Source organism: Dendropsophus ebraccatus, chromosome 5, assembly GCF_027789765.1.
Source record: "Dendropsophus ebraccatus isolate aDenEbr1 chromosome 5, aDenEbr1.pat, whole genome shotgun sequence".
NCBI lineage: Eukaryota > Metazoa > Chordata > Amphibia > Anura > Hylidae > Dendropsophus > Dendropsophus ebraccatus.
The window spans coordinates 120,484,901-120,745,073 of record NC_091458.1 but is presented as its reverse complement, the minus strand read 5'-3'; the positions used below and the strand labels follow the sequence as shown (position 1 = coordinate 120,745,073).

The window sequence follows — 260,173 nt, the reverse complement described above, 5'->3', positions numbered from 1 at the left end:
ATCACTATCCCCTCCCTAAATTGGTGTTGCTGAATACTTCGGCATGTTAGGTCTCGGGTGTTAAAGGGGTACGCCAGCGAAAAACCAATTCTTTCAAATCAGCTGGTTTCAGAAAGGTATAGAGATTTGTGATTTACTTCTATTTAAAAATCTCCAGTCTTCCAATACTTATCAGCTGCTGTATGTCCTACAGGAGTAGTGTATTCTTTCCAGTCTGACAGTGCCTCTGCTAAAAATCACTGTCTGAGGGTAGGTTCACACTACTGAATCCGTGCGAATAAGTTCCGGCGGATTCAGTCGATCCCATTTGTGGTGGCTGAAAGGAAAATTTACTGGATTGTATTAGATGCGGATCTTAATAATGCAGATCTGGATTATCACTGGTGGTTATGTGATGTATAACGAAGAGGCAGTAGGTGGTCAGCACTCAAGTTTCGATCCCTTCAGTATGGCTGATAGCAGGCCTGGATTGGTAATCTGGCAAAGCGGGCAAATGCCCGCTGGGCTGCCAGGATTACCAATCCGGGGGCCGCCGGTCCTGGCCCCCATGTGCGCTGGCCCTCAGCAGTGGCTGCAAGAATAGCGCAGCCGGCCGCTGCGCTATTCATTCAGCCTCTGCAGAGGGCCGGTGCCCTGGCCCTTTAACTGTGAGCGTTCAAGATGCGGCGGCCGCGGCGGATGCAGCGGCCGCGCTCTGACTGACAGAGCCAGGGAGCCATTGGCCCCCGGCCCTGCCAATCACTCTTGTGGCATGTGCCCCCCCCCCGGGCCGGTCTTTGCAGCTGGAAGAAGTTGCCAGGGCCGACCTGGGGTCGCAGACGTGACGCGCGCAGGCATGTCTGCAGGCACCTCTGCCAGGCCCCCAGCGATAACGTCACTTCCCTGACGCACCGCTGAGGACCTGGGAGAAAAGCAAGAAGAGGCGCCGCCGCGCTGCAGCAGGAAGAAGCAGCTGTGGACCGAAGATCCGGGACCGAGAGGAAGAAGCTGCCAGGAGCGAGGTGAGGTGAGAATGTTCTTTTTTTTAACCCCTTTACATGTGGCCATTGGGGGGAGATGTGGCTGCCTGTCAGGGGCTCTACAGGGGGGCTATTGTATATGGGGGGATGCGGGGGGGATGGCTGTCTGTCTGGGGCTCTACAGGGGGGCTATTCTATATGGGGGGGTGCGGGGGGGGTGGCTGTCTGGGGCTCTACAGGGGCTATCCTATATGGGGGGATGCCTGTCTGTCTGAGGCTCTACAGGGGGGGATGCGGGGGGAGCTCTCCTATATGGGGGGATGCAGGGGGGGGGGCTCTTCTATATGGGGGGGGGGGGCTGTCTGGGGCTCTACAGGGGGGCTATTCTATATGAGGGGATGCAGGGGGGCTATTCTATATGGGGGATGGCTGTCTGGGGCTCTACAGGGGGGCTATTCTATATGAGGGGATGCAGGGGGGCTATTCTATATGGGGGATGGCTGTCTGGGGCTCTACAGGGGGGCTATTCTATATGGGGGGATGCAGGGGGGGATGGCTGTCTGGGGCTATTCTATATGGGGGGAATGGGGGGGGATGGCTGTCTGGGGCTCTACAGGGGGGCTATTCTATATGGGGGATTCAGGGGATGGCTGTCTGGGGCTCTACAGGGGGCTATTCTATATGGGGGATGCAGGGGATGGCTGTCTGGGGCTCTACAGGGGGGCTATTCTATATGGGTGGATGCAGGGGGGGCTATTCTATATGGGGGGATGCAGGAGGGGCTTTTCTATATGGGGAAATGCAGGGGGGTTATATGGGGGGATGCAGGGGGCTGTTCTTTATGGGGGATGGCTGTCTGGGGCTCTACAGGAGGGCTATTCTATATGGGGGGGACGCAGGGGGGATGGCTGTCTGGGGCTCTACAGGGGGGCTATTCTATATAGGGGGGATGGCTGTCTGGGGCTCTACAGGGGGGCTATTCTATATGGGGAAATGCAGGGGGGTTATTATATATGGGGGATGGCTGTCTGTCTGGGGCTCTACAGGAGGGCTATTCTATATGGGAGGGTGCAGGGGGGGCTATTCTATATTGGGGGATGCAGGGGGGGTGGCTTGCTGCTTGGGGCTCTACAGGGGGGCTATTCTTTATGGGGGGATGGCTGTCTGTCTGGGGCTCTACAGGGGGGCTATTCTATATGGGGGGGTGCAGGGGGGGCTATTCTATATGGGGGGGATGCAGGGGGGGGGCTTTTCTATATGGGGGGATGCACAGGGGGGCTATTCTATATGGGGATGCAGGGGAGGGCTTTTCTATATATGGGGAGATGCAGGGGGGCTATTATATATGGGGGATGCAGGGGGGGATGGCTGTCTGTCTGAGGCTCTACAGGGGGCTATTCTATATTGGGGGATGCAGGGGGGCCTATTCTTTATTGAGGGATGCGGGGGGGGGGGGCTATTCTATACTGAGCGGATGCAGTGGTGACTATTCTATATTGGGGGATGCAGGGGGGCTATTCTATACTGGGGGATGCAGGGGGGCTATTCTATACTGGGAGATGCAGGGGGGCTATTCTTTATTGAGGGATGCGGGGGGGGGGGTTATTCTATACTGAGCGGATGCAGGGGTGACTATTCTATATTGGGGGATGCAGGGGGGGCTATTCTTTATTGAGGGATGCGGGGGGGGGCATTCTATACTGAGCGGATGCAGGGGTGACTATTCTATATTGGGGGATGCAGGAGGGCTATTCTATACTGGGGGATGCAGGGGGGCTTTTCTTTATTGAGGGATGCAGGTGGGCTATTCTATACTGAGGGGATGCAGGGGTGACTATTCTATATGGGGGGATGCAGGGGGGCTATTCTATATAGAGGGATGTGCAGCGGGGGGGGGGGGCTATTATATATGGGGGATGTATAGATGAGGATGTTGCTGAAGAAAGAAGCCTAAAATGTCTGTCTGACAGATCCTGTGGAGAGGAGTCATGGCCAGAGAAGCCTTCATGATTGCCAGAGCCAGATGGAGAAGAAAAGGAAAAGTGGACGTCTCTTCATGCAGAGAAGATGCCCACTGTGAGTGACAGGATGTGACTAGCATTATTTTTAGGTGCTGATAGTGGGGTTCACATGTTTAAGGGAGTAGTGGGGGACACGGCTAAATGAAGCAGAATTTGCTACAGCGTGTATTTTACACGGCTATCCATGATATGGTATGTGGGCTGCTGGGGTTTGATTGCCAGGGCTGATTTTAAGTCCCAGTCCGGCCCTGGCTGATAGTGTTTTTTTCTGGCTGTATGCCACTCTAGAAGCACGTGAGAGTTATCCCTGGATCCAAGGGTAACCAAAGGTAAGGATGAACACAAAGGATTCTCTCCAGCTCACTAAAATTCAATTCTTCATTTAGCAATTTAAAAGCCAATGCATTTCAGGCTTGCTCGCCCTTGATCTTGGCTCTGTTCTGCTGTGTCATAAGACTCTACAGATGAAAGGCCGTCACCTATGTTAGGGCTCATGCACACTGAGAAAAAGATGAGCAATTGAAGAGGAATCTGCTCTTAAATTCTGCTTGAAATTCCTCCTGTAAAAGAATGAACAGAGCAATGTCTCATTGTGTTCAATGGGATTTCCACTCTGTTGTTCACACTGCAGAATTTCCGAGCAGAATTTTCTGCCGCAGATCTGCTTTCTGCCCAAAGAATTGACATGTCACTTCTTTTGGCAGAATCTGCTAGAGGAATCCTATAGAAGTCAATTGGTTTTGAATTCTGCTTGAATTCCACTTGCATTCTGTTTGAAATCTGCTCAAATTCAGCTCAAATTTAGCTTCTATTCTGCCAAAGCAGGAATTTAAAGCAGAAATCTTTTCTCTTCAATTCCTCGTCTTTTGCTCAGTGCGCTTGAGCCCTACGGGTGGAAAACAATCACTTGTCGTTACCTACAGTGCTAAACATGATGGCAGCGTGTGTGTCCACACAGTGTCTGTGGACACACGCTGCCATCATGTTTAGCACTGTGGGAAACAGCAAGTGATTGTTTTTCACCCTAAGATAGGTGACGGCCTTTCATCTGTAGTCTTATATGACACAGCAGAACAGAGCCATGATTGATGGCGAGCAAGCCCGAAACGTGTTGGATTTTTAATTGCTAAATAAAGAATTGAATTTTAGTGAGCTGGAAAGGATCATTATGTGATGTAGTATGTACGTTTTGGAAAGAACGGGAGGGATGATGAGATGGTTAATGAGTTTAAGTATGGTTAAGGGTAATACTTAAGATAGCAATTGGAAGGAAAAAAATTACAAATCTGTATAGTTTTTTTTTTTCTCTTCTCGCCCTATGACGGCACCCCTGGAGAGGACCACCTCCTACTCCCATTGGACAGGAAACAGAACACTGGACCTTTAAAGACTCGCCTCCTCTCTCCAACACCAGTTACTGTTTCCTGTCCCATGGGAGCAGGACATGGAGGAGGTCTCCTCCAGGGACCTTCATAGGGCTAGGGGATCACCGGCAGAAGGACTTACCGGCTCCCGAGGCATCCAGCCTATAGACTGAGGCCCGTCCAGCACCTCCAGATGGATCAGTCCCCGCGCGTCTCCCGGCCCCTCTGGCGTCCTTCCCGGTGAGTGCGGCAGGAGTGCGCACGTGCGGACGCAATGACGTAGTGACGTCAGACGCAGCGTCCCCACGTGGTGCGGCGCGCTCCCGGAAGTCGTAGTGACGCGGGAGGGCGTCCGGAGGGGGGAGGTTACTATAGGCCTTGTTTCTATAGGCCCAGGCCATGGCTTGCCGGAGGTAGACGGCGGGAGGGTGTGCCGCATCAGCGCCGCGGCGGGGGCGGGGTCAGCCGGCCCTAGGCGCAATTTGGCGCCATATTTAAAAGAAGCAGCAGAGGCTCAGAGTGCCTTGCACCTGCAAAGGAGCCTGCTGCAAAAGAGACGATTGCTGTGTTTTTTTGCTGTACCAGCTGTGGGGACCTAAGACCAATCCTGGATCAGATGGAGTCCCAGGGCGCTGAACAATCCCAGACCTCTGCTGCAGAGAATCCAGCGGTATGGTGTGGTAAGAAGGGGTCTCCCCATATATATTTTAGATACTCTATCTTATCAGAATATTATGGTTTATATTTTAGGAGGGATCCTCTAAAAAGGAGCGTACTAGGATTAACCCTTTAAGGACATGGCCCATTTTCGTTTTTACGTTTTCGGTTTTTCCTCCTTGTGTTTAAAAGGTCATAGCACTTGCATTTTTCCACCTAGAAACCCACATGACCCCTTATTTTTTGCGTCACTAATTGTACTTTGCAATTACAGGCTGAATTTTTGCATAAAGTACACTGCGAAACCAGAAAAAAATTCGAAGTGTGGTGAAATTGAAAAAAAAAACGCATTTCTTTTATTTGGGGGAAATGTGTTTTTACGCCATTCGCCCTGGGGTAAAACTGACTTGTTATGCATGTTCCTCAAGTCGTTACGATTAAAACGATATATAACATGTATAACTTATATTGTATCTGATGGCCTGTAAAAAATTCAAACCGTTGTTAACCAATATACGTTCCTTAAAATCGCTCCATTCCCAGGCTTATAGCGCTTTTATCCTTTGGTCTATGGGGCTGTGCGAGGTGTCATTTTTTGCGCCATGATTTGATCTTTCTATCGGTACCTTGATTGCCCATATACGTCTTTTTGATCGCTTTTTATTACATTTTTTCTGGATTTGATGCGACCAAAAATGCGCAATTTTGCACTTTGGGATTTTTTTGCGCTGACGCCGTTTACCGTACGAGATCAGGAATGTGATTAATTAATAGTTCGGGCGATTACGCACGCGGCGATAGCAAACATGTTTATTTATTTATTTATTTGTTTACTTTTATTTAAAACCTGGGAAAAGGGGGGTGATTCAGACTTTTATTAGGGGAGGGGGCTTTTTACTATTAACAACACTTTTTTTTTTTTTTTTACACATATACTAGAAGCCCCCCTGGGGGACTTCTAGTATATACACTTGGATCTCTCATTGAGATCTCTGCAGCATAGATATGCTGCAGAGATCCATGAGATCGGCGCTCGTTTGCTTTCGGCTGCTGCAGCCGGAAGTAAACGAGTGCCGAGCCGAGGACGGCGCCATCTTGGACGCGTCCCCGGCCGGCATCAGTAACGGAGATCGCTCCTCCGGGACAAGGTCCCGGAGGAGCGATCTCCCCCACTAGACACCAGGGAAACGTTGCCTCCGGTAATCGGAGGCAGCTGTCAACTTTGACAGCTGCCTCCGATTAGCTAATTAGCGGGCACGGCGATCAGACCGTGCCCGCTAATAGCGGCGGTCCCGGGCTACACGCGGCACCCGGGATCGCGGCACTTCAAAGCGGGGCCGCCGCGCGGCCCCGCTTTGAAGTGCAAGTAAGGACATAGGACGTACCGGTACGTCCTATGTCCTTAAGAGGTTAAAGAGTGTCCGGTCTGCAGAAAAAGACTTAGTAGTGCATACAATAAGACCTTGTGTGGGGGGTGCATGAACCGAGTTTTAGAAGATCAAGGACCATCCTTCATTAGAAACATGAGAGACATGGTTAGGCGAGAAATCAGGGTAGGTAGAAGTATCTTATCACATCCTTTTCAATTTCACTTTAGCTCCCCCTACCGGAGTACTTATTGTTGTATTTCTGCAGGCCTCCTTACCCTCTCGCTCCACTTCCTCTGAGACACCTGAAGTCAGCATAAACCCACCTCCTGACTCTCAGCCACTTGTCATTGCGGGACCGAGTCAGCAGATGGATCCTTCTCCAATAAATGAGGAAGATCAGGATCTATCAGTTGAGGCGGACGATCAGGGCGAATTAGTCTCTGAACCAGAGGAGGCCTCAGGGGAGGATTCGGCTGGGTCCCTATTGCCAATTGAATCCATAGACTCTCTCATTAAGAATGTCAGATTAACTATGGAGATAGACGATACGCCTCAACCAAGATCCGTACAGGACATAATGTTTGAGGGGTTAGCCCCAAAAAAGAGGCTGGTGTTTCCAGTACACCAGAGTATTAAGACTCTTATCGGTCACGAGTGGGCCAATCCAGATCGGAAGTTCTTTATCCCTCGGGCAGTAAGTCTGGTGTTACATCCATCCTTGGGAATATACTGAGTAGTATGACACTTATATTGATTCTAACCTTTTCTATTTTTTAGTACAAAAGGAAGTATCCTTTCAGTCAGGAGGACTGTGAATCCTGGGAGGGGGCTCCCAAGATAGACCATCCGGTTGCGAAGATCTCAAAAAAGAACGCGCTACCCTTTGAGGATACAGCAGTGCTTAAAGACCCTCTAGATAAGAGAGCTGATATCTATTTAAAAAAGTCTTGGGAAGCCTCTACATCCGCATTCAAGCCTTTGATTGCGACGACTTCAATAGCCAGATCACTAAAGATGTGGATGACTGAACTAAAGGATAAGGTCAAGGAAAGTAATCCAAGCCAGGAATTTAACCAGGCTTTTACTACAATTGACAATGCAGTGTCATTTATTGCAGAAGCATCAGCAGATGCCCTAAAACTGTCAGCAAGATCAGCGGCCCTTTCCAACTCAGCCCGGAGATCTATATGGGTAAAAGAGTGGAAAGGTGATACCACATCAAAGGCCAAGTTGTGTGGAGTCCCATGTGAAGGGAAGCTGCTATTTGGGTCAGCCCTGGAGTCTATACTAGAAAAAGCCTCTGACAGAAAAAAGGGTTTTCCTCTTATACCCCAACAGACCAGTAGACCATTCAGGGGAAGAGGTAGGAGACCTAGGGGTGGAAATGTCAGTAGTAGAAAAGATTGGCGACCTCAGAAGAAGAATAAGGGTTTTCTCTTTCCCTCTTCTGACAAAAAGGCCCCTCAATGACATGAGGTCCCTGTGGGAGGGCGTTTAACCTGTTATTTTTCACAGTGGTGTACAATTTCTGGTAGCACTTTTGTGTTGGATACAATAAAATTTGGCCTTAAAATCTCCTTTTCGTCCTCCCCAGGGGAAAGATTTGTATGTACTGACCTGTCATCAGATCCTGACAAACACAGGGCTCTTCTAGCTGAGATCCATTCCCTTTTGAATAAAAAAGTGCTTGTTCCAGTTCCCAGGGAGCAAAGAGGAACGGGGTTTTACTCCACTTTGTTTCTTGTGAAAAAGCCCAATGGTTCATATAGAAAGATAATTAATCTCAAGCCACTGAACAGGGCCCTTACTTACGAGAGGTTCAGAATGGAGTCAATATCCTCAGCCATTCTGAATCTCTCGGAAAACTGCTTTATGGCCACCATCGATCTCAGAGATGCTTATTACCATATCCCTATGCATCCTGACCATTACAGATTTCTGAGGGTGGCAGTAAATATGGGCTCTGAGATTTCACATTTTCAGTTTACAGCCATGCCGTTTGGTATCTCTCAGGCTCCTAGAGCATTTACCAAGGTGATGGCAGAGGTCATGGCACATATCAGGGAAAGAAATATCATTATTATCCCCTACCTTGATGACTTTCTGATTGTTAACAATTCTCAGATAGCTCTAGATATAGATATTAAATTCATAGAGTCAGTTTTTTTCTCTCTAGGATGGGAGGTCAATGAGGAAAAATCCAACAAAACGCCTAGCCAGCGGTGTAAATTTCTGGGTATCTACTTAGACTCCAGGGTTCAAAAGTCCTTTCTTCCAGAGAATAAGATCTTACAGGTCCAGACAAGAATCAGACAACTCTCTGCTAACCCCCTTACTACTATGAGGTCAGCCATGTCACTATTAGGACTCTTAACCTCCTGTATCCAGGCAGTACCGTGGGCACAATATCACACCAGAAGGCTCCAATGTCAGATTCTGTCTGAGTGGGATGGCGTAACTGATTCTCTAGATTTCCCTCTTCTTCTATCTCCACAGACTTTAAGATCCCTGTCCTGGTGGGAGCAACGGGAACATCTAGACAAGGGTCTTCCTTGGAATATTACAGAAGTAAAGACCATTACAACAGACGCCAGTCCTTCGGGATGGGGGGCCCATACAGGACCACTTCTTCTACAAGGAAAATGGAGCCCGGAAGAAGCCAGAGAGTCCCAGAACGTACGGGAATTAAGAGCAGTTTTTCTCTCTTTAATACAGGCACTACCAGAGCTTCAGGGGAAGAACGTAAGGGTACTGTCAGACAGCGCGGCAGCAGTAGCCTACCTCAATCACCAAGGGGGAACCAGGTCTACCGACCTGATGAGGATCACACACCATATCTTCAGGTTGGCAGAACCTCATTTTCTTTCTCTGACAGCACTACACCTGAAAGGATCAGACAATGCAGCAGCGGACTTCCTCAGCAGGAACGAACTAAAACAGGGAGAATGGGAGCTATCCCAGGAAGTTTTCCATCAAATCTGCAGACTCTGGGGGACCCCGAAAGCAGACTTGTTTGCCACCAGGGCAAACAGAAAAGTAAGAGAATTTTATTCCCTGTCTCAGAAGGACAACCCCGCAGCCATAGATGCACTGGCACAGGATTGGGGAGGCGGTCTCCTTTACGCCTTCCCACCGATCAGGCTTCTCTCTCGGGTGATACGCAAAATCAGGCAGGACAAAGCAGATGTCATTCTGGTTGCACCCTTCTGGCCCAGAAGGGTGTGGTTCGCCTGGTTGAGGAGACTGTCGGTAGCAGACCCCTGGGTACTTCCAGAGACACGGGATCTCCTACACCAGGGACCAGTACTTCACCCGACAGCACAGAACCTTCACTTAACAGCCTGGCATGTGAAAGGCAGCTTTTAATTGACAGAGGGCTATCCCCTCAGGTAATATCCACCCTTTTGGCCAGCCGAAAGAGGGTTACATCAGCCATTTACCTGAGAACTTGGAAGGCCTTTTGTAGGTACGTGAACCAGCCAATCAATGTGATTGCTCCTCCTAATATTCCACTAATTCTGGACTTTCTGCAGGAGGGTCTTAACAAGAACTTGAGACCAAGCACTAAAAAAGTTCAAATTTCAGCCCTTAGTGCGCTTTTTGATTTCAGATTGGCTGAACATCCATGGGTCAAAAGGTTCACAAAAGCTGCAACTAGACTGGCTCCCAGTATAAAATCCAGACTCCCTCCATGGGACTTGAATATAGTGTTATCAGGACTGACCATTTCTCCATTCGAGCCAATGTTAGAATTACCTATCAGGCTGCTATCCTGGAAACTTGCCTTCTTGCTCGCTATCACATCAGCCCGAAGGGTTAGCGAGATCAGAGCCTTCTCCATCAACCCTCCATACATGACAATTAGGGACGACAGAATTATCTTATCTCCTGACCCTGACTTTCTCCCAAAGGTGGTATCCAATTTCCACAGGTCTCAGGAGGTAGTTCTTCCCTCATTTTGCATTAATCCATCCAACGACAGAGAGGCAGCCTTCCATACATTGGACGTTAGGCGTATTCTGTTACACTATCTGGAGGTCACTAGGGATTGGAGACAGACTGATAATCTCTTAATATCCTTCCAGGGAAAGAACAGGGGTAAGGCAGCTACCTCACAAACCATCGCTAGATGGGTAAAACAAGCTATAGGGGAATGCTATAGATCCAGTGGAAGGGATATCCCCGTAGGATTTGGGGCACACTCCACCAGAGCAGTAGCCACTTCCTGGGCACAGAGGGCATCTGTTACACTAGAGCAGATCTGTAGAACCGCTACTTGGAGCACTCCACACACCTTCTTTAAACATTATAGGCTACAACTGTCCTCAACTGAGGACTTGACGTTTGGTAGAAGAGTGCTTCACGCAGTAGTCCCTCCCTAGGCGGGGGAAGAAATTCCTAATCTAATCTCCAGGGGTGCCGTCATAGGGCAAGAAGAGAAAACAAGAATTACTAACCGGTAATGTCTTTTCTTTGAGCCCATGACGGCACCCCGCCTAATACCCGCCCTTGAAAAAAAAAAAAAAAAAAAAAAAAAAGATGGGACATACCTTGACGGAGTTAATGTATGTCTAAATGTATATACTTTATTTAAAAAAAAAAAAAAAAGAGAGATATGTTTGTGTGTGTGTATATATATATAAAGATGTATATGGAAGTGAATATACACAAATGAATAGATGCAAATATTAGATGACACAGATGGTATGTTATGTTGTGTTTGTTAAAAAGATTCGCTCCTAGGATCCTTGCAAAGAACTGGTGTTGGAGAGAGGAGGCGAGTCTTTAAAGGTCCAGTGTTCTGTTTCCTGTCCAATGGGAGTAGGAGGTGGTCCTCTCCAGGGGTGCCGTCATGGGCTCAAAGAAAAGACATTACCGGTTAGTAATTCTTGTTTTTTTATAGATTTTTGATGGATAACCCCTTTAATATAAAAACACATAAGAGGGTCGGTAATGTAAAAGTAATCTAGAGTTACAGACCCTGCTTGAAACTAATAAAATGATTTCCTTTAAATAATTATTTTCCCAGGACTAAACACAACTCACTAGCATATGGTTTTGTCATATTTACAAAACTTCCATTGTGTCTTGGAGGGCTTGGAAGGACATGGAGTGACATCTATGTGTGACAGAAAGTTTTTTCCAGTTTTATTTTTGGCAAGTAATTAGAGATTTGTAATTTACTTCTGTAAAAAAAACAAAAAAATGCAAGTCTTCCAATACTTATCAGCTGCTGTATGTCCTGCAGGAAGTGGTGTATTCTTTCCAGTCTGGAGAGCAGGGGAGGTTTTCTATGAGGGTTTGATACTGCTCCCAACAGTTCCTGCCATGGACAGAGGTGGCAGCAGAGAGCATTGTGTCAGTCTGGAAAGAATACACGACTTACTGCTGGTAAGTACTGAAAGACTGGAGATTTTTTTTTTATTAGAAGTAAATTACAAATCTCTGGCACTTTCTGACACCAGCTGATTTGAAAGATTTTTCCCCCCACTGGAGTACCCCTTTAATTTTGCCATTTCATAACGTATGGCTGATTCCAGAACTCCAATAAAGCTAATAGTATATTTTTGAAACACAGGAGAAAATAAAAACAAAGTGAACAAGTTACAGACACAATGCAGATGTTTGAAGTGGAAACAGTACCCTTCAAAGGAATCCTGATGCATGTAACCTAGGGGAGGTTCAGTCCGTATTATCCTCACTGCAGTGTACAGCATGTATAGAGAAGATATGGCAACAGTACCACATAAAGCAGTAGTTAACCATACTTGATAAAAGCTGAGGTATACAGCCAAAACATTTGCAGTAAACCACCAGGATTTGAACCACTGTTTTACGTGGTGCTGACGCCATTTTTCTCTCTACACGGTCTACAATATAAATGTCGTCCTGATGAAAGTCAACAAATCAAATTTGGGAATTTGGGGCAATATTGTGCTATAGAGGGGCCCTGAAGATGTTGAAGCTTGTGGCCTTATGTATACACTATAGCATATATACCCACTGAATGTAGAGTCAAACATATTACCATGGCGCTAGTTAAATAGAAATCTTTCCACTAACTGTTAGGGTGCCTTCACACCTACCGGATCTGCAGCGGATGCAGTCCCATTCATCCCTATAACACACACTTGCAGCGGAATTGATATCACGCTTTGAGTATGTGCCGCCCCCAAGAGCATACATTACCAGCTCGGTGACGCGGCTGCATGTGAGGCTCCAGGCTCTGGTCCGGCTTAGCCAATCAGTTAACTTTCCTACCATGTAGCCAAATTCTTTTTTGGCATAAAAGACTGAACTTGAAATTGCCACCTACTGCAGTACTGTGAAGGAGATTTACCATCCCTGGGGGTTTCCTCACACACATTTTCTGTCTGGTGTTTTTTCAAGCAAAAAAAAAAAAAAAATTAAATGCCATAAAAAACACCAATGCAGCGCATGGTGTTTTCTTTCACAGGTTTGCATTTTTTCTGGTATTTTTTTACTTTACATGTGAATGAGGTTTAGGCGTTTTTCTGTGAACTTTTCTGAACTGTTTCTTTCCCTCTGCCATCACATGACCTAGCTGCTGGACCACAAAAAGGTGACAAAAACACCAGTATAAAAAAAAAAATACACACAACAATAGAATTTTCAAGACAACCAGAACAATCCCATTGAACTCCCATTGGGAGAAAAAAAAATGCCACCGTTTGCAGAAAGAACTCCATACCCTCAGCATACGGAGTTTTGGAAAAAACTGCCGCAGAGCCTCAAAAGCGCCACATGTGTTATGCATATCATAAACTTTCATTGATTCCCACCTAACATCTAATCTGGGCACCGGCATTTTTGCAAACAAACAAAAAAAACAAAACACGCCATGGCAATTTTACTGGCGTCTTTCCAGGATATTAAGGCAGTGTGAAGCTAGCCTGACAATAGTAGCAAAGGCTTTAAGATGGGTGGGTTTTAAGTGACTAAACATCTTAAGCTGAAGCCTGTCAGGCAGATATATACTCACGTTATATACTCATGCTCCCTAGTTGGCTGATCACTTTAGTTCACAATGTCAAAAAATAACCGGTTGCACTTTGAATGTGTAATAAATGACAGGCAGCTAGTGGCTCATTAAAGGAAAGGGCTTCAACCCTGTAAAGGTCCCTTTACATTACATAATTTTGCTGCAGCAAACAAGCACCAATCATCGAGATCAGCCCTCATCCTTCACACGGGAAGAGAAATGAAGCAGCTGGGCTGCAGGGACAATCCTTGTATCGTTTGTTTAGCCATAAAAACTGACAGCACTGATATACATATACACAGCAGTCCATACTTATTTTGTGGGCTGCTGCTGCTGTGATCTGGCATCCTGTTATCTGCATCTCCTGCCCAGCCACTGTGTCTTCAGGACTCACCTCCTCTAGCTGTCAATCATTCTGGATGAGGCGGGGCCTGAAGACAGCAGCTAGATGGCAGAGGAGGAGAACAGGATGTCGGATCACAGCAGCAGCAAACTAAGTAAGTATGTACTGCTGTCAGGGCCGTATTAACAACTGCTGCTGCCCTAGGCACTAAACCTGAAGATGCCCCATCTTCACACTCCGATTGGCCATACCAGACCTGACCAATACCACCATAACCCCCACCCCCCTGGAAAAGACACCAGATTTACTGGCAAGTGTGAACAGGAGGTGGGAGACTAAAGAAATAAAAACAAAAAAAAAAATAGTTTTTTTCCTCCCCCCCTGCTCCCTGGTGCTGCCCCCTTGCAAGATGCTGCCCTAGGCACCAGACCACGGGTGCCTAGTGGTAAATACGGCCCTGACTGCTGTATGATCTGGAAACTAAATACATATCTGTGCTGTCAGTTTGCCCTTTTTGTTATCAGCCACACATCCCCTGTGCGGCCAATAACAATAAATTTTGAAGCCTCCTATAAAAGACATGATCAGTCTAGGATTGGGTGGTTTCCTGGTCTTCAGCTGATCGCTGTCACTTTTACACGGGCCAATTATCGTCTATAGGACCATTTCTTGCAAGGCTATATTCGACTTGTGTAAATGGCTCTTAGATGAGTGCTGAGATTTCATGCTATTGCATACATTCACTTGAAAGGCAGACCAGGAAACTTTTTTTTTTTTTTAGTAATGACACAATTAAAAAAAAAAAAAAAAACACACACTGTTGATAAAAAAGGCTACTTTTTATACTTACCTTTCCCTTTATGCAGCCCTTCCTTGTTTTTATTTTATTGTCTGTGAACCACCCAGCATAAATGTTTTGCCTCTCTAGTAAAATATTCTTTTCTTTCTCCTTTGTTTGCTTATATTTAAAACTAAGTAGATATTGGACTTGACGCATAGTCGAGTTATGTAAACTGCAGACTAGATTGACTGCCAATGGTCATTCTGTGTTATATAAGACAATGATATTGGTTGAATTGAGTACATTCAGATCTTGTTTTCAACTTCAATCCATCATGAAGCACATCTACAGCCAGTCAAAAAAAAAAAGAAAAGGGGTGATCTGAATGCAGCCTCAGAAAAAGTTGCACTTATAAGTATCTACCACCAGAGGGGGCAAAAGCACTTGTAAATATAAACTATACTATTGCACAAATGCTTTATTCTGTAGTAGATTTGATGGATTTTGCCCGCAATAAATTGTGAGATGCTGTATGCAAAACTTCATAGAGGGTTATCCTTTAAAGCGACTCTGTACCCACTATCTGCCCCCCCCCCTTCCCCAACCGCTTGTAACTTTAGATAGCTTCTTTTAATCCAAGATCTGTCCTGGGTTCCTTTCGGCAGGTGATGCAGTTATTGTCCTAAATAACTATTTTTAAAGGGGTTATGCAGTGCTACAACAACATGGCCACTTTTGCACCACTTTTGTCTCCAGTTTGGGTGGGGTTTTAAACTCAGTTCCATTAACTGCAAACCACACCTGAACTGGAGACAAGAGTACGGCAAAAGTGGCCATGTTTTCTAGCGCTGGATAACCCCTTTAAACTTGCAGCCCTGTGTCAACTTAGCGTGGCCTAGAGTGTGTATGTATGCCCTAGGATTGCACTGCCCCTCCATCCCTCCTCATCACTAGGAACGCCCCCAGGCAGGATTTTTCCTATTTATCCCTTGTGTGAACACTGCACAGGTGCCTTAACAATCCAGCTCATGTGCAGTGTTCACACAGGTGATGAATAGGAGGAATTGTTCTAGGGGCATTCCTAGTGATGAGGAGGGTGGGGAGGAGGGATTGAAGGGTGTCGCAATCCTAAGGCATGGGTGCTCTAGGCCATGCCAATTTGACCCAGGGCTGCAAGTTTAAAAGTTGTTTTTTAGGACAATAACTGCATCACCTGCCGAACAGACCCCAGGACAGATTTTGGATTAAAAGCAGCTATCCAAAAGGTACAAGTGGTTTGTGGGGGGCAGACTGTGGGTACAGAGTCGCTTTAGATGGGGGTTTCGCAAACATGATCTGTAAGGCTTCCCCTGTCCACAATCACCATAAGATATGGTTTACCCATGTTGTAGAGCTTAAAGAGTTTTCATTGAATCCAAAACCTTCTTTTTCCTCAATAGGTGATGGCAGGGACCCAGGAGCATGCACATTTACACATGCGCAGGAGCCTTCCATCTTGTCAATCTGACAGATGCAATAATTACCGGCTCCGGTCAGCTCCAGGCACTAATGTTCTGCTGCTGTCTGGATGTCAGACAATATGTAGCTGTATAAAGGCCCTATTACACGAAACGATCATCGGCTGTATTCAGACAATAATCATCTCATGTAATAGAAGACAACGATCAGCCAACATGCATTTAGATAGCAACGATCTGCTGCAGTCACTGGTATGGGAGCGTCGGCAGCCCCCACCCCTGCAGCATCCTGCGCAAATGGGGAATGAGGAGCAAGCGAGCACTGACAGTGCTAGTTTGCTCCTCTCCGTTGCCCTATGTAATAGTTAACATTCCTCTCCTCCAGGCTTTCAAAGTATCCTCCCCTCTGCTTCACATCGCTATGAAACTTCTGACAGTTCTGACAGTTTAACAGTAATGACATCACAGACAGAAATGTAACCTTTTGTTTGTATGTCCAATATATGAAGAAAAAAAGAAAAACATTGTGTCACAGAGGTGTGGTCAGGGCCCTGAGGTGCCCCAGGCTGTATTGCCTCTCCCTATAACCAGCCATGACTGACAGGCAAGGCTCTCTGAGCTGTGCTGGAATCCCTTCCCACATCATTCCCATCTGGGTTGTGGTGGGATTGTAAACAGTGCAAACCAAATGAACACCACGTGTACAGGATTTCAGCGGGGTCGGAGAGCCTGTCTGTCATAGCTTGAGGGATAGAAAGGGTGGTTCAATGGGGTAGGTAGAGGTAACGCAGCCAGAGGAACTTCAGTTTGGCAAGACATATCAGCCCCACTGTTATCTTGAGTTGCAGCCTAATTTTCAGTGAATTGAGTTGTAACGCCACACATAAAAAAGGCTTATTTCTTTTGCAATTATTAGACTTTGGAATAAGAGGACCGCAGGGATATGCAACCAAAATCTTAAGGCTGCATTCACATGTTCTGCAAAGCTGTCCATGCACACAGATAAATTTATAGACCATTGCTTTGTATTGGGCTATTCACATGTTCAGTGTTTTCACAGATCTCCAATCCATTCTGTTTAACAATATATCATAACTCGGAACAGATCTGTGTTTTTCACGGATGTACACCGTTACATCCATGTTCATCCGGGAAAAACACGGATGCCTTGTGATCAGTGTAATTTAAAACGCTTAAAACTGATCCGTGAAAAACAACCAGACACGGATTCAAGCACGGACGGTTCTGCATGGATCAAGGAGGTAGCTAGCAGACTACATTCACAGACCAGGAAAAACACTGAATGTGTGAATGCCGCCTGAAGCTAGGTTCTATATGAGTACTCAGGCAGGGAGAGGTACACATTAATAGAAATTTTTAAGTAATGGAGATTATCTGACACATTTTCGAAGCCAAAGCCAGGAATGGATTTAAAAGAAATTTGAGAAGCAATCTCAGACTTTATGTCCTGTTCTCTGTTTATATTCTGTTCCTGGCTTTAGCTTCAATAAGAATCTCTCTGTGCAGTGGCGTAGCTATAGGGGTCGCAGGGGTCACCATGGCAACCGGGCCCCTACGCTAGGGGGGCCCGCAAGGCCCCCCTTGCCACTTCCTCCTGTGCTCCCCCAATCCGGGGGGGCCGCGGCAGGGGCCCCCGGCCCGGTTTCCCCCATGCAGTTAAACGGCCACGGCCGCCGGACCTCTTTAAGTTCAGTGAGCTTCCGGGATGCCGGCCCTGACCGGAAGCTCACTGATACAGGACCGCGGCGCCCGGACTTCTCCTCGCTCCTCCTCGGCAGCTGACATGTGACGTCATCACGTCACATGTCAGCCGCCGTGCAGTAGAGAGGAGAAATCCCGGCGCCGCGGTCCTGTATCAGTGAGATTCCGGCCAGGGCTGGCATCCCGGAAGCTCACTGAACTGAAGAGAAGCTGCCAGGCCTGAGGGGGATCAAGGATCCAGGTGAGGTGAGTTTATTTTGTTTTTTTCATTTTTTACATAAATGTTGCGATGTGGGGGGCTGCACAAGGGGTCTATACTGTGGGGGGGGGGGGCTGCACAAGGGGTTTTTACTATGAGGGGGGCTGCACAAGGGGGTTTTACTATGAGGGGGGGCTGCACAAGATTGCTGACATGGAGGAGCATGTAACCATGCCCTGCCTCCCAGTGGCCACTTTTGAGCCTGTATTTGCCAATAGAGAACACTGTAGGTGGGCATTGTCGCATGCTCCTCCCTGTCTGCCATCTTATAGACAGAATCGCCACAGAGCAGGACAGCTCAGCCTGGAGGAGGAGAGTCTGATTTTAGCTCTATGGGGTACACAGGAAGCTGCTGTTAATTAATTCTGTGAATACACTTGTACACTGAGCAAGTTTACTATAAAGTGGCTAACCCCTTTAAAGCTACTCTGTACCCACAATCTGCCCACCCCAAACCACTTGTACCTTCAGATAGCTGCTTTTAATCCAAGATCTGTCCTGGGGTCCGTTCGGCAGGTGATGCAGTTATTGTCTTAAAAAAAAAAACTTTTAAACTTGCAGCCCTGTGCCAAACTGGTGTAGCCTAGAGTGACTATGCATTAGGCTTGCACCACCCCTCCGTCCCTCCTCCCCACCCTCTTCATCATTAGGAATGACCCAGGCAGGTATTCTCCTATTCATCAGCTGTGAGCACGGCACATGGGCAGGATGGTTAAGGCACCTGTGCAGTGTTCACTGCAGAGGAATAGGAAAAATCCTGCCAGGGGCATTCCTAATGATGAAGAGGGTGGGGAGGAGGGACGGAGGGGTGGTGCAAGGTTAGGGCACAGATACTCTCGGCCAAGGCAGTTTGACACAGGGCTGCAAGTTTAAAAGTTGTTTTTTAAGACAATAGCTGCATCACCTGACGAACGGACCCCAGGACAGATCTTGGATTAAAAGCAGCTATCCGAAGGTACAAGTGGTTTGGGGGGGGGGGGGGGGTGAAGGGGGGGGTGTCAGATTGTGGGTACAGACAGGGCCGTATTTACCACTAGGCACCCGTGGTCCGGTGCCTAGGTCAGCACCTTGCAGGGGGGCAGCGTGCTCCCGTTCAGACTTGCCAGTAAATCTGGTGTCTTTTCCAGGGGGGTGGGGGGTATGGTGGTATTGGTCAGGTCTGGTATCGCCAATAGGTGCGTGAAGATGGGGCGTCTTCAGGTTTAGTGCCTAGGGCAGCAGCATCTGTTAATACAGCCCTGGGTACAGAGTCACTTTACGCATACCCCAATTCATGAATGAATCTGAATCCTTCTGTGCACTATTGCATGTAGTCCATTATTTGTGCGCTAACAACTTTGTTCAGCCATATTTTCTCATATGAGCTAATTTAAGTCTTTTGGTTGTAATTCATATAAAGCTAAATGATCGGCTTTTGAATCCCAAAGTCTACCCCCCACTCATAAAGGGCCATGGATACAGCCCAGGGACTGCCTGGAAAACATAGATACAGACCATTTCCCAACAGATACTCACAGGGGTGTAGCTAGGATTTATGGGGCCCCATAGCAAGAAAGTGTATGGGTCAACCCCCACCCCCCAGGCTGCTCCGGGGCCTAAGTTTTTAGTTACAGAGCCAAGATGTTAAGACACAACACGCTCAGCTTAGATGCATAAAATTCCAGGTAACCATTGGAATTTTTTTACTGTAAATGGCAAAGAAAACAAGACATAGCTACACAATATGTAGGTATATATTTAGAACGTTTCTAGACTTTTCACTTGAGCCCCTATTACACGAGACGACTGAGAGGAGCAAACAGGCACCGTCAGCGCTCTCTTGCTCCTCGTTGCCAGTGGGTGAGTACAGGGGGGCTGCAGGGAGCTGCCCAGGTGATCACTAGATCGACCAGGCAGCCCATAGCAGATAGCAGCGGTCTGCTGCAGATATATTAGTCGCTTGTCTTTCAAGATGTTAAAAGACGAATTACTGCAACGATCAGCTGACATCGTTCATGTCGGCTGATCATTGCCTTCTATTACATAAGATGATTATCGGGCAAATATTGTTTTGTGTAAAAGGGCCATTAGAGTTAAACTGATATATATATATATTTTTTCAACGTGGAGGGTTTCCTCTAAATTTTACAATCTACTAACACTCCCTGTGAAAGTACACAGGTACACTTGCATATTTTCATTTTATTTTAGAAAAATGGCTTATCAACAGTTGGAGAGGCACTAGTCGCAGACTAATAATGTGTATGTGTAATATATATATATATATATATATATATATATATATATTACACATACACATTATTAGTCTGTGACTAGTGCCTCTCCAACTGTTGATAAGCCATTTTTCTAAATTAACTGTCTAGGCTTTGCGCTGGGCTACAGGTAGCACTGTAGCCTTGCAGCACTGGGGTCCTGGGTTCAAATCCCACTAAGCGCAACATCTGCAAGTAATTTATATGTTCTCTTTCTAGTTGCATGGGTTTCATCCCATAGGGTGGGTTCACATAGAGGAATTCTCGCGGATAAACTCAGCGCGTTTCCGTTGGGTCCATAGACAGCATTCTATGTGCCATGTCAGTTCTTTCGGCGGAATCAGCTGGCCCATAGAATGGTGTCTATGGAGCCGGCATAAAGGTGTGCGTCCGTGAGTGTGTACAGAGTTTATACGCGCAAATTCTTCAATGTGAACCCACCCATACCCCAGAAATATACAGATAGGCAATTTCGATTGTGAGCCCTAATAGGGACAGGGACCAAAAGCGGCAAATGTTTATGCTGTGGAGTGCTGCGGAATCAATTGGTGCTATATAAATAATGGAATTATTATTTGCCATGTGATTAGCATAACCAGGCTTCATCACAAAGCAAAGCCCAGACAGACATCCAAGGCAAAATTAAAGAGACCAATTAATCCATTAGTCTCTAATTATGTAAACAAAGAAACCAAAACTGCAAATGTGAGAACCCGGCCTTACAAGCTTAATATGGTCTACTACTTTCATACGAGAATTGTGTGCAGTAAATATAATTACATAAAAGGGTAAACTGAGAAGCAGCTCACACTGAGGTTTTCATTTACCATTACGTGTATAGTAGAACAAAAGCTTTTAGCTTTTTACATCTAATATTACAGAATGGTCATGTAGTAGAAATTTAGTTACACCCACACTTCACCAATGTTTGGTCAATATGGGATTTATGCAAAGGAAGAATACACTAATATGGAATAACAATAAAAACTCCCGACTAAATGTGTCAGCAATGTGTAACAAAAAAAACAGACCCCTTACATTATAGGTGTCCTAACAGCAGCTCCTTTTAAACATCCCTTTCATGTACGAGCCTATGTGATCGGTATCAAATTTGTAAATCACAAATCAAAAATGATTTTTTTATGCCAGAAAAAAATGCTCAAAAGATCTTGGCCACCAGGTGTCTCCCTTCCCTGCAATCTGCTGTTCACTGCCTGTTGTTAGGCTCAGTGAATCTATATTTACAGAGAAAGCAAAGTGGACAACAGGAGGTGGATGAAGGGCTTAGCTACTGCTGTGTACAAGAGAGGGGGAAGTGAACCTCGGCTATGTGCATGCAATCTATGAGCCTGTCTCCATCCTCCAGAGCATTTACAGTGTCCCTGAGGCTGCCCTTTCATCCAAGCAGTGCATCAGTAACACTTTCTCCCTCCACTTGCCTTCTATATTGCCATATGTATGGTGTACTTTAAGACTTTTCCCCTAGCACAGTGCCAGCCTGGCACGTCCAGTGCATTTTCACCAGCACTTTTTATTGGCATAGCAAAAAAAAATAAAAAATGCTGTGCTGTGGTTTGCCAGACAACAAGGGTAGGAAGTAACTTTGTGTACTACTGGAAAATTAGCCAGCTCTGGTCCCACCTCCTGAAATGAAGAGAATGAAAAATAGCTGTACACCATTACGGGCTGAAAACCAGCAGTGAGTAGCTGAGAAGTAAACCAGGGTAAGACTCAATGAGGTCTTGAACTTTTCACATGTTGTTCAAACAAGTTTAAAGTTTAAGTGACAATAATGCTTTAAGTCCCTTTTTAGGTGCTGTTACACGCAGCTCGAGCACCCGCAGTTAGCACATATGGTTGTGAACACAGACGAGGGCTGGACATGCCGAATTAAACAGGTGAAAGTCCATACACAGCCTGCTTAAGAATCACAAGCTCTAGCCATGGCTACTAGCACTTATGATTTACTGATCATTGTGGACTGCACCGGCCTAGTTTTGCATACTGAAGTGACGGCTGGATCACCATAGAACAATAGAGATGTGCTGGGGTCTTGGAAAGCTAGGTGGCTCAAATATTGGTCTCGATTAGACCACCCCTTTAACCCAGACTAGATTTTTGGTTGCCCATTCATTATACATAGTAATCATTTCCCTTGAGAAGACTATATTTTGGATTATTTTTTGTAGTTATTGATCTTTTGTCACTGCTGGTTAAGGAAGTAAAATTAAAAGGAAAAATAGATACTGTAAACCCGCAGAAACCAAATGCAGAACTGAGTGGACTTCCCTTATATGAAATGTGAGAGCAAAGTTCCTCAGAAATGTTGATTCGTGAGAGCAGAGATGTCGTTTCTTTATTATTAAATGACTAATGCAGTGTTTGCTTTGGAGGTCTGCCAGAATTGTATTGACCCCTCAGCAGCATCATATTCATGCCTCACAAGACAGCATATAGAACCAATCGCCATCACACAGTGCCAAATACTGGTGTGTAGGGGGGAATGGGGGAGGGGCAAAATGTTAATAAGTGTAATGCCACAACCCTCTAGCTGTGACTTGTTTAAACAAAACAACCATAACCGCTTATTCCCACATTCTGCGAAACACAAAACGGCAAAGCCTTGTAGTGCACTCCCTGGCCGGCATCATGTATCAATATGATGCCGGGAGCAGGGAAAGTGCTTGGATATTCGCAACTGCTTCATTACAGTGCCGGTTCCCTTTAACACAGTGGACAGCATATTGGCCCCAACCAACCAACCAACCAACGTACTCTCCCTTCCCACCAGGAATAAAAACGTTGCACAGAAATAACTTTTCCTGGTGGATAATCGGCCTCTATCAAACACAACTTTAAACACACACATACATACACACATACATACACACACACATTCATTTATAGACCTTGTATCCCTACACATTCATTTATAGACCCTGTATCCCTACACAAGGCCCCAACCACCATAGAAAACATATTTGCACATTAAACGGGATGGACTTCCCCCGGGGCCACAAACAGAAAACCATCCAGAAAATGGGTAATTGAAGTAAAGCCTGTTTCATGGTGCACCACCCACTCCAAGAGCTGAAAACGTCATAGCGGTGGCAGGATATGGGACAGTCCCTGGACAAGCACATATTGTAATTGAAGCTGCCTTCTAAGTGACAACCAAGAAGGTGGTAAATCTGGGTGTACCGGAAGCAGCCAGAAGGCAGACCAGGTTTGGCCATAAGGGCACCTCTGCCTGCATGTCTCATGAGGGAAATCGCCATGTGAAGAGTCTCATAAGTAACTGAGAAATCCTGGGCAGATAAGCCATCATTCACAGAAGGGCCCGTAGGGAGGGACAAATGGTGGACAAGTCAAAACTTGCCTTCCTCTTTCTTTGGGACCACACCCAGTGGGGAAAGGGAGTTCAGAATTATGCTGGGTTTCCACGGAGCGATAATTCGCCCGATCGTACGATTAACGACTTCGAAGTAACGATTTTTCTTTTATAATGATCAGCGTTTAGACGGAACGATATATCGTACGGAAAGTTTGTTTTGCGATCGCTTAGCCTATCTCGCACATAGGTAAGATAGGTGAACGACTGTTTACACAGTACGATCTGCAAATTTTTTGCAAACGACGATTTAAGAACACGTTCAAAGATCAAAGTGAACGATTTCTCGCTTGTCGTTCGATCGTTCGTTGCGTTTACACGTACGATTATCGGTCAAATTCGATCGTTATCGTGCAAATTCGCACGATAATAATTCCGTGTAAACGCAGCATAAGGGCCTGCAATGCGGCCTAACACTACCTGTCTAATTATATCCGGGACCGATTTTAAATTATTGGCAAAGACCAGAATAAGCAAACGGTAAACTGAAGACCCAACCTTAATACCTCTGCTGTTCCCGATTGGGGTAATGGTCTAACCAAGGAGCCATAGCAAGTAAGCTCACCGGGCTCCTTGGGTTCAGAACCAAAGGGTTTTGCGCCTGGTGGCATCAAGGGTCTCGGGCAATGGGTTGCTGCGTGTGAGTCCTCGCATGCCAAGCACTTGTGTTTACATTTACAAAGCCTGGCAAAGTTGCATTGGCCCTTATAAGAGAGCCAGCAGGCTCCAGGGTGATGGATAGCCACAGGTCCCAAAGGGGCTGATTTTGTGACACCAAAAGCCAAAGCCATACATCAGTGGCCATGTTATCTAGGCAACCATCAAAGCAACAAGTACCCCAAAAGAAAGCATCCCTATGTACCCGCTAAAGGAGGCGGCAGCTGAGGGGAGGGGGACACGGCTAGCACCCCAGAAGATAATTTGCCCATAATCATCTGCAATGAAGGAAGAATCTCATCCCCAGATGGGGAGCACCACCACGGGAACCTGGAACACATGTGGCTCCTTCAATCACTGGAGTGACAACAGGAGCGGCATTGTCTGTACCCAGCGGAGCTTCTATGGCGCCCAGTGCGGATGATGACAAAGAGGATCTCCGTTTGCTGATCCTTCAGTGATGTCGCCGGGAACTGGATCAAGGATCCATATCAGTTGAGGGTGGCATAGAGATGGGCATCAGAATAAGGCCTCTCCCCTTCAGAAATGGGTTGGTGCACTACAGGTGCCAGCTACTTAGGGGCACTACAGGTGCCAACTGCTGAGGGGGCAAAACATTAATTACCCCTTCAGTTGGCAGCACTGGGGCAGAATTATTCATGGGGATATTGCCTGCAGTATTTACAAACATTTCTGCTGCAGCAGCAGCTTCCAGACTAGCAGGGGTTAACTCCACAGAGAGAGGGAGAGGGGGAGGGGCGGAAGCCGGCTCAGAGGCAGAGGAGCTGCTGGCATGTGCTCCCATACTGAATGAAGGGGAGAGAGAAGAGGCAGCCAGGCACCGTGCAGGAGCGCCAGGTAACGGGGCAGAGCCCGGTGCGGGGACACGGCGGCGGCGGCGGCACAGGTGAGACACCTCTTATTACTCATGCATGTGCCGGGGCCCCTCTGCAGTGCTCATTCACTATTCCCTGCGTGTAGCAACCGAGCAGGGGATGATGGATGGAGCGCGGATAATGGATGTGTGTAGTCTGCAGCACATACACATTGGATTATCCCTGACCACATACAATATATATATATATATATAATATATATATATATATATATATAATCTCATAGTATAATATACGGTAGCATCACTTCTCCATGTGCATGTCTCATCCTATAATGCAGTGGTAATGTATACAATACTGGGATGAGATGGAAAGTTAGGCAATGGTTGGCAGTGATGCTCCATACACATCATGTGTACTACTGGCTATGGGAAGAGCAGATGAGTCCAGGCAGGATGGTGGGTAATCTCTGGAGGAGGCTGTGTCCTGACTGTATTGGTAGATGAGGCCAGATGATCCTCCTCCAGATGCTCTAATAAACTTGTTAGTCCTGTTACCATTAACCCCTGGCCTCCCAGGAGCTTGTTATTTTAGGGACACATGTCAGAGGGATCAGTCCTGGTCTCAGTAATTCTGGCTACTTCCTCTTCTGCATAGAAGCCACTGGAGTTTATACATGTTATGGACCAGTCCTATTGATGTGCCTTGTTGGTCCTCCCTGATAGTGTGCCGCTCTGGTGAACAGTTCTGTAATTTAGTTCTCTGCTATGTAAAGCTGCCAAACAAGTTGTTTTTGGAGAAGATCATCATATGGCATTTACATTACTGTATACTTCCAATGTTGTTGTGGAAGAGGAGGCTAATATAGATGATAGGAAACTGGTGTATGGATCAGTTTTTTTATACCAGAGCCAAGTCCATGGGATATGTCTAGGAAACCGTGCATATGACAGTATATGAGTGTTGATATAGTGCAGGGGTAGGGAACCTTGGCTCTCTAGCTGTTACATAACTACAACTCCCATCATGCCTGGGCAGCCAAAGCTTTTTCAGGGGTAGGAAACCTTGTCTCTCCAGCTGGTGCACAACTAGAACTACCATCATGCCTAGGCAGCCAAAGCTATATCAGGGGTAGGGAACCTTGGCTGTTGTTACAAAACAGCTACCGTCATGCTTGGACATCCAAAGCTTTAGCTGTCCATGCATGATGGGAGTTGTAGTTTTGCAACAGCTGGAGGTTCCCTACCCCTGATATAATGGAAGAACAGTGCAATCATGACTTCAGCATTGATGGACATACATCTACTCAGCTTTAGCTGTCCAGGCATGATGGGCTTTGTAGTTTTGCAACAGCTGGAGAGCCAAGGTTCCCTACCCCTGATATAATGGAAGAACAGTGGAATTGTGACTTCAGCGTTGACGGACATAAACCTCTGCTCAGTAGCTGAAACTTGATTTTCTTCAAGATTTATCATAATGTGCTAGAAAAAGTCAGTGATGTCTATAGCAAACATTTATGTTAGCTCTTTTACTGTTCTAATGTAGAGATGAGCAGACTTTGATAGTTTGGGTTTGCGTGAATCAGAACAATTGGCAATTAAATCCCACTGGCTGGAGAAGCTGAATGCAGCCAGAGGACTACCTGGAAAACATGGATATGTGCAAACCTCAACTTTCCGCAGGTTCACTCAGCTTTACTAATAAATGTTCATGATGTGAGGCAGATTGGTGTGCCAAGGACTGTAGACCCACCCCAGTGCACCAAACCATCTAACATACCAAAAGGGATATCTGGAAAGCAGGAAAGGTCCTACACTTTCTGCTACCCAGTGCTCCATGTCCTCCGTCTGCCTGTCCATGCTGATAATTTCTGCAGATAAGTGGTGAAGCATGTTGCTACAAGAATTATGTGAATCTGTGGCTGCACGCAGTGAGCAATAGCTGCCCAATGTCACTATAACATCAGGCAGATATTAATCACTGCCCGCAACATGCTCCTACCCCTATTGTATATATCAGCATGAATGGGCAGAGAGCAGAAAAGGTGTAGGACTTTATGCTCTCTGGATAGCCCCCTTTACAAAACAGGATTGCAGAGAAATGGTGCTGAGGATGATAGTAAGGAAACTAGCTTGGTCCTCAGCATCCCTGGCCCTATGGGAACATAGCAGCAGGTTAGATTCGTCTAACTTGTTGTTAGTTTCTAGAGATGAGCGAACCGGGTTTGAGTCAATCCGAATTCGATCGTTCGGCATTTGATTAGCTGGGCTGCTGAACTTGGATAAAGCTCTAAGGTTGTCTGGAAAACGTGGATACAGCCAATGACTATATCCATGTTTTCCACATAGCCTTAGGGCTTTATCCAACTTCAGCAGCCACCGCTAATCAAATGCCGAAAGTCCGGGTTCGGATAGACTCCAGCATGCTCGAGGTTCGCTCATCTCTATTAGTTTCCCTTTAAATAAATGGCTGGGGAAAATCAGCTGATCTTCAGCTGTTGTTGCATAGAAAATGTCAGTTGATACTAACAGCCAATTTACTATTGACTTCAATAGTTTACAGCACAAAAAATAAAAGAGAAAACATATGGTGCATTTACACAGTGATTTATCTGACAGATCTTGGAAGCCAAAGCCAGGAATGGATTTAGAAAGAGGAGATGTCTCAATCTTTCCTTTATGATCTGTTCTCTGTTTATAGTCTGTTCCTGGCTTTGGCTTCAAAAATCTGCCAGATAAATCTCTGTGTAAACGCACCCATAGTCCGATTGTTAATTGACACAGTATTTTGCGATACGCAGCAGATTAGATCTAAATAACTGAACACAGTATCAAATCTGCTGCGTATCTGCTGTGTGTGTTTGTACCCTTAGTGTTTATAAGCCAAAATCAGAATTAGAACCAATGCAATCTGTGTGAAACCTGCAATAGTAGATATATATTTATATAAGTAACAATCTGGGGGTTACTTACTCGCTGAGAACACCATCTCCCGGGTGAGACGGTTGCCACACCACAAATTGCAGTCCCACTTGGTGCTGGAAGTTTTAAACACAGGCGGCTTTGTTCTTCCATCATCGGAAAACACATATAGGCAACACCATTCACATAAACAATATAAATCCTAGGCCGTCTAGCCACTAACTACACAATACAGCTTCCCTACCTGTCACTTTTGAGCCTTATGTTCAGTATCACAAACTGTACACATTTGTCTCGCCAGGCTCTTGTCTGCAGCTCCCACACTGGGAAGCTCTGAAGTCTTTAACAGAGCTCCACCAGGTGCGTTCCTGAGCCTCATCATCTCTCAGGCTGGAGTGGAGTAGATGGACCAGGAGCTGCCCCTGAACCATTCTCTTCACTCTAGAGACAAAGTACTGTGCCACTATATATATCTTTAGTGTACGTTCACACTTACCGGATCCGCAGCTTATTTTCTGCTGCGGATCCGCAGCAGATTTCATTTAAATAACTGAACACAGCACCAAATCTGCACCATCAGATCTGCTGCGGATCCTGTAGGTGTGAACGCACCCTTACGCACTAAAACAATTGAGAATAGTCAGTGTTGTTTTCTGAAGTATGTTTTCCAAAATTACATACCAATAATGTTTGGGACCAGGTAGCCAAACATGTTGTTTCCAGGTCACTTATGATGAATCTGCTTCTAGTTGCTGTCAATTTGATAACTGCCCCAACTTACATGTCCACACTGACTGGATTCACCATGGCTGCAACATGCGCACTAAAGTTTTCAGACCCAAGCCCAGCCCTGGATCCAGTTTTAGGGCCCTTGCTCACTACGGAAATCTCGCCGGTAAGCTCCAGCGGATTCCGTGCACTCGTCCCCGCCATATAGTGCCCCCGCGCTCTCCAGCTTGAAGATCTTCCCGTCCGATAGACTCCATTCTATTCAGCCAGATTCCACTGTCCACCCAAAAAAGAAGCCTATGGGACGGCCGGATGTTCAAGCGGGAGTGCGCACAGAATCCAACGGTGCTTATCCGCCCGTTTTCCTTAGTGTGCATGGGCCCATACTGGGAAAATTCTGAATTAAATTGTTTAAAGGGGAACTCTAGATAGGGAAAATTATTTTCTATAAAAAATACTTTGAAAGTTGTCTCTACCCTTTTTTCCATCAACGGGCAGGCTGTACTCTGCAAAATACGTTCGGACAAACAGTGTGTCCGGCGATCTGGCAGCTCTATTAACACGCTGGATGCTTTAAACTATCCCATTCAAATGAATGGGATCAGTTCAAAGATGCTTTTCTACTGCGTCGGAGGAAAACAACGCCAGATCGCCGGATGAGGGTCAACTCGGCCTTATATAGTTACCTGCTGCATATGTTACTAAAACAATCGCTTTCTAAAAAAATACTTTTTTTCTTTGACCTATACACTGTGGACATGCTTTTTTTTGCATTGCTGATTACACCCTACAGTATAGGAGCACGTTCAGTATTTTAACAAAGTGCATCCAATGACATAATGAGTTTGTTCTGCAACGCTACAAGCTCAGTTCCATTTTCCTGTGGCTTGCTAATCTGAATCCCGCATGCTGACAAGTGCTTCTGTTTTAATTGACACCACGCAGCACAATCCTCATTACCGTTCATGATCATTTTTCTTAGAGATTGTCACCTACCGCTCATCATCCAGTACTTGTTTCTGTTGTATGTAAGGATCAGGTACATCCCCATCACATCAGCTGTCCCTTGTGGCTGCTCCAACCACTGAGCAATATCTGACTCATTAGAAATCCTGTAAATCCACCATTATTCAGAGATTACACCCTAATGGCCTGTCACATTATTTTATCATTTGTAACATTTTTCAGCATTTTGTTTGGGCAGAAGGTTTTGACATTAAGATCGGAGTATTCTGATGCATTAGTAGCAACACATCCTTTGGAAAATGTCATCCTGGTTCTGCGTGACCTTGTGCAATCTGATATTTCTTTGTTCCAGAAGCTGAGAAATGAGACTGTGTGCTCAGCTGGGCGAGGGATTTTATTGGACATGAAAAATATTAAGTATTGAGAAAAATTCCCAGTTATATAATTATACTGCTAAAAGTGAATACGCTCGGCTATGAGAAACAGTTGAGTGATTTTACGTGGGACAGTTTGGATTCCAGATTTTTTTTTTTTACTGCTTCCTGTCATTCTGAGGCCATGCTCACACAGTGTTGTTTTGCAGACGTCTTTTGGTTATTACGGCTGCAAATGATGATGATTATTTGCGGCTGTAATTAAAAGAAGTCCGTTATTTAGACGTTGTTTGGTGTTGAAGATGTCTGACTTCCTTTCTAAGGACTCATCCACACATCAGTTTGTTTTTGTTTGTTTTTTGGGGACCTTAAAAATCAGGATCAGGGATGTACTGTACTGAACCATCAGTATGGGATCAGTGACGCATCAGTTTTACATCACTGATTGTGCATCCGCAAAAATGCATAGCAGGGCAATAAACCAGGATGCTGTTTTATGGACAGAAAAAAATGTGTGAAGGAGGCCTAAGCCACAGAATAATGCAGTCAAATTTCAGAAAAAGTCATTTTTGATCAATTTCTAGTAGTTATTTTTATAATGTATGTTAATGGAAGACAAATTCTAATGGATGGCACACATCTGCTTCCGTTTCTACCATTCATTTTTGCATCTGTTTTTCCCCCCATGAAATGGATATGTTAAAAGGACAGCAAAAACTCAGTGTGAACCTAGCCTTAAAACGCTTCTGACAGAAAGAAATAAGAGATACCAGAAACATGTGGTCCATTTATCTCCAGGTGAACAATCAGTATTGTAACATTTCATTGGTGTGGTAAAGGATGGTGCAGAGATCGTAGCATTATAAATGGCATAGAATAGTAGTGTGGCCCTGTTTCAGATTTAGAATATAAGCTCAAAAGCTTTAAAGGAAAAGTTCAGCAAAAATTTTATTAAAGTATTGTATTGCCCTCCAAAAGTTATACAAATTACCTATATACACTTATTACGGGAAATGCTTATAAAGTGCTTTTTTCCCTGCACTTACTACTGCATCAAGGCTTCACTTCCTGGATAACATGGTGATGTCACGACCCGACTCCCAGAGCTGTGCGGGCTGTGGCTGCTGGAGAGGATGATGGCAGGGGGATGTTTAGTGTCCCTCTAGTGCCCTGTGTCCCCCTTTTATCATCCTCTCCAGCAGCCACAGCCCACACAGCTCTGGGAGTCGGGTCGTGACATCACCATTTTATTCAGGAAGTGAAGCCTTGATGCAGTAGTAAGTGCAGGGAAAAAAGCACTTTATAAGCATTTCTCGTAATAAGTGTATATTGGTGATTTGTATACCTTTTGGGGGGCAATACATACTTTAATAAAAAAATTTTGCTGGACTTCCCCTTTAAAGCAAATGTACCAGTAGGTACATCACTTTAAGATTTTTAGTTCAATAGACTTGTCTATTCCCGGTCACCGGCCCAGCCTGAAGCAGTGAAGGCGGGCCCGTCCACCCCCATTGTGACGTTCTGCCCTCCACTCTGTGACACGGCTCCATTAGAATGAGTGGAACCGCGTCACAGAGGGGAGGGGTTTCATCACACTGGGGGCAGGCGTGCCTGCCTCTTCTACTTCAGGCTGGGCCGGTGACCGAAAATAGACCGCAGGAAATGGCCCACGGTTTAAACAATAGACCGCGGCACCAGCATCCCTGCGTCGGCACCAGTCTATTGATGTAAAAATCTCAAAGCGATGTACCTGCTAGTACATTCACTTTAACTTTGCTTTTTAATATTTTATATGTGACATCTGTATGTTCTGTATCAGAACTAACATCCATATACTGGCAAAGGTAGGAAAGTTTAAGGTTTCTTATCAGTGTTCTCAGCTATTTCTTTGCTTGTTTCAACAAGTGGAAATGAAGGAGTGGACAGCTAAAGCCTGTTTTGTAGTGACAAGTTCCATCATGAATACCAGTCAAAATCTTATCTTGCACTTTGGGTGATCTTATAAGCTTTGTATGTGATGAAGCTAGCGGCAGAATGGTGCTCTGACCAGCCACAATGACCTCATTAATGTTTCTAAACACTCATAAACTTCCTCAATTATACAGTGTCCAGTACTACTAAGGACTCTCATAGTCGCCCTTCACATTCTCAATAACCTCTTTCCTGTGCAAAGTATGTAAACTTTACATTATTATAAACTAAAACCATTCTAGCTTCCTGTGAAGACATTTTATTGTATAATAATATAGTTATGTATATAATGCTTTACTTACGCTTTGTCTCATTCAAGTGAATTACATTTTTAGGTTATGTTTACACAGCGTAAAATATACGGAAACTATAGCAGTAGTTTTAATTTAAAACAATGTCCGGGATGCAGTGAACATAGCTGTCAGTGCAACAACGACCGTAGTACCAATGACCGTAGTACCAACTATAAATGTAATATTTGGTCCCACAGCGGCAATGTAAAATTTATGTATTGCACATAAAAAATGGAATATTAGCTATGAATTCTAGTGTTGGGAATGATCTTGGCCATAGTAGTATAACATAAGTCAGTGCTTCTCAAACTGTGAGGCGGGCCTCACCAGTGAGGCGCCCCCTAGGTGTTGGTGAGGCCCAGCTGGGAAGACAGTTTTCACAATAGTGACTATGATTTGTACAGTCCTTTTGCTGTTTGCAAAAATATCCATTTTAGCAACATTATTAACTTATTTTGTACTTGTTTTATTATATATATAGCTTGGGAGATGGGTGAAAGGCATCCTAGCATTATTTTCAGCTTTTAAATGGACTTTCACCACAGATGGTGACGCCCAGTTACCCTCTTGGTCAGTCTGGTGAGGACCAGGCATTGCCTTGGTCTGTTGGGTGAGGCTCCAATAGAAAAAGTTTGAAAAGCACTGACATAATTATACCTTGTTAATGTCACAGCAGACTTTAAGTAATACGGATAAGGATTTAACTTTCAATCAGCTATGACAACTGATGCCAGACTCTCTTCACAATCGGTGTTGATGCTGTAGGCTATGTGCCTCCTGACATACAAAGCATGGTTGTTTTGTCTAAAAGGTGAAACATAAACATAACAACAAAAAACATAACAAACATTTCCAAGTAAAGGAATTCAGGGCATGGTATCCCAATTATGATGGGATCCGGAAAAATAACATGAGTTATGTGGGAGAGTGTCATGCCCGACATTGGGTAAACTGATAGAGGTTGGGGAAATGAGACAACCATTCAACAAGATCATGTTGCATATTAACTATATTGTCCTTTCACTTGTTATCCTAGGTGAAACAGTCCCACGTTGGGATGCGGTTTTGTGCAAGGACCTGTTAATAAGATCAATAAAACAAAAAACGTTTAGGGAACCTTCTGGGTACTCAGACTTCCAAGACAGGAGCTAAGGTTAAAAACTAGGAGATGCCTTAAAGGGGTTATCCAGTGCTACAAAAATATGGCCACTTTTCTCCCTACTGTTGTCTCCAGTTCAGGTGCAGTTTGCAATTAAGCTCCATTTACTTCAATGGAACGGAGTTTCAAAACCCCACCCAAACTGAAAACAACAGTAGGGGGAAAGTGGCCATGTTTTTGTAGCGCTGGATAACCCCTTTAAATTCTGCACCACAATCTAGTCTAATGCTACATTAACATGGAGCGATAATTCGCCCAATCTAACGATTTAAAGTATTAGGGTGCGTTCACACCTACAGGATCTGCAGCAGATCTGCAGGAGATTTGTTGCTGTGTTCAGTTATTTAAATGAAATCTGCTGCAGAAAATCAGCTGCAGATCCTGTAGGTGTGAACGCACCATTAATGTGTTTTTTATAATGATCAGCGTTCAGACGGAACAATATATTGTTTGAAAAAATCGTTATTGTGATCGTTTTAACATCGCTTAAGCCCATCTCACACATAGGGTGAATTGGTGAAAGACTGTTTACACAAAGCGATCTGCAAACTTTAAGCAAATGACCAACGATGATTTGAGAACATTATGAAAGATCACAATGAACGATTTCTCGCTTGTCACTTGATCGTTCGCTGTGTTTGCACAAGCTGATTATCGCTCCAATGCAATCGTTATCACTAAAATTCAAACGATAATTGTTCCGTGTAAACACACCATAAGCTTATGGGATTATGGTGTGAGATTGTAACATAATTAAAAGAATGTATCCCATTTTTAAAGAGAAGCTGGCTAAAAGCCCTATTATACCAAGTGATTATCGGCCATATATGGCCGATTATCAGCCGTTACGGCCGATAATCGCTTGATGTAATATTTAGTGTTAAAAGGCAACAATCAGCTGACATGCACTATGCTGGCTGAGCCTTGTCTTTCAACTTGTTGGAAAAATTTAGAACGATAGCGACGATCTGCTGGCCGTCACTCCGTGTAATAATGTGGTGTCCCACTACGGGTGTTGCTCCTATTCACACCCTTTGTAAAAGTCTGTACTTTTCTGTGGTCTTATTGCAGCTACAGTATTACTAGAGATGACCACTAGATGTCGCTGTATTGTGTAACTAAAGTATGGAAGCTGAACGGCTGAAGTATCTCAAGGGTTATTTGTATGTGTATGTACCAGATTCTGTAGGATCTTCTCTTTCTTCTGTCCTATCGCCTCTCTTCTTTTCCATGTTCTGTTGCACTCTTTCCACCCAACCACAGCGCACCTTACATGCTGGTTAGGAAGTTAGTCCCTTGGGTGAAGGAGGAGTCTTAGCTGAGCTTTGGTAGAGAAAGGACGTAGCTCAGATGGCTCTCCACCATGGTTCTGCCTGGGCCCTGGCCCTCTGCCAGGTATCCTCTACAGTCGCAGTACTTAGTCAGTACCCCGCATGGGTAGGACACGGGACAGAGCCCCCTTACCAACTTCTTTCTTGAAGCATCAATTAAGCTGTGTGATGCACTGTTAAACCCTTCAAGAGAGGACTAGCCAACAGATATCCTCAACCCACGCCAAGGAGCACAAGAGAGCCAAAGAGCTAGGAAATGATCCGGGTGGAGCAAAGTTACTAAAGTTCTATGAACTTCATCTCGCAGCGTGGGTGTACATAGGAAATCCTAACCATTCCGCTCATTCCAGGTAACAAGGTTTGGGGTCTGTGTCACCCATTGGTACGGTTCTGCCAAAGCACAGGTTGTTTCTTCTTCTTCTACAAGTATTCTTCTATGCACTCCAACCTCCTGGCAGAGCACATTACTACTTGGGTTGAGACTCTCATGGCATCCTCATCTCTACTACGCTACCTCAGTACAACCTTATCAACTCTACTACATCCTACTCAGCACTTATCACACAGATCTGGTGGTTCTATGTTCATGTATTTATTGGAACTGTATCAAGTGTATTTCAAGATTCGTTGTATTACCTGCTGCACCTTAACAAGTAGTAAACCAATTCAACGTTATCACCTGAGTCTGTGATTATTCATTACACAGCACTTTCACCGCAACCTTGGGACATATCCCCTCTCTGTAGGTAGTGGGTCCTACCACTATTCGGGAGGGTTACTACACTGCTCTAGCCATCCGTAATAACAACACCTGTGACAACACTATCCCAAGAGACCCTGCAGCAACCCGACAGGACACCGACCATAGGCGAGAAGGGTACAACTGGCCTTACTCTCTAAAAGCAGGCGTGCCATCACACCACTGGTGTCACGTGACAAAACCCTTAAGGTCCTGCTGTACATCGGCCATCCACCGCAAGGAGTGGCGTCACACTTCCATCTAGCAAGTGACCGGCCGCCCCACCGCTACAACATCATCCAGGGGTCACCACAATAAGAGCAGCGGCAGCAGACCGCCGCTGGCTCTTATCAGTTCCACAGATGATCTAAAGATCGTCCGGGAAGACCATCCTGCAGCTCCCCACAGTCCCTTTGCTCTTACACGCGCCGATAGTGAGCTGGGAACCTGTCAGGTCAGCGCTCGTTTGCTCCTCCAGATTGGCTTGTCTAATAAGACTTATAGTTTCTCTACCCACTGGTGATCAGCTGTTATGGAGGGCTATCCAGCGATCACTGATGAAGAATAGAGGTGAGCGAAGCAGATTCGTTTTGCTTAGTATGAAGCAAAACTGATCTGTGCTCACATCCCTCAGGCAGCCGTCTCGGTGCAGAGGGAATATACTGCCTGGGGACCACCTGGAAAATGCCTGGAAAACATGGATACAACATGATCAAGGTTATAGGGGTAGGGTACACACTGATTTACTTGTCAGGCTGCATACCTCTGTTTTGTGTAGGCAACAAATCTATGCCATGTAAATGTATCGGTGTTATCATGTTTCACATATTTGAAACCTTTATCTTTTGGCCCCTGTGTTATAAAGAAAACTGAAAATGTGTTGTTTTAAGCAAGGTATTTAAGGGGACGATTACTTGCCTTCATTGTTGTTCTTATTTTAGCTGACTTTTAATTGTTTTGGCATCGCCACATTTTTTATTGTTCTGTTAACTATATTAGGGCTTATGTTATGCAGCATGAGTTCACATTCATCCTGTATTAATAATACAGTGTTACAAGGTAACAACATTAATATCAGACCTCTAGTCACAGCCTCAGGAGTAGGGACCACTGTGTCCAACCTCACTTGGGATCTTGAGGACCCCTAGCATCCCCTGCAAATCAAAGGTAAATAGTACATAGTGTATAGAAAAGGCTTGACTATTTCTTGAACTGAAAGGAGTACTCCGGGCAGGAGCCTTTTTTAATATATACCTGGGAATAGGTGGTTTAAAAATAATAAAGTGCACTTACCTCCCTGGCTCCTACTTTGCCACCGATCTTACCAATCCTTCCCGCTGTTCAGCTGTTTCCAGGTTCTGGGGCTGTGAGGTTGAAGGCCCGCCCAGCCAATCAGCAAATGAAGTGCTATGCCGCTGTAGCCCCTGATTGGCTGAGTGGGCCTTCAACATTACGACAACAGGTCCAGAAGCAGACGAACTGCGTGATTGAGCGGTAAGATTCTGACAGGCCTCCGGGGGCCAGGGTGCTTAGTGTCCTTTATGATTTTTGACCAACCCATCTTCAAGCACATATCAAAAAAGGTCCTTGCCCAGAGTACCCCTTTCAGATTGTTTTTCACTAATTCAATATGGCATTTTTTTTTGAGCATTGTTGCTGTCTGTTGTACCATGGCCCTTTCAGGTCGGGCCTCTTCCACACATCATTATCGTTTTATCTGTCTGGACTTTTTGTCTGCGTTCCTCAAAAAGTTATCGGCAATGCATCTGCAAAAAAAGGGGGAAGTTGGCTTAGAAAGGGTATGTGCATGCTGAGGAAAACACACGGAGGACTTGCGGTGGATTTCGCCGCTGCTCCCCGCGCGTTCCCGCTTCGCTCTCCGCCTGTGCCATAGAATCCATTCTATGGTCAGGCAGATTCTGCCGGGACGAGCAGCGGAATCCACCACAAGTCCCCAGCGTGTTTTCCTCAGTGTGCACATACCCAAACAGTGGGAGAACGGGCAACAAGTCCTCAAATTGCATGGTTTTTGGTTCATAAGCCATCCACAGTTATGAAGTTATTTATCTCTAACTGCTAACAATATTAGGCTATTTTTCCACAATGTAAAAATAAGGGCAAATAACGGCCGTTATCTGCCTTTATTTTTACATTGTGGGAGCATAGCCCAATACTGATGTGTGAAAGGGGCCCCATTCTGACTTCTGTTTGAGGAAATCATAATAAAAGTAACTTTGTATGTAAAGTATTTGCTGTATTTGCTCTTCATGTACACGTGTTCACAACAATATACGTAAGGCTGTAAACCTGCCTTGCAGAATTCAGTGCCTGTGTGTGAGGCTGTAACCATGTGTTGGCATTTGTAATAATTGTGGGCTGTTTGCTTGCATTTCGGAGAGAACATTGACAAACTAGTCAACCCCCAACCATCCCATGTAACGGCAGCATTTGCCAGATGATAATAGTAGTTCTGTAGCTGCAGTGCGCCCTCCTTTTAGGTTATTATTTGAATGTTATTTGAATTTGTATGTATTAAACTAATACTCAGGTTGTAGTTGATATTAGGCGGATTTATGAAAAATGTTAGTATACCAGTTTTTAGTCACATATTTTTGTGTAAGAGTCCTATTACATGGGTATATGAAAGCCTGATCAATACTGCTAAATCTGTGCTCATTTATGGGCCTTTTACATGGAACGATTTATTGTTCGAATTTGCACGATAACAATCAAATTCGAACGATAATCGTACGTGTAAACGCAGCGAACGATCAAAGGACAAGAGATAAATCGTTCATTTTGATCTTTCAACATGTTCACAAATCATCGTTGATCGTTCGCAAAAAATTTGCAGATCGTTCAGTGTAAACAGTCTTTCAACTATTTCACCTATGTGTGAGATAGGCTTAAACGATCGCATAGCGAATTTTCTGTACGATGTATCATTCCGTCTAAACGCTGATCGTTATAAAAAAAACATTGTTCATTCAAAATCGTTAATCGTGCGATCGGGCGAATTATCGCTCCGTGTAAAAGTACCATTACTGGGCCTATTTCACAGCCCGATAATCATTTGGCAAGGGCTGCACAGACATTGTTACCAATGTCTGTGCAGCCCTTACCCAAACAGTAAAACAGTCCCAGCCAGCGATTGGTTGAGCGGCCTGTTTGCTCAGAAAGGCCACTCTGAAGCCACAGTGTGTGGTGCCAGGGGGCATACAGATTGCAGGAGAAGACTGGGAGCATGGGCAGGTGAAGTATAAACTGTTTGGGCAATCGTCAGCCATCGGCCGTGCATCGCTATTACACGTAGTGATGCACGGTCAGCGGCCAATGATTTTAGGTGTGAGCCTGAAGAAACGATCAGCCGATGACTGTTGCATCGGTTGATTGTTGTCTTTATTACACCGAGTGATAATTGGCCAAATGGGGCCGATTCAGCCAATTATTGCTCCACGTAATAGGGTCCTAAGGCATATTGTGACTTTTTAGTTTCTTTAAACCAAACCCCCTACATTTGAATATTTACTATAATTTACTACTTGCCGCCTTATAGTCATTTTTAAGAGAGATTTAAATTTATTTAGAGAGATTTATGTGACAGATTTTTGAAGCCAAAGCCAGGAATGGATTTAAGAATAGGAGAAATCTCAGTCTTTCCTTTATGATCTGTTCCATGTTTAAAGTCTGTTCCTGGCTTTGGCTTTAATAATCTGTCAGATAGATCTCTCTGTGTAACCACTTCCTTAGACACATTTACTATAATTTTCTGGCATAAATTATAGTGGAAATCAACACCAGCTGGTACCTGGTATAGAATTCTACAGCTGCCGCACCTGTAGCCACAGATGCCTCAAATTTATTGAGAGTCCTGTTGCTGGGTTTACACGTAGCGACAATTTGCCCGATCGTACGATGAACGATTTTGAAGTAACAATTTGTTTTTTATAACGATCAGCGTTTAGACTAAACGATATATCGTACGGAAAAAACGTTTTGCGATCGCTTAAGCCTATCTCGCACATAGGTTAAATCGGTGAACGACTTTTTACTCGGAACGATCTGCAATTTTTTTTGCTAATGACGATTTAAGAACATGTTGTAAGATTAAAATGAACGATTTCTCGCTCGTCATTTGATCGCTCGCTGCTTTTACACGTACGATTATCGTTCTAATTCGATCGTTATCGTGCAAATTCGAACGATAATCGTTCCGTGTAAATGCAGCATGTCTCTCTAAAATAAACCTAGTGCAGCTGAAGTGGGCAATCTTTTACATATGAAACACTAGTCCTAAGGTCACCATACAGCCTAGACTTTTGACTGCTATACCTGCCACTCGTGGCGGGTTCGGCTGTCAGTATAAGGCTACATTCACACATCCGTTGTTCTGTTCGTAATTGCGGACCGATGGTATTCAAACGTCCGTACGTGATGTAATCTGTGCCGCAAAAAAAAAAAAAGGACATGCTGTAATGCGGACGGCATTTTGCGTCCCGGATCGCTAGGGTAATGAAGTGTGGACGTAGTGCTCCGTAAAGCACGGAGCACTACAGATGCACATTCGTAGTGCAGACCGCGGCCGAGGGCTGCACTACGGGTGTGTGAATATAGCCTAAGGTGTATGGGGCTCTACCAACCATCCACCGACAGATGATGTTAGAAGAGATAGAGGTTGGGTGTGGTGGAAAATCACCACCTGACCCCTTTGTTTTAGGAAAGATAAGCTGCAGCAAGAGCTCTTTCACTGTGGCCTACCCTTCCTTTCTCCAAAAAAAATACAGGAACACAGCAGTGGTAAACGTTTATCTTTCCATGGGTATTCTTTGGCTGCATCCCTCTTTTCCAGGCAGCGGGAGTCACACATCCTTGTTCAGTCTGTTATATACGGTCTATAAAGCGACTCTGTACCCACAATCTGACCCCCCCAAACCGCTTGTACCCTCAGATAGCTGCTTTTAATCCAAGATCTGTCCTGGGGTCAGTTTGGCAGGTGATGCAGTTATTGTGCTAAAAGACAGCTTTTAAACTGGCAGTCCCGTGCCCTACGGGAGTGGCGTAGATTGTGTATGCATTAGGCTGGCACACCCTCTCCGTCCCTCCTCCTCACCCATCATTAGGAATGCTCCAGGCAGATTGTCTCCTATTCCCCACCTGTGTCAGCACAGCACATGGGCTGGATCGTTAAGGCACCTGTGCAATGTTCAGCATGGACAAAATGTTCCAGTGGTATTCCTAATGATGAAGAGGGTGGGGAGGAGGGACGGAGGGGTGGTGCAAAGATGGGCCTAAAAACTCCCGTAGGGCACGGGGCTGCCAGTTTAAAAGTAGTTTTTTAGGACAATAACTGCATCACCTGCCGAATGGACCCCAGGACAGATCTTGGATTAAAAGCAGCTAACTGAAGGTACAAGTGGTTTGGGGGGACAGATTGTGGGTACAGTGTCACTATAAGCTGACTGCATATCACGGACTGAACTTTTTAACACGGCCACCCTGCATCACGCCAGTTCAGTGGCGGAGGGCTAGATTCATCTAGCTAATAGTTCCCCTTTCAAAGTAAAGATGGTGAAAGGATGGTAAAAAAAGAAGAACTGTGTGGGAACAACTAAAAAAGAATGTCTGTTGTTTGCAAAAGACATCCGCAAATGTCATGATCATTATTTTGACGCTTGCGCAGAAAACTTAATTTAATACACTGTCACAGGGGGAGATTTATCAAACTTGGTGTAAATTCAAACTGGCTCAGTTGCCCCTAGTACCCAATCAGATTCCACCTTTCATTTTTCAAAGAGTCTGTGAGGAATGAAAAGTGGAATCTGATTGGTTGCTAGGGGCAACTGAGCCAGTTTCACTTTACACCATGTTTGATAAATCTTTGATAGATCTTCTTAAAAAGAAAAAGTGGATGCCTTTTCTCTCTCTCGGCACGCCTCACCACTACCTCCTCCCAGCTTCTGTTGAATATTCATGACGCCCCTCACCCCGGCCTCCTGGCGACGTCATCTTTAGTTGCCTGGGTCTGTGCATTGTCCCGCAGGCCGCGGGAGCGTGGACAATGCACATACCCAGGCAACTAAAGATGACGTCACCAGGAGGCTGGGGGACGGGCGCCATGAATATTCAACAGAAGCCCACCACCAAAGGTAGCCCACCACACTAATAGACACAGACCTTCATCACACTGTCAGCACCTCAGAACCATAATAGGTGCTGACAGATTCTCTTTAACTTTGTGTGAACATAGCCATGCTGGGTATTCGTCTCTTTAATTTAACTAAATTCTAAAAAATGTGAATCATAGTGACCTATGACTCGGCACATACTGAAGTGAGTGAGATCCTGGAACACAGTGGGGGATTTTAAAAATCAGACCCTGATGATGACGATCAAAATTGTTAATAACTGAATAATGAATCGCCAAGTCCTAGGTGGTTCTGATGTCAGGCGCTCAGGTGAATAAAAAGTATGCCCCCCCCCCCCAAAATAAAGGCTGACATTTAACTGACAGCTGGATCAGTCGATGCACCATAGCTACAAGGTTTCATCTACAAAATAAAATCCTGTGTAAGGCCCCCTTCTCACGTCCGGAAAACCCACCCGGATTTCTTATCAGGAAATACAGACAGATTTCCGGACCCATAGACTTGCATTAGTCACAGACACCCTTCCAGATTTTTCCAGAAGCGTGTCCATTCCGGAAAATAGAACCAGATTTTTTAGAACCGGTTCGGAATTCCATCCCAGACACCCCCATAGAAGTCTATGGGAGCCTCAAAATCCCGGACGCTTTCCTGATGCGTAAAATAAACGGATGCGTTTTGATCGCCTTTTTATAATGGTGTCAATGAAAAAAACAGGACCAAACAGATGCACACAAATACATCCAGTTTTCCAACAGTTTTTTGCAAAAAACGTCTGAAAAAGAAAACTGATTGCAAAAATGTAGTGTGAATCCAGCTTAAGCTGTGAAAGAGTTTCTTATGGTCAAACCTTTTTGTTTTTCTGATTGTGTACAGAACACATTATTGCCTTTTCCTTTAATAAAATGTATAGAATATATCAATATAAAGTAATAGTCTCATTATATTTTGTGTGCCATTATTTGCCCTGTTGTCCAAAAAGATTGGATTTATGAAGCTGTCCAGAACAAAATAAACCGTGTGATAAATGAAAAGGATCGATTATGCTGTGTAGCCGAGAAGCTCATTCACTTCTGCCATTTGCTTCCTTCATATAGTGATGCAGTCAGAGTGCAGTGCTGTGCTAGCCAACAGGCTCCTGGGATATAGCTGACTCTGCAGTGCTGAATTAATAGCAATATTAAACAGGAAATTGGCAAACCATAGAAAACGGGCATGGCTTGTTATCTTTTTATTACTTGAGATACTGCTGACAACTCATAACTACTGTATACAATTACATCAGTTGTTCAATGAGTATTTCTTTGGAATATTATAGGCAGGTCGTAGCTAAAGGCTTGTGGGCCCTGATACAAAATTTCTGCTCAGCCCCATAGATTGCAAAACTACAAAACCTATCATGAAATGTTAGCTGGACATGATAGGATCTGTAGTTCAAATATGCAAAAAAACACTGCAGTGACACCATCACGTGTCTCGACGTCAGTGAACTAGCCATACCTTACCCTGGGAAGGAACAACCAAGCCAAGAAATGTCTCCAATCAAGGATACCACCCAAGCAAGGTATCCAACCACAGACAGCTGTTTTGGGGTATTTGCCCCTCATCAGTGTGGAGAAGGATTCTGGCTAGTGGAAGCAATTGCCTAGTAAGTGCACTGATGAGGGGCAAATAGCCAGAAACAGCTGGCTGTGGATGGATTCCTTGATTGGAGACATTCCTTGGCTTGGTTGTTCCTTCCCGGAGGAAGGTCTTGCTAGTTCACTGACTTCAAGACACGTGATGGTGTCTCTGCAGTGTTCTTTTGCATATTTGATTTCCCAGGGGGCAATGTTCTGGAATACACTGATGTTGGGACACGTGATGGTGTCCCTGCGGTGTTCTTGTTGATCTTCCTGAGGTCAACCAGCATTCTTTTGCATGCACTTACTAGGCAATTGCTCCCACTAGCCAGAATCCTACATATTGAAGTATGAGGCGGGTGGTGGAGGAGTAGGAATAGATGCTAGTGTACAGGATAGCCTTTGCAGTTATGCAAGTCTGGAAAACAAGAAAATAAATGGCTGCACCTCTCACACATGTTTGATACCAAAGCTTCTCAGCTACATTAAAAACTAACTTAAGAAGTCAGTATATAATTTGATCAAACCATATTAGCTTGTACCACATGCAGGTCTTCTGATACACGAGTTCCTACTTTAACAATGGTGCATTGTTGGTCAGCGACCACCACTGCAAAGCCAGCAGAATCTAACCGGCTGCTAACTCGATGGCTATGGCTATGGCTGTATCCCAGTTTTTCAGGCGGTCCTCAAGGTTGTATCCACCCTCTCCATGGAGCGGGCAGGCAGCGGGAATCAGAAGCCGATAGTTCAGGTTCATACGAACCCGAACCTCAGCCGGTTCGCTCATCCCTACTGAGAATGTAGGTATATCTTTTACCTTCATCCTCTACGGCGTTCCCGTGCTGTTTATTCTGAAATCCTCTCCTGTAAGCTGTTAGGAGCACTAGGGGTGTGGCTACTGCCCTCCCCAGCTTGTCCATTGTTGGTAATTAGAAGGGGTGGGCTGGCAACGATTCGCCCCTGGCAAAACTGCCCCCCCAAAGATCATAAATGGAGGGGGGTTGTAGCCCCATCCCCAGTGCTCTTAACAGCTTACCGGGCAGAGGACTTTGGAATAAATAGCACAGGAGCAGTGCAGGGGATGAAGGTAAGCATACCTTCATCCTCAGTGCCCCATGCCCTCTAAAGAGCTATCTGCAGGTTAGATTTGTCTAAGCTTCTGAAGTTCCCCTTTAAATGTAACATTTTCATCTGGTATATCATATAATATTAGTAGAAATCCTTTACAGGAGTGTTGTGGTTTGTTTCTGGAGGTAGAGTAATTAATCATGTTTGCAAAGCCTGTATTACATTTCAGAACACTTCTGGTGTTGCTTGGAAATCATCATTTTATCCTGCAGATATATAAGGCTTATGTATTAGTTAGTGCTAACATACTTGAACAAAATTTGAACCTTTAGATTTAGAGAAACTGACAAAGCTATGATGTAATTATGGTGGTGTTTAGGGCTTCATTTTCAAAAATAGTCTTAATCGCTGAGGCCCCACCTCTTTGACCCGGCTTTTTAGGAATAAAATATTTTTTTTTTTTTGTGCAAAGGAAGGCCCCAGCAACAGTTTGGACCCCAGGAAAGAACATGGATTGATGCAAGCTAAGAAACGGTACCAGGTTTAGGGATTGGTATTTTTTCCCTGGCAAGGATTTTAGAGAGGATATCTAAGAAATATCGCATGTATTAGAGTATTCCACATTTTTTTCCCTTATTGATCATAATTGAATCCAGGAGTGCCTTTGTGTTGCACTGCTGTGAGGCTTGACCGGTCACTTGCTAGGTGGTACCGTGTGACACCACTACTGTGGTGGTTGGTCGGAGTATAGCTCAGCCAGATGTTGTACTGTCGTGACGCCAGTGCCAGGTGGGCACACAGGTATGGAGGCACACCTGCTTTTTTAGTTTAGAGTGGCCAGTTATACCCTTTCCCCAGTGGATCGTAACCTGCCGGGCTGTGAGAAGATCCCTTGGGTGCTTATCACGGTGGTCCAGAGTGGAGGTGTGACCCACCCGGACTATTGGTACCGCCACCCACAGAAAGGGGAGATGACCCTAGGAAGGTGCAATTACTGTGTGGGGGCTTAAGTAATAATCACTAGACCTGTTACCATAAATAAACTCTTCTTTACTTTAGGAACACTTGATACAGTAGGATACAGTAGACTTGTGACTTGACTAACAAGACTTGTGCTGAGAGCTTGAGAGGTAGTATAGCCATGCTGGCTTGGTTGTGTGATGAGAAGTAGAGTGAGTACAGAAAAGTAGAGAGGAGGATGTCATGAGAGTCCCAACCCAAGTAGTAATGTGCTATGCCGGAAGAATAATTAGAATACTTGTGCCCGTGTTTTGACTTCTTGTCTTTGCACCACTTATTGCCCCCCAGTGTCAGGTGACCTGTCCTATGAGGGTGACACAAGCCCCAAACCTTGTTACCTGGGTTGAGGAGAGTGGTCCGAATTTTCTGGTTACACCTGTGCTGCAAGATAGAGTACGTAGGCTTGTAGCAACTTTGCTCTATCCGGATCAGTTCTTCTTGCTTCAGGATACTGTCCTGCACCTTTAGACTTGTTCTCAGCGTGGGCTGGGATGATCTCTGACTTTGTCCCCCCAGTGAGTGTTTAGCACTGCATAGTGAGTAGAAGTGCTTCTTTTAATAAGAGTGTCCGAGCTTCCAATGTGTGTCTGCCCACTATCACACTGTAGAGTAGACTACACTGGACTCGTCCTCTAACAAGGCACCTGGCATAAGCCAGGGCCCAACTTGACTGCTTAAGGGACCGTTCTGGCTTGTGTCCTCTCTGTACAGAAACCAGACTAAGACTGACTAAGTGTGTGACTACACTTCCTCTTCCCCCATAAAAAGGTTTAGGTTCATTAAATTCTATGGGCCTTTTATTCAGGATCCATGTGACATTATACAAGAAAAAGGCTGACCACATGAAGTCTTACGATTGAATAAATCTTACTGGTGGCTTATTAAGTACAAACAGACTTTTATCATTTATTTCACATGTGCACATTGAATTATTACAGTACAAGGGTATTTTCACGCTGAGGAATAGGCGAGTATTCTGCAAGGAATTTAAGAGGAAAGTTTTCAGCTTGAAATATCTCACCTATTCATCTCTGGCAGAATAGGAGCAGAATGCAAATGGAATTCAAGTGAAATTCAAGCAGAATTAAAGCCCTATTGACTTCTATAGGATTCCTCTAGCAGAATCCGCCCAAAGAATTGACATGTCAATTCTTCAGGGGGAAAACGGATCTGTGGCAGAATTTTCAGCGCAGAAATTCCGCTGTGTGAAAAACAGTGCGGAAATCTTATGAAAGTCAATGGGACAATGCTAAGTTCATATTTTACAGGCAGAATTTGAAGCGGAATCTTCTGCAAATTTGCTGCGGATTCCGCGCATATTTCTCAGTGTAAACATTGTGAACAGTGCCAATCTTTTTTTTTTTTTTTTTTTTTTTTTTTTTACCTACACCAGTAGTGGGTTAGAAACACAGAAACTGTTCAGATCTTTCCATTATAATTTTGCCCTGCCAGTTCCCCTCCAGGTTTTGGTTGAAAAAAGACTGATCAAAAGACTGACGGAAATACTATGTGTGAGCATAGCAATAGGTAGATATGCAGAGTCTTTTTGCTCAAATAGCTGCAAATAGCCTAGATTTATCAGGCTGTCCGAAGGCATAAAACGTTTTGGTTGCTATGGAAAAACCCATCACAGCTCAGCTTTCATTTTACCAGAGTGATTTGTAGAAATGTAACCTGAGATGTGATTTATAGCTGTGGGAAAACCAGACTGTTTTTGTCCTTGGACAGATTGATAAATCTGGGCCAATACGTTACAACTAGAGATGAGCAAACCAGGTTTGGGTTCGAGCGGTGGGCTGCTGAAATCGGATAAAGCTCTAAAGTTGTCTGGAAAACATGGATACAGCCAATGACTATATCCATGATTTTCACATAGCCTTAGGGCTTTATCCAAGTTCAGCAGCCACTGTCAATCAAATGCCGAAAGTTCGGGTTCAGATCGACTCGAGCATGCCCGAGGTTCGCTCATCTCTAGTTACAACCTTAAAACACATCTCTTGTCTATAGATTAGAGTTTACCACCGAAATGTTATGCGGTATTGTTGCTGCTTTTCTGCTTTGTCTGCCAGTGGATGATCAGCAAAGTATTGCAGGCTACATGCTATGGCCTAGATATATCAATCTGTGCAAGACATAACCTGTTGTAAGTTGCCCATAGCAACTAATCACGGCTCAGCTTACATATCATAAAGAGCTCCGCTGAAATGAGACCTGAGCTGTGATTGGTTACTATGGACAAATCTGGGCCATAGTATATATAATATATATACTGTGGGGGAGATTTATCAAAGATGGTGTAAAGTGGAACTGGCTCAGTTGCCCCTAGCAACCAATCAGATTCCACCTTACATTCCTCACAGATTCTTTGGAATATGAAAGGTAGAATCTGATTGGTTGCTAGGGGCAACTGAGCCAGTGTCACTTTACACCATCTTTGATAAATCTGCCCCTGTGTTGTTGTGTTTTTTAATTGTTTATTTTTAAGATTTTATTTTCAACAAAAAAGTAAGATACAATACAGGATAAAAGCAAAGTACAATAATCACAGTACATGGGTCCTGAGCATAAGTCTTCCGTTACATCCTAACAGGACCTTGGTGACCTTTGTATATGAATACGTGAAGACAAGACAAAAAATACTACAACCTTCCATTATATGTGGAGAGTAGACTAAGACTAAGAATATATAGGTAATTTAACTATAGTCAACCCCAAAGTGGGCTCCCGCCCTAAACAAGGCCTCTTCATAACATCTCAGGAATAAACGTAGGTTCTTTCTTCAAATGAAACTTAAAACAAGGATAAATACACTTATTTCAAAAGTCAAACAATAAAATGGAGAGGACAAAGACAAGACTAGACAGACACATCAAGGGACAGAACTAGGACAGGTTGGGGGAGCATTCAGTGATATTCTGAACATATCATAGTAGGAGTCCCAAAGGGACCATATCTTCATGAATTTCTCCACTCTGTTCTCATTAGAGGCTGATAGATATTCAAGTCTGCGTACATCCTGTATCCTGTTTATAAGTTCCAATGCTGAAGGGATAAGGGGTTGCTTCCAATATTTTGCCAATAAGCATGTGGAGGCCGTTAAAATGTACAATAGAAGCCGGGTTTCATGCCTACGCATATTTTTAGGGGGCACATTCATAAGGTATACCATTGGGTCTAAAGGTATGTCACAGTGAAATATCACAGATATCAGCTTCTGTATGCCTCTCCAGTAAGGTTTCAGTAGATTACAATCCCAAAAAATATGCGTCAAGCTACCTTCTCGTAAGAGACATCGCCAGCATAAGGGCGAAACAGTTGGATACATCCGATGCAGAACATCAGGGGTGTGATACCAATGAAGGAGTATCTTATATTGGTTTTCCTTATAAGATATACAGGAGGAGGATTTAGCAGCTTGGGCCCTATCACTCTGCCCCTGTGTTTTTAATAAACTTCTATTGTGAACCGTTACGCACAGAATCTAGCGTGCAGTTTTTCTTCTTAATGAAGAATGGGGCTTTGTTACATTTTCCCTCACCGTGACACGTTTCAGCATTTAGATTCACTGACAAGTGGCTGACAAAATCTGCTATGAATTCTGGAAGCTTCTCTGTGTATCTGCTGTTCTCAGATGCTCTTCTGTCTGCTACATATTCACAGTTTGGATCCTGAACATTTGCCATGACAAAGGCTGATGCATCATCTAATCTTATGAAAACACTCTCATCGTAGGACATTCTGTACGTTTGGGAACAGACAGTGACTTGAGCTTTTCTAACCCTCTAAAAGGAAACTGCTATGCAACTGCCGACATACACTCCTAGCTATGTTAACATGGAGAGTAGCGGTATGTGTCATTTTTATGTCCATGTGGTTGCAGTCCAATAAAAATGCCTTTGATCCCTTGTCTGAAGAGTCATAGGGGCATGGCCAGGCATACAAGTAACTAATAACACTATTAACCTACTAAATATTGCTAATTACACACTGTACAAACATATATCCCTTCCAGTTATGCCGCACAAACCTACCGTACTTTTGTTAACTCCCCCACTGTATGCAAATCTAGCTGAACTAGGGATCAGGGTGGTCCTTGTGACCAAGCTAGTCAAAGTCCTGGGGCTGAACAGCGATGCAATGACACCTCTCGTCCACCTCTAGCAAGGTACTGCAGTGTAAATCGAGCCCAGAGAGGTGTGATTACAAGGGCAGCCTGTGGCAATTGAGTACTGAGAGCATTGATCAATGCAGTACATACTGTAGGTTTACCTCCGAATTTCCTGCACCTGCACAGTATTGAGTGGTGATCACTTTACATTCTTAGGTGAGCAACATTTAGCTCCCCTAAGCATTATGCACTGCAGATCGGCAATAAATCGTTCATAGCCCAGCACTCGTCTGTGGACCAGCAATTAGGGAACGCTGCCCTAGGGGGGGAATACAAATAAGTGTGGTCCTATTTTTTATACACAAAAAAAAAGTGATAAACACAATTTCGCACCATGCAAAATCACCCAAATGACTAAATTATTACATTTCCAATCTTGCACAGTAAACAGCGCAAGCACAAAAATCCACCTGCAGTTTTTTTGTTTTTTTTTGTGTTACATCACATCCTGAAAAATGGTACCAATAAAAAGTACAGATTATGGCACAATTTTTTTTTTTTTTTAAAGTAGTAAAGTTAAAATAAAAGTTATATAAATTGGGTATGGTTGTAATCATACTGACTTGAGGAACATAGATAACATGTTAGTTTTACAACACGGCGAACAGCGTAAAGATCCCTTCCCTTCAGAATTTAGAAGATATTTTTTTTTTTTTTTTTCGTTTGGTCCATTAAAAGAAAATCTAATACAGCCAGCATCCAGATAAAAGGAGCTCTAGGTGCTCAGTGGCAGGGTAGGTAACCTCCAGGAAATAATAGAAAATGTCACGGCCGCGGCGGCGTCCTGCGTTCCGGGCCGCCGCCGCGACCGCTTCCTGCCCCATGCAGCAGCCGGTGTCCATAGTCGGGGACCCGGCGCTGCTATCACCTCGGCCCCGGGGGGCGCCTCACCTCTCCACGCTCCTGTCTCCCGCTGTGCCGGCCGGCGCGCGCGTCCCCGCCGCCGAGGGCGCGCGCGCGCCGGCTGTCTCAGATTTAAAGGGGCAGTGCGCTCCTAATTGGTAGTTGCACCTAATCACTCCCCTATAAATCCCAGCATGCCCTGTCCCCTGTGTTGGAGCCTCTACATGCTTCCCATAGCGTTTGGCCCAGCTCCCTGTTGTTCCTGTGTCCTGTCCGTTACCTGGTCCCAAGTCCCTGTTCCTGAGTCCTGTCCGTTACCCGGTCCCAAGTCCCTGTTCCTGAGTCCTGTCCATTACCTGGTCCCTTGTCCCTGTTCCTGGTTCCTGTTCCCCTGTCACTCCACCTGTTCCCGTGTCCAGCCTGTCACGTGCGCTCTCACCTGCAGACTATTGCCTGTGCCATCTCCTGCCACGCCTCGCCTGCCGACACCAGCAACCAAGCCAGGGGTAGCGACCTGGGGGTCGCCTGCCGCAGCAAGTCCATCCCGCCTTGCGGCGGGCTCTGGTGAAAACCAGCGGCCCCTTAGACTCCGCTCCCTGGTGAGGTTTGTGTCATCGCTGGTGCCGGTCCAGTGGATCCACTACTCCGGGCGTTACAGTAGGCTCCAACCATGGATCCCGGCGAGGTGCCTGATCTCCGTGATGTCGCCAGAGTGGTCACTCAGCAGGCGCAACAAATCCAGAAGCAGTCACAGCAGATCCAGCAACTCACTGCCGCCTTACAGCAGCAGACTACTGCCCAGCGCACACCACCTCCTGACGCTTCTTCTTCACTCCGACTGGCCCTCCCAAGCAAGTACTCTGGGGACTCTAAGTTGTGCAGAGGATTCTTGACTCAGTGCACCATGCACATTGAACTTTTGAGTAGTCAGTTTTCCACCGAGCGCTCTAAAGTGGCTTTCATCATCAGCCTATTAGAAGGTAGAGCCCTGGCCTGGGCCACGCCACTGTGGGACCGTGATGATCCAGTTGCTGCCAATCTCCGGGCCTTCCTATTCGAGTTTCGCTCCGTCTTTGAGGAACCTGCCCGTGCTTCTTCAGCCGAGACTGCTCTCCTCAACCTCTCTCAAGGCAGCTCCTCTGTTGGTGACTACGCCATCCAGTTCCGCACCCTGGCAGCCGAATTGGACTGGAACGAGGCCGCCCTATTGGCCACCTTCAAGAGGGGCCTGTCTAGTCGTGTGAGAGACGTGCTCGCTGCCCGAGACCTGCCTACCTCCCTGAACGAACTCATTCTACTGGCCACCCGAGTTGATACTCGTTTTTCGGAGAGGGAGGAGGAGGTTCGGCATGAACATTTACTAACCCGTTCCCGTCGCCATCCCCAGCTGGCGCCGGTTTTCCAGAATCCTGACCTTTCGATGTCCCAACCCTCTCCTGAGATTCCTATGCAGGTGGAACGGGCTCACCTGACGCCTGATGAAAGAATCCGGCGCCTGGAGCAGAATCTCTGTCTCTATTGCGGTGGTTCCGATCACTTCCGGCTGGGATGTCCCCTACGTCCCCAAACATCCGGAAAATGCTCGCACCTAGGTCCGGTGGGACAGGTGTCCCTAGGTGTGAATGCCACCATTCCAAGTCTGTCTATGCCAGTTTCCATCCGGACTCTCTCAGGACGAAATCATCAGACTACTGCCTTCCTCGATTCTGGGTCAGCAGGCAGTTTTATTGCGGCAACATTGGTCCAAAGATGGCGGCTACCCGTGACCCGACTAGCCAGGCCCCTGTCTATCTCCTCGGTCACAGGCGAAATTCTTACCGACCGTGTGTACTACCAGACCGCACCTTTAGTCCTCCAGGTGGGTCCTTTACATCAAGAAGAGATATCCTTCTACGTCCTGCCCCATTCTTCCCCCGCGGTCCTCCTGGGACTCCCGTGGCTGCAAGAACATGCCCCTCAACTGGACTGGAGAACCGGGGAGATTCTCAGTTGGGGTCAGGACTGTTCCAACCAGTGTCTCAGGTCACCTCAGACCAAGTGTACTATGTCGTTTCCTGTCCCAGCCAAGCCTCTACCCGACCTACCGGCAGAAGACCAAGACTCGGCGGATGCCTTCTCTGCCGAGGTGTACCCTCTCTCCGTACCCAAGACTAAGGTCGTGTCCTCTCACCACCGGGAGAACTTACAGAAGGTCCTCGTCCACAGACCCACAGTCCCTTGCCATGTTTTACCGCCTGATCGCCTAGCACCAGTCGTCACCTCCTCGCTTCAGAGAGTACCCCCCGGAAAGACTCATGTTCACCCTGCGCTTCGAAGAGGTATTTTGAAGTGGGGTCATTCCTCGTTGGAGGCCGGGCACCCTGGAGTCCGTAAGACCGGCCAACGGATCTCTCGCCACTACTGGTGGCCTAGTCTGTTTCAAGATGTCAAAGACTTTGTGGCTTCCTGTGCCATCTGCAGGCAAGAAAGAGGGGGAGGCCAAAGGGGGGGGGGTACTGTCACGGCCGCGGCGGCGTCCTGCGTTCCGGGCCGCCGCCGCGACCGCTTCCTGCCCCATGCAGCAGCCGGTGTCCATAGTCGGGGACCCGGCGCTGCTATCACCTCGGCCCCGGGGGGCGCCTCACCTCTCCACGCTCCTGTCTCCCGCTGTGCCGGCCGGCGCGCGCGTCCCCGCCTCCTCGGGCGCGCGCGCGCCGGCTGTCTCAGATTTAAAGGGGCAGTGCGCTCCTAATTGGTAGTTGCACCTAATCACTCCCCTATAAATCCCAGCATGCCCTGTCCCCTGTGTTGGAGCCTCTACATGCTTCCCATAGCGTTTGGCCCAGCTCCCTGTTGTTCCTGTGTCCTGTCCGTTACCTGGTCCCAAGTCCCTGTTCCTGAGTCCTGTCCGTTACCCGGTCCCAAGTCCCTGTTCCTGAGTCCTGTCCATTACCTGGTCCCTTGTCCCTGTTCCTGGTTCCTGTTCCCCTGTCACTCCACCTGTTCCCGTGTCCAGCCTGTCACGTGCGCTCTCACCTGCAGACTATTGCCTGTGCCATCTCCTGCCACGCCTCGCCTGCCGACACCAGCAACCAAGCCAGGGGTAGCGACCTGGGGGTCGCCTGCCGCAGCAAGTCCATCCCGCCTTGCGGCGGGCTCTGGTGAAAACCAGCGGCCCCTTAGACTCCGCTCCCTGGTGAGGTTTGTGTCATCGCTGGTGCCGGTCCAGTGGATCCACTACTCCGGGCGTTACAGAAAAAAATCCATGGCACTCTAAACAGAATCCTAATGATGCGTCTTTTATTTAAAAATATGTAAAAAGGTGTTGTTAAAGAAAACTTGATACTCAGTGGCCAATGATTCGATGAATCCCCTGACCTTAATCCTGGCTTGGATTGGACATAATTACAGCCAGCATACATGCAGATTGTACAGTATGTTGTTTCAAATAAAATAAGTATACTGAGGACCCTGATATTCTTACTACTGATACAAGACAAGTATTTTATTTGAAAAAATCAGTTAGCTGAACCAATTTTCTTGGGTGTAGAACAATAGCTTTTGACATAAATATGGAGAACAACTACACATATACTATCACAAGTTTGTCGCTGTATGACCTTGGTTTTGCCCTTTCTATTATAGAGAGTACGCTTGTGTTCATAATTCTATCCAGTGAATAGTTTTCCATGACAGGCACTTGATATTATCTTTGTTTTCCAGTAGAGCATTATGAAATTGCATAAGTTACAGCTACTGAATGGAGAATAAGTGAGTGTATGATAATGAGCACATGGCTTGTACTTAGCATATGATAGTTTTATCCTGTTTTCCTCACCATGAGGATAAGCTATAATGTGTCTCTCCATTACAAGCTGTACCCAGGACTGGTTTTAAATATGTGGTAGCTAGTAAATGTTAACAAATACCATAACCATTTTGGTATGATAATTACACATTATAGATTGTACAAAGTCAAAGGTAATGGAACTAAAATTTATTTTCTCATTTTGAACTGCTCAGATCTACACAAGTCATACAATGCTTATTAATACCATCGGGGATGAAGCACTGGAGGCAGTCCGGCCCACAACCAGTGGGAGGAAACCCCCCTTCCCTCTATGACACGGCTCCATTAGAATTAATGGAGCTTGCAACATGGAGGGGTGAGGGTTTCCTTCCACTAGGGGCAGGCTGGTCTGTAGTGTCCCACCACGGGTGTTTTGTATGTCACACCTGTCACAAAAGCCCTTTCACTCAAAGCCAAGTGGTAATGAAGGTAGCTTATTATTTCACCACTAGATGTCACTGTTTTCTATGTGAGCTCTTTTTCTATTGCACAGCTGAAATTAGCTAAGGGTTACTGTTTCCTATATGTTATGTACTTTTGTTGACCAATGGAGATGCTCTTTCTTTCCGACCTAACCTTTCTCTTCTTTCCTTTGCACACATTCCTTTCCACCATTCACAGGGTCCCTTACACTCCCCTGTTGGAAGTAGTCACTTGGTGGGAGGTGTAGCGTCAGTCTTAATCAGATTCTCATGGGAGGAGGACACACAGAGTAGACGTCCTTGCTGTAGCCAAGCCAGGGCCTGGCTTTGCCAGACCCCAGTCCGGGACTGTCCAGTTGTATTAGTGAGTTGGTCAGGTACACATGTATATGAAGCAACCAGAGACACTTAGTTTTTCCAGTCTATCCACTGTCCACAATGCAGTGCTAGACACTACAAGGAGGACATGCCAAGAACCACTCTACAAAGTGCAGGGTAGTATCCTAGAACACAAAGAAACTGGCCTGGATAGGACAAAGCTACTGGAGGGTCTGCGTATCCTATCTCACAGTGCAGGTGACACCGGGAAGGTTTGAACACTTAGCTTCACCCAGGTAACCACGGATGGGGCTTATGTCACCCTATTAGGACAGTTAACTTGACACTGTAGGGCAGAAGGTGGTCAGACAGTCTAAACACAGGCAAGTAAACTTCTTACTCTCAAGTATCTCTCAAGTATTCTTCTTCAATTTCTGGCAGAGCACAATACTACTTTGGGTTGGGACTGCCTTGACAAACTCCTCTCCTCTCCACTGCTCCACTCTAAACTCTCAACTATACAAACACCGCTACAACTACCTCTCTTGCATTCACCACTTACCAGTATCTGTGCAGTACAGACAGGGCCGCCATCAGGAATTTCGGGGCCCCATACAACCAAAGTGTCTGGGCCCCCCACATTAATAAGAAAAAAAAAAAAAAATAGTGTGTTCGTCCCACGCCTTGCTGGGAGGTATAATTTGGTTCCGATCAATTCTAGAGAACTGGCTCATATACCCCATTTTCCCCAGTGGCTTAAAATGTAACCTCTGTTATACAGTTATAAAATTGTAGAAATTAAATGTGAACAAGGTGCAATTCAAATAGACACTTACTTGTATAGCTGCCTCTTGTGCTCTGTATGCAGTGCATTATATTCACCCCTGCAACGTACAATTTATAGCGTGTCTACAAGCCCAGCGGGGGTCATTATGATGGAGACTAAAACTTGGGGTAAAGAGTGGGGTAGGGGTTCCCCTGTATTCAGAATGCTGTTAAGTACTAGGCAATGCCCCGTTTGGGGTTATTGAATTTCGAGGGTCTGGGGGGCTGTTTGATTTGTATATGTTCACCAATATCCCCTCCCCGGTATGCTCACTAACATAGAATATGTTGATAAGGCTAATATAATGAGGCGGTTCCATGTTAGTGAGCATATACAAATCACCCCCCCCCCCCCCCAGGCAGACTAGTTTAGCTCACCCAAGCCAGTAATAGCGAATACATGGCGGTGAGAACGCTTTCTAGTAGATCCTGTTTGTGCAGCAGAGGTGTCTTTATCCTGTTCTGCATAGACCCTCGAAATTCAATAATCCCAGACAGGGCATTGCCTAGCACTCAACAGCATTCTGAATACAGGGGAACCCCTACCCCACTCTTGTATAAGTTTTAGTCTCCATCATAATGAGCCCCGCTGGGCTTGTAGACACGCTATAAATTGTATGTTGCAGGGGTGAATATAATGCACTGCATACAGAGCACAAGAGACAGCTATACAAGTAAGTGTCTATTTGAATTGCACCTTGTTCACATTTAGGTTCTACAATTGTATAACTGTATAACAGAGGTTACATTTTAAGCCACTGGGGAAAATGGGGTATATGAGCCAGTTCTCTAGAATTGATCTCACACACAGACACCAGCACACATGTATACAGACACCAGCACACATGTATACAGACACCAGCACACATGTATACAGACATACAGACACCAGCACACATGTATACAGACATACAGACACCAGCACACCAGGGCACGATGAAGCTTGAACTTCTGCAACCTGGAGAAATCACCTGATATCACCTGCAGTCCTATGTAACACCACATAACACAGTGGTATCTCTGAGTACAGATAATGTAGTAGATTTCACCTGCAGTCCTATGTAAAAGCACAGATAACACAGTGATATCCCTCTGAGTACAGATAGTGTAGATGTCACCTGCAGTCCTATGTAACACCACAGATAACAGTGATATCTCTGAGTACAGATAATGTAGTAGCTGTCACCTGCAGTCCTATGTAACACCACAGATAACACAGCGATATCTCCGAGTACAGATAGTGTAGATGTCACCTGCAGTCCTATGTAACACAACAGATAACACAGTGATATCTCTGAGTACAGATAATGTAGATGTCACCTGCAGTCCTATGTAACAGCACAGATAACACAGTGATATCTCTGAGTACAGATAATGTAGTAGCTGTCACCTCGGGGAGCCCCTACTAAATGATGTTCTACAAAATAAGAAAAGTGTCATACAGTGACTCACAGGTGATGTCTTCTTTGATCTGAGGCGTCACTTTCCCTTTTTCTCTCCATCCGGCCCAGACCTCCATGATGAGTCCTTCCAGATACGTTTCATCCGCTTAGAACCTGCGAGACAAACAATTTAGGCTCCGCACATTTCTAGCAACTTCCTTTCCTTTCTCCCCCCTGTAGGCTCCCATAGTAACTGCGCTGTGTGGGATGCCCCCTGTATTTAGGATCCCCTGCTGTGCCCCCTGTATGTAGGATTCCCAGCTGTGCCCCCATGTGCTAATAATGCCCCTAGAGGTGGCCCCCATGAACTAATAATGCCCCCAGAGGTACCCCCATGCACTAATAATGCCCCCAGAGGTGCCCCCATATACTAATAATGCCCCCAGAGGTGCCCCCATGAGCTAATAATGCCCCCAGAGGTGCCCCCATATACTAATAATGCCCCCAGAGGTGCCCCCATGAGCTAATAATGCCCCCAGAGGTGCCCCCATATACTAATAATGCCCCCAGAGGTGCCCCCATATACTAATAATGCCCCCAGAGGTGCCCCCATACACTAATAATGCCCCCAGAGGTGCCCCCATACACTAATAATGCCCCCAGAGGTGCCCCCATGAACTAATAATGCCCCCAGAGGTGCCCCCATGAACTAATAATGCCCCCAGAGGTGCCCCCATATACTAATAATACCCCCAGAGGTGCCCCCATGAACTAATAATGCCCCCAGAGGTGCCCCCATGAACTAATAATGCCCCCGAGATTTGCCCCCATGCACTAATAATGCCCCCAGAGGTGCCCCCATATACTAATAATGCCCCCAGAGGTGCCCCCATGAGCTAATAATGCCCCCAGAGGTGCCCCCATGAGCTAATAATGCCCCCAGAGGTGCCCCCATACACTAATAATGCCCCTAGAGGTGCCCCCATACACTAATAATGCCCCCAGAGGTGCCCCCCATACACTATAATAATGCCCCCAGAGGTGCCCCCATACACTAATAATGCCCCCAGAGGTGCCCCCATACACTAATAATGCCCCCAGAGGTGCCCCCATACACTAATAATGCCCCCAGAGGTGCCCCCATACACTAATAATGCCCCCAGAGGTGCCCCCATACACTAATAACGCCCCCAGAGGTGCCCCCATACACTAATAACGCCCCCAGAGGTGCCCCCATACACTAATAACGCCCCCAGAGGTGCCCCCATACAATAATAATGCCCCCAGAGGTGCCCCCATATACTAATAATGCCCCCAGAGGTGCCCCCATACACTACTAATGCCCCCAGAGGTGCCCCCATACACTACTAATGCCCCCAGAGGTGCCCCCAGAGGTGCCCCCATATACTAATAATGTCCCCAGAGGTGCCCCCATACACTAATAATGTCCCCAGAGGTGCCCCCATACACTAATAATGCCCCCAGAGGTGCCCCCATATACTAATAATGCCCCCAGAGGTGCCCCCATACACTAATAATGCCCCCAGAGGTGCCCCCATACAATAATAATGCCCCCATACACTAATAACGCCCCCAGAGGTTCCCCCATACACTAATAACGCCCCCAGAGGTGCCCCCATACAGTAATAATGCCCCCAGATGTGCCCCCATACACTACTCATGCCCCCAGAGGTGCCCCCATACACTACTAATGCCCCCATACACTACTAATGCCCCCAGAGGTGCCCCCATACACTAATAATGCACACAGAGGTGCCCCCCATACACTACTAATGCCCCCAGAGGTGCCCCCATACACTACTAATGCCCCCAGAGGTGCCCCCATACACTAATAATGCCCCCAGAGGTGCCCCCATATACTAATAATGCCCCCAGAGGTGCCCCCATATACTAATAATGCACACAGAGGTGGCCCCCATGAACTACTAATGCCCCCAGAGGTGCCCCCATACACTAATAACGCCCCCAGAGGTGCCCCTAAAAAAAACAAACATCCTACTCACCTAATCCGCTCTGTGCAGGCAGCAGCTCTTCCTCCTCCTCTTGGGGCTCCATCTTGTGAGCCGCAGGGACGGGACTTCCGGCAGACGTGATGACGTCACGTCATCACGCCTGCCGGAGGGGCACATGATCACGGCCCGGCCTCCCATAGGCTGCTGGTATGAAGTGCCGGCAGCCTATGGGAGAGAATACAGGAGGAGGACGCTGACAGGTCCTTCTCCTGTATTCTGATCGCTCTAATGTTCCGCCCGCTGTGCGGGCGGAACATTAAAGCGATCAGTGCATCCCGAGAAGCTGCGTGGCCGCAGCTTCTCGGGATGCTCAAAAACAGGTGGCAAGGGGGCCGTGCGGACCCCCCTAGCGTAGCGGTCGGGGGGCGGCGGCCGGCGGGCCCGCCGGGCCCCCCCCCGTGTCTCTTAGGGTCCGGGCCCCATACGGCAGTACCACTTGTACTGCCCTATCGGCGGCCCTGAGTACAGATCCAGTGAAGCACTAAAGTCTGTATCAAGATAAGCTATCTACTACCAAAGTGTTCATAGCGTTCAGAGACTGTACAGTAAAGCTGTTCTTTTTATTTAACTGGGACTCAGTCTTCCTTGAATCAGCACCAGCACCTATACACCTCTGCTACACACCTTGGGTTAATCTTCCCCTTTCTGTGGGTAATGGTACCGATAGTCCAGGTGGGTCATTTGCCACTCAGTACTGCCGTGACAAGAGCCCAAGGGACCCATGACAACCCGGCAGGTTACCGACCATTTTGGGAAATTGTAGAGACCGTCCCTATATAAAGCAGGTACCAACATCACACCTATGTGCTGAACTAGCATTGGTGTCACAACAACCACCATCATGAAACTGTGAGGCACCCCCTAGATGTTGGTGAGGCACAGCTGGGGAAGGCAGTTTCACAAAAGTGGCTATTCCCTGGCTGCAGCAATCTCTGGTTTAGCAACATTATGCCCTCCGTTTGTACCTAATTTAATAATATTCAGAGTTTCGGAAACAGACTGAGCGATAGTTTTTGCATTTGCTCCTTTGGGTAAGGTCTCAGTAGAAAAGGTTTGAGATGCCCTTGTATATAGATATCTGGAATCTAAAAAAATATCTCAGTTAAGATCTATACATGGAGTAGGCAGCCCAAGAAACATAGAAGACTGGTAATCTATAGACTTAGTTTGCCTCTGATTCCCTGACGTTCCGCTGTCAACACTGTTTCATCAGGAGTTAAATTAATGACTCCTGATGAAGCCATGTTGACAGCGGAATGCGTGGAGTGCTTCTCCTCCTACTCCCCACACACACTTAATATCCTTCACACATATTGACCTTCTTTTATTGTGTTTTTTCATTGTTTTTTATTTTTTTTATTTTTTTTCGGGGGATTGATATTATTACCGCATTATTTTCCGCCATTGTGCTTATTTTTTTCCATTACTCTTCATACATGTTGTGTTTAAGGGTCAGTTGTTAGTGTATTCCATCTTGGATGCAAGCGGGGTATTGATTCATGGAGTCATGAGAAAGAAAAGTTGCTCCTGCAAAAAACAGGCTCTCATATTGCTCTGTAGATGTAAGTTATTGCTTGTAGAAGGCAAGGAGGAAAAATTAAAATGCTAAAGTTAAAGTAAAACTGGCCTTAAAGAGATATTCCCATCTGGAAAGGTTATGTCCTATCGACAGTATTGACACATGTGAGCCACCGCTCAATTCATCATCTACAAAGCTGCCAGAGAGAGCTGGAAGCAGCTCCTTCTCCAAATGGCAATACCCAATTATTGGGGTTAATGCTTTCTGGTCCAAATGCAAGAGGAACAAGTGGAATCTGAGATGACTCCAATTTCAAAGAATTGTAAAGTTCTGTGAAATATGTTGACGCTATAAAACTAAAAATAATTTTAAAGAATTATCATTATGGTCATTTAAAACTCATTAGATGCTACTGTTATTAGTGCCTGCAGCATGTTAGGAGTTTGTTAGAGGATGGGGGCTCCCTCTGTCAACCCTTTTGCAAACTTAGGTTTCTACAAAATGCTGTATAGTAACCAAAAGCTTTATCAGTATCAGCTTTTCTAGACTTTTGAATGGCAAATCTACCCATTTAAAGGAAAACTATGAACAGGTTAGACGTATCTAACCTGCTCATATCTCTCTATTGCACACAGGGATCTGAGAAGGAAGGTAAGTCTCTTACCTTCATCCACGGCACAGTTTCCTTGCAGTTTGTAGTTTAATCCTGCGTCTAGTAAGGCCGTTTGGAGCACTGATCCACCCGGATTTATCGGTTCTCTTGAGATTGTACACACACCCCAGTGCTCCAAATGGCGTTTCTAGACACAGGGGTAGTGCGGTCTAAAGGATTTTTTCACTAAATAAAACACATTACAAAGTTATACAACGTTGTAATGTGTGTTATTTAAGTCAATAGCCCCCTTCCCCATCTCCCCCCCCCCCCCGACCGTGGACCCGGAGGTGTGATGCACTATACTTACGGAATCACTATGGACCCCGGCCGCCATCTTGGGACGATCACGTCATCTTCAGGAGGCCGGCCTGACTGCTCCAGCCCTCCCTCATGCCGGGCCCCCCTCTGCCGCGTCATCAGCTGCACAGCCGCGATTGGCTGAGCACTGTTATGGTCAGCCAATCGCGGCTGTGCAGCTGATGACGCGGCAGAGGGGGGCCCGGCATGAGGGAGGGCTGGAGCAGTCAGGCTGGCCTCCTGAAAATGATGGTCGACAGTGATTCCGTAAGTATGGTGCATCACACTTCCGGGTCTGTGGTCGGGGGGGGGGGGGGGGGGAAGGGGAGACATGGGTAAGGGGGCAATTTACTTAAATAACACACATTACAATGTTGTATAACTTTGTAATGTGTGTTATTTAGTGAAAAAAATCCTTTAGACCACACTACTCCTTTGAGCTACAAACTGCACAGAAACAACACCAAAGGTGAAGGTAAGAGACTTGCCGTTTGTCTAACCTGCTGATAGTTTCCCTTTAAGGAAAATTTGCCACATATAAATCTTTGAAGACTGAGTGACAAACATTGTTGCCATTCTGTTTGTCTTGGCTTTTTCTAAAAACCAATATCACTTGCATAGAGTTTAAAGTGAATGTACCATCAGGTACACTGCTTTAACCCTTTTACATCAATAGACTGGCACCAGTGCGGAGATACCGGGACCAAAGTCCTTATTTTGAACCGCGGCCCGGTTCCCGCGCACAGAGCTAGTCTATTCCTGTGCACTGCCGGTGTCAGTCTATTGATAGAAAAATCTTCAAGCGATGTACCTGATGGTACATTCGCTTTAAAGGGTTTATCCAGACTTTTGATGATTGCCTTTCTTCAGGAGTCGGCCTGGCTCTTGGCATCTTTGCCGATGAGCTAAATGTAACAGCTGCAATGCCTAGCACAGCCACTATGGGAAGCATGGTTTTTGAAAGTATGAGCAAGTGTAATGAAGAGGTGGCCTATTTAAGCAGCTGATCGTTGGGGGTCCTGACCTCATGCTGCCACCAGTCTGATATTGATGGCCTATCAGCAATTAGTTTTAAAATTCTGGATAATCTTCTTAACAGTGTTATCTCTCATGTTCAGAAGTGATTTTCTTTTTACATTTTAGATAGAAATATCATTTTCATTACAAATCAATGTAGCAGGTTAAATGAACCTTTAAAGCCGTGTAATGATAAGAATGTTTTTTTTTTCTGGTTGCCTGGTCTCTGTGAGTAACAGACGCTTGCTTTACATGATCTTCTCATTGCCTTGATAAATATGACATGGGCCATTAGCTTTTCAACAGACAGTCACCAGTGTTTTCACAGCATAAGAGTCAATGCTGGATTTGGAAGGGGAGAGGGTGCTGTCTTATACTAGTGCAGAAAGTTGAGCACAAGAGCAATGTCTCCACTATCATCCACTAAACACAATGACGATAAACTCTTTACTGTACTAAATGTGGCAACAGCTAATCCCAGCGCAGCGGTCACCTAGGTGTGCAGATGAAAGAAGCTTTGCCGATATGATTAGCACTGCTGACAGTCACAGTGTTTGTACTTCTTCATACTTTCAGGAAGAAAGGCAGCTGCTTCCAAAGGCTTCCCACTCTTTCAATGCTTAAAGAGCACACGACATTTACATGACATATACACGCTTAAGCCAATGTTTCTTTCTCGGCCCTGTTTCATCAGTTTCTTTACAGCTGGGATTTAGCACGAGGCACAGATCTTGGCTGTGCAATGTCAGAAATTGAAATCCATGTACTTGGGTCACATAATAGTTTTTCAGTTACCTTCCCCATAATGATAAAAAATAATCTATACCTTATAAGGAACTCAAAAATTGGTCAAAAATTGCATTGCCACCAACAGTACCATCCTAGTGCAGCCTGCATCGAAAGTAAGTGTTACGTTTAATTTCCTATAATTTTCAACATCTGGATTGTCAATAGATATAGTTGTGTGCCACAAAGTCCACAGTAATTTTTTCACCTGTGATATATATACATATAATATAACCCTTTAATATCTAACGGAATGTTAATGTTAATATTACTTTGTAAAGATTCTGCTATTGTTTTGCCGTTAATAATTAACCTAAAAATTAAAAATAAGAATAAAAGATTGCTTAGTAGTAATGGCATTAATGTATGTGCCGGTTTCAGTTGTCACTGAACTTCCCCTCTAAAAGCAAGAGTTAGGGGGACACGGAGGGGGCGTGGTTTCATGTTGGCTACCTTAGTTGTAAGATTTATGCTGCGTTTACACGGAACGATTATTGTTCAAATTTGCACAATAACGATTTTGAATGATAATCGTACGTGTAAATGCAGCAAACGATTAAACGATGAGCGAGAAATCGTTCATTTTGATCTTACAACATGTTCCTAAATGGTCGTTCGCAAAAAAATTGCAGGTCGTTCCGTGTAAAGTCGTTCACCGATTTAACCTATGTGCGAGATGGGCTTCAGCAATCGCAAAACGATTTTTTTCCATTTGATATATCAATCCGTCTAAACGCTGATCATTATAAAAAAAAAAAAATCGTTACTTCGAAGTCGGACGATCGGGCGAATTATCGCTACGTGTAAACCCAGCATCATCGTATGCAATTTTTTTTCCACAAAAATCGTGCCGCAATGCTCCGTTCCAGCCAAACTGTGCTAGCAAAAGATATTGAGCGCAAAAATTGAGCTCATCAAGGTCCATCTGCCTAATGAAAATTTTTGCCGCATTGCCGAAGGTTTTTTAGGCATGATGGAAAAAATGCGCAAGCGCTAAAAAACTTTGCGGATGATAAATGTGACCATTCCCTATGTGTAAATTCCTAAATGTATTCAATGTACTGCATGCTAATGAATGCTGAATACAAAATACATACATGGATACATAAATAGTTAAATTAGCCTTAGGCATCTGCATAAATGATTCATTTTTCACTATTAAGTTTGTGGTGTTCAGCATAGATTTGATAAGTAATGTTCCCGGCTGCTTTGAGTATGTCATTTGCTTTAGTGTATTACCTTGCTTCCTTGCTTTCTTGGGATAATTGATGCAAATGCATTGACGACTTTTCACCCCAGTTTTAATAACTTTGCATTCCTCATTCATTGGGATACTATACCTGTATTGTTCTAAGTTGGCATGTACAGAAGTGAAATGTAATATTCATATTTCAGTCTTTTTTTTTCTCTTTCTTTTAGCAGTAGAAGCATAAATACAATATGACCTATTGTCTAGCACCAGTGAGAGCTGCTTGTTATGTATCTCTTTTAATTTACATGTCGCTTACATATACCTTTTGTTCCTGTACTAAGAACACATTAATATTTGTAACTTTCTTCAGACAGGCTTAAAGGAGTATTCCAGATTTGAAGTTGCAGATTTAATGCAAAGTAACTCTGGGCCATCAAATCTGCTGCGGATCTGCTGCAGATTCAAATATGCGCCATCAAATCTGCTGCAGATCCTGTACGTGTGAATGCACCCTAAGGGTGCGTTCACACCTACAGGATACGCGGCAGATCAGCAGCAGATTTGATCTGCAGCAGTCTTATCTTTATTACCTGTTCCCTGTTTATAGTCTGTTCCTGACTTTGCTGCAAAAATCTGTCAGATATCTGTTGGCGTAATAGGGCCCTAAGAGTTCTCCTTATCTCTCTGTGTAAACACACCATAAGGGGAAAAGACTGCCAAAGGGGTAAATAGATTTTTGGTCACATCACATGTCAATAAAAAATTTAATAAAAAGTGATCAACAAGTCACACATACTGTATGCAATTGTGGCAGTAATAAAAACTACAGATTATGGCATAAAAAGTGAGCCCTCACACAGCCCCCAAGGAGTCACAATAGAACAATTTCAAGCACATTTATAAAAAAAAAAAAGAAAAAAAAAAGAAAAGAATTTTTTTAAGGTATTAAAATAAAAGTTAGTGTTATTAGAAAATACAATTGGTGTAGCAAAAATGGGTCTGTAGGTGTAAAAATAAAAGAGCTGTTGCTTTTTAGACACAAGGAAGAAAACAAAAGCGCAAAAACAAACATTTGCTTAGGGTACAAACCCACTTGACGTATTTGCTGCGTGAATCAGTCTTAAAAATAAGCAGGCAAAACGCAGGTTGGCTTTATACAATTGTTCTGTGTTAAAATACGCAATTGCGTATTTTTGAAGCATGAAGCTACATGCGTTTTTCGCACAGGTTGTTAACAACTGATGCTTTGCTAACAACAAGCTTCACGCTTCAAAAATATGCAATTGCGTATTTTAACGCAGAACAATCGTATAAAGCCAACCTGCAGTTTGCCTGCTTATTTTTAAGACTGATTCACGCAGCAAATACGTCAAGTGGGTTTGTACCCTTAATGTTTTTTTCCCCCCCCCCTCCTATAATGCCATCTCATCACCAGTATTTTTGCAGTGTCAATTGCTTAATCCTGGCGCAGCTGCATCTGTAAATGTAATTACTGCAGCTTGTGATCCCTAGTCTGACAACCAATAAATTACCTGCTCTAATGTGTGGACAAATGTCTCTCTTGTGTGGCTGCTTTTCTTCGAACCATGTTATTTTTAATACTTCCAGATAAGAAGGAGTACGTCAAGTTAAATATTTTAGCAAACTTGCCTCCTTCTCCTGATATGCAGCTTTTTTCTTCCCATTTATTGACAGCTTTTTGTCTAGGTTACCGACCACCACTCTGCTCTAAAAGCAATCTTCTTCCTGGTAGATAAATTGCTTTACTGGAAAAATAGTAAATGCTTTAAACAAACTTCCACCAGATGTGGCTGGTAATTCTACAGTAGCTGAGCTTTCTGAGCTTTCTTACACTTCCCCTTTAGGGTATATACCAGTGATGGCTAACCTTGACACTCCAGCTGTTGCAAAACTACAATTCCCATCATACCTGAACAACCAATGATATGGCTTTGGCTGCCCAGGCATGATGGGAGTTGTAGTTTTGCAACAGCTGGAGTGTCAAGGTTAGCCATCACTGGTATATACACACAGAGTAATTCTCACTGAAAACTGTGCGGAATCCGCCGCTCGCTCCCCCGTGCTCCCACTTGAAGGTCTGCCTGCCACATAGGCTCCATTATATGCCCGGGTGGCTTCTGTTGTTTGGCCAAAGAAATGACATGTCAATTCTTTGGGCGGACAGCCGAATCCGCCCGACCATAGAATGGTCTATGGAGCTAGCGAGGAGGGAAGGGGGAGCGCTGTGGGAGTTTTCGCTGAGAATTACTTTGTTTACATATACCCTTATTGTTCATATTGCTAATTTTCTCCAGCTTTTTTTCAAATTTTTTTTTTCTAGCTATTAGCAGATGTCTTATTTTTCTCACACTTGCCCTAATTTAGAAGTATGCCAGCCCACATTCATTTCTGTGGGAGAAATTTCTTGGCATGCTCTATGACCTGCATAAAAAAGGGAAGCGTTCACCACCACCTAGTGGTAGAACCTATATTAGGTATCTGCTGGTGTCATCTTACCCTGTAATCCCGTCTGTTATGGCCATATAGAGGACATCACTGGAAAGTGATCTATACAGAACAGGAAGTCAATTTATTATTAGGCTAAATTATCTTAATGAAAATATTTTAGAATATAGATGACCCAATAGAAATGAGAACAATCACAAAACATTCCTAAAAGAGAAGTTCAAAGAGGTTATACAGTTTTAGGCTGGGTTCATACTACGTATATTTGTTAGTATTGTGGTCCTCATATTGCAACCAAAACCAGGAGTGGATTAAAAACACAGGATCTGTTCACACAATGTTGAAATTGAGTGGATGGCTGCCATTTAATGGCAAATATTTGCTGTTATTTTAAAACAACGGCTGTTATATTGAAATAATGGCCGTTATTTACTGTTATATGGCGGCCATCCACTCAATTTCAACATTGTGTGGACAGAGCCTTTTTTGTGTTTTTAATCCACTCCTGGTTTTGGTTGCAATATGAGGACCACAATACTGACTGAAATATACGTAGTGTGAACCCAGCCTAAGGTAATGTTTTATATAATGCTGCTCTGTTAGAAAACCTAATAAACATCTTTTGCTTACCTCTCTACACTCCCCTGGTGTCCTGCTGTAGCCTCTCCAGTGTCCCTGCTGACTGCAGCCAACGCCACTTCCAAGACGAGCTTGTCTTGGAAGTGACAGTGTGCTCACCCAATCACTGGTTATGGCGCTGTCCTGTCTCAGTTAGTAATTGGCTAAGTGGACTGTCACTGCGGAGACTAGTTTGTCTAGGAAGTGGCAGCGGCTGCAGTCAGCGGGGACACCGGAGATGCCGCATCAGGACACCAGGGGAGTGCGGAGAGGTAAGCATAACATGTTTATAATGTTTTCCAGCAGGGCAGCATTATATTAAAGAAAATTCCTAATGCTGGCTAACCTCTTTAACGTAAAATCTTGGTTGAAACAAAATATATCGGATTCGGATCGATTGTCGGATTCTATGAAGTTTACTTATACTTAGATGTCAGGTAGTCAGGAATCATGCTCCTGAAGAAGAAACTAGGTTGGTCTCAATAAACTACTGAAGAAAATGCAATTTTGTCTACTTTAATTGTGTTTGCCCAAATAGGTCTCCAGACAACATTTTTTTCTTTGATATTCATTGAAATATGTTTTCATAATATTAATTGAACTTATATTCATATGTATATATGCATTGTGGGTAATATTGGTAGTGTCACCTTGACTGCATTTTCACAATTTTACCTTGGCTTCTCCAACAGTTATAAGAATGTATGAGATCAACCTTTACTACTTTTCTGTAGTCAGTTTGCTTTGTTTAGTGTGCAGTGGCTTTTATGTTTCTGATAACACACACCTGTTTATGTCTGGAAACTTCATGTAATGTCCCTTGCTTTACTGTTCCTGAGCATCTATTTTCACTATGATGTCATCTTGTCACATATTGTAGCACTTACTGTCTCTTTGCCTTATTCCAAATGAGTCCAGATGGATCTCAGGAGGACCAGATGGCTCGGGAATGTGGGTATGCCTTCATCCTCCAAACACAGGCTCTCAAAAGCTTGCTAAATACTATAAATTGAGTAACAAATTGCATCAAGTGTGTATATAGAATTCCTAAGGAATTTTTTAATTGGTTTGACATTTTTGTATTTAGATGGAGGGAAGGATGAAGTTTTCCATTTACTTAGTGCTATATAAAGAGATTCTATGGCCGCTGATATAACTCTCTGAGAGGGTTGTATCCTTTTAGTTGGTTACTTATAATTAAATTTGTTATATATAAAACTTATACAGAGAAAGAATGGTACAAAATACAAATTCCCTTGTAGCCATGTATATGTCTCTGCAAAAGAATTAATAAAAAATGTGTGTCATTTCTAGATACTACTGGCATTAGCACAACCCCGCATACATGTATGTATGGGAGTCAGGGTTATCCAGCGCTACAAAAACATGGCCACTTCCTTCCATGGAGACAGCACCACTCTTGTCTCCAGGTCAGGTATGGTTTTCAATTAAGCACCATTCACTTTAATGGAACTAAGTTGCAAAACCTGCTTACAACCTGGAGACAAGAGCAGTGCTGGCTCTGAAAGAAAGCAGCCATGTTTTTGTAACGCTGGATAACCCCTTTAAGGAACTGACAACTCCAAAAGGCAGGAACAGCAGGGCGGGTGCCAGTGTCAAGGCCTTATTTGTCTTAACAGTTACAGGAGATGGAACAGCACTGTTACCGAAGGTAATAAAACTTCCTTTTTTTAGCATCCCCTGTCCTATAGGAACATAACAGCAGAAAAGCTTCTTCTAAATTCTATTACTTTATGTTAAAATTATTAAAGTCCTGAAAAACCCTTTAAATTATCCGTAGAAAACTGATTGGTAGATTATGATGCCCATACCAAATTTCTCTTCAGTCTTTTGTACTGTTTACTCTAATTATGTTCACGTACACAACCTACTGCACAACCCTTTGTATAATTTAGTCATTCATACAATAATTATTAAGAGCATACATATAAAAAATAAACTCTACCTTGTCTTTTTACAACATAAACATCCATAACCTTTCAATTAGAATGTCTGAGCATAGTTATTTGGCTAATTACTTTAACTACATGGTTACTAAATATTTATTGCAATTAAAAGTAATTATTCAGATTCTACAGTTTGGAAGGCTAAATTTAGACCTCTGCAACTTTTTGGGGTGATATTTCTCGTGAACATTAGTCATTTATGACAAACTCCCTTTATATTGCACTCAGTTGTTCAAGAAAATATGAGAAACGCTGTAATGTAGCCTCTTAAAAAATACCTTTTTTTAAAATCTCTGAGCTCATAAACCACTTTTTGTACGTTATTTTTCCCAATATACGTAGGTTATATAAGCCCTAGTTACAGTCAGCACCCTGTCCTGAATAAGTGCCAAGCTATCTCTCGCCATGGCATTGAAAAGTTTTCTCACCCGCTTTTGAGTCCAGAGTCCCATCTCCTGCCTCCTGAATCTACAGATTTGGGCAAAATCTACATCAACCAAAACCAGGGATGGGTTGAAAACACAGAGAGGCTATGTTCACACACTGTTGAAATTTAGTGGATGGTCATCATTTAATGGCGTTATTTCAAAACAACAGCCATTGTTTTTAAAATAACGGCAATTATTTGAAAATAGCAAGTTTCAACTGTGTGTGAACATAGCCTTTCTGTGTTTTCAACCCACTCCTGGATTTGGTTGCCGAATACTGAGCAAAAATGCTTACTGCAGTTTTGGCTGTCACTATAAGGTGTATGGGGCTCTCCCAAAGAACCTCCAAAAGATGATGTTGGTGGAGAAAAGGGTTGGGTGTGATGGAAAATCACTGCCTGCCCCCTTAATTTTGGGAGAGAGCATATGGGGAAATGGGACCTTAAAGTGAATCTGTACAAATGTTGCAGATAAATAATGGAATCTAGGGATTTGATCGAATCCCGGGAAATTATGAAATGAACATGCCGTTCCATCATTTCCCTAGGGATTTGAACAAATCACTAACCCCTTTCAGGGAAAGGATGGAATGAATGATCGAGGAGTCGCCCAGCTCTTTGTTTGGCTGCGGACGGGGGAGCAGAACTGCACACCTCCCGGCAGGCATATGGCGGCGGGGGCGGACAGGAACTCCTGGCAGGCACGGCAGTGGAGGGCGGGGACGGGAGAGCATAATGGAACACCTCCCGGCAGGCAAACTACGGTGGGGCGGACGGGACCGGAGGCAGATGGGGAGCAGAGCGGCCCACCTCCCGGAAGGCATACTGCCTTGGGGCGGACGGGGAGCAGGAGGCATGTCGCAGGGTGGACGGAACCGGAGGTGGACAGGGAGCAGAGTGGCACACCTTCCTGCAGGCAAATGGCAGCGGGAGCAGAGCGGACAGGCTGGGGGAGCAGAGAGGCCGAGGAGGCGGACGTGGAGCAGAGCAGACAGGCTGGGGGAAGCAGAGAGGCGATACGTTAAGCAAATTCTATGTCGCAGGGGTAAATGATAGAGTTCACTCCATCATTTCCCTGAAAGGGGTCAGTGATTTGATCAATTCCCTATGGAAATGATGGAACAGCGTGGTAATTTCATCATTTCTCGGCATTTGATCAAATCACTGATTCTATCATTTCACTGCAACATCCATATACATAAAACGCTCACAGGCTAATGTATTTTCACCAACGTCCAAACGCAGACGTTTTCCACAGGAGATGGGATGGTTTGGATGTTGGGGAGAATACATCAACCTGTGGACGTTTCATGTACGAAGTGCCAGGATGAAATCATCTGTATATTTGCAGAGAAACACTGTGAGTATGTGTCTTCACTGACCTGAGGGACATTATGCAACTAACTGCGAATGGCATATGAGGTACAAACGTGCATGTGGTTTACCACTATCCCATACCACACTTTCTCTACATGGATTGTTAAAGGAGAAGTCAACGAAAATTTTCTTTTAATGTATTGTATTGCCCCCCAAAAGTTATACAAATCCCCAATATACACTTATTACGGGAAATGCTTATAAAGTGCTTTTTCCCTGCACTTACTACTGCATCAAAGCTTCACTTCCTGGATAACATGGTGATATCACAACCCGACTCCCAGAGCTGTGCTGGCGGTGTCTGTTGGAGAGGATGATGGCAGAGGGATGCTCAGTGTCCTCCAGTGCTCTGTGTCCCTCAGTGTCCCCCTGCCATCATCCTCTCCAGCAGCCACAGCGTGCACAGCTCTGGGAGTCGGGTCGTGACATCACCATTTTATCCAGGAAGTGAAGCCTTGATGCAGTAGTAAGTGTAGGGAAAAAAAGTACTTTTATAAGCATTTCCCGTACCCGTACGTCATATGTCCTCATTAGCACTTCAAAGCGGGGCCGCGCGGTAGCCCGGGACAGCCGCTAATTAGCTAATCGGAGGCAGCTGTCAAAGTTGACAGCTGCCTCCGATTACCGGAGGCAACCTTTCCCTGGGGTCTAGTGGGGGAGATCGCTCCTCCGGGACGTTGTCCCGGAGGAGCAATCTCCCTGTCTGATGCCGGCCGAGGACTCGTCCAAGATGGCGCCGCCCCCGGCTCGGCACTCGTTTACTTCCGGCTGCAGCAGCCGGAAGCAAACGAGTGCCGATCTCATTGATCTCTGCAGCATATCTATGCTGCAGAGATCTCAGTGAGAGATCAAAGTATATATACTAGTAGTCCCCTAGGGGGGCTTCTAGTATATGTGTAAAAAAAAAAAAAAAAGAAAAAAAAAGTGTTGTTTATATTAAAAAGCCCCCTCCCCTAATAAAAGTCTGAAGCACCCCCCTTTTCCCAGGTTTTAAATAAAAGTAAACAAATAAATAAATAAACATGTTTGCTATCGCCGCGTGCGTAATCGCCCGAACTATTAATTAATCACATTCCTGATCTCGCACGGTAAACGGCATCAGCGCAAAAAAATCACAAAGTGCAAAATTGCGTATTTTTGGTCGCATCAAATCCAGAAGAAATGTAATAAAAAGCGATCAAAAAGTCGTATATGCGCAATCAATGTACCGATAGAAAGAACACATCATGGCGCAAAAAATGACACCTCGCACAGCCCCATAGACCAAAGGATAAAAGCGCTATAAGCCTGGGAATGGAGCGATTTTAAGGAACGTATATTTGTTAACAATGGTTTGAATTTTTTATAGGCCATCCGATACAATATAAGTTATACATGTTATATATCGTTTTAATCGTAACGACTTGTGGAACATGCATAACAAGTCAATTTTACCCCAGGGCGAATGGCGTAAAAACACAGTTCCCCCAAATAAAAGAAATGCTGTTTTTTTTTCAATTTCACCACACTTTGAATTTTTTTCTGGTTTCGTAGTGTACCAAATGCAAAAATTCAGCCTGTCATTGCAAAGTACAATTAGTGACGCAAAAAATAAGGGCTCATATGGGTTTCTAGGTGGAAAAAAGCAAGTGCTATGACCTTTTAAACACAAGGAGGAAAAAACGAAAATGCAAAAATGAAAATGGGCCCCGTCCTTAAGGGGTTAAAAAAAAAATTTCATCTGACTTCTCCTTTAAAGGGGAACTTCAGGTAGAGGGGGAAAAATGAAACTTCTGCAGATGCATATAGCATTACTTACATGTCTATCCCAGTTTTGAAACTACCAAAAATCTATTTGTTTGGGGTATATTGTGCTGTATTGTGTTTCTGTACTTCCTGGTTGAGCAGATGTACACAGAACTACAGGTTCCAGAATGCAATGCTTTCCCTCAGCTGTTCATCACAGTCCTCCACCCTGCCCATTTCCCATCCAAATGTTGTATAACATCTTGACTGTGTTAACACATTGCAGTTTTATTGTGTTACTAAATTATTTGCAGTACTTTACTATTTGATTGGGACACCCCACAGAACCTTTTGGATCGGCACAAAAAGCTGCAGAAATGAAGAAATCACCACTACGTACGGGACCGCATGTAACGCTACGGGCGTAAGTTACGGCATTTTCGTCCGCAAACAATGGTCTGGTTAATTTTTTACGCCGCCGCGTACGATCCGGGTGTAAGTTCGTACGTAGTGTGAACTGTGCAGCCGTACTTCGTATACTTTCCATTATACGCAAACTACGTAAGTCTCCGGCCGCTTATTCACGGAACGCGCTACGGCCGGAAACTTACGTAGTGTGAACATAGCCTTAAGGTGGATTTGGTGTTCTCTGACCATGTGGAATAATGACGTTTTGAAGTGCGGCATCTAGTTGTTATTCATAATATTGCTGTTTTTCCTCTTCTCTGCTAAAACCAAATTGTGTTTCAAATAGGTTTGGAGGTTGTTTTCTTAACTATGGATGAAATTCTTAGTTAATGTAAAAGTACTGTAGAAGGTAACTTAAAAAGCATGGGTTTGTGATCACTTTCCCATAGCAACTGCATTATGGGTCATACTTCAAGTGCACCTGTCAGCTCTGCAGTCTTGACCTACAGTATTCTCAGCCACTTTATTATCAAAATCAGAGTTAGAAAAAGCTGAAGAATTAGTCTACAGAAGTCTATACGTTCTTTAACAGGGAACAGAGAGCAAATAAAAATGTGTCCACTGTAGCAGGTTTGTCCCATATTTTTTTTCATTAAATATACCAAGATCCAATTAATGTACCATTACTACTGTCCTTAGAGACTATCTATAAAGTTCTGCATTGGAGAATGCTATTATATATAGTACATTGTAGTAGTTTCTACATTACTGTTACAGTATCCTTCTTTGTTTGCGTATCTCTGTCATCAGGGGTCAGAACATGAAGAGTAGCGGTCTTGGCAAAAGCTATTGATTTTTGGTTGCTGTTGGTAAAGTTCCAGAGAAAACTTCCCTTCCTGCAGTGCTGCCTATAGAGAAATGTCCTAGGGAGCAAAGACCAAGCAAGTTTTTGTATATGTCTTGGTAGAAAGACAAAAATTGTAACGCAACAGCGTGAACTTGTGGCGATGATCAGCCAACCATCAGCTGTGCACGTATAGCTTCAAAAAGCCAACATCAGAGAATTCTGTAATCTGCCAACAGCCATTAAAAGCCATATAATATGCATAGATTTTTAAAATGGTGATGGCTAGAATTGCCCATTATGGCCTTTTATCTTGTGTGAAGGACTAGCTCAATGGTCTAGGTCGTGTTTTAGACACAGGGCAGTGGGGAAACGCTTCTAACGCCATTTAGATTGATTTTAACATCATAGTCAGAACAGTATATATGAGTATATTTCTTTATCATATAAAATACTTTACAGATGAAGGCCTTTTGCACATAGCAGAACCCTGTTCATGAGGATGTCTGTGTGCCACAGTATAATACTCCATTGTGTGTTGTATGTTGGAGATGTAATAATTTGCAGTAATGCCTCTAGGAGAGAATAGCTATGTAATATGGAATCCAAACTATTTTTTTTTATCATAATGAAGGCATACTGCAATACACTACCCTGCATCATCTAACTATGTGCATCAGAAACCTTGTGGGCTAATATATATTTTAGTAGTTGGATAGAGAATTTCTTTAAAGTGAATGAACCACTACATGAACAGACCCACGCCGGTGCGGGGATGCCGATGGCGCAGTCCTTTTTTTGTACCAACACCCAGTTCCCACCTCCAGTGTTTCATGCCAGGACGGTGCTCAGGAATAGACTGGCTCCGTGCACAGGAAACAGGCGTCTGTGACGTGGCCAGGGTTGATTCTAATGGAGTTGCATCACTGGATCTCCGCACCGACACCAACAAAGTAGTGGGAAAAAAAATTCACTTTTATAAAGCGGTACATTTGCTTAAAACATATGCAGAATGTACGTATGTGCAAGTATATTCACGATTCTCCTTTATGTAGCTGTGTTACCAATGTGTACACTACAAAGACCGAAGGGTGAATTTGCACAGAAATAATGATGGTAAAGACCGAAGCTAGCTGGTAGCCGAGAGACTCTTTATAGATTACACCGCGACAATTACAGGACCAAAGAGACATTTTTAGACCCATATTTCATATAATGAGACCACTTTCTAAATTTGTTCTGTATTGTCAAAATAAAGGTGAGTCAGCATTCATTTTCTTTTGTCCTCCAACTTCTGCAATTTTTTTTCTTCCTCTTCTTATGAATATATGTCCTGCTGTGATTTGAAGAAGTTTGGGAGAAAATAATTGGAAGCTGTGCAAAAACCTCCGTGTATGTACAGTGTGCGAGCATTAGGCGTTATTACTTCCTTCACCACATTAGCTTTGTATACCACATTTAGATGAGTTTGGAAGACATTATTAAGCACTATAAATGCTTTACGACCACAGGCGCATTAGTAGTAGTACAAGGAGATTTTATTCATGTGATCGGAAATGCACTCCTCTCTGGTTTGTGGAAAGGAAGAAGCAATTTGTTCTAATATCTCTGTAACATCATGAGATCCTTTCTGTATACTCTTATAGGCTTTGTTTACACACATTGGGGGAGATTTATCAAACTGGTGTAAAGTAGATTTGTCTTAGTTGCCCCTAGCAACAGATCAGATTCCACCTTTCAATTTCCAAAGAGTCTGTGAGGAATGAACAGTGGAATCTGATTGGTTGGTAGGGGCAACTGAGCCAGTTTCACCAGTTTGATAGATCTCCCCCATTGTTTCTATTGGAGAGCCATCATTTACAAACAAATAACGGATGTTATGTTATACCAACAAACATTATTTGTATAACAGCCGTTGTCTTAAAATAACTGCCGTCCAATAAAAACGGACATCATTTTGACAGTGTTTTAACATAGCCCTATACTATATTTTATAAAATTAAGTAGATACTGAACTGTCTAACAAATCTGTATGAAAAGCACTGTATTAGATATTGGTATTGGTTGGTTGAGTAGAATCCGGTAAGGGTGTACGTTTTAACAAACACAAATCGACCATAACAACAAAATAACCTTGTAATATTGTATAGGTCTCCCTTGTGGTAACATGTTGACATGGACCCTATCCTGGGATACAGCAGTGGACATGGGATACAGCAGCGGCATCTGGAGCGGGACTGCCAGGAGAGGGTTAGTGTCCACTGCTGTATGCCGGTGTAGGGTGGGTTCTAGCCCACTGTCAGGGCTGGCAGGTTTCCTTTAAGGGATGCACCTTGGTATCCAGTGACTGGTTTGTAATGTACATAAAAAGAGAAAGAGAATGCTTAAAGGGCAACTGACAGCACAGATATATGCTGCCAGTTTTCAGTTGCCTATCACACAAGCATTGGTGCCACTGTGTAATATGGCGTCTTTGTAAAAAATAAATAAATTAGCTTTATTTTGCATTTACAGTGTCACCATGTCCCAATCTCTGGCCACTAATCTGTTCTCAGGCCACCTCTGCCTCCTCTAGAATAAGGCTGTCAATCATTTTTTTTTTTTTACAAAGACTACACATCACAAAGCAGTGCCAAAGGTATGTTTTTGATGCTTGTGTGATGGGAAATTGGAAACTGGCAGCACCGATATATGCATATGCGTGCTGTCAGTTTCCCTTTAAAGGGGTATTCTCATATCAAAACACTCGGGGTCCAACCACTTGTTTGGAAATAATGGACGTTATTTGGACGGCTAATGACATCCATCCAAAATAATTTAAAAAAAACACCAAAAAAAAGCGTTATGTTGGCCCTTCTTGGTACCATAACACTATTTGCCCCACACTCATGTTTTGCAGTTGTTGTGTTTTTTTTCCTAGAGTTTATGTAATATGTGACAAATAACACTTTTTGTTTTCCAAAGGTTTACTCGGGAAATGTGCTCTACAATAAAGCCTTTTTATAGGCTGACATCTTCCATTCATTGTCTGACATGTGTTATCTTGGGGCTCAGCGTTCACGCAAACTTGTAGTACTGTAAGTGCCCTTTAAGTCAGATTCCAAGGGGATGTTCCTGTCAGATATTTTCCTTAATTGGGTGAACCTGTCATGGTGGAATCTTGTATGTCATGACCGGGGGGAAATACATAATAATACAGACTTTCGATCATTTATTAATACATTTTATCCTGTGCTACGGTGTCAAAGTATGAAAATAGGAGTATAGGGTTTTCTACTGACTGCATTGCTGCAGCGTATCCATTAGGGTACTTTCACACAGGACTGAAATGCTGAAGATTTGATACTGATTTTACCAACTATATCTATCTATCTATCTAAGTTAATAAGAAAGGAAATATTATAAGGACAGACTAGATGGACCTGGTCTTGTTCTGCTGACAATTCTCTGTTTCTATATTTCTAACTTCAATAGAGAAGTGAAACCCCATAACAAAATACCCATAACAAATATACGGCAGGCGTATTCCAGGGAGAAGGGGCAAATCTGTGCCTTCTCCTTAGCGTACACCCTGGGGCGAAACTTTCATAAATATCCTCCATAGTATATAGGAGGCAGGAGAGAGAGGTCAGTCTGCATCCACACTGCAGATAAGCATAAGAAAAGCAGACACAGAGATGGGGGGGACATTTACAAAGCGTCCGCCCGAGGCGTACACCAGAGAGAAAGTGCAGATTCGCCCCTAAGTCAGGGAGGAGGTGTGGCCTTCTCCCGCACCTCATTTATCATGATTTACGCGTGCTCGCATGCGCCTCTTTCCTGCCTGGGGATAGGGGACGGGGCCTAATATACTAATATAAGACTGGCATACTTGTACGCCGGTCTTCATAAATCCCCCCCAAGGAGTTTGCAGAATGGTAACCAGGGAAGAAAACATCAGATACTAGTGATAGTGTGGGCACAAATAATGCAGAACATCCTGAAAAAGTTACCTGAAATGATAGTTACACTTGAAGCAATAAAAGAAAAGCATTTAAAAACACACTCCACCTGCAATGTGAGAACACAGCTTTACCTTTATATTACCTGAATGTCATATTATTGCACTCTCCCCTAGTGCAGACTGTGACACCATGCTCTCCATCTGTTGCCACTTATTTGTGTATTGAACCTGCATTGATTGTGACTCTGCCTCGCTGCATCAAGGAGGAGACTGTGACCGCAGGAACTAGCTGCTTGGTTATAGAAATAATAGATGCATATCTTTTTAAGCTGGCTTTAGCAGGAAGGTGTCACAAATCTAAAGATACAGAGCAGATGCATGTAGCAGGTATGTTTTATGTATAATAGTTTTCTTCAACAAAGAAGTGAAAGATGAGGCACTCGTGTATCCTTGAAAAATCCATAACTTTATTCCACCATTAGTTACAACAGGTGCTCATGGACGCGGTCAGGTGAGTGAACGGGAGACAGCCTGTTTCGCGTGATGACGTTCACGCTTCCTCTCGGCCCTGACGTCACTCCGTGACCTTGCCCCTTTTAACTCCGTGCTAATTAAAAAAAACTTCTAATTTACAAAAAAAGTTAAAAACAATGCAAAAAAGGAACAAAGTGCATTTCATTAACCTTGCTGCAACATTGCCTATATATACACACATATCTTATGTCTCTTCTATTTATTTATAGCCATGTACATCAGAGCGATCGTTTAACCCTAGAGGTCCTAGGGCATCCATCTTTAAAATTAACTCCTTTTCTCTTTTCATTAAATTATCATGTCTATTCCCTCCCCTCACGGGATTTTTAACTTGTAGCAACCCCATAAAGCACAATTGTGTTGCATCACCGCCATGAAACTTACACATATGTTCTATTACCTTCGGACATCCTTTACCTGTGCGCACCGAACGTACATGTTCAGAGAACCGCTGGCAGAGGGGCCTGATGGTCTTTCCAATATAGTAGTACCCACAGCTGCACAGGAGTGCATAAACTACATACGAGGATCGGCAGGTAAGGAAATCCCTAATCTGCCACTGTATACCTCCCAACTGTCAGACTGTCAGTGGTGTGTCTCCCTGCACTGTGCACTATGGTAAATGTTAAGATGAATTGCTATGATATGGTTAAACCCCAACCCCAATGGTTACCCATTATTTCCCCCAAGCAGTAGGTAATCCCATAACTGTGCCCTATGCAGTAGCCAACCCCTCTATTAATGTCCCATAATGCCCCACATAGTAATTATATAGTAGCCAGCCCTCCCAATATTGCCCCTCATAGTAGCCATATAGTAGCCAGCCCTCCCAATGGTGACCCATATAAACGTCAGCCCCCAAATGTCTCATATAGTAGCCAGCCCTGTCACTAGTGCCCCATATAGTAGCCAGCCCCCAATAGTGTCTTATATAGTAGCCAGCCCTTGCCAATAGTCTCTTATATAGTAGCCAGCCCTCCCCAAGTCTCTTATAAAGTAGCCAGCCCTCCCTCATAGTATGTTATATAGTAGCCAGCCCTCCCCCATAGTATGTTATATAGAAGCCAGCGCTCCCCAAGTTATTTTTACGGTAGCCAGCCCTCCCATTTAGTATGTTATATAGTAGTCAGCCCTTCCCCTTTAGTATGTTATATTGAAGCCAGCCCTCCCAAAGTCATTTCTAAAGTAGCCATCCCTCCCCCATAGTATGTTATATTGAAGCCAGCCCTCCCAAAGTCATTTCTAAAGTAGCCAGCCCTCCCACATAGTATGTTATATAGTAGCCAGCCCTCCCCAAGTCTCTTATAAAGTAGCCAGCCCTCCCTCATAGTATGTTATATAGTAGCCAGCCCTCCCCCATAGTATGTTATATAGAAGCCAGCGCTCCCCAAGTTATTTTTACGGTAGCCAGCCCTCCCATTTAGTATGTTAAATAGTAGTCAGCCCTTCCCCTTTAGTATGTTATATTGAAGCCAGCCCTCCCAAAGTCATTTCTAAAGTAGCCATCCCTCCCCCATAGTATGTTATATTGAAGCCAGCCCTCCCAAAGTCATTTCTAAAGTAGCCAGCCCTCCCCCATAGTATGTTATATAGAAGCCAGCCCTCCCCAAGTCTCTTATACAGTAGCCAGCCCTCCCCAAGTCTCTTATACAGTAACCAGCCCTCCCCCTTAGTATGTTATATAGAAGCCAGCCCTCCCCAAGTCATTTTTACAGTAGCCAGCCCTCCCCCATAGTATGTTATATAGAAGCCAACCCTCCCCAAGTCTTTTATACAGCAGCCAACCCTCCCCCATAGTATGTTATTTAGAAGCCAGCCCTCCCCAAGCCCTCCCGGCAGGCATATGGCGGTCTGCGACATGCCTCCTGCTCTCCCGGGCTGTCCGCTATGCTCCCCGTCCGCCCCAATGCCGTATGCCTGCCAGGGGTGTGCCGCTCTGCTCCCCCCGTCCGCCTCTACCACCGTATGCCTGCCGGGAGTTCCCGTCTGCCCCCGTCGCCATATGCCTGCCGGGGAGGTGTGCCACTCTGCTCCCCGTCTGCCCCCGTCGCCATATGCCTGCCGGGGAGGTGTGCCACTCTGCTCCCCCGTCCGCCTCTGCCGCCGTGTCTGCCAGGAGTTCCCGTCTGCCCCCGTCGCCATATGCCTGCCGGGGAGGTGTGACGCTCTGCTCCCCATCCGCCCCGCCGCCATATGTCTGCTAGGGAGATGTGCCGCTCTGCTCCCCCCATCTGCCTCTGCCACCGTATGCCTGCCGAGAGTTCACGTCAGCCCCCGTCGACATATGCCTGTCGGGGAGGTGTGCCGATCTGCTCCCCGTCCGCCCGCTGCCAAACATAGAGAAGTTGTTGATTCAAAGCACATCTGCAGCTTCAAGCGACTCTGTACCCACAATCTGACCCCCCCCCCCCCCAAACCACTTGTACCTTCGGATAGCTGCTTTTAATCCAAGATCTGTCCAGCGGACCGTTTGGCAGGTGATGCAGTTATTGTCCTAAAAAAATACTTTTAAACTTGAAACCCGTGCCAAACGGGAGTATCTGTGCCCTAACTTTACACAACCTCTCTGCCCCTCCTCCCCACCCTCCTCATCATTAGGAATGCTCCAGGCAGATTGCCTCCTATTCCCCACCTGTGGCAGCCCGGCACATGGGCTGGATCGTTAAGCACCTGTGCAATGTTCCGCATAAAGAAAAATGTTCCAGTGGCATTCCTAATGATGAAGAGGGTGGGGAGGAGGAATGGAGGGGTGGTGCAAAGTTAGGGCACAGATACTCCCGTTTGGCATGGGCTTCAAGTTTAAAAGTATTTTTTTAGGACAATAACTGCATCACCTGCCAAACGGACCACAGGACATATTTTGGATTAAAAGCAGCTATCCATATTATGCCACTCATCTGCGACAAATTACTGCATGGTCCAAGTACCTAGCCTATAAGAAATGGGCTGAGATTGAAAAAATATGGCTAGCACCTTTCCATCCCAACTCCTTTCTCTGGCACCCCTCTCCGCCTTCCTTCTCCCATTTAAACCTCCTTGGCCCCATTAACTTTACTTTGCACATCTGGTCCATCTGCTCCTCCAAATTTAAACTCTATTCCAAAACGTCCCCTTTAAATTCCTTCCTTCTCTATCCTGACTTTCAGCCTGGTTTACAATCTCATATAGTTAGACTATGGGGCTCCAAGAAACTGTTTCAGTTCGCCGACATGGTAGACCCACTTACACGCACCCTTCTCCCCTTCCACAGGATTGTGGACAGATTTGAGCTACCGCCCTCAGAGCAATATACCTATTTACAGATCCGCCATTTTATGCTGTCTCGCCTGGGATCCCTCACAGTCTCGAAACCAACTGCCTTTGAACAATTAGTGAGAGGGGGCGTTTCTACATCAGGGTTGATATCAGATATCTATCGAATTATTAACTCACCCTCTGATGGCTCCCAGGCTAGACATCACTATATGGATAAGTGGGAGGCGGTATTGGGCAGGCAGCTCCCCCCAGAGTGTTGGGATGTGATATGGGACAGGGCGGCAAGATCCTCCATCTGCACCACATATAAGGAATCCCACTATAAGCTGTTAATGCACTGGTACCATACGCCTGAGCTCCTCCATAAACTAAATAATGCTATCCCCCCACAATGTTGGAGGTGTTCAGGTAGTGTGGGGTCGCTCCTCCATATATTTTGGGATTGCCCCCTTATCCGCCCATTTTGGGTAGAGGTTTGCAGACTGGCCTCGACAGTCTTGGGTGCTACCATTGCTAGGGACCCTGGAATCTGTCTGTTGAACTTGTTCCCAAAGACCCTCCGGAAAAAGCAGGCGAAGTTGTTACTCACTATCCTGACAGCGGCCAAGTCCTTAATTGCTCGTGCCTGGAAGCAAACATCCCCTCCTTCCCGGCCTTGTTTGCTCGCCAGAATCCGGGAGTTGCGTTCCCTAGAAAAGCTTACTGCTTCCCTTAATAATGCCATTGATAAATTTGAGTCCATATGGATCCTTTGGGATTCCTTTGATATGATTGCCTCTTCTGGCAGTAGACCCTAGTTTCCCTGTCCCTCCCACCTCCCCTCCCTTCCCTCCCCCCTTTTCCTATCTCCTTGGTGTTGAGTCCTGTCTTAGTTTGTCTGTGTTGTCTGTTTGTCAAAAGGTTTTGTTATGGGGCTGTAGTTTGGTTCCACTTTTTGTCTGAGCCATAAGTAACAGGTAGATATCATCAGACGACAGCTGCTGTATTATCTATGTTTTCTGATTATCCTTGTAGAACTATGCTGTGCCGCTATGGTCACAGAAGAACTAGGTGCTGCCACTATTTCTACCTACTTGTGCCTGATATGTTTATACTTATTGCTGGTACCTCATCATATTGCTGTTTCTCACATTATCCTGTACATGCCCTGTAATTCTTTGTTCTGTTTGTGCAAAAAATTTTTGAAAAATCTTTGCAATAAAAATTACAGTTATAAAAAAAAAAAAAAAAAGCAGCTATCCAAAGGTACAAGTGGTTTTGGGGGGGGGGGTCAGATTGTGGATACAGAGTCGCCTTCAAATCTGCGCCATCAAATCTGCTGCAGATCCTGTATGTGTGATTTGATCAAATCCCTGGATTCTATCATTTCACTGCAATATATATTAGGCAACAATGGGAGGGAAAGAGCGGTGTATCAAGAGGAGGAGGCAAGTTTGGTTAATAAAAGTATTTGCAAACATATATAACTTGACAAGCCCTACAAGTATAACTATATTAGCTGAGTTGGGAATACCCCCTTTAAAAGTTGATGTGTGCCACAGCTTGAATTATTTTCAGTCTTGCATTCATGTTTCATCTGTTTGAAGTGAACACTATATAATCACACTAAATCCCATGTCTCTTTGAGGGGAAAAAAATGAAATCATAAAAGGGTCGATGGAAAGACTCCAAATGAGATCACATGAATATTTTAATCAAAATGTAAGCAGCATGTTAACATGTTTTAAATGTGAAATTATTGGAAAAACACAGAGCTTGATGTACAGTATCTAGCTCATCGTACCATTCAAAGAGTATCTAGAGAATGAAACATATATTGTGGTATGAAGTAGCGGTAATGTAAACGCAAAACCAAGCTTAGGTATTCCGACCATTTAAAATTTTTAATATAGTGCTGAATGCATAGAACATAATAATCATCCTATTCTTACCCTACCATGATTTCCCAGGGTCCCCCTTTGACGTCTTTGGGTCCCCTGCTGAACAAACCGCGACAGCCCGCTTAGCCGATAACTCAGTTAGTCTTGAAAGTAGCAGCGGTGTATTCAGCTGGGAACCCGAAGATATCACAGGAGGTTCTGGGGAAGTGGGATTAGGTAAGAACAGGATGAGTATCATGTTCTATGCAGTTCAGCACTATATATATATTACAAATTTTAAATGGCCAGAGTGTCCCTTTGAACACATACTTACCTCCCTCACTCACTTAGTGCCGCAGCTCTCACATCTTCTGATCACCACCTCTTTGCAGTTCTTGCTTCTTCTGATGATGTTGCGCTCCCTGCTCTGCTTTGTGATTGGCTGAACAGGGAGTGGAACATCATCAAAAGGAGCAAGGGTGGGGGAGGTAAGTATGCATTCTTTCATTCTTCTGTGGCACAGGGTGGCATGTAGTAAAATATAAGGTTTTCCTGGAAAACTACTTTAACAGATTCTATACTGTATTCTCAAAGATGGTGTTAATAGGTGAACATGTGCTTTAAATTTCTTTTGTGGTGCCTTATTTAACACTTTTGTACTCCATTCTTCTCTTGTTGTGTTATATGGCTAATAAATGCTGGGAGGTAAAGACTAATGGAAGCCATTACTGCAGGTTGTCATCTAGCTTTGCAGTGAATATAAATTAGCCATAAATTATCCTTGTTATGCAAAATTACTTGATTATGATGTCTGGGCTCTCTTGGAATAGCTGCTTAACCTCCTTTACAGGTGGCATGAAAGGTAGTTGAAGGGAAACAAGATTTCTATATTAGGACATGAATCTTGTATAATGTACAGTTGGGCATTGACAGTTATACACTTGTGTATATCTCAAGATGGCGCTAGACAAATCCCAGAAGGAAGAAAATAAAGAAATATAAAATGACTGCAACTTTTCCTTCTGTATGTAACTAATTTTTATAGCTTCTTAAAGCTTATTTTTCTTTTAAATCAATTGGTTTCAGAAAGTTTATAATTTACAAGATTTAAAAATCTCAGGTCTTCCCATACTTATCAGATGCTGTATGTCCAACAGGAAGTGGTGTTTTATTTTCCGTCTGACACCCTGCTCTCTGCTGACATCTCTGTCCGAAACAGGAACTGTCCAGAGCAGGAGGTTTTCTATGGGGATTTGCTGCTGCTCTGGACAGTTTCTGTCTCAGACAGAGATGGCAGCAGAGAGCACTGTGTCACACGGAAAAGAAAACTTTTCCTTCAGGACCCAGAAGGAGTTAGGGCCCTATTCCACCGATTATCGTTCGCATAATCGTTAACGATTAACAATCTCAAACGACCGGTATTGCGAAAGACCTGAAAACGTTCACTCATTTCCATGGAACGATAATCGTTACTTATGATCGTATTTGCAATCGTTTTTCTTCGCTATTTCTTCGCTATTGCGTTCGTATCTACTGCGAACGGCCGAACAATGTCTTATTCAATGCAAACGATTTGCAAACGTTTTGCGAATGAGCAACGATAAAAATAGGTCCAGGTCTTATAAAGCGATCAACGATTTCTCGTTCGGTCGTTAAACGTTAACTGCATTTCAACCGAACGATTATCATTTAGATTCGAACGATTTAATGATAATCTGAACGATAATCATCCGGTGGAATAGGGCCCTTAGAGTACCTGTCACTACGGCGGCTTCTGGATCTGTGGTGAATTTGACTCTGAACCTGTAATTTGGGTATCCATAGCAATAAACACACTGTGACGGAAATACGGGCGACCCTCATTCTGATCCTATTGGGTTCATGCGCATTCCCAGCTCACTACATTACAAAACACTAGTACAGAAAAGTATATCTTTCACATTTATTTTTTTTACATGAAACAGAAGTTAAACCAACTACATAAATGTCTAATAGGCCCACAGCAAATACAGAACCTATCCTTTGCTTTGTAGTCTTTATAATCTTTATAATACAAATCAAACCCATCTAGAAGGGGGTCATCCTCCACAACGTCAGACATTTTCCCCTTAAAAGCTCACTCAGACAATTTTTAAGGATGGAACATAAAAACAGCATGTACGATTTGCTACTGCCCCAGGTGATTTAGCAGACATCAGTGGCATTGATGCATTAAACATCGTTTTCTATCTTGGGTTTTGTTTTGGCTGTGACTATAGCACTGCTATGCATTCTTTCATGTGGTTTGTGTTCTTTTCATACAGGAGTTGCACATAAAATCTCATTTCATTCCCTAATCATATTAGTTGTTGAATCAGGAATCATGCTGCTGTTTGGCTTCTGAGACCAAAGACCAATTGCTCCCTCCGCCTGCTTTGAACACTGAGGCCTTTAAAAGCAATTATTTTAGAATACTGTGGTTTTTTTCCTGCCATCCTGTAAAAAAAAAAAAGTTTACTTTAAAGGCTGTGTATAATGTAGATTTTTTTTTTGTGCCGATTAGTGACAATTTTTTTTGTTTTGATTTTCTTTTTCTTTTAATTTCTTCTTTTGTACATTATTATGGGGGAAACCATCCTGTCTGAGCTGTTTTAACAACATTTAGAGATGGACGTGGAGCTTAACCCTATTCACTTCTGTGGGGCAGAAATGCTCCAGTGCACTATATATAGTTATCTATATACTGGCATTGCATCTCACTATTATCCTGTCTGTGATGATAAGGAGGACACTGCTAGAAAGAGGTGTCAGCTTATTATTATATTTGTACATTATATACATATGCATATTTTACAATTTGATTTGATTCGAACAATAGTTCATTTTCTGATGACACATTTCCTCTAATGGATCAAACATTTAATAGTTAATACATTTGGTGGTGGTCTGCTGCGTTTTAGAGGTTTTAGAGCAAAGAACCATTAAAGGGGTAGTTCTGCAAAAATAAAATAAAAATCTTTCAAATCAGCTGGTGCCAGAAATTTGTAATTTACTTCTATTAAAAAACATCAAGTCTTTCAGTACTTAGCAGCTGTATGTCCTGCAAAAAGTGGTGTATTCTTTCCAGTCTAAAGGTATGTTAACGCTGAGTAAATCAGGCGGAATTATGCGGCGGAACTTTCCGCCACGGAATCCTGCCTGCCTCAGTGTGCCATAGCCTGTTTATGGAAGAGCGCGCGCTCCTCTGCTGCCGCCGCTCTCCGCTCGGAATAGTGACATGCCACTTCTTTGAGCAGTGGAGTGTTTGTGACTGTAAGCGCCTGCCCCAGGGCCCCTCTGCCTTTCCCACCTTCCCACCTATACAGCCTCCTCTGGCTGTCAGTCATTCTGGAGGAGGCATGCAGCAGCCTTAAGCGACAGCATCGGATGGAGAGTGGGGCGGGCAGAGGCCATGTGGGGCCAGCCCGGGGATAATTTTTTTTTTAAAGAAACGGCAAATCACAGTGCAGCGCTAATGGCATTGGCAATAGAAAACTAGCACCACGGATATATGCCACCTATCCATGTTGTCAGTTTCCCAGTAACATCTGTTATATGTAAATCGTTCCAGAAATGCTATATTGAAGTATCTCAATGAAAAATAAATGTATGCCTCCATTTCAGCATGGTTTTATAAGGGATCAGTACTGTCAAACTATATCCCCTGGGAGTCGAGGGTGTCATCCTAGAGGACCCTACCTAATGAACTAGGGGGCTGCTGGGTTGGGCATCCCCTTCACCAGGCAGGATGTCTCTTACTCTTGGGGACCGTCACATCAACATCCCCAGGCCTTAAATATCACTAAATGTATGAATGAATCCCAGGAACTAAACAATTTGGAGGCAAAGTCTTGAACTTTATGTTCCTCAAATCATTCCTGAATTATATTTACAGTGTGGCAGCGTGCATCATCCTTCTGAAAGAATATATTATATAATATATTAGGAATTTTTGGCCTGCGTTCATATCATGTCTGTCTAGTAACAGTGTAATGAAAGCTTATTCTTTGGGGATTAAAGCCACTGGAATTTAGAAGTGTGCTGCTAATAATAATGGAGGAGATAAGATTGATGCCATTGTCTACCTCACTTTCTGGTGTCCATGTAATATTCTGTATATAAATGCATTTCGAGCAGTAATATTTTCACACTTTGCAAAGCCTTGTATTATAAGTTAATAGATGATTTGTGCCGGCACAGTAGCTGCTTGTATAATTCAATGTTGTATTCTGCTAGAGGTAAATATAACTCCTAATATATCATCTTGGGGTTATGATAATAAAGACTAATAATTGCAATAACCTGCATGACTCTCATTCCACAAGCTCGCTAGAGGAACACTAATTGTCATTGCATCTCACCAGGGGTAGTAAAGAAATCTAATTGATTACAAAGATTTACAATATCTTAGACTGTGTTCACACACTGTATTTGATGGTGCATTTCAAGCATTTTGAGTTATGCGTCACAATATACTGTACCTATTTTTGTCTGCTTGTGTTTCACATTATATTAAATTCAGTGGAGAAAAATGCCTTAACGTCGTTAACATGTCACCTTATTATTTGATTTTACACATGGGGGAGATTTATTAAACCTGGTGTAAAGTGAAACTGTCTCAGTTGCCCCTAACAACCAATCAGATTCCACCTTTCATTCCTCACAGACTCTTTGGAAAATAAAAGATGGAATCTGATTGGTTGCTAGGGACAACTGGGCCAGTTTCACTTTAAACCATGTTTGATAAATCTCCCCCATTAAGTTTAATGAAACGTTTGCAGATGTGTAGAAATTTCTGCTATGAACGGACCATAAATACGGATGATGTGCTACAGAATGGAATTCCCGGCATGATCATTCATTCTGTTCATCAAGTACATCTATGCTTGTATGTGGATTTACCATTTGCACGTTGGAACATGGGCCCAGTTTTATCAATTTGTTTAAATAAAAAAATGCCTGACAGATTGCAACCAATCACAGCTCAGCTTTCATATCTTGCCAGGTTAAAGGCCGCCCGATAGAGTAAATGATGCACTGATATGTGTCTCCTAGTTTCCATTTCAGCTTTGTCATTTTGGCCCCAAATTGCAGCCGGTTTATCCAAAAGACAGCAGTAATTTGCATTAAATGGTGGCAATTTGGTGTTAAAAAAACAAAACAAAACAAAAAAAAGACAGCTGTGGAGCAACCCTGAAACATTGACAGCCATTTTGGTATGTGAAAATCAAAAGGGTCAATTGAGGCTATGTCCACACAGTAAAAATCAAATATCAAAATATGGTCGTGATTTGGAGTACAAATTTAAAAAAAATGTATGAGCAGGTGAAAATAATGGCTGTTTTCATTACAAAATCAGGTGGTAAATAATGAGTATGTTCATTATTTTGATGGTTGTAATCATATACGGACCTTATTCTATTTAGTGTGTGCATTGCCAGCCAATTTCCCATTGACTTTAATGGAGCGCATTATTACATTGATAGATTATTACAAGATGGCGTTTGGTTTTTTAACCCTAAAATTACAACAGTATTTTGCCTTTATTTTATGATGTGTAAATATAGCCCAATAATAGTGACAGGTTTCTTTTTCTCCATGCCGTCACTAATGGGTATTTCTGTTTTATTGCAGGGACGGTGTGAACACAAAGCCTTAATTAAGAAAATCTATTGTGGCCGGTTCAGAACTTGTGCATTGCACCCTAGAGACTGTGGTGGAATTTTCCCACACTGTAGCAATGGAGTGTGATTCCGGCTCAAGTAAAGACACTCAGACTGAGCTTGCTGAGAGGGTCGCTGCTATCGACGTGGATGAACAAGCTGAAGGGCCAAATGTGCTGTTTTCTGAAGAAATGCACATCATGACAAATAACGGTATGAGCTCTGAAACTAGTGAGGATGTGTTCCTTTCTTCTCAAGATCAGAGGGACTTAAGCTGTTTCCAAAGAACCTCTTCTAGGCCTACACTTTCAAACAGAAAATTCTCTCTCCAGGAAAGGCCTACAGGTGGTTGCCTGCCCTCTCAGCACCAGGCCTATGGCCCATATGCAACTGGTCCTGCATCACACATATCACCACGAATAGTTCGAAGGCCAACAATCGAATCAAACCGGGTCTCTATCTCTGACTCTGATGTAAGTTGTTCTTTTGTCTGCCTGCTTTTGTAACTATACTGCCATGTTGACCCAATTGGCATTGGATCTGATGACCCGAACTAACAGCTTAAAAAAAAAAAAAAAAGTGACTTAGGGTGAGTTCACACTACGTTTTTTCCTATTTCTTTCTTCCTTTTTTTAAAATTTTTTTTTATTTTTAAAAACGGATTGCAAAAACGTAGTGCGAACCCAGCCTTATACTTGTGTTTCACTTGCTGGCTTCATCTGGTGCTTGATCCTTCATTATTTATATAAAATATTGACGGCTGGTAATGGAATTTTTTGGTTCTGTGGAAAAGTCCTAGGTATCAGCAGGTTCCATGCAGAAGCCCTATTCTAACTTTATAGGGTTTGTGCACGAAACTCACTGACGCCTTGGACGTTCCCACGGCAAGTCAAACTTCTATTGGCTGCTACTTCTTTAGCCAGAATTTTCAAATACTTTTTTTTTTGTTTTTTTGTTTTTAACAAAAATTGTTTATTTACATAGTGACATAAATTAGTAATCATGGAATAATGCAATTAGTAACAAAACACATAAGAATGTCTATATTAATTAAATCTTGTTTTAATTTATTTATTTTCTAATATGGCAGGCTGTATGAGTACGTTGTGGCTTTTGGCTGTTTTTTTTTTCATGTTTTTCTGTCAAAATTTCAGTTTTGAAAAGGCCATGACATATAAGAAATATTCTCAAAGACCTCATTTTCAAAGTAACTAATAGAAATGTAGCAAGAAGTTTTATCCGTACAACTGTTTCAGCAAATTTAGTAGAACTAAACCATGAAAATAAAAAAAGTTATAGTTTTAGTTTATAAATTTTAGTTATTAGTGCCAAATGTCTGGTTGTAAACTGCTGTTTGTGCACACAGCAAGGCTTAGAAGGGAAGAAGCACCGTTTCGCGTTTCGCTTTTGCAGCTCACAACAACAGCCGTTATAACATCTAAAAATACGTTGTTTGAACATAGCCTTGTGCGGTGTTTCCAATTTGAGTTACTGGTGCATTTTTGCCATGAATGACTATAATCAAGGTGAAAAAAATACAATTTTTACCATGATTTGAGGAAAATCGCTGCAAATCTCAGTAAAAAGTTTTGCAACAATTTTGGAAAAGTTTGTGAAAACATCCTTATGCCACTTCAATGACCTATATTTTTTTTTTTACCCACTGGAGATATACACCACATAAACTGTCATGGAAGACCACAGATGGTCCCAGGGAGATGAAGGATGAGATGAGTGTAAAGGGTTGTTATTATACGAGGGGATCAGTTGGACGATGAGGTTAATCACACAGATTTGCAACGTATTTTAGTTATACTCCTAACACAACAGAGAAAATAATCAGATCACTGATCGCTGGGCTTAAAGAGAATATATTGCCCAGAGCTTTTTCATGCATTAGAGCCAGATACCGGAACATGTTTTTATTTTCTGATCGTAGTTTTTCAAATTTTGATTTTAATACATTATTATGAGGACAGCCATCTTTCATGAGCTCTTTTTTTTATCAGCATGTAACATGCTTTACCGTAAACCTCGTGGACATAGACACAATGAACATTTCCTATTGTTTGTATGGGACACATTTGTTAGCATGCTTTGTCACCTCTGTGACCTGTGCCAAGGTAATTCCATAGGTAGGGGGGAGACTAAGTTGCTATTTTTTTTGCTATGTACTGGTGTCACTTTTCACTGTAAGGCTATGTTCACACAACGTTTTTTTCAGCTCAGTGTAAAATGCAATGCATGGTGTTTGACTGGTGTTTGTACATTATTCTAGTTTGGTGTTACAAATTGTACTCTGGGTATGGCTTAAGTGAAATGTCCATTGAATTTAATAGTAAAAACAGAGAAACAGCGGTGACAAAAGGAAAACAAAAAGAATGATCATGTTCATTATTTTGACATCCGCGGCAAAGACGTCAGTTATTTAATACATTGTGTGCATTTGACGTCTGTCTTCCCATTGACTTCAATGCATTGCCATTGCAGTCAGTTAAATCGCGGCAAGAACAGACTTTTTTAAATATCAAAATCGGGTGCCTTTTTTTAAATTTTGACGTTGTGTGAACATAGCCTAATGCTCTACAGATCACTTTCCAGCAGCCTCTATTTATCATCACAGACAGAACGATGTTGGTCTGATAAACTAAAGAGAAGAGAAAGGGGGGGGGGGGGGAATAACCCCAACAGGACCTGTTTCACCCAGTCACCAATGTTTCAAAATATAGTTTGTAAGTGTGACACGAGTCTAGGGTCAAGCTGGAGATGCCTGTTTAGAGGCCTTTTCGACAATAACTTAGGGATAGGTTGTATAGAGTGCACTTGGGTAAGGGTACTTTGTAGAGATGAGTGAATTTACAGTAATAGCGAAGTGAAGCACTTCGTTAGCTCGGCAGTCAGCGTATCGGTAGTTACTGGTTCGTTAGCTCGGCAGTCGGTTTATCAGCAGTTAGTGGTTTGTTAGCTCGGCAGTTAGCAGTTCGTTAGCTCGTCAGTCGGCTTATCAGCAGTTAGCACTTCGTTAGCTCGGCAGTCGGCTTATCAGCAGTTAGCACTTCGTTAGCTCGGCAGTCGGCTTATCAGCAGTTAGCACTTCGTTAGCTCGGCAGTCGGCTTATCAGCATTTAGCACTTAGCTCAGAAGTCGGCTTATCAGCAGTTAGCGGTTCGTTAGCTCTGCAGTCGGCTTATCAGCATTTAGCAGTTCGTTAGCTCGGCAGTCTGCTTGTCAGCAGTTAGCGGTTCGTTAGCTCGGCAGTCAGCTTATCAGCGTTTAGCAGTTCGTTAGCTCGGCAGTCGGCTTATCCAGTTCTGGGAACCTGGGAAATTTTTCCAGGACTGACTGGATCCAGCTTTTCCAGGCACCCGGGAAGGAGCTGCACAGAGCAGCACTGAGGTCAAAGGCAGCAGGCTGATAAGCCGACTGCCAAGCAAACAAAGCATTTTGCTTCATTATTACTGTCAATTCGCTCATGTCTAGTAGTTTGCTTTAAATTCTAATAAAATATTTCTTTTTTTCTGTCAGCTACTAGATCTTCTTCCTAGTTGTACCACCACAGGGTAGATACATCAGTACACAGTGCCCATTCAAATAAATACATTGGCCTAGATTTACTAGTATAAGGCTATGTTCCAACACAATATTGCTGCTCAATATTTTGCAACCAAAATCGGGAGTGGATTGAAAACACCGGCTATATTCACACACTGTTGAAATGGCAAATAACAGACATTGTTTAACATGGTTTAAAAATAGCGGCAATTATTTCCCATTAAATGACGGCCATCCGATAAATTTCAACAGTGTGTGAACATAGCCTTTGTGTTTTCAATCCACTCCCGGTTTTGGTTGCAAAATACTGACAAAATTACTGAGTGGGAACATAGCCTAAGGTCAGGTTCACACTACGTAAAAAACACGGCCGTATTTCATAACAACGGCCATATTTTCGCAAACAACGACCGTTGTTTGCAGTTTTTTACGTAGTGTGAACATAGCCTAAATGTGTAAAAAAACTTTTAGTGTGTTTTAGACACGTTTTCTTTCTCTACTGACAAAAGCGGGCATCACTTTGGTAAAAGCTACTGTGACTTTGGGATGTGGCTTAAGATGTGATACCATGTGCCAAAATTCTAGTGCAAGATTCTGTCTAATCTTAGAGTAGACAGATTTAATATCCTGTCTACTGTCATAAATCAGGAGCATTCTTAAACTGTCTAAGCTTTGTTAACACTTTAATAATAGTAATTAGACAGTTTTAGTAAATATAGCCATGTCTAGTAGATTGTAAGCCCTCGCGGGCAGGGTCCTCCATCCCCATGTACCACTCTGCCATTTTACCTTATTCATGTGACGTGTTTTGATCTTGTAATGTTCTGTTTGCCGCCCCATATCCGTTGTACAGTGTTCTGGAATCAAGGGCACTTTATAAATAACATAATAATAATAATATACTTCTGAAGGAGCGTGATTCCCTCCCCCATGGCCTCCAAAAGAGGAGGGGGGTGTATCCTTATTTATGTTTTCAGCAACCATTTGACATTGTGACATTACTGATCTATCTTTTTCCTTTTCTAGGATTGTGTACAGTTGAACCAGTATAAACTACAGAGTGAAATTGGTAAAGTAAGTATACAACATTGTTTCTATTTACATTCATAATGTAACACAATCCGTTCTGGAAGGCTGGTTGTAAACCCATCAGCGTTTTCCCATAGGAAATAATGTCATAGTGTTTAATTGATTCCAGCATCCATCAGCAGTTAACTACAGTACCTGTGTATATCATTGTTTCTAAATCTCGTTCCTGTGCTGGGCAAACAAATGGTGTGCAAGGCTCAGCTTTCGGCTGACTGTCAATCAAGCATGGATAGGGATGGGAGGGGGTTTCTGTTTCTTCTGACTATGTAGTATTGTTTTTTACCCAAAACCACACATCGTTGTCACCTGGTCCACTGGTCTATCACACTGTGGCCTGGTACCTTATAACAGCAGAACTCCAGCATTTTGGAAAGGGTTAAAGCAGGATGGGAAACCTTCGGCACTCAAGATGTTTCAAAACTACAATTCCCATCATGCCTGGACAGCCAAAGCTACAGCTTCGGTTATCCAGGCATGATGGGAATTATAGTTCTGCAACAGCTGGAGGGCCAAAGGTTTCCCATCATGATTTAACCCTTTCCAAAATGCTGGAGTTCTGCTGGGTCAAAACTAGAGATGAGCGAACCTGCCGAGGTTCGGGTTCGTATGAACCTAAACTATCGGCTTCTGATTCCCACTGTTTGCAGCCTTTGTGAACAGGGTGGAAACAGCCTTACGGACCGCCTGGAAAACTGGGATACAGACATAGCCATAGGCTGTATCCCAGTTTTCCAGGCGGTCCGTAAGGCTGTATCCACCCTGTTCACGGAGGCTACAGACAACGGGAATCAGAAGCCAATAGTTTAGGTTCATACGAACCCGAACTTCGGCAAATTTGCTCATCTCTAGTCAAAACCTAGGGGTAGAGGACAAGAAAGAGACCACAGGGGGTCAGACTTCTGGGCCCTGCCAATCAGTAGCGGATTATAATTGGTCTGTTTCAAGTGGTAGCCCGGGGCCCTTGGCCACCCAAACAGACTTACACTTTCAGTGGTGTATTTTCTCTTGGCTACAGCTCTCCCATGATTTGCAAAAAATAGCTGCTTTTTTACACTTTTGCAAGGAGACAATTCAGAAGATTTGGAGAACATACTATAGGACCTTATCATGTGACTATGATGTCACCACAGGTCCTGTACAGTCTGCACTATGGAGGAGAAATACTAAAGATACAGTATTTGTAAAAGGGACAGGGAGAACAATCAGTGAAGAGAGGGGTGACCAGTCTGGGGTGGGGACAGGGGGATACAGGGTGACCAGTTTGCAGTAGGAGCACAGGGATACAGGGTGACCAGTCTAGTGTGGGGGCAGGGGGTACAGGGTGACCAGTCTGGGGTGAGTGTAGGGACACAAGATAGCAGGGTCATGGAAGCAGTTTGCGTGTGTGTGAGGTAGGTGGGTTTTTTTGTGTAGTGCTGCCTGATAGTCATTTTTCATAAAAAAACTTTACAGGCACATGGTAAATATGACATTATCTATCCCGCACTATGAGCACCACCTTAGGGCTGCCATAGTTACAGTCTGCACAGCCCAGGGCCTATGATAAAGTTTATCTAGAACTGTGCCCCAACTCCTTTTTTTTTTTCTTTGTTTTTAATGGAGTCACGGGTCGGCACCTAACCCACAGCTTTATTCATTCTTTATGGAAACAACGGACATATAGGAATTTTAGTATACCGAAATCCTTTGTAATTCTCATTATTTCAGTTTATGGTGGTTATTAGTAAGTTCTAGTGCTCTATCTAGAAAAACAAATGGTAACAATTTCTGAATATAATTAAAAAAAAAAAAACAGCTCTCTAGTACTTTCTAGATCTGTAAAACACAGGTATCCTCTCCTATAGTGTTTTCTCCGATTAATTATACACACGACACTGGTACCAGCACAAGCCGACAGCCTTGGAATAATAAACATTTAATTGTATGTTCTGTTTTAAGAGGGAAAAAGTTTCACAAGACGTAAGCTGAACAAATCTGCATTTATGTCTGCTCCATCCCAAGGCGCTACAGATAATGCTTGTTTGCATCTTGTATCAAAATGAATTCATGAATAAAAAAAAAGAACATGCTGTAATTCTATCTGCTGGATTTTGAAGTAGATGGCGTGTTTGATGATAGTCGAGAACCAGAAATATGAAGCAGAGACCGACTCGCTGGAGGTATAAGCTTTTCTATCAGAGTGCCTTCCTTTATCAGGTGATGGTAAAAACATCTATGCTGGAGAAAGGATGAAAATATCAAGTTATGAAATTATTTAAAAATATGCCAGGCCGGACTATAATGTACCTATCAATTACATTATATTTCATAAATGCTATCCAAATTGATAAAAAAAAAAAAACATATTTTGAGCTAAGAGCTCTATTCATATATAGGGCTCTGACCCCTTCCCCCAGATTCCCTAATTAGTGTTAAATGAGAACTCCGGGCAAAATCTATTTTTTAATATGTTATTACATAAGCAAAGTTAGACAAATTCCTAATGTACACTTTATGGGAAATGTCCTAAATCAGGCAGGCGCCAATTTCTCTAAAAAAAAATTAAAAAAGTGACTGGTTGATATACCTGAAGGGTCCAGCAAGGGGCGCAGTATATGTAGAAGTATAGAAGTCGAAGTCTATGTAGAAAGTATATGTAGTGGAATAATCCCCCCTCCCCGTGCTGCCTGGTACTGACAGCATAGCCATAGGTACCATAGTGCCATTCTTTTTTACTGGGTACATTTACATGTTCTGTACTTTAATCCATAATTGCAGATCAAAGAGTAAGGACCTAGTCATTCCTATAGGGCTATGGGTCCGTAATTTTACGGATCTGTGAATAGCCCGTAATCCGTGTAACAAAAATTACTGACAAGCCCTAGCACGGACTGTAATTGTAGCACGCCTTGTCCCATAGAAGTCTATGGGAGCATCTGTAATTTGCAGAAGTTATGGAAGTATCATCCGTAACATCCGCAAAATACGGCTCTGTAATTCTGATGTCACAGATGTAGCTCTTCCTGGCAGACATTTTAACAGGCGACTTACGGATCCGCAAAAAATACGGATGTATTCCAGATGTATTTTTTGCAGAATGGGACATAATATACAGTCCAGAAAAATTTATGAATGACTGAATGTAATCCAACTAGGATTGTATGAGTAAATAGCCAAGTGGGTGTTACCAAATATGGATGTCCCCCAACTGGTAACACCCAGTTGTCTATTTAGTCATACATTTCTAATAAAAATTACAGAAGAATGGCAGAAATCTGAGCTATAAAATCATTTCAATAGAAATATTTTGTGGGAATGCAAGTAATTACTAATACAGGCATGTCAGGAGGGAGAAGAGATGCTAAAGTAAGTGTCATCCTTTTGCCATCTCTGAGATCTGTTTTATTTTTTTTCTTCATAGAGATAAAAAAGAAAGTGAAAATTGCTTAGCAGTTGTGAACCTAAATGTTCTTGTCTGCTGCTGCCTATGGTTTCATTTACATCTATAATATGCATCAAGCGCGGAGGTAATTTAGGATAACCAGCTAGCAATCAATTCTCATGATGCCGCTACTTTGGCAAGCTCTATGAACAGTTACTGATTTAAAAAGTTCACAGCAAGAACTTCCTTGACTGGGGAATTTCAGCCACCTTGGCCCTGCGCCATAGGAATAATTGCTTTTTTTTGCTTCTTCTTGGTTTTCAGTAATAGAAATGCTAAAATATAGTTATGTAAAGGCCTTGTATGAGGGCCGAAAGGCAGTGTATCTACACTTATTTTACACTTGGACAACTGCATTGTTTGGTTGTGATTAGGGATGAGTGACTTTACAGTACAAATGAAGCAAAGCACTCGGTTAACTCGGCAATCTGCTCAGCCAGCCTGCCCTAGTTGAATTTCATGTGGCTCTGCCCCGGGTGCCTGAAAAAGCTGCATCTAGTCCTGGAAAACTTTGCCCAGGTACGGATCCTTTTCCATTTATTTGTCTCCCAGGACAAAGATAATTCTTAATTTCAGCAACACATGGTCCATATATCTAAGGGGTAGGGAACCTTGGCTCTCCAGCTGTTGCAAAACAACAACTCCCATCATGCTTTGGCTGTCCAGGCATGATAGGGAGTTGTAGTTTTGCAACAGATGGAGAGCAAAGATTCCCTACCTCTGAAATATCTTGATATCTGATCAGGGGCGTAGCTAGGGGTTCAGCCTAGGGGGGGCGAGCGAGTCTCAGTGGGCCCCCAACAGATTATGTTACCCATAGGGAACCTCAGTAGATGACGATGCTTTCCGAATAATAAAGGGTATTTTCTACTACATTATTTATAGTGAACAGGGACTGAGAACAGTGGGAAAGACTTTCTACATGTCACATATATAACCATGTACAAATTAAAGGGGTTATCCAGCATTACAAAAACATAGTTGTCTTTCTCCAGAAACAGCGCCACTCACCTCCAAAGCTTGGATGTGGTAGTGCAGATCAGTTCCACTAAAAGAGAATGGAACCAAGTTGTAGTACCACACACAACATAGGGGCAGCTATGGCGCTGTGTTTGTTTCCTAATTAGCCATCCTTCCATCCATCCATCCATTCTTCTATCTCTTTATCTCATATCTATCTGTCTAATTTCTATTGGGCAGCATGAGGACTACACCATAGCTGATGGTCAGTGACCAAAGAGGCAACACCTGAAGGGTGAACCCGCAGTACCAATAGTGTAAATGTATAGTACAAATGCAAGGTAATAATAAATAGTCCCATGAAGTCTAAGGCAACTATACTAAATAACCTATATACAAAAAAGCCAGACTACTGCAACATAACTAAATGGTATAATTACTGTATGATATCTATTTACTATAGATTATTAACCATTGTTGATGGGCCTGGCATGGGGCACACACAACAGTTAAAGACTGCAGCAAATTTTAGGATGTGTAAAAAAATAATATTACATATATATATATATATATATATATATATATATATATATATATATATATATTGTTAACATAAGACAATTTTACGAGTAATACCTTAACACCACCATCGCACCATAATGACTAATACCAGGGGGGTCAAACTCACCGCCTTCCAGATTTTTAAAAATTACAATTCCCATTAGGCTTGAATAGACAAAGCACTGGGGGCGTATTCTCCGCATGAAATGTAATGATGTGTTTGTTAGGTGGTTTGCTTTTCCTTTTTCCTCTGTCTGGCTCGGCCATCATGCAGACTTCTCCTGGCGATGCCTCGTCTCTGCCAGACAAACATTCTAGGCATCTCAACAAGGCACCATCCCTATGTGTATTGCTCTACACTGTTACCCACTTTATGCCCTCATGTAGTATTTAGACGCAGTTTTAGCCCTCATATACTGTAGTTCCCTCTATGCTCTCATATAGTAAAAAGGCCACCATTTATACCCTAACATATTAGATTATCCCCCCTTTACCTCCATGTAGCAGACAGACCCTCCCTGTGCACCCCCATATAGTAGTCAGGCCCCTCTGTACCTTCATGTGAAATTCAGCTTCTCTGTGCATCCATATGGTAGTTAGACCTTCTGTGGCCCAATATAGTTATTATTTCCCTCAGTTACCATATAGTAGTAGTTAGGGCCCTCTGTGCCTTCATATAGAAGGTATTATTCTCCATGTAGGCATCCCCTCCAGCACCATCTCATGTAGGTAATCCCCCTAGTATCTATTCCTCATGCAGCCACCCCCTTCCCCAGCGGTAATCTCCCTGGTAATCCTCCTGGTGGTTAGACACCCCACCACCACCACCAAATGTACCTCAAAATTAGGTACCCTCTTTTCAATTAGCCAGCACATCCCATACCACAACCCCCATAGGTAACATCCTTTCCAGGAGTTAGCCCCACCCACCCACATAGGTCTCCTCCTCTATAATTAAGGAAAAAAAGCCATACTTACCTGCTGTGCAGTTGCAGTACTGTAGTCTTCTGATGTCAACTCTCTCCCTGCTCTGTAAGCACACAACTGACATCACTGAGGTCCCACAGCTCTAAGGGAGGGAACAGCCTCTTGTGGCCACAACAGTGATTGGTAGGGTGGAGAGCCTTTTTAATCACTGTGCCTCATTTAACCCTATGTTCTCTTCGAATCAGGCACAACATTCGGTAGCCGTGTGGGCCCCCCAGGAGCTCTGGTTGCTGGCCAGGGGCCACCTACAGCCAATAGACATTTGTTAAGTCTGTCTGCATAAGCAATAGCTTTTGCGGACAGCATTAACTGGTGAAATCATCAGTGGGCCCCCCTGTCTGTGTGGGCCCGGGAGCGACCGCCCCCTCTGCCCCCACCAAATTACGCTACTGTATCTGATTAACCCCTTATAGGTATGACTTGTGGTAGATTCACAGACAGTATTTTTAACCCCTTGGCTTTTTATTTGGGGGGGGGGGGGGATGTTGGGAGCAGATGTTAGCAGGAAAATGTAAGCATCCCTATAAGTATTATTATTATTAGAACACCGTTTTTTTCTGATCTGCTTCTATTTTCTGGTTGTAATTTTTTTATTAATTTTTTTTCTACATTATTATAGCAGCTGACTTCTTGAGTTGTTCTTAACAGCATTTTGTGATTGGTCTTTCAGCAGAGCCCATGGAAAAAATGCATTTTTGTGTATGCTAAAAAAAGGATGCGTTTTTTGATTTATTTATTTTTATAATGGAATTCACAAGTGCATCTGATTTTCATCTTTTTTTTTTTTTTTTTTTTTTGGGGGGGGGGGGGGGGGGGGCATAAAACGGAATGCAAAGACACAGTGTGAACCCAGCCTTATACTACTTTGTACAATAAAAAAAGAAACTGGAGAATGGTGCAGCTCTACCAGAGCAAAATCTTTACGACATAATTTGTTTAAACAGATGGTATACTGTTTGCCAAGGTTGAAAGCATTGATCTTATTAGGACCATAATTTTACTGCTTATATTTGTATACGGAGATTGATATACATGTGTAGTAAATCTTTGTTAGCTAGCAGGATCAGCCACTGTTGATTTGTGTAGTAGCAGCTATCAGTCTCTCTGTAAATCTGGCAGTGTCTTATCTTATACATGTGTAGTGCAGACCAGTAGTGTGCGAAATGTGATATGCAGTATTATTAAGTATGTTTCTATTTCTAGGGCTCGTACGGTGTTGTGAAACTGGCGTACAATCAAAGTGATGACAAATATTATGTAAGTATTACCTGATAAAGAACGATATTGCAATATGTAAATATTCTCTGTTCATTTTATACTTTTATTATATTTAGTAATTAAATACAATATACAATCGCAACAGTTCATGGTTTGTATAAAACATCAGAATTACAGGGTTTTTTTCAGGTTAAAATAACTTATCTCCTATCCATAGATCTTCAGAATGGGTCACTGCTCTATGCAGAACAACGGTTGTGCAGATTTAAAAGGGTTCCAGCTGTAGAACCCCCCCCCCCCCCCCCCCGGTAACCTGATGCTTATTCAATATCCTGTAATAGGGGATAAGTGTTTTAAGTACCCCCTTTAACCCCTAGGCGACCCTGGACGTAGGGTTACGTCATGGAAGTCTGTCCCCAGACGACCCATGACGTAACCTTACGTCCTTAGTGTTTCTCCTGCTTCATAGCAGGTGGGGGCCGGCTGCAAACAGCAGCCGGGGTCTCACCGGTAATAACACGCTGAAGCGATCGCGCTGCCGCGTGTCATTAACCCCTTAAACGCCGCACAGGCAGGCTCAATGAGCAGATCGCCGATAACACTGATCAATGCTATGCCTATGGCATAGCAATGATCAGTGTATAAATTAAAGTACTGTATGTAAAAGTCCCCCAAAGGGACTTCAAATGTGTAAAAAAAAAAAAGTTCAAAACACCATTACACTACCCCAAAACCCCTCCCCCAATAAGTCTAAATCACCCCCCTTTCCCATTATATAAAAACATAAAATCAATGGATAAACATATAATATACCGTAGCGTGCGTAATTGTCCGATCTATTAAAATATAACAAGCGTCATTGTGATCGGTAAACGGCGTACACGAAAAGAGGGAAAAAAGTGCGCAGATTACCGATTTTATGTTACATTATATATTTAAAAAAAATCAATAAAAAGTGATCAAAACGTCTGATCTTCACAAATATGGTATTAATAAAAACTAGAGATCATGGCGGAAAAAATGGCACCCCATACAGCCCCGTAGGTGAAAAAATAAAACCGTTATAAGCGTCACAATAGGCCCATTTTATTATTTAATTGCCAAAAAAAAGGATTTCATAAAAAAATACATATATAACATTAGAGAATCTGTGTAACCTGCATATGGTTGTGTTCGGGCTGACCTATAGAATAATAGTATCATGTCGCTGTTACCATATAGTGCATTACGTAGACACAGGAACCCCCCAAACGTTACCATATTGCATTCTTATTTACGATTTTACCAATTTATATCTTCATAAATAATATATTTGGAATTCCATCATACATGTTAGGGTAAAATGAATGACGCCATTACACAGTACAACTATTCCTGTAACAAACAAGCACTTACATGGCTTGTAGATAGAAAACTGAGTGCTAGAGCTCTTAGAAGGGGAGGAGGGAAAAACGAAAACACTAAGATCAAAATTTGCGCGGTCCACTGGGTAATTTTGGGCCTGGTCCTCAAAGGTTAAGGTTTTACCCTGCAGTGTTGATTTATTTGGTAGAATCAGGTTTTACTTGGTTCCAGGAAAACAATATAAAAACATCACTTTCCTGTACATTCATGTACTCTAGGCCCAATATTTTCTTTTATGAACCCCAGCTGAAGTGAGAGGCCAGTTGTAGACGGTTGAACTTCAATAGAGACTAAAGAGGAAATGTTTTGGAACTGCAATAATTTCTGAAAATGGGGCTAATGGAGATGTGGAGAAAGGTAATCCATACTTGCCTACCTTGCTCCCCTTCCCGAGTGCCTGTAACAAGGACTTGAGAACTGAGGAAGGTAAGTATGGTTTATTCATGATTATGATTAGAGATGAGCTAACCTTGAGCATGCTCGAGTCCATCTGAACCCGATCGTTCGGCATTTGATTAGCTGGGGCTGCTGAAGATGGATAAAGCTCTAAGGTTGTCTGGAAAACATGGATACAGCCAATGACTATATCCATGATTTCCAGATAGCCTTAGGGCTTTATCCAACTTCAGCAGCCACCGTCACTCAAATGCTGAACGATCGGGTTTGGATGGACTCGAGCATGCTCGAGGTTCGCTCATCTCTAATTGTGATCATTAGCAATGGCTGTTGTTTTAAAACAATGGATGCTTTTTACCCCTATTTTTACCTAGTGGTAACATAACCTATGGCTACATTCACAGTAAGTAAAAAAAAAAAAAAAAAAATTTTAAAAGTTAGTAATTCCAGCATTTTATTTGACTTCAGTGAAATAAATTGAACACAGTGTATAAAACGATGGACGTCTTTTGAGGCGGACATCAAATAATAGTCAGGACAATTATTTTAAGATGTCTTTGCAAATGATGGACATTATCTTTAGTTGTTGACACACAGTTTTTCTTTTTTTACTGTCCTTTCACTGTTTTTACTATCAGACTCAATGGACTTTTCAATGAAAGACACACCCAAAGACCAATCAGTCCACCTAAACTAGAATAATGCACCAACAGTCGTCATTGCACTGACTGGCGGCCAAACAGCGAAATGACGGACGTAATTTAAAAGAATTATAAACAAACAAGAATAAAGCGTTGTGGGAACATAGCCTATATCTACATTTTGCTGTCATAAACTAGACAATCCTTATTTCCGATTTTATCTGAAAAGACACACAGACTCTGTTTTCTGCATTACTATGGACAAGTACAGTTTCTGACCTGTTGTAGTTATAGCCATAAGGGTGCGAATTTTCGGAGAGATACTTGTAATAAAATATTTTGGAATAAAATGATCATTATTATGGGTCTTCTTCCTATATTACTGTTGGAACATAAGCTCAGAATATTTGCCAAGATACCAGCTGTGAATCTGATTCAGGAGCACAGTCATGGTAATGTGTTTGTTTTGTTTTGTTTTTCTGAGAAAAATATTTATTTTGTTATTCTAACCTTATTGATTTTTGTCTTGTTGTGCCCAGTATTATTACACAATGTATTCCTGGAAATGGTAATGAGCAGTGTTATGCAAGGTACACCCTCGTCATATTTATTTAATGCAAAGAACATAGAGAAACTAAGAAGTAGGCATTCATTTTATAAATGTGTATAGTGCTGCCAATGAACAAATCCAATAGGAAGAAAAGATGAGGGGGCACTTTATTTCTTTATTTCGTGCAAGTTAAAAGTTACAGCAGATACGCTATAGCTTGTGTGAATTAGTGGATGGCGTCCTAGCCCGCTACAGACGTATCTGCTGTAACTTTTAACTTGCACAAAATAAAGTCTACGCATCACAATGGTGAGTGCCCCCTCATTTTTTCTTCCTATTGGATGTGTTCATGAACTTGTCTGTATTCTTGGGGATCACCCCGGATGCTTGAGGTTGTCACGCACGATAATGGTCCACCTTGTTGTGTGAATCGTGCCAGAGGTGTAGTGCCGGTGCTGTGTTTTCTAAATACTCGTGCTGCCAATAAACAGCTACCAGGGCTGACCTGGAGCTGAGATATGGCCTTAGCTTTTGAATGCATACGAGCAAACCCAATGACTGTGTGCTGAAGGTAAAGTATGTTTGTGCACTTGTAGATTGTGGCTGTTAGTGTGTATAAAATGTACAGAATACAGATCTGTTCAGGTCTGTTGAACCTCATCAGTACATAATAGAGTTTTGATTGCCTATTAAGAATTTTGCTATAGAAGCAGTTGCTGGTTGCTTAAATTGTTGTTGCTTAAATTGTTGGTTGAACTTTTAATTATATGAGACAGAATTCAAGCCATTGAGTTGTCTGGATTTTTAATTTAGTTTCCTAGAGGTCTGTAAATGTGCATGCCTCCATTTTCATACATAGGTATGTTTTCTCAGATTTTATATAAATATTATTTGTTTGTTATACTTTAACCACATCTTTACTAGTTTATTAAATCTTAGATCCAGCACTGCCATGATTCTGATTACTCTATCCTGTTACATGCCTTCGAGAAGAAACCACTTCTTAAAGGAGTATTCCACTCAAACATGACTTTTGATAGGTTGCTGCCCATGGTGAGACTAACAATTCCTTCCATACTGATGTATACAAGTCCCTGGCAGGCTTTATCTGCAACATTGTAGCTTCTTTGTAAAGCTGGGAGGATTAATCAGAGTGAGTTCATTAGCAACTTGACCTCAGAATAAGCCTCCCAGCATTACAACGAAGCTAAAGTGTTGCAGATAAAGCCAGTTAGAGACTTGTTTACATCAGCTGTCTCAGAAGGGAGGGGAGGAGGGAGAGAGCACAGAGAGGAAAGCTCACACACAGCAGAAAGCAGCAGCTGAGAACTGGGGGAAGGAGACCGAATAGATAATAACAAGTATGGAAAGAATTGTTAGTCTCACCATAGGCGGCAACATATCAAAAGCTATGTTTGAGTGGAATACCCCTTTAATTTTCAATAGAGCCAGTCTATCCTTTTGGATTGCAATATTGTTTTAGCATTTGGCTGTCCAGGCATGATGGGAATTGTAGTTTTGCAACAGCTGTAGGGCCAAATGTCCCCCATCCCTGGTGTAAGCTGTAATAAAATGTTGCAATTTAACAGCCACAACTCATTCATTACAAGACTATACTTCTTGGGAAAAGGCCACACAAGTTTCCATTACCCTTCCACAATTAGTTTGGTGCTACAGCTTTTTGAAAGTTGTTTTTTCGTGTGCATCAGGAAAATACTCGGTTCAAAAATCAAGCAGTGGGTTAATTTAAAATGTCACCATCTCTGACCAGCACCTATAGTCAAAATTATATCTCCCTGTAATATACATAGATACATATGTATATACCTTTATTCGGGAGAGTGAGTAGTGTTTACATGTGTTGTCTTCTGCTGAATGATGCAGAGCAGATGGAATAAATGCAGCAGGTGCTGCAACCTCACTGTGCAATAGTTTTTCTGTGAAATTAGGTGTTCTGCAACAGCTTTGGGTGGGGAACTGGCAGGGAGGTGGGGGCAGGGCGTACAAAGCGTTGGAGAACTATGATAAACAGCTAAGGGTATTATTCTTTTAGCATGGAAACCGCAAAAGCAAAACTTGTGTTGTGGATAAAATATTATGGTATCATATAAAACTGTACTATTTTGGGCCTTCTTTGTTTAGTTTAGTAATTATCTAATAATATAAAGTGTAATTGATGCTCCAGCTTGGCTAAAGAGGCAGGAAAAAAATAACGTATCATTCTATTAGTACAAGAATGTTTGGACAACTTGAGTGTATATCTTGTAACTGAATGGAGTTATAAAACATATGTAAACTATAAGTAAAATATAGCAAGCGATAGGGAACCATTGGCCCTCCAGCTGTTGCAAAACCACAACTCCCATAATGCCTGGGCAGCCAGTATTTTCCTTTGGCTGTCCAGGCATGATGGAAATTGTAGTTCCCCATGTCAGGTGTAAGCTGTAATGAAATGTTCTAAATTAACTGCCACAACCTGTTCATTACAAGACTGTACTACTTGAGAAAAAGCCACTTGAGGTTCCATTCCCCTTCCACAATTGGATTGGTGGTACTTTTTTTTTTTTAAAGGTGTTTTTCATGTGCATCTGGAAAATACTTGGGTCAAAAAACAAGCAGTAGATTAATTTATAATGTTTTATTACATTAAACTAAATTCCATGTAAAGCGTCTCAATTTTAAAGGGGTATTTCAATATCAGTAAATAGTATTTAAATAAAACCTAGGACATATTACTAATAGTACTGGCTTCACCGTGCTCTTGTAGAAAATAGAAGAACTACAAAATATGTGTTGCCTGCCGCTCCCTGGCTCCTCCCTCTTTCTGTAGACAATACATCATCCTCTGATCTCACAGGAGACTTGGCTGGATCTTGTCTCTGAGCTCTAGCTCCACCCCCTGAGTGATGTCACCACCTCTGACCAACCCCTATAGCCCAAATTACTATCTCTCTGTAACATACATAGATACATATATGTATTTACGCCATGTTACCCTGTGCTAAATGATGCAGAGCAGATGGAATAAATGCAGCAGATGCTGCAACCTCACTGTGCAATAGTTTCCTGTGAAATTAGGAGTTCTGCAACAGCTTTGGGCGGGGAACTGGCAGGGGTGGTGTGGGAAGGTAGTACACAGCGTTGGAGGACTATGATGCTAAGGGTTAATAGTGCATCCTGCATCCTGGGAATTGTAGTACTTAGCAACTGCTTAAGCAGAAAGTACAACTACAAAATGCAGACTTAGGCTGGGTTCACATACAGTTTGACAGCAGCCGTTCTGGGACCTGGCCAAGTCACAGAAAGGCTGTTGTCTGTGAAGTTTATCCAGGCCGATACTGCAGTACTGGCCGGATGAACTTCATTTCTTTTTAATTAGAATGTGTGCACATTCAGGTGTGCCCGCATTCCAATTAACTATAGCTGACAATGTGAAGTGCGGCCGGAGCTGCACTTTACACTGTCTGCTCTGTCAGTCTTGTGCCACCACTATTCAATGAATAGCGGCCGCACAAAACTGACATGTCAGTTTTCTGTGCCACCATAAGAAATCCCGACAAGAGTGTATATAGTGTGTATAAATTCCAATTGAGATTCCATAGACTTCAACGCGATCTGCAAATTCCTTAAATAACGGCCGTAGTTGCAAACCTGCAACTGCATCCATTGTTTAATGAATTTTTACGTAGTGTGAACATAGCCTTAAGATCCCAAAAACAAAGGAACTTTTGGTAATTTCAGAATCAGGACAGACAGGTAAGCAATGTTATATGCTTCTGCAGCATGTTTGTGTTTACCTGATGCTAGAGTATTCCTTTATTACTGAGAAAATAGTATGTCACATGCACATGTGTTTCAGTGGCAGAAAAAAAACTTAAGGTCAGGGGAATGTCTAATATAATCAAGGACCAGGACACCTATCCTCATCAAAAACCTTTTTATGGAGTCTGCAACAGAATTGGTGAAAAGATGGTGTATGCACTGCAGTTCTGGAACCAGATTACAAAAAGGACTTTGAAGCTTTAGACAAACTGTAGCAAAGAGCAGATAAGGAAGCTTAAATATAGTCACAGATTACTGTAAACTAGAGGCATCACATTGGTGATTTAACCACCTACCATATTAATACTTGAGACCTTTAAAAGGGAGTTGAGCAGCTTTGCAGATTAAAAGATAGTTTCATCTAAAATACATAAGTCTCCCATTACTTTATATTATCTTTGCGATTTGTATAAATAATTCTGAACAGTCTTCAGTAATAGCTTTTAGGCCTAAGTAATCAGAAACTGATAATAATTTTGGGGCAGCTATTGCAAGTAGCAATATATATCAGAATAACATATAAAATAAAAGACTGACTCAAATGTAAGTGGAGTGTTAGCAATGATTATGTAAGGTGCAGACATATTTCAGTAATGAAAATGAATTTTAGAACACCGTAGGAGTGGAGTGCGAGCACTGATTAAGTAAGGCGCACACTCAGTTCACTAATGAAACCAAACTTCTATAACACAGTGGAGTTCATGGCACATGCTCAGGTCAGTAATGAAACCAAATTTGTTTAAGTAGGAGTGCAACCACTGATTATGTAAGGCGCACGCTCAATTCACTGATCCCAGTAAATTGGTCTTACTCAATAGGAGTTTACAGTGCCCTGTGAGTGAATAATTTACTTCCAACAATCTCAAATCTTCCCATACTTATTAGCTGCTATATGTTGTGCAGGAAATGTTTTATTTTCAGTCTGACACGGTGCTCTCTGCTGACATCTCTGGCCTAAACAGGAACTGTCCAGAGCAGGAGAGGTTTTCTATGGGGATTCCTAGAACCGAGATAGAGTTCCCTTCTCGGCCCGAGATGGCAGCAGAGAGCACTGAGTTAGACTGAAAAGAAAACATTTCCTGCAGGACATACAGCAGCTAATAAGTATGGGAAGACTTGAGATTTTTTAATAGAAGTAAATTACAAATCTATATAACTTTCTGACACCAGTTGATTTGAAAGAAAAAGAATTTCGCTGGACAACCCCTTTGAACCTTGGATATTGGACAGCTCTTTTTCTTTTTAGCAAAAACAAATAAATATTTTATACACTTTCTTGTGTATTCTTAAACATTATTATTTGTGCACTTTTTCAAGAGCTTTTTTTTTTTTTAGTTCTTCAGGTTTATTATGTCTATATTTTATTCCTGGGAATGAGAATTGCAGATGAAGATTGAAATGAACAATACTACAGTGACATTGTATTATTCAGCCGGGCATCAATTATTCAGCTTCATTTTGTGGTTATTCTACTGTTCTATAAAAACTGTGATTGAAACCTTTTGGAGAGCTGGAAATTAAAACTAACAAAACTTTGCCTTGAGACAAGACATTATCTCATAAAATCAACTTATTAAAGTAAAGTACTTACCCGTAAAGCGACTCTGTACCCACAATCTGACCCCCCCCCCCAACTACTTTTACCTTCGGACAGCTGCTTTTAATCCAAGATCTGTCCTGGGGTCCGTTCAGCAGGTGATGCAGTTATTGTCCTAAAAAACATAAAAACATCTTTTAAACTTGCAGCTCTTTGTCAAATTGCCATGGCCTAGAGTGTCTTCTGTGCCCTAGGATTGCAACACCCCTCCGTCCCTCCTCCCCACCCTCTTCATCATTAGGAATGACCCTGGGAGGATTTCTCATTGTCTTATTGGTTACTGTGCACAACCATCCAGCACCTGTGCAGTGTTCAGACAAGTGATGGTTCAAAAAAGGACTGTGGCACTGGCATCCTCACGCCAGTGCTGGTCTGTTCATGTGAAAAACCAGAAAGCAATGTACCTAGTGGTACGATTGCTTTAACAGTTGCCCTTTCTGAGGAAACTTTTGGTAGGTACTAACCATTGTACCCAGTCATCTAGCTTTCATAATGCACATCACTATCAATCAGTTCCTTATGTCCATTTTTTTTTATTCTGATATATCTCAAAAACTGACTGTCCAATTGCTGCCTTATATATCCCTTCCCTTGACAGGTGTCATTGTCTTATTATTCACTTAACCTGTCAATGGGTTTAATGTTATCCCTGAACAGTGTATAAGCCAGTGACACAAATTGCATACTACATGCAAATATATGTGCATGTATTGCTGCTGATGCCACGGCAGATTACTTACATAGCGTACTAGCCTGCCATCTTAGCTGATGGCATATAATCCTTATATTGCTGAATCCAGCAGTTTGTTATGACAGTTTTGATTATGATTACCCTATCATATTCACTTTTGAAGGGATGGCTATTTTATTGTGTGATACAGGAAGCAATGAATCTTCTAACTCTACATCTTCTGTACTATAGGCACTTTGAGTAGTTTACTTACTCTTACGCCCCCTTTACACGTCCGGAAAAACCACCCGGATTTCCGAATTTCCGGACCCATAGAGTTGTATTAGTCACGGACACCCTTCTGGATTTTTCCGGAAGGGTGTCCGATCCGGAAAAAATAGGACATGTCCTATTTTTGTCCGGAATTCCGGCCCGGACGCCCCCCTAGGAGGCCTATGGGAGCGCCGGAATCACGGGCACTTTCCTGATGTACATCAGGAAAGTGCCCGTGATTCCGGATTGGTTGAGAGCCACACCGGACCAGCCCGGACCTCAGGGCAGCCCGCCACCCGAATCCCCAAGCCCACACCCCACCCTGGACCTCTGCACTCCACTGAGCCCTGCACGCTGCCCGCTCTCAAACACAGACGCCTCCCCCCCACCCTGGAACTCACCACCGGGCCACCCCCAGCCAGCACACCACCGACTGCCGCCTCCCCACCGGATCTCAGCACTGCACTCGGAGCGGCACCGGACCTGCCCCAATCGTCCCCCCCCCCCCCCTCCCCGGACAGGGCTGCCGACATCGCTCCCCCCGGACCTCACCGCATCAAACTCCTGCCAGCCCCCGGACCGGAGCAGCGCCGGCGATCTCAAAAACAGGCCCGGACAGGTGAGATCCACCGCTCCCCCCCGAACTACAACTCCCACCATGTCCTACAGGTCATGATGGGAGTTGTACTTCTGCAGCCTTTGGCCATCCAGGTTGCAGAAGTACAACTCCCACCATGCCCTTCCTACAGGTCATGATGGGAGATGTACTTCTGCAACCTGGATGGCCACAGGCTACAGAAGGACAACTCCCATCAAGGCCTGTCAGCCGGGCATGATGGGAGTTGTACTTCTGCAACCTGGATGGCCACAGGCTGTAGAAGTACAGGTCATGATGGGAGTTGTACTTCTGCAGCCTGTGGCCATCCAGGTTGCAGAATTACAACTCCCATCATGACCTGCAACCTGGGTGGCCACAGACTGCAGAAGTACAACTCTCATCATGGCCTCACAGCCGGGCATGACGGGAGTTGTAGTTCTGCAAGCTGTGACCATCCAGTTTGCAGAAATACATCTCCCATCATGTGCTATTTTTTCTTCTCATCAGGAAATCCTGAAGGTTTTTCCTGATGGTTTCCTGAAAGTAAAAAAACAGATTACTGTCAGGAAATCCTGATACTTTCCTGATGACATTTGAGGCCTCCTGATCAGGATTTCCTGACAGTAAAAACTGACACGGATGTGTAAATGGGGCCTTATTATGCATTTGTGTTCCTCAGAGTAGTAAATGGCAGTTTGCATGTTTTTTTCATAAATGAGATCACCTTGTTGACATGATTGTTTGCGTAACAAAACATGATTTCAAATAACCTCAGTAGAAAAAAATTGTATATATACAGTATATGTAGAAAATATACATAATTTTATTTGTTTTAGAACAAGGACAGTTGCACACCCTCGTGCACACCCTCGTAACATGGCCACACTATAGTTTTTAGTAAAAGCTAAGCTCCATAAAACTGGAGGAAGGGGTTGCTGGCCTATTTGGTGTCTTGGTGTTGGGGGTATAATAAAAACGTTGACTTGTGACTAGACATAAGCAAAGCAGCCGGAAATTAGTTTTGTGAGTTTTGCAAATTTTCGGTCAAACTCGCAAATTCACGAATTAAACCTTAAAGTGTCACTGTTGTGAAATTTTTTTTTGCAGAAATCAATAGTCCATGCGATTTTAAGAATCTTTGTAATTGGGTTTATTATCCGAAAAATGCATTTTTATCATTAAAAAGCAGTTTGAAGCTCTCCCCCCTGTCTTCATTGTTCTCCTATGGAGAGAGCTAAAGAAAAGACCAAAACAGGACAACAAAGAGTTAATCTACAAATCCCTCACCCGTTATCTGTTCTGACCATCACCAGTGACCTGTCTGAGCTCGGATTACAGCTGTCACCCAGCTCCCTGCCTGTAATCCTCTGTTATCTGCTTTCTGCTGCCGGCTAACTCCCTCCTTCCTCCTCCCCCCTCCCCTCTCCCTAGAACAGACAGGGGACGTCTCCTGCAACAAGTCACAATTTTCAGATTTTTTGGAGTGGATGAAAAAGAGGAAGGAGGGGGGGACCTGGGAAAAGGCTTTTTACATGCAGATAATGGCAGATTTGGCTAATAAACCCAATTACAAAGTTTCTTAAAATCGCCTGGACTATTGATTTCTGCAAAAAAAAAAATACGACAGTGACTCTTTAACGAATTTGATTAAAACAGCCAAAACTATAGTAGCTACAATACTGGGACTATTACAGAAGGGTGAATTTGCTAAAGCATGTTGTAAATGTGTCAAAAAATGTCATTCAGCCAATCATCCAATTTCTGCCATTCCTCTTCTCTCTGTCCCCATGTCACTCTGTTAGTCTCTCCCTGCTCTGCCTGTTGCTGTCCTGCTCTCTCCTCCATACACAGTCAACTGGCCACCTCCGTTAACGTACCGCTTATATGGAGGGGGAGGTGCTGACATCACCCACAATCAGCCCCCCTATCCTCTCCTCTCCTCTCTGTCCCTAAATGACTCTGTAAGGGTATGTGTATCCGGGCGGATCACCCGTCACGAATTCCGCTGCTTGCCCCTGCTCACTGCCACGCGCATCTCCGCCTGTGCCAGCCTCCATTTTATGCAAAGGCGGATTACGCCGTCCGCCTGAAAATTAACATGTTCATTCTTTAGATGGACGGCGGAATCTGCCCAGTCATACACTGGAATCTATGCCACGGGCGGAGATGCGCGTGGCAGTGAGCGTGGGCAGGCTGTGGAATTCATGACGGGTGATCTGCCCGGATTCCTCAGTGTGTACATACCTTAAGGGAAAGTTTTCTGCTTGAAATTCCTTGCTTATTCATCTCAGGCAGATTAGGAGTGGAATTTGAGCGGAATGCAAGTGGAATTCAAGCCTCATTGACAATGTCAATTCTTCAGAATGAAAGCAGATCCATGGTGAAATTTTCAGCATGGAAATGCTAAGTTCATATTTTACGGGCGGAATTTGACATTTGCTGCAGATTCTGCATGGATTTCTCAGGGTGCGCATACCCTTAGTCTCTCCCTGCAAAAGGAGGGTAGAGACATGAAAAGTTGTGTAAATTAGACTTGTCATTGTAAATTTACTGCTTTTTGAATGTGTACAAACACACACAAAAAAAAATCTTTATTCCATTATATTTTTGCATAAAGTATTTTGTCATTTAGAGGAGTTTAGTGCTGACATATGACAAATGTGGCTGCAAAGCAATTTTGGGAGGCGATGTTTCGAATTGCATTAAAAGGAAAGTAATTTGCTGTTGCTGGTTTTCCAGCTCGCATACTTTATCTTGTCACGTCTCAGTGGGGCTGTATATCACACTATTGGATCCCTCCCCCCACCATCTTTTAATTGGAATTCTGACCTATATTGATTGAATCTCATGATGAATTTAGATTTAGTATTTGTAAGACTTTGTAATTCGCCTACTAAATACAACAGATTGTGTATGAGACTGATTTATATCTGACCGGATGTTTTTTTTTTTTTTGTTTGTTTGTTTTTTGCTTTCATCGCAAATATATTATTACACTGAGATGGAAAGAATCTGGGTGAAGGGGTCAAGAGGTTAAAATAGGTTCATTATATGATGGCACTTTTTTTTGTTTATTTTACAGCAGATTGAAATGGATTGGACAAATCCATGTTTAACCCCTAGACGAGCTATGCCATACCCATATGCCATTATTTGCTACGGATCTATGAAGCGAGCTTGGTGCAGTCTGATTGGCGATCTTCTCAAAGGCAGCCTTGATGAGAAGAACGCCGATATTACTGATCAATGCTATGCAGTGTACTGAATAACTGTCGTTATTTGCCCGGAAGTCAAATTAATGCTCATGACAATTATTCGCGGGCGTTATTTTGCAAAGAATAGACGTTATTTTTAGTTGTTCTTGCCCTACTAATAATACTAAGAATATGCAGTGAAATAATAAATGGTGAAGGGTTTAATTCATTATGCTTGCATGTTATATTTTGTAACATATATTTCATTTTTCATAGGCTATGAAAGTACTTTCGAAGAAGAGGCTACTAAAGCAATATGGTTTCCCACGTATGTATTTAAATTTTCCAGTGTTTAGAGAAGATATTATCAAGTAAATGAGTCTTAGTTTATACATTGAGCTTTATTGCTTAACAAAACATAAGTATCACAGTTTATTTCCATGTTGGTGGGTCACTGCTTTAACCTATTCTATGTCTAAAAATCATTGACATTTTTAACTGCTGCATGATGCAATGCAGAGGAGGCAAGGCCTCCTGACTCTACAATGGCCCTGAGAGCTGACATGCCTAAAGGCCATCTTATATGACTCAATGTTCCAGGAAAGCAAACGTTAACCTGTCAGGTCAGTGCTCACTCCCCCTCGTTCCCTGCTTACTGCACTGTGCTATTACACCCACAGTCAGCATTGGGAGGGGCCTCCCAAACGATCCATAGATTGTTAGAGTGGGCCATTAAAGTTGGTCCTCTGCTTCTGTTACATGGAGCGACGCAAAGCAGTCTGAACATATTGAAAAACAACGATCAGCCGACATTCTCGGCTGATCATTGCCTTTTAACGTGTGCTATTGGCCAAGTAAGGCCAATTATCGTTCAGTTAACATATCGCTGTGTGCACACAACGGGCGGCATTGCATTGACTTCAATGCAGCAAACAACAGATGCTGATTCCATTGCAATCAGCGTCTGTTCATTACAGAAAAATAACATAGTGTGAACATAGCCTGTCTGTGTTTTCAACCCACTCCTGGTTTGGGTTGAAAAAAGACTGACCAAAAGACTCAGGGAAATACTCTGTGTAAACATTCATTATTTGGACGATCGGAATCAATTACAGTCGTTATTTTATTCTCTGTGGGCACCGCTGACCAATATTCCATAATACCTTTAATATTATAACTTGTATCTTATTCTAGCAGATTAATAATTAATAGTCTTTTTAGGCCAGACATCTTCCTTTCTCTTTATTTTATATGTCTAGATTGGATCATTAATCAATTTTACTCTTGACTTAGGAATATGATATCACTCTGACCTTTCCACACATCTGTACAATTCACACGTCATTGGTACTTCAAGCACAGAACATAACATATTGGGTGATGTCACCTGGTGTTCAAGAAAACCAAGGAGAAATGTAGCTTTATTAATGCACAATTACCTTGGGGACACCTACTTTGTTGTGTATAAGAGTGGGTAATGAATTTGCAGTACAGCAAAGGGAAACCATAAATCCTTGGTGGCCTGCAAGCTTAGAACCCTACACTTCTACTTTTAACTACTGAAATAAGCACTGCCACAATTTTTTTTGTCAGATGGTCCTTAAGTCACTAACATGATGTACCTTACATTGTAGTTGATCAATAATGGGTTATTGGCTTTGTTTTAGTGCTATTATTGTGCCAAAAGTAGTATTTTTGTTTCTATAAAATGTTTTATATAACAGTTTATTATTTTTTGTATCCTTTCATATTTTAATAGGTCGACCACCACCCAGGGGATCAAAAACTGCTTCTGGAGATCAAGCTAAACCGATGGCTCCATTGGACAGGGTTTATCAAGAGATAGCAATTTTGAAAAAGTTAGACCATGTTAATATTGTCAGATTGGTTGAGGTAGGTATAAAAAAATAAATTCATTTTAATTACCTGTATGCAGAATTTGATTTGATTTGTTTTAATGGTGCAACTTTTTGGTTAGACTGTGTTCACACTGCATTTTTGCTGTCTAACGGATTTGTATAATGGGGAAAAAACGGATGCATTTCGTTTTGATCTGGTTTTTCCATTGACTTCCATTATAAAAAAAAAAAAAAAAAAAAAACAACACACGGATCAAAACGCATACTCTTTTTTTTGAGTACACAAAAACATGGTCGACCCATGTTTTTGTGTACGCAAAAAGATTAAATGCACTTTGATCCATTTTTTTATCCGTATTTTTTTTGGAAGTCAATGGAAAAACCAGATCAAAATGGATGCACAGACCGCTGCTATGTCCTATGATCTTTAGATCACCCGGGGAGCCCTCCCGCAGCTCTCGGCTACCGCCCCCCCTTTCCCACTCGCTATCAATGTGTGTAATAGCGGGGAACAAGGAACAAGTAAACATTGACCTGACAGGTTGGTGCTCGCTTTCTCCCGCTGATCACCCTGTGTAATAGGAGCTTTACCATGGGTGGGTTTAGGATATGTACATAGTTCTTCCTTTAGATAAGTAAAGCATTCTTGAGTGTAGTGCAAAAACTCGGCATACTACACACTGCCATTACTTGCTAAGGTATCAGTCTTGAAAATTGGATATTTTATGTAGTTTATGTTAATTAGACTACAAGATTCTTTTTATCATATGACTTTTTTTTTTAAGTCCTGATATTCAAATAATGTTCACATTATTCACTTGTTTTATATTGCCTACCAGGTGTTGGATGATCCAGCTGAGGATAATCTTTACATGGGTAACAATACTTTTTGTCTTCTATTTCTTTACATGATCTTATTAATGTGTATAAATGTATAGAATATCAATAATATAATAAACCACACTTGTGTTTTTTAACCTGGAGTCATCCAAGTGTTGTTCAAATATATTCTATGGCTATTTTTCCACAATGTAAAAATAAGGGTAAATAATGGCCGTTGTTGCAAAACAATGGTCGTTATTAATGATCAATTATTAACCTTTTCACGACCAAGGATGTAACTGTACGCTTATGAGCCATTTAGATGCAGTCGTCTTGGCTGACAGCTGCATCTTGTTTGCTATTTCTCGCCCATCCCAGGTATCTAGTGAGCAGATCGCCCCCCCCCACACGATGCGATCGTGTAGGGGCGATCCGGTTAACTTACCGTTTAATGATGCTGATCCCGGCTCGATATTCTGTTGATCTGGTCTGCAGCAGAGCAGACCAATAGAGCACCAATCTAAGGGATCGGTGCTCTATTATATATGCAGCATCGATCTCAATGGGAGATCAATGATTTGTATGTAGAAGTCCCCTGGGGACTTCTAATTACTGTGTGGAAAAAAAAAAAAGTTTTTTTCATTCATAATAAATCCACTCCCCTAGTAAAAATTTAAATCATCCTACTTTTCCCATTTTATAAATAAAAATAAATAAACATATTTGGTGTCGCTGCGTGCGTAATTACCCAAACTATTAAATTATCACAGTCCTGATCTCGCATGGCAAATGGCGTTAGCGCAAAGATAGCGCATAGATATTCTGCTGCGAAATGCGTAATTGCGCTAACTAAACGCTATGTGTGAACCTTAAGTAATGAATTACAAGAAATGTACAATTTGCTTAAAGGGGTAGTGCGGCGCTAAAAAATTATTCACAGAATAACACACATTACAAAGTTATACAACTTTGTAATGTATGTTATGTCTGTGAATCGCCCCCTTCCCCGTGTCCCACCACCCCCACCCGTGTACCCGGAAGTGTGTGGTGCAATATACAGTACCTGATCCGTGTCGAGGCCGTCCGCCATCTTGTACCAAACGTCCTCTTCAGACGCACGGCCGAATCGCTACTGCCGTCCCCGCTCCGCCGCGTCATAACTGGGCTCAGCCGCGATTGGCTGAGCACAGTTATGACACGGCGGAGGGGGGACAGTGGGACACGGGGAAGGGGGCAATTCACAGACATAACATACATTACAAAGTTGTATAACTTTGTAATGTGTGTTATTCTGTGAATAATTTTTTAGCGCCGCACAACCCCTTTAACTTAAGCATGAAGGAACAGAGTTTCTATCATGTGTAAGAGGATATAGTGTCAGTACAGGAACTATAAAATGATTAACCCAAAAGAGCTAGACATTTATCTAACAACATTTAGATATAAAAAGAAATAAGCTCGAACCTAATGGACATTTAAAAAAAAAAAAAAAAAAAAAAAAACGAACACAAGCATATAAATATAAGCAAAATAAAACTGTTTCTGGACCCTAAACAGCACCCAGTCCCTGGGTTTGATTTGAGTTCATGATACACTGGGTTTCCTGAATGTGATAATATGAAATATTGTTTTCTTTGTGAAATGTAAATGTACAAGCTGGAAATCTTGCATGGGTTAGACTGACATTTTTAATAAAGTTTGTAAAAGTAACAATGCAAATAAATTAAATTAAAAATTAAAGTACAGTTCAAATATACACATGAGTAACTCATTGGAACTGATATGAATAGATGACTAGGCTAATGCTATGATATTGGTATAGTGGCCACCTAAGAAGTGGGTGGACTAGTGATAGAGGAGAACTAAAAATCATAATAAAGGGGTTGTGAGCGCTACAAAAACATGGTGACTTCAAAGAAAAATGTTAAAATTGAGAAGTAAACTTACCTTCTGTAGCGCTACTCCTGGGTCCCACCGATGGCCGCCAATGTCATTATCGACTGGAATCCAGGTACGTCACATAGCTGGCTCTTCCAGCTGCAACATCATAGCCCGCCTGAGCGATTGCCCGCTGAGCCAGTCAGTGCTTGGTACACTGTCCTGCCTGAGTTACTGATTGGCTAAGCAAGCAGTCACTCAGCCAGGTACATGACGTTACAGCTGGAAGAGCTGCAGGAGGCCAACGGCTGTCAACTGGACCCAGGAGCAGCTCTCTGGGGCACGAGGACAGATAAGTTTGTTTATTTCCCAGAACTTCTCCTTTAACATTGATTGTTATTGGCCACACATCTCCCATTTACAGCGCCGCTCAAAACATGCGAGCTGTTTTCAAGTGGGCGTTTTCCCACACATCGCCTGTTGCTGATTTTTTTGCTAAGAACGCTCTTTGCTTATATTTGGTCCGTGTAAAAGGGCTCTAAGAGTGGCCATTTAGCAAGAGTCCCAAGGAGACCACACTACATTGAAATATTAATTTTATTATTGAGAGATGCAGAAAAATGTTCTAAAGACCTCAGTTCCTTAATCCTAGCAGTAAGATCCTCCTAACCAGCACGTTTGCATATATGATCTCAATCAGACACACAAAAAATGCGGGACTGACAGAAACAACAAGCACAGCAGTGCAATCATCAGGTATGGAGCTGCAGAGGGGTAAACCTGCTGTTCCCCTTAAAGTGTACCTGTCGTTATAACTTTTAAAATATAAATCAACAGTAGATGTGATATAAAGCAAGTTTGCAATTTAGATAATCTTTTTAGTTATCATGGAGAACACGGCACTTCCTGTTTTCTGACTCTTTTTTTTTTTTTCTCAAGCAGTCAGAAAACAGGAAGTCCTGTATATACCAGGCCATCTTAGCGCTCACAGAGAGAAGGCAGTCATGTGATTGATGGACACATTGAGCCGTGACTCTCTGTACTGTCTGGAATTCCTGTGTTTATTTCAACCAGTCAGAGAATCTGCCTTCGGGAGACTGGACCTGGAGTTCTGAAGTTCAGCTTTGTTTTACAGCAGGATAGCAACAAAAAAATAATAAATGTATATTGCAAGCTTGCTTTATATCACATCTACTGCTGATTGAGATTTTGAAAGTTATGACAGGTACACTTTAAGGGTATGTTCACACATACAGGATCTGCAGCAATTTGATGCTGTGTTCAGTCATTTAGTTACATTGATATCTGCAGCATCAAATCTGCTGCGGATCCTGTACATATGAAATTATCCTTATATGTCTGTACAGTATATATGATTAATTTATGATCCTGCAAATAAACATAATTATTTATTCACTTTTTTTTGTTTTTCTGCAGTATTCGATCTTCTGCGCAAAGGGTATGTAAACCCTTGTGTATAGTGTCCATGTTTTAATGTTTGCTGATTTTAAATTGATGCATACTGTATATGTCTACTGCTGTGTCTAGATTTATAGGATAGATTGCTTTTTTTTTTTTTTCAGATTAGCGTTTCCCTATGACTCACTTTAAATTTTCTTCCACTTGCACTCACCAACAGAACATGGTGATGTCTGAGCTATAAATTTGTTTCCTAAAGACTGTATGATATTAAAACAAGCACAAAAGTAGTTTGTTATAATTATAATGGAAAGATTTGATGCTTGAGAAAGAGTGAGAACACTCGAAACGTCGCAGCATGTGAACGCGGACGCCAAGACCCTGTTCCGAGAGGACCGTAAGAGCTCCATGTGAGCCGTGGACTTTATTCATGTCTTCCCCGTTTACAAGCGATATTTTGCACTAAGGGTGATAATGTTTACCGCATGTAAGATGAGAAAAATTCTTTGCATATATAAAAAAAAAAAAAAAAAAAAAAAAAAAAAAAAAAAAAAAAAAAAAATCGCAACTGCATTTGTGTGTGTGTTTACATTGGACATTGCCATTGGGGTGGCAGGCCCCTAATTTGCACGCACTTTAAATCCGGGGAAGTGGCAGTTTTTATCCATTTATATTGCAATGGAAAGATTTGCACAGCTTGTGTGTTTTCATCCCATTCCTGATTTTAGTTGAAAAAGGCTGACTAAAAAACTGACGGAATTACTATGTGTGAACATAGCCTAATAAGGTTTTTTAAAGTACAGTGGTGCCTTGGATTACGAGCATAATTCGTTCCGGGACCATGCTTGTAATCCAAATCCACTCCTAAACTAAAGCATATTTTCCCATAGGAAATCATTGAAATGCAGACAATTGGTTCCACAACCCAAAAGTAATGATTTAATATTCTGAATAACATGTAAAACAAATAAACAATGAAAAACAGCTGAAGTTACTGTACAGTATAGCAATCAGCATGTGGAGTATAATGTATAGTAAGTGCATAAACCTGAAAAACAGCAGCAGTTTGTAAATACAGGATGAAACTGCAGATCCCTATAATGCAGTAGCGTAGTACAATAGGCTAGAATAGAGAAGCAGGGCTGCTGTCAGAGGTCTGTGTGGTCACATGACAGCAATGGGGAAGGGGTGTGTGTTCAGCATGGACCAACCAGGACTGACAGAGACTGCAGGGAGCATGAAGGAATGAGCAGGACAGATGTGGGCACAGTATAGCAGCACTCTCTGTCCAGTGAGAGAGGGGTTACAGCCAGGGCCGTTTTAATACATTGGTGGGCCCAGTGCACAGCCCTCAAGAGTGGGCCCCCCCCCCTTCCCTTTCGGCACATTGTATAATTTGCCCCCACACTGTATCAAGAGCCCCAATACATACAGTAGTTACCTTATAACACTATTTCCACCATACAGTGATTACATATTACATAAAAACTGCACTAAACAAAATAGAAAGTTATCACCAATGATACCATTACATAATACCGCCACATCATGACCCCTAACACTACAACCCTATAACAGAGTGCAGTTACATCCAGTGACTCACCGGGGGCGTCTTCTCCGATCAGAGTCTGTCACCTTTTCTTTTTCTCTTCATCCAGCCTGGGCCACCTTGAAGTCTTCTCCTGGCTGTGAATCTTCTCTCCAGAATCTGCCAGACAAATATTTTAGGCTCCAACACATCCAGTAGTTAGGTCCCTTATACCCCTATACAGTAGTAACACCCCTCTGTACCCCTACATAGTTACACCCCTCTGTGCCTCCATAGTTTTAAGGTGTCCCTGTAGTATATAGACCCTCATGTGCTCCTCTAGTTATTTACAGTCCTGCTGTGCGCTCCCCCATTAGTATATAGCCCCCCTGTGCACTCTCCCCAGTAGTATATAGCCCCCCCTGTGCTCACCCACAATAGTATATAGCCCCCTGTGCACTCTCCCCAGTAGTATATAGCCCCCCCTGTGCTCTCCCACAATAGTATATAGCCCCCCTGTGCTCCCACAATAGTATATAGCCCCCCTGTGCTCTCCAATAGTATATAGACCCCTATGCTCTCCCACAATAGTATATAGCCCCCCTGTGCTCTCCAATAGTATATAGACCCCTATGCTCTCCCACAATAGTATATAGCCCCCCTGTGCTCTCCAATAGTATATAGACCCCTATGCTCTCCCACAATAGTATATAGCCCCCCTGTGCTCCCCCCAATAGTATATAGCCCCCCTGTGCTCTGCCCAATAGTATATAGCCCCCCTGTGCTCTCCATAATATATAGCCCCCCTGTGCTCTCCCCCATAGTATATAGACCCCTGTGCTCCCCAATAGTATATAGCTCCCCTGTGCTCCCCAATAGTATATAGCTCCCCTGTGCTCCCCCATAGTATATAGCCCCCTGTGCTCCCCCATAGTATATAGCCCCCTGTGCTCCCCCATAGTATATAGCCCCCTGTGCTCCCCAGTAGTATATAGCTCCCCTGTGCTCCCCAGTAGTATATAGCTCCCCTGTGCTCCCCCCTAGTATATAGCTTCCCTGTGCTCCCCATAGTATATAGACCCCTGTGCTCCCCAGTAGTATATAGCTCCCCTGTGCTCCCCCATAGTATATAGCTCCCCTGTGCTCCCCCATAGTATATAGCTCCCCTGTGCTCCCCCATAGTATATAGCTCCCCCTCCCATACAACATTGAAAAAAAAAAAACACTTACTCACCTAGGTCCACGCGTTCCTCTTCTCTTCCCTCTTGTGGCCGCACTTCCTGCGGTCACAAGAGGCTGCACTCCCCTTACCCTCGCGCCGACGCTCCAGTGACGTCGGGCGCTAGAGGGAGAGTGAGGCCTCTTGTGACTGCAGGAAGTGCGGCCACAAGAGTGACTGCCATTGGCTCCCTCTCTGTCAGTGTCGCTGCTGCTGCAGCGCTGAAGCGCCGCAGTGGCAGCAGGCGGGCGGGGGCAGCGGCGGGCGGGGGGGGCCCTGCAGGGGGCGCCATGGAGGGGTAAGTAGATTACCCATCCATGGCGCTCCCCCCTGACAGGCTGGTGGCCAGAGCCCTGTGCGACCGCATTGGTCGCACATAGCAACGGCCGGCCTGCTCGGGGGGGGCCCCTTTAACCAGTGGGCCCAGTACACATGCACCATGTGCCCTCTGGTTAAAGCGGCCCTGGTTACAGCTATGGAGTGATTACCCCCACAGTCCTGTCCCCTGATGCAAGCCCCAGCCTGAAGTGGATCTGCTATGATTTGGAAGGTGAGGGAGACTTCCTGGGTCAGAGTACAGTGCTGTAGACCCCGCTATGCAGGCCTTGCCCCTCCCCCACTTAAACCCAAGCAATGCTCTTAAACCAAGTCACAATTTTGAAAAAAATGTGAGCTCTTAAACCAAAACGCTCTTAAACCAAGTTACTCTTAAACCAAGGTACCACTGTATATCATGGTGGTGATATAAGGAGAAGAATTTCATTAGTATCTATTCCAATACGGTAAATAATCTTTTATAAACTAAGGTAGCTAATAAAGGAAGTTGTGATGGTCCCAGAAAACTCTGTTATGAAAGCACGGCTGAAGAGCAGTACAGCACATGTACAACAGAAAGGTGCTACAGATAGTGAGTGTCTGGACTTCAGTAATACAGACTTTCACCACTCAAAGGCTATCTTTTGGCTGTCTTTGGCATCTTTTTTTGGCTGTCGGACAGCCGCCTTTGTGGACATCCTTCATTTTGAGGTCAAATAATGTCAGTTATTTTGAAATTACGGACGTTATTTTTGGCTGCCGAACGGGCAAAAAAAGACGTTGTATGAACCCAGCCAAATGCCAATACTGGTTGGCTGAAAAATCCAGGCAATTCCCCGGCACATCCGCCTTTCCCCACTATGCTCCATTAGTGGGAACATTGCCTTACCGTTACACGTTGAATGCAGTTTCTAATTGCAATTACCCAGTATATTGCAAGTAGATTGTATATTGCAAATATTATAACCTAAGGCCATTGTAACATAAGAAACCACTGTAGACTCCTTCTCTGTTGATAGAAATCTGGCAAATTTCTGGCTAGAGTTATACAGTCAGTGATATAATATAAAGCATGAGTGTAAACCTTCCGACTCTGTATGATAAATTATGTGCAACATATTGGTATACTGTGTGTAACACTTTAAGCCCATACAATTCCTATTTTTGGATGTATTGTAGATTTAATAAAAGTTTTTCTCCTCCCAGGCCAGTCATGGAGGTGCCAAGTGACCACGCATTTTCAGAAGAACAGGCTCGGGTATACTTCAGGGACATTGTGCTGGGCATTGAATACTGTGAGTATTAAGGTTTTCAACAAAATGGCCATTTTCCTGCACTTTGCTTTTAGCACTTTAGTGATGAGGGGGAAATATTGAAGAAATACTGGTAAATTATTCATGTTTGCAGCTTTTGGTCTTTTTAAGTTGTTTGTCACTTGGGTGGAAAAATATGCTGTGAAAAGAGAGGGATTTAGTCCTGTTATTGCTGATTGCAGGATTTGTTTTAAGCTACGTTAGGCTCATAATGTAGATATCCGCTAATAACGATCATGACGGTTATTAGCGGCCATCTATATAGTGATATATAGCCCATATGTTCTTGAAGTGAAAACATAGCCTTACTGTCGCCATTATTTAAAAATATAAACCTCTACTTTTTGTGACATTTTATATTTGAGTGTGAACATCAAGTCATCCGTAGGCAAATGTCCCATCAACACCAATTTGCCATCTTGAAATTACATAGGCATAGCTGCTGTCTGTGTCTTTCACTTTCCATATGACTGGGATGTTGTAACACTGGATCGCTGTAAGGCTATGTTCACATACTCAAAATAACGAATGTTGTTTTGAATAGAGATGATTGAACAGGGCTGATGTTAAGATTCGTACGAACTTGGACTATCGGTATTTGACTCCCACAGTCTTCCCATTCTGTGGGGAAGGTGGAGACAGCCCGAGTCCCTCCTGGAAAACAGGAATACAGCCTGGGCCATAGGTTGTATTCCTTTTTTCCAGGCGGGATTCGGGCTGTCTCCACCTTCCCCACAGAAAGGGAAGACTGCGGGAGTCAAATACCGATGGTTAGAGTTCGTACAAACCTGAACATCAGCGCTGTTCGATCATCTTTAGTTTTGAATACCATACAACGGCAGTGGTTTAGCATGTTCCAGTGGCCGTCATTGCAATAACTGCCATTGAAACATTATTCTAGGTCAAAGATGGTCCTTTTGGGTGTGTCTTTAAAGGGAATCTGTCACCAGGTTTATGCTGCCGTAAATGAGGGCAGCATAAACTAGTGACAGAAGTGTATTACTTTTATCATTCTGTTCAGCCGTTCTCCTAATATGCAGGAGAATAGGATTCTTGCCACACCCCTCCCCCCGCCCTCCAGCTGCTGATTGACAGCTGACTGCTTATACACAGTATGGATAGATAACTGCCAATCAGCAGCTGGTAGGCGGAGTTTTCTGCTTCTCATGAATATCCAAGACTACTGGGCTCATGCATATAATGGAGAGGACTACTTATTGTCCATGTTATTCAGGAGGATATCTCTGGATCAGCTACACAGAACAATGTAAGTGATACATCATTCTGTTCAGCTTCTCTGTCACTTCTTTATGCTACTCTTAGATAGAACAGCAGAAACCTGCAGAAAGGGTCTCTTTGTATTAAAATCAATGGATCTTTTAATTAAAGGACAGTGAAAAAAGTACTATGTGTGAACAACTCAAAATATCGACCGCTGTTCACACAATTACAGCCATGAATTAAAGACACGAACATTAATTTGACGGTCGCTACCTGGAATTCACCTTGTATACATGCTGCAGAGCATGTGCTTTCCTATCATTCTGGCACCGCGACTGTTTATAAAATGTAGTATTTTTATACAATTTTTTTCCCAGATGAAAGGAAATTGATTGTTGCCCAATTGGTATTGGATTTGCACATCTAGTTGCGGGTAATAATCCCAGAGACCTGAATTGATTGCAGCTACAGATACAGCATTGCTAACTGTATGTCCCACTGTAATACCGGCGTACTATTTCAGTTCTGATTGTATACACTTTACACAATTCCATGCACTGGATTACAGATTGGTATCATTCTCCTATCTGGGTAAAATCTATAACCCAGAGCATGCTGATCTTTCTGGTTCTTAAAACAGATTACAGAGAATGTTATGCAGGCATTGTAATATAAGAGGAGACTTTGCATACCAAAGATTTATAGGCCATTTGTGATCACTGGAAAATTAGGTAATAACCTGCCTTGTACTTTTAGGCCGGGTTCACACTACGTAAAAAACACAGCCGTAATTCATTATTTCACAAATAACGGCCGTTGTTTGCATAATTACGGCCGTTGTTATGAAATAAGGCCCTGTTTTTTACATAGTGTGAACATAGCCTTAATGGCTGCAATTAGCAGCTACCATTCAGCATCTATTACCAATGTAATAGACCAATATAACAAACAAAATACTCTTTAAATTAAAATAAAAACTCTAAACTGAAGTCTGAGGCTTCTATTTCTAGCCTGCGCTTTGTATGAATGAGATTTGCTTGGGGTTTCAACTGTGATTTCAGAACAGCATGGACTTCAGTCGCCTGTGGAGGTAAAAAAAAAAAAAAAAAAAAGTATCGTCAGGCAAGTAGGGAATTTGATCTGCTTCCAGATGTTTGTGGTGAGATATAAGCGAATGTCGCTATGGTCTACCACTTCCCCAGAATAATATATGTTGCTCATAGAACCTGCCAAGCTATCAAATCAAATGAATAGCAAACTAGATATGATTTAGCCGCAGCATGCACATACAGTGTAAGAAGAGAAAAGGGGATAGTAAGGAAGGAATTGATTTGTTACAGATGGAAAAGTGGATCACACAAGAAACTATTCCTTGACATAAGTTAAAAAAAAAAAAAAAAAGCAATTGTGGAATATTTTGTAGTGCATTGAAGGAATTAAAGAGCCACTGTAGGAAAAATTATATATATATTGTGACAATCTGGGGGTTACTCACTTGCTGGGGTCGCCATCTCCTGGGCCTGAGATGGTTGGCACATCGCAAATTGCAGTCCAGTCAGCGCTGTATGCTTTATACTGACCTCAGTCAGCTTTATTTATCCGTTCAAAAAACACAAAACATAGGCAACACTGCCAATAAAATAAAACCTAGGCCGTCTAGCCACTGACTAACACCACAGCTTCCCTAGCTGTCACTTATGAGCCCGTCTCACCCAGACTTCTTGTCTGCAGCTCCCACAGGCCTAGCACTGCCTGTGTTCTCCCACCCTGGGAGCCATCACCTGGGAAGCTTTGGAGTCTCTAATAGAGCTCCACCAGGTGGTTTCAGAGCCTCATTAGCTCTAGGGCTGGAGTGGAGTATCTGGACCAGGAGCTCCACCTGAACTCAAATTCCCACTCCAGAAGCATAGAACTGCCTCTTACAGCCCCACCGTGCCACATATCCTCCCCCCCTGACAAAGGCCGAGGACTTGTCACTTTATTAACACCCCCACCTGGGTCAAAGGTCCTACATTGGGGTAAGATGTGACATCATTCATGCCTCATCTTCTTTTTCTGGGGACACCTCCCACACTTTTCATGAGGTTTTTGTTTTCCCCACATTTTCCATAACACAGAAACACCATGGTCCACTTTCTCACTTTGGCATTCATTTCTTTCATGCCCATGTCCATTATGGGAGACATATATTGGACGGCTGTACTGAGAACCATTCTCAGCAGGCACACAGTCCTTATTCTCAGCGTGCCGACAATCCTTATTCTCATTCACAATTTGGTTTCCCTTATTGGTAACTTTCAGGTTGTATGTTAACATGTATAACATGAAACCTCTCACTTCCAGCTACATTGGATGGGACTGTATGAGTGACACTCAGCTCAGCCCTTGCCCGAAAGGTCTCACTACCTCTCAACCCAGACAGGGCAACATACAGACTGCAGACACTTTCAGTCTCCAAAGTGAAAGTCTTCACACCAGCTCCTTCATGCACATCTGTGTACTGAGGACTCAGTTCCTCCAAAGTTACCTCTTTACCATTTATATCAGCCTCAGCAACTTCCAGACTCCCTGTAAGAGGTAATGTGTGACCCAACACAAGCTCTTCAGCCGGACCTTCTCTGGCCACCATCTCATCACTTGCTACTTGAGGCGTGTTCACATTAGCCACAGGAACAGCTTCTGGGACCTGACAAAGAAGAGACTCTATAACCACAAGTAGCGGCTGTTCTACTACTGTGTGACCATCATCACTAACCTCACTGGATGCTGCTACTGTGTGACCACCACTCAGGTCTATCTGGCTCTGCCGTGTAACACAGTCATCCACACCAGGGTTACTGTCATAGACACAGGGGGCGCTCTCAGTCAAGCCACGTGCATACGGCTTCCTACCAGGCCGAGCACACCTGACTATCTCCATGCAACATTTCTGTCTACAACCATGTTCACACTGGTCACTTTTTACCCTTCTTTTCTTTCTGTGATACTTGTTGGACAGCAGGCTAGCACAGCGGTGATGGAAAGCCTTCTTGCCTCTCTCACTGGAAGGATGCAGTTTAGGTGTGACGCACTTCTCACATGCTGTTTGACTTTGTAGGCGACTCTCCTGGCATAATGCAAACCGATACGCTTGTCAACTGTCTTCTCACCCTCCTTATCTACAGCAGATATCTGGTTGCCACTAGCAACCACATTGGCCTCACTTGTGTCAGTAAAGGCCACCAAACTCTCCATATTGTTTTCAGCCACAGCACATTCATCCCATGCAATACTATGGTCCTTATACACAATGACCTCTAGGGGCAGCACTGCACCTTCATCACATGCAATCCTCTCTTCATTACACATCATGACCTCTAGGGGCACACTAGAGCTAATCCCCTCTACTGCCTTTTCTGCTTTAAAGGTTAGTTCACACTCTGCATTCACTGGAACTAACGCTGTAGTACACCCATCATTTACCTGCTCAGGTTGTGGGACATAGTTAGGGCTCGTTCCCACTGAGATAAGGTAGCGGAATTCCGCGGCGGACAATTCCGTCGCGGAATTCCGCTACCTTTCCTCAGTGGGAACGAGCCCTTATGGGTTAAATGCACGTTAGGCAGCAAATCTGACATTACCTTACTGCTATCACATAACTGCTGGGTGACATTTTCAATAAACATTGCATGCAATACATTATCATTAAGTTCATCTGACTTTTCAAGTCCATGTTCAGACTGTGCAATAATCTCATCAGACATGAGGATGGTCTTGTCAGCCACAGGATTCTTCTCCTCACTTGGTAGCATCGCTGAACATTTGGACTTATTTTGGTCACAGTTCACACAGTAAGACAGTGAGGCTCCACCCACTGGTAACTCTGGGACGTGTGTATATGGTTCTCCTGGCTCCTCCCCCTTAGGCAGTGGTACAGTACACTTCACAGGGGATTCTCCCTCCCACAACTGCCAGAAATAAGGAAAGTCTCTGCCAAGTATGAACTCCACCTCAAGCTCCGCACAGACCTCCAGCACATGATTTACTGTCCCATAACAAGTTTTAAAGTCAATTAGAATAGTCTTACCATATGGCTCTGGTCGACTCTTCACAAACAGTATAATATCCGGGTGGACCCTGGACACCTCCTGGCGACAATCCAGGTCAACCAGCAGTGGGATGCCACCCACCAGCAATTCACAGGTTTTTGGTTAAAATTTCTCTGATCTCCTGACCAGAGGACAATAAGATGCACAGACACCCGCTCCCATGCATCTCCAACATGGCGCTCTCTGCTCAGTGACTGCCGCTTGCTGTTGGGGTTGGTTGCTCCTAGCAACATCATCATGGCTCCTCTGCAGAAGTGACTTTTTAACACTTGGGCACTGGGCAAAAGCACATCCAACTACACAACAGTCCATTCTCATACATCTCAAGCCTGGCTCTGGCTGGTGGCCCTTAGGGACGGCACCCTCACGCTTTTTATCTGGGGAATCGGACCAGGATGCACCTGGGACCTTGGTACAGCAACCACTGGGCTTGGACCCCTGCACTTTCTGGTGGGCAGCCTCCTGCAGTGCAGTGCGGGTATATGGACACCAGCTCGGTGTAGCAGCACATGCACTTTGTACAGGAGCTTGCTTATCCAATGTCCTTTGCAGTTGGGCCTCAACAGCCTCCCGCTCTGCTTCAAACTGCGCAAGGTTATCTCCCATCTGTTTGGCCATGTCTTCACGGCGCTGTATGTCCCATATACGTCTGACATAGTCCTCTGCTAGACCCATGGCAACTATATTCTTTAAACAGCAGAAACAACAGCTTTAACCGTAAGCAATACTGGCCTTATCCAGACAAGACAGTCTCTGTATGTCTCTCTCCACAGCAACAGTCTCTGTATGTCTCTCTCCACAGGGACACAATCTCTCATAAGGCTTCTGGCCCTTTAAATCCAGCAGAAACACAGTCTCTGTATATCTCTTGCTCCACAGAGACACAACCTCTTATAAGGCTTCAGGCTCTTTAAATCCAGCCACAAACTTCACGTGCCATTTTCTTGCCCACAGCAATCCTCCACCATATGTGACAATCTGGGGGTTACTCACTTGCTGGGGTCGCCATCTCCTGGGCCTGAGACGGTTGGCACATCGCAAATTGCAGTCCAGTCAGCGCTGTATGCTTTATACTGACCTCAGTCAGCTTTATTTATCCGTTCAAAAAACACAAGACATAGGCAACACTGCCAATAAAATAAAACCTAGGCCGTCTAGCCACTGACTAACACCACAGCTTCCCTAGCTGTCACTTATGAGCCTTTTTATTATTTTTTATTTACACACACACACACACACACACATATAGTATGTACTGTCCAGGTAGGAAGCAGCGATCACACTTATCGAGGCTACACAGTCCCAACTGAGCCTTTCTCAAGCTTGAAAAAGGCTCAGTATCACGAGCCAAAACGTTGCTTATTATATGCAATATGGCTAAATAAAGAAGGATAAACTGAGAAGAGCTGCTGTCCAATGACGTTTGTTTGTATAAACAGGGGTTGTTATCACAAGCAGTTTTAAAATATAACTATCTCTTTTGTTTTCTATGTTTATACACATGGCCAAACTGTGGTCCGTGCTCCCTCTGTGCCAATATTTGGTCTTTTCTCTGTTCAAAGAAACCAAATGCAGATAATATATTATTATTAGACTATTGTGAATTTATACACTTTTTTTATTTTCCTGCTCTCCTTTATTGGGAAATGTCATTGTTTACGCACAGCAAATAATAATCTGTCCCAGCAGTAGAATTGACATACTGGATATACATTGGATGTGATGCTCTACGTGCAGAAAGATATAGTTTAGTGCTTGTACAGACAGAGACAGGCATACTCATTACGGTTTCCTTTTGTAGAAACTTCTAGTCAGAAGTTTGCTACAGATTGTGATATTATTTATGGCATATCAATAAGGTGTATCGTAATACTGTGATCTGTGCGGTCTGACCATGAGGACCCTTACCGTCAGGGCCGGACTGGGACTTAAAATCAGCCCTGGCACTCAAACCTCAGCAGCCCACATAATATATCCTCCCCAATATATGATAGATAGCGGTGTGCTATACATGCTGTAGCAAATTCTGCTCACTACTTCATTAAATATATGAACCCTACCATCAACACATAGAAAACAATATAATCTGCTGTGGATTTGTTGTTGCATATTTATGTATTTCAGCTGCACCAAATCCACAATGGATCTGTGTGGTCCATACCAGGTACAAAGAAATAGATCCTGGAATACAGGTGAGGGAAGATATAAGCGACAGGACCTTTAGTCTAGTCTAAACTTTTATAATCAACCTTTCCATTACCACCTGAAGTGTCACAGAGGCGGAGACAAGCCACAGCTGCACCTCCCACTGCCCCTTCCTGCTCTGACTGATTTACATACACGGCGATGCTGCGGATGTCGCTGTGACACTTTAGCTAGTAATGAAAAGAATGATTATGAAATGAGTGATTATAGTGCAATTACGTCCAGTGACTTACAGGAGTTGTCTTCTCTGCATGAATTGCAAGTGACGTTTTTAAACTTGTTCTCTTTTTCTTGCTCGGCCATCAGGAAGACTTCTCCGGCCGTGACTCCTCTCTGCAAGATCTACCAGACAAATAATTTAGGATCCTTGCTCCAGCATCATCCCCAAGTGTATTTCTTAACACAGTAACCTTGCTCCTTTTTTGACCCCCTTATAAGCAGTTAGGCCCAGTCTGTGCCTCTAAACAATAGTCCAGCCCTTCTGCACCCCATATAGTATTATAGTATAAAGTTCACTCTGTACCCCATATAGTAATAGGAGTCTTCTGTGCTGTGTCTCCGTATAGTAATAAAACATTTTCCCCTATAGTAGTAAGGCCCCTTCTATGCCCCAAATGCCCTCTCTGTGCTTCAATAGATTATAGGCCTCCTCTCTATCCCAACATAGTATTGGACCACCCTCTTTGGCTGCATGAAACATAGGCCCCACTGTATTGGTCCTCTCTAAGCCTTCTTATAGTATAGCCAAGGCTTTTAATGATATATTAAAAGCTGCATGGCCCCTCAACTAGTTTCTTTTTGCAAAGAGCATCATCAGAAGGAGGGCATATTTCATTTGCCCCCTCCTCCTGATCACACATGTCATTTGCCCCCTCCTGATGATGCTTATGTCATTTGCCCCCCTCCTGATGACGCTTATGTCATTTGCCCCACCTCCTCCTGATGGCGCTAATGTCACTTGCCCCCCTCCTGATGACGCTTATGTCATTTGCCCCTCCTCCTGATGACGCTTATGTCATTTGCCCCACCTCCTCCTGTTGACGCTAATGTCATTTGCCCCACCTCTTCCTGATGATGCTAATGTCACTTGCCCCCCTCCTGATGACGCTTATGTCATTTGCCCCACCTCCTCCTGATGATGCTAATGTCACTTGCCCCCCTCCTGATGACGCTTATGTCATTTGCCCCTCCTCCTGATGACGCTTATGTCATTTGCCCCACCTCCTCCTGTTGACGCTAATGTCATTTGCCCCACCTCTTCCTGATGATGCTAATGTCACTTGCCCCCCTCCTGATGACGCTTATGTCATTTGCCCCACCTCCTCCTGATGATGCTAATGTCATTTGCCCCCCTCCTGATGACGCTTATGTCATTTGCCCCCTCCTCCTGATGACGCTAATGTCATTTGCCCCCCTCCTGATGACACTTATGTCACTTATGTCACAAGTCCCCCCTGGAAAACAGAGATACAGCCTATGACCTAGGCTGTATTGCTGTTTAAAGATGGGACTCGTGCTATCTCCACCTTCCCTACGGAGCGGGAATACAGCGGGATTAAAAGGCCGATTGTTCAGGTTCATATGACGCCAAACCTCGGCCAGGCTCACTCATCTCTAATTATGACCTTAAAGTCACTAAATGTGTGCACAAAAGCCATTTTAATATCAAGTTTAAATTAGCACAATAAACCGTAAAGGACCATTTAGGACTTTTTGAGCAGCTACTGTATGGCTCAAAAAAGTGAGTGTGAACATAGCCTGACAGAAAGAAGTCCAGCACTTCTTTCTTGTGTATTTGAATTCACAGCCTTATAAGAGATCCATAATGCAAGACACCATTGTTTTCAACAAATGCGGCACGTGATGGTGATGGAGTCTTGTATCAGGGATTTGCTATAAAGTTGTGAATATTATTTCACTGGAAGAAAGTGCTGGACTTTTGTCTATGGAATCCTATGTACATTTAGTCACATTAAAATACAGATTATTCCAGTGGTGTAAGTGCTGTAGGATGTGCTGGTCACCTGCATCCACACATCATGCATGCTATAAATACATCATAAACACACAACACACACTGTGCATACATACATATATCATATACACACACACACACACACTGTGCATACATACATATATCATATACACACACACTGTGCATATACTGTATACATATATCATATACACACACACGGTGCATACATAAACACACACTGTGCATACATACATATATCATATATACACACACACATGGTGCATACATATATCATATATACCCACACACACGGTGCATGCATAGATACATCCATATATCATGAATACACACACACTGTGCATACATACATACATACATCATATATACACACACACTGCATGCATACATATATCATATATACACACACACTGTGCATACATACAGACATCATATATACACACACTGCATGCATACATATATAATATATACACACACACTGTGCCTACATAGAGACATCATATATACACACACTGCATGCATACATATATCATATATACACACCCACTGTGCATACATACATACAGACATACACACACACACACTGTGCATACATACATACATACACACACTGAGCATACATACATACATACATATACACACACACACACTCACACTGTGCATACATACATACATACACACACACTGTGCATACATACATACATACATACACACACTGTGCATATATACATATATCATACATACATACACATTTAGCATTAAACAGATTGTGCTAACACTACAGTTCATGTATCGTGACCTCTCAGCATGACTTGTCTAACACTGGCAGTATACACTTTGCATAGCGCTGTTTATTGCAGATTCCCTGGGCTGGGTGCACTACAACCAACCATGGCATCCCTGTCACACAATGGAGACTATAAGCTAGGACAGCATCTCCTTCATGCAAAAAATGTGGTTTCATATTCTGCCATATTGCATATACAAAATGTACATAATATTGTATGTGCTATCTGTCAGAATAAGAAGACACATGAAGTTTTTGCATGAAGTAGATGCTGTCCTCTGGATTTTGTTTAATACATGCATAATATATATGTACAAACATACATTATATACACATATGCCTACTGCACATACATACATCATAAACATAATACAGAGGCATGCATACACTATATACTGTACACACATATTGTTGCATACATGCATGTATGTACAGTATATATGTGTGTATATATAATATATGTATGTACAGTATGTGTATATAGTGTATGCATGCCTCTGTAGTAGGTTTATGATATATGCATGTACTGTATGTATGTACAGTATATGGCTATGTTCACACTATGTAAGTTCCGCAGAAATCATGGCCGTTGTTACAACGGCAGTGATTTCTGCGGTACTTACGTAGTGCTGCAGGCTGAGGGAATCCCGGCCGGAGTGTATACACATAGTATACACTCTGGCCAGGATCCCTAGTGGCGTTGTGAGAAACTGACATGTCAATGAATAGCGGCCGCAGAAAACCCTGTCAGTTCACACAATGGAGCGTGCAGGGAGATCTGATGCGGGCGCACACAGATACACCCGCATAAGAACTTAGCAGCGCTAAAGATCTTCCGGTTGGTACTGTAGTACTGGGCGGTAGGATCTTTTCTGAGACCGGCCACTCTCTAAGAACGGACGGTCTCTAACAGTGTATGAACATGGACTATATGGGGGAGATTTATCAAACATGGTGTAACGTGAAACTGTCTCAGTCGCCCCTAGCAACCAATCAGATTCCACCTTTCATTTTCCAAAGAGTCTGTGAGGAATGAAAAGGTGGAATCTGATTGGTTGCTAGGGGCAACTGAGCCAGTTTCACTTTACACCATGTTTGATAAATCTCCTCCTATGTGTTTATATATGATATATCATAAACCTACTACAGAGGCATGCATACACTATATACACATACTGTACATACATATATTATATATACACACACATATATACTGTACATGTATCATATATATACACACACAGAAATCCTTTACACACACACGACACATACATTGCACATTACATACTATGACACACTATATAGGTACACACTATCACTGTGCACATATGCACACACACATAAAGACAAGAAGCAACCATTACTGTCCATAAATAAGCTCCTTACATCCCAGCTGCTGACAGGCCTTCTCTTCCTCACAGCCAGCATGGAGCTCCCCTGCCTCTCCGACTGCAGGAAGTCACTGGTTACACAGCAGGGGGAGAGGGCAGGCCTGGGCTGTAGCTTGGTGGGAAGTCCTTTCTCCTCACCAGGCAGTGCTCTCTGTTAATAGCAGTAACGGCCCCCTCTCAGTCACCTCAGGCAGCAGCCACTCTGTGCTGCAGGGGGCAGCAGCTTCTTCTCCTCTCTCCTCCAGGAATCTGATCCTCTGCGGCTCCAGGAAATGATGTCAGCCGGCCCTCCTCAGAGTAAATTGTAGCAGAGGTGCCGGTGCAGCACCTCCGCTACACACAAGGAAAGATTAAAGGGGCAGAGCGGGGAGGGAGGGAGGAATGTGCCGGCCCAGCCCACCAGCAAAGGCCGAGTGAACAGCGCAGAGGCCGGCAGCAGCTGTTCTCCCAGCCGATGTAAGTGTGGAGGGGGACCAGCGGCCCCTCTGATTGGTAATCCTGGCAGCCCAGCGGGCATTTGCCCGCTCTGCCAGATTACCAATCCGGGCCTGCTTACCGTACATGTTAATCTGTTTTTGCATCTCCACTTTATTTCAGTAGACTATTACCATACATCCATGGGCTAGCATCTGGGACCTGGTTGTTTATGAGATTGCTGGTAGTTCCGGCACTCACCCGTTATGCTTCAGCAATTTATTCTCAGATATCACATATCCATTTACAATCTGTGCAGGACGCGTTTCGGCATCAGCCTTTTTCAACTGCCTAATACGCCGGTCAAACCAACTAAAACTTATAACAGAAAGTCCATATTGTAGTACAGTGTAAGGGTACGTAATGATGACATCACTACATCTGCGTCACTGTAACTAAGCAACCAGTTAAGTTCATTTGCAGATTGAATATGAGCACAGCTACTTCATCATTCAAAAAATCACAACATCTAATGGTGGGTTTACACATACAGATTTTTTAAGCCAGGAATGGATTGAAGAGAGGAGAGCTCTCAGTCTTTCCCTTATGAACTGTTCTCTGTTCATAGTCTGTTTCTGGCTTTGGCTTCAAAGATCTGTCAGATAAATCTCTGTGTAAAGGCACCATAATACGAAAAAATGAGAAATCACCATACATACTATTTACACCATGAATATACAATTGATGTACAATAAATTTATACAAAACATCCATTAGAATGGACGTGGCCGAAAATTACATTAATATTGAATTAACGGAACAATTAACTGGTTAATACGAATAGCATACTATAATAGTGCCGGGCAATCTTTCTCCTGCTGGTAGTTTCAGCATAAGACTCCAAACAATTCTAGTTCAGTTGCATATCTTTTTGGCATGAACGTCTGCAGGGTCAGGACATAAATCTACAGCCTCGGCTCTAGAATGTTTAATCTGTATCCTCATAATTATAAACTACAGATCACCCCAAATTCTACACCTTTTCTAGATTTACGCCTGTATGTGCCTTTTAGTAAACCCGGCGGGGTGCAGGGCTGGGAAGGATGGGGGCTCATAAGTATAGCCACAACTTGTACCATTATACTTAAGAACGTACAAGCATAAAACAACTGGAGCATTTCCTTAAATATTCCAAACATAGGCTATGTTCACACAACGTTTTTTCAGCTCAGTTTAAAATAATGTCCGTTATTTTGAGTCTAAAATAACGGACGTCATTTAGCAGCCTGGCCTCCCCGCAATGACTGGTCTTTGTACATTATTCTAATTTGGGGTTACTAATTGGCCTTTGGATGTGGTTTAATTGAAAAGTCCATTGAATTTAATAGTAAAAACGGAGAAAGAACGGCAACAAAAGAAAAACTGTGTGTGAACTACTAATAAAAAACGTCCACTGTTTGCAAAAGATGTCCGAAAATAATAATCATGTTCATTATTTTGACGTCCGCAGTAAAAACATCCGTTATTTAATGCATTGTGTGCATTGGACGTCCGTCTTCTTATTGACTTTAATGCATTGCCATTGCAGTCAGTTAGATCGCGGCAAAAATGGACGTTTTTTTAAAATACCAAAGTCGTGGGCCTTTTCTCAATTTTTGACATCGTGTGAACATAGCCATACTCTACAAATCAATGTAGATATTTAATGTTTAATATTTTCTAAAGTTTCCTAATGGTTTTTTCTGTGCTGGATAGTGCAGGGGGTTGCTAATCTTGAGCTGTGGGCAGGTGTTTTCTCAGTGTATGTCAGTCTACCACTCCATTCCTGGACTTCTTCGTACTACATTCTCCAGAGTAGGAGCCTGTACTGAATCAAGATGTCTGCTTATACTACAAAAGCTCTCAGACTGTCAGAACACCCCTCTTTTGAAGTTTATTTTGAGAGATGAAAGATACTGTGTATTATACCGTATATTCTAAAAGAAACCCAGCAACAAGGACTTCTCTCGCGCTGCATGCAGCAGGCTGTAAAGTTGTCAGAGGGATATAGTTCTTGGTAGATAAGAGAGAGGCACATGGCCATTATACCAGGAAAGGAACCGTAAGAATATATGTAAATTTCATGTTTTTGCAATCCGTTTTTTTCATCCATTTTTGTGAAAAACTGATGGAAAAATCAATGCATTTGTGCACATCCATTTTGATCCATTCTTCCAAAAAGTGGATCAAAATGCATAATTTTTTTTTAACGTACACAAAAATAAGGTCAGCTACGTTTTTGTGTACGTTAAAAAAATGCATTTTCATCCTTTTCTTATAATGGAAGTCAATGGAAAAACGGATAAAATTGGATGCACACAAACGCAACCATTTTTCCATCCGTTTTTGCAAAAATGGATGAAAAAAACTGATTGCAAAGACGTAGTGTGAATCCAGCCTTACAAAAGAAAAGTTATAAAATATTAACTGTTTTGGGGCATACTTTACATGACCACTTAATCTGTAAGAGTCTCCCATGATATCATGCAGTTGGATCTTAAAATCTGTACAGTACAGGTTTGTTTAGAGCAGAAGCCGTGCCAGATACTGATTGCAGTTTATCATGTTACACACATGTAACTGGATAGAAGGTGGCTGTTATTGGCTATAGCCATAGAAATCTGCATCTGGATCCACTGGCATTCTCTAAAACAGGAATGGGGAACCTTCGGTCCTCCAGCTGCTGCAAAACTACATTTCCCATCATACCTGGGCAGCAAAGGCTTTAGCTTTGACTGTCCAGGCATGATGGGAATTGTAGTTTTGCAACAGCTGGAGGGCGGAAGGTTTACCATCCCTGCTCTAAAACATGGAATTGATTTCTCTAATAATTAATTCACAAGGTATAAGGATAGAATCCAGTTCACTTACTGCTAGAATAGAAATAGATGACTGCCAATCAAGCCTAGACACCAATCTTTAACATGTCAGTATAATCTTTTAGTGTTATGATATTCCCAGATCCCCTGTAAGAAATGGTAAATCACTGATCAACATTTTCCAGAAATCAGAAATCAAGTGCTTCCATTTCTGGCCTCTGAATATTCCTTCCTCTACGCCTAATGGGGTTTCTGCTCTTCCCTGCTCTTTCAAGCAGCTGGATGTAATGTTGAAACGGTTCCAGGTTGGGATTAGGGAAACATTTGAAAGAAACAATTTCCACTGCTTCCATCACTTTGGATTATGTGTCCTGGCTGCAGTAAATAAATCACATTGCAGACAGGAAAAAAAAATCAGCATGCTGCTGTAAATTAGGAAATTGAATAGCAAAATGATAGCCAGGAATTAAATGGGATATTCGTTCCACTCACAAAAGGAAACATTTCACCTGATTAGAATGGCTGCCAGCCCCTGGGGCTTTTCTTTCTACCTGAAATCCTCTTATATTAGTAAGAATCACTAATGTTTACCAGATGGAAATAGTTGTTTTACGGTGTACAAAGATGTATTCTTTAGGCCTTTCTGGACATGAAGGATCATAACACAAATTAATTTATTTGTACATTTTTTTCTCTTGTAAGGTATACATAATACAGATGGTTTGATCCTAGAAGACTGCTTCTTCTGTAGATTAGACCTGTGATACATAGTAATAGGCAGCTATTTCGAGGGGCATCTACTCACCCTGATTTGTTCTTCAAATGGATGACCAAAAAAGTTTTCTATTCACTGGCTGTCTGAAACAGGGTTCACTTCTGTGCTATTGTCATAGCAATTATCCCCTGAATAAGCTGTTATCACGAAACGAGCGTCGGGGAATACCGCCTGACTTGGTGTGGACGTGAGTGCGCAAACGTAAGATAACATGTTTGTAATATAATAGCCGCAATGAATGATTTTTAACATTGGCGATTATGATTATGCTTATAGGAGAGAAGCATATGGTCATATACATTGAGTTAGGAGGGGTTGTGGCTTATACATGGATATAGATAAGATAGAGATGTTATATACCACCCATGATTTCTGTGTATAGACAGGCTGCATTGGGTTGTTTGTTGGCACTTCTTTTTTTTATCATGATTATGTAATTTTTTTATTCTATTTAGTAATAAATAATTTAATTTTAATGGATAATATGACCATATTTCTTTTTGTGGATAATAATGTCATAGCAGTGTGAGCTCCAAGTCTCTGTTTCGGACACAACTATCTTATTGTATACAAGTGTTTAAAAAGAAAAATTCAAAGGAAAGAGAATCAAATAAAATTTCCTAACACCACGTTTTATTGCCACATTCATAGTGACTATTGCTCCTCCCAAAAAAATGTATATTTATTATGTTCCCGAAAATGGTGCATATTAAAATAGCACTTTATTATACAAAATTATACAACTATATCAACAGAAGAATTAAAGAACCCCCTAGGGGTCCTGCAAGTAGCCAGGATTTTATAATTAGAGGGGTTCTCCAATTAAAACTTGTCAACTATTCACAAGACAAAGGATAAGTTAGAGATTGCGGGGGTCTGACCTCCATGCCCCCAGCAAACTCCAGATTGGCCCCTAGCACCTATTTTTCAATACAGCCAAGGGTTGGCACATGACTCGTGGCTCTTTTCATTCTCTATGGAGCTGCTGGAAAGAGCCAAGTACTATACTGCCTTCATTTGGTATTTACAAAGGCATTAGATATATAGAGAAGGATAGGAGGAATGTTAATGACTACATCTACGATCTATCTTCTCCCTTTTTGCCCCTTCTGCTGTAGTGTGTAAATAAGCAGGAAACAGGGAGCAGATGGGAGAGAATAACACATGAAGGCTGAATCAGACTACACGTGTAGTCTGTTTGTAGTCTGTTACCATGGAAACACATTTAGTCACAAAAGGTTAGAATAATTTTAATCAATGTCCATCTTTATTTTAGATGCCTTAGATTTCCACTTCTCAGCTATACCATTAAAGCCACCTTCTGACTGCGCAACCCTATATGCAGAATCGGATGCCCTTTTGTGTTCTGACAACTTCCTATTATAGTCAGCTGGTTACTGGCTAGCTTTCTATTTCCACATGTGTTAATGAGTTTCAGTGCCCATAATCCTGTCATCACGTCACGGTTGGTCCTTCTTGGATCACTTACAATAGTCTCTAAACTATATTTGGTGAACATTCCACAAGACCAGCCATTTTGTAGACACTCTTGCCCAGTCATCCAGCCATTACAATTAAGCTATTGTCAGAATTGCAAAGATACTCACATTTGCCTCTTTTTCCTGTTCCTAAGACATCAGCTTCAAAAACTGACTGCTGCTGCCTTGCTGCCCCTTGACAAGTAGTGAGATAATGTTTTTACTTCATCTGACAGTGATTTTAGTGTCATGACCGATCAGTGTATCTTACATGTGCACAGTGGACCTTCCCTTTAAGGTTGTGTGAAGGGGAGCTGGGGATTTAAACCTCTATAAGGGTATAAACCCACACACCGTATATACAGCAGATATGCAACAAATACGCAGCAGATTTGTTGGTACAGATTTGATGCTGTGTTCAGTTATTTAGATCTAATCTGCTGCGATTTTGCTGCGATTTTGCTGCGAGTTTGCTGCGTATCGCAGCAGTAAATACGCTGCATATACGGTGTGTGGGTTTATACCCTAACAGTAAACCAGGCCAGAGCTCTACAAGAGTGCCTATGGCTTCTCTTAATGTTGTAGTAGACTAGGCATATGGAGGTTGCTTCATAGCTAAGAGTGAGGCAAAATGGGTATTTATTATAGTGTCTAAAATAAGAAAGCTTTGTTTCTTCATCTCGTCTTTCCCCGTAAAAAATATGTTGTACTTTTAAGTGTAACCTTTGATAATATGCGAAGCAGTAGCCTATTTAATCTTTCTCACTATATATGTGTATGTATATATATATATATATATATATATATATAATGTATATAGATTAAAACATATTAATATATACAAAATTAAAGCCATAGCCTGTCCCATTTCTTCACATCCATAAGTCAGTGACCTACATTTACACAGAACCTAATTGGTACCATTCAGATGCTCAGTAAATGCTCACTTGTGCTCACATTAGTCTAAAATATACACTTCACTACCTTTAAGAACTGGCTGTCAAATCTCCTTACATTAATGCACCCAAGGCCTAAATATGAGCGTACATGGTTCAGCAGATTGGCTCGGAGGATTACTTGAAGAAGCACCGCTTGGCTCAGACCCTGCAGTTTTCTGATTTCTGTTGTTTCCTTACAGCGGTTCTCAGTTCTGACAAGAAAATATGAGAGTAAGTCAAAATGAATAAGTTCTGTCAAGTATTGTCACTTAGCACAGAATGTACAGTCTGAAGCTTGTCAGATGAAGCACTGAGGACATTTTTTTAACACCATCTGAGTTCTAGAGAATCATAATATTTGCTGTACATTGCTCAAGTATATAGCTATGGGTAGTATTGTTTATTTATCTATCTATCTATTTATTTTTAAAGTCTCAAATTTGAGACTAAACTGATGAATGGCAATTTGACTGCAAAATCAGACTGCACAGGTTTTGTTTGTAGTCTGTTGTCATGGAGACATACAGGAGCTGTAGTGACTTAAATCATTGATGGACGCGCATGCCTTGTTTACACGGAAAGAGGTGTGGCTGACTAATGGTGAGTTTACACAGAGAGATTTATCTGAAAGGTTTTGGAAGCCAAAGCCAGGAATGGATTTGAAGAGAGGAGTAATCTCAATCTTTCCTTTAGGACCTGTTCCCTACTTATAGTCTGTTCCTGGCTTTGGCTTAAAAAAATCTGTCAGATAAATCTCTGTGTAAACGCACCATTACAATAATTTATAATCTCTGCAACCAGCTGACAGGCGTTTGCCCATTAGACTATATTAACTGCAAATGTGCATCATTTTTCATTTTAGCTCCATTTGACCAACTGCATTTTTAATGCTGACAAAGCAAATGGAAATAGCCAAGAATTATTTCTAGAAAAAAAAAAAAAAAAAAAATGCACTCTAAGCACAATCTGAGGCCACATTAACACTTTCTGTAAGTTTGTCCATGATTGTGGATCCGCAGTTATAAACACATTTAGGACCTATTGATTTCAAGTGGGCTGTTCACCCTGTCTCTAGTATTAGGGATCAGTAAAAATTGCTTCAGCAAAAATCACTGACAAGCTCTAGTATGGACCGTAATTGCTGCAAGGATTGTCCCATAGAAGTCTATGGGAGAGTCCGTCATATTTGCAAAAAATATGGATTACAGATGCACTAATTTTTTTTGCAGATTGCTGAGGACAATTTCAGGCATAATATACAGTCCTACTAATTGTGGTAATATAGCCTTAGGCCTCATTGACACGTTTAGTAATTTTTCCGGTCCACATATAGGTCCAATATTTTTAGATTTGATCTGTGTTTTCTATGGATGTCATGCCGGTAAAAAAATGGAATCCTATGGGCTTCTAATGGCTAATCACAATCCACACTAGGACATAGTTACATAGTTAGCATGGTTGAAAGAAGACACATGTCCATCAAGTTTAACCAAGAAGAGGATGGATGATGGGTACATTGTAGAAATATGCTGATGTTGATGTTTTTTTGGTCTAAGAACTTGTCTAGGCCGGTTTTGAAGCCCTCTACTGTTTTTGTTGTGACCAGATCCTGTGGTAGACTGTTCCACTGATTGTTCTCATTATAAAGAAGGCTTGTTGCCTCCGGAGACTGAACCTTTCTTTTCTTTCTCCAGGCGGAGGCAGTGCCCTCTTGTCTTTTTAGGCGGTTTTACCCGGGACATCTTTTTCCCATATTTCTTGTAGCGGCCATTTATATATTTAAATAAATTAATCTCCCCTTAAACGTCTCTTGAGACTAAAGGAATTGAATTCTTTTAATCTATCCCCATAATTAAGATGCTCCATTCCCCTTATTTTTTCACGAAATGGATTGCTGGTCTGTGAAAAAGCGGAAGGTGTGACTATCACAATAGAAATGAGTGGATCTGCAACCACGGACAACTTTGCGGGACGTTAGTTATTACAGAAATAAGTGCTTGCTTTATGAAGATGTAATATATTTAGGAATTTAATTGTGTGATATGAATCTGAGATTTTAACAGCTTATTTTAGTCACACAGTTCAAAAAATATACGATGCTATTCTAAGCAGTATTCTTCCTAGGCTAAGCTGCAGTAACATCAGGGTTAAAAGACTCGCCATGATTAGTGTGCTACTCCTGTTAGTGCAGACCCATTTTTCTCTACAGGGAACTCTGCTCTGTCGCTTCTTAATGTAATAGCTGAAGTGAATCTTTAATTACTCCACCATTCACCCAGGTCTCTACAGTATAAATAGACTGATCTTAATCGAGTTCACTGATAGGCAATCAATATAGATTGTACTGTCTGCTAATGACTAATTCCTGGGCACCCGTCTTTATAACTGTTTCAGGATAGCTAGCTGACCATGTGCGAATACCTGTGTTGTATTGCTCAGGATTAGAGATGAGCGAACCTTGAGCATGCTCGAGTCGATCCGAACCCGAACTTTCGGCATTTGATTAGCGGTGGCTGCTGAAGTTGGATAAAGCCCTAAGGCTATGTGGAAAACATGGATATAGTCATTGGCTGTATCCATGTTTTCCAGACCTTTATCCAAGTTCAGCAGCCCCCGCTAATCAAGTGCCGAATGTTCGGGTTCGGAACGACTCAAACCCAAACCCGGTTCGCTCATCTCTACTCAGGATCTTCCAGAAATGTGAATGAATCTAGAACACAGATGGAAATATGCCCTGTTTAAAGGAGAACTATGAGCAGGTTAAGGTCCTGTTACACTGAGCGATTTTTAACGATAAACGACTAACTATTAATGATCGCAAACGAGATTGTTTATCATTAACCTGAAATCGTTCACCATATTATACAGAACGATAATCGTTAGTTACGATCGTTACTGTGATCGGTTTTGTGATCGTTACTATGATCGTTTATGAATGAACAATGTGCAATTACACTGAACGATTAGTAAAAAAAATGCGGAACTTGAACGAACGTGGAATTACAGTGAACGATTAGCGAACGATTAACGATATTTTAGGTTCAGATCTAAGTCAACGATCAACGACATACGAACGATTTTTCGATCGTTGCCTGTAATTACACAGAACGATTATCGTATAAATTCGAACGATTTAACAATTTTTCGCACGATAATCATCTCGTGTAATAGGGCCCTTAGACTAATCTAACTTGCTGATATGTCCTAGTTGTAAAGGAGACGCAGAGGATGAAGGAATGTCTCTAACCTTCCTCCTCAGTGCCATTCCTGTGCACTTAGTCTTTTACTCCTTTGTCCGGTAAGACTGTAAGAAGCACTTCCCCCACCCCTGAGTGGCGATCCGGCTGCCCTCAGCTGGCCCGCTTTATTGATTATCAAGTGAGGCTAGCTGGGGGGGCAAATCTGTACAATGGGGGCGGGCAGTGCTCCAAATGGTCTTACCGAACTGTGGAGTGAATGGGAGCAGCGCCAAGGTTGAATATAACAGACATACCATCATCCTTGGTGCCTCCTGTGCAATAGGAACATATCAGCAGGTTAGATTTGTTCTCCTATGTTCCCACTAAGCCTTTTTTCAGCCGTTTTTTTGGATGACCTTCATTTTCATGGCAAATAATGACAGTCCAAAAAACAGACGTTGTGTCGTTGTGTGCTCATAACCTGAAGGCGTAATTTGACCACAGACAACACTGTAACAGGATTACCACCTAGAATGTGCCATTTATGTGCTGTGTATATGAGGGAATTTTGGTCCCCCTCAGGCACAGAAGCCTATGTGTGACTCCTACCTTTAAACACCATATATCCTATGTGTACCCCAGGTGGTCCATGCCATGAGGGGACCTATTATCCTTGCTCCTAGTGTACTTTGAAAAAATGCACAAATACTTGCGCAACCCGGTCCACCCTGCTTGTCTGAAGGCCTCTTCCTGTCCCTGCTTACAATGATCACAGTGAGCATCTACACAAGCTCAGAGCTGCCTTAGATTACTGAGGTTGCTACATGGCAGATTTGGCAGAAGGGCTGGGATTTAGTTAAGACCAGCGTGCATATACGCCGGTCTTGATAAAGCCCACCATGTCTCTACAGGCTACCCATGCTATGCTTATAATAGGTATAGCACAGTGAGCAAAGCCTAAGCTTAGCTAAGCCATAGCTACACCAGTGGTTCTAATCCAGGTCCCCCTGTGACATCTTCAAGTCCCCAGCTAAACGCTCCAGCCAAAACTTCTGATACAGACTCCTCTTGGCAGTGACTGCCTGGTCAGCCAATCGCTGTCCACAGAGCCGTCCAGATTTAGTCAGTAATTGGCTGAGTAGGCTGTCTTGGAAGTAGTGGCCAGACTGTTCAGCGGGGGACCCGAAGATGTCACATGGCCGCCAGAGGGAGGGTGTTTGGTGGTTATGTGTTTATTGTTTTCTCTACAGCCCAGAAATATATATTAAGAAAAAGCTTTATGCATGGAGTACTACTTTAATGCAACAATAAATATGAAAGAAACAGCATGCAGTATCTTTTTGACCATGGCCAGCTGATTAAATATATATCCCTGCATGAATGAAAGGGCAGATTTACTTTATCATGTACTTATTTACTCAATGTGACTGACCTTTATAGCACATCAAATCTCTATGCGCTTATGTGCAAGGTCACTGGTGACAGTTCCTGCTCTATTTACAATACTAAATCAATACTAATAATGTTGATGAAATGGTTTTGATAAAATTGCATGTTACACTGTTCTTTTATTGCAATTTTGTCACATGCCATGCGGCAATGTATTCTTAGTAGGGAGAGTCTTAATCTAAGGGCATGTTCACATATAATGTATTTGGCAATGATCTTCTAAGGTGTGATGCCACAAAGTTTGCAAATCTGGATTTGGGCATTTTCTGCCATTCTTTTCATGCAGATCCTCTATTGGGTCTATCCAGAAATATTAATTTGGTTAAAGTCCGGTGTCTGGCTGGGCTATTTAAGGAGTTGTGTTGTCTTGGTTGTAATTCGCTAATCGGTTAGTAAAATTAGAAATCTTTTAGTCGTTCGTAAAAAGGTTTTTAAAAAAGTAGGTGTGTCGTATGGTCATGATCACCCCAGCGAACGTTTTAAACGACCATGTAACGACCGCAAAATAATCGTTACACTACATATATCGTTCACGTTGTGTTATCGTTCGCAAAAAAAAAATTGTTTAGTGATCGTTAACGAGCGGTCGTTGGAGCGATTTTATGAACGATAATCGTTCCGTGGAATAGGGCTATTAGTCTGAGGTTGAGTGCAATCTGCATTAGATTTTCCTTAAGAATATTTCTGTACTTTGCTCCATTCAGCTTTTCCCCAATCCCGACCAGTCTTCTTGACCCAGCTGCTGATTTCCTCCAGATACAATGCTTAGAACTAATAGCCCTATTCCACGGAACGATTATCGTTCACAAACTCGCTCCAACGACCGCTCGTTAACGATAATCGCTTCGTGGAATTGGTGTAAACGAGCGAACGACAAAGGCGAAGTCATTATACTGTCGTTCACAATTGTTTTTCAGCATGTCGAAAAAAAGTCGTTGGTCTTTGAAAGATAATTCGCTAATCGGTTCGTAAAATTAGAAATCTTTCAGTCATTCGTAAAAAGGTTTTAAAAAAAGTAGGTGTCGTATGGTCATGATCACCCCGGCGAACGTTTTAAACGACCATGTAATGACCGCAAAATAATCGTTACACTACATATATCATCGTTACACTACATATATCATTCACTTTATGTGTTATCGTTCGCTAAAAAAATTTTTAGTGATAGTTAACGAGCACTCATTGGAGCGAGTTTATGAACGATAATCGTTCTGTGGAATAGGGCTATAAGGCCTTTTTTGCAACATTTAGGCATTCATGCGAGCTTTACTGGGAGACTTCTTTCTGGCCATACCTAAAGCCCAGATCAGTGCAATACAGTAATGATTGACCTGTTGGAAGTCCCTCTATCTACACACAGGATCAATGGAGCTCACACAGAATGACCATTGGGTTTTTGGTCACTTTTTTTACCCTTCTCTCCCAACTAATTAGCAAAAATCTCAAAAATTCTGTTTTCACGATCTTTTAATAGGCTATTTAGTGAAGATTGATGGGGGGAAAGCAATGAAGCACCTATATCATGCCCACCTGAAAGCAGACTGAGTAAATAAGTTATTTTTATGTATTCCCTATTGGAAGGAAATAGGTAAGCTGCACCCATACAGCTCTGTCGCCACCTTATCCTTCCCAGAACAATGGAGCCGGACGTTGAAAATCCATTATTTTTAACCCATCCCTCCACCGACATGATCTGTCAGCGGAGACTTGTGAGCCCCTCACCCACATTATACTGTTCACAGAAACCACCACTGGTTTAGTAATGTGCTTGAGGTGAGACAAACGTGTCTGATTTTTGTCTCGGACAGATAGCAACCAGCTCATATTGAGAAAGAAAAACTGAGCTGCGATTGGTTGCTATCTCTCTGAGACAAAAAACACACTTTTAATACTACTTCTGGGCCTGTATTTTGTTCATTAATAATTGATACATATAAAAATAACATCAAGTCGCTAATAGTTTTCTGTTGTCAGAGTAGAGATCAATCACACTGGTGATGGTAATAAGTGATGAAATGTAACCGTGTGATGTGCGATCACTTTTATTAAAACTCAGTGGGAAGCCCGTATGTTATTGCCGCACGTCTTGTTTGAGCTGTTGAACTGAGTGTAATATTAATAATGAAGTGCAATAATCCAACATGATTACCAACGGGATACTACTTTAAATATTAAATGAGAACATTAAATTAGTCCACACTACATTATAGATTATTACCAGAGGTTCTGTCTCTTGGGAATGTGAAGGTTCATTTATAATTACTTTTTTTGGCCTTTGTGATTGCAGACTGAACCCTGAAGCTACCGTATATATCAAAGGGTAATTACATTTCCTCCTTGTATTTGTTATTGTGGAGTGATTTCTGTGTTCCTGCTTAAAAACCAATTATGGAACATGATTTATTAATGTCAAGAGAAGAGTGACACTAGACTAAAGTCTCTGTTGGGATGGGTATAGTGTGGCACGGTGTGAATGACTAGGAGCTAAACTTTAGAATGTGTGACTCAGGGTCTTAGCTTTGATATCAAGTGGTGGAGGCATAGTTTTGGGATCCACAAAAGACTCTTGTAATGCAAAATAAAAAAAAGTTATCTGTATATAATTGTATACCCTGTATGACGCACTCATACAATTGTATGACTTGCATGACAAGTCTCGGGAGTGACAGCCCACTCAGCCAATCACTGGCCCCGGTACTGCCCCTGTTAAAGGGGTAGTGCGGCTCTAAGAAATTATTCACAAAATAACACACATTACACAGTTATACCGACCCCGTCTGTAATCTTGTCAAAGAAGTCATCTTCGGGAGGCGGCCGACCCGCTCCTGCTGTCCCTCATGCCGGCCCCCCTCTGCCGCATCATAACTCTGCTCAGCCGTGATTGGCTGAGCACAGTTATGCTCAGCCAATCGCTGCTGAGCAGCTGATGACGGGATCGGGAAACACTGGAAGGGGGCCATTCACATACAGTATATAACATACATTACAAAGTTTTATAACTTTGTAATGTGTGTTATTTTGTGAATAATTTCTTAGCGCCACACTACCCCTTTAAGTCAGTGATTGGGTGATCGGGTTGTCACTCCCAAGACATGTTCACTTCGAAAGTTTTTTTTACGTGTTTTTGTGTCAATTGTTTTTTTTTGTTTGTTTGCTTGTTTTTGGTGGCAGGTAGACTTTGAATCTCCTTATACAAAGTAAAATCCTAAACCAACCTGTGCAGAATGCATTTGCACTATCCATAGAGCCTATTATACATAACAGCTGTGTTTTATGCATGTACTAATTTATGTAAAGGCCAGTACCTCATTTTATTTTTCAAGGTGAGGTTGTCTTGTAAATAGGATCTGTAGCCTTGGCTTAGATAAATCCTCTCCAAGCAAAGCATATTCATTATGTATTCACTTGTTTCCATCTTGTTTCCTAGCAAATTACAGTTTGTAAAAGATGCAGCATCCTGTACACTGCTGAACATTTAGTATGCACTCAGTAGAAGAAATTGTTAAACTCCGCCTTCAGCTTGAATTCACTGATTTATTTGCTATTTCAGCCTAAATGTACATTTCCCACACTTAAATTTCATCCCTTAAAGGGAAATTGTGAATTTTTAGAAACAAGAAAGACAGAATGTAGTAGTCAAAGGCCTAATCCACACACCAGTTTTTTTTCTAATCTAAGCAAAAAGTGTCTCTGCACTACTACCGCAGAGGAGCCGGACTGCCGCTAGTGCTCCTGCATGTAAGTGGTAACAATAAAATCAAAGGAAGCCTTTGTAAAGTTGAGGCACTCACCATTTTGTCAACATCAATAAGCAAAGGATTTATTCATCATAGCAGGTACCATAAGACGTGGACGTGTGAACAGGCCGCGCATGGTGTAGCTATGTCCTGCATAACTGGCATCTGTTTACTGGAGGTGTAGTGTAGGTTTAGATCTCTGCTTTCTGACTTTGAATGAAAACATTCTGGTTCCATCCAGATCGTAAGAACATCTAGAACACACTATACAGAGCTGTGACACACAGACAGGTACATATGGCTGCATTCACTGACAGCAAGCAGAGATAGAACTGTAACTTTTCATATTACAGAAACCTAGGCTCAGGGACACATGCAAGTCTATGGAAGCAGCACAGGTCAGACATGGCATGGAGAGTCAAAAAGACCTAGTTTAGGTGTTTATTTTCTTTTTGATAGACAACCCTCTTTTTAAAAAGTAAGTTTATAATTTTGATTTACTTGAGCGGTTGCCTCTTCTTTAGTCTACCCGACAAGCGTCCAGCAGACACTGTTTAACAGAAGTAACGATAGTTTAACTGCATATGAAGCCTTTTTATGATTTGTTATTGTCTGCCAGCTCCTGAAAGTGAAAAGGCAGTGCCTGGAAGTGGCTGCCGCTGCTGACACAGCTTTCTTGATGGTGTTAAATCATTTCTGCTTACTGGATGATGTGAGGGTAATACTAAACAGACAACAGTGGAGCCATATGGATTGTGTTTGCCCTTGAACACTAATGGGCTTCTCTTCTAATCGAGCATATTACAGCACTGGCTGTTGTAAACAATTTGATGTGCAGGCATCTTTGTGTCTGCAGGCTGTTTACAGTTCAGCTGCCCAAGTACGTGCTCACATTTTTAAAGAGCTTTGTTATAACTGTGCAGTCTTTATGTGTATTTGTTATTCGTAAGCTTCACTTGCTCTACTATAAGTTAGGGACCTTATATTTTATCAATATGCTTTTCCATGAATTCTGCATTTCACTTCATATAGCTAACTATGAATCTGCCATTATGTATCTGGACTTGGCAATAAGTCCCAATAGTCATTACACAAAGCACTAAAGCATTGTTCAGGAGAACTCCACACATTGCTGATCAATTATTTATAGATCAGCACAGTTCATCTTTCATGTATGCCTGGCCTATACATCAGATTTATCTTTATAAGGGTCTGTTTATAATTCCAGATATTGGACCTGTAATGATCCAGTTTTTTTATTGGAAAAATGGTGGCAGTAAATATTAATAATAGTAGGCACGTTTCCATTTTATATGTGCAGTTACTATTGGTTTTAGCCTATAGAAGTCACTGAGTTGAATTTAAAGAAGCTAGATACAGATTTAGGCTATGTTCACATTTGGTATGAGACCGGGTCACGGAACGGCCCGTCTCAGAAAAGATCATCCCGGCCGGTACTGTAGTACCGGCCGCATGATTTTTTGCGCCACTGAGTGTGCCCGCATCAGAACTTCCCACTGCACACTATGGAGCGTGCGGCCGAAGCCTCTCGCTCCACTGTGTGCACTGAAAGGGATTTCTACGGCGCTGCTAGGGATCCCGGTCGAGTGTATACTATGTGTATACACTCTGTTCAGGATTCCCTTTTTCTGCAGCACAACATAAGTTCTGTACCAATCACAGCCGTTGCAGCAACGGCCGTGATTAGTATGGAACGTACGTTGTGTGAATATGGTCTTACTTTATATCAGTGAAGAGAATATAAAAAAAAAAAAAAAATTTTTTTCTTTGCCATGCCCGGGGGAGGGGGGTGGGGAGATAGGGGGAGAGGGGATTTTTTATGTATTAAGGCTATTATAATGTTGTACGCATTTCTATGTGATTTGAAAATAAAAATATGAAAATTTAAAAAAAAAAGATATGAAAACCATTCCAAATGCTGCTATATACCTATATTAGAGGTTTTTGCTTGATTCATATGCTTTCTATAATGTATACCATTATCTATTATATACCCTTCAAATTGGAACTGGACCTAATTGCGTATATTATGGGTTCATATATGCCTGTACAATGTATTGTTTTGTTATTTAAATGATAAAATCCAATAAAATATGTTGGGAAAAAGCATGATCTGTTTCTGTGTAGCTACATTAGAAACAGCAAAAAAATAGTTATTCTTTAAGCAGAACTTTGAGAAATGGTGATATGATCGGCACCTTTTCATACAGAAGTGTAACTGAACCCTAATACATGTGTTGTATGTAGTTATGTTGTTTTTTTTTTTTTCATTTATTATGTGAGGTTTTTTTGTAAGAGAAGCTGAATGTAAAAAATACACTCATAAGAACTCCCCTCAAACAAGCAGCTATTTTTAATACACTATTGTGGGGGCAGCCATAATGCACGAGCTTCTGCACTCTTTTGTTAACAGCATTTAGAGATATGCTTTACAGTCACACAGAAGTCTGAGGCTTACTTATTGACCTCTATGGGAGAGTTTTGTAGGCATGCTCTGTGACCAATGCAGAAGTAATTGGGCTGGAAGGGTGAGGAGGGAAGCTGTGTCATATAATATTAATGCCCTGATGTCACCCTGTTTTCCCTACAGAACAGGAAGTGTCAACATATTTTATACCTAGAGGGCAGAATAAAAACGTTTTACATTTTAGAAACTTTTAGTTTGGCAGTCCGGTAAATACTATATAGCACAGGCTGCAAGGGCGAAGTTCAAACACAGCACCAAGGATTTAACTGAAGTCTCCATTTACTTCAATAGCAATTTGAGAGCATCTGGTACTTCAATGGATGTCTTAAAATAGCAGAGAGCGGTTGGCCCGGGACCCAGCAATAGCAGCAGAGCGGGACAGGTAGTATGTCCCTGACATCTCCCCCGCAGCAGCATAGTAAAATAAAGTTTTATCCCGGACAACCCCTTTAACATCATAACTGCCTGGTGTGCCTATTCCATCCTAGGCATCGATCTTTATAGAAGATCTAATGTACAGGTAAAATACATTCAGTATCTAGAATTTCTCCAATGTTTGGAAAGTGGGAGATTCCAACCCACATATTTTATTAATAGCAACAACCATTACCTTCGTATTTGTTTCAAGGAATTCCAAAGCAAACAATTTTTTATATGAGTAAGAGAAAATTAGAACAAAAGTAGGGTTCAGATCCCTTCTCTCAGACACAGATATAAATAGAAAAAGGGGGGGGGGTGACAGCCATGACCTGAAATAGACTGTAATAATGAGATGGATAAATACTGTAATGAGAAAGATAAAGACCAGCGCCTACTCCGGCGCTGATAAAAAAAACAACAATCAATCCTAAACATGTTTTTTACATTTACCATCCCTCCTGAGTCTGTCTCTATTGTAATTTCCCGCTGTTTGCAGGTCCCTGAAGCTCTAGTTGGTGGCTTCATTTTTTCTTCCTGGTTTGGGCTTTCCCATGATGCACTTTGTCTCCTGTGATGTCTAACTGAATCTGTAGAACAGTTAGATGGCTTACATCTTGTTTAGCCAATCAGAGCTGAGCAACCTGAGTCATCTGACAAAGTGAGGCTGGCCGAACAGGGCTTAGACCCGCCTCACTCTTGATGATGTCATTGTCACAAAATGGCTGCCACAGAGCAGCCTGGGGTCAACTGTCATTAGGTAAGAAGGAGTTTACTTCACTTCCTGGTGGGAGATTGAGGGGGGAAAAGATAGGGAAGGGGGGCAGATAGGTGATTGAAGCATATTACAAAGTTATAAAGCTTTGTAATGTTTTTCAATTACTGAGAAAAAGCTTTTAGCTGGAGTACCCCTTTAAGGTCACTGAATTATGTAAGATTTTGAAAGCAGGGTTGTATAGATTGACAGATTTTTATTTTTTATTTTTTAACTGCATGAGAACTATGCATTAAAAGTCATTTGGTTAAAAGACTTTAATTAGCATAGAAGGTCCACCTTCCATCAAGACAGCGATTCTAAGAGAACTGCCAGGACAACACAGGCCAACATAGAAGCCACTTTTCCTGTCAATCGCTCTGCAGAGAGCCACGACTAGCCTGGACCACATAGAACACAGGGTAATGCATCGGTTTACCCCATCTATCGGCCACTGCTAGTACTTTAGAAGGCAATTCCTAGTCATTGGGTCTCTTTAAATACAGTTTTCTCATACCATACCATACCATAGTTATGTCAATGCAATACTTTCATTTTTTTCTCAATAAATATGCAAAGATTTCTAACATTCTGCTTTCACTTTGCCATTAAGGAGTAGTAAGTGCAGAATGTTGGGGAGAATATGATATTTTTTTTTTATTTCAAAGTGAAGTCAGAGGACTTTCTGAATGCATTGTATGTATAGATTTGAGCCATCGTAGAATGACTGAAGATATTAACGCTACAGCCAATGGGATGTTTATCAATGTCAAAAATGCACAGTGCTTGCAACTTTTTACCCAAAACACTAAAAAGTGTTGTTGTTTTTTTTTAATTATGTTTTTTTAAGTCAGAAAAGTGGCAAGCAAACTTTGATAAGTTCCCCCCAGTGTCAAATATGTGGTGGTCCAAACCGTGGCCCAAAGAATTAGCTGGATGCAGAGTTGGATGCCTCCAATCCGATACCATATCCCAGTGTTTCTCAATTTCAGTCCTCATGGCCCAACCAACATGGTCATGTTTGAGCATATTCTATACAGAGAACACATGTGATAGTACCTGATGCATTGAGTATAGTTATATCCCCTGTCATAGTACCTGATACACTGACTATAGTTAGATCCCCTGTCATAGTACCTGATGCACTGACTATAGTTATATCCCCTGTCATAGTACCTGATGCACTGACTATAGTTATATCACCTGTAAAATACTACGGAAATCCTCACAACATAACCTCATGGGCCATGAGGACTGGAATTGAGAAGCACTGCTATATCATATCCAAGGGATGGGCTACCTATAGTGTGGAATTCTGGGAAACCCATTTAAAGCATAATGGAGCCGTCTCCTTAGCTAAATTAAGTGTATGTGGAGCCGTCGACTGATACCCAAGTGCTCCTCATTTGGCTGGGCAGTTATTCTGGATGAATTTACAGTACCAGGCAGTACCAGTATCAGGCAAATTGATGAGATTTTACTAAATCTTATCCTTATACTGTGGAAATTTTCCTTTTTTACATCATGGAATGATCTGTTGCCATAGAAATTGATTAACAGCTGTAATGGCTGCAATCATTAGGTGTTAATGTACAGTCCTATGTGATTAAACTATTACACCACCCAAGATGATTCATTCCAGGCCTTCACTCAGCTTGACTGACAGCCTAATTTAGTTTTATGTTCTGTTATTATGCCTTAAAGGTATGCACCTGCCATAGTCATCTGGCCATTTCTGAAATACTGCACATATTTGTGTTGCAAAAAAGTGACATTATTTCAGCTGAGAAGAAATAGCAAGTAATTGTACATCCTTCTGCCTCTCGGCCAAGTGCAAGGGTCATTATAAAAGAATAGTGTTTAAATACCTCTCTGCTCTGTGCCCACCTAGCGGAGGTTCCCTTTAAAGAAGAAGTCCGGCAAAAATATTTATTAAAGTTTTGTATCGCCCCAAAAGTTATACAAATCACTAATATACACTTATTATGGGAAATGCTTATAAAGTGCTTGCATGTAACAAGCTCCCCCTCCGCCCGGGCAGCATCTGTAATTAGATGCTGGGAGCAGGGGAACTGTATGCCTATGTGCCGCGCTGTAATGACAACGCCGCGCAGCTGCTTCATAACAGCGCAGCGCATATCTGTACAGTTCCCCCACTCCCAGCATCTAATTACGGATGCTGCCCGGGCAGAGGGGGAGTCCGTTACATGCATTCCACATCCGTGTTCCGTACAGAACGTGTAAATGCAGCCTAATGAAAAGCATTATTATTGGCACTCTTACATGCAGCTATATTGACCTATGGCTTCTGTGTGTGATCCTGTGTATGGTCGATGGCACCTGGCTAGGCTACTGTTTAAAGTGTACCTATCATTATAACTTTTAAAATGTAAATCAACAGTAGATGTGAAATAAAGCAAGTTTGCAATATACAATCTTTTTTTTATTATTGTTATCATGCTGTAAAGCAAAGTTATACTTACCAGAAATCCAGGTCCAGTCTCCTGAAGGCAAATTAGTAGACTTGTGCTGGTTTAAAAAAAAGCAGACTGAACACAGGATTCCAGCCAGTACAGAGTCACGGCTCACTGTGTCCATTAATCACATGGCTGCCTTGTCTGTGAGCGCTCAGATGGCCTGGGAAACACTGGACTTTTTGTTTTCTGAGTCTTTTAGGAAAAAAAAAAGTCAGAAAGCAGGAAGTGCTACAAACTACAACTACAAAAACTACAAAAAAATGCAATGTGAGTCATTAGTAGTAGTACAAGAAATTTTGTATGTTTTTATCAGACAAAAAATGCTTCCTTGTTATCAAGTATCTTAGCTAAACTGTCTCTCACTCTAAAAAATCAGCTTCATAGTGCCCAATAACAAGCTGAAGGATCAAGGTATAAGTAAAGCAAACCTACGTGTAAATGCCTTTTTTAGGCGCAGATGGGGCAAATCGTCAAAATATTTTTGCGAATATTTTTTTCGTATCTGCGCCACCTTCGCCAGTGGGCCGGGAAGGGGCCTTTACAGGGGGTGTGGCAGCTCGCAGAGGGGGCGCGGCCTCTTTGTGCACCGCATTTATCATTTTTTCAGTGAAAACATGATACTGAAACCTACGCCAGCTCTGAGATGGCGTAGGTTTCAAAATTTACGCACAGACTGGCTCAGTTCGATCAGGATTTATGTAGAGGCAATGCACCTCTACATAAATCCTCTGAGCTCCTGTGACATTTGTAAGCCCGGCGTAGAAAACGCCGGACTTCATAAATGTCCCCCATTGAGATTTGCCATTGGTCTGCTATTTCCCAAGTATTTTCTTTCTGCCAGTCTATGAGCCTCAATAGATCATACAAGCCAATTTTGAGAATATTAATTGTAAAGAATTCCTCTTTCTGTGCATGCTTTGTGCAGAACCTACGTCCATAATGATATGTTATATTTTTACTTGCTACGAGTACTGCTGCGGCGTTACAAAATTTTATATTGTTAGCAGTGTTAACTTGTAAATGTATAATGTCCAATATAAATGATGTGAATAGTGGAAGGGTACTACTTTCTCAAGCTGTGTTCTCCACGTATATTTACGTGATAAATTAGTATGGGATTTACATATATATATATATATATATATATATATATATATATATATATATATATATATGTGTGTGTGTGTGTGCTTTTTTTTCCCCTACTAGTTTATAGGTAAGGATGGAGATCTAATGTGTTGTTTGGCTGCTATATAGGGACAGCGAGTGAGGCTAGAATTGTTCACTATTACAATGAGGAACACTTAGATTTTTTGGCTCTTGTAAATTGAGACTGATGAAGTGATGTGTGCAGTTGAGTTTTGCTATTCCTGGAGGAATGTCAAGCAACCAGTTTTGTTTTTCCTCAGTCATTACTGTAGCGCTGCTGGCAAGTTTTACTTTTTGACAGATGTGATCCTTTAAAAGCTAATTTCAGCTAATTATTCTGGGTGTGCATCATTTCTGCAGTCGCTTTCGTATTTCACCCATACTGCAGTTTAGGGTCTAATATTATCCTAGTTCAGTGATGTCTGAGGCAGGGAATGGGTGACAGCTGTTTAACAATACTGGCTTCTTCGTCAGAGCAAATAGACGTGTGCATGGAAATGACAGACCCGTTGTTTACTTTTATGAGTATAATAGGAGCTTACACCAAAGCACTTCTTTGCAAGGCATTATACTGCTTAAGGCCATGTTCACACAACGTAAGTTTCATACTGGCACGGAACTTACGTTGTGCTGCAGGCTGAGGGAATCCTGGACGCCATAGAGAACTGACATGTCCGTTTTCTGCAGCCGCTATTCATTGAATAGCGGCCACAAAAAACCCTGTCAGTGCACACTTTATGATGTATGCGGCTCTGGCTGCACGCTCCATAGTGTGCAGTGGGGAGTTCTGATCAGAACTCAGCGGCACTTAAGATCACCCGGCCGTTACTGCAGTACCGGCCGGGATGATATTTTCTGAGACCGGCCGTTCCATAACCCGTCCGGGTCACGGAACCGTCGGTCTCATACTAAGTGTGCACATAGCCTGATATTGAAAACAAGCTAAATACTAAGAACAGTGAGTATATTGCATTAAATGCTCAGTTCTCCGTTGATGGGAATGTTAAAATGATCAGCATTAAGATTGGTACTAGCAGTGTCTTTTATATTTACACAGTTACAGATTACAGGGCTGGAATAGGTTTCCCATCTGGTTAGATGCGGAGATTAGAGGTGAGATTTCAGTGGTATATTGCCTTGGTTTTGTGATACAGAATACTTATACCTGCTTATATAGTATTAGGTGAGCCTCACAGCAAAATTATCTGGTTGGGTTTTGTGAAGCATCATAGGAGATAGTTGGCACCACCCAGTTAATATTATAGTGGCATAATGCTTAGTACCCTATATAACTGTATGTTTGAATAAGACTTTTTTTCTGTTTTTGTTTTTTTTAGTGCATTACCAGAAGATTATTCACCGAGATATTAAACCATCAAATTTACTTCTCGGAGATGATGGCCATATTAAAATAGCTGACTTTGGAGTAAGCAATCAGTTTGAAGGCAATGATGCTCTCTTATCAAGTACTGCTGGGACTCCCGCCTTCATGGCACCTGAGACACTCGCGGATTCTGGCCAGGGGTTCAGTGGAAAGGTAAAGTCTGATGTCATTTATAGATCAGTTAGGAGGAAGTTAAAATCTGAACTTTTTAAGCCTCAAATTAAAGGGGGGCAATATTACAAAAAATCTTATTTTCTAGAAAGAGTTGCTTTCAGAACATAAGAGAGAAAAAAGATTGTGTTTTTACATAGTATAAGCTTGTCATGATTTGTGGGGATTTCTTCTTATGCTCAATACAGTCCTGATTCTACAAATCTTTACAGGGAAGTTCAGTAGTGTTAGAGAGGAAGAAGAGTGGAATAGATAAGAGGGAGTACTGTAGATGTATCACTGCTTCACTCTGTGTCTACAATACAATACAATAAGACATTTTATCAAATATTATTAAGAGGTTGTTTTGTCACAATAAGCCTGGTGTCCATAAAGGCCATATTAAGGAATACAGACATTGTTTTATATGTGTTACCAGACGCATCTTTCTCTGCTAGTAGCTGCTAGTTACCAGGCTTCTCTCTGGAGTACTCCCTGTTAGGAAACCTCTTTAGGAATACAACCTCTTTAGGAATACAACCTAAGGACAGGACATTAAAGGAGAAGTGCGGCAAAAAATTTTATTAAAGTATTGTATTGCCCCCCCAAAAGTTAGACAAATCACCAATATAGACTTATTACGGGAAATGCTTATTAAGTGTTTTTTTCCCTGCACTTACTACTGCATCAAGGCTTCACTTCCTGGATAAAATGGTGATGTCACGACCCGACTCCCAGAGCTGTGCGGGCTGTGGCTGCTGGACAGGATGATGCCAGGGGGACACTGAGGGAGACAGGGCACTGGAGGGACACTGAGCACCCCCCTGCCATCATCCTCTCCAGCAGCCACAGCCCGCACAGCTCATTTTTAGAGCTAGGCCTGGAGATGGGTTGTTTGAAAAGTGTCTCCCGTATCCAGGTTTTGGGTCCGCTGCACCCACACAGTGGGACAGAGCGGTAAGATAGCAGGGATGGCATAGGAGCCAGGGAGGTAAGTGTGCTTTAATATTTTCCTGGGCATATCTTTAAAAGGCACACTCATTTTGCTATGTCCTGTGGTCCACATTAAAGGGGTTGGCCACTTTATAGTAAAATAGTTTAGTGGACAATATCAGTTACTAAACTCACTGTTTATACTGACAGCAGTTCCCTGTGTACCTCATAGAGCTAAAATCAGACATGGAGAGCATGTGACTATGCCCCCTCCCCCCAGTGTCCACCATTGAGCCTGTATATGTCTATGGTGGACATTGGGGGTGGGGCATGGTCACATGCTCCTCCATGACGGCCATCTTATGGACAGACTCACCACAGAGCAGGGCAGCACAGCCTGGAGGAGGGGAGAGTGATTTTAGCTCAATGAAATACACAGGGTGCTGCTGTCAGTAAGTGCTAGTACTGTATGTTGAGCGATACTACTTTAAGGTAACTAGAGAAGTGCGGGTGATTCATTGCTTCCATTTGCATTCTTAAAGAAATATTTTAATAACCATGTCCTGTATGTTTTATGTATTAAAAAGGTTTTTTTTTGTCTTTCCCACTTACTAGGCCTTAGATGTCTGGGCAATGGGAGTCACACTTTATTGTTTTGTATTTGGAAAGGTAAGAACAATGGCAGACCTAAGCAGTGTATATTGGCAGTGTGTAGCACAGACTCTTACAAGCAGTTACATTCTATTTATCCACATCTTAATCATTTTTATGTTTTTTTTTTAGTGTCCTTTCATGGATGAATACATCTTGGTTCTACACAACATAATAAAACATAAGCCAGTGGAGTTCCCCGAACAGTATGTAATATGAGTTCTATTCGGCAATGATGTTATTATACATTGGTCATAATTGTGAGTCTAAAATAATATCCAATATACTTAGCCAATTGCAATTAGGTCCACTTTGAGTGGAACCTGTTAACTTGTTGCAACCATTACCACCATGACAATAGTCTACAAAAAGTGGAACAGACTGACACACAGAAACACTATAATGAAATACATGTTTCTTGAAACCACTACTGTTTTAGATAAAAATACTGACCAAAATCCACTCCAAAATACTATGGGGGAGATTTATCAAACTGGTGTAAAGTAGAATTGTCTTAGTTGCCCCCTAGCAACCAATCAGATTCCACTTTTCAGTCGTCACAGAGTCTTTAAAAAATGAAAGGTGGAATCTGATTGGTTGCTAGGGGCAACTGAACCAATTCTACTTTACACCAGTTTGATAAATCTCCCCCTATGTGTGAACACGGCCATAAAAGCATCTGTAGTAGGCTCCTCTAATGGAGTTTTTGAAGAGTAATTGATCTGTTATAATATTCATTTATAATTTACAATGAAGTGACTCCATTATAAATCAGTCACATAGCACTAGACAACATAACTGCTTTATCTGCAACATTTTATCAGTGCTATACGCTCCAATGGATTGTGTGCTAATCTTATTAAATTGTGTAGGAGATCATTTTTGTCACTTTCCCGTTTCAGGCCAGTCATTAGTGATGGACTAAAAGACTTAATTGTAAGAATGCTGAATAAGAAGCCAGAAGATAGAATAACAGTTCCAGAAATCAAGGTATAATAGCATTTAGGGTCACTTTATGTAATATTTGACCCTGCATTTGGACCTCCCATTTATGTTTTTACAGCGGTCACTAAGGGGCTTTGGGCTAGGGTCTCCTGTGCTGGGTTCAAAGGAGTTTTGACTGTCAGTATGACAGCTGGGGTCCTGCACTAACTGCAATGACCAGAGGAACCTCACAGCTTGGCAATTTAACCAATGCACGATTTGGTCAATCATGACCACTGCATGCAAGGGATCTGTGCTGCTCTCTTATCTCCCCAAACCATGATTGCTGGGTGCCAGTGGGTTTCTATGGCAACCTAGGGTTTACTGAAGGCCTATAGGTGCCAGTATGTGCTAGAGGCACCACTGTATTCATTCCCTCTTAGCATAATGCTGAAAGGTATAATATATGCGATTTGAACATTGCATGTGAAAGTCCCCTTATGCAACTAGTTAGAAAAATAGAAAAAAAAAAGTTTATTACCCCCCTTACTTTAACAAATTTTTTTTTAAATATGCAATTGTTAATCCATAACAAATATGCATTGTTAATCCATCTCCCTCAAAACTGAAAAGAGAGCAATCAAAAAGTTATATGTACCCGAAAATGATAACAATAAAAACTATCAGTTTTTCCTCAAAAAACAAGCCCCACCCCCTCTGTAAAAAAAAAAAAAAAGCATTTTAATGGTGTCAAGTGATAAGTTCAGGTTTGGTATCACTGTAATTTTACTGACCCAGAGAATAAAATTTAAGTATTTTTCCTTGGTCACTGAGGGTGGGGTGGGGGTGTTAAGGTAAATGACCTAAGTTTGCTACAGGGAAATTTTCCTACAGGCTGAAAAATATGAATTTGAACATTATTACTGCATTATTTGCGTATTAGTTTGAAATATTTTCACAGACGCTGATTTCAAATGTTTAAAAGAAATCATAGAATTAATGGTTGTCCTACTTTTTAAGACACTTAATAATTCTTCAATGTTATTTTTTTTTTTTTGTAACTATCATAGCAACAGCCACATCAAAGGAGTACCTTTCAGTGAAGTACCATTTATTGTCCTAGCCAGATGTATATTGAGATTCTTTTCATATTACACTATATTATGCATCCGCTTTGCGGCTCATGAATCATAATTAACCCCTTAGTGACTGCTAATCCGGCTTTTTACTGCGGTCACAACTGGGCCTTAGTCTGATCCCCTCAGCCTTTTACAGTGTGATCAGAATAAGGCTATGTTCCCACAATGTAAAAATAAGGGCAAGTAACGGGCGTTGTTACAAAACAATGGCCGTTATTAATGATCATGGTCATTAATAACGGTCGATTGTTTGCAATAAGGGTGGTTGTTTGCCTTTTTTTTACATTGTGGGAACATAGCCTAATTGATTGCTGCGCTCCTGCGCCAGCATCACCGGAGATCAGCTGTCACTGCATGAGCTGCATGTAAGGGGTTCAGATAGTGTAAGGAGGATATACTTGCCAAACAGACGTCCTGAAGTGAGGTCCCAACTTCTAATCCTCTTCATGGCAATCCGAGGGGTCTTCTAAAGATCCCTGGGCCTGCCATGGTTATGTCTCTACACAGTTTTTTGTCAATCTGCTTCAGTAAAAAATTCATAGAAGAGATCAAAAAAGCATAAATATGCAAAACTTGGTATCAATTAAAACTATACTTCTTGCAAAAAAATAAAAAAAAACAGCTCCACCATGCTAAAGATAAGAACACTATGGATCTTGCAATGTAGCAACATTTTTTGTAATAGTTAGAAAGAAAAAAAAATATACAAATTTGGTATCGTAGTAACCTATAGAATACATTTAATATGTTATTTTTCTCCGCATGCTGAAAAGCGTAAGCTTAATATGTAAAAATAAAAATTACGATTTTTCCAATTTTTCAGTATATTTTCATGCTTTTCACACAAAAAATATACAAGATAGTGACCAAATTTTGCCTTTAACATAAAGTATATGTTACAAAAAAACTTTCTTGGAATTGCTAGCATACAGTAAAGCCTCAGGGCGCTATAACTGCATAACGTGAGAAATCAGATTTTAAGAAATTAGCTCAATCATTGACTAGCTGTAGCATAAAAGGGGTTAGGAGCATATTACAAAACCCAATATTGAGGAGGAAGCAAGTGCCGACCTGTCAGGTCATCACTTGCCTCCTCCTTGTTTCCCGCTATTACACGCACAGAGAGCAGGAGGAGGGGCACAGAGAGCTGCGGGAGGGGCTGCCCGGATGATCTTAATGGTGCGTTTACACAGATCTGACAGATTTTTTAAGCCAAAGCCAGGAATGGATTTGAAAAGAGGAGATATCTCAGTTTCTCCTTTATGACCTGTTACCTGCTTATAGTCTGTTCCTGGCTTTGGCTTCAAAGATCTCTTGGATAAATCTGTCTGTGTAAACGCACCATTAGACGTGCCAGGGGGCCTGTTGACAAGAGCGACGGTCTGCTGACGCAGCTTCTATTACATGGAGCATCAAGCAGCAGACCGTCGCTATCATTATCATTTTAATAAAATATGCTTAAAGTCAACAATCAGCCGGCATTGTACATGTCAGCAGATCGTTGCCTTTTCACACAAGCTATTAACTAAACGATTATTATTGTCCGGAATGGTCAGTAATCGGTCAAGTGCGTCCAATAATTGTTTGGTGTAATAGGACCCTTAAAGGTGCGTTCACACGTACAGGATCTGCAGCAGATTTGATAGCGCAGATTCAAAGCAACTCAAATCTGGGCCATCAAATCTGCTGCAGTTTCTGTACGTGTGAATGCACCCTAAATAGCAGAACTATTCATAAAAAACCTGGAATTGATTATTTTTGGAGAAAAACATAGCCATTTGTGCAAGTGGTAATTATATTACAGACCCCAAATGTATTAGAATTTATTAGAATTTATTTAATTGGAGCTGAAATGTCTTCATCATTGTCATGTTCCAGGTTCATCCTTGGGTAACTAAAAATGGGGAGGACCCACTACCACTAGAGGAAGAGCATTGTACAATTGTGGAGGTCACTGAGGAAGAAGTAAAGAATTCAGTCAAGCTTATCCCAAGTTTGACGACTGTGGTATGTCATTTTAATTACTGCATTTACTATGTTATTCTCATGTTACATTTTATTGGTAATATTGATCCATGTTAATCAATATTGTTGCATATTAGTTTTTTAACCTGTTGTTTTATTGTCCCTCTGTGTCTTTCGGGCAAATATATGACTTATAAATCTGTCTCTACAGCCGAACAATGTGATAAAAATGTCAAATAAAGTTTGCTAAGTTAATACATAAAATCATAAATAAATGACACCTACGGATAGGGAGACATACTCATAAAAGAACACCATCCAATAGAGTTTCTTTTACTTTAGAGGAAAACTGTCGGATGATTTCATCTTAGAGCTTATGGGTGACCTATATCTTCCATAAACTTTTTATACCCAGGACTGCATCTATAATAAGAGGGCACCCTCTACATCTACAGGAAAGAAGATTTCTACACCAACATGGAAGGGAATTCTTTACTGTAAAAGCAGTGAGACTATAAAACTCTCTGCCAGAGAATATGATCATGGTGACCTTATTAAAATAATACAAAAGGGGCCTAGATAAGATTCTTGAGATCAATAATTATTATTAGCTATGGATTAAAGGATGAGTGACATTTTAGAGGTGTCATTTTTAGTTCTCCCAGCTAGAGAGATGCTTTAGGCCCAGACCATGAAGGATACAGGATTGCATGAAAAGCAAGTCTCCATACCACTAGAGGTCACTCTCTTCAGTAAGAATGAGTCCCCCTCCCCCTTCCCGCCCTGAGCTGTGTTAGTTGGGTGACTGGATCATCCTAACACGTCAATAAATCATCGGCTGTTGTCCGCAGATCTTCCCATGTAATTAGGGCCTATTGCAGCAATCAGTTCCTGCAGCTCTCATAGCAATTTCTTTGCCATGTATTAGGCTCTGTAAGTGAGCGCCAATCTTGAAGTTTAAACATAGCTTTGTGCCATATATTAGGGCCTTAAGGGATCTCTTATGTCAACTAGTACCCTGTTCTGGGGGAAAGAACCCTGGAACAGATGCCTACAGATGGGTGTATATAGTATTCCTTCTAGAGGAGAGTAAATTTGTATAGTTTTTGCCAATAGAGCATTGTCTGACAAATAAGTCTCCTTACCAATGGTCTCTTCTCCAGCTGCAAACACATACCCTGGAGTAGCGTCTCTGGGTGCCGTCCATAGACTCCATGCATCCCTTATAAGTCATAACTGGACAATGAACCCTGATGCTCTTTATGTGCTGCCAGGCTTTCTACCCTCATGCCATAAATTGTGAGCAAAAAGCTGAAACTACAGCACATGAGCATGTGTATTGTACCTGCTGCACTAATGTCAGAGATGTATGGGAACTGAGTGAGTAAAAATTTTGTCAAAATTTTTTAAACTAATTCTTTATCCTGCCACAACTGCCCCCCCCCCAAAAAAAAACAAACAGACAAAAAAAACTGGTACCTTCCATAAACTCTCATGAAGTCCTTTCCGGGCGCTGGGTTCAAATTGCTCCTGGCCCTGCCCTAGCTAACAAAGCACAGTTTTATTTCAGAGGAGTGGTGTCAAAGAGGCAGGGCCTAGAGTGTCCATGCCCTAGGCCTACAGTGCCTCTCAGGTCTTCCTCACCACGCTCCTTTTCCTTAGCAGTGCCACCTGGGCAGGATTCTCCTCTTTCTTTTGCCTGGAGCAAAGGGCCCAGCCATGTCAGTGCACCTGTGCCACTTTAGGTCCCAATGGAACATGCACAGAATTGGGTTGAGGCAGAAGAGGAGAGTCCTGCCAAGGCGCATTGCTAAAGGGGTGGAAAGGAAGACCTGAGAGGTGCCACAGGCCTAGGGTATGGACAATCTAGTCCCCCGCCTCTTTGATACCAATCCTCCAGGAAGGAGAAAATAATGTTTTTTAGCTAAAAGATGGAACCAGGAGCAAATTGAACCCTGTGCCAGAAAAGTACTTCATGAGAGCTAATGAATGGTACCAGTGGTTGGGGGGAAGGGGGGGCTTGGGGGTTTGTGGGTAGGTCCAGAGTCCCCTTAAGGCTATGTTCACACGCAGTAAATTAATACAAAAAATGGCTTACAATTTTCAGTAACAATAAAGCAATGTGTGAACAGGTTAAAAAATGCATTTTTTAAGATTGTTATTGCACTGCCGGTTAATTTCCCATTGAGTTTAATGGAGCACATTATGACATTGAAGATTCAGGCTGTATTTTTATCTCAAAATTACGACCGGATTTTGCTTAAATTTTACGGTGTGTGAACTTGGTCTAAAAATGTGGTTCAGATGTAGTAAAAATGAGTCTGATGGGCTGTGAAATCAGTTTACATAACATGCAATGTATAGTTAGTGGTAGTCAGATTGCAGGGTAAAAAGGTTCACTTGTCATTGATGGTTAATAGAGTGCTTAGTTTCCATGGGAATATGCAAAATTGTGTCTATTTTATTCCCATCTGAAGAACAATCTTAAAATACAGTAGGCAGTCAAGCTTTACAAAAGTGATATATTTTAATCATATTGAAGAGTTTCCCCATAGGTTATGCCGGCACCAGCACTATTAAGTATGCAAATTTAATTAAACCATTCCTTAGGTTTGATGACCTATATTTCTTTTTATTACAGTGATGGTTAAGAAAGTATTCATATCGAATTGTAAGATTTACAGTAATAGTGACAGTTTGGGGACATTTTGCTCCCCACTCTTTCTCCTGATCGGTGGGGGTCTCAACAGTGATCCAGTCACAATTTTTAAAGGGGTTTATTTTATGTACTACCCCTTTAATGTGGAGTTCCCCTGTGTACAATCATACATATATATTGCAATGGTTGTTTGCTGAAAGATTGATTTATAAATACTGCTATTTGCAGTGGCTGCATTAAAAATCCGCATTTTGGGCAGAGAATGTATATAGAGAATATCTTATTTTTTTTGTGTATTTCTTATGGCTTTTTGTGTAATTCCAGGACAGCTACAGTCTGCTAGAGTGAGGGATAGGCCATGTGGACAGGAATTGTTTTCATGAAGCTAACTGTTTAAAGCATAAAATCATTACCAAAACTCCGGTTTGATTCTGTTTCTTCCGTTAATGTATAGTGCATTCGGAAAGTTTTCATACCCTTACACATTTTTCACATTTTATGTTGTGCTAAAATTAAAATAAAATACAATTTCCCCCCCATCAGATTAAACTGAGAATGTAATAATAGAAACTAAGGGCCAATTAGTAATTTTGATCCATTTTGATCTTTTTTTTTTATCTGTTTTGATCCCTTTTTTATAATGGAAATCAAGGGAAAAACAGAAATATATTTGTTTTTTATTTTTAGCAAAGATCTCTAACATTCTGTTTTCACTTTGTCATTATGGGGTATGGAGTTTATTTTAGCACAAGGCTACAACATAACAGAATGTGAAAAAAGTTTAAAGGGGTTACAAAAACGGCTCCACTTTCTTCCAGAGACAGCATCACTCTTGCCTCCAGTTTGGGTGCAGGTTTTGCAACTCCGTTCCATTGAAAAGAATGGGAATTACTAACCACACCTGACCTGGAGACAAGAGTCGTGCTGTTGGAAGAAAGCGGCCATATTATTGTAGTGCTGGATAACCCCTTTAGGGGTCTAAAGACTTTCTGAATACACTGTAATTAAAGGGCATGCATCACTCTTGATTTATTTTATTTTTTTTAACTGTTACTGAAACATTTTTTTTATTCTGATCTATTTATATTTTCTGATTGTAATCTATTTGATTTTACAAGTCCTATTAAGTTAGAACTCACCAGGGCCTGAGTCGTTTCTACAGAAACCTGAATTTCTCACCTCAGTTTTTTGTGCGCTCAAGGACACCATTCCATAAGGAGGGGAAAGCTGAGCGAAGAGCTTCATAAATTGTCTCCTCTATCTACCTTTGTCACCTGTTGCTGTAATGCTGTACAGATAACTTTACAGCAGCCTCCTCTTATCACCACAGATGCAACAGGAAGTCTCAGCTCAGTTTTAGACCTGTTGGTGAGAATGAAAACTGCAAGATTCCAGGATTATTTTATAATATAGATTGAAAAATTGTAAAAACAGAGATAAAAATAACCAATTAATGTTTAACATAAGCATTGATTTTAAAGATAAGTAATTTTCTGATGACACATTCCCTTTACTAAGCTAACCAGCTATTATTTCACCTATATTTGGCATTCTTTTATTACACTTTTCTACCTTGTTTGCGGAGTTAGGCTATGTTCACACAACGTTTTTTTCAGCTCCGTTTAAAATGACGTCCGTTATTTTGAGTCTAAAATAACGGACGTTTTTCAAAGCCTGGCATCCCCTTAGTGCAATGACAGGTGTTTGCACATTATTTTAGTTTGGGATTACTAATTGGCCTTTGGTTGTGGCTTAATTGAAAAATCCATTGAATTTTAATAGAAAAAATGGAGAAAGAACGGTGACAAAAGAAGAACTGTGTGTGAACAACTAATAGAAAACGTCCGCTATTTGCAAAAAAAGTCCGAAAATAATGTTCATGTTCATTATTTTGACGTCCGCAGCAAAAACGTCCGTTTTTCAATGCATTGTGTGCATAGGACGTCAATTGCATTGAAGTCAGTTAAATTGCTGCAAAAACGGACGTTTTTTTAAATAGTGAAATCGGACGTTTTTTCTCCATTTTTTACGTTGTGTGAACATAGCCTTAGCCATTTGTCTGATGCGATGTATAGTATTGCATTCTTCCAAATCCTTCAATGCTTATATTTTTGTGTTTACACACATTTATTTTTATTTAAGATATTAGTGAAAGCAATGCTGCGGAAGCGCTCATTTGGAAACCCATTTGAATGTGCCAGGAGAGAAGAAAGGTCCATGTCTGCCCCTGGAAATCTCTTAATGTGAGTCATGGCATATATATGCTGTAGACATGATAGGTCTCACGTTTGACATTTACTATGTTATCACCCTATTGGAAGGTAAATTGTGTTTGAATGTGTGTGTGTGTGTGTGTGTGTGTGTGTGTATATATATATATATATATATATATATATATATATATATATATATATATAGTGTGTGTGTGTATATATATATATATATATATATATATATATATATATATATATTATAATTAAATTTTTATACATGAAGTTTATTGTTTCTTTTAACTCCACTTGCATTAAATGCTACTACAGTCTTATGAAAAGTTGGCCCATCAGGGAAATATTTGGAGAGCAGCCACATTAAGCTTAACAATGTTAATATCTACCTTCACTTACCATCTGTTATCACAGTAGGAATGTGACACCACCACGACCCAAATGTTCCACAATCTGCTGCTTCCAGCAGCCGCCAGTCAATGTTTTCTTGAACTTTTGGTTTCTGAAGTGATTTTTTTTTCTTACATACAGTATATATCTTTTTTTTTTTTTTTTTTTTTTTAACTAAAATGTTCTTTTCCTAGATAAAAACATTTTGCAACTTCCATCTATTTTTTATTCTTTTCAGCATATATCTGTTTTGCATTTGGCTTCCAACTACAATAATTAGTCCCCGGTCATACTCTGCAGTCAGTGACTCGGCAGAACATATTAGTTTCCCAACACCAGTGGCGTAGGTGGTTTGCTCATTAAATGTCAATTCATTTTTCATTAGAATTTAAGAGTCAAGACAGGGCTCTCAGCTATGAGGAGTTAATAATCACGTCCAGTGCATCAGTCCAAAGCGTCTACTGTCTCCGATTAATTTTCTGTAAACATAGTCAGGGTGTATTTGTTCCCTATCTCTCTTCTCTGTTCCATTATACAGCATACTCCTTACAGCCTTAAATATCTGGCACAGTGAATTAAACTTCCCATAATTCCTGTTTAGAATAAATCAGTGCAGTTCGGAAATCAATGTAATTTTATTGTGTGAATACGACATTATCATTGCCTGATCTACAGCCACTACCTGAAGTCTGTACATGAACTGGCACTAGTGGAGCTTAAGTAAAAACCAAGCCTATGAAGTTCTAATGATAACTTGGAACCCAACAGCAAGGACAAACAATTCTTACATGCTATTTGCTTTAGTATTCTCTGGTCCCCAAGGTGAGCTTGGGTGTCATGTTGCAAAATGATGGTACTGTTATATCTCCGATTTCCTTGTTATTGAGGGTCTGCTTACTCTTCTTTGAAGAGCTATAGATTGGCAGTGGCATATCTTAGTTATTTATATAATCTATGCATTTTAGCATATCTGTATGCACTAGAATTACGGTACCAATTAGTGTGGCCAAATGAGAAGGGTGTTTTACCTACTTTCTGCCTTTATGTATTAGGTACATTATGAGCAGATCCATCTCCAAGAAAGTGACTGACAATAAGTAACGTTGACATGTCCATGGTCCATGTGGCTATACATACTCTTAACAGATGGCTACCTGGATAATCACAGACAAAATAAAAATATCTATCATCACAAAGTAAAGACAGATAAAAAAAATTATCTGGTTTTAATTATTAAAAAAATAAGTAATACATTACCATTAGATCAACATATATATATATATTTGTGCTGACCAAAAATGTGCATTCTAGTTGCCAGCCTGCTGCCTTAAAAATGCCATATACAAGTTATATAATGGCCAAAAATAGTGCTATTTCTCATGTACAGAAAAATTGTAACTGAATGGAAATCTAACAATATGGTCCCTAAAAGTACCTGTTCTTTCAAACTGTCAAGGAAGGACGATGTGTGCACTACTTGGGTATAGTTAGAAATAATACCTGTTAATAATTTAAAGGAATTTTTTTTCTATTTTCTGTTATTATGCAGTCAGCCATTTTCTTTCTAAGGTTCTTTTAAAAATATCAATGATAAAAGTATAGTATATTTCTTAAAGAGTCTCTTTATCTAGGCCGTAAATCTATAGCTTTAAATGGATAGATTGACAACCACCTGAGAAAGCCACATGGATATGCTTAGTTACCACTGCTACCTCCTATGAGCATATATATTTATATATTTAGAGGGAATGTCCCTCTAAATATAAAAAAGTTTGGGATTTTTGGTGTGAATCCCCGCTTACCACTACAGTATTTTACCAGAAGATGTGCCAACCTAATGTGATTAAGGAATACCTCCTTCTGAAACAAGTTCTAAAAGTAGATGTATAATGTTGTGAACTTGGTTTGTGAACTTGGTTTGTTGAGTTACAGAAGTTTTTCTTCTCGTGCTACCTATGGAATTAGGCAGCAATGGTTTAATGAATAAAACATGCACAACCTGTATAAAATGCTTTAGTAATGTTCTTATTGTTCAATGTATTGCACAGTTGTATATATATTTTTTTATTTTTATAAAATTAAAAGTCCAGTGTAGGACATTTTTTTTTTTTTTCGTTTAAAGAACCAGCAAAAAGGCTCCAGCACTGGGGTCCACCATCCTCCACTCTGGTTCCTGGTCCCCCAGCCGCTTCCTGGTCTGAGGGGGGACCAAGGTCAAAACGTGTTAGGCCCACTCAGCCAGTCAGTGGCTGTAGCAGGGTCCCGCCTCAGCCACTGACTGGCTGAGTGGGCCTGACTTGCCACGACCAGGGCCTCCACTCTCACCAGGAAGCTGCTGGGGGATCGGTAACCAGAGCGGAGGACAGCGGACCCCAATGCTGGAGCCAGGGATGTAGGTGCATGTTATGTTTAGCCACCTACTTCCCCGGCTTTTTTGAAAAAAAAAATTCTGACCCTGGCATTCTCCTTTAAAGGGGTCATCCAGTGCTACAAAAACATGGCCACTTTTCCCCCTCTCTTGTCTCCAGATTGTGTGGGGTTTGAAACTCAGTTCCATTGAAGTAAATGGAGCTTAATTGCAAGCTACACCTGAACTGGAGACAAGAGAGGGTGAAAAGTGGCCATGTTTTTGTAGCACTGGATAACCCCTTTAATAAAATAAAAGTATGAAAGGCACACACCTCTACATAACTCCAGGCTCCTCTAAGCTGCCTGTAAACCCTTCATTGAAATCAACATGGTTCAGCAAAAAATTGAGATGCGCCCATGATATGTTTTCCCTATTGATTTCTATGGGAGAGTTTTCAGTTCTCTATGAGCTACAGAGGTCATTGCACAGGGTTGGGAGGAATAGACCCGAAAGTGTCAGCCTTTTCTTAGGCATAGTGGCCAGGGTAAACATTGTAAGATTTAAGGATTTTTTGAAAATATAGATAGCGACATGGAAAATTAACTAAAAAATATCACCAAAAAGTCTTAAAAAATATGTTTAACCATAAAAACCTGATTCAATCAATAGGTCATTTTACTGATGATACATTCCCTTTGAGTGATGTCTGTGACATAGGTTTTAAATGTTGCACAGCGCATGATAAATGTCTCTATTACTAATGACTGTTCTAAAATAGGCCCCAGCTTTGTTCCTTCTCCAGCCTGTCATTTACCCCTCCCCCTTTGTTAGACAATATTGTGTCTGTAGACATTGATGGATATGGTGCAGCAGTTGACTAATGTGCCACACTTTGCCCATACCCCTTTTAAAGGCCAGAATTGATAAAGTGACCTTTAAGCATTGTAAACAATTGTGGAAGTCATAATTTAAAACTATAGCAACGGTTTTCAGTACCATTTTACAGCTGTTTTACAGCTACACTGCATTGATCAGACTACCACGCCATGTCCACATTATGCCCTGCCTTTACTGGACATTCTAGCAAAGAGCTACTGTATATCTATTGCCCTGCAGTTGTCTTTATACAAGGAAATTATACCCAGGAGGCACTAATGTCCTGATATATAACACCATAAGCCAGAACCACAAAACACAGCAACTTCGCATCCCTAGATCCAACAGACCCTCTGGAAGAATTGGGGGAGACTTACCAAAAAAGGTTAATAATTCTACGTGAAATTGCAAAGTATGCCACAGTGGGTGCACCATTTTGATGTTTTTATGGCAACCTTCATAGGTGAAAAGTGTCAAAAGAAGAATTGTTTAAAGGAGTAGTAAAATGCACCGAATGTGTCTAGTGATTTGCCTCGGATACATATACTGTGGTAGGTGCTCTACTCACATACATGGGGGGCAGTTAGCCATGTTCCCCAACTTCTAGATTCCTGCATCCTATATACTTTTCTTAAGATATCATACGATGATTCTTGTTTTCCTACACTGCCATATCCTAAAACTATTCCCATAGGTTGCTATCTTAGTTGCTGGAATAGAAATCTGCTGATTGCTGGGATGAATGTTGTACATTCATTCAATACCAAGCATAGAGCCATTAGATAGTGTCTCTGTGTTAGACATTCTCAGAGCTTCATCTCTTTAACGTAATACTGTTACCTAAGGTCCCATTCACATCACCTTTTTGCACTACGTCATACATTGAGATGACAACAATAGGCCATTGACATTAATGGACAGAAAAGAAAATCTTGTATCAGCACTCGGTAGAGATAAAATCCAATCCTTTTCCTACAGTTAAAAACATGGAGGTACAAAAAAAAAACTCATAAAAACATGGGAAACATGCTTATGTGTTTCCGGCAGCTATGGCCTTTAATCATAGTGGGCAGAAAGACTTGAGCATGTTTCCAGTGTTTTTTAGTTTTTGTACCCCTGTGTTTCTGGTTGATATGATTAAGCAGACGGTGACAGGTACGCGTTAATTGATGATATGAAAGATTGATTTTTTTTTTTTTTTTAGTGCAGAAATATTTTTCATCTGAGGCCCGCAGAGAGGCTGCTAGTCAAGCATATGCATCGGTATCAGTATGCATCCAGCACTAATCCTAGGAGTGGTGAGCTGATCATGGGTCTCCATGCAGGACACATAGGATCTATACTTACATCCTTTAATAGACTGGCAATCGTCTACTAGTGACTACATTAGGTCTGTTTCCTGAAAGTATTCATATTTTCTGGGGCTCAAAAGCTTAAAGTTTGCCATTCCATGAGTCCTGCAAAAAAATAGTATATGTTCAGTAGGTGGACAAACTATAGTCACTAACTGATTACACTCGGTCCATCAGAGTCAATGGACCCACCAAGTATATGTCACAGTGTACTTCATCTCACCTTTTTGCCGATATCCTGATATATACTAGTGGCGTAAAGCAAAATGTGGCTGGGGCCTTAGCTACGTATTACACTGCAGAGTGGCGTGGATGCAAGAAAGGTACAACATTTACACCTTGTTATTGCATAGCACTTTGTGCACTTTTTGTTACTAGATAAATGGAACTTGTGCATCTTACTTATATTTCCCATATAAGCTGAATGTACTATAATTAATAAATGCATCATGAATTGAAACGTTATATATAGATATATATAATATATATTGATGGGGTGCTTGGTAATACTGGTTGTTTCCATGGCAGCAATGCTGGATTGTCATCTTGTATCTATAGTGCTTCGAAGTGCCTACAATACTGTACGCCTCTCAAAACTTGCACAATGCTGTAATGTTCTGACCTGCACAACATGATCATCATTGTAAATGTTTATATACATATATCCTATAATTTTTTTGAGCTAATTTGTCCAGCTGTTGGCTGTGTTGGCTTTCATTCTCCATCCCACGTAATAATTTGATGAGATGTTCCCCTAACAAGATGCAAGTGGATATGATTAACTTGCAGTCTTATGTTTAGATAGTTATTTATAGCATGATATTACATTCCATAAGCTGTCATTAAAACGCCTTGCTTATTTTATTTGGAAAAATTTTTTATTGTTCTTTCTTTTCTTTTTGTTTTTTTGTTTTGTATCATTGTATCATCTTGGAACAGGTGCCAGTTTAAATCATCTTTAAAATTGCATCCCTACTTAAGGTAATTTCTGTGTTATGCCCCCTTTGGTTACACTGACGTGTTGAGTGTGTCTTCAGTCCTCACCACTGTGCGTAGAGATTAATACCCGACATCCAAATTAACCAATCTTTTCCTTGCCAAGAAGTGCTGGTCTTTCCTACATGTGGCTATGTTACCAATGCTGTAAATTGTTTGCTTTTGTGTCTTTATATAATTCATGGGGGTTACAAACAAACATAACAAAAAAAAAACACCAATCACAGTTTGTGTTACCTAATATTAACCAGCATTGTGCAACTTAACACATCCCCAGGCTACTGCTCCACTGGCTTTATATACCTGCTGCTAGCATCCTGTATCCCATCTGTGATTTTAAGCTAATCTGATCAATTTTCTCCATACAGATCTTCATTCAAGCAGACGTCTCATGTTTCCTTTCTCTCCTTGATAAAGTACTATAGTGAAAGCTCAGCGTATCCACTATTCTATAACAATGTTATTTCCGCTTTATGTCTCGCTTTTCTCAATTTTCATTTCGTGTCACCGATCCCTGGATATTGCTCTATGACAACAACCGAATCTGTTTATTTAGGATGAAGCTTTGTGCGGTTACCTTATCTTGCCTCATCTGAGATGTTTCCTCGAAACTCAAAAGATATTGCTACTGTAGATTCTTATATAACCCACATATAATCTTCAAACATAGATGTTGTTTTAGCTGATTCTAGGTAAAATAGATGCAGACTAGCTCTTACGCCATTTTATCATTCAGTACTCTATATCGCACAAACATACGGTACTCTGTAAATTAGTTGATTATTTTCAACTCCAGAGGCCACAGTTATATACACCCATAGGCTATGTTCACACAACGTCAAAAATAGAGAGAAGGCGCCCGATTTTGATATTAAAAAAAAAGTCAGTTTTTGCCGCGATTTAGCTGACTGCAATGGCAATGCATTGAAGTCAATGGGAAGACGGACGTCCAATGCACACAGTGTATTGGATAACGGATGTTTTTGCCGCGGATGTAAAAATAATGAACATGATCATTATTTTCGGACGTCTTTTACAAACAGCGGACGTTTTTTATTAGTAGTTGACACACAGTTTTTCTTTTGTCACCGTTCTTTCTCCGTTTCTACTATTAAATTCAATGGACTTTTCAATTAAGCTGCATCCAAAGGCCAATTAGGAATCCCAAACTAGAATAATGTACAAACACCAGTCATTGCACTAAGTGGAGGCCAGACAACTAAATGACGTCCGTTATTTTAAACTCAAAATTACGGACGTCATTTTAAACGGAGCTGGAAAAACGTTGTATGAACATAGCCATAGGCAGGGTTCACTCATGGTGTGGAAAACCAACAGAATTTACAATTGTTAAATGGATGAAATGTTTAAAATTTCTTGCAAACAATGTGGAAACATTTTACTCAAAATCTATGTAGAAATTGACTGTGCTGCAAAATTGTAGTGTGCAGCATGTTGATTTTGATAGGGGACATGCTGGGAAATTTTTTACCCCCATTGTTATTCATGGGAAGGTCTAAATCTGCAATAAATTTGTAGTTTTGTGGCTTTTTCAGATCTTTTTAAAACTGTCGGGGCATATCCACTGCATAAGGCCATAACCTTATAATAACCTGAAAAATACAGTATATCCTTCCTTAATTCTATGTTTTATTTATCAGGGTCTGTATCACATTTGTGTGTTCCTCACCTCCTTCAACAGACAAAAAACTGGTGAAAATAAAAAAAAAAAACACACAAGATATCAGATATGTAAACCAACATTCAGAAGCCAAGTGAGAGAAAAATAAGTAGGCGCTGTCACAACAATCACATACACAAACACAGAAGTGAATACAAACACATATATGTAAAATAGGGTAGTCCGAAAGTAGGTGGACAGTATGTGTAATAGGGTTATGAGGTGAAACTGGCTCAGTTGCCCCTAGCAACCAATTAGATTCCACTTTTCATTCCTCACAGACTCTTTGGAAAATGAAAGGTGGAATCTGATTGGTTGCTAGGGGCAACTGAGCCAGTTTCACTTTACACCATGTTTTATCAATCTCCCCCTTCATAACCCTATTACACATACTGTCCACCTACTTTTAGACCACCCTGTACATACACAATGCATTTGGAAAGGCTCACCCCTGTCACATTTTCACATTTTGTTCTAAGGCCTTGTGCTAAAATATATAAAAATTGAGGTTCTCCCTCATTTTTCTGCACTTACTTTTCTAATTAATTGTAAAAGGAAAACAGAAATACTGCATTGACATAAGTATTTAGACCCTTTTCCGCCTCCGATCCCCTTGGGTATGTTGCTGACAGCATGCAGAGTCTAGTACCTTTGTGACCCCTATTGCTACCCCAACGGCCATCACTTTGTCCTCAGCCAAGGTTTTTTTTTCTCATTTTATATTAAAGGGGTTGTCCGGCGATAAAAAATTATTCACAGAATAACACACATTACAAAGTTATACAACTCTGTAATGTATGTTATGTCTGCGAATGGCCCCCTTCCCCGTGTCCCACCACCCCCACCCGTGTACCCGGAAGTGTGGTGCGCTATACATTACCTGTCACGTGCCGACCACGGTCTCCGATCGTCAGCAGTGACGTCTTCTTCGGGAGGCCAGCGGATCTTCCCGAGTGCCGGCCGCCCTCTGCAGCGTCATCCGAAGCTCAGCCGCGATTGGCTGAGCATAACTGTGCTCAGCCAATCGCGGCTGAGCAGCTGATGACATGGCCGCGTCATCAGCCGCTCAGCCGCGATTGGCTGAGCACAGTTATGCTAAGCCAATCGCGGCTGAGCTTCGGATGACGCTGCAGAGGGCGGCCGGCACTCGGGAAGATCCGCTGGCCTCCCGAAGAAGACGTCACTGCTGACGATCGGAGACCGTGGACGACACGAGATGCGGTGAGTATAATGCACCACACTTCCGGGTCTAGCGTGGGTGGGGGGAAACACGGGGAAGGGGGCCATTCACAGACATAACATACATTACAAAGTTGTATAACTTTGTAATGTGTGTTATTCTGTGAATAATTTTTTATCGCCGGACAACCCCTTTAAGAATTAAGACTGCTTACTAGTGAATATAATACAGTAGAAGGTCAATGTGTGGAATAGGTAACCTTGTAGAGAACCACATTTTCTTTAAATGACTGAAATATTAAAATTGTGCTATATTCTGTTTGTCATATTAATATAATGTGTGATGTGAATGCTCCAAACTAGTCTTCTTCCTTGAAGATTAATGTAGATGGTGACTCGAACCCACACAAAGCAAAACTGCACATGGTTCAGAAGAACTTATAGGGTACATTCACACTTACCGGATCCGCAGCTGATTTTCTGCTGCGGATCCGCAGCAGATTTCATTTAAATAACTGAACACAGCATCAAATCTGCACCATCAAATCTGCTGCGGATCTGCTGCGGATCCTGTAGGTGTGAACACACCCATAATCTGAATTGTCCTCTATCAGTGCAGCCTGTGGTTTGGGGTTTCCTTTAGTCAGAAATTCTTTATAAATCTGGTAGAATTGACAATTGTGTCTTCTCCTTAGCTACCATTTCCTTTCCCTTATATAACAATGAGGGGAAATTACATTCTCTGCAGCTTGGAGGAAAATCTCTTCAAGCCTGATTTAAACAAATTCTCCCAAATGTTCCTTGGTCAGATTGACCCCTCCTGTTTTATTGTATAGGCCTTCTTCCACAACCGAGACACGATTGCACTACTGTTCAACATATTTCTAGAAACGCAAACCCTCCAATCTGCAATAGTACAGGAGGCATATAATATGATAACTATATTATCTAATAGCCATTTTTTTTCTTTTGCTTTTCGCTAACTATGTATGTGCATTTTTTCAAAATTTTTTTTTCATTCTTTTATTATTACAAACTGTTGATCTATAATGTCATCATGTAATTTATTCAGAAAGCAAGCAAGCGGAGAGGCACTGAAAGACACAGAACTTGCAGACGTTGAGGAGGACGATGGAACCTCATGAGAACTTGCATGTCCGGATGAACTTTGCCTGCTGCTATACCCCCCTGGCTTTTCTTTGTTGCACAAACTTGTACCCTCATGACCATCATGAACCAAAGCTTGTGGTCGGTAAACAACGCAAACAGCTTTTTGAGAAATGTTTACAATATATCTAAGGAATGAGATTAATAAATAGCGACTGTCTACGTTGAACTGTACCTGCGGCCTCTGCACTCTGGAGCATGCTAGAAAATAGAGACATCCTGACGCATGATACATTTTGTGCCACTTGTCTCAGTAGCATCATAAATACTTGACGGGTCAATATTGTGACAATTTCCAGTGTCTGTAGGCAACAGGTACACTTTATTTGTGTTATATGTGTCTGTCTGCATGTATGTGTTCCAAATGTATGTGTACTGTATACAAGGGAAAAACAAAGAACAATGTGCCTCATCTCCATCTTTGCTTCTGCAGGATGCAGTTTGTGTAACTTGAAGATTGCTTGACCTATGAATGTCTTTATTTATGAGTATAAAACCAAAAGCTTTTTTTCTTTCCCTTAGTTTTAGCCTCACTCATATTACAGTGCCGTAGTTCCAGAGATCCTGGCTTCTCCACTGCTATATAACGATATACATATTTTTTAATTTCAATATATATATGTAAAAAGTACTGTACAGGGACTACTTTGAAAAACCATGTTTGCTGCTGAGAGCAATTTTTTTTCTCAGTTGTATCAGCTAGTAGGAACTTGCATATTACCTGCCCTAGCGCGGGGAGATATGCTCCAGGTTGTTGAGATCTAATTGTATAGAAATGTTTACATTTGCTACAGGAAGGGCTATTTCTTCTTTGCACCTGCAGTACATTCATAACATAACATTTCGTATTTATACTGGTCAGCAAGTTAGGATTCCTATAGGGCACCTGCAAAGCATCAAAGCAGGAATCGGATCAGGAGTCTTGAAAGTTTGCCGCCTGTTGATAACAACGTGATGTACATTGAATCCACTGCAGCTACTTAATAGAGCATGTGATAGATATGTAGGTATTTTATACATTAAAACCTAGTGTATTGCAATGCTGATAATAACTAACGGATAAGCTATAAGAACAATAGAAAGCCAAAATGTTCTGTGCGTCAGATGTTCTCCTATAGGTGGACCTCATTTCCAAAGTGTTCACCTTTTTTATAATTTACACATACATTTCATTTACAGTATATCTTTATTATTAAAGTGTGATGAATTGTTAATATGTTTTAATATTATCATGTATTTTAAGTTTGTTTTGCAACATTGGGAACATTATTCAGGAATGACGTTCTGGTTTTAAGCTAGTTTATGGAAATTTAGGCTATTTCCTGACGAATGGTTTAGATGATTTCTATATTATGCAAACTGAACATTATAATAGAAACTGGTGCTTTCTATGGATCTTAATAAAATAATTCTAAGATGATTCAAGGCAACAGTATTATACTTTTTTTTTAATAATATGTAACCAAAAAATTCCCTTGCCTCTTAATAGGCCCAGTGGCCTCATGATTTGTGGCAAGTAAATGCTTGATGTTTAAGCTGTGTTCACATGTTGAATTTTTCTTCACCACAACTTTCCAAAATGACAGTAAAAACACTGCAATTTTACCAGTTCGGAAAACCACAGCAAAACTGGGATGAAACTACAGAAGACTCCAACATGTGAATACAGCCTTATGGTTAAAAGGAGTTATTTGTGGAGCAGAAAAGGTCCTACCTGTTCAGCATGGTTTCGCCTTCAAGTGATTGTCAATAGCTGGCTGTTGTTACCAATGTTGCAGCGATATTAGGCAGATATTGGACATTGCGTGTGCAGTTGTGGTTTAACCCCTTATGTCTTCGAGGGTATACCTCCAAGGCGGCTAGTGCAAGGAAGTAGAGTGCAGAGGAGCAGAACAGGTAGGACCCTTTTTGCTATAGACAATGGACACATGGTTCATGGCTGGTTTTGCAGGTGTAAACAGATGTGGTTTTATTCAAGTAATATCAAAATCACATTGCTAATGTGTGCATGGTCACTTTTCCAATGTGTTTCAGGTGCACTTAGAGGGGAACTATCAGCAGGCTACAGTTGTCTAATACCTTCTTCCCTCTTACCTTTTTCCTCTGCACCGTTCCTGTGCAGTTAATGTAATTGTGTCTCTAGTAAAACCATTAGGAGCACTATCCAACCCTCAGAGGGTCAAAATTGTTCTGTACAGCTGATTCAGTGAGATCCTCCTAAATAACATTGACAATAAGTAGTCCTTTCTATTATGTCCAGGAGCCCAGTAGTCCTCATTATTCATGAAAAGCAGAAAACTCCGCCCACCAGCTGCTGATTGGCATTTTTCTCTCCATGCAGTCAACTGTCAATCAGCAGCTGGAGGGTGGGGGGAGAGGTGTGGCAAGAATCCTATTCTCCTGCATATTAGGAGAACGGCTGAACAGAATGATGTAATACAACTGATCTCTTCAGCATTTCTATCACTGGTTTATGCTGCCCTCATTTTAGGTGGCATAAACCTAGTGACAGATTCTCTTTAACCCTTAGACGACCCAGGGCGTATAGTTACGCCATGGAAGCCTGTCCCCAGACGACCTAGGGTGTAACTGTACGCCCTGGGTGTTTCTCCCGCTATGAAGCGTGCTCCGGAGCGGAGCGCGCTTCACAGCAGGTGGGGGCCGGCTGCAATCAGCAGCCAGGACCTCACCGGTAATAACACGCTGCAGCGATCGCGCTGCCGCGTGTCATTAACTCCTTAAACGCCGCGACAGCGGCGTGACCGCAGCGTTTAAGTGTAAGTGACAGGGGGAGTCCCCTGTCACTTACCGATCGGGACAGTCACAGTCACACTGCGGGGGTCCCGATCGGTAAAACGGACTGCCGGAGGTCTCTTACCTGCCTCCCTGCGGTCCGATCGGCGATCTGCTGCACTAAGCCTGCACAATGAGCAGATCGCAGATAACACTGATCAATGCTATGCCTATGGCATAGCACTCATCAGTGTAGAAATCAAACTAATGTATGTAAAAGTCCCCCAAAGGGACTTCAAATGTGTAAAAAAAAAAAAAGTTAAAAACACTTACACACTACCCCAAAGCCCCTCCCCCAATAAAAGTTGAAATCACCCCCCTTTCCCATTATATAAATAAAACATATAAAAATAAACAAATAAACATATAATATACCGTAGCGTGCGTAATTGTCCGATCTATTAAAATATTACAAGCGTCATTGCGAATGGTAAACGGCGTACACGAAAAGAGGGAAAAAAGTGCGCGGATTACCGATTTTATGTTGCATTATATATAAAAAAAAAAATTATAAAAAGTGATCAAAACGTCCGATCTTCACAAATATGGTATTAATAAAAACTAGAGATCATGGCGGAAAAAATGACACCCCATACAGCCCCATAGGTGAAAAAATAAAACCGTTATAAGCGTCACAATAGTCCCATTTTATTTATAATTAATTGCCAAAAAAAAAGGATTTCATTTAAAAAAAATATATAACATTAGAGAATCTGTGTAACCTGCATGTGGTTGTGTTCGGACTGACCTATAGAATAATTGTATCATGTCGCTTTTACCATATAGTGCATTACGTAGACACAGGAACCCCCCAAACGTTACCATATTGCATTCTTTTTTACGATTTCACCAATTTACATCTTCATAAATAATATATTTGGAATTCCATCATACATGTTATGGTAAAATGAATGACGCCATTACAAAGTACAACTATTCCTGTAACAAATAAGCCCTTACATGGCCTTGTAGATAAAAAACTGAACGTGCTAGAGCTCTTAGAAGGGGAGGAGGGAAAAACGGAAACACTAAGATCAAAATTTGCGCGGTCCACTGGGTCATTTTGGGCCTGGTCCTCAAAGGGTTAAGATATGTATTTACATTGCTAAGCATCGCCTCCATTTGCGCACCATACACCATCCTGTCTATCATCACTATGGACTTGTCAGACATCCTAATCATAATACTGTCATCCTGTGATAATTATATTAATGCCACCACTCTGCAGTGACATATCACCCCATTAGGTGTTGCTTAGTGAAGTGTATAATAAATATGCAGCCGGTGGAGGTTTGGGATACCATGACTAAGGGTGCATTACGTGCCTGAAATGCTCAGAAAATGACCATGCACAGTGATTTTCATTTTACTTGAATAAAGCAACATCTGTTTGTAGCTGCAAAGCTGGCCCTGCAAAGTGCTGCACACTTTAATCTACATGCCCTTGCATTTGCTAGTGAGTTAGTGCTTATTTACAGCAGCCAATGGGGAAGACAAAGGTGCAGTCATCTATGTTATTTATTTTATTTTTTTTTAAATGACAAGTATCATTTTGAAATTCCACACAGACTATTAAAGTTTTGATTGGTCATATAGTTTGGGTGATCACTGATCAGACCCCTGCCAGTCGTTAGGTAGGAGCCAAGAGAAGAGCATGGCTGTGAACTTCTCTTTTCGGCCTGGTGTCTTTTTCATCTTGCTGTAGGAGATGGGCTCCATTGTAAGTCACAGTGAATCAGAGAGTAAAGCACATAGCGCCAGAGGAAACGCTCAGCTATCTAACAATTGGTGGGGTCTAAACACCTAGACTTTAATGGTGTGTTTTCACAGAGAGATCTATCTGACAGATTTTTGAAGCCAGAGCAAGGAATGGATTTGAACAGATGAGAAATCTCAGTCTTTCCTTTATAAGCTGTTTCTGTTTATAGTTTGTTCCTGGCTTTGGCTTCAAAAAACTGCTGGTTAAATCTTTGTGTGTAAATGCTGCCTAAGTGATCAAAACTTCAGATTCCCAATAAATCTAACCTAAAGTCACTGACTACAGGCATACCCTATTGGAAAACACCTAAACATTAACTGGAATAAAAAGTAACTGATTTTATATTATCCAAAACCAGTGATTTAACTGATTTTTAACTACAAACATGCTCCTGTTGAGTGACAGTTATTTCAGGTTGATGAGACTTTAAGGGTATAATTACATACTCACTGTGGTCGTTCAGACCGCAGCGAGTATATAGTGTGTGGGAACTGCCAGGACCTGCCGGACTCGCAGCGAGAATCTCGCTGCGAGTCCGTTTGTGTGAATATACCCTTAACAGGACTGTTGGTTTACAGCAGATAAACTAACTTTTGGCATGTCGTCAGACATGTCATAAGTTAGGTGGAGCTACACAACGATTCCCAGTTGAATGACCAGGAACAGTTGTTGTAACCCACAAACTTCCACAATGCAACCATTCTATGAGTGATGGTGTCACATGGATCCGCAATTACCAACAATTGGCATGATAAATGTCCTGTGTAATAGGGCCCTAAGTCTGGAAAATGGATGAATCACAATTGAGATTTTTCTAGTTCCAGTTGATATGTCACTGTGAACTGCTTTGAAGTTAGGCAAAGTTCTGTGTCTTCATAGCAAGCCACAATTACTTAGTGTCACTGTCGTGAATTTTCTTTTTTGCAGAAATCAATAATCCAGGCGACTTTAAGAAACTTTGTAATTAGGTTTATTGGCTGAAAAATGCATTTTTATCATGAAAAAGCAGTTTGAAGCTCCCCCCCCCCCCCCTCTGTTTTCATTGGTCTCCTATGGAGAGAGCTGAATAAAAGACCAAAACAGGACAACAAAGAGTTAATCTACAAATACCTCACCCTTTATCTCCTCTGACAGTCACCACTGACCTCTCTGACCTCTGATTACAGCTGTCACCCAGCTCTGTGCCTGTAATCCCTTTATTCTCAGGTTTCTGGGCTAACTCCCTCCTCCTTCCTCCCCCCTCCCCTCCCTTCTCTAAAGAACAGACTGGGTACGTCTGATGCAACAAGTTACAATTTCCTGATTTTTTGCAGTGGATGACAGAAAGGAGAGAGGGGGGGGGACCTGGGAAAAGGCTTTTTAAATGCAGAAAGTGGCAGATTTGGCTAATAAACACAATTACAAAGTTTCTTAAAATCGCCTGGACTATTGATTTCTGCAAAAAAATAAAAATAAATACGACAGTGACTCTTTAATTCTTCCAGTAAGTTCAGAGATGTGCAGATTTCCGTCATTGACTTCTTGATTTCACACGAAAGCCAGTCAACTCTTCTGTCATCTTCAATCTTATCTTCAGAAATATCAAAATTTCCAGCAAAGAATTGAAAGGCGTTCAGCAGCTGTCATATGCTTGCAGATCTTGATCTAGCATCTTTAGAGCGTAAGTGCTTGTGCCAGTGTTTGCCATGGCAGTCTTAAAGACATATGGGACAGGAATATTAATAATACTTTACTTATCTTCTTCTCCTTCTAAAAAAAATTCTTTAAAACCAACTGGTGCGAGAAGGTACCAGAGATTTGTAATTTATTGCTATTAAAAAATCTCAAATATTCCAGTACTGCTGTATATCTTGCAGGAAGGGGTGTACTCTTTCCAGTCTAACATAATGCTCTCTGCTGCCACCTCTGTGCATGTGTGGTGCACTACTGTGAGGCTCGAAGTTGAGAGAGTCCTAACCCAATGTAGTACTGTGCTCTGCCGAAACCTTAGAGTTAGAATAAGTAAACTTGAGAGTAGATAGAATACTTGTGCCCGTGTTTTGACTCTTTGATCTTTGCACCACCTATTGCCCACCAGTGTCGGGTGACCCGTTCTAGAGGGTGACACAAGCCCCAGACCTTGTTACCAGGGTTGAGTGGCCAAGGCTTCCAGGTTACACCCGCGCTGCGAGATAGAGTATGTAGGCTTCTGGCAACTTTTCTCTATCCGGATCAGTTCCTCTTTCTTTAGGATACTGTCCTGCACCTTTAGACTTGGTCACGGTGTGGGCTGGGATGTTTTCTGACTTGTCCGTCTCTAAGAGTGTTTAGCACTGCATAGTGTGTAGAAGTGCTGCTTTCAAGAAAAGAGTGTCTTTGTTTCCCATGTTCGTCTGTTCTGCTTAACAGCTAGACTATGACTCACTAGACTTCCTCTACCAGGGGACCTGGCATAAGCCAGGGCCCAATGCGACTGCTGTAGGGACCGTTCTGGCTTGCATTTTCTTTGTACAGGAACGTGACAAAGACTAAGTGTAGCTACACTTCCTCTCCCCAGGTACCTTCTACAGGGTATGTAATACCTGCTGTGAGTGGGTGAGAAGTGAGTGCAAGAGAAGAAAGGAGAAAAGAGATAGGTAGAGAGAGGAAAGAGCTCTCATTGGTGCACAAATCACAAACAACAATAACTCCTTGAGTACTACAACTGTGCAATCCATAGGTACAAGATATACATACTAGCAACATATAGTGGCAAAACTTAGGTACGACTACATCACAGGCTTTTGCGAAGGGTGTATATACTAGCAACACCTGTGGTGGGACACCACACATGACAGGAACTGTCCATAAGAGCAGCAAATCCCCATAGAAATCCTCTCCTGCTCTCCAGGAGAGAGAATACACCACTTCCTGCAGGACATATGGAAGCTGATAAGTACAAGAAGACTTGAGATTCTTTAATAGAAGTAAATTACAAATCTCTTGCACTTTCTGGCACCAGATAGTTTGAAAGAATCTTTTGTGGGTTTACAACCCCTTTAAAGGGGTACTCTGGAGAGTAATACTTTTTTTATACAATACTTTAATACAATTGTATTTCTTTGTATTATACCGTTATTAAAATAAATGTATATCAGTCATTATCTTTTATTATATGTTGAGTGGCAGCAGTAAGAAGCAACACAGGCCTTTCTGCTGACACCAACATTTGTGTGGGGAATTGCAGAGCTGTCCATGCCCTGGTCCCTGATCCCCACTGCCAAGTTGTAATACCACACACAACCGGAGGATGTTTTTCTAGCCCTGAATGACCCTTTTGACTCTACTACTACATTTCTTTAGCTGTTAGCCAAAAGCTAATAAGATTATTATTTTACATCTCCTAGGCAATGGCCCACTGGCTCCTTCCTGTTAACAAAGCTTGTAGACTGTAAATGAAAATGCAGAGTCTTCAGGTTCTAGTATTCACTCATATATTCTCTGATAATCTAATGGCCTGGTCAGTCCTGGATTTCACATAGAGGCTATGTTCTCACTTCGGAACATATTGGGCAAAGGCAGCCACTTTGTTATAGAGATCTATATAATGAGACGGCTGCCTTTGCCTGATACGTTCCCCAAGTGGGAACATAGCCAGAGAATGATGGATTTGGATTTCTGTTTATATCTTTATTTGGGACCTAGTTAGCGGGTCAGTGAACAGAGAAGAGTGAGTTTGCACTAGTTCTTAACCCCTTCATGTCAGCAATCTGTATATATACGTTCCTACTGCACATACTCCATACATATAAGTTCCTGACAGTGAGGGGTTAGATGTGTGCGGGACCGCTGCAGTGAGAGCAGCCCCGCACACATCCGTGTCCCAGGAGCCCAGCAATCCCGCAGCTGCCTGTCATTAACCCCTTAAACGCAGGATTACTGATTTTTAAAAAATGCTGATAATTAGCAAAAACTAGAGATTATTGTGCAAAAAATGACACCCTAACCAGCCCTGTAGGTGGACAAATAAAAGTGCTATGGCTCTTAGAAGGTGGGGATGAACATTGCATTAATTTGACCCGGACATCTGTGCATCAATGGGCTCGGTCTTGAAGGGGTTAAGCACAAAAATAAAATTAGTGATGGTGTATGTGTTTTTAATGGAACGCCCTACACTGTTTTATTTCTACACTAGAAAATCTACACTACACTGCATTAGCAACACCAACTCTACAATTTGCAGATATTAAGGAACAGATTCCACATGGTTGCAAAAATTCTTCATATGCAGCCCTGTCAGTTGGTGAACATTTTTCAATGGAATTGGAGCAGATCTCAGTGAGTTTGGGGGCCAGGGTAGTATATAGAATTTATTAACGTGATCCTTCAAGCACCTTCTCTTTAGTGATCCATACCAATGACACACAACATTGTCCTTCTGAAAGATGGTACTGTGGTTGAAGATGTGGGTGTAGATAGTCAATAAATGGGTCCCTATAGCATTTACCATTCACGGATTGTGGTATGCTGACCAAGGGCATTCCTCAAAAATGCTTCCCAAACCACCACTGGCCTGTTTGACCCCCAACAATGTACTCATGGGATGCCATTTCATGCTGGTCATGCCAAATGTGGTCCTAGCTATCCATATGGTTCAAGAGGAGTGAGACTTGTGACTCCAGGCAGCCATCCGCCATATGTCCAGGTTCCATTGTAATCTTTTCTTGGCGCTGTTTGAGATGATGTGGGGTTATCAGGGGCATCCATGTCGGTCTTCAGCTGTTGAACCCCAGTCGATGCAAGGTATGATGCATGGTTATTATGGAAGTTTGTCTTACTTGCCCATTGCTGTACTGCTGGGTTAGTTAGTCCACTGTGGTTTGTCATTGCTCTGATACCAAATTACCTGCCACCGTGTGATCTTCTTTCATCCAGTCTTGATACTTGGAGTAGCCAACAAGTGCATCTTTGCAGCTTCAAAAATACTGGCATCACATCTATGGGCCCCAAGAATCTACCCTCTGTCAACTACACTCAAGTCACCAAGTGTACCCAAGACTGAAAAATGTGCAGTGAAAAATTCAGTATATCATCTGAGAGAGAATTGTACAGCCACCACAAGTTGTTGGTCACAATATGTCAGGCACCAGCTGTTCCTAATGCAGTGATCGTATATTTGACCAATATATATATATATATAAATATATATATATATATATATATATATATATATATATATATATTTATTTATTTATTGATGTATACCAAAACCCGATCCCAGCAGTTTAACCCTCTACATGCCTATGTGTCACTACTGATCACAACATGCAGAGAGGGACCTGACAAGTGCCAGACCTGTAAAGGATCTGATCTGCAATCTCGCAACATAAGACCTCCATTACTAGACCTCAGTAGCCGCAATAGTTCAGTAATGCTGCTGTTTAAGTCTAGCAGCAAAGCACTAATCTAAGTTATCAATGCAATGCAGCTGCATAGCATTGATCAGTATGAGCAATCTAATGATTGCTTATTATAGTCCCCTAGGGGGACTTAAAAAAATGTAAAATAAATAAATAAATAAATAAAAATTAGTAAAAAGCTAATACCAACCCCCTTTCCCATTTTTCAAATGAAAAATGTTAAAAAAACAAAAAAACAACATATTTAGTATTGCTGTGTTCAGAATTGTCTGAACTAATAAAATATGTTTGATCCAACACAGTGATTGGTATAAGGCTATGATCCCACAGTGTTGTTTTTAGGTGAAAAAAGGACAATTTTTGATCATTACGGCTGTTAATAATGATAAGAGTGTTCAACGGCATCCCCTTCATGAAATCTTCAGATCTTTTTTTAACCAGTCAAGCATGCATACGTTTCGGCTCACAATTGAAGGCATTTTCCCCTGAGTTGTGATGATGTCACAACTCGGGAATGAGAAGGACTGTCCCATCTGATGGACTGGCCGCTCAGCCAATCAGTGACTGGAGTGGCGTCCCACCTCAGTCGCTGACTGGCTGAGCGGATAGTCCATCAGCCGGGTTGTGACGTGTCAGCGCTGGAGATCCTGGAACCCAGCGGGGGTCCCACGGCTGGTTCTGCCGCTCACCACAGACATAGGGAGAGGTAAGTTAGTACTTGTGATCTGTGTCCCCCCTGCCAGCTGCAAGATTTTATAAATTGACAGACTTCTCCTTTAATCTGATAGCATTTATAAGCATTTATAGTCTATTGGCTGCATCATAGCAGTAATATATTTAAATGTAATAGATATATGCCCGATACAACGTGGTAACTTTTTTCTCTCTGCTATGAACTTGCTGTGAACATGTACAGTATGTCTACCGCACAGATTGTTTATCACTATTCCAAATCACTGTCATTCAAAGAACTCATGTGACAAGATGAATATTTCACAGTAGCTACTGCAGCGTCTCAGTTTGTCTCTGAATAATGCTCATATTAAGCTGAAGACTATTTCTCCGGCTTCTATAAGTAATATCACTATGTGAGAGCAGGCAATATTCTCATCTCAAGAATCTGCTCTTACTCGGCAATCATTGCTTGCCTGCCTGTATAAAACCACATGCGACTGCACTTTAATGATCCCTCTGAGGAGAATGGTCTCCCAGTGAGCTGTAACAAATGAGGATGTTCTGCAGATCTGGCATCAGTGATTCCCCGCAGTGTCCACAACAACCACCGCACTGGGCCTTGCTGAGTCACAGGTGCATTTCCTAGAAACCAGGATATGACTAGATCTGTGTGTATAGATCTCGCTTTTAAGCATAAATAAAGTATTGTGCAGAATACATTAGCATTCCTTTGTTACTTTTCACAAACTGATTTAATAATGTATTACAGTAAGCTAAATATCCGATCTTGAAAGATTACGTAAAGAGAATGGATCTCCTAGAGCCAGATACTAAAACTTACTATTCTTTTTTTTCTGATTGCAGGCTTTTTATTTTTTTTACTGTGAGGGCAGCCATCTTGCTTGAGCTGTATTTACATTTAAAAACAGGCAGTCTCAGCTTAGTTTTATGCCTAGTGACTATAATATATAAACTAAAATTTAGATATAAAAGGGAAAATTAGAAAAAAAAACTATATATGGCGTAAAAATCTGTTTTAAAGTGAATGTACCAATAGTACATTGCTTTGTGTTTTTTCCATGATGGACCGGTGAGGGGATGCCAGTGCTGTGGTCCTTTTGAACTGTAGCCTGGTTCCCACGTACGGTGCCAGTTTATTCCCTAGCATCAGCAAGGCATGAAGCACAGGGGGTGGGCCCGCCAGCTGCCAGCGTGCCAATCTCCCCTCTGTGATGCGGGTTCATTGATTGAGGGGGTTTCGTCACACTGGGGGCCAGTGGGCCCACCCCCTGTGCTTCATGCCGGGCTGGTGCATGGGAATAAATTGGCGTTGTGCGCGGGAATCTGGACGCAGTTAAAAAAAAAAAGGACCTGCCACAGGCAGCCTTGCATCGGCGCCAGTCTATTCATGTAAAAAACTACAAAGCGATACCTAGGGAGGATACCACCTGGGGACTGCCTGTGAGTGGCACATGGCCTGCACTGCACAGGAGCAGATTTATTAGGGGCTTGCACTCCTTAATAAATCTGCTGAAATGATCAGTTGGGGGGGGGGTTAGATTGCTCTGAGATATGCCAGTATCGGAGAACCCCACCCGATGTATTAATGCTAAAGTACTAACATACCCTAATTCTATAACTCATTTCAGTAATATGTTATATATTGTTATGCACTGCACAGCTGCTGTACTGTATCATTTTGTAGGAAAAATATGCAGTAAGTGAGATCTGAGTATATTTTGAAAAAATAATTTAAAGAATCATACACCATACCATACAACACTAAACAAATCCACATACAGTGCCCATATAATGATATATAGTTACCAGCTTTACTCAGGCACTGCAGACCATATAATTGATTACTCTGCAGTTACATCCAGTGACTCAGAAGAAACATCTTCTCTGATCAAAATCATTTTAGTTTCCTTTTCATCTGTATCCAGCCCAGCGTGCTGTCACAACTTCTCTAGTCTACGACTTCAGAATCTGCTGGATAAACATCTTTTCAGCACCCTCCCCACCTTTATACAACCTTCCCATCACAGTGCCCAATAAAGTTACACTGCCCCCTTAGTGCCCAGCACAGTATAAGTGAGTAGAGAAGAAGGTCCTGTTGATGGCTCATCAATACATTTTGCCCAGAAAAGAACTTTATTGCCACTAATGCCCTGTTCATTTACATTAAGTAACCAATGAATCGTAACTTTAAGGGTACAAACCCACTTGACGTATTTGCTGCGTGAATAAGCAGGCAAAACGCAGGTTGGCTTTACACAATTGTTCTGTGTTAAAATACGCAATTGCGTATTTTTGAAGCGTGAAGCTACATGCGTTTTTCGCACAGGTTGTTAACAACTGATGCTTTGCTAACAAGCTTCACGCTTCAAAAATACGCAATTGCGTATTTTAACGCAGAACAATCGTATAAAGCCAACCTGCGTTTTGCCTGCTTATTTTTAAGACTGATTCACGCAGCAAATACGTCAAGTGGGTTTGTAGCCTAATGGAGTCTTTAATTAGAAAATTAAGAGATTACCTACTTACAACCACTATTATTTTATCTCTGTACATTACGTTCCTGCTGCATTCAGCTTTCTAGTGGCTCCAAAGAGAATGAATGGAGAAGTGGCACATGTTTACAGTCTGCAGCTCCATTCAGCAGGGATTTCAAGCTCCCTGTACTTGAGATCATAAGGGGGCCCCAGCGGTAAGGCCCCCTGAAAATCTCTTAAGGCCCTATTCCACCAAAAGATCTAATGACAGATTATCTGCCAAAGATTTGAAGCCAAACCCAGGAACAGACTATAAACAGAGAACAGGTCATACAGGAAAGACTGGATTTCGCCTCTTTACAAGTCCACTCCTGGGTTTGGCTTTAAATCTTTGGCAGATAATCTGTGGTCAGATCTGTTGGTGTAATAGGGCATTTAGTTATGCCCTATCCTGTGAAAGTCATAACTACCCCAGATTGGAATAACTCCTTTAAGGGAGCGTTCACACCTACAGGATCTGCAGCAGATCCGCAGCAGATTTGATGGTGCCGATTTGATGCTGTGTTCAGTTATTTAAATGAAATCTGCTGCGGATCTGCTGCAGATCCGCAGCAGAAAATACGCTGCGGAACCGATAAGTGTGAACGTACCCTTAAGGGGAACGAATTTAACCTGCTGATAGCCCACAATTGCGCAGGAGGCTCCAAGGATAAAGGTGTGTCTCTTTCATCCTTGGCGCCATTCCCATGCAGTTAGTAGTTTACTCCTTGGTCCAGTAAGACTGTTAGGAGCACTGCCCCATCCTCATGGCATCGAACTGGCCTGCCCCTGGCCGTCCCGCTCCATTGATAATCATTAGAAAAGGCACGCCAGATTGGTGCTATGAGGTCAGGACAGTGTTAGACAGAGGAGTAAAAAACTAGTTGCACAGAAACAATGCTGTAGACTTCTCCTCCTGCACAATAGGGGGCTATCAGTAGGTTAGATTTGTCTAACTTGCTGATAGTTCTTCTTTAGGGACTTATCTGTTAGTCAGCAGAGCAGAGTATGGCTGTAAAGAGTATCACTCACCCTTATGGACCTAACAAGTCCATGCAGTACATGACCAGCCCTAATGGATTCCAATAGAAGCTAAAAAAAAAAAGTGGTTGTCACAAAATTAGAAGTGATTCTCTATCTGCCTGGTTGAGAGGGGTACAACTATTGTTCTGCTGATGCTGAGCACCCAGAAATCTTGAGAATGGAGCAGTAGTGCACACACACAAAAGTACACAGCTGTGTCCAGCAGCTCCCAAAGAGAATGAGTTGAGCGGCAGTGTACACATGACCGCTGCTTTGATGGGAGATGCAGGAATGTGGAATGTGGAGATGCCCTCAGAGCAGACAGTTTTCCCTTATCAGTGGTGTAGCTACCAAAGAGGCAGGCCAGGCAGCTGCTATGGGGCTCTTGGGGGAAGGGGGCCCAGTGTCCTTCTGCTTAATCCCTTATGTACTGCTTTGTGTAAGTGACCCAGTGTTCATTTACATGCTGCAACACAAAAAAAAGGTTTAAAAAGCACAAGACAAGGACATCACTGCTTCACTGCTCCGATAACCCCTGACCTCTGTTCTCCATGCAAGCTCCATGCAGAGGTCAGGGGTTATCAGTGCAAAGGCAGGGAAACCGAGATCTCCTTGTCTTGTGCTTTTTAACTTTTTTTTGTGTTGCAGCATGCAAGTGAACACTGGGTCACTTACACACTGCAGTACATAAGGGGTTAAAGTAGAAGGTAGGCCCTTATAGTTAAATACAGTGGACTGACAGAGCAAGGGGGGCCCTGTGAATCCCCTATCCTTTAATTTTTCCCTGTGGTGGTGATACAGCGAAATTGAACACTTGTTTCCCCTAAAACTGTAGCTGGTCAAGAATTGAATGGATCATCTGGGTGCCAGTGTGGTTTTTATTTTTCTTTGCATTTACACTTACAAACATGATCCATTTTATTTGTACCAAGCTTTCACTATCTGCATGTCAGTTCAGTGAATTACAGATCACAGGTCTTTTATAGAACTACTGGGAAAAATATAAGAAAGGAGTGGAAAGTAGAATCAACAATACCTTGTCATCAACATTACTAATGTCTATCTACGCCATCTGTGTATACCTATATATATGTATATTTATTATGTTATATGCTGGCATTGAATCTCAATCAACTACAGCAAAAGCATGACATACAGTGTGGACTCAAAGAAGTAACAGTATGTATCTGTTACATGTAAATATGTATCATTCATAAAGATATTTTTGCATGTTTTTGTACTGTTTAATTGACTAAAATAAAGAAATTGTCCAATAAAGTTTTTCACTTCCTTGTCTGCTGTATCTGTCCTTACACAGTAAATGGAAAAGGGATGCTTAGTGCTTACTGGGGAAGGCTAGCAAAAGAAATTGTAACATAATCAGGGATATACCAAGATCAAACATTCCGTAAAATTTACTGTGAACATTTCCTCATTACATCTATTACATTGAGCATCAATCCTAAGAGGTCATCAATGTTATATCCTGGAAAACCCTTCTAGCAATAAAACCTTCTAATCACTGGGGCTAAAACTAAGCTGTGGTGATAAGAGGAGGCTGCTGTAAAGTGATTTGTACAGCATTGCAGCGACATGTGACACCAGTAGATAGAGAAGACCATAGCAGCTCTGTGTGGAATGACCTCTTCAAAGACCACAGAGTACAGTCATCAATGTTTTACATCAGGGATGGGGAACCTTCGGCCCTCCAACTGTTGCAAAACTACAATTCCCATCATGCCTGGACAGGCGAAGCTTTAGCTTCAGCTGTCTAGGCATGATGGGAATTGTGTTTTGCAACAGCTGGAGGGCCGAAGGTTTCCCATCCCTGTTTTACATTGATCTCAAGGGGACAGACTGTCTATTGTCATCTATGTCCATGAGTCTTGCTGTAAAGCATGTCACGCAAGTTAGATATTAGAAACCAATTAGAATAAAAGACTCTAATCAGTAAAAAAAAATTGGGTGACATGTTCCCTTTAAACTTTGGATTAGTTTTGCAACAGCTGGAAAGTTGAAGACCGCAGTTCTTATAATATATATAATACAGATAGTATAGAAAGGTGTCCACCACTGCATCTTTAGGATGTATTGAAATTGGAGACTTTCTGCAGTTACTAAGTTCTATTTAAACCAAGTTGCTTGAAAAATATAGCTAAAAAAATGATTACAAAATCAGTATGTGTAAATAATCTCTTGCCTATATACATATGCTTTAGATCTGGAACACTTGGCTATTCCAGCTGACAGAAATATCATAGCTAAGACATTCCTAGATGTATTTCATCTTGACAACAAGAAAGTGAGTTTGCTATTGGCTTATTCAGTGTGACTAAGGATAAATCCTTTAACACTCAAGAAAGCATTGATGTGTTCAGAGCATAAATCTAGAGCTTTCTGTTATTCCGTTTAACTGAGCAGATAATAATTTAGTTTGGGTTTACTTCTGCCAATCCAAAGATTTTATTCTGGCACAAAAGCATAACCGGCAGCATGGAATCATTACACAAGAACAATTAAACACTCTGACCTTGTGTGGAAGGTAGAAATGGCTGAAATACAGTATATTGACTTATAACAGTTCTATAGCATCAACGTGTAAATTGTAGGCTGCATAAATGCTTAAAGGGAAACTCTCAGCATAAGTAGGCATGAACACAGAAAGCAGTGCTTGGGTGGAATGCTGCACTGGGGGGCCGAGAAACGCCCCCAATGTATTGAAGGAGCTTATTAACATTTATTTTGGGTGGAATTTTGTAAAAACTGTGGAGCATACAAATATTACAAAAGTGGCGCTAGAAAGGGGAGGTAAGCGGTTACACAAGATATCAGGAGATTCTTATGGATGAACCTGCTGATAATTTCCCTTTAAGGATTTATGCAGCCTACATTATATTATTGATGCTATAGAGCTGTTATAAGTTGTTCTGTGGTGACCCCTGGCTGATGTTATAGCGGTGGGACGGCCGGTCACTTGCTAGATGGAAGTGTGACGCCACTTCTTGAGGTGGATGGCCGAGATATAGCCGGACCTTAGGGTTTTGTCACGTGACGCTAGTGCCTAGTGGGCACACAGGTGTGATGGCACGCCTGCTTTTAGAGTGTAAGGCTGGTTGTACCCTTCTCCCCTGTGGTCGGTGTCTTGCTGGGTCCCTTAGGATAGTGTAGTCACAGGTGGCCAGAGTGATGAAATGACCCTCCCGAATAGTAGTAGGACCTGCCACCCACAGAAAGGGGAAATGTCCCAAGGTTGCGGTGTACGTGCTGTGCAGGTGGTGGTGAATAATCACACTCAGTTGATAACGTTGACTTGGTTTACTACTTGTAAATGTGCAGCAGGTAATACAATAATTTTTTAAATACACTTGATAGTTCCAATAAATACACAAACATAGAACCACCAGATCTTTATGAGAAGTGCTGAGTAGGATGTAGTAGAATAGATAAGGTTGTACTAAGGTAGCGTAGTAGAGAGGAGAGTGCCGTGAGAGTCTCAACCCAAGTAGTAATGTGCTCTGCCAGGAGGTTGGAGTGCATAGAAGAATACATGCCGAAGAAGAAGAAACAATCTGTGCCTGTGTTTTAACCTTTCCTATAGTCTTCACACCACCTTATGCCCACTAGCATTGGCAGAACCGTACTAACGGGTGACACAGGCCCCAGACCCTGTTACCTGGGATGAGCGGAATGGTCAGAATTTTCCGAGTGCACCCACGCTGCGAGATGGAGTTCATAGACTTTTAGTAACTTTGGTCCACCCCGATCAGTTCCTAGCTCTTTGGCTCTTTTGTCGATACTGTCCTGCATTGTAATTACTCCTAGTCCTCGGTGTGTGTTGAGATGATCTGTTGGCTAGTCCTCTCTTGAAGCGCTTAACAGTGAATCACACAGCGTGTTTGATGCTTCGAAAAAGAGGTTGGTAAGAGGGCTCTATTCTGCGTCCTACCCATGTGGGATATTGACTTGGAACTAACTTGTAGAGGGGACCTGGCAGAGGGTCAAGGCCCCGGTAGAACCACAGTGGAGAGCTATGTGAGCTGCGTCCTTTCTCCACCAAAGCTCAGCTAAGCAGGAAGTGGTGTTTTTTTTTCCCTCAGTCTGGCACAGTGCTCTCTGCCCAAGACTAGAACTGTCAAGAGCAGAAAAGTTTTTCTATGGGGATTTGCTACTTCTCTTAACAGTTCCTGTCTGGGGCAGAGGTGGCAGCAGAGAGCACTGTGTCAGACTGAAAAGTAAATTACAAATCTATAAAACTTTCTGAAACCAGTTGATTTCAAACAGGAAACAGGGAGCATGACGGCAAGGTTTTCATAGCGTATCCTGCTGCCAGCGATGAATGATCTTTACATTTTAACACATTTCCACCATTCTACTGATCCATCTCTAGTTTGAGCCCCAGAGTAATGTTATTCTATGCCACAAATCTGGAGATGGGTGTCATCAAAGGGTTAAAATATAAAATAATTAACTACCCCCCCTCCCTGGCTCCCACTTCAAGTCACAACATTATTCCAGACCTCAACCAGACCCCTACCCTAAATTCAGACACTGGACCTCTATCCCCTCCCCCCACCCCTGACTGGTCACCCTGTATCCGCCTGACCACACCAATTTTGCCGATTTGTACAAAACTGCAGTAAAAAAAACAAACAAACATTGATCTTCTGTAAATCATGGCAGAACTGTAGCCAGGAGACAATACACCCCTGAAAGTATGTCTATTTGGGCAGCCATGGGACCTCCAGGAGCTCAAGGCCCAGGGCTACCGCCCAAAATGGATTTATTATATTTCACTACTGAAATATTTACCAAACTTGTCTCCTTCTCCTCCAACCATGACTTAACATTTTGATCCTCACAATGGGACTATTTTCAAGCAAATAACAGGTGAACATAATGCTGCAACTACACATAGCTAATGAACCAAGTGCAAAGTGAGTAATGGTTTATACTTACATACAATAGAACCTTTCTCAAGCATAAATATCTAACAAAGAGTTCAACTTTCTATACTTAAAGGGAACCAATCAGCACTTGGGCTGACTGGGCTCCCAGAACGGCTGCACACACCTGGTAGCCGACTCGCCGGTAGTGTCGGGAGGTTCAGATTCTGTGGGCTTCATGTGCGGTAAAATGCATTTTAATACCACATGCAAGGCAGGGGGAGAGCCGTGACTAGTCATGGCCCTCTGCACTGTCAGCGTGTTCTGCAGGGTGATTGACAGGCAAGGAAGCCAGTTAGTGGCCGATAATTGGCCTGCCCCTGGCCTCTGGGACTGATTTCTACCTACCTGCGCTTACCATCCTTGGAGGGTGTTTGGTGGTTTGACTGGTCCAGGTCTTCTTCATTATATTATCACGCTAGACATTGCTAGGCAGTAGGACTACATTGCGTTCAATAATCGCATACGAATAAACACTTAGGGACATGCGACAATCTGCTCAATGTACTGTTCAGCAGGAAGAAACTTTGCATGGTAAGACATTTAAATAGGCAGTGTCATGAACATAACTAAAAAATTTTGACTTATTGTCAAAAGTTTCGATCGGCAGGGTCCCCCATGTTCAGACCATGACCAATTGGGAGACAGCAATCCGGGAGAAGTCTCGCTCATTGCATTCCTCTCCCAGCTCCGTTATGAGAGGGTCACATAATAGAAGTTAAAAAAAAAAAAAGAAGGGCACATCTCTTCACAGTGACATTAACGGGAGAGAAGTGTGCGGCATTCTACTGATCGGCTGCAGTGTGAACATCCAAACCCTGACCGATAAAAACTTTTAACATGTCTCTAGCAAGTTTTATGCTTGTTTTTGAAAAGGATTAAATGCAATTTACCTGGTACATTTCCCTACCCATTGCCTTCCACTACAAAATGTCCTCAGATACAAACTTTCTGCTAAAGAAAGCTTATATTTTATGAAGTATTGGGATCTGTCATTACTAAGCAATGCTTGAATTGTTAAGTGGAGAACTTGACAGCTTAATTAGGGGATCCAGGAATTAGTTGTTTCATGCTTTGATTCTATTTTGGTGCTGCTTGAAAGTCACTCTATAGAAAGGAGCTGTCTTTTTTACATTGCATCTTACATAACCACTTAAGAGCAGCTTCCTATCTTTTTTTTTTTTTTTTTTTTTTTTACAAAACAAAAAAGTTGTAAATGTTCACATCTACATGTTTCACAAAGACAACGTCCTTGTTCTGCAGGTCAATGTAGACAAACATCGTGACACATGACCCAATTCTCAAAAATGCATAAAAATAAACCTAATAAGTATCCATAATAGATACAATATGACCCTGATGTTAATTACCAGTAACCAGTTATACATAAAATAATAAAATAAAAATTCATAATTAAAATAAAAAATCACTATTAAAGCAAATGTACCACTAGGTACATTGCTTGGTGTCTATTACATGAGCAGACAGGTGTCGGCACGGGGATGCTGGTGCCCCAGTGCTTTTTTTGTCTCCGGATTCCTGTGCACACCTCCAGTCTATTCTTGAGCACAGTGTCGGACTGAGCACCTTGGGCTTACCCTACATATACCAGATATAACTAGCGCCAAACCTTTCATATTACCATAGCGACTTTGCACAGAGCTGTGTAAGCTAGCTGAGTACTAGTAACTTGTCAGTCATTCTATGCAAACAGCAGTGTGCCACTCAAGTTTCTTGAAAGGAGAGGTCCCATGAAACTAACAAATCTCAAGCAGGCAAGAGGCAGGCAGTGCGGGGAGATAATAAGAAAGAAAGTATACTTACCAGTGCATGTGCCCCCGTAGAAATTGCCTTAATGATATCCAACAGCCGCTGGCCTCCTGCAGCTCCTCCAGCTGCAATGTCATGGAGATGCTAAACAAGGAGGCCCACCAAGGGGTAGGGTCCACCAGGGGATTCCCCTGCTCCCCTGTGGGCTAGTCCGAGCCTGCCTGAGCACCAGCCAGGCATGAAGCACTGGAGACGAGTCTGCCGGCTCCCAGTGTCACAATCACCCCTCTGTGACACGACTCCATTGATTCTAATAGGGCAGCGTCACAGAGGGGAGGGGGTTTCGTCACACTAAGGGCTTCATGCCTGGCCAGTGCTCGGGAATCAGACGGCGCTTCAAAAAAAAGGGCCGCGGCATCCCCGTGCTGGCACATACATGTTAAAAACACCAAGCGATGTACCTAGTGGTACACATGCTTTAAACTATTCATATCAAAAGGGAAACTGTCAGTTAGGACCTACACCTGAAAAGAATCACTGCTGCATCGGCCCACTCACCGATGATTGACAGATACTGTCACTGCATAGAGAAACCTGTCAATCATCGGCAGGGGAGGTGTCTGTCCCTGTTATGCTGCCCTCACAGTTCTCCCAGCATTACCTCCGAGACTAAATCCCACTAACAAACCTGGGAACTATAGAGACTGTAGATTCAACTATTTAATGTGTCTGGAGTTCTCCCAGTTCCCCAGGCTCCTTTTTTGTGGGGGAATGAAGGGGATTTCCTAACAGGCAACTTATTCTCCTTTGTAAATTGAATAAAGCATACATGTACAGTATGTTTATGGTGGAGTCAGAAGTAATAGCTGACAGACATATAAAGGCTGAATTAAATGACCTTAAATGCTTCCCCCTCTATGCACTGTACTATAACAGACAGCGAGCAGGGAGCGTTCAGGCCGCCTATTAAAGTCAGCAGCGTTGTCATGTCCTTGCCCCTATTAGGAGCAACACGTAGCAGACGGATTGTAATTTTTCAACATGTTAAAAGACCACAAGCAGCACACATCTTGCATAGAGATGTATAAAGAAAGTGACTTCTGGCCTACATAGCAGTCACTATGATACAGACAGTGTTACTGGTGAACAGCAGGGCTGTAACAGCAAGACAGTCCCTTTAAGTGGATAGCCCTTCCCACACTACAATATACATTTACAGAGCACAGTAACAAAAATGTACAGTGTGGGAATAGCACAGACTTAGGGGTGTCAGCTGTAAAATATAACTAAAACCCAGCTCAAATGGCTGTAACACTGAGACGTGATTTAAAGTAAATGTACCAACATGTACATTACTTTGGGTACTATACCTTAATGGACCCGTGCCAGTGTGGGGATGCCGGTGGTGTGGTCCTTTTTTGAACTGACACCCAGTTCCATGCTGGTCTTTTCGAGATCACCAGCCTACCCCGGAGTACTGGGGTAAACCCCCTTCCCTCTGTGATGCAGCGCCATTGATTCTAATGGAGCCGTGTGACAGAGGGGAGGTTGTTTTGCCACACCAGGGGCTGGCGGGCCTGCCCCCAGTGTTCCGGGGCGTAGCAGTGCTCCCAAAAAGACTGGCACCGGCGACAATCCAGGGATTAAAATCCAAAGCACTGTACCTGGTGGTACATTCATTTTAACCCCTTTAATGCCATTGAATTTACCAGGGCTGGTCCCTCACTTTTGTTAGAGGCTGAAACCAAGGTGGACAACTGAGCCATCCATGTTCAGTGGTTTGTAAATCACTGTATTTTGCAATGTGAAATTATTAATAAATCAGTGACTGCTTTTCCTAGGCATAAATTTATTAAGCCCGATTTTACTGTACCTATCCATTGCATAGTAATACATAATAAATAGTACATACTGATCCCGTAAACGCCTCTGACATCCAACTAGGGATGTATTGTATTGAATTGTGCATTTGGAGGTTGAATCTTAGCAGGAGCGGTCAGGTCCATTATAAGAGAAATTAACTTTTTATTTAATGACACAATGATGTTGGAATTACAGGGAAGGAGAAAAGAATGATCTGGTGGAGGAGAACAATGTAGATAATACACCTTTCCAAAGGTTTGGGACCACTATAAAGGACTCACGTTGTTCATTGCTCCACACATCTGCACTGTGGGGTAGAACATAAAAGGAAGCAAAGAAAAGAGCCCCGTTCCTCAGGATATTGAGTGTATTTCAGTACATGAATGCCGAGAAAGTTTTCTGTTTAGCAGCAGGCAATAAAACTGAAGTTATTTTACATGTCTTAAAAGGAAACTATACCTTCATTTTACAAAAGACTACAAAGCATGCCGTATAGAGAGAACTCAATTTTACATTCTATTTCAGAGCCTGTGGCTCTTTTGACCAATGTTAATGATCTGGTTTACATAACTTTATACCTAAATGGTTTATGATTGCAGAAACCTTCATGTCATTTACATGACTATTACTGTGGGTTACATCATTTACAGACAGACACGTACTTCAGTGCAGTTCAGCATGTTCTCCTTAAAGCAACTCTGTACCCACAATCTGGCATACCAGGAGCGTGTGCTGACCCAACAGCTCGACACTCTCTTCCTCCTTAAAATTGGTACATAGAGATGAGCGAACCTGGAGCATGCTCGAGTCGATCCGAACCCGAACTTTTGGCATTGATTAGCGGTGGCTGCTGAAGTTGGATAAAGCCCTAAGGCTATGTGGAAAACATGGATATAGTCATTGGCTGTATCCATGTTTTCAAGACAACCTTAGAGCTTTATCCAAGTTCAGCAGCCCCCGCTAATCAAATGCCGATCATTCGGGTTCGGATCGACTCGAACCAGAACCCGGTTCGCTCATCTCTATCGGTACGTGAACTAGAACTAGACAGTCCTTTTTCTTCTTGATGCCATTAGATTGCACGGCCCCTTATCTTGCTGGGTAAAAGTACCCAACACTGTCAGTATAGCAAAATAAGAGAAGTCCAGCTCCCAATGTACTTGGAAGAGTGTTCAGCGGTAACCCAAGTGATGCAGAGCAGGAGGATAATCAAGTGGGGCCTTTCACTGTGAATAATATGTAAAAATAGAGGTGAGGTCCAAAGCTCCATTCAGTATGTGTCATGCAGTATGTGTCTTAATCATGGCCGTGATTAAAGAGTCACTGTCGTATTTTTTTTTTTTTTTTTTTGCAGAAATCAATAGTCCAGGCGATTTTAGTAACTTTGTAATTGGGTTTATTAGGCAAATATGCTATTATCTGCAGTCAAAAAGACTTTCCCCAGGTCCCCCCCCCTCCCTCCTCTCTCTCATTCACTGCTCATTATCTGGAAATCTTGACTGTTTTACATCAGTCGTGCCCTGTGTAACCTATGGAGAGGGGAGGGGGGAGATTAGTCACCAGCAGAGAGCAGAGAACAAAGGATTACATAATGGGTATTCAGAGGTCAGTACTGACTTCAGAGGAGATAGCCTGGTGATGTAGCTGTAAATTAACTCTTTGTTGTCCTGTTTTGGTGCCTCATCTCCCTCAACCCCTTCCCTCTCCATGAAGACCATGAAGACAGGGGGGAGAGCTTCAAACTGCTTTTTAATGATAAAAATGCATTTTTCGGCTAATAAACCCAAAGTTTCTTAGAATCGCCTGTACTATTGATTTCTGCAAAAAAAAAAAAAATTTTTTTAAATTAACTGACAGTGACACTTTATTTTTAGCCTTGTCTGTACAAGGATATGATTTATGGATATGAAAAAGATTTTTCTACACTTTTACTGCATGGAGCTGTGGACCTCCTCTATTTCTGCATAACACGGTCAGCACTTTGGTACTCAGATCTGCACCAAAATGCAAGTTGTGAAATAAAGAGTTTGGTGCAATTTTGCACCAATTTTTTTTACAGGTTAAAAAAAAAATAAACCCTGATTTTACATACACATCACATTTTCATGCTAGAAACCCCCTGATTTAGTTAGAGTGTGTGTACATATATATATACACATATATATGTGTGTGTGTGTGGGGGGGGGGGGGATGTCTTACATGACTCCCATGAGATCTACACCCTGCAGAAGTATAAAAACTTCAAAGAAAAGGTGACAAGAAGAAAGTGTCCGTCTCTTACTGAATCAGCTTCATACTGGTATTTCTATAGAATTCCGGGAGGCTCCTGCCATTGTAAAGCAGAGGATTTCCCAGTTCATCAGCTGATGGTTTCCACACAATGAAGTGAGGAAATAGATCGAGATAACCTCCTTTCACACATCTACCCAGGTAAACAAAGGATGTTACTTTGAACAATACAAAATATTGATGAGTCAAAAGAATAAGATTTTAACTGACAGTAGAGAAAAACTTGTGCTCCAATGTAAGCAGAACGCTATTACATCCCAGGTACATTCAGCAACCAGGAATATTAATAGGGTTATAAACCACCGAAAAGAATGACAATTGAAACTCTTCCTATACAATTTCTAACCATCACAAGGTCATCATGAACACTGAGCACTCTACTCAGAGAAAAGCACCGGAGAGAGTTATTCCTTCTGTTCTAATAAGGTCTAGGAGATGAACCTGTGTTTCCATAGTGACAAGGGATGTCAATGTTGTGGAAGGCAGCAGCTCCCATGAAGATTCCATTTACAGCACCAAACTCTTACTTTGATTCAAGCATGGTGACTCATGCATGGCTGCAAGTAACAACAGTTTAATTGGCTTCACCAGGGCAGGGAGGGTGCACGGACGCACTAAAAAAATACAGAGCAGGACCTTAGGTATATTATATACGTGCACCCAATACCAGAGACATCTTTACAGCTTCCACTGCTCTCTGCCTTAAAGCGACTCTGTACCCACAATCTGAGCCGCCCAAACCACTTGTACCTTCAGATAGCTGCTTTTAATCCAAGATCTGTTCTGGCGTCCATTTGCAGTTATTGTCCTAAAAAACAACTTTTAAAGTGGCAAACCTGTGCCCAACGGGCGTGGCTCAGATTGTGTATGCATTAGGCTGGCACAACCTCTCTCTGTCCCTCCTCCCCACCCTCTTCCTCATTAGGAATGCTCCAGGCAGATTGTCTCCTATTCAGCAGCTGTGTTAGCCCGGGACATGGGCTGGATCGTTAAACACCTGTGCAGTGTTTAGACAGTGGCATTCCTAATGATGAAGAGGGTGGGGAGGAGGGACGGAGAGGTGGTGCAAAGTTAGGGCACAGGGCTGCAAGTTTAAAAGTTGTTTTTTAGGACAATAACTGCATCACCTGCCGAATGGACCCCAGTACAGATCTTGTATTAAAAGCAGCTATCCAAAGGTACAAGTGGTTTGGGTGGGTCAGATTGTGGGTTCAGAGTCGTTTTAAAGGGGTTATCCACCGAAGAGTGAGAAAATAAAATGCTAGCTGGTCTTACTCACCAAGTCCCCCTGAGTATTTTGAGCCGTCTCCTGTCTTTGTAGCTGATGCCATTCCTGAGTTACAAGTTTTTCTGAAAGTCAATCTGTATCCAAGATAGTAAACACATTTCCCATCATTCATTTCCCTGATTGCTCTATTTACGTAATCGCCCCCTTAGCTTTCTTTCCTGCCCACTGCTGTCATTACTATTGCAAAGTAGCCACAGGACTGTTTTCACTGATTTTGCTTAACATCAACCCAATATGTATTCCATACTAGCTGATGATGTAGCAGAGCTGACGCATGCATGGTGTAGCTATGTGCTGCATAACAAGCATCTGTTTACCGGAGGGTGTAGTGTAGGTTTATATCTCTGCTTGCTGACTGTGAATGAAAACATTCTTGTCCCATCCAGACTCTAAAAGCATTCATAACACTTCCAATATACAGAGCTGAGAAACAAAGAGAGGTACATGTGCCTGCATTCAATGGCAGCAAGCAGAGATAGAACTAAAACTTTTCATATTACAGAAACCTAGGCTCAGAGACACATGTAAGTCTATGGAAGCAGCACAGGTGCATGGAGATGATGCAGATAATGTCTCCTTGGGGTCAGGTTAACAAGTCAATAGACAAGCTAACCCGGCCACCAGATAGGAGATCACATGTTCTGTGACTACAAAGGGAGGGGAGAGGAGGGAGCAAGAGTACAGGATTTTATACAAGAGCGGATAAGAATGAGAAAAAACAGGGAAAGGGCACAAGATAGGTTATACATGTATATTAGATATAGGGGGATTGTTTAGAATATTGTTTTTGTTACCCGGATAACCCCTTTAATATGCCTCCCAATAAAGGCACACTCAAGTGGGGTTCCTACTGAAATAATTTGTTACCTATCCACAGGACAGCAGATAAATGTGTGATCACTGGGGGTCTGACTGCAGAGACCCCTAGCAGTCTTGAGAACTGAAGAGCCTATTACGAATGGAGCAGCAATGGTCTTGTGTAAATGCTGCTCCACTACCTGCAATAGGACAAAAACAGATTGTCTCATTTCAAAAACATACAGATAGACCCATAGCAGTGACTGATAGATTAATAATTTTATTATTAAGAACCACTTAAAGAGTATGGTCCCATGGTGTTATTAGCTATTGCACAAGGATCATGCCCCGGATGCATGGTCTGATGGCAACACCAACTTGTTAATGACACAATGGCATCACCAGCAAAATCCTGCTCACATAGCACCTTGCAAACACAGTGCGTTGATACTCACTTCTCCCTCCACATGCCATCTATAGTATTAAAACAATGGGTACTTTTTTGATGACACAAAACCATATTGTGCGGGTTCCCTTTAAGTAAACATGAAAACTCAATGTGGGTTTTTTGTCTTATCTGTAATATCAGTTTCTGGTAGTCAGCCATTTTTTCCTGACTCCTCAGCAGAAGCTGCTGTGTCACACAGGGATACCACAAAAGGGATGGATCCCTGTATACCATAATGAAGGGGATTATGGGGATTACAGTACCGGTTAATCAGTATTTTGGCAGAGTTTTTTTCCTGTCTCTGTCACAGGAAATGTACTGGAACACTGATGTGGTAGGGGTATTATTTCTGTACATCTATTACTAGTACTTGCAGGAGAGAATGTAGTATTTTAAAAATGATTAATTTTTTTGAAGGGTGTCACATTCCGCTAACCCCACCGTGGAAAACCTTGTTTCTCTACATAGTTGCCAAGGAACATACTTACCTCTCTGTATCACAGGGTGGGGAAGGTCCTTAATGCACCCTACATACTGGATTACAGTGCAAAATACAGGCCTATATAATATCCTTCTAAAAGTAAAAAAAAAAAAAAAGATTTTTATCAACCACTTAATTTAAATAAATAAGATACCAGTATAAATAGCTGGAGTCCTTCAGGAGGAGAATCCTATTTATTGCATTAGATACTTTATAGACAACTTACGGATGGTTTTATACACAGCATAATGAAATGTTTGACTCATTTTTTTCCAGAACGGCACAGTGGCCCGATGTTCATAAAATAGGAGAATGTCTACATACACGAAAGCCATAAGACACAAGGAGAATGAGGGATAAGCATTTATGTCAAAAATGCAATGTGGGAAGACATTGTGGGTGCTCTTCTCCGCTGCACTAGTGGCCATGGTTGGCTAATGCATTTGTAGACTGTAAATAGGAGCAGGAATCAAGTTCCAATCCTGTCTGCAGTTCCCAACCGCATGTGCTAGCTGCAGCCACTACAGCAGCAGGGAAGAATGCCTATTCAGATAAAATGGTCAATGATGAGTGAGGTGGTATTTTTTTCTCCTTTTTTTCCATTACTAAGCTAGATCTTAGCCATTTTAAAGGGCTAAAGTCCCTATTACATTAGACGACTCATTGTCGGCCATCGTTTCTTCTCAGATTGAACTGACTTTCCTTAGTGAACAAGATGTACTGGCCCCTGATCAAGCATAAGAATGGGCAATGCATGAGCCACTGCTATATTGTGCAGATAAAAAAAGGACACCTTAACGTGGTGACACGGTACAATCTGTTTGATCAAATAGTTTGCTAAGATCCTCATTTTTCAATATCTACAGGGCAGGTTTTTATCGTGTGTACACCAGGGTAGTGTACTTGCACTACACTTTATCCAGACCAGAATCCCATAGAAAACCTATGGCATCAATTAACTTGCTGTGTAGAGGCTTGTAACTCTGTACCCCCAGAACCTCAATGAGCAACACCCTTCATGAAGGGAGGGACACCATGCCTCAGAACACAATAGGTCTGAACAGCAGGAAACAGTTGTCAAGCTGTAATTGATCCTCAAGGGTTCATGACAAGTTATTGGGACATTTTTGTTGGGGTATACCCACCCCTGTTGTTGGCTTTTGTTTCATTTGGTTGAGATGATAGAATCACCATTGCTTGCTTCTACTTAAATGCCCTATTTTCATGATATATTATCACTATAGCGTGAACGTTTTAGTCTCCATAACATTTACTTATAAGCCAAATATCCCTACCCTTCTGTAAGTAGCGTATACTGACGTCTGCACCACTGCTTTGGTAATAGATTTGATAAGGAAGGATCTGACAAAATAGATGTTAACAGGTAAGGTTAAAACACCCGATACATTGCACCCGTGTATTTTACACTACAGAACTCATCAGATAACATTCATGGATGTTACATCAAGTTTCAGTTTCTTATGTTTAACATCTATTTCCTTAACTGTGCCCTGAAGTTTCTTTGAAGTCTGGACCATAAATGCAAAGCTCTCCAGAAGTTCTGGGTTTCCATGTTCTCTGTAGATTTTGTCCATATTATCAAACCAGACCAGTATCTTTCCCAGCTCTGCCTGTACGACTTTCTGTTCCTCCAGTTCAGCTAAAAGAGCCTGAGAAGCAAGTAATTCTGCTTTGTACCGTGCTTGAAGTGACTTGGTTTCGCTTTGTAGAGTGTCATACTTTTCTCTGCTATATGGACATTCTGCGTTGACCTTGTCTTCTGGCAGGACAACATTTCGCGGTATGTTCAGTACCATTTTCAATAGACAGAACTCCATCTTCTGAAACAACTGATTAAAATGTTCATTCACAAAAGTCAAATACTTCTGAGTGCTTTCGCGAACCTCCATTCGGCTAATCCTACAGTCGGGAATTTTCTCTATCTTCTTAAGGATTACACTTTCCACAACCAGCAACACGTCAAATAAGTAGTCTTGAAATGCAATGTACAGTCGGAGGATGCATGTTTGGGGTGTAAACCCAAAAAACTGGGTTTCGTAACTCATCGGTACAACAGACATTTTTTCAGAAGATCTGTAAATAAAGAGAACGTTTAAACCTGATCAGACTCTGCATTTATACATAGACATTGAACAATATATACAGTTGGCTATATCTCTTTACCATATTGTAAGAAAACAGGAAACAGAAGATACATTTTGAAGAACATAAAATTGTGAAGACTAGAGGATCCATCTTCAGACCTCTACTGCCACCTAGTGGATAATTCTGGAGTGAAATAGTAACTATGCAGGTTGTATTTGCATTAGCAGTACGTCGTCTTTTTCTAAAATTATAATTTAATGGAATCAGTCTGCTACATGTAGTGCAACACGTCTCCTTACAGGGAACTTGTCACTATGTTTAAGGACAAAAACAAAACAAAACACACCAGCAGGTCTACATGCAGATGGGGATTAGGGTCTTAAAACAGCATATATAAAATCCATCTATTCCCACAATCTAATATTTGTAACATTTATTCTACAGTAGTGGACACCTGGGCCTGTATCTAGTGGCTCAGGCACATCTGCGTTGTGCCAATAATGTAGAGGCGAATACACCTCGCTTCACTAATCATGTGCAATGAAGCAAGCTGTACTGTACAAAGCTGTCCTCAAAGCAACAACAGCGGGGGGAGCGGCTCGTGAAAGAGCTGTCAGTCTACTGTATGCTGTTCATCACCGCTTACTGACAGAGCATTCTCTGCTTTAAACATGTCGCATTATGTTGGTGCACTTTTTTATTATACCATGTTTTCCTATGACAAACATTTCTGTCACCTCTTTATTAAAAGACAATGGGAAATATGTAGGTGAGTAAGAATAGAGCCATATGTATTTATTTTACAGAAAAGCACCAGAACCATTGAAAAACCAGTGCAAACAGAAAAAGTGCAGTTGTGCAATACAATGAGTGCCTGAATAAACAGCATGTTTGTGGGTTATCCAGCACTACAAAAACTTTAAGGTAAATAAAGCTAAATTGCAAACCACACCTGAACTGGAGAGTGGTGCTGTCTCTGGAAGAAAGTGGCCATGTTTTTGTTGCGCTGGATAACCCCTTTAAAGGGGGGTTTTCAGGATTAGTAAAAAAAAACGCACCACTCTCGTACCCAGGTTGTGTGTGACATTACAACTCATTCACATCAATGAAACAGAACTGAATTTCATACACAAACAAGACAAGACAAGGACAAGAGTGGTGCTGGTTCTGGAAAAAAAAATGCATATTTTTTTTCTAATCCTGGATAACTTTAAAGTGTCACTGTCGTAACAAAGAACGTAACAGGTCACAGAGACATGTCAAAAGTTTGGATCAGACTGGGTCTGAGTGTTCAGACTCGTACCGCTCTGCAGTGTGTCCACTCTCGGCTCTGAGTTAGAAAAAAAGAGCTGGGCTTATTATGGAGCCTGACTCTTTTTTTCCAACAGAGCGGCAGTGGACCTGCTTGTTCTCCTGATCGGTACAGGTCTGAATACTTAGACCAGGACAGATCAAAATTTTTGACACTAACACTTTAACCCCTAGACGACCCTGGACGTAGGGTTACGTCATGGAAGTCTGTCCCCAGACGACCCATGACGTAACTCTACGTCATGGGTGTTTCTCCCGCTATGAAGCGCGCGGGCCAGCTGCAGTGAGCAGCCGGGACCTCACCGGTAATGACACACTGCAGCGATCGCGCTGCCGCGTGTCATTAACCCCTTAAACGCTGCGGCGTTTAAGTGTAAGTGACAGGGGGAGTCCCCTGTCACTTACCGATCGGGGACCCCTGCAGTGCGACTGCGGGGGTCCCGATCGTTGAAACGGACCGCCGGAGGTCTCTCACCTGCCTCCGTGCGGTCCGATCGGCGATCTGCTACACCGAGCCTGCACAGGCAGGCTCAATGAGCAGAGCGCCGATAACACTGATCAATGCTATGCCTATGGCATAGCAATGGTCAGTGTAAAAATCAAAGTAGTGTATGTAAAAGTCCCCCAAAGGGACTTCAAATGTGTAAAAAATAAATAAATAAATAAAAACACTATTACACTACCCCAAAACCCCTCCCCCAATAAAAGTTGAAATCACCCCCCTTTCCCATTATATAAATAAAACATATAAAAATAAATAAATAGATAAACATATAATATACCATAGCGTGCGTAATTGTCTGATCTAATATAACAAGCGTCATTGCGAACGGCGTACACGAAAAGAGGGGAAAAAGTGCGCAGATTACCAATTTTGTTACATTATATATTAAAAAAAAAAAATCAATAAAAAGTGATCAAAATGTCCGATCTTCACAAATATGGTATTAATAAAAACTAGAGATCATGGCGGAAAGAATGACACCCCATACAGCCCCGTAGGTGAAAAAATAAAACCGTTATAAGCGTCACAATAGGCCCATTTTATTAATATTTAATTGCCAAAAAAAAAGGATTTCATAAAAAAAATATATATATATAACATTAGAGAATCTGTGTAACCTGCATATGGTTGTGTTCGGACTGACCTATAGAGTAATAGTATCATGTCGCTTTTACCATACAGTGCATTACGTAGACACAGGAACCCCCCAAACGTTACCATATTGCATTCTTATTTACGATTTCACCTATTTAGATCTTCATAAATAATATATTTGGGATTCCAACATACATGTTATGGTAAAATGAATGACGCCATTACACAGTACAACTATTCCTGTAACAAACAAGCACTTACATGGCTTGTAGATAGAAAACTGAGAGTGCTAGATCTCTTAGAAGGGGAGGAGGGGAAAACGAAAACACTAAGATCAAAATTTGCGCGGTCCACTGGGTCATTTTGGGCCTGATCCTCAAAGGGTTAAAAGCTTTTAGAAGGAATGTGTCATCTAAAAAGGACCTACTGTTTAAATGAAGTTTTTATGTTAAAGGGGTTTCCCAAGCAAAATGGACTGATGAGCATACTGATCTGTATAAGGGGATCTAGCTGGGGGTCAGGAGCCTGTCACCCTGACACGGGGGGTGACAGGTTCTCTTTAAACTAATATTAGACAGCACCACCCCTGTCCCCAGGCTGTGTGTTATATTACATTACAGCTCCACTCACTTCAGTGGAACTGAGCTGCAAAACCCACATCCAAACTGATGTATTTAGCCCAAGAAGTAGCTATATTCCTGGTAGAATACGATCTAAAATCTATAGGTATCTCAACCTGTGTGAAGTGTGTAAAGCTGGCTACAAATTGTAGTGAAGCAGCTTCCCCCTAGTTCTATCCCTGAACTTTCAGCAGAAGATAAACAACCTCCAGACACAACTTTAGGGATGTAGTTGGTGTCGGGAAGTAAAATTCTATTTTCCTGGACAAGATAGGGCTGATGTATGGAAACAGCTGTGATCTCACCAACCCTTCTAGCAGGTGGTCAGGAGGGGGGCCAATTTCCAGGAGAAGATATGTGGACCTCCTAGAACAGGGGTACTCAACAATTTTTAGTGACGGTCCACTTACCGGGGTCTATTGTCAGGTGAAAGTCCGAGCTAACCTTCAGTAGGAAACATGTTTTGTTAACTTTTCACAAAGGTTTTGGAACTATTTACATACAGAATTGATGCCCCTGTGCGCTTTCCCAGTTGTAAATAGCCCCCCTGTGCGCTCTCCCCAGTAGTATATAGCCCCCTGTGCACTCTCCCCCAGTAGTATATAGCCCCCCCTGTGCTCGCTCCCCCTGTAGTATATAGCCCCCCCTGTGCTCTCTCCCCCAGTAGTATATAGCGCCCCCTGTGCTCTCTCCCCCAGTAGTATATAGCCCTCTGTGCTCTCTCCCCCAGTAGTATATAGCCCTCCCTGTACTTTCCCCCAGTAGTATATAGCCCCCCCTGTGCTCTCCCCCAGTAGAATATAGCCCCCCTGTGTGCTCTCCCCCAGTAGTATATAGCCCCCCCCTGTGCTCTCTCTTCCCCTGTAGTATATAGCCCCCCCTGTGCTCTCTCCCTGTAGTATATAGCCCCCACTGTAGTATATAGCCCCCCTGTACTCTCTCCCCCAGTAGTATATAGCCCCCCTGTGCGCTCTCCCCCTGTGCGCTCTCCCGGTGGTAGATAGCCCCCCTGTGCTCTCTCCCCCAGTAGTAGATAGCCCCCATGTGCTCTCCCCCTGTAGTATATAGCCCCCTGTGTGCTCTCCCCCTGTAGTATATAGCCCCCCTGTGCTCTCCCCCCTGTGCACTCTCCCCCAGTAGTAGATAGCCCCCCTGTGAGCTCTCCCCCTGTGGTATATAGCCCCCCCTGTGCGCTCTCCCCCAGTGGTATATAGCCCCCCTGTGCACTCTCCCCCAGTGGTATACAGCCACCCTGTGCACTCCCTTAGTAGTATAAAGCCCCCCTGTGCACTCTCCCCCTGTAGTATATAGGCCCCCGGGCGCTCTCCCCCTTTCATTTAACATAAAAAAAAAAAAAACCACATACTCACCTGGGTCCGGCATTTCCTCTTCTCGGGAAGCGATGCGCGGTGGGTGACCGATTTAAGGTTAGGGCCTAAATAATCTATCAACCGATGACACGGATCAGCGGCTGATCGTTTTCTCTATTCCACCGAGCAATCATCGGACGAATTGGGACGCTCAGTGGAATAGGCCCCTGAGATAACTCCTGTGGTGCCGTTGTGAAGGTGAGGGGAGAAAAAGAGACATAAAACAGCAAGTCCCAGCCTTTTGCCCAGTCATAGACATGGCCTTGGTATTGACAGCCCTTCCTGAGTGCGCACAGAGTGGGACAACGCAGCTGCCACCAGATGATCTGACATACCTGGGTGATACTTCTTCCCCTCCCATCCTGCACAGCCATGCTGGTCCAGCACCCACCACTGCTACCTCAGCATCCTCTAGTGCCTCTTGCTGGGGATACTGCAGGCAGCATTACAGGACTCGGCTCTACACCCTGCACAGTGATCACTTTCACTGCTACAGTGCAGAGGCCGCCAGACACAGGGATGGTGTCATACAGCTTCCTCCTTCCGCTGGGCCCAGAAGCTGAGTGAGGAGGTGAAGTGCACTGTGGACATCAGCAGCCACCTAGACAGACAGCTGAGGTGAGGTAAAGGTGGTGGAAGCTTGGGTTAGCCCCTGCACAACCATAGCAGGGCTCCCCAGCTTCAGCTAGTCAGCCACTTCTAAACTATAGTCTATACAGGTGTCTGGCTGCAGGAGGGAGCCCTGCAGTGGTCACGCAAGTTACTATAGGGTGTTGGACAGAGGGCTATTTAGTCTGTAGACTATGCAGCCATCTGTACAACACTATATAACTTTCATGCCCTTACTGAGCAGGCTGTGGGGGCAGATAACATCACTTCCTGTACACACCCACAGAGTTTAGGAGAACCACAGATAAGGCGAGCAGAGGAATGCAAAGAATTAAAAAATAAAAAGTCTATGATGGGTTCACATGTAACGGATCCGCAGTGGATTTCATGCTGAGAGTTTACAGCAAAATGCGCTGCGGATACCTTCACTGTCACTTTCAATATGATTACATGCAAATATTTAAAGGGCAGCCCCCTTAAACAACCCCCCCCATTGCAGCCCAGTACATACATTACCAGGTCCGCGCTCCGGCTTGCTACGGGGGCTCAGCCAATCGTATTGAAAGTGACAGTGAAGAGCATCGGATTTCTTTGCGAACTCGTAGCGTGAAAATCGCTACGGATGCGTTATGTGTGAACCCACCCTTTAAAAGGGTTAGAGCGGTAGTACATTTATTCACTAAATAAAACACATTACAAAGTTATCCAACTTAGTAATGTGTGTTATTTGTGGATGACCCCCTTCCCCGTGTTCCCCCCCACCGCCCGGAAGTGTGGTGCATTATACTTACACAATTACCATCGACCCCCGGCCGCCATCTTGGGACAATGACGTAATTTTCGGGAGGCCGGCCAGACCGCTCCAGCCGTCCCTCATGCCGGCCCCCCTCTGGCGCGTCATCAGCTGCTCAGCAGCAATTAACTATGCTCAGCCAAGGTCCTATTACACGGAGCGATTTTTAACGATTAACAATCGCAAACGAGATTGTTCATCGTTACCCCGAAATAGTTCACCATATTACACCGAACAATAATCATTAGTTACGATCGTTACTTCCATTGTTTATTCATTCTTATCCCAGCAAAACAATGGGCAATGTGCAATTACACTGAACGATTAGTGAAAAAAACGCGGAACTTGAGCGAACGAACGTGGAATTACAGCAAACGATTAACGATAATTTTAGATTCAGATCTAAAATCAACGATTAACGACATACGAACGATTTTTCAATCGTTGCCTGCAATTACACAGAACAATTATCGTTTAAATACGAACAATTTAACGATTTTTCGCACGATAAATCGTCCCGTGTAATAGGGCCCTTATGCTCAGCCAATCACGGCTGAGCAGCTGATGACGCGCTGTAGGGGGGCCAGCATGAGGGACAGCTGGAGCGGACCGGCCGATCTCCTGAAGATGACATCATTGTCCACCATATAACACCTCTGGCTGCAGTATCCCAGGATACAACATGTAACTTCTGTAGGGGTTCTATGCTATGATACCAATGTACAAGCTCGCAGCAGGGTGGACTACCCGCCCCCACAGCAGCTCTATGTATCACCACTTACCTGGGCAGCAGACACCGACCCCTCGCGCTCAAGTCCCAGCTTCCCGCTTGATATAAAGCAACAGCTTCAAAAACAAATCCCTCTAACCAACCAATCCCAACCGCTCTGTACTACGTAACCGTGCGTCAGTATGTGACGTCAGAGACAAGCGCGGCCATATTGTGTACGGGCAAAGAGATTATTCACCTACATAAACATTTCCAGAGGCGGAGTGGCACAGGAACCGTGCTGTCACCACACATCCCGTACCGGAGCCTGGGTCTGGGATCAGCCTGGAGGTGTCAAGCTAACAGAGCCTCACATCCTCCACCAATCGGATTCTACAAACATTTGTTACGCGGACCAATGGTGGGCAGACGTGACATTACTACAGGCTGTGGGCGGGAGCGACAGAACAGATAGCCAATCAGGAAGAGCGGACGGCCGGTGACGTGAGCCTATTGGTCAGCTGATGTGTAGGCATTTGAATGTGTCTGTGTGATGTGCTAGGTCTGGACTAGGCGGAGATGAGAGCGGAGGAGAGGTGGGAGGCAGCAAGATGGCGTACCAGACTTTCCGGCAGGAGTATATGCAGATCCCGCCAGTGACCAGAGCGTACACCACAGCTTGTGTGCTCACCACGGCCGTAGTGGTAAGAACCGGCGCCCGTGGGGCAATGGCCGCCAGTGTGGGGTGTACCCCGGTGAGGGGGTCTGCCCCATACTAGCAGTGAGGGGAACCCTGTGTCCTGGCTCTGACCAGACCACCGACTCTGGTATTATTCACACTCACCCGAGCGGCAGTAATGTGACCGGGGGCAGCGGTGTCCGGCTGTGTGCGGTGCCGGGAGGGGTGACACGTCAGTGCAGGATACATCACCTGTGCTGCTGTGTATACGGATAGTACATAGAGGGGAGATACATCACCTGTGCCCTGTATACAGAGGGGATAGTATACAGAGGGGAGATACATCACCTGTGCCCTGTATACAGAGGGGATAGTATACAGAGACAGGATAGTATACAGAGGGGAGATACATCACCTGTGCCCTGTATACAGAGGGGATAGTATACAGAGACAGGATAGTATACAGAGGGGAGATACATCACCTGTGCCCTGTATACAGAGGGGATAGTATACAGAGACAGGATAGTATACAGAGGGGAGATACATCACCTGTGCCCTGTATACAGAGGGGATAGTATACAGAGGGGAGATACATCACCTGTGCTGCTATGTATACGGATAGTATACAGAGGGGATATACATCACCTGTGCCCTGTATACAGAGAGGATATACATCACCTGTAGCTGGATAATATACAGAGAGAGGATAGTATACAGAGGGGATAGTATACACAGAGGAGATACATCATCTGTGCCCTGTATACAGAGGGGATATATATCACCTGTAGCCGGATAGTATACAGAGGGCATAGTGTACAGAGGGGATATACATCACCTGTAGCCGGATAATATACAGAGAGAGGATAGTATACAGAGGGGATAGTATACACAGGGGAGATACATCACCTGTGCCCTGTATACAGAGGGGATAGAATACAGAGAGGATATACATCACCTGTAGCCGGATAGTAAACAGAGGGGATATATATGACCTGTGGCCTGATAGTATACAGTAGGGATAGTGTACAGAGGGGATATACATCACCTGTGCTGCCATGTAGCCGGATAGTATACTGGAGGATATGCATCTGGATAGTGTATATAGAGGGGGATACATCAGGATAGTGTATATAGAGGGGGATACATCAGGATAGTGTATATAGAGGGGGATACATCAGGATAGTGTATATAGAGGGGGATACATCAGGATAGTGTATATAGAGGGGGATACATCAGGATAGTGTATATAGAGGGGGATACATCAGGATAGTGTATATAGAGGGGGATACATCAGGATAGTGTATATAGAGGGGGATACATCAGGATAGTGTATATAGAGGGGGATACATCAGGATAGTGTATATAGAGGGGGATACATCAGGATAGTGTATATAGAGGGGGATACATCTAGTGTGGCAGGGATGGTAGTGTCTGTTATATACTATCAATCATTATCCTAAAGTATTTTTGACCTGGAAGAACCAAATAATGGCCCCCGATAGGATCACTCACTCGGACCATCTTGCTGGCTTGTAACTGTAGGGACAGGCGTCACACCCTGTCAGGACTCTGGGTTGATGTGGAGAGAACTGTAAAGAGCATTTCCAACCTGTGTTACTTACGATATATGGAACTCTATCACACATTAACCTCAGTGAGGATGACCTTGTTTAGGGCCTGTTCTCCACCAGCTGGTTTTAGGGCAGGTTTCACACAGGCACAGTTTTGCATCTGTAAGGCTGTTTTCACACAGAGTTAGTAGTGTTTTCTGTATGCATTTGGAAATCTATGGGCACCTACAGCAAATGTGCATGGGTGCCAGCTGGATTTGTGTTCTGCTGGACTGAATAGTGCAGAACTCTGCAGGACTTTATAGAGGAGGATCCTGTAAAAAAAATAAATCATACCAAGTGGTATAAGGCTATGTATTGGCTGTAAGGTAGACCTGTACATCGGGGGACCCCTAATATAAATCCCCCAAGTATTAAAAAAAATTGTATAAAATAAGTCTGCTGTGAGGTGGGTAATCCAGTGGCCAGAACCACAAATCAGCTTTTAAAAACATTAACGCATCATAAAACACTGGTGGGAAACCAACTTATTGGGAAATGGTCGAATAGTTCAACCACAATTGCAGTTTTAGGGCCCATTGCACACTACGGAAATCACGCGGATAACTTGCAGCGGATTCTGTTGCTCCAATACCAGCCCCCCCCCCCCCCAGTCGTAGGACCAGTAGGTTTTATACTCCCCCCTATTGAAGTTAGTGAGAAATATCCACAATAGACCTGCAGCAAATTCAGCACAAGAGTTGGCATGCTGTGGATAAAAAATCCTGTATCGCCATAAAATAAAAGCTGGGCTGTCTATATGTTACACCCTTAGATAATTCTGGGCCCAAATGTTTACCAGCAGCAAAAAACAAACAAAACAAAAGTATCTTTTTTGAAAATGTGTATGTGAAGAAGCCCTTATGAAAGTCCACCAACCAAGCACTATGTAGACTGCACAGACTTGCTATATGCTAGTGAATAAAGAACACAGGGCAAGAAATATGCCAGGAATAGGGGAGTTTCTGGCAGCGTGATATATCATTTTCTATACAGTATTGACTTGCTGCACTTGTCTTACCCTGACTTATCTTTTTTTTTTTTTTTTTTCTCTCTTTTCTCTCTACCAGCAATTAGAAATCATCACACCATTTCAGCTATATTTTAACCCAGAGCTGATATTTAGACATTACCAGGTATGTCTTCGGAGTTCAGACCTTTTATTCAGCATTTTTCTCACTAGAAGTACAATAATATAAAAATGTGGCTGAATGTTGTAGGATCTGCCAGCATCTACAGGGAGTAATGTACTGGGGTTGTTTCAATTCTCTAGAAAATATTTGCATAGGCAGGAAACTATGTATCATCTGACCAGATAAACAGCTGCTAGCAGATATATAATAGTTGTAGATTTGGTAGATACTTTACTTTGAATGGTCATGGCTACTTTCTTCCAGAGACAGCCAGACTCTCCACTGGCCATGGCTTCCTGGTCTCCTCTTTAAAGCTAGTCATGTGAGTGGTGGTACATTTTAAGGCTGGTATAGCTGGCATCACTTGCATTATTAAGTCTTGGTAACTAAAGTCTAGTCTTATAATTTGCAGTAACATTAATGTATATGATTTCTTGGGTTTCAGGCAATACCTCAAACTGTACATTTGGCAACCTGTATAACAGGGATGCTGATGTAGTTCCTGATGTGCCCATTAAATTGGTTCTCCAGAATTAGGACTACATAGCTCCCCCCCCCCCCAGGATCAACTCAAGTCTTGTCCCCAATTTGGGTGTGGTATTGCGTCCCCGTTCCATTGAAGTGAACAGAGCTGAGTTGCAATACCACACCCAACCTCAGAACGAGAGGGGTGCTGTTTTTGGAAGAATGTAGTCTAACTGTGACTGTGTTCTGTCCATTTCCTAAACTTATCTCATATTTGTACAAGACTCAAAAACATGATAAACCATGTCCTGCACAGAAAGGACAGAATGTAGAATATCACATCAAGCCCGTGAAGTCATTGGGCACATTGTGCTATATGTTGCGTTTTTTGACAGGTTACTGACACCAAGCCTTGTGTGTGCCTTATAACATGATGTAACAATAAGCTATATTTATTTATTTCTAACATATTAAAACCATAACTAATAGTATGCTGTCTGTTTTTTATCCTTACAGGTATGGCGACTAATAACAAACTTTTTGTTTTTTGGACCAGTTGGATTCAATTTTTTATTTAATATGATTTTTCTGTATCCTTTTACGGTGGCCTTTAGGCAGAAGGCATGATATTTAGTTTATAACACCAGCATAAGAAGTTGGGAAGAAGAAAGGCCACGGTCTGAAACTTATTTTTTTTGTGACTACAAGTGTTAAAATTGCTGAAAAGTAGCGATAAAGGTAGAAAGGAGGTAGAAAAAGGCATTTAATACCTGATGTAATAACACTTTATTTGCTGTAGCTGTTTTGGTCTGTAAGTAAAACCTTGAATATTTCTGTATGCAGGGATAGTGTCAGCCATGCAACAATGTCCACGTAAGTCCTAACCGTGTAGCAGTATCAATCCGAGCTGTATTAAAAGGGTATTTTAATCCCATTAGGTGATTGCATATTCCTAGGATATGCCATCACTTTTATACTTGATGGTCCCAACTCTGTAACTTCTGCTGATTTCAAAAAGGAGTAGCTGTGTTTAAGCAGCACTCTAGCCCCTTCGCTGTTTTTCCATGCACAGCAATGGTCCTAACCACTTGGCTAGGCAGGGGACCTCCATGAGTCCCATTCTCTTAAATGAAGCAGTGCAGCCGATCCCTGCACAGCTAGGGTACTAGGCTGCTTCGGATCTCAAGTTACAATGGAGTCAGATTAAATATTTTTAACATACAATGGTGCAGAAAAGACCAATGTATCTTGAAGCCATAATCCTATATACAATGCTACAGACGTTCCAGAACTACGGTACGTTTAAATGGATGGAAGATCTGGCCAATCAGATGTTGCATTTCACCTGTTAAACACTTGCATAACTGAATGTAACCGTCATCCTCTGCGCTGTTTTTTTTTTTTTTGTTTACTTTGTAGTTTAATCCATATGCTAATGAGGCGGTTTGGTGCACTTGGGGTCGGGACTGCCACCCACAATGCACAGATTCAGCTTGCCTGCCCTTCTAATAAATATTCACCCAGCACTCTACAGCAATAAGTGCAACCCCAGTTTTCATTAGAAAGAATGGGGCAGACTGGTGCAGTGGGAGTGGTAGCCCTGCCCCCAGGGAACAAAACCGCCTAATTGGCATACGGATTATACTACAGTCTACAAACAGCGCAGAGGATCAAGGCAGGAAACGTACCTTCATCCTCTGTGCCCCGTAGGGCACTAACTTGGTTCTAACCTGCTGATAGTTTCCCTTTAACTTGAAAAGTATGACCCAGTGGCATTCTAAGCCCCAACACAGACAGGTATTTAGTTGTATGCAGCTTCAAGTGTTCATTCTAAAAGATGTGTCTCTAAATTATTAAAATTGTTCCTTAACAAACTGATAACTCCAGATATAGATACTGCCGGATGCTTGAAGAAGGATCTTTTCGTGGTCGTACAGCAGACTTTGTATTTATGTTCCTTTTTGGTGGCCTTTTAATGACTGTATCCTTTATAAGCATTCAGGATGTTTTAGTAGTTCTTCATGTCAATAGTGCATTAACCCCTTAACGACAAAAGGGCGTATATTTACGCCCTAATGCCGGTAAGGGAGTTCAGAGCGGGGCCGCGTGGCGACCCCGCTCTGAACCGCCGCGGTCCCGGGTGCCGCTTGTAGCCCAGGACCGCAGGTATTAGCGGGCACAGTCCGATCACCGTGCCCGCTAATACAGTAATCAGAGGCAGCTGTCAAACATGACAGCTGCATCCGATTACCGGATTCAGCTTATTCCTGGTGTCTAGTGGAGGAGATCGCTCCTCCGGGATGTTATCCTGGAGGAACGATCTCTGTTTCTGAAGCCGGCCGGGGACCGCTCCAAGATGGCGCTGTCCCCGACTCGGCACTCAATTACTTCCGGCTGCAGCAGCCGGAAGTAAACGAGTGCCTATCTCATGGATCTCTGCAGCATATCTATGCTGCAGAGATCTCTATGAGAGATCAGTGCACTTATACTAGAAGTCCCCTAGGGGGACTTCTAGTATAAGTGTAAAAGTTAAAAAAAAAGTGTCATTGTTAATAAAAAGCCCCCTCCCCTAATAAAAGTCTGAATCAACCCCCTTTTCCCAGGTTATAAATAAAAGTAAATAAATAAACATGTTTGCTATCGTCGCATGCGTAATCGCCCGAACTATTAATTAATCTCATTCCAGATCTCGCACGGTAAACTGCGTCAGCGCCAAAAAATCCCAAAGTGCAAAATTGCGCATTTTTGGTCGCATCAAATCCAGAAAAATTGTAATAAAAAGTGATCAAAAAGTCATATATGCGCAATCAAGGTACCGATAGAAAGAACACATCATGGCGCAAAAAATGACACCTCACACAGCCCCATAGACCAAAGGATAAAAGCGTTATAAGCCTGGGAATGGAGCGGTTTTAAGTGACATATATTTGTTGACAATGGTTTGAATTTTTTACAGGCCATCAGATACAATATAAGTTATACATGTTATATATCGTTGTAATCGTAACGACTTGAGGAACATATATAAAAAGTCAGTTTTACCCCAGGGCGAATGGCATAAAAACACATTTCCCCCAAATAAACAAAATGCATTTTTTTTTCAATTTCACCACACTTTGAATTTTTTTCTGGTTTTGCAGTGTACTTTATGCAAAAATTCAGCCTGTCATTGCAAAGTACAATTAGTGACGCAAAAAATAAGGGCTCATGTGGGTCTCTAGGTGGAAAAATGCAAGTGCTATGGCCTTTTAAGCACAAGGAGGAAAAAACGAAAACGCAAAAATCGAAATTGGCTCTGTCTTTAAGGGGTTAATAGCTGTACTTCTGCCAATTTGTGAACCAAGTATTGGGTCAGTATTTGCAAGTCAAAACTAAGTGCCTGTTCACACTGCGGAAAACAGGTGGAAATCCTGTGCAGAATCCCTGCCGCAGACTCTGCTCAGAATTCCGCCTGCCTCACTGCCTCAATGTTAACAGGCCCTAAGAGTAGAACAAACGGAGGAAAAACTATGACTTGCACCTCTTCTGTGTTTTGGCAGCACTCCTGGTTTTAGCTTACAAATACTTATGCAAACACTGATCTAACTACTTGTGTGTGAAAGTGGCATAAAGTACATCTTCAGATGATGCCAGGATTGAACCTGTAGGTGCCCTTTCTCCCTTTAGGGCCAGTTGGTACTGAGTAAATTTGGCGGAATCTGTGTCTGTATGGGAGGGCGCGCGCACCTCCGCTCTTTGCTCAAAGAATTCCGCTGATTTTACTCGAATCAAACTGGCCCTTACAGCCTTCCAGTGACACCAGAGCTCATGGATCAGGGCTCTAGGTGCAGGGGGTTAATAAAAAGTTTTACTACTTTGTTCTGTCTCTGTAGAGCAGGGGAAGAGAAGCTGGAAGTAACGCTCTGATCCTGTCCTCTCTCCCACTGTACAGCCTCCAGTAATCTTATATACCCTCATGTTACTGTTGATATGTGCTCTTTGCTTGTCACATTAGGAGCAGTGAGAAGATAAGCAATAGAACTAACATCTACTTAGACCATGTGTCGTCTCTGTGACTTTGGTGTTACTCAGCACTTCCATTGCTGTGTCACAAAGTGGAATTTCTGAATATTTATGCAGGTTTTAAAAACAGTGTGCAAAATTGCATGACTGTAACCATGACTTCGAAAAGTTGCCCTTGTTTAAAACAAAACCAAAAGAAAAAAAAAATTGTGTCACACACAAGAGTCCTGCAGTGTGTCAGATTAAGTGGCGAGCTGGGGAAACAAGCATGCTGCCTCGCAACTACTTTCAGACAATATATTATAATGGGGGTATGACTTTTTTTTTATTGGGGGGAGTGAAAAAATAGTTTGCAGCAGATTTTTTATTTTTTTTTGTGCCTGATAATTAGCGCCATGTTATCCTTAATAATCATCAGATCTTCGGACTTTTTGTCAATTTAGTTTTCCTCGGCCAAGCTTTTACAATAATGCTTGTATATGTATGGAGCAGAAGAAATCCTTATGTTCGAATGAACTTTTTTGGGCTTCTAAATTTTCAAGCTCCATTCCTTCCATGGGTCCTGATGGGCTTTTCATTGTTGCTGGGGAATTCGATCATTGTGGATCTCTTGGGTAAGACATGCATCCTGGTTCGAAAGTTTGATGGAGTAAAAGAACAGATGTTATTCAGAAATGCCTGAAGTGTATCTGTGTATGGCCAGCTTAATACTTTTGTACTTGGTGACCATGATGGGAAATGAGCAAACACACCCTTAGACCCAGCACTCTGTGAGTGCTACCTTAATGTGTAGAGAGCAAGGCCGCATTGTCAGGGCAGGTGGGTTCACACAGTTTAATTTCTGCTAAAGGTCTTCTCACATATTCATTATGGCTATCTGTGTAAAACATAACCTGGTGTAATTTGCCCCATAGCCACCAATCATAGCTCAGCTTTCATATCTTAATGAGCTTTGATAAAATATATATATATGTGTGTGTGTGTGTTTTGTAATTTTTATTATTTCTTTAAAGGTATTGCAGTTGGACACATCTACTTCTTCTTAGAGGATGTTTTTCCTAACCAACCTGGGGGAGGACGAATTTTAAAGACTCCGTACATATTGTAAGTAACTAAATATTGAAGATAAATTACTTCTTTTTAACATACATCCTGCTTTCATGTTTACTTGCAGTCCTCACTAGCTGGGCTAAGTTCACACCATAGCTGGGGGTAAGGCGGAATTCCTGTTTTACTCAGTGTGAACATATGCCGCCTGTCTCAGCGACCCATAGCCCGTCTATGGAGGATCATGTGCTCCTCTTCAGCTGCCGCTTTCCGCTGACATGTCACCACTTTGAGCGGAGAGTGGTGGCAGCAGAGGAGCACGCGCCCTCTCATTGCCTCACAGCGTGACACTGAGCGCTGCTGGATTTGCTCAGTGTGAACATACCCTTACACAGAGCGATAATCAGCCAAATCAGGCCATTTCAGCAGATTATCACTTCTGGTAATGAAGACAACACCCAACGGCCGGTTTAGGCTAGAATAAACCAGCTAGAATAAATCAGCTGATCGTTGTTGTTCTAGCCTAAATCGGTCATTGGGCAGGCATCCCTATGCGTAATAGCAATGTGTGGCAGACAGCTGATGACTTGTGTGTAAAAAAAAACAAAAAACAAAAAACGTATACATACTTCTCTGCGCTCCCTGGTGTCCTTCTCGTTTCAGCCCTCAGCTGCCACTGGAACTTCTAAGCCGGTTTCTGAAGTGACTGGCCGCTCAGCCAATTACTGCCATGGCACTGTGTCCCCCGACTTCCAGTTACAGTGTAGAAGAAGAAAAAAATCCCATCCCATAATAAAAGTTTAAATCATCCCATTTTTTAAATAAAAATAAAATCTAAAAATAAACAATAATGCATATCTAAACAGGATGTGCTGCCAATACATTTAACCCTCGTAATAACCCATGACATACACATATGTCATGGTGCTGTTAGGTGGGTTCAGGAAGGTGTCACACCATGACCCCGCTCTGAACCATGCCGCTCCTGGCTGCTATTAGGCAGTGTGGGACGATTGCTGCACCTGGCTGATTAACCATTTAAACCCCATCCGTGGTGGTCAAGTGGGCAGATGGCTAATTGACACTAGCCTGTTGCCTCCCATCAAGGCATTTAAAAGGGCCCTAGGCAGTGCCACGTTATAGTGTCTTTCCATCACTGCTTATACTTTTTTATTTGATTTTCAGGAAGGCAATATTTGATACACAAGAAGACGACCCAAACTACAATCCACTCCCAGAAGATCGTCCTGGTGGATTTGCTTGGGGAGACGGGCAACGACTAGGTGGTTAAAGAAAATGATTCCTACGTCTAATGGTGGCACACGGGAGCTGAAGTAATGTAATATTGGCTTGGATGCACATTGCCCTGTTGTAGAGATTACTGGCAGTTCTCCAGAACAGGAAGCACTTTATAATCCACGGACTGACACAAGGAGACAGTTTTCATTTTCCCACCAGTGCCTCCCAGTAGAGGATTTGTTTGCTATGGTACTTGGTACTCTTGGACCTAAACTGGAAATATGGAAACCGATACTATATAACCAGACCATGCAGACTACTTTAATGCTTTTTTAATGGTTGTGTGTGTTCTTTATTTTTTGATACAAGGTATAAGTCTCATGTCCTGATTTGGGCAGTTTGCAAACACAGACTTTTAAGTATAGAGAAGACTGTGCAAATTGCAATGAACTCTAGGAGAAATGCACAAAATGGGAGTCATACAACAACCGTTCCTCTACTGTGTTCCAGAACATAAGACGCTTATCATTTCATACAAATATACTATATAGCAGTGAGCCAAGCTTTGCTGCACCGTCTGATTTCTCCATTATCATAATGACACCAAATTTTCTTTTACTGTTGTATTTCCATCATCCCAACAAAATGCAAGGAAAAATCTGGTATCTTCTGAACTATTTTATATGCACAATAAATCCACAGTTGTGCTTTTAAACAGCATGTCAAAATGGTGGCATTGTAGATGTGTAAGATAATGGGGAAATATTATAAAAAAAAAAAAATCAAACCTCTCAGGTCAGTAAGGGTGCCTTTACACAGATTTATTCGACAGATTTTTTTTTTTTTTTTAAGCAAAACCCAGGTACAGACTATAAACAGAGAACAGGTCATAAAGGAAAGACTGAGATTTCTCCTCTTTTCAAAACCATTCCTGACTTTGACTTCAAAAATCTGTCAGATAAATCTCTGTAAAGGCACCCTAAGGCTATGTTCACACCTTGTAAGAGACCGGCTGTTCCGCGGCCCGGCCGGATAATCTTTAGCACCGCTGAGTTCTGATACAGGCGCATCTGTGCGCGCCCACATCAAAGCTCTCCACTGCACACAATGGAGCGTATGGCCGGAGCCGAACTCTCCATTGTCTGAACTGACAGGGTTTTCTGCGGCCACTATTCATTGAATAGTGGCTGCAGAAAACTGACATGTCAGTTTCTCGAGGCGCCGCTAGGGATCCCAGCCACAGTGTATACCATGTGTATACACTCTGGCCGGGATTCCCTCAGCCTGCAGCACAACGTAAGTACCGCAGAAATCACAGCCATTGTAACCGCAGAATTTAAGTTGTGTGAACATAGCCTAAAGCTGCACATTTAGAAATTGATGGGACAAGAAGTGTTTTTAAAAAAATAAATAAAAGGTATTTTTATAGTAAAGGGGAAACATGTTTTTTCATGTGAATTCCTCATTTTTCTATACATAAGGTTATATTCTGGCAATACAGATTTGAATTCCACAATAATGTAAGGCTGGGGTTCACACTTGCGCTGGGGGTCCGTTCACTGTGTTCTGTACAGATTTATAAGGCTGCTGCAGTTTTTTTTCCCCTAATCCATTGAATGTGTTGTGGAAGTTTGAAGCCAATGTTTTCTATCTATTTGAAGGTATCTGTCAGGATCATTGAATAAGAACAGTACACATATTTTAGTTGACAATGGAAGAGCTCTAGCACCTTGTGTTAGGCTCCTTGTAGACAGCCGGATGTGCATCCGCAAACTACTGCAAATCAGTGAGATTGGCACTCATAATATGCTATGCCTTCACTGTACAAACCATCAATGTATTGTTTAGGCAAAGAGATGTGTGTCCGATAACAATGATTTTACTGGCCATACTAAAGATCCAGTCGGCTGAGGGCTTTCATAGGAATGCTCATCAATAGAGAACTCCAGGCAAATGTACAAAACCAGGGTACATAATAAGTGATACTTACCTGTCCCGGTGCCCCACAGTGACTGACACACACTGATCTCCTGTATCTACCTGATCCCTGTTACGTCATGACCCCCTCGGGATCTACTCGCTGAGCCAACCTGCAGAGGTGTCCCATCTTAGTTAAAGGGTAAGCAGACATTTCCTGGGAGATACAGGAGACTTGTTAAGGCATCAGGATGGGTAAGTTTCCCTTGATTAGTATGGTTCTACCCTCTGCCCTTCTTGTTTTTATTACTTTTGTATGAAGATAATTTGCCTGTAGAAAGGGACCTTAAAGGGGTTATCCAGCACTACAAAAAAACATGGACACTTTCATCCAGCGAAAACATGATTATTGGGGGAGATTTATCAAACATGGTGTAAAGTGAAACTGGCCCAGTTGCCCCTAGCAACCAATCAGATTCCACCTTTCATTCCTCACAGACTCTTTGGAAAATGAAAGGTGGAATCTGATTGGTTGCTAGGGGCAACTGAGCCAGTTTCACTTTACACCATGTTTGAAACATCTCCCTTTGTCTCCAGTTCTGGTGTGCTTTGCAAGTAAGTTCCATTCACTTCAATGGAACGGAGTTATAAAACCTGCACCCAAACTGGAGACAAGAGTGGTGCTGTCTCTGGAAGAAAGTGGCCATTTAAAGGAGTTGTCCAGCAAAAATCTTTTTCTTTCAAATCAGCTAGTGCCATAAAGTTATATAGATTTGTAATTTACTTCTATTTAAAAACCTCACATCTTCCCATATGTATCAGCTGCTGTAAGTCCTGCAGGAAATGTTGTTTTATATTCATTGAGACACAGTGCTCTCTGCTGACATCTCTGGCTGAGACAGGAACTGTCCAGAGCAGGAAACCATAGCTTTTCTATGGGGATATGCTGCTGCTCTGGACAGTTCCTGTCTCGGCCAGAGATGTCAGCAGAGAGCACTGTCTGAATGAAAATACAACAACTTTTCCTGCAGGACATACGGTAGCTAATAAATACAGGAAGACTTGAGATCTTTAAATAGAAGTAAATTGCAAATCTATGTAACTTTATGACACTAGCTGATTTGAAAGAAAAATATTTTTTCTGGACAACTCCTTTAAATTTTTGAGGGTAAAGGCCCTATTACACTAATCGATTGCTTCCAATGGAGCCGTGTCACGGAGGGGTGGAGGTTTTCTCCCACTGGGGGCGGGCCGGTTCACCCCACCTGCAGTGCTTCACCCCCGTCCCGGTAACCAGGAATAGGGTAGTGCCGTACTGGGGAACTGGGCCGTGTTCAAAAAAAAAGGACTGTGGCACCAGCTTCCCATGACGCCATCCGATTCATGTGTGATTTTTAAAGAGAGTACCTGATGGTACATCCTCTTTAAGCATTTCTTAATGGTGCATCCCAAACGTGTAGTCCTCAATTATTAGCATACATGACATCTTCTATGAGAGGTCTTAGACCTATATACGACCTAATGGATAACTACTCCCTCTTTTAACGTTCTGACCCATATAGAGGGTGGAAAGAAGAAACCGGAAAGTCATTTTCCACACAGGAATGGAAGGTAGCCATACAACATGCCTCCTCTACCCTACTGAGTGAATCATACTGCGGCAATAAAACATGGCTTCAATGGTATTCCACCCCCTATAAACTCCATACTATAATATTTCCTACCTGCTCTACATTATGTGGGAGACAATGTGGAAAGCAAGGTCACGTACTACATGATCTGTGGGGATGCTGCCCCCTAGTGACCAATTATTAGATACAAATCTCCACTTTGCTGTCAGAGATGCTGCGGTCACCAATCTAAGGTAATCCAGCTGGCAGTGTGAAATCCGCTGCAGATCCGATACCTGTGAACCCAATTTTTACACCTGTCTTCACCGGGAGGTACTGGGAGGGAGAGGGGGGCTTGGTTTGAGTTGCTGTAAAAATAAAGAGGAAGCCATACTCACCTGCCCCCATCCCCTACAGTTGCCATTACGACTGGTTACGCTGCTTCCTGTGGCATGTTGTCCCTGCAGGAACCTCAGCCAGATACACCACAATATTGACCCCCTCAGTTACTGAATGGTGGGTGACAGGAAACTGTCTGAGCTGCAGGGGATTGGGGCAGGTGAGTATGGTAACTTTCAGGGTTCTGAATATACATTAGGGGGTGTGAATATACTTGGCAGGTCTCATATAGGAGATGTAACTGGGGAGACGTGTACGCAGGCCGTCTTGGTACAGAATACGCACTGGTGATCCATATTTCCGCGGGTTTCTTGCATAAATGCAGCAGTTAGTCAGTCAGTCAGTCAGTCACATTATGTCACAGCTCGGCCGCCTTTCCCTGCACTCCAGCTTCCCTCGTCTGTGCGCCCCCTATGGGCCTCCTCCGCCATTGCCGGAAGCACGTGCGGCGGTGGGGGAGGCTCGCTATGCTCTCCCCGGGCTGCCTCCTGCTCCTCCCGGGGCCGCTGCTGGTGTCGCACCGGTAAGGCGGCGGCTGTACCCGGGTATCGTACTATGTCTCAGGACTCCTATCACCCGCCGGCCAAGAAATTCAAGCCCGGCTCCCGTCATTCCAATCACAACCGGAAAGGAGCCATGCAGCCCGGGCCCAGGAAGCAGCCGGTGCCCATAGAGCAGCAGCGACGCAGCCTGCCCATCTACCAGGCCCGGGCGCAGCTCATCGGGCAGCTCCGGCAGCTGGAGAGCGCCATCATCATCGGTGAGCGGCCCAGGCCTTGTGTACAGCCGGGGGAGGCGGCCTGTGTGCCCCGTGCCGTACCGCAGCCTCCCGTGTGCCCCCTGCCGTACCGCAGCCTCCCGTGTGCCCCGTGCCGTACCGCAGCCCCCCGTGTGCCCCGTGCCGTACCGCAGCCTTCCGTGTACCCTGTACCGCAGCCCCCCGTGTGCCCCGTGCCGTACCGCAGCCTTCCGTGTACCCTGTACCGCAGCCTCCCGTGTGCCCCGTGCCGTACCGCAGCCTCTGCCATGTATGTGTGATGGCTGTGTGTGTCCTGTGTGTGTGATGGCTGTGTGTGTCCTGTGTGTGTGTGTGATGGCTGTGTGTGTCCTGTGTGTGTGTGTGATGGCTGTGTGTGTCCTGTGTGTGTGTGTGATGGCTGTGTGTGTCCTGTGTGTGTGTGTGATGGCTGTGTGTGTCCTGTGTGTGTGTGTGATGGCTGTGTGTGTCCTGTGTGTGTGTGTGATGGCTGTGTGTGTCCTGTGTGATGGCTGTGTGTGTCCTGTGTGTGTGTGTGATGGCTGTGTGTGTCCTGTGTGTGTGATGGCTGTGTGTGTCCTGTGTGTGTGTGTTTGTGTGATGGCTGTGTGTGTCCTGTGTGTGTGTGTGATGGATGTGTGTGTGTGTGTGTGTGATGGCTGTGTGTGTGTGTGATGGCTGTGTGTGTGTGTGATGGCTGTGTGTGTGTGTGATGGCTGTGTGTGTGTGTGATGGCTGTGTGTGTGTGTGATGGCTGTGTGTGTGTGTGATGGCTGTGTGTGTGTGTGTGTGATGGCTGTGTGTGTGTGTGTGTGATGGCTGTGTGTGTGTGTGTGTGATGGCTGTGTGTGTGTGTGTGTGATGGCTGTGTGTGTGTGTGTGTGATGGCTGTGTGTGTGATGGCTGTGTGTGTGTGTGTGTGATGGCTGTGTGTGTGATGGCTGTGTGTGTGTGTGTGATGGCTGTGTGTGTGTGTGATGGCTGTGTGTGTCCTGTGTGTGTGTGTGTGTGTGTGTGTGTGTGTGTGTGTGTCCTGTGTGTGTGTGTGATGGCTGTGTGTGTGTGTGATGGCTGTGTGTGTGATGGCTGTGTGTGTGTGTGTGTGATGGCTGTGTGTGTGTGTGTGTGATGGCTGTGTGTGTGTGTGATGGCTGTGTGTGTCCTGTGTGTGTGTGTGATGGCTGTGTGTGTCCTGTGTGTGTGTGTGATGGCTGTGTGTGTCCTGTGTGTGTGTGTGATGGCTGTGTGTGTCCTGTGTGTGTGTGTGATGGCTGTGTGTGTCCTGTGTGTGTGTGTGATGGCTGTGTGTGTCCTGTGTGTGTGTGTGATGGCTGTGTGTGTCCTGTGTGTGTGTGTGATGGCTGTGTGTGTCCTGTGTGTGTGTGTGATGGCTGTGTGTGTCCTGTGTGTGTGTGTGATGGCTGTGTGTGTCCTGTGTGTGTGTGTGATGGCTGTGTGTGTCCTGTGTGTGTGTGTGATGGCTGTGTGTGTCCTGTGTGTGTGTGTGATGGCTGTGTGTGTCCTGTGTGTGTGTGTGATGGCTGTGTGTGTGTGTGATGGCTGTGTGTGTGTGTGATGGCTGTGTGTGTGTGTGATGGCTGTGTGTGTGTGTGATGGCTGTGTGTGTGTGTGATGGCTGTGTGTGTGTGATGGCTGTGTGTGTGTGATGGCTGTGTGTGTGTGATGGCTGTGTGTGTGTGATGGCTGTGTTTGTGTGTGATGGCTGTGTGTGCGTGTCCCGCGTGGGTGATGGCTGTGCGCGTGTCCCGCGTGGGTGATGGCTGTGCGCGTGGGTGATGGCTGTGCGCGTGTCCCGCGTGGGTGATGGCTGTGCGCGTGTCCCGCGTGGGTGATGGCTGTGCGTGTCCCGGCCCCGCGTGGGTGATGGCTGTGCGTGTCCTGTCCTGTGCGTGTCCGGCCCCTTTACTTCCTGTATCTCTGCTGTATGTTACTTGACTACAACCAGCCCCTCAGTATACTGTGTCGCCCATATTTCTATGATCTTTATTGTCTTTATTTTTGTTACAGGTGAGACTGGTTCTGGGAAGACCACTCAGATCCCTCAGTACCTGTATGAAGCCAGTATAGGGCGGCAGGGTATCATCGGTGTGACCCAGCCCCGCAGAGTGGCCGCTATATCCCTGGCGACACGAGTGTCCGAAGAGAGGAAGACTGAGCTCAGTAAACTGGTAGGCAGCCATGCTTGTGTCGCTGTGACATCTCAGAAGTTGTTTCAGTAAAGTAACAAGAAATGGAAGGAACATGAAATGGAATGTCAGAGCACAGGCCGTGTACTGTAGTGCAGGCCATGTATTATAGTGGCAGGACTTAGTGTACAACTGAGATATATAGATTTGTAACTGACGTCTATTTAAAAATATCTAGTCTTCCCATACTTATCAGCTGCTGTATGTCCTGCAGCAAACGGTGTTTTCTTTTCAGCCTGACACAGTGCTCTCTGCTGCCACCTCTGGCTGAGACAGGAAATGTCCAGAGCAGCAGCAAATCCCCATAGAAAATGTTTCCTGCTCTGGACAGTTCCTTTCTCAGCCAGAGGTGGCAGCAGAGAGCACTGTGTCAGACTGGAAAGAACACAACACTTCCTGTAGAACATACAGCAGCTTATAAGTACTGGAAAACTTGAGTTTTAGAAATTTGAAAGAAAGTTTTTCGCTGGATAACCCCTTTAAGAGTCGTGCTGTTTCTGGAAGAAAGTGGCCATGTTTTACTAATCTTTGATAACCCTATTCTCTCTCCCCAGGGAGAAGGCGCTTAGAAGGCGTTTTTTTTAAAGTGATCATTATTATATTATTATAGTCTGGCCAAAACTTTGACCAAAGCAGGCAGAGGGAGCAGTGTACCACACATCCTAACCATGTATACTTTAAGTGACACTGTCACCCCCTTTGTGCATTCTGACTTCTCTACGCAGGTATAAAAGGTAAATTTAGCAGTTTTCATGCCTTATTTTATATCATACATCATGGTGCTTGTTCAAGTAAAAAGTCATCTTTTATTAACTGCAGATTGTGCTAAGTGGGCGGGGCTTCACAACAGCGCCAGTTGGCCCCACCCCTCCGTGACGTCATCGACACATAGGTCCCGTCCCCTCGCTGACCATTGGAACAGGCTGGCCTAAAGGTCTAGGCCCCACCCTTTCTAGGTCAGCCCATACTGATGATGTCACGCCCACTTAGCACAATCTGCAGATGATAAAAGATCACTTTTTACTGAGACAAGCACCATGATGTATGATATAAAATAAAGTATGAGAACTGCTAAATTTACCAATCACACCTGTGTAGAGAAGTCAGAATGCCAAAAGGGGGGGACAGTGTCACTTTACCTTTTTTTTTTTTTGTCACATTGTTGCTCCTCCTCCTCTTCAGCGCTGAAAAGTAAACATGGCTTCATTTAGCAGACTTTGGTTCCCATCATGCATTGTTGACATCTACTCTTTTTCTCCTCCACCTGGTTGCTAAAGTCTCTACAATACTGTGCAGTTCATAACATGCTCTCACAGGTTATATATAATATATATAGTATGTGCACACTATGAAATCCCGGCGTATCACCCGCCGCAGATGGTACCTGCTCTTAGCCACGTGCCATCTCCGCTGCTCCCATATGCTTCATTCTATGGTTTGCCAGATTACGACGTCCGCCCGAAGAATGAGCAGCATGCGGGTGATACACCGTGATTCCGTAGTCTGCACATCCCCTTAGGGTCCTTTCACACACATACCGTGTTCACAGCAGATTTCATGTTTCAAGTTTCTCAGTGAAATCTGTTGCGATACAGATTGCTATTAACGTCTATGGCACTCCATTCTCGCAGTGGTTTTTCATTCTGTGGGAATATAGTGTTATAGCCTTGTAGGGCCATGCTCACACAATGACTTTTAATGGCCGCTATTTAACTAACTTGGCGACTGTTGTTACAACATGGCCTAGAAGTTTACTATTTAGCTGCTGTGACGTTACAAATAAAGACACCATGCTTACCTGTCCACACTCCCCCCAGCACCCTCCTGCCTGCTTCTCCAGGTTCCCCACCCACCCAATCACTGGCTGCAGCAGGACAGCGCCGTGATTGGCTGAGCAGGCCATCACTGAGCAGGGAACCCAGAGAAGGCACCAGGAGCGCAGACAGGTATTATTTTTAACGTCACGGCAGTGAAATAGATAACGTCGTGCTCATCTCCGCCTGTGCCATTGACTCCATTCTATGGTCGGGCGGATTCCGATGTTCGTCCAAAAAATGAACCTGTTGTTTGCATGGCAGCAAAATCTGCCCGACCATAGAATTGAAGTCTATAGCACGGCGGAGATGTGAGGGGGGGGGGGGGTCATCCGTGCGGATTTTTCAATGTGAACCTACCCTTACAAGGCTATGCCACTATATTCTCGCTGCAGAATGAAAATATCAGCATGATTGGGCTGATTGGTTCCCTTTAAAGGTGAAGTCCAGCGGGAGAAAAAAATCGGTCCGAGCACGGGGTGGGGGGAACATAGTAAAGAATGTATTTTTACCGTTCCCTGTGCCCACTTGGCGCCATGTCCCACTCCAGGATCCTCACCAGCATTCTCTATATCTTACTCCTTTAAAGGGGTTATCTAGTGCTACAAAAACATGGCCACCTTCCCCCTACTGTTGTCTCCAGTTTGGGTGGGGTTTTAAAACTCTGTTCCATTGAAGTAAATGGAGTTTAATTGTAAACTGCACCGCAACTGGAGACAACAGTAGGGGAAAAGTGGCCATGTTTTTGTAGCGCTGAATAACCCCTTTAATGTTGCGACCCGGCTGATGGATGCCAAGCTCAGCCAGTCAGTGACTGAGGCGGGACACTGCTGCAGTCACTGATTGGCTGAGAGGGCTATATCCCACCTTTTCCCGCCAGTTTGGGTTGTACACAGAATCTGTAAGAAAATGACATTTGGTTGGTCAGGGAGTCAGGTGATGTGGTGCTGTGCAGGCATGGGGTCCGGTAAGTATACTGTCTTTATTATGGTTTTTCCCCACCCCATGTCGGCACTCTATTTTCCCAGACTCCTCCTTTAAAGTAACTGTACAAATGGAGGCTTATTTTGGCTGGATTATTGTCAGATTATTATTATTTATTATTATTATTTATTATTATTTTTATTATTTTTATTATTTATTATTATTTATTATTATTTTCTGCCTTATTATCCTGCTGTGTGTGTGTGTGTGTGTATATATATATATATATATATATATTTACACAAACACGAGTCAGATGTATCCTACTGTCACTTCACAGCCGCCTAGGGTGCAGTGGTGTTGATGCTGTCAGTTTAGATTCTTGTGTGCTTGTATTGGTAGGTGGGCTACACGGTACGCTTTGAAGATGTTACATCAGAAGAAACTAAAATGAAGTTCCTCACTGATGGTATGCTGCTTCGTGAAGCAATTGGGGACCCGCTTCTGCGCAGGTACAGCGTTGTGATCCTAGATGAGGCTCATGAGAGGACGGTACACACTGATGTACTTTTTGGAGTTGTTAAAACAGCACAAAAAAAGAGAAAGGAACTTGGAAAGCTGCCATTAAAGGTAAGGACACACACACTCTGACCTAAATGACACTTCGGATACTGGGGGCTACTTGGATAAAAACATTGCAAAACATCCAATGAAAGTTATTGATAGAAAACTAAAGCTATCTGCTGACCACAGACCTAAGACCGCTGTTATCTCCTCCAACTCTTCTTCCATATAAATGTATGCATGGATATTAATGGAATGGAAACAGAGGATCAGACATGCCCTGAAGGCAGAGCATTTGGGTTCAGACTAACCTGATTGTGCTCGATGTTCACGCATCTCTAATTCACATCTGTGTCCTGTGCTTTCTTATGTGTATCTTCTAACAAGGAGAAAAGTGACATCTAATATTATACGCTGTAGTGTGAGTTGTGGGACAGAAGTTCTATGTCACTGATATATTACTTGCTGCACCAGGTTCAGTGATGAAGAAGCCACCCCCTGATATTATGGTAAATCTAGGCTTTAGGAGAGCCATATCAGAGGGGAAAAAACAAGTAAAGATGGCTGACAACCCATGCAAATATATACGCAAAAGAACCTCTGCCTTATTCACTGGCCGATGTTGCACTTCATAAGCAAACAAAAAACAAGAATACACAATAATCTCTATATTTATTCTAAGAACAAAAAAAATTTTTTCTGGAGTTCTTCTTTAAAAGTGGAAAACAATTCTCCAAAGCTCATGAATTTCCCCTCTTGGCAGGTCATTATCATGTCGGCTACAATGGATGTGGACCTCTTCTCTCAATATTTTAATGGTGCTCCAGTTCTGTACTTGGAAGGCAGACAACATCCAATCCAGGTTTTCTACACCAAGCAACCTCAAAGTGACTATCTCCAAGCTGCACTGGTTACAGTTTTCCAAATCCATCAGGTAATGTGAAGAAGCATGTTCTCCATGCAGAATACCTGTCTGGGAAATTATCCGCTTCTTATGATGCCTAAGGGTATGTGCACACTACAGAAAAGAGGCAGAAACTTCAAGCGGATTCCACTGCAAGCCCCCTCTTGAATTTCTGCTCATCCGATAGGCTCCATTATGTTTGCAGGCAGATTCCGCCATTCGCCCAAAGAATTGACATGTCAGTACTTTGGATGGACAGCGGAATTTGACTGCAAAAAAAAATGAAGCCTATGGGACAGGTGGAACTTCAAGCAAGGGTGCGCAGCAGAAGCCACTTGAAGTTCGCCGTTGATTTTCCATAGTGTGCACATACCCTAAACAAGGAATTAGTAGTAATTTTAATTTTTTCCTGTAGGAGGCGCCAGTGTCTCATGACATATTAGTATTCCTGACTGGTCAGGAAGAAATTGAAGCAATGACGAAAACCTGCAGAGACATAGCAAAGCATCTCCCAGACGGCTGTCCTCAGATGACTGTAATGCCGCTTTATGCCTCTCTACCACATTCCCAGCAGCTCCGTGTATTCCAAAATGCCCCAAAGGTAAGTGTGTCGCGGAAAATTCTTTCTTACATCAATGTTTCCGGAGTAGGTATTGGGCAATAAATCGTATGTTTAGCACATCCATGTACAAAGATGGCTCACATTGGGCCCTGTTCACATCACAATAACATGGCAAGAACCTGAAGACAGTGATCTGTCTCTTGGGAACATTTCCAGACATTGATGCTAAGCAGAGGCCAATGATTTCATCTTATTCCTATAATATAGTAGTTTGTTACAGATCCGTTACAAGGTGTGATCACATATAGTACTTGTTCCTAAGAACAGCAAAAGTATTCAGTAGTTGTTTCTTTCTCAGGATCATCGAAAAGTTATTCTGTCGACCAATATTGCTGAGACCTCCATTACCATCTCAGGAATCAAATATGTAGTAGATACCGGCATGGTGAAAGCAAAGAAGTATAATCCCGGTAGGTGTGCTTGTAAAAGGAAAATGCTGATTTGTGTGTTTGGGTTTTTTTGGGACAAGTATCTGCAGGGTTTTTTTTACTATGTGTATTTGATGGCAGTGAGTATTGTGCATTTACATGATCTGACATTACATACTGAAGTCTATAGCATATGTGCTCGATGTGGGTCGTGCCACAGATGCAGAAAAGTGTATGATCATGGCTGTGGGCTTACTTTTTATGTCATTTCTTTGAATAGGCAGTGTATAGTTTAAAGCGACTCTGTACCCACAATCTGTCCCCCCCCCCCCCCCCCCCCCCAAACCACTTGTACCTTCGGATAGCTGCTTTTAATCCAAGATCTGTCCTGGGGTCCGTTCGGCAGGGGATGCAGTTATTGTCCTAAAAACAACTTTTAATCCTACAGCGCTGTGTCAAACAGCCGGGGCTTAAATTTGTATATGCATTAGGCTGGCACACCCTCTCCGTCCTTCCTCCCCACCCTCCTCATTATTAGGAATGATCCAGGAACATTTACTGCTGTTTGAGCTTTGCACAGGTGTATTAACGATCCAGCCCATGTGCCGGGCTGCCACAGGTGGGGAATAGGAAGCAATCTGCCTGGAACATTCCTAGTGAGGAGGAGGGTGGGGAGGAAGGACAGAGAGGTTGTGCCAGCCTAATGCATATACAAATGTAAGCCCTGGCCGTTAGACACAGCGCTGCCGGATTAAAAGTTGTTTTTATGACAATAACTGCATCCCCTGCCGAACGGACCCCAGGACAGATCTTGGATTAAAAGCAGCTATCTGAAAGTACAAGTGGTTTGGGGGGGGGGGGCTTACGGAGTCCCTTTAAAGGCCTTAGTTTAGAATTTTTTAACCCATTTTAAACTTTTCTCGATTTTTAGGGATTATAACATTATATGGGTAGAATATTACTTATCTAACATTACATTTGTATTTTTGGGCCATTTGCTGTATTATGTATGTTGTGATAAACTGCTCTTCTCATTGGTGGGTTACTTGATTCTAGTGTATAATTATCTTTCCTTGCTATAATGTGAATCACCTTCTGATGAGCATAGTTAGCAGTCTATAAACATAGAGCAGCAGCTTTATCCTGTGATCACCAAGCCGCCCCCCCCAGCCGCCATTACACCCCCCCCCACCCCCACCCTCCACGCAGCATTCATTTAACATGTATGCCCTGGAAGGGGGGATTTAAAAAAAATAATAAAAAATTTACATGTGCTTACCTGATTAACTGAGCAGGCCTGCTATGTTGTGTCCCTGATGGGGACCAGCGTGAAATGCTACCAGCGGGAGTCAGGGAGGTAATAAAAAGTCATTCATCCCCTTCCTGTGCATACGGCAAAAGAGAGTCCTACCTGGACATTTTTGTTTTATCTAAAGACAATCCATGCCAAACCTGCTCCTGTCGGTCCTGAATAAGGATGATGGAGGTTCTTTATCTGGTTATTTTCTGACCTCAGTGCACTGTAATCATTCCCACAGAAAGTGGTCTTGAGGTTCTAGCAGTGCAGCGGGTATCCAAGGCCCAGGCCTGGCAAAGAACTGGAAGAGCAGGTAGAGAAGATAGCGGCATATGCTACAGGCTGTATACAGAGGAGGAGTTTGAGAAGTTGGAAAAAATGACTGTACCAGAGATACAGAGGTAAGTGTCCAAACAGTACATTTGTATAGCACTGTGGCAGCACTTGAACAGAGTAGGGGACCTGGAATTGCAGGGTTTACATGCCCCATACACCTTAGAATTTATACGATCAAACCCACCACTATCACAGCTTTAAATAGCCATGCAGTTCCCAACACAAACATTGTGGCAGCAGAGGGGTCTGTCTCACCCCTTACTGCTGCCAGTCGACGGAAAAATATACGGAAATAAAAAAAAAGATACATTTATTTTAATATATTACTTTATTGAAGCATTGTATTAGAAATATATTTTTAGTCTCTAGAGTAGCTCAGCCAGGCTGGCAGGTAAACATGTTATGTTGTCATTGAACTATATTCATTTAACCTGTAATGTTACCATTTAACACTCTGTGTAAATGACTATTTTTAAAACAAAAGGATGGGAAAAAAGTTTTAATTGTATGGGTTTTTCTTTTTTTTATGCAGATGCAATTTGGCCAGTGTGGTGCTGCAGCTTCTTGTCTTGAGAGTTCCTAATATCCTTACCTTTGATTTTGTATCAAAACCCTCACCAGGTACGTGCTTATACTCAGAGGTTTTATGTAAGTGCTTATTATAGAACAGCCAATCTCAAGTCCGGCTTCACTCAAACGCTCTGCACATGGATATAGCTTGGCACACACACAGTGAACAGCAGATGGCGCCTTTCCTTGTGTACTGGCGGCATCGGGTACTGCAGCGCAGCTCTCATTGAAATGAATGTGTGCTGCGTTGAAGTAACTTGGCGCCACCACTACACAATGAAAGGAGTCAAGGCATTCGACTGTTTAATGGACACTGTCTGTCTTTTAAAAATTAGACACATATCAAAAGTTTTTATTGACTGGGACCCAGAAAAAAAATGGTACGGCTTTAGGACAAGTATCTGTAAAAATAAGTTTTACAATACATGTTATGTATTTTCCCCCAAACCCCTATGATTAGCTCAATGGGAATCTGCCAATCCAGGGCTCCAGATGGCGACCAAAATGGTCGCCAATGCGACTAACATCTTGCAAATCTGGCCCCGGCGGCGGCTGTCTCTTTAAGGACTTCCGCACGCTGCACAGAAGCACGTGGCGCCTCTGCGGCCGTCCGTCCAATGAATGACGGACGTGCTGGATGACGTGTGCGGGGACACGCTTCTCCAGTGACGTCATCCAGCACGTCCGTCATTTATTGGACGGACGGCCGCAGAGGCGCCACACTCCTCCAGCGCCTCTCACCAGCACAGTCTCCTGAATCCTGCCTGCCCAGCCGACCAGATAACCTGAACGTATGTGTTGCCGTCACCAACTTGTGGGTTTACATAACTACAGCTCCCATTAAGCCCTAGCAGTCTTCAAGAGCCTTGCGGGAGCTGTAATGGAGGACCGATGACCCTGCTTTCCGGTAGCTCAGTGAAGCATAACCCATGTAGATTGTATCCACATGCCACTCATGACCCTGGAAAAGCTGGGTGAAGTCAGCAAGGAGCCTGTGTAGGTTATCTGTCGTTCAGGGCTCTAGGAAAGCTGGATGACAGCCCTTGTGGGAGCTGTAATGGAGGACGTAGGGCCCTATTAAACGGGACAATCATCGTGCAAATTATCGTTATATTCGAATTTAAGCGATCATCATTTTGTGTAAATGCAGCAACAATCAGACGACCAATAAGAAATCATTCATCGTTCTTTTGGTGCTGACGGCAAAATCATTGTTAAACTTCACTGTAAGAGTCATATGCGATGAAGCGATTTTTAACGATGGCAAATGAGACGGTGAACGATTTCAGGTTAACGATAAATGATCTCGTTTGCCATTGTTTAAAAAAAATCACTTTGTCTAATATGTCCCTTACTGGTGTTCATCCAGCTTTCCAAGCGTTCAGAGCAGCTTATCCCAATGCGATGTGTCTACCTGCATGTAGAGCTGCCATTCAGGACTCCCGGAAAGCTGTGGGGACATGTAGAGCAGTGAACCCACTATCATCAGTGTCTGTATATATAGACTGCACAGTAGCACTTCCCTCAGTGTCTGTATATATAGACTGCACAGTACCACTTTCCTCAGTGTCTGTATATATAGACTGCACAGTACCACTTCCCTCAGTGTCTGTATATATAGACTGCACAGTACCACTTCCTTCAGTGTCTGTATATATAGACTGCACAGTACCACTTCCCTCAGTGTCTGTATGTATATACACTGCACAGTACCACTTCCCTCAGTTTGTGTGTATGTATACACTGCAAGTTGCAAGTTTCCATGTTGAACGTTTTCAAACTAAGAAAAGAAAGGATCTAAAGGAGGAGGAGGCTGCCGTGGCCTCTGCACACAGTAAGTCCCATTTAACATAACATTAATTTTACATGTTTTAAAATGTTGGCGACCAAATATTCTATTTTGGCGCCTAAATTTTTCAGGTTAGGAGCCAATGGCTCCTAGGTAAATTTTTTAGTCTGGAGCCCTGCAATCCATAGAGGGGCATGGGAGCCCTACTGTTTTGCTCACATGCCATTACAGAGGAGACTAGGTTAGACTCTTGGTACAAATTGAAGGGCTTGTTATGTACTAGAAGTCAAATAATATTCATGATGCAACCTTTTCTTCAGATTCCATCCGGTCCGCCATTGATCAGTTGGATCTGCTTGGCGCAGTGGAAAGAAAAGAGGATCAAATAATTCTTACGCCATTGGGAAAGAAAATGGCTGCGTTTCCTTTGGAGCCTAAGTTTTCAAAGGTAACTGTTTGCTTCCTAAAGAGAGAATTTTACTACATTTACGTAGTGAGTTATTGAAATGTGTCATGACTAGTCTCTACAAAATTCCTAAGACTTTTTGCATCTACCATGTTGCCTTTAATAAGAAGTAAGTTTAAAACTCTGTCCGGGTTAATTAGCTTAGTATATCTTTATATTACTAAGTTTCTTCTAATTCAAGCTCCAAATCCCCTACATAGATAAATATTTAAAGAGAACCAATCACACTAAAAACAATGTTACAGCTTTAAATACATCCCTATATGCCCCCCAGCACTGTCCTGAAAAACTACTTTGTGATACCCATCTAGTCATGTGGAAGGTCCAGGGCTCCTAAGTAGTCACAGCTGGTGTGAAATCTTGCCAGCAGCGTCACACAGGAGCTGTCCCTGAGCAGCGACGCTGCCTGGGAGGAGTGATTGGCAGCAAGATTTTCCACCAGCTGTGACTACTCAGGAGCTCTGGAGCATCTGCCCCTTTGTTGTAGCATCGGTAGGAGTCTCAACACCCAGACTCCCGCTGATACAAACCACTGCTATGTCGCTATGACATGTCAGAAGTTTCTTTAAATGATAGGTACCCTTTTAAGCACAGGATTTTTTACTTAAAGGAGAAGTCCAGCAAAAATTTTTATTAAAGTATTGTATTGACCCCCAAAAGTAATATAAATCACCAATATACACTTATTACAGGAAATGCTTATAAAGTGCTTTTTCCCTTCACTTACTACTGCATCAAGGCTTCACTTCCTGTATAACATGGTGATGTCACGACCCGACTCCCAGAGCTGTGCGGGCTGTGGCTGCTGGAGAGGATGATGGCAGAGGGATGCTCAGTGTCCCTCCAGTGCCCTGTGTCCCTCAGTGTCCCCCTGCCATCATCCTCTCCAGCAGCCACAGCCCGCACAGCTCTGGGAGTCGGGTCGTGACATCACCATCTTATCCAGGAAGTGACATCACCATGTTATCCAGGAAGTGAAGCCTTGATGCAGTAGTAAGTGCAGGGAAAAAAACACTATATGTGCATTTCCCATAATAAGTGTATATTGGTGATTTGTATAACTTTTGGGGGGCAATACAATACTTTTATAAAAATTTTCGCCGGACTTCTCCTTTAAAAGCATAAGGCAGAGATTCTCTTTAAGAGTGCCCTCACACACACCAGATCCGCAGCAGATTTGATGCTGTGTTCAGTTGTTTAGATCAAATCTGCTGCAGATCCGCAACAGAAAATCTGCTGCCATATGGTGTTTGTGTGTGTGTGAGAGAAGCTACCCTAAAGGGAAACTAACGGCAGGTTAGAAGACTTTAACCTGCTGTTATACTCTCATAGGACCAGGGGCATTGTTAATGGGGTTTTATTAATACATAGGGGTTTTATTAATACATAAATAAGGGGTTTCAGTGCAGATCGGGAAGTGTCTGTTTATTTGGCCTAGTGGCCGACTAAGGGTATATTCACACGAACGGGCTCGCAGCGAGATTCTCGCTGCGAGCCCGGCAGGTCCTGGCAGTTCCCATACACTACATACTTGCTGCGGTCTAAACGACCGCAGCGAGTATGTAATTCTGCCGCCCTTAACCCCTTCTGCTCCCTCCCGGCTCCCCCGCTGTAAGCATACTTTACCTGTCCTCGCTGCACGGGTCCGGCGTCCTGCTCTCCCGTCCGGCCAATCAGTATGTTGCCCAGCCGCAGCCACTGATTGGCTGGACGGGACCGCAGCAAGTATGTAGTGTATGGGAACTGCCAGGACCTGCCGGGCTCGCAGCGAGAATCCGTTCGTGTGAATATACCCTAAAAGCTGCAAGATTTCATATCACACACTGATCACCTGGCCAAGGGCAGGGCAGTTGTAGTTTCCCATCCGGATGCCATGATGTAAAACTGGGATAATTTCTAAAAGTTTGAATCTGGGGCTAAGAGCAGCGTAGACAAGTGGGGAAAGTGTCAAACAGTCGCCGTGGGATCGGTGAGTGCACCTATATGCTTTTTGTGCATTTTTATTTTTATATAGGATCACTGGAGTTCCTTTTTATTTGTTTGTTGTATACTAATAAGAGCAAAATAGACATTTTACAAGGCATTAAAACATTACACTTTTTTTCCCCTTGCAGACTATCCTTATTTCCCCGAAATTTCACTGTACAGAGGAGATCCTGACTATTGTGGCCCTGTTGTCTGTAGACAGCGTTCTCACTAATCCGCCCGCCAAGCGCGATGAGGTGCAAGCAGCACGCAAGAAGTTCATTTCTAGCGAGGGCGATCATATAACCTTACTCAACATTTACCGAGCATTTAAAAACCTGGGTAAAAATAAGGCACGTTCCTTTTCTCTACCAGTTTTACATTTGTCAAAAGATTTTTAACATGACTGCATTGATTCTGGCTCCACAAAGACTATGGTATTTCTCTGTTATATAAGGTCATAAGAAATTACACTCTAAATACACCTACTAGCCAGTGTTTAATGATCTATACCCTTGTTCACAAAATACTTTTATGGATATGACATTTCCGGGACATTGTAGGGGTATGGCATATTCACAGGGAATGTCACACACACTGAATAGGTGTGCATGCTCCCTCATAAGGGCTCACCTATTGGGAGAAAGGGCTCACCTATTGGGAGAAAGGGCTCACCTATTGGGAGAAAGGGCTCACCTATTGGGAGAAAGGGCTCACCTATTGGGAGAAAGGGCTCACCTATTGGGAGAAAGGGCTTGCATGAGCATTGTTGTTGGATTCCTGCAGACAGTAATATTTTATTAATACTCTGCTTCTGGGACTCGGGCTGCATTCAACTTCTTTAGCCATCAGTATTCAAATGCCGAATGATCGGACTCGAGCATGTGCTTATCTCTTATTTGCCAAGAATATAATGGCAATTTTACTTTTGTATAGGAGAGTGTGGCAGACTAATGCTTTGCTTTACAACCAAAAACTGCCAATATATACCATCACAGCATATGCCAAAATGAGGTACATGGGATCTAAGGGCAAATTGAATGTTTAAGCTACGAACCTTCCTCATTGTGAAACAAAAGTGTGAATAGACCCTAAGTCTGGTTATTGCCCTGGAGTGATAGGTATGCATATAAAGATAAATAAGATATACATATAATTGCCTTGTTCTATTGCAGGAGTGGTGCAGAGAGAATTTTATTAATGGAAGAAATATGACGCTGGTTTTAGAGGTTCGCGCTCAGCTCCGAGACATTTGTATAAAGGTAGGCTACGTTTCTTACAGCACCTCTGTTGTGAGACAAATGCTGTATACAAGTGCAACCTATAAATCCTAAACATATTTCTAGAAGTTTGGGGGCACTACAATGTATTTTTCAAGCTGAATTCTGGGGGCATTTGGGAGGAAAATTGATAGGAGAGCAGCTCTCATCCAGTCTGGATTTTACCGTGTTTCCCCGAAAATAAGACGCCCTCTTAAAATAAGACACCCCACCTACTCTACCCTCTAACGTAAAGTAAGGCATTCCCCCAAAACCACCCACAACTCGCCTACACCTGAACCGATGCACGCCCAACTTGCCGGACCCGCCACTGACTCAGGGAAACACGTTAGTTGTGCTGCCTGGCTGAGAATAGCTAGAAATATGCAGTATAGCTCCCACTGGCAGTTCTGGGACCTGTATAGTGGGGGCTATTGTCACCTACAAGGTTAACCCTTTATAAGTTTAAAAATCCTATTCTCTAAAGGAAAACTGTCTTTCTGAAAATGCAGTCCAGTCTACAGGCAGCATGTTCTAGAGCAAGGGTAACTGAGCAGAGTTATATATACACCGCTCACACAACTACTTAGCCCAGAATAAGCAGTTCTTTTACAAGTTATCCTTCAATTTTTTTCCACAAAACTATATGTACATCTGCTCAGCTACTCCATAGCTTTTGACATTCAATGTGAAGGGTACCCTTCAAATGGATTGCCCCTCTCTCTCCCACCACTGGTGTTCCTTATGGTGCGTTTACACAGAGATTTATCTGACAGTTTTTGGAAGCCAAAGCCAGGAACAGACTGTAAACAGAGAACAGGTCAAAAAAGGAAAGACTGAGATTTATCCTCTTTTTAAATCCATTCCTGGCTTTGGCTTCCAAAATCGAGACTAGATTTTCATTTCCAGGGAAATACATAGTGCTTGAAAAGAGCGCCCCTTTAACAGTGACTTCCTTTTAAGAAAAACTTTAACCCTGGGAACCGTCCCTTTAAGAGCGATTTGGGTCCCCTCTCTTTAAGAGCGGCTCTGCTACTTTTAGGGGACAAACCCACTTGCCGGATCTGCAGCGAGTCCCCTCGCTACGTATTTGCAGCGAAACTCGCTGCGGATCCCGGCCCTATTCTTTCAATGTTAGACAAAATCGCAGCAGGGATGTACATCCCTGCTGCGAGTTTGTCCCCAGCCCGCCCCGTTAACCCCCCTGGCCGCCGGAGCATATACTTTACCTGATCCCGGCTCCGGCTTGCTTCGGCGGTTCCCGGAGTCTTCAGCAAGCCGGAGTCGGGATCAGGTAAAGTATATGCTCGCTCCAGTGCCCGCCCGCAGCCACAGCCATCTGATCACTTCCCCCGCAGCCCCGGCGGTCTGATCTGTGACTACAGCCTGTGTTTATTCTATGCAGTTACACAGATACAAAACTTCTTGCATTTTTTTTTTTTAATGTATTTATTTTTATTTTTTTTGTAATTTGCCAAATAAAAACGCATTTTTAGAAATATTTTTCTGTTGCAGCTTATCTAGATTTTTTTGGGTTGTTTGTAAGATGGGTTGAAAACACTTAAATTTTTACATACTAGTGTGATCATCTGCCTGAAAGGGTTACATTGCTGATCTGCCCAGTTGCACAGTTCTGAACTAATATCAGTTTGTTTTTTCTCTCTATAACAGATGTCATTGCCAATCGAGTCATCAAGAACAGATACGCGTAATATCCGCCAGTGCTTAGCGCACGGCTTGTTCATGAACGCAGCGGAGCTGCAACCAGATGGAACATACACCACTGTGGAGACCCACCAACCTGTATCTATACACCCCTCCTCTGTTCTCTTCCACTGCAAGCCAGCCTGTGTTATTTACAATGAACTACTACATACTTCTAAGTGCTATATGAGAGACTTGTGTGTTGTGGATGCTGACTGGCTGTTTGAGGCAGCTCCCGAATATTTCAGGAGGAAATTAAAATCCGCAAAGAACTGAGAAGAAACTAAAGTGTTTGTGTGCTAAACAGGATTTTGCTACAGTGGTCTACTTCTACTTAAAGGGGTTGTCCAGTTATAGATTGGAATCCCCTGTTCAGGCTTCCCATCTCTTGGCTGTAGTGAAGAACGGCTACAAAGAGCATCTCTCTCTGTGGACCTGTCCCGTCTTCAGTTACGCAGACAGCTCATTTATTTAAATTTACATAATATCCCCTATGGTGATGCTATAGAGATGATAACCACTTGCAGACAGGCTTTCTCCCAGATAACAGCTTAGTGGTGGGGCTCCATTAAGGGGACACTGTGATCAGCTTATTGTTAAGGGTCCTATTACACACAGCGATTTTTATCGACTAAAGATAAACGATCGCAAACGAGATTGTTTATCATTAACCTGAAATCGTTCACCATATTACACAGAACGATAGTCGTTAGTTTCGATCGTTACTTCAATCGTTACTATGATGGTTTACTCCTTCTGACCCAGCAAAACCATGAACAATGTGCAATTACACTGAGCGATTAGTGAACAAATGCGGAACTTGAGCAAACGAATGTGGAATTACAGCGAACGATTAGCAATAGTTTTAGGTTCAGATCTAAATCAACGACATTCGAGCGATATTTTTTTTATTTCATTTTTTTCAGTTGTTGCCTGCAATCACACAGAACGATTATCGTTTAAATTCGAATGATATAACGATTTTTCGAACGATAATCGGCCCGTGTAATAGGGCCCTAAGGTACACATACCCAATCTGCTGCAGATTTGATAGTGCTGATCTGATGCTGCAGATTTCAGGTATTTATTTATATTGGTTATATCTACACTATCAAATCCGCAGCAAATAAGGTATATCAGAACGTACCCCTTAAGGGACCCTTCTGCACCTATTAGATATATCACAATATGGGGTCAAGTGTGCTACAAATTTTTTTTATTGTAATATAAAAGGCTAATTATGTTAGTGTATTAGTGTTATGTTTATGCTTGCTGGGCAAACCTTCCAACTATTATGTCCATTAGCGTTACTCATTTTTCTCTTATAGCCCATTTAGAGTCTGCTGATGGATGACTAGCAATAAATTCACTAACCACTTATGAGATTATACGCAATTTGAAACCCTGCTGCATTTAAAGGGGTTATCCAGCGCTACAAAAACATGGCCACTTTTCCCCCTACTGTTGTCTCCAGTTCAGGTGCAGTTTGCAATTAGGCTCCATTTACTTCAATGGAACTGAGTTTCAAAACCCCACCTAAACTGGAGACCACAGTAGGGAAAGTGGCCATGTTTTTGTAGCACTGGATAACCCCTTTAAGTCTACGAGATGCATTTCCCTTCCACAAATGCAGCCAGAAGTGTGAGGGTCTTAAGACACTGAACAAGCAAGGGCAGCTCCAGGTCTAAGCTGGGGAGCCAGCAGGATTGTGAATGTAGGTCTGGCTGTAAATTCTGTGTTTGACTAGGATGTAGCTAGAAGTCAATGAATCACATAGATAATTTATTATACTGTATACAAAATATATGGTAGCATATCCATCAGTGAGGTGTGACTGAAGTAGCCCCTCTGTTCACTAGAATCAAGTAGCAGCAGCACTGGAAAAGCTCTGCTACTTTATCTCCTGGGCAGCTACATTTGTCATTGATATGTAGCCTGCATTTATCATGCTTTATGATCACAAATTTTAAAGGAATAATCCAGTCCAGTGACTGCTTTTTGCTACTTCCGAGACGAGTTGCCATATCCTTTTAAAGGGAATGTGTGATCAGAAAATGACTTATTATTTAAATCAATTTTTATGTTATACATATATTTTAAGAATTTTCATTGCCATTTTTTAAATTTTCTATTTTACAATCTATATCATAGAATAATCTTGCAGTTTTCATTCTCACAACCTGGTCTAAAACTAAGCTGAGATTTCCTGTTGTGTCTGTGGTGATAAGAGGAGGCTGCTGTAAAGTGATCTGTACAGAGTTACAGAGACATGTGACACCAGTAGATAGAGGAGACAATAGCATCTCCCTGTGCAAAGACCTCTTCAAAGGTCAAATAGCACGCTCAGTGATGATTCCCATTAATCTTAAAGCGGCAGAATCTGTCTGTTGTTGTCTATGTCCATGAGTCTTGCTGTAAAGCATGTCATTAAATGCCGTTCAGTATCTGGATCCAATCAGTAAAAGAAAATCAAGGTGGCACATACGCTTTAATGTTGTATAGTGACTGTAGTGACTCTTCGATTTAATATTTTCTTGGTGCCATGTCCTTTTAAAGAAGTTTTTCAGCATAGTGGCAAGCTGGGATTACGGAAGCAGTTGAGCAGGCTGTTTCCTTAACTCGCATAGAAGTGAAGGAAGTACAGAAATAGCATAGCACCATGAGCACTGTTTGCAATTCACTTTTATGAGAGATCCAAATGAAGCACAGACAAGCCCACTTAGCTGTTTAGGGCAGGGAGGCCCACATATCCCAGCTGTTAACAGGAAAACTTGTGGACATGCTATCAACGTCTGCGATGAAAATATCCCTTTAAATTGTCTTAGATCATTGATTACATTTTTGCCATTAGTAAACATCTTCCATACAGAGCCAGAATCTACCCATGGTACTAAACCTGAAGGCAGGAGAAACCTCATATTTTTTATATAGAGTTGCTGTATTATTGTTCAAGATGATTTCTTAGAAACATTTCTTATATTTACAAAAAAAACTTGTCCAGGAAAACGGATAGTTTGTTAAACTGCATGGCCTGATAGGGATAATGCATGACTTTTATCTTTGGTGTTCTCTTATGTAGAAGCCGGAGCCATACATCAGGCAAAATTAGGTGGCTGATGATTGCCTGAAACTCTGTTTTGGATAGAATTCCCCTTTATCCACGTTTTTCAATAGGCCTATTTCAAGTTATTTATCCAGGATACCGCTATGTAAATTATAGTATATTAGCAGGTATAACTGTTACTGAATGCCAGTAGCCTATACAAATGGCAGACTATTGTAAGATTGGTGCTGCATGGTATGCTGCAGTAGAAAATAATATATATTGATAAGAGTATGAATAGGCAATACTTCATAGCATGTGTTTTGACATCATAGATATTGTTATACATACAGAGATTATATAATATAAGTCCTTTTCGCTACAATATCTACTGGGCTCAAATGCCCATCTTGTAAGATCTCAAGCTTACACAGCAGAAGCAGGTAGACTGACATTGTTTAAAGCGACTCTGTGCCCACAATACCCCCAACCCCCCCCCCCCCCCCAAAAAAACGCTTGTAGCTTCGGATAGCTGCTTTTAATCCAACATCTGTCCTGGGGTCCATTCGGCAGGTGATGCACTTATTCACCTAACGTACAACTTTTAAACTTGCAGACCCATGTCAAAATGGTGTGGCCTAAAGTGTATGCCCTAGGCCTGCAACGCTTCTCTGCCCCTCTTCACCATTAGGAATGCCCCTGGGCAGAATTTCTCCTAATCATCACTTGTCTAAACACTGCAAATTTGCTGGGTCCTTAAGGCACGTGTTCAGTGTTCAGTCAAGAATGATTAGGGGAAATCCTACCCAGGGGCATTCCTAATAGTGAAGAGGGTGGGGAGGAGGCTCAGATTAACACAGGCCCACAAGTTTAAATTTCCTTTTTTTAAGGACAATAACTGCATCACCTGCTGAACGGACCCCAGGACAGATCTTGGAATAAAAGCAGCTATCTGATGGCACAAGCAGTTTGGGGGGGGGGCAGATTGTGGGTACAATGTCACTTTGAATTTTAACATTTATTCTGGGTCCAATGCAATAGACTATTTATAAGATGTGTTTGTAAAGTGAGAATGTGTGCCTTTTAATTACTAAGCCCATCATTTTAGCTAAGGTTGCTCAGGGATGTGTACCACAAACCTGTCTGGGGTCTTCTGAACATAGGAGTCTCATTTATGTCAGCAGAGGGGTGAGTGATTGTGCCAGGTTACTTTTTAAAGAGAACCAATACCAAGATGATTCTCAACATCAGCTGCTACACCCTCACTGGCATGACTCTTATGATATGATTGACATTGTAAGCTAGAAACCTCCTTTAATTTTGTGTGGTATTTTACTGGTTGGTATTAAAAAAGTTTTCTGTAAAGTAAGTTTTTTTTTTTGTTTGTTTTTTTTCCTCCAAATGCTTCCAAGAGCAGCCCTGACCACTGCCATTGTGACAGCGCCTCGTCTCCGCTGCTGTCCACTTTTATACCTTGTTCCTGTGATATTTTGTTCCTAAAATAAACGACCGCTCCACCAATTGGCATTTCCTGCATGCACGAAAAGCCATGGGAACCAGGAAGAAGTAGGCGCCGTTAAGATACCTCCCATCAGAGTAGGTGAGTATGCCTTCTCTATTTTTACGTACCCAGAGGCATTTGGGAGGGGAAATAAAAACCTTTTAAGCTTGATAAAGATGGGTACTGATGACTTCAGGGTATGTATGACTGCATTTTTTATAGATTGATGCTGCAAAAGAAAAAAAAAGTGTTTTTTTTGTAATCAGGGTTAACTGCAATATAGTTTTGTGTACAATTATTAAATGTATAAAATTTGTATACAAATACAGTTGCAAGTATATAAAGCCTTCTGTAGAACCTACATTGACTACTTATAAAATGTGAAGTGATTGTTCTCTAATACACAACTTACCTAATCCACTCCCGGCCGTATCCACACCATGTTACCGGGATTGGTTGACATTGCATGGCTATCGGTGAATGCACAGGGGGCATGATTTCAGACGCATTCCTTTACTGCTGTGTAGAAACAGGGCCTAATTGTGACTTGGAGAAAAATTGGACCGATTTTATTAGTAATCGAGAGAGATAAGCGAATCTCGCTCATGCTTGGATTCGTCTGAACCCAGATGCTCTGCATTTGATTACCGGTGGCTGAAGAAGTTGGATGCAGCACTAAGGCTGCCTGGAAACCACGGCCATAGGCTGTATCCATGTTTCCTAGGGCTTCATTCCCTCATCTCTAGTAATCAATGCAGAAATGTAGGTAGTTCTGAACGATTAGTTTCCTTTTTCTTGCATTTGTTTAGGTTGCCACTTGTTATTTAAGGACACCCTGCAACTGTATTGGATGCTATGTACCAAACATATCAGTTCTGTACAGTATGGACTACAACAGACTAATAGCACAATAATTATATGGTTTGATTGTAATACTGTATGTTACAAAAACAACATATTTGTATAGGTATGATATTTTGTGCTTAACCTAAATAAATAAATTAAAGGACATTTTCTCAGTGGTTACATTGTTTTAACACCATGCAAGAAAGGCGCAGCTTAAACTCCTCCCTCAGATGATAAGGATGGGTAAGTTTGTGGACAGGGGGGATGGAAACCTTGGAGGACAGCTTATACATGGTGGAGAAAGAGAGAGAAGATACAAGGCAGCCTGCAGGCAAGAATTATTAAAGCTGTGTACAAGTACAGCGCATGTTACACCCCTCCCTGGGTCTCCTGTTAGTGCCCTGCCCCCCTCTCTGCCCATGACCTGCCTCCTCGGCACCCTGTCATGTCTGCATTTTCAGTCTGTGTTCAGCAAGCAAACCGAATGTAACTCAGTGGTCTTTGTTTCCTGCAAAAAAAAAAAAAAAAGGGGGGGGGGGGTAGAGGGAGCAGGAGACAGAGTAGACTGCAGTGAAGCCACTTTTCTTCACTTCTTCGTTGTCAAACAACCACCAATGCGGCAGAGCTGTGCAGACACTGTAATACATTATATATCGTCTATATAACTTTTTTTTTTTTAGAAAATAATTTTGTTTATCTTGTTTATTCTTTTTCACTTTCAGTCTGCAGGTCAATACAATTAGTCATACCCAATTTATTATCTGATTCAAAACACAGCAGGCACATGTGGGATTAGTCAGGCTATAGATGTCAAATAATAAATATTAAGAAATGCTTGTATATTAGAAATATTCAGTGAGTGTCTGCCGTCCACGCTAAAGCCCGGTATGTCTAGTAATTTTTAATACACGTGAAGAGATGAAACAATAAAGTGATCATTGTCTAAATCCTTATTCATCCGTGGGATCCAAAATTGTAAAGCCTAAATGTAGCAGTGCTGGTGGCTACCTGTCTTTCCAAGTGTGTTTAGAAATATTCAACATACTGCCTCAGTACAACCTTGTTTTCTTTGTGACGCAACCCTCTTAAAGTGTACCTGTCATGAGAGCCGATCAAGGTTAAATCCTTGCTGACAATGAAAATTTGGGTTTCCATAGTGGTGAACACGCATGAGGCAATGATGTGTGTGATCCTCATTCTGATCCAATGAGGGGTGCCCACATTAGGGTCTCATACGTGTTTGTTCCATAGAGATATGAATTTCCACCAACAACGTGAAAATTACCACTGATCCGGCAGCGGCCCTCATGACAGGTGCACTTTAAGGGGCCATTTATAATTTAATATTAGATTTGGCTGTCCAGGTGTGATGGGAATTGTAGTTTTGCAATAGCTGGAGAGCCTGAGTTTGACATCCCTGGACTACATCATCAGATCATGGACATGACACAACCAATGGATGATACAACGACATACACAGTAGTCACATGATAGAACTGTTACCAGTCCTCTGCTGCTACATACACAGTAGTCACATGATACAATTGTCACCAGTCCCCTGCTGCTACATACACAGTAGTCACATGATACAATTGACACCAGTCCTCTGCTGCTACGTACACAGTAGTCACATGATACAACTGTCACCAGTCCCCTGCTGCTAAATACACAGTAATCACATGATACAACTGTTACCAGTCCTCTGCTGCTACATACACAGTAGTCACATGATACAACTGTTACCAGACCCCTGCTGCTACATACACAGTAGTCACATGACCAACTAAATGCACAGTAGTCACATGATACAACTGTCACCAGTCCTCTGCTGCTACATACTTAGTAGTCACATGATCAACTACATACACAGTAGTCACATGATATAACTGTCACCAGTCCTCTGCTGCTACATACACAGTAGTCACATGATACAACTGTCACCAGTCCCCTGCTGCTACATACACAGTAATCACATGATACAACTACATACACAGTAGTCACATAATACAACTGTAACTCGCCCCCTGCTGCTACATACACAGTAGTCACATGATACAATTGTCACCAGTCCTCTGCTGCTACATACACAGTAGTCACATGATCAACTACATACACAGTAGTCACATGATACAACTACACACACAGTAGTCACATGATACAACTGTCACCAGTCCCCTGCTGCTAAATACACAGTAATCACATGATACAACTACATACAAAGTAGTCACATGATACAACTGTCACCAGACCCCTGCTGCTGCATACACAGTAGTCACATGATCAAGTACATACACAGTAGTCACATGATACAACTGCCACCAGTCCCCTGCTGCTACATACACAGTAGGCACGTGATCAACGACATACACAGTAGTCACATGATACAACTGTCACCAGTCCTCTGCTGCTACATACACAGTAGTCACATGATCAACTACATACACATTAGTCACATGATAACACTGTCACCAGTCCCCTGCTGCTACATACACAGTAGTCACATGATCAACTACACACACAGTAGTCACATGATCAACTACATACACAGTCACATGATACAACTGTCACCAGTCCTCTGCTGTTACATACACAGTAGTCACATGATACAACTGTCATCAGTCCCCTGCTGCTACATACACAGTAGTCAAATGATACAACTGTCACCAGTCCACTGCTGCTACATACACAGTAGTCACATGATACAACTGTCACCAGTCCACTGCTGCTACATACACAGTAGTCACATGATACAACTGTTACCACACCCCTGCTGCTACATACACAGTAGTCACATGATCAAGTACATACACAGTAGTCACATGATACAACTGTCACCAGTCCACTGCTGCTACATACACAGTAGTCACATGATACAATTGTCACCAGTCCACTGCTGCTACAAACACAGTAGTCACATGATACAACCACATACACAGTAGTCAAATGATACAACTGTCACCTGTCCCCTGCTGCTACATACACAGTAGTCACATAATCAACTACATACACAGTAGTCATATGATACAACTGTCACGAGTCCCCTGCTGCTACTTACACAGTAGTCACATGATCAACTACATACACAATAGTCACATGATCAACTACATACACAGTAGTCACATGATACAACTGTCACCAGTCCCCTGCTGCTACATAAACAGCAGTCACATGATACAACTACATACACAATAGTCACATAATACAACTGTCACCAGTCCCTTGCTGCTACACACACAGTAGTCACATGATCAACTACATACATAGTAGTCACATGATACAACTGTTACCAAACCCCTGCTGCTACATAAACAGTAGTCACATGATCAACTCCATACACAGTAGTCACATGATAAAAAACACACAGTAGTCACATGATACAACTGTCATCAGTCCCCTGCTGCTACATACACAGTAGTCACATGATACGACTGTCACCAGTCCCCTGCTGCTACTTACACAATAGTCACATTATACAACTGTCACCAGTCCACTGCTGCTACATACACAGTAGTCACATGATACAACTGTTACCAGACCCCTGCTGCTACATACACAGTAGTCACATGATACAACCGTCACCTGTCCCCTGCTGCTACATACACAGTAGTTACATGATACAACTGTCACCAGTCCCCTGCTGCTACATAAACAGCAGTCACATGATACAACTACATACACAATAGTCACATAATACAACTGTCACCAGTCCCTTGCTGCTACACACACAGTAGTCACATGATCAACTCCATACACAGTAGTCACATGATAAAAAACACACAGTAGTCACATGATACAACTGTCATCAGTCCCCTGCTGCTACATACACAGTAGTCACATGATCAACTCCATACACAGTAGTCACATGATACGACTGTCATCAGTCCCCTGCTGCTACTTACACAGTAGTCACATGATACAACTGTTACCAGTCCACTGCTGCTACATACACAGTAGTCACATGATACAACTGTTACCAGACCCCTGCTGCTACATACACAGTAGTCACATGATACAACCGTCACCTGTCCCCTGCTGCTACATACACAGTAGTCATATGATACAACTGTCACGAGTCCCCTGCTGCTACTTACCCAGTAGTCACATGATCAACTACATACACAATAGTCACATGATCAACTACATACACAATAGTCACATGATACAACTGTCACCTGTCCCCCTGCTTCTACATATACAGTAGTCACATGATACAACTGTCACTTGTCCCCCTGCTTCTACATATACAGTAGTCACATGATCAACTACATACACAGTAGTTACATGATACAACTGTCACCAGTCCCCTGCTGCTACATACACAGCAGTCACATGATACAACTACATACACAATAGTCACATAATACAACTGTCACCAGTCCCTTGCTGCTACACACACAGTAGTCACATGATCAACTACATACACAGTAATCACATGATACAACTGTTACCAAACCCCTGCTGCTACATATACAGTAGTCACATGATCAACTCCATACACAGTAGTCAGTCCCCTGCTGCTACATACACAGTAGTCACATGATACAAATGTCACCAGTCCACTGCTGCTACATACACAGTAGTCACGTGATACAACTGTTAAAAGACTCCTGCTGCTACATACACAGTAGTCACATGATCAACTACATACACAGTAGTCACAAGATACAATTGTCACCAGTCCCCTGCTGCTACATACACAGTAGTCACATGATACAACTACATACACAGTAGTCACATGATACAATTGTCACCTGTCCCCTGCTGGTACATAAACAGTAGTCACATGTTCAACTACATACACAGTAGTCACATGATACAACTGTCACCAGTCCACTGTTGCTACTTACACAGTAGTCACATGATCAACTCCATACACAGTAGTCACATGAACAAGAACACACAGTAGTCACATGATACAACTGTCACCAGTCCACTGCTGCTACATACACAGTAGTCACATGATACAACTGTTACCAGACCCCTGCTGCTACATACACAGTAGTCACATGATCAACTACATACACAGTAGTCACATGATACAACTGTCACCAGTCCCCTGCTGCTACATACACAGTAGTCACATGATACAACTGTCACCTGTCCCCTGCTGCTACATATAAAGTAGTCACATGATCAACTACATACATAGTAGTCACATGATACAACTGTAGCCAGACCCCTGCTGCTACATACACAGTAGTCACATGAGACAACTGTTACCAGACCCCTGCTGCTACATACACAGTAGTCACATGATCAACTACATACACAGTAGTCACATGATACAACTGTCACCTGTCCCCCTGCTTCTACATATACAGTAGTCACATGATCAACTACATACACAGTAGTCACATGATACAACTGTCGCCAGACCCCTGCTGCTACATACACAGTAGTCACATGATCAACTACATACACAGTAGTCACACGATCAACTACATACACAGTAGTCACATGATACAACTGTCACCAGTCCCCTGCTGCTACATACACAGTAGTCACATGATACAACTACATACACAATAGTCACATGATACAACTGTCACGAGTCCCCTGCTGCTACTTACC

General features: G+C 42.7%; 4 protein-coding genes across 9 annotated transcripts; 3 read left to right on the top strand and 1 right to left on the bottom strand.

The window, feature by feature from the left end:
• The first annotated feature begins 25,047 nt into the window (after nt 1-25,047).
• CAMKK1 (calcium/calmodulin dependent protein kinase kinase 1) lies at nt 25,048-183,345 on the top strand. 4 transcript variants are annotated; one of them, XM_069971137.1, is made up of 17 exons: nt 25,048-25,143; nt 89,773-90,274; nt 94,380-94,427; nt 101,575-101,628; nt 115,011-115,062; nt 116,494-116,627; nt 117,433-117,469; nt 120,731-120,752; nt 124,981-125,069; nt 160,223-160,422; nt 161,968-162,021; nt 162,136-162,209; nt 162,906-162,993; nt 165,945-166,073; nt 170,833-170,933; nt 176,823-176,864; nt 180,812-183,345. In XM_069971137.1, the coding sequence occupies exons 2-17, from the start codon at nt 89,879-89,881 to the stop codon at nt 180,882-180,884; spliced, it is 1,593 nt and encodes a 530-aa protein (XP_069827238.1). In that variant the 5' UTR covers nt 25,048-25,143; nt 89,773-89,878; the 3' UTR covers nt 180,885-183,345. The 4 variants fall into 4 exon arrangements, with proteins under 4 accessions (XP_069827238.1, XP_069827241.1, XP_069827239.1 ...); XM_069971138.1 differs by having other exon boundaries at nt 25,053-25,094; XM_069971139.1 differs by lacking the exon at nt 25,048-25,143 and adding an exon at nt 88,962-89,026.
• A 26,521-nt stretch (nt 183,346-209,866) lies between these two features.
• MIS12 (MIS12 kinetochore complex component) lies at nt 209,867-217,929 on the bottom strand. Of its 2 annotated transcripts, none has more exons than XM_069971135.1 (2): nt 217,829-217,929; nt 209,867-211,042 (listed from the first exon to the last, which is right to left on the bottom strand). In XM_069971135.1, exons 1-2 carry the CDS (start codon nt 217,834-217,836, stop codon nt 210,388-210,390), a joined length of 663 nt encoding a protein of 220 aa, XP_069827236.1. In that variant the 5' UTR covers nt 217,837-217,929; the 3' UTR covers nt 209,867-210,387. The 2 variants fall into 2 exon arrangements, with proteins under 2 accessions (XP_069827236.1, XP_069827237.1); XM_069971136.1 differs by lacking the exon at nt 217,829-217,929 and adding an exon at nt 217,639-217,731.
• Nucleotides 217,930-218,105: 176 nt separating this feature from the next.
• Nucleotides 218,106-228,460, top strand: DERL2 (derlin 2). The gene is made up of 7 exons (XM_069971134.1): nt 218,106-218,269; nt 220,925-220,990; nt 221,969-222,042; nt 223,340-223,433; nt 225,873-226,068; nt 226,468-226,558; nt 227,687-228,460. Exons 1-7 carry the CDS (start codon nt 218,177-218,179, stop codon nt 227,790-227,792), a joined length of 720 nt encoding a protein of 239 aa, XP_069827235.1. The 5' UTR covers nt 218,106-218,176; the 3' UTR covers nt 227,793-228,460.
• Nucleotides 228,461-232,103: 3,643 nt separating this feature from the next.
• On the top strand, nt 232,104-254,761 carry DHX33 (DEAH-box helicase 33). Of its 2 annotated transcripts, none has more exons than XM_069971133.1 (12): nt 232,104-232,189; nt 234,452-234,612; nt 237,771-237,998; nt 238,696-238,866; nt 239,252-239,437; nt 239,757-239,868; nt 241,365-241,524; nt 241,992-242,080; nt 244,139-244,266; nt 246,399-246,602; nt 247,425-247,511; nt 249,180-254,761. In XM_069971133.1, exons 3-12 carry the CDS (start codon nt 237,819-237,821, stop codon nt 249,486-249,488), a joined length of 1,626 nt encoding a protein of 541 aa, XP_069827234.1. In that variant the 5' UTR covers nt 232,104-232,189; nt 234,452-234,612; nt 237,771-237,818; the 3' UTR covers nt 249,489-254,761. The 2 variants fall into 2 exon arrangements, with proteins under 2 accessions (XP_069827234.1, XP_069827233.1); XM_069971132.1 differs by having other exon boundaries at nt 232,107-232,426.
• The last annotated feature ends 5,412 nt before the right edge of the window (nt 254,762-260,173 follow it).

Coding starts and splice junctions, on each gene's coding strand:
- DHX33 (XM_069971132.1), top strand. CDS start 232,222: ATGTCTCAGGACTCCTATCACCCGCCGGCCAAGAAATTCAAGCCCGGC. Junction 238,867..239,251: donor CAGTTTTCCAAATCCATCAG/GTAATGTGAAGA, acceptor TTTTTCCTGTAG/GAGGCGCCAGTGTCTCATGA. Junction 239,438..239,756: donor TATTCCAAAATGCCCCAAAG/GTAAGTGTGTCG, acceptor TTTCTTTCTCAG/GATCATCGAAAAGTTATTCT.
- DERL2 (XM_069971134.1), top strand. CDS start 218,177: ATGGCGTACCAGACTTTCCGGCAGGAGTATATGCAGATCCCGCCAGTG. Junction 220,991..221,968: donor TGATATTTAGACATTACCAG/GTATGTCTTCGG, acceptor TTATCCTTACAG/GTATGGCGACTAATAACAAA. Junction 223,434..225,872: donor TTGGTGGCCTTTTAATGACT/GTATCCTTTATA, acceptor AATAATCATCAG/ATCTTCGGACTTTTTGTCAA.
- CAMKK1 (XM_069971137.1), top strand. CDS start 89,879: ATGGAGTGTGATTCCGGCTCAAGTAAAGACACTCAGACTGAGCTTGCT. Junction 125,070..160,222: donor TGTGCTGGGCATTGAATACT/GTGAGTATTAAG, acceptor TGTTTTTTTTAG/TGCATTACCAGAAGATTATT. Junction 160,423..161,967: donor GCCAGGGGTTCAGTGGAAAG/GTAAAGTCTGAT, acceptor CCCACTTACTAG/GCCTTAGATGTCTGGGCAAT.